The following is a 254,427-nucleotide window of genomic DNA, read 5'->3' on the forward strand; positions in this document are numbered from 1 at the left end:
ACTTTACAATTTAACGTACCATATCAAGTCACGTCAGTTTATAAATATACTTTTGTGTGATCTCTTCATGACTAAAGGACTTCTATTAAAAAAACACCACTTAGCCCATTCAACTGAGAGACTCCACTGACAACCTACTAATTGAAACTTAAGGCCCATCTATTCATATAATGTCCCATTACAACTAAAATAAAAACCCATAACATAATAGATAATATGCAAGAGACATTCTTGATCCTACTAACTTAACTAAAGGCATAGCTGAATAAAATAATGTCAATAAACACATGTAAACTACTTGAAGACTTGATAGACACAAATAAGCTCATAACACTGCCTCCTATCTCAAAAGACCTTGTTTACAAGGTTTGGAGATTTTTTCTAGAGCTCTTTATATTCCTCCCATGTCCCTTCTTCTCCCAATGCTCATTTCCATTGTACCAGCATCTCTATTGAAGCCTCATATCCTTTCATTTTGAGCCGTCTGAGCAAGACCTTCTCGGGTTAGAAGTTGGGGCATGTCCTAGTTATAGCATAGGAGGTGAGGGAAGTGGATCAATTTAGGTTCCCATTGTCTTTTTATGATAGGACACATGGGATATCGGGTAAATATGAGAATCCTTTGGTAGATTGAGCCGATTTTCCACCTGACCAACCCATTACACCACTTGGAATGGACCATAATACCTGAGAGACAACTTGAAGTTTCTACACAATTGCATCGACATCTACCTATAGGGCCTCAAACAAAGGTAAACCCAATCTCTCACTTGGAATTCTCTTTCAGTTCATTGTTTGCCAGCATAATATTTCATCCTAGCTTGTGCATCCTGAAGATTGTCTCGGATGAGTTGATAATGAAGACTCTGCTCCTCAGTTCTTCTTCAACAGCTTGCACACGAGTGGGCCCATGTTCATACAACATTAACCTACCCCATACACAACTTCAAATGGGTTGAGTTTGGTTGAGGTATGGGTAGAGGTATTGTATGCCCATTTTGCCAATGAGAGCCATTTATTCCAATCTGTTTGTCACTAGAGAAGCTTTTTTTTTAGGTATCCATATAGCACCTTGTTCATTGACTCTGTTTGGCCATCTGTTTGAGGATGATACACTGAATAGAGTAAGAGTTGTGTTCTATTGAGTCTGAATAATTCTTGCCAAAAAGCACTCGTGAAGATTGGGTCCCTATCACTGACTATTTGTAGCTTGAAGATATGATCTAGAAAGAGGTGAGCAACCATGGTAGCGGTGTAGGGATGCATGAGTGCTATGAAATAGGTATATTTGCTTAGCCTATTGACCACCATCATGATGACATTTTGTCCCATGGAGGGTGGAAGACCTTCAATAAAGTCCATACTAATGTCAGTCCGATCCTGAGATGGAATTAGAAGTGGTTGTAGTAACCCCACAGGGTGTAGCGTCTCTATCTTGTTGCGTTAGCAAGTATCACACTCCTTGATATGCCTCCTCACATCCCCTTGTAGATAAGACCAATAGAAATACTTGTTGACCTTGGAATATATTTTTTGAGTTCCTATATGTCCCACTAAGGGGCTGCTGTGGAATTGCTGGAGAATGTGTTGTGGAAATGGTTTGATGGAGCCTAGGTGAAGTCTACCCCTGTAGAAAAGTAGATCATTATGATAAAATTATTTTTGTTGGTCCATTGACCTTTTTTGGTAATGGTGAATAGGGTCCTGAATCATGGGGTACCCTAGATAATGTTTGTGCAGCTCCTGCATCCAAGTTGTTTTAATAGTGCTAATTGTTTGAATTCACATATTGTTGTCCTCGTCTTGATCTAGTAGGTAAATAGGGTCTGTGTGAATACTTAGTCTAGATAGGGCATCTGCTACCATGTTCTTCTTTCCACTCTTGTATTCCATTGAGAAATCAAACCCCAAGAGCTTAGAAAGCCACCTTTGTTGCAAGAGTTCCCACTCAATACTCTAGGAGGTATATGAAGGCCTGCTGTCACTCCGCACCTTGAATCGATGCCATAGAAGGTAATGCATCCATTTCCTAATAGCAAAAACCAATGCTAGTAGCTCTTTTTCATAGGTAGAAAACTACAAACTCTTCCCTTTTAGGGCTTGGCTTAGGTAAGCTATATGCCTTCCTTCTTGCATAAGTATAGTTCCAAATCCTTCCCCTGATGCATCACACTCAACAACAAATAATTTAGAGAAATCTGATAGACACAATACTAGAGTAGTGGTCATAGCTTCTTTGAGCGAATTAAAGGCTTGGGTTGCCTTTTCGGTCCAGCAAAATGAGTCCTTTCGCAATAGGGTAGTTAAGGGAGCTGCACCTCCATAACCCTTGAATGATTTCATGTAATAATTTGTGAGTCCCAAGAACCCCTTTAAAACTTTAGAGTTTTTGGGAATAGGCCAATTTAACATAGATGCAATCTTGGCAGGATCATCTTTCACTCCCTTCTTAGAGATTAAATGACCAACATATTCCACCTTTGTGCTCCCAACGATGTTTTTGGAGGGTTTTGCAAACAATTGGTGTGTTTGCAGGACCTCTAATGCAGTTCTTAGATGAACAACATGACCAACAAGGGACTTGCTATAGACAAGAATATCTTTAAAAAAAAAAAAAAAACTAAAATGAATTTCCTTAGGTAAGGCCTAAAAATGTTATTCATTAGACCTTGGAATGTGGAAGGTGTATTGATGAGCCCAAAAGGAATCACCAAAAATCCATAATGTCCTTCGTGGGTCCTAAATGTTGTCATCTAGGTTCATTTTAATCTAATGGTACCCAGATCATAAGTCTAGCTTAGAAAATAAAGTAGCTCCATGTAATTCATCTAAAAGTTCATCAATGATAGGAATAAGGTACTTATCTTTAATGGTGTCTTGTTTGAGAGCTCGATAATCTACACACATCTGCTAGCTATCATATGCCTTCCTCACCAATAATACAGGTGAAGAATAGGGACTTTGACAAGGCCTAATGATCCTAGCTTGCAACATCTCTTTCATCAACTTTTCTATTTCCTCCTTCTAGTAGTATGGGTATCTGTAAGGCCTGCTGCTGGGGGTGTTCGACTCCCTCCTTAAGTTGAATCTTGTGATCATGGCTCCTGAGTGGGGGTTGGCCTTTGGGCTCATCAAATACTCCTTGAAATTGTTCCAATAATTGCTGAAGTTTAAGTTGTAAATCCCTGTTACGAAGCTTCCCATTAGTCACTTCCATGAGCCCCAACCATAATCCTCTGCAATCTTCCTTAAGTGCTACCTTGTCCCCTTCCATTGTTGGTTCTGATAGTTTCAGACCTTGTAATATCACTCCCCAAGAGTGATGATTGAACTTCATAGTGAGGTCCTTAAAGTCCCAAAGAATTGGTCCTAAGAGGCGTAGCTAGTCCACACCAAGCACCAAATTACATCCTCCCAATGGTAGTACATATAGAAAGGTTTGGAATGTACGTCCTAGAAGGTGAGTTTGAACAGTTCGATAGCAACCTTGCCAAGGTAAGGTGTCTCCATTTGCTACTTGTACTATCAATAGGCTTCCCTCAACTGGCAGTTGCATATTCCTTGTGACCTTTAAAGGAATAAAACTATGTGTGCTTCCAATATATGAGAATGATGACCCTCATTGTATTAAGGGTTGGTGCTTCTGCAATGGCATGGAGAGAAATCCCCAACAACTCACTTTTGCTTGTGCTACTTCCACATTAGCTTCCATGGCAAGTCCTCCCTCTACATTTTCCCCATCTTTAGCATCTAAATTCTTTCCTTCCAAAAGGAGAATGGTTAGTCTATAGCAATAGTGGCCTGGTTGGAATTTCTCATCACAATAATAGCATAAACCCTTATCTCTTTTGTGTTTGAGATTTAGGTGTAGGTAGTCTAAGGATGAGTGTGGGAGCTGGAAGTCAAGGAACATTGGGTCTGGTGGCAGGGTAAGTTGAAGGGCTGGAAGGTAGGGTGAGTTGTAATCTACTGCTTATAGTCCTCCTTATCACTTATTCTTCTTGTAGTCAAGCCAATCCAAAGGCAATAGACGTGTAGTAAGTTTAAACATTGTAACCACAATTCGTATCTTGTCCTTTAGTCCACTTAAGAAAGTACTCACCTTGAAATCTTCACTAAGCCTAGTGATTTTATTTGATAGGATCTCAAACTGAGTCTAGTAATCTTCCACATTAGTATCTTGTTAAAGCTTGGTGAAGGCTCCTACCGAATCTTCATACGCTGAAGGACCAAACTTGATCTTGAGGGTTTGCACAAAATCCTCCAAGTGTGTGTTGGACTAGATTCCACAAGCCAATGGAACCAAGATAATGCCCTCCCTACCATGTGAAAAACAACAATTTGCACCCTTTGGTCTTCAGGAGTGAGGCAGTAGGAGAAGAATTGTTATGCCTTTAAAACTGACTCACTCAAAAATGAGCAGCACGAAGGCTGTCCCAAGTGTAGGATGATGTCGCGTAATAATTATGAATAAATTTCTAGATTGTCTCTTCAGAGAAAATTACTTAAAATCAAACTCGTTTAAAATGGTGAAAATATTCACAAATGAAAAATAAAAGTTGTGGTATGTGCAATGAATGAAAGAGTGCAATGGGAATAAAAAAGAGCACTAGACATGGACTAGATTCATACTTTTAGAAATTTTTTTTGAGTGTAGGAATTAAATGTAAAAGACTAATAAATTGAAATTAACAATCAAGGAACCAACTAAGCTAAACAATCTCAATTAATCAGAAAATTAATTAATAAAACTAAAATTAAATTAGTCTTAATTAACCTAATATGCAATGGAACTAAAAGATTAACAAAACTAAACTAAGCTAGATTAGAAAATAATTAATGCAATATGAGCTAAAAATTGAAAAGCCCCAAAATCAAAATTCTAGAGTTCATCCTTGTATTGAAATCATAAATTCTCAAAATCAATCCAAAACAATTGTAATATCTATTTAATGGAAGCTTAAAGAAGCAAGAACAATAACTTACATCAAGTAAATAAACAACAAATAAAATGTCCAAAGGTCTAAGCCAAATATATCAAAAATACATCATAAACTTAAAATTAAAATTAAATAAATAGTAGAGAGTGGAAAGAGCAAGCCAAATGGATGGAGATGGATGGCGGCAGTGGAGGAGGAAGGCTGGGCTGCGAGAGTTAGACCTCTGGAGGAGCTCTTCAAATGCGTGCGGCGCTTCCCAAAATATGTATTTTTCCCCCAGCCGAAAAGAAACCTCTTTCCTTTTTATTTGTGCTTGTTGCATCCAGCCATAAACAGAAAGCCACACCTTTTTTTGTTTTTTCCGTGTGGCGTTTCTTTCCTTTTGCGTGCGTGCATTTTTTTTTTTTTGCTTTTTTCATGTGAGTCCGTCCCAGGCCAAAAGACTCTTCTTTGGGTGTGTAAAGTCCAAACACTAAGAGAATGCCTTTTTGAATTTTCTCATACTTTTCATTTCTTTTGTTGCTTCCGTCCAAAATCCAAACACCAAGAGAACTTTGACTTTTCTCATACTTTTGCATTTCTTGGCTTGAAAAGAAAAAGAAAAATAAATAAAATAAAATAGAAATCAGAATAAAATAAAATAAAAAGAAAGAATAGAATGTAAAAAATGTGTTGTGCATGCGAAGTAATATTGCCCAATTAAATCACAAGTTATAAAATTAAGCATTAAATATGCTATAAATCAATTTAAATCACAACTCAGATTTATGCATCTTAACCATTTTTCCATCTAAAACCAATAATAATGTAATGAAATAATCAAGATATATTGATTCTAGATGTATAAAAAATGAAATAACTTAGCTCAATAAAAAACCTAAGCTGTAGGGTTTGAGCCATCAAACCGAGGAAACTCCAAGTGAAGAGTTTTTGCTTGAATACCTCCATAGTTTTAAAAAATGGGGTTTGTATTCACCTTCAAGAATGAACTACCTGATGAACCTTCACCCTAAGGGTGCTTCCCTATAGTCTGTGCTAAGTGGTCATGTCTAGCTGCTAAATTGCTGATCTGTCGTAGCATTGTTTCCATCAATCCACGTTGTCTACTTTGTTCTTTTTTCAGTTCCACAGAGTCTCCTTTTAAGGTTGCTATAGCTTCTGCTAATTGAGCAACATAGGTTCCTTCAGCCATGTAACAACCCCTCCCTAGAGATGGAATGAGCTGCTACATTTCTTCGTACTTCCTATTTTTTAAAAAACAATACAAAATCCAACATTGAATAAAAGAGACTTTTTCATTTTCTCATAACTCCAAAACTCAAAATAAGATAATTTTTCAAAATATAAAAAGCCTCTTTTCCCATTAGTTTTTTCTTTTTTTGAGTAAACAGATATCAACCTTCATTAAGAGAGGACTTACAAAGTTGATTTGAAAAACAAATCAATTACAAACGTTAATAACTCCCCAGTACACTTTCGTGACTGACATGATCTAGTCCAGACAGTAAATCTCTAAAGACCTAAATCTTTAGAGAAAATACTCTCTCTGTCCAAGACAGAGATTACAAAGCCCCATACCCCGACTAAGCAGGGTAGGGTATACCAAACCCCAACAACCCCGTCAACGCGGAGGGGGGACTAATACTCCATTCGGACCAAAGTCCGAAGGTACTAATTTTTTTTTTTGGATTTTTATTAATCTAGAAACTACATTACACAAAAAAAACTACAAAGAAAAAACACTGCAGCAAAAAAAGACATAGGGGCTGCTGTGGCACGTGCAGTACACGCGCCACTCTGGGAAGGGAACCGCCGGTCGACCTTGGAGATCCCAGACTCACTGACTCCAGAAACGCCGCACGTGGTGTTGGTAGAGGGCTCTCGGGTGGTGCGTGGAGGCCACGCGCCGAACGACGCTGAAACTTCGAGCCGCGCGTGCGGGCTACTCGCCGCTCCGTTTGGTGCCGCATTCGGTGGTCTTTAAGATCGGCAGCAGGGCATCACCATGGCGGGGCGCGTGCTGGCCTGTGGCGGCTAGAAGACCCAGATCGGCGCTTCACACTTATTTCCCCTGAAAAAACACAAAAACACAAAACGAAAACTACATAGAAGAGAAGGGAAGGAGGAGGAGGGAGGGAGGGGAAGGGAGCTGAAGCTCCCACCCCTCAAGCTGGATCTGCGAACGGGTTCTAGGTTTCGACTGTGAGAGAGTTAAACGAGGGAGGGGAATGAACCCTCTTTTCCCATTAGTTATACATTGAAAATGTAACTATTTACGTAGTATGAAGATCCATCTTGTTTACAAAAATATGTTTCCTTAAAATACATGACAAAAGTCTATAGTATACACCAAAAACTTTGACAAAACCAACACAAAATAAAAACTCCATCAACAAGATCCAACCCAACCCAACTAAACATTTGTCTCTCCTTCCTAAATATTGCCTTGCTCTGCAGTTTCATCTTCATCATTGCTTGGACATTTAAAAATTAAATACAAAAGTGAATCTAATACTCAGTAAGTAGTTACACCATACATTTAAAATATCATACAACAACTATTCAATATCTTTTGAAAAGTCATATAAGTCTAAAACATCTCAATTAAACATTCTAAATCAATTCACTTTCCATTAGCCGGTACACACTATTACGCCCCGTGTATTATGGTTAGCAGTCTTCTAGACACAATTCTGCCCATGGCTGTCGATTGGGAATGAATCCATCAACCAAGATGGCGCTACTGGGTGCACTACCAATGGAATTGATCCAACATTGCAATCTGTCCTTCTCTTTGGTACCATCATCGTTCAGTTGGTGGCCATTATGTATTTTTGTACATATAACTTTCATTTCCTTTTTCATTCCTTCTTCTTTTCATAACATTTTCATTATCTTTCTTAGTTGAATGAAATATGCATTTTATTTCATAAAATGTATGCATTTCATGTTATAACTTTACGCTAAGAAAGTTACTAATTTTTAAGAAAGCATGTACATGATAAATTGCATGATCTCAACCTTGAATGTGAATGCTTTACATCATACTTACACACACATTTTCAATTAATAGGATGCTTAATATGGGCTATCAAGAAAGGCTTATACATTATATACATTTACTATTTTACCTCAAAGAATAATCTGTAGAAAAAGAGAGAATTTTAGTAGAAAAACATTGTGTAAGAAGTATGGTCACCTCCTTCCTCAATGAGATGGAATGAACATATCACTACCAACTTCATTTTAAGTTTTCCTAACTACACTTTTATCTAGTCTTTTACTTTAGTTCCAAAAAGGAAGTAAAGCATTTCCTTAACCTCCTCTTTACTTAAGATAAAAATCAAACTACAAGGAAAAACCTCCATCCCTTCAACTTCCTTCCATATCTAACAAGCCCACCAATAATCAAGCCAATACAACTTCATTCCATACCTCTCGCCATTCATTTCTTCAAGGTATAACAATTTCATACCACTTTTCCATACTTAACACAAACTCAAGTTATTTAAACTCCATGTTTCAAGCACTATAAAGACATTCATAAACATGTTCAATAACATGCTTGCTGTCCAATAAGGGCCTATTAAGTTTTCTACATTATAGGTGGGTCATAACCATGGATTAAAAATGTATAGATGATAGGAAGTTGCTAGGAATTGAAGGAACAAAGAATTATTAAAATCTGGGAGTTTTACCAAAGTGGGTGTTTGACAGCTTTTAGTAAACTTGTTGGAACCAAGAAGTGTGAAGAACTTTGGCTCACTTGGTGGCTGGTTTTGTCATTTATTTTCAGTAGTTCGTTACAAAAATAAGTAACCTTAGTTGAGTGGAATGTTGTTGAATATGGAAATGAAAAGGGACTAATTTGAACTAAAACAAATTGTTTATCAAAAAAATTAAACTTTGGTTTGCACTAACTTGTACAACCAGCAACTTGGGCTATAATCTCGCTTCAAAATTTCCCTCCTTAATTCATAATCCCAATTACATGAATAAAGGAAACTAGTGCTGAAAAAAGTCAAAAAGAAGTTGTGGCGTTCCGTCTCTCGTGTAAAGATCTTGGTGAGGTTCTGTGGTGCAAGGGAGCCAGCCAAGTAGTCAACACCTAGTATTTGATTGGGTTAAGCATGCCTTTTTCAAATGGAAGTGTACGTGTAGGATACAAGTATAAGTCCACAACGGAAATGATAAGAGGTTTAGTCAGTAACTAGACCTTACAATACTAGAGTCTAAAACACATTGCAAAAATCATTATTGTCATTCCTTATAAACATTAACATAGAGTTACATAAAACCCAAAATGGTATGTTCATCACCTAATAGGTGGTAGAATGAATATAGTTGGTCGCTGCTTTCCAAAGGCTAAGTACAACTCAAAATAATGCATGACTCTTATGATAGAGATAGACCTCTGTTTTCAGGGTTTGGGAGGGGTTGACTTTTCCTCCTCTTGCATCACTCCTGGCTCTAACTCTGCATCAATATCTATGGTTTTAAGTGTGAAACCAAAGGTAAGTTAGGTAGCCATGACAAAAATTGAAAAAATGTTCGTGAAGATGCAATGAACAGTTCATGTAAATAGCAAAAGGACACATATATTATTTGGCAAGGAATCACCCTCAATGCAGGCTTCACCTACTGATACTACCTGGGTTCGATTAAAACAAGCTCAATTGGAACGAGATGAATTTTTGGAACAAGAAGATGTCAAATGGAAACAAATAAGCAAGGAGTTGTGGCAGCAAGAGGGTGATAGGAAGATCAGATACTATCTTGTAACATCGTGGCCCAAGCTAGGTTCTTGAGGTTAAGACTTAATTTCTATTTTGAGCTAGGTGGACCTAAGCTCAATGGATTATGAAGACTAGAACTATGTGAGTGAAGGGCATCTTATCTTTTATTAGTGGGATAGGTGCCCAAGCCCAAGAGAAGGCACAAGGTCTAGTGAATTTCGGCCATAAAGGGGTTTAGGGTCTAAGAAAAGCCTTTAGGGTTTTGTGATTAAGTGAGAGGCGCCAGTAGGAGCCTAGCAAGAAGGGGAGCTTTGAATTTGAGTTCCCAAGGTCACAAGTATAAGGCATCTAGGAAATAGGTGTTTCGGTTTTTACAAGGGATGTGCAACTTGGCAAGCATGCAACCAAGCTTCTAGAAGAAGTTATAAGAAAGAAGAAGGGCTTAGGGCTCGGTTTACTAGAGTGCACGGCAACCCCTTGGAAGCCAACTTCAACATGGCCACTTGTCACACATGCACAAGCCAATGGAATTTCTAGAAGAATCTAATGATGAAAGAAGAAGAGATGGAATTTGGCCAATGAGTTGGAGATGCCACATGTCTTCCATGTAAAGAAGTTTAAGGATTTTAGAAAGATCTTATGATGCAAGAAGATCATTAGGGTTTCAGTTTTGGAGGGCACATGCCACCCACACTACCATTTGGTAGCCATGCACTTCACCATCTCTTAGTTCATTGTATCTAGACCAGAAATAAATGAAGGGGGGGTAGCTTAGGGTTTGACCACCTCAAGGGAGGCACCATTGATCATCCATGCAGAAAAGTCCCTTAAGTTTTCAAGAAAAATAAACTATGAAAGGGAAAAGGAATAGGATTTCAACTAGGGCATTCAGAAGAGAGAATGGAAGGGCTTTGACACATGGCGCTCATGCAAGGATGTTTCTTACATTTTCAAGGAAGCAATGATAATGGAATAAGAGACAAGTTTTGGTAATGGTAGAGCATGCCACTTGGCGCCATATTCATGTGGAAATTTTAGGTTTCCGTAGAAGATAATTGTTGTGCTGAAAATATCTGCAAGTATACAGAATCATACCAAGCAGTAAAGTGTTTTAAAGAAAATGGATGTTGAACCCACAAAGATTAATTATGCTATTGAGTATTGAAATTTACTAAATTAATTACTATTTGGAAAACTAAAATTTAAAGAATAGATTTTCTAAATTAAACTGAAGAAAAGAGCATTAAAATTAAGATTTTAAAGATAATAAGAATATATCTAGAGCGTTTGATTTCACCTAGCGAATCCCACACAATTTATTATTCCTTGTTATAGAATTTCAATTATCCCGAGTTGATAATAAAAATCCCTTAACTATTCAATATTTTCTCTCGATCAATTCTAAAAATATCTCGAATTAATAACTCCATGTCTCTATGTGAATTTAATTAATTGGAGATTCATTAAGTTCTTTGAATTTTTCTTAAAAATCACACTAATCGTGGTAAAGCATCAATACTTTCGCTCAACTACTGGTGCTCAATCCTAGAGCTCTAATCACAAATCACCTCTCAATCTCATTGTGATTCAATAGATCGAACAACAATTAGTTAGAAAGTTGCAAGCATTAAGAACAAGGAATAAACACTCAATCATGAAAATATTGAAAATAAAATAAGTTAGAATATAAATTGGATGTCCAATGCTAGACTACATCAAAACTCTAGAAAATAAAATTAGCTCGTAATGAAATTGAAAAGAAAAGGAATAAAACTAGTGTTCTTCGTTGGAGTTGATTGATGAAGCATGTGGCTCTTGCCTCTACTCTCCAGATCCGCCTCCTCGAAAGAAACTTAAAAAATAATTTCTGGATCATTGGACTCTAAAAGACTCTCCTTAATTTCGTGCTAATGATATGCTTATATAGGATGGAAAAGAAATCATAACGTTTTCATGATTCCCGCCTAAAAAATGGCCTAACTTTTAGGACTTATATTGGTAGCCTCATACGCGCTTCATGAGTCAGAATTTAGAAATCCTTATTAGAGACAATGTTGTAGCCCTTTAAGATATGTGAGTAGAAAGTTATGATCGAAACACTCAAGCATGTCCAGGCTATCTTCTAGCTCATTTCGAACTTGGACTTCTTGTGGATTCCTTCTGTGATTTCTTTCTTTTTTTCTTAATCAAAATTACTTTCAAACCCTTTGCTAGTTGTTGCCCATGATGCTATTTAGGTTGGTCTTTTAAGTTGGTCGTTTAGACTAATTGCCCAATCTATCTGCCCAAAGCCTTGTTGCCAAGTCTTCTCACCCAGTAGGTAAAATATCTCACTCATTGCCTAACTCTTGTCGCCAATTCTGGTCGCCATTTTGTCTCCTCGCCTAAACCTCCTTAGCTCTCTTCAGATCTCGTCACCTCTCGTCGATCTGGATCTGTAGTCTCTTCTTTTGTAACAAAATGCTCTCATTTCGCTCTAAATCTTCTCATTCCTTCAAATCCAAGAAAATAAAGAAAAATATATAGAAATAAAATAAAATCAATAGAATTGAAGGAAAACTAACATTTTTCACAAATAAAAGAGTAATAAATATCACATAAAATCATATTTCTTAAAAATCACACTAATCACGATAAAACATCTTTACTTTCGCTCAACCAATGGTGCTTAATCCTAGAGCTATAATCACAAATCACCTCTCGTTCTTATTTTGCTTCAATGGATCGAACAATAATTAGCTAGAAAATTGCAAGCATTAAGAAGAAGGAACAAACGCTCAATCATGAGAATATTGAAAATAAAATAACTAATAATATAAATTGTGTGTTCAATGCTAGACATCAAAGCTCTAGAAAATAAAATTATCTCATAATGAAATTAAAAAGAAAAAGAATAAAAATAATATTCTTCGCTGGTGTCGAATTGATGAAGCATGATGCTCTCTAGATCCGCCTCCTCGAAAGAAACCTAAAAAATAATATGTAGACTATTGGACTCTAAAACCCAGACTCTCCCCCCTTAATTTCGTGCTAATGATATGCTTATATAGGTAGAAAAGAAACCCTAACGTTTTCATGATTTCAACCTAAAAAATTGTCTAACTTTTAGGACTTATATTGGCAGTCTTGTACGTGCTTCATGAGTCAGAATTTAGAGATCCTTATTAGAGATAAAGATGTATCCCTTTAAGATAGTTTTTCAACCCAACCATAATCATATCAATCAGATATGTGAGTAGAAAGTTATGATCAAAACACTCAAACATGTCCAAGCTGTCTCCTAGTGCATTTCGAACTTGCACTTCTTGTGAATTCCTTATGTGATTTCTTTCTCTTTTTCTTGATCAAAATTATTGTCAAACCCTTTGCTAGTTGTTGCCCATGATGTCGTTTAGGTTGGTCGTTTAGACGGGTCGCCCAATCTAACCGCCCAGAGCCTTATCGCCAAGTCTTCTAGCCTAGGAGGTAAAATATATTGCTCATCGCTTAACTCATGTCGCCAATTCTGGTTGCCAATGGGTCTCCTCGCCTAAATCTCCTAGGCTCTCTTTAGTATGGACCCATAGTCTCTTATGTTGTAACAAAATGCTCTCATTTCGCACTAAATCTTCCAATTTCTTCAAATCTAAGAAAATAAAATAAAATATATAAAAATAAAATAAAATCAATAGAATTGAAGGAAAACTGACACAATAAATAAAAGAGAAATAAAAATCACATATATTAATAATCATGAAGAAGGCATTAAGGGGTTTTGGCTAGTGCCACTTGGCACACATGCAAAGTGGACTTAGATTTCCTAGGAAAGCAATTATGAGGAAGATGAAGAGGATTTTGAATTTTCAAGGACCCACACCACTTGGCAAGTGGATTCTTTTCAAGAACACTTTTAGATTTTTGTACCCTATATCCTAGCCTAGTGTGCCGCCCACCATCACCCAATAACACTCAAGCATTGGAGGTTGGTGGAGCATTTAAAGCTTAGTGGTGATGGGATAGGGTTGTATTGAAACTTCTCTCTAAAGTCTAAACTCCATATGAAACGAAAGGGGGGTGGGAGCTTTGGCTCCTTCCCCCTTCTCCTCTGTCCATTTTATTTCCGTGTAGTGTTTTTTTGTTTTTTATTTTTTAGGCCAAATAAGGGAGGATCGTTGTTCGAGTCTTTCCAGCTATCGCACTTCTACACGTGCCCCACCTGCATGATGCCCAGTCGCCGATCTTCAAGACCACCAAATCCGGCGTCCATCGAAGTGGAGCATAGCCCGCACGCGCGGGATGAAGTTTCAGATATCAATGTGCCACTGAGGAGCCCTCGGCCGACACCACGCTTAGTTTCTGTGGAACCTTTGACTCTGGGACTTCCAAGTCTGACCGTCAGCTTTCCTCCCATAGGGAACAGTGTCTTGCACGCGCCACTGCTGACCCATTATGCACTGTTCATCCATTTTTATTTTTTCTTTTTCTTTCTTGTTTCCACTTCAGTGTTTTGCAGTTGTTTTGTTTTTCTATTTTTGTTGTTTTTTTGTTGACTCGAGTGAGGTGTTGGGCCTTTGGATCGAAATTAATCCGAGGCAAGAGTCGTTTGAGAGTGGTGGGTGATGCTACGATCGGTGGTCGTACGACCAGGCTATTGTGGTCCATGCGTGAGCTGGGTGCTCGTTCCATCAGCCGTCAGGGCTCGAGATGCCGATGCTTCTGGTGGGCGTGATGTCCGGGGTCTCACCAGTGCTTGTGGTCATGTAGTTGCTAATGTGTTTATTTGTAGTTTTTGTTAATTTAGTTTTTAATAAAATATAAATAGGCTATTGGATTTGATGTCCATAGCAGTGTCTCGTATTCATCCTTCCCGGGAGGACAGAGGGGGCCTTTAAGTTCTATTTCTCAGAGCGCTTTCTCTGTTAGGAGAGAGTTTGTTTAGAAGTTAAGACAATGTTCGGCACAAAGAAATTTGTGTGTGAGGAAACCCCACAGCTGATGTGTAGTTTGGCTTATAGTCTGGATTTTTCATGTATTTATAAGTCACAGTTGTAACTTTGGTTCATTAATGAAATGAGTTTGCTCCCATAAAAAAAAAAAGGCTTAGTGGTGATAGGTGGAGCATTTAAAACTTAGTGGTGGTTGATGGAGCATTTATGAAAAGTCATTAATGTCGCTCATGGGAAATTGCACATCATTTATGGAGAGTCATTAATGGAGCTTGTGGGACATTACATATTATTTATGGAGAGTCATTAATGAAGCTCATGAGGAATTGCACAACATTTATGAAGAGTCATTAATGGAGGCGCCACTTGCCCAGCATGCATCAGCCATGTGCCACTTGTCCCACATGAAGCAGGAAGGCGCCACTTGTCCAACTTGCATCAACTAGGCGCTACTTGTCCAAGATGCATCAGCTAGGCACGACTTGCACAACATACAGTAGCTAGGCACCACTTGTCCAACAAGCATCAGCTAAGCGCCCCTTGTCCAGCATGCATCAGCCATGCGCCACTTGTCCCACATGCAGCAGTAAGCCACCACTTGTCCAACATGCATCAACTAGGTGCCACTTGTCAAACATGCATCAATTAGGCACCACTTGTCCAACATGTAATAGTTAGGTGCCACTTGTCCAATGTGCAGCAGCTAGGTGTCACTTATCCAACAAGCATTAGCTAATCGCCACTTATCCAACATGCATCAAGCCACATGTCCAACATGCAGTAGCTAAAGACTGCCATGTGCTACTTGTCCAACATACAATAGCCAAAATCTAGGGTCATCCACTTGGCAATAAAGTTGAAGAAAGAAGAAAGAAGAAAGAGAGTTTGAACTAGTTTTAGTATAAAAATACCCCCTATCTTATGATTTGAGGGTTTATGTGAAAATCATACTTATTCCTTACTTTTCTCTTTTTCTTCTCTCCACACACTCACACACACATTAAGCTCCAGCTCCCTCTCTCCCCAATCAGAAGCAAACCACACAAAAATTTTGAGAACCAAGAACTCTGGGTTAGAACAGTGCAAACCGAGCCTCCTTTTCAAGATCTACAACTTGGTGAGTAACCTTCCCCTTCCTATTTTTCATAATAGATGTTGGGGGGTTGTGTAAGTGGCCTAATGGAAACATTTTCTGGAAGAAGGAAGTTGCTTTGTGGTGTTTATGATGCCTTTAGTTTTCGGTTGGGAGCAATATGTCTAGTGATGTTAGTTTGAGCCTAAACTTGATGAAGAAAATGGATTTTTATGACTTCAATTGTGTACTCAGATCTTTGGGTAGGCTTGGAAACGAGTTTATTGTTTGGATGAAAGGTTTGTGCATGAGATTCAAGGTATTAGGGTTTATAACGCCATCTAGTGTCAATACATGTCATGGTGTTTTATTATGATTTGAGGTTGATCTCCTAGAGATGATTTTTATGGATAATGTAATGCTCAAGGGTTCAGATTAAGCTTGAAAATGATTTTCTCAGTTCAGATCAATGAGGAAATCAAGGTGTAGAAATGTCATATGTTCAAAAGTATCATAATGCATGTTTGGCTTTTCTCTCTAAAGGTATTTCGGTTAATGTGGACTTGATAGCCTATGAAGTGATCTTGATCATGACTATGTTTAGAATAAATTAGACACTTTAATGTTTGAAGAATCAAAAGCACAAAGGAAGCGAGGTACCTTAGATCAAGTCCTGGATTTTTAGGTTTGGTGACCAAACGTCTGGTGGAAGGTGTTGTCTCTTAGATTTGGTCATAAGTTACGTGAATCGATACGATGAACATACTTTTGGAGTTCTGTTCTAGAGTTAAATCAAGTACTTCATTTCGGTTAAGATGATTTCGAGTGTGACATTAAGCCAAGTGCATGTAGTGAATGATTTAGATCAAAGGTTTCTTCTAGTGAGGTATCTTCTGTGGTACGATTTCTGAGGAAACATATTTTGAGGTTGGAAATAGGTTTAGGATAAAGACCACATGAAGTTTGTTCAACTCAAAGAAACTTAGGGTTAGATTGCAATGTTGAAGGTTTAGAACTTAATGTTCCGCCTTTTAGAGTCAAGGGTTAAAATGAAACTCTCACTAGATTTTATATGTTTAGAGTTTTATAAGTTTATGTTTTAATTGAGGATCTCTCTAATGTTAGTACACTTTTATTTCAGCCCATGAGTATTATACTCTTTGTAAGCAAGGAAAAGTTGTAAGTTAGCCTCTAACTTACTCTTGGATAATATATTTATGTCTTTGTGTAGATTTTACATTTTGGTTGCTCAAATTGGATTATGGAATTGCTACTTGTTACATATTGTGATTCGTATCATATATGTTCATGCTATGCTGAAATGTTGGTTGATAAAATTGATGGTTCAAATGACATGTTGCGAGTTTGAGAAATGGTATATGCTTTGTTGAGCTTTCATATGTTGTATGCAAGTATATGTTTTGGCATGTTCTAATTCTTTCAATCTATGCACGTGATGTATATGGTATAAGTACATGACATTGTTACATGAAAGTTACATGGTCAAGTGTCACATGTTTTCGGGTTGTGCATTAAAGGAAAAAGAATGGTTTTGTTACAAGTACATGTCACATGCGTTTCAGGTTGTGCATTAAAAGAAAAATGGTTTTCTCATGACCCCAAATGCTAGGATGGGGAATATCCTAGTGGAACTCTTCTATCCACTATAAAGTACTTAAATTAGAGTGGTAACCCTTAGGTTGATGAAATACAGTCACGAACTTCGAATGGATTCTTTTTAAAGGATTCTAGAGCGAAGTAGTATCTAATGCTAGTGGGTGCAACACATGAAAATTATGCTGAAGGCGTTACGATCTGCTGGATCATGTTGTAAATACAGTGAAGGCGAATTGTGAACTGCTGTATCATATGAATTTTGACGTACTCACACCTGATCAAGAGGGCTGGTAATGTGATGCTGTAACTAGCAGGGAGCCCACTATGTTTAAGGGAGTCGTGAGGTATCCACCCACATTGTTATTGTAACGCCCGTTCTTGTGGTGTAACTTTTTATAAAATGATTTTAGAAAAAACGACGGGAATTATCGTTCGATTTAAAACTTTTTTCTTCCATACCTAGGGTGCAAGACTCTACGTTATAAAATAAAATGTGTTTTGAGAATAAAAGAGGTTTACAATGGAAAACATTAATTTTTACAATAAAAAGGCCTCTCATACATTTAAACTCTCATGCCTAGACTTCTGTGCTCTTCCCCATATCCTGATGCGTACTTCTCATTCAGTCCCTATGGGGGGAGGGGCATGCATAAAAACTAAAATGAGTCGTTGACTCGTAAGCATTACTTCATACGGTTAAAATATAATAACATAGGTTTTCATTCATGCATTTATCATACCATACATACTATACGTACATGCATACGTGCATTCGTTTGAAAATGTCACCGAACGGGATTTTTCTTTAAAACTGGGCTTTCTTTTCGTAAAACATGTATCCCTTCAGTGCCTTCATTTCTTAAAAAGTTCGTGCATTCATGCATTCATGCATCCATACTTTCTTTCTTATCACTTTCATTGGCCGGTACATACTGTTACGCCCCGTGTGTTGGGGTTAGCGGTCTTCCTTTAGACCTGGACTCCGCCCGTGGCCACGGGTTGGGATTCCCTTTCATGGGGTAGCACTAGGTGCACTACCAGTACTACTTACCCGGCATTGCAATCTGCCCATTCATTGGTACCCATTTTATTCATTCATATGGCCATTACGTATTTTCATACATTAAACATTCAGTCCTTTCATTCATTTCAATCTTTTTCATTTAGCAGTTCATTCATGGGAAGATGTCATTTAAAAGCATAGGCTTAAACATCGTCTTTCGTCACATCTATAAAGCATCAGTTCATAAGGGCATTTTAACATTAGTTCACAGGGACCATTTTAAAACACTTTCTTCGTGTCGTTCAAAGCCTCAGTTAAAGCTCGAGGCAAATGCCTCAACATTTCTTTTCTTTTCTTAGAAAATACATACAATAGATACTGCGTATAGTCATCCAATCACATGCGTACAATTAATACTTTTGAGTGCGTAAAAAGGGGCTGCCAAGGAGAGGCTGTACATATGTACACCTTTGAACATTTATGCTTATCATGCTTTCGTAAAACATCTTTCGTGTCGTTTCGTAAAGAAAAAGCATTTCATTTTCGTGTCTTGTATTTTTCAGAAAACTCTAGAAGAGTATGAACGCAATACTTACCTGGATTTCATGCTACTTTCATATCATGCAGTCCATTCATGTGCATGTCAGATGGCAACCTACATGCATACACAAAACCTTGACGTCATTCTCTATCTAATGCACATGCAACTTAATTTATAAATAGAGCTATACTTTACCTGCAATGCTCTCCTTCTATCCCGTGCTCTTACATGCTCTTTACTATGCTAACACCTTCGAGGACCACTTACGGTCACTATCTCTTCCCAACTCAACATTCTTGCCTCGAGTGCTCATCACTAAAGTGAACCTGTTATTCACCTTAGGATTAAGACACTAAGACATTCGTCTTACTCTTCTTACTGACCACATTCCGACGCATGATTCCAACCGATGGGATCACGCATCCCAATCCTAGACAATACACCCGTCACTACCTTCATGCACCTTAGCCCACACTAAATCCTCATTCTCATCCATACAAGCCACACGGCTCTAAGCCAACTCATGATGTGATGTGGCCTGTAGTTTGAGGGGACAAGTGTCACCATGTTGGACTTATGGCTGGGAGTATGTGTGAAGTGGCAGAACAAGTGTAAGAGTGCGCAGCGGAAGCATGACTGGGGAATGTCACGAAGTGACGTGACTATTGGTAGTCGTGCTTATGATGGGTGAGGAGTTAGTATAGAAATGACGTAGTAGGAATGTGACAAGATGTCACGATGTGACAGGAGTACGTGAGGGACCGTACTCATGATGTGTTAGGAGTTGGCGTAGAAATGACTTAGCGGGATGTCAGGTGACGTGACACGGTCACGGTGTAGATTGGGAGTAGTCTCGAGCTATATGACATGATGTAAGGCGTAGCTGTGAATTGAGTCCTGTCGTGTTAAGTGTTGGGATGAACTGTCAAAAGGGACGGGTAGCATGAAGAGTCATGTTAGCCGGGTAAAGGGAAGGTTGGTATCGGAGTATGGTGCTGGTTTACACAAGCAAGTGATCAACGTGTTATATGTTGGTCTTAAGTGATAAGGGGGTAAGGTACGTGTGTAATCTGGTTAGACACGTGCCGGACGGATTCACCATATGTAATGGGTAATCTGTCCTAAACATAGTTACACGGTGCTTAAGCCTCAGAGTTGGCTTAGAGCCGTGTGGCTTGTATGGATGAGAATGAGGATTTAATATGGGCTAAGATGCATGGAGGCAGTGATGGGTGTATTGTTTAGGATTGGATGTGTGATTTCGTCTGTTGGAATCATGGGTCAGAATGTGGTCAACAGGAAGAGTAAGCCGAAGGTCTTAGTGTCTTAATCCTAAGGTGAATCATTGGTTCACTTTAGTGGATGGGCACTCGAGGTAAGACCTTGAATTTGGAAGAAGTAGTGACCGTAAGTGGACCCCGAAGGGTTTAGCATAGTAAAGGGCACGTAAGAGCACGAGGTAGAAGGAGAGTGTCCCAAGTGAAGTGTAGCTTATGTCTTCTAAGTTTAAAGTTGCTTATGCACAAGATAGAGAATGACATTAAGGTTATGTGTATGCATGTAGGTTGCCATCTGACACGCAATTGCATGATATGAAAGTAGCATGAAGTCGAGGTAAGTATTGCATTCATACTCTTCTAGAGTTTTCGAAAATACACGAAATGAAAATGAAACGCTTTTCCTTTACGATGCCTTACGAAACAACACGAAAGATGTTTTACATGCTAAGTATAAGTGTTCAAAGGTATACGTATGTACGACCGTCCTTGGCAGCTCCTTTTTATGCAACCAAAGTATTAATTGTAAGCATGTGAATGGATGACTATACGTAGTATCTATTGTATGTATTTTCTAAGAAAATAAAAGAAATATCGAGGCATGTGCCTCGAGCCTTAAATTGATGCTTTGATTGACGCAAAGAAAATGTTTTAAAATGATCCATATGAACTGATGTTAAAATGCTCATATGAACTGATATTTTATGGTTGCCATGAAAGAAGATGTTTAAGCCCATGCTTTTAAATGATGTTTTCCATGAATGAACTGTTAAATGAAAGATAGAGCTGAAATGATTTGAAAAGAAAGGACTGAACTGAAAGAATGGACTGAACGTTTAATGTATGAAAATACGTAACGACCATATGAATGAATGAAAAGGGTACCAATGAATGGGCAGATTGCAATATCGGGTAAGTAATACTGGTAGTGCACCCAGTGCTGCCCTTGACTGAAAAGGGATTCCCAACCCGTGGCCACGGGTGGAGTATGGGTCCAAAGGAAGACCGCTAACCCCAACACACAGGGCGTAATAGTGTGTACCGGCCAATGAAAGTGATAATAAAGAATGTATGGACGTATGAATGCATGAATGCACACACTATTGAAGAAATAAAGGCATTAACGGGAGACACGTTTTACGAAAAGAAAGCCCATTTTTTTAAAAAGAAAACTCCGTCCAATGATGTTTCCAAATGAACGCATGTATGCATGTACGTATAGTATGTATGAATGATGAATGCATGAATGAAAACCTATGTTGTTATATTTTAACTGTATGAAGTAATGAACTTTTTATAAAATGATTTTGGAAAAGACGAAGGGAATTACCATTCGATTTTAAACTTTTTTTACTTCCATACCTAGGGTGCAAGAGGTTTACAGTAGAAAACATTAATTTTAATAATAAAAATGCCTCTCATACATTTAAACTCTTATACCTAGACTTCCGTGCTCTTTCCCATGGGCCGTGTCCGTCCTGACGCGTACTTTTCCTTCAGTTCCTGTGGGGGGAGGGGTATGCATAAAAACTAAAATGAGTTGATGACTCGTAAACGTTACTTCATACAGTTAAAATATAATAACATAGGTTTTCATTCATGCATTCATCATTCATACATACTATATGTACATGCATACATGCATACGTGCGTTCGTTTGAAAACATCACTAGATGGGGTTCTTCGTTAAAAAAGAGTTTTCTTTTCGTTAACGTGTTCCCGTCAGTGCCTTCATTTCTTAAAGAGTTCATGCATTCATGCATTCATGCATCTATCCATTCTTTCTTATCACTTTCATTGGTCGGTACACACTGTTACGCCCCGTGTGTTGGGGTTAGCGATCTTCCTTTGGACCCGGACTCCGCCCGTGGCCACAGGTTGGAAATTCCTTTCATGGGGGGCAACACTGGGTGCACTACCAGTACTACTTACCCGGCATTGCAATATGCCCATTCATTGGTACCCTTTTCATTCATTCATATGGCCGTTACGTATTTTCATACATTAAACGTTCAATCCTTTCATTCAGTCCATTATTTCAGTTCAGTCCTTTCTTTCAGTTCATTTTAGCTCTATCTTTCATTTAACAGTTCCTTCTTGGAAAACGTCATTTAAAAGCATGGGCTTAAACATCATCTTTCATGGCATTATTTAAAGCATCATATTTCATGGCATCTATAAAACATCAGTTCATAGGAACATTTTAAATCACTTTCTTCGTACAGCGTATACTCATCTAGTCACATGCGTACAATTAATACTTTTGGGTGCGTAAAACGGGGCTGCCAAGGAGGGCCGTACATACATGTACCTTTGAACACTTATACTTAGCATGTTTTTCATAAAACATCTTTCATGTTGTTTCGTAAAGGAAAAGTGTTTCGTTTTCGTTTCTTATATTTTAGAAAACTCTAGAAGAGTATGAACGCAATACTTACCTGCACTCCATGCTACTTTCATATCATGCAGTCCATTGATTTGCGTATCAGATGGCAACTTACATGCATACACATAACCTTAACGTCATTCTTTATCTAATGCGTAAGAAACTAAACTTAGAAGACACAAACTACAATTCACTTGGAACACTCTCCTTCTATCTCATGCTCTTACGTGCCTTTTTCTATGTTAAAACCTTCGGGATCAACTTACGGTCACTACATCTTCCAACTCAAGGTCTTACCTCGAGTGCTCATCCATTAAGGTGAACCCATGATTCACTTTAGGATTAAGACACTAAGACCTTCCTCTTATTCTTCTTATTGACCACATTCCGATGCATGATTCCGACTGATGGAATCACGCATCCCAATCCTAGGCAATACACCCGTCACTACCTCCATGCACCTTAGCTCACACTAAATCCTCATTTCCATCCATACACGTCACATGGCTCTAAGCCAACTCCGAGGCTTAAGCACCGTGTAACCATGCTTAGGACAGATTACCCATTACATATGGTGAATCCGTCCGGCACATGTGTCTCACCAGATTACACATGTACCTTTCCCCTTTGTCACCTAAGATCAACATATGACACGTTGATCACCTCCTTGTGTAAACAAGCACCATACTCCGATACCAACCTTCTATTAACTCAGATAACATGACTCTTCATGCTACCCGTTCCTTTAACAGTTCATCCCAACACTTAGCACGACAAGACTCGATTCATAACTACGCCTTACGTCATGTCATATAGCTCGAGACTACTCCCAAGCTACACCGTGACCTTGTCACGTCACCTAACATCCCACTACGTCATTTCTATGCCAACTCCTAACTCTTCACAAGTACGGTCCCTCACGTACTCTTGACACATCATGACATTTCGTCACGTTCCTGCTATGCCACTTCTACACTAACTCCTCACCCATCACAAGCACGACTGCCAGTAACCATGTCACTTTGAAACATTCCTCAGTCATGCTTCCACTGCTCACTCTTACACTTGTTCTTCTACTTCACCCATACTCCCAACCATGAGTCAACTACATGGTGACACCTGTCACCTTAGACTATAGGCTACACCATAACTATTTCGGGACACTTTTTCACAATTCTCGGCACTACTCATCACGCTCTATGCCCATCAACCACACAACCATCTTTATCTCTACGACACGCCACACGGTGTATCGCTGCACCTCATGGAGTACACTCCACATGTACTCCCTTCATACACGCTACAACCCATCACCACTATGGCATACTCGCCATATGGTGCATCGCTCCATCCTCCCTTCACACACATTACACCATATAGAGTACACTCCGTGTGTACTCTTCCCATTCCACATTACACTAGGAGGGTATATTTTACATATACTCTCCTTATCCCACACTACGCCACGAGAGTACACACTCTCTTCCCAATCCACATAATGCCACGTCACCATTACAGCATAGTCCACAACACTACACAACACACTTCCCAACTACGCCCAACACTTCACTACATAGAATGCCCAACACTTCAACACATAGCACATCACATCTCCATACTACACAGTAAACTCCACAAATACCAACAGCACAGTCCACAACCTAATCAACTAATCAACATCTAACATAAATAATGAGGGATAGAGGGTTATACCATCGACGAGATAACCCGTACGTTGCCCACTGATCGTCACTGTAGATGATGTCGGAAGGGTTGTACGTGGCGGCTAACCCACGTACGGTGTCTGTTTGGGCATTTGGATAGCTAAGTGTGGTCTTGGAAGGGCTCATGGTGGCAGCGAGGGGCATAACACGACATATCTAGCCATGTATGGTGGCGGTTAGCCACACACAGTGGCTGTCCACCACATGAAGTGGTGATTCTGGGAGGGGCTTGGAAGAACCTTTGCGAGGTGATGGTGGCGTTGGGGTGGCGCGACGGTGGCTCTACGGTGGCGGATCAAACTTGGGAAGGAGGGAGAGTCCATGAGAGAGAGTGGGCATGCATGAGGGGTAGATCGGGGCCATGGGTGGTTGGGGTAGGTTGATGGTGGCCAGAGGAAGCTCAAGACTGTGGCTGGACACCGTGGGTGGCGGCGTACGGTGGTGGACGGGAAGAACCCATGCGTGAGGGAAGGAGAAAGCCTGTGCGGTGGAGAGAGGCTGTGGGCCTCTGGTCAAGTGGAGGAGGAAGGGTGAGGGAAGGGGAAGCTCATGGTGTGGCCATGGGTGGCCGCATACGGCGGCGCAAGGAGGAGAAATGGGTAAAAACCCATTTCAGTTGCTTACCGTGGAAAGGAGAGGGAGGCTGTGCATGGGGGTAGTTGGAGGTAGCTGTCTTGCTCGCCGGCGTGAGGGGACGCTGATGGTGGTGGCGGTGAGGCCAGGCGGCACCGAGCTGGGCCATGGAAGAATCAGGTGAGAGAGGGGGAAGGCGTACGTTGTACGCGTGAGGGAGAGGGAGGAGAGAGAGGGGGGAGGGAAAAGTGAGGGAAAATAGAGAGGATCTAGGTATTTAATCCAGTCCCTTCATCTTGAGATCTTCAAAACGATCTAACGATGAGAAATTAAAACACTGATTTGAAAATGCGTAAACATTAACTTAATTAAAAGCACTAAGAGGAATTAAGGTAGAATATTATTTAAACTAACTTTGGTTCATAAAATAATATTCCTTCATTATTAATAAATGATGAAATCTTATTTAATATCTTTAAAGAATAAAATCATTTAATTTATTAGAGTTTTAAACATAATTTAAATCTCATAATATTTTAAATAGCTGGAATCATTTTAATAATAATATTAAAATGACTTCTGAAAATTATAATATTTGTGGAGCTCTTCAAAAATATTATAATTGTCTTATTTAAAATCAAGCTTAGTTCAATAACACTGAAAATACCTCATATAAATATTTCCAGTGCATTTAAAACACTGACGTACTTTAGAAATCACGTAGTATCTTTGAAAACATGCCATCGGGGTTCTGCACGCCTAACGAGGCTCACAGTCGATAGAGAGAAGGGGTGGACTGTTGCATAATCCCATCCTCGGAGTTTGCTTACGTCAGAAGGAAGGAGCGTACGTAAAAAGGAACGAGCGTGGTGTTACAGTTATATTGAAAAGATTCCAAGAAATTAATAAGACAGCATTTTGTTATATGGTTATATTGTTACTTGGTTACATGGTTACAAGTTCAGTATGTTTGAAAAAGAAAGATTACATATGGGACAAAAATGTGTTTTTCTGTCAAAGTACATGTTTATGCATTCATACTCATGGTTTACCTTATACATGCTTATGTTATCTCTGTGTATGTTTTTGGTTAACTAGCTGACATTTCTTGAAATCTCACTGTAGTAGTTTCCACTACCATTCCTCCTGGAATGGTAAAACCTTTAGCAAGATTGGGAGTAGCTAGTCAGGATGATGATCAAGACCGGGGATGAGTTCAACCCAGAAAGGAGACTAGAATTAGTCATGACTTACTTGGAGATAGCAGATTAGAAAGATGCTTTAATGATTTATTTGTTAGTAAGGTCTTTGAAGACGATACTTGTTATGTTAATGTGTAACAAGGAGTTTGATACTCCATCACTATGAAGTGTGATTTAAAGCTATGAATGAAGTTGGGATATTAGTTTTTATTCTGGTACAACATTTTATGAAATTACTTATTCCCCTGCCATCATTGCATAGTGTTAGTATTATGCTAGGTGCATTACATGTTAACTAGTCATGGATGAAGAGTATGTAGCCTTGTGTTACATGTCTCGACAGAGGCGTTACAAAAGGTGGTATTAGAACAATTACGTCTTTAGGTAAACCCACATGTCACTAGGAAACTATACCAGAATATAAGTTTGAATTATTAGAATGTGTAGGCTTGAATTATTAAATGTAGGCTTGAACTTTTTGCATCAAAGCTTGATGGAATTTGATATGTTAAAGTAGGAAAGTATGACAACATCCATCATAAGATGGGGACGACGTGCTTTAGTTGGCAGAATCACATAGCAGAAGCAAACAAATTGAGTAATGACAATTCTGGATCATCCCATGAGGTCTAAGGTTTTTAGAATTGCAAACTTTAAGGTATGATTTCTATTAAGATTTGAGGTTTTAGGTTCAGCAGACCTAGTTGGGAAGTTTCACTAAATCTGAAGCTATGGAATCTACCACCATTAGGACATAAGTTTGATCGAATCTAAGTTATGAATTTTGAGACTTTAAGGGGTGAGTTATCTTATGAGATTTAAAGGTATTAACTTTGCAAACCATTGATAATGATTGCATATAAGGTTATAGCATGTGCGCAGTTTGGAGAATGATCTCTATCAGAACTTGAGGTTATAGATTGTGCGAGCTGTAAGACATTACTTAAGGATATAGGTACAACAAGTCTTTAGAGACGATATCTTTATTTGATGATGTAGGATACAATCAAGCTTAGTTAGGAGTACGATTGACTAGCCGGCCAAATTTCAAGTTGGCTTCAGCTATGGTTTTGGTTAATTTGAGTGGTCTTTGAAATTGACATGGCTACAAGCTTGTATGCTAGTTGGAATTAAGGCAATGAGCTTCTAGGCATATGTTGTTGGATGGAAGATTATAGATGCTCATTATTGGCTAGTCGAGATGGTTTTGGATCTGCTAGAGAGCATTACTTGTTTTAGATAAGATGGGTGAGCTTATGATTAGATAGGTGTATTTGACGAAACCAAGGTAACAAGTACACATATATACTTTGTGTCTACTTAATTTATTTACTTTATTTACTTATCTTTTGGAATGTCTACCTTCTAGTTCAACTCGATGAAGTCATTTTGACAATGCTGGTGGTATCTCGACAAGGTATCTTGGAACTATTTTGGTGAACTGTTAGAGTCACAACTATTTCATGACGACCTTCACTTTTTCCGTAGCATATTAGATTCTTTATTAGTCATTTGGTGGAATATGCCGATTGTGCCGGAGTGTGATTCCATTCATTAGGTCAGTTTTCTCCTATCAATAGGAAATATGCAAATAGATTCTAGTTCTTGAAGCTTTAGTTTGGCCTCACTCTTATCCACCACATGTGCTTAATTTTGTATATGGACTTTTAAGTTCTTGGACCACTCCTCTCAGCATCAAGCCTTAGCCATTGTTGTATCGATATTACTGTTTGATGTGTAGGGTTGATTGGCACTTAGTTTCAAGGCGTCATGAATTTTGACTAGGGATGCAGGAGACAATACAAGAATATGTGTGAAAGCTCATGGTTTTGGGAGACGGTCTATATACTATTGTAACACCTGGACCCAATCAAGCTCAATTCTTTTTATTTATTTATTTATTTATTTTGTTTTAGTTTTATTTTTATTTTTTTTCCACACATTAACTTCCCCGCATGTTTTGTTTTTATTTTTCTTTCCGTCTATATTTTTGTTTTCATCCCTAAGTTTTCCCTCTCGTCCATGGCATGCATGATCTTGCACGTCTCTTGCCTATTTTTCTCTAGGGTTTTGTCAATCAACTCTTTATATACTTGTACTCCTCTCTTGAAAATGAAGTAGCCACAAACCTCCCACGGCAGTCTTCGTCCCCGCAAGCTCAACGCCTCACTCACACAACCCGTAGCCCTCGACTCAGCACTGACTGCCGTCACCTTCCCCATCCCTCTCGTGTGTGGAAGCCCTCCACAACCTAAGCTCAAACCTTCGTAACACTCAGCCGTGGAGGGAGCTCTTTGCAGAAACCAATGCTCGTGTGCACTAGCCACTTCAATTTTTCCTTTTTTTTTTCACTTGGTTTACCACTGCCACCGCACCACACCTTCAAGTAACCACAACCCAGCCCCTGCCACTAGCGTCCTTCCTGTAGCAGCAACCCCACGGATCAGACTCGACACTACCGTCGCGCCCCACCCTAAGCCATCGTTCAAGCCACTGTAGGTCCCCTATTTTTGACACCCAAAACAGAGTCAATCATCCCACCTCCACTGCCAACGACTAAAGCTCCCTAGCCTTTTGCCGCTCTACACCATAGCCCAGTCGCGAGTCACTGCTAGGTCGATCTCCATTCACCGATGTAAGCTTCCGTTTCCTTCCCCTGTGTTCTCTTTTTCCTCACTCTTCGTCTCCCTCTTGATGCTATCATCTCTCTCTCTCACTTATCTCTCTCCTTCTTAGACTGCACCGTCACTTGCAAAGGAGGTTGCCGCGGAAGTTTTTCCTTCCAGCCACCAGGTCTGCCGTAGTACGGTGGTGGTGCCTCTCGATGAGTATCTCGCACTTTCCCTTCCTCACTATAACTTGTTTCTTCTTTCCGTAGCCTTTGTTAAGACCACACGTAACCCCTAAGCCAAACATTCAAGCTTTTTACTTAATTTTAAATTATATCCCTACCCTTTTATCTGAAAGTCATAACAGATTGGTTTATTTTTATTCATGTGGGCTGGATGTTTGTAAATTGGTTGAAGTATATTATTAGTAATAATGTATTTTTAATATATAAATTTTAAAAGTACATAGTAAGTGCAAAATGTTTTTTTTGAGATCTTTAAAGAGAAACTAATTAGTCTATTTTTTATTAAATGAAATTTTTACTTCCTAAATTTTAATCAGTTTTGTTATAATTATGTTAAGAGATTTTTTTTTTTTTTTTTAAACTAGAGATGTATTTTTGTGGCATAGTTGTATTTAGTATAATATTATTATGCAATTTAGAAATGACTTAAAGTATAATAATGAGATGAATTAAGTGGATATTGATGGTTTTAGAAAATGATGATATTATAGGAATTATGAGAATTTTAGGTTTTGTGGCTTTAAAAATAGGTTCTTTTAGTATTTTAGGTTTAAATATCGAAATAAGTGGTTGATTGAAAATTTACGAGAATTACTTGATTATTTTATATGTGACGATTGTTAATTATTCGACATTTTTAGGAAAATTCTGAAAGGGATGAGAAGTCTAGGTAAGCGGGGTTCATATGCTAGACTTTGCATTAAAATAAAATGAACTGAGGTCTTTTTTGGAAAATGTGCATGTTTTGCTATGGAAAGAAATCTGAAAACAACCTCTGATATTTGTTTTGCATTACTCACGAGATTCTGTTTAAATAGAAAGTATTTTCTGTCATGACCGGTGTAGACATGAACTTATTTTTAACATTCTGTTTTTGAACTTTGAAAAAGAGTGTGAATATGAAATTTTGTGCATAAATTATGTTGTATGATCTGATTTTGTTCTGTTCTGAAGATGTTATGTACTTTTTTATGATGTGGCATCTGAAAAACCTTTGGCATGACTTTCTGATTCTGTTCTGACTCTGATTCTGTTTTGCTCTGATATGTGGCCCTGTCAAAGGATACAATAGTGATCTCTGGCCCTGTCACGAGAGATAATAGTAACCTCTGGCCCTGTCACAGGATACAATAGTGACCTCTGGCCCTCCACGGGATATAATATTGGTTTTCTGTTCTGAGTGCAATCGCTTTGGTAACATGGTGATTTATGTTCTGCTTGGCTTTCCGCAGGACGCACAACCCTACCACGGGGGTTAAACATGGTCTCTGTTTTGATATGACGCTCTGATATGATATGATAAGACGAAGATGTTCAGTCATGTTGTACCAAATGAGTCTTTAAATATGAAAAGTTGGTTTCTGAATATAAAATGTTTGAAAAGTCGCTCTGATTTTCTGATAATATGTATTTTTGAGATTTGCATATTGATACTGAAAATGTTTTGTTTCTGCATTCTGAACTCTATGAAAATGCTCATGTTTACACACTAGTATATGTCCTCTGCTTACTGAGTTGTTGATAACTCACCCCTTATCTCCATATATTTTTCAGATGATTTTGAATAGTCCAGCTAAGGATCAGGATTATGGAGCATCGGTAAGATGATTATTTAAGCATAATGGATTACTCATAGAAGATTTCTGAGAAGTGGCGGATTTTATTAAGAGATTTTATACTATTATGATGACGTTATATTTTGGAGTCTTTAAATATATTGATGAATTGTGAGTTTTAAGTTATAGGGAGTAACTCTTCGATCACTGTGGGAACGGGGCGTTACAACTATCGAGGTATGGTAAGAGTTGATTTAGTGTGGAGTTGGATTAGAGAATAATGCCTATATGTAGTAGATCTTAGCTTTAGGCATGTTGATGAGGTCACTAGAATACGTAGCAGAAATGCGGCACTTAGTAACATGATGGTTTGGGAGTATGTTTTAGTGGATATGGAGGAAACCATTTGCCATTTGGTGACCCTGTAGGAATAAAATTACAACTACACATTTTTATTGGGAGATGGCTATACCGCAGGATGCATCTATGGTTATTAAGGGTTGAGGTCATAAGGAATTGCCAGGTGACCAAAAGTGATTGCAGTAAAGGTTTGGGAACCAACGATTAGGCATCGTTAGTAGACAACTTAATCTGAACTATGGGACATTAATTGCTAGGATCCTTGGGTGATGTAGATTATTTTTGTGGAACTGAAGATTTTGGTACTACCTTGGGGTCGTAGATTATATGTGCTATTGGAAGAACTAATCATGACCTTGATATGGGATTAGGGATAGAGAACAATCACATTATGGGCTTTTGGGAATAACCATAGTCAAAGAAGTAGATTTTGAGTTAGACTTAGTTCATCAAGTAAGTTAGTGCACCTCTAGTTTTAATATTGTCTTTTGTCCACTACTTGTCGATTTCGAGGAAGCAACCTTTTTTTTTTTTTAAATGGAGAGGATGTAACATCCCGGCCCAAGCTAGGTTGTCGAGGTGAAGACTTAATTTATGTTTTGAGCTAGGTGGACTTAAGCTCAATGGATTATGAAGTCTAGAACTACGTGAGTGAAAGAGCATCTTATCTTTTGTTAGTGGGATAGGTGCCTAAGCCCAAGAGAAGGCCCAAGGTATAGTGAATTTTGGCCATCAAGGGGTTTAGAGTTTGAGAAAAGCCATTAGGATTTTCTTTGTAAGTGAGAGGCGCCACTTGGAGCCAAGCAAGAAGGGGAGCTTTGAGTTCCCAAGGTCACAAGTATAAGGCATCTAGGAAATAGGTGTTTAAGGATTATAGAAAGATCTTATGATGCAAGAAGATCATTAGGGTTTTAGTTTTGGAGGGCAAATGCCACCCACATTGCCATTTGGTAGCCATGCTCTTCACCTTCTCTTGGTTCATTGTAGACCAGAAATGGATGAATGGAGGAGCTTAGGGTTCGGCCACCCCGAGGGAGGCGCCACTTGTCCTCCATGCAGAAAATTCCTTTAAGTTTCCAAGAAAAACAAATGATGAGAGGGAAGAGGAATAGGATTTCAGTTAGGGCATGGAAAAGAGAGAATGGAGGGGCTTTGACACATGACACCCACACAAAGATGATTCTTACATTTTCAAGGAAGCAATGATAGGGAATAAGAGATAAGTTTCACTAATGGCAGAGCATGCCACTTGGCGCCATATTCATGTGGAACGTTTAGGTTTCTGAGGAGGATAATCACGAAGAAGGCATTAAGAGGTTTCAACTAGTGCCACTTGGCACACATGCAAAGTGGTCTTAGGTTTCCTAGGAAAGCAATTATGAGGAAGATGAACAAGATTTTGAGTTTACAAGGACTCACGCCACTTGGCAAGGGGATTGTTTTCAAGAACACTTTTCAGATTTTTGTACCCTATATTCACGCCACTAGTGTGCCACCCACCATCACCCAAAAACACTCAAGCATTTAAAGCAGTGGAGGTTGGTGGAGCATTTAAAATTTAGTGGTGGTTGGTGGAGGAATTAAAGCTTAGTGATGGCTGGTGGAGCATTTATGAAGAGTCATTAATGGAGCTCTTGGGGAATTGAATAGCCTTTATGAAGAGTCATTAATGGAGGTGCCACTTGTCCAGCATGCATCAGCCATGCGCCCATTGTCCAACATGCATCAGCCATGCGGCACTTGTCCCACATCAAGCAGCAAGGCACCACTCATCCAACATGCATCAACTAGGCGCTACTTGTCCAATAGGCATCGGCTAGGCGCCACTTGCCCAACATGCAATAGCGAGGCACCACTTGTCCAGCAAGCATCAGCTAAGCGCCACTTGTCTAACATGCATCAACTAGGCGCCATTTGTCCAACATGCATTAGGCCACATGTCCATCATGCACCAACTAAAGACCTAGCATGCGCCACTTGTCCACCAGGCAATAGCCAAAATCCAGGGCCAGCCACTTGGCAATAAAGCTAGAGTAAGAAGAAAGAGAGTTTAGGCTAGTTTTAGTATAAAAACACCCACTTATCTTATGATTTGAGGGTTTACACGAAAATGACTTATTCCTTGATTTTCTCTTTTTCTTCCCTCTACTCACTCACACACATTAAACTCTAGCTCCGTTTCTCCCAAATCAGAAGCAAACTGCATAAAAATTTTGAGAACCAAGAACTGTGGGTTAGAAAAGTGCAAACCGAGCCTCCTCATCAAGATCTTCAACTCGGTGAGTATCCTTCCCCTCTCTCTCTTTTTTTTTTTTTTTTGTAATAGATTTTGGAGGGTTGTGTTAGTGGTCTAATGGAATAATTTTATGGAAGAAGGAAGTTGATTTGTGGTGTTTCTGATGGCTTTAGTTTTCGGTTGGGAGTAATATGTCTAGTGATGTTTGTTTGAGCCTAAGCTCGATACAAAAATGGATTTTTATGACTTCAATGGTGTACTCAGATCTTTGGGTAGGCATAGAAATGGGCTTGTTGTTTGGATGAAGGTTCTTGCATGAGATTCAAGGTATTAGGGTTTATAACACCATCTAGAGTCAATACATGTCATGGTGTTTGAATATTGTTGATTTGAGGTTGATCTCCTAGAGATTGGATTTTTATGGATAATGTAATGATTAAGGGCTCAGAATAGGCATGAAAACGATCTTTTCGGTTTAGATCTATGAGAAAATCAAGGCGTAGAAATGTCATATGTTTAAAAGTATCAAAATGCATGTCTCAGGTTTTCTCTGTAAAGGTATTTTGGTTAATTTGGACTTGATATCCTAGGAAGTGATCTTTATCATGACTATAATTTGTAACTTACCCTTGGATAATATATTTATCATGACATGTTGGGAGTTTGAGAAATAGTATATGTTTTGTTGAGCTTTCATATGTTGTACACAAGTATATGTTTCAGCATGTTCTAATTCTTTCAAGCTATGCACGTGATCTATATGGCATAAGTACATGACATTGTTGCATGGAAGTTACATGGTTATGTGTCACATATTTTTCGGGTTGTGAATTAAAAGAAAAATGGTTTTTGTCACCATCCCAAATGCTAGGATGTAGGAATATCCTAGTGGAACTTCTCTGTCCACTTTGGAGTGCTTAAATTTGAGTGGTAACCCCTGAGTTGATGAAGTACAATCAATGAACTTCGAATAGGTTCTTTTTAAAGGATTCTGGAGCGAAATAGCACTTAATGCTAGTGGGTGCAACACATAGAAATTATGGTGAAGGCACTACGATCTACCATATCATATTGTAAATACGGTAAAGGTGAATTGCGAACTATCGTATCATATGGACGAAGGGTATTAAGCCTTGTGTTGCATGTCCCAATGATTTGGTCATGGCCAAATCCCAAACGGGGTATGGGGGCATCACATATCATTTATGTGCTTCCCAAAGAAGAACTAACCATATCCACCAAGTTCTTGATGAGAGGGGATATGCTTTTTTGATAGAAGACGATTTTCAGAAATGTTTGTAGCAATACTATCAAGACATTTATTAATTTGTAGGAGTAAATAGTATTGATAAATTCCTAGAACCAATGCAAGCAAGGGTGATTGCAGAAATGAATGCACAACTATTAAAAGGAATTCTCATAAGATAAAATCAAATAAGCTTTGTTTGATAAGGGGCCACTTAAATCTCCTGGCCAAATGGTTATGGTGCTTGCTGTTATCATGAAAATTGGAACTTGGTTAGGGATGACATTTGCGAAGCTATTCTAGAGTGTGCACATACAGGTATAGGTATGCTTGTGCCAAAGACTCAAAACACAGCTAAGGCAACTAAATTTTGACCTATCAATCTTTGTAATGTTCTTTACAAGATGGTAGGGTTTTGGCTAATAGATTGAAAAACATTCTCCTTTCCATTATCTCTCAAAATCAAAATGCCTCTACTCTAGGGAGGCGAATATATGATAATATCCTTGTGCCTCATAAGACACTTTATTCCTTGAGTTCATTGATGAAGGGGAAAGATGGATGCATGGCCTTAGAACTTGATATGATTAAGGCCTATGACAGAGCTGAGTGGCAGTTCTTGGAGGTTCTAATGTAGAAGATGGGGTTTGCTGAACAATTTAGTTCATGGATTATGAAGTCTACTACCTCAGTCACATACTCCCTTATTGTTGGTGGAGAATCACATGGGCAGATTATTCCTTCTCGTGGGCTAAGATAAGGGGATTGATTATCTCCCTATATTTTTATAATTTGTACTGAAGCCCTAGATTCATGTCATGCTCTAACTGTTTTCAATAGCTGACGATGTGACCCTGTGTGGGAACCCTAGATATCAGTCTGTGTTTGTTTGTGAGAGTAGTTGGTAGCAATAGTCTCTATTCATGGTACTAGATGGAGAATTCCTTGGGATTATTCCGCAAAGTGAGGGAGTGGGGTGGAACGAAGTTGTATTTGGCCTCACCTGATAGTCAGGATGTGGGATCCATTGACGTATCTCGTGCTGGTGTCTTCGAGTTGGTTGGTAGGGTAGAGAAGCCTCCCTAGTGCAACAAGGATTTGTGCATGTGTACTTGTATGGCAAATGAATGCCTATGAGCAAATATCTATGATGAGCACTTGTGTGTTGGAAATATGTTAGTGGATTGAGATAGGTCAGATACTGGTTTTTATAGGTTTTCTACTTATATGGGGATGGGTTACTCGTTGCCATAACATTACTAATGTGTTTTTACTTATTTTGCATAAGGAGAGGGTAATGTCCTACCCAAATAAACAAATGCTGTAATATCTCGTCGAGTGATATAAATATTCTTTTAGCCATGGCTTTGCCTATAAAACAAGTCAATGGTCGAAAGCTATATGCGGTATCATGGGCTAAGCCTATGGAGGGATGGATAAAACTAATGTAGATGGAAGTTGTAGGGGAAATCCAAGAACATGTGGAGGGGGTGGCGTGATTAGAGATCATATCAGGAATGTTATGGCTGCTTTCTTAGAATATCTGGATTTTGGAACCAATAACACAGCCGAGTTTAGGGCCTTATGTCGTGGTGTTGTTGTGTGCAAAGAATTTGGGTTTTATAATGTGGAAATTGAGTGTGATTCGACATTAGTTGTTCTTGGTTATCTTTGAAGACATGCAATGTTTGGTACTTATGGGACTTCTGGGAGACATTATTAGAGAGCTTGGAAGGAATGAATTTCAAAATTACACATATTTTTCGTGAGGGAAATAGAGTAGCTTATTTATTTGCTAGAGTTGGTGAAGCTGGGGTTAATAAGATATATGGTTAGATGGATAGGCTTCCTCAGGTTGTGAGAGGGATGGTCAGGCGAGATAGAAGTGGAATTTCGTCCTTAAGATGTCATTAAGAAGTATGGTTGGGCTTGTTTTTACGCTTAGTTTTGTGATTTTTTTGTTCATGTGTTTGGTTAAAATAATTTGGTTTGGACACTTGGGTTTGAGTATTTTATTTTTTATTCTTGTATACACCAAGTGTAAAGATGTTTTCACGGTTTTCCTTCATCATAAGTTAGACTCTTTTGAATAAATTTGGGATAGGGGACACTATTGAACATGTGGCCCTGACTCTTAAAAAAGAAGAAGAAGAAGGTAACGTCCTGAAAGGGTGGTTCCTCGCCATGCCTATAAATATATATATATATATATATATGTTTTAGTTGAGAAGGTGATTTTGAGGATGCATGTAATTGTAAGAGTGAGGGTGATTCCTCTCCACGCAGTGATTCCTCTCCACGCATGTGTTCTCTCAATATTTACATGAAAAATTTTCATAGCATTTTCAGTAGCATTATCTCTCATTAGCAGTATTGTCATAACCGCCTAACCTACCTATGGCTTCGTTGTCAGGACCATAGACTTTGATGCAGGTACAGATCTTGGCATGATGCATGAGAAAGAAGAGTCATTCCTACCCGAGTCCTAATCAGTCTAGGACCCACTTTAGCACCAGTATCCGCCATAGCTATCTTGTGCCTTTTGTAGGATGTACAACACTAGGGCTAGTACTTATTTGTAATGAGTCTACCACCTTATGGCGACTAACCTTATGTATTTTAGATGGTGTAAGACTTTGAGGTTAATGAAGGGTGAGAAGCTTTTCTTGTAGAGCATAGCATTCTGGTAGTTTATTTGACAACGTTGTCACCATAACGCGATTTGTTTCAATTATGCAGCGAGTTCATAGAATAAATATCTGACACGTGCACTTCTCTTTGGATTATTACACGCCTTTTATTCCTTTGGGGTGTTGACCGATCACCTAGCATCTTTGGCAACATGGAACCTTGCCTAGTCGTTCATGAGGAATGGGGCACCATAGCTTAGTATCAGTGTGCGTGTTTATGCGTGACTTTGGGCAACTCTTAGAAGTATAGGAAAGTACTAGAAAATAGGAATTGATTTAGTATGCTAGATTGAAAATCCTAGTGTATAACTTGAATTGGGCTTAGGATGATCAGGTGGGATATCATGTAATAGACTTGGGTTATGTGGCAGGATCTAACGATGGTGCGACCGAGAGTTCTGCGAGGAGAACGAACATCGAGTGGTCACGAGGGAGAATTGTCGGTGAAAGGAAGGGACAAGGAACTAGAAAGAATGCTAAACCAAATATTGGTATGTTGGAACATCAATATGAAATGTGTTCCTGACACATGCAAGTTCAGTCAGTAGGATCCCCCAGAGAGGAAGGAATGGGATTTATGTACATGCGATTTAGGCTCATCGCAACTCGAGGTTCTTTGGAAACGAGGGACCAGTGAGGGCAAAAAGGTAGATATCCGACATAGAGAGGACATTTGAAGTGTACGGATGCACCGAGGATCAGAAGGTAATATATGCGAGCTACCTACTCTAGGGAGAAGCAACACTATGGTGAATTACCCAGAGGCAACTACTTACCATGGAACTAGGAGTGCCGAGAAGGATTTCATGGGAAATGTTCAAAAAAGAATTTGACGACCGGTATTTCTTGGAGATTATAAGGAAGTAGAGGTCAAAGAACCTCGCTAACATGGTCCAAGGAAAAATGATGCTAGAACAATATGCCACTAGATTTACGGAGTTGGGAAGGTTTGCCCCTTAGCTTATCTCTACTGAAGCCATAAGGGCAGAATGATTTCGGGACTGGTTGCAAACCCACATAAGGACGCAAATAGCATGCCTAGAGATTTTGGATTTCCAGAAATTAGTTCATAAGGCATCTATAGTTGAACGGGAACAATGAAACTCGTTGGCTGAATTCCCAACTTTGAAGAAACGTATGGTAGTAGGCGAAGGTAACAGTTCAGGAGCTCCATAGAAATTCATGTCTAGGATCGGTGGAGGACCACCAGTCACCCTAGGTACACAAGCGAGCGAAAGGATGTAGGTATGTAATGTTAGTCATAGGACTCATAAAGGGGATTGTCGTTAAGCCCAGAATGTGTGCTATAGACGTAGATAGATGGGACATCAAGCTTAGGATTGTCCCTAGGCACTCCTAGTGCAGAGAGCAATGCCAGGATGAGGACGCAGAGGTCTATGGCAACCTGTGCAAGCAAAGGTATACACGCTAACCCTAGGAGAAGTTGATGAGGATCCCATAGAAGCGTAGGAAGTTGGTGTTATCACAAGTATGAGGTTATTACTCGCCTTAGTTAACTTCTTTCGTAGGAATCCTTTGCGTAGTGAGTAATGATGATTATCACAGGGAGAATTAGAGTGTCACAAGTTTAAGCGAACGCCTTATTCATTATCCAAGTTGGTTAGGATGGCTGGCCTTCAGACACAGCCAATGAGCTTGGGACTCACGATAGCTTTACCGAATGAAGGTACAATTTTTGTGCCAAGGTAGTTAAAGGATGTCCATTAGAAATAGTGGGAGTTCCTTTGGATGCCAACCTAATCGTGTTCAATATGCTAGGATTTGACATTATTTCGGGGATGGATTGATTGTTTAGGCATTTTGCCAGTATAAATTGTTGCATGAGGACGGTAACCTTTCAGGCACCAAGAATGGAGGCTAGGATCTTTAGAGGAAGCAAACTGTACCCCCTACCCAAAGTTATCACCTCACTACAAGCTAAGAAAGAGTTGACAAAAGGGGTAGAGGTCTACCTAGTACACCTAACCTTGAGGAAAGGGATGCATAAGGAGGTGGATGACATACCAATAGTAAGAGAATTCCTGGAGGTCTTTAAGGAATTTTCAGGGATGCCCTTACCAGAAACATTGAGTTCGCAATTGATTTGGAACTAGGGATTGTTCAAGTCGATAGGGCACCCTATAGGACGGCCCCAATGGAGTTGATGGAACATAAGAATCAATACCTTGCCTTGGGGAGTGTCGATACTATTCATCAAGAAGAATGTTGGAACCCTTAGGATGTGTATTGACTATCTGGAGTTGAACAAGGTAACCATCAAGAACAGGTACCCATTACCTAAGGTAGATGATCTATTCGATCAACTACAAGGAGATGCAGTCTTTTCTGAGATCAATCTTAGATTTGGGTACTATCAGGTGAGGATTAAGGAAGGCAATGTGTCTAAGACGGCTTTACGGACTATGTATGGTCACTATGAGTTCACCATAGTGCCTTTCGGATTGGCTAACGTCCCAGCAGCCTTTATGGATCTCATAAATATGGTGTTTCGACCATTCTTGAATTTATTCGTAGTGGTGTTCATAGATAATATCTTAATATACTCTTGAAGTGCAAAGGAGCAGGGAGATCACTTGAAGATAGTGCTAGGGAACCTTTAGGATCATTAATTCTATGTCAAACTCAGCAAGTGCAAATTATGTTGGAGGAAATATGGTTTCTAGGCCATGTGGTTTCTGAGAGGGAATCATGGCGGACCCAAATAAAGTGGAGGGTGTGATGGATTGGAAACAACCCACCTCGGTATAGGAGATTAGGAGTTTCTTAGGGTTAGCCAGTTACTATCTTAGATTCGTGGTAGGATTTTCTAAACTGTCAAGCCTTCTCACAACGTTGACAAGAAAGGAAGCTAAGTTCATCTGGATTGACCGGTACGAACAAAGCTTTGAGGAGACGGTTAACCACGACTCTTGTTTTAGCGCTATCAGAACTGAATAAGCCATTCGTGGTATTCAGTGACGCATCAACATATGGCTTAGGATATGCTTTGATGCAAGAAGGCAAGGTGATAGCCTATGCATCTAGACAGTTGAAAGATCATGAGAAGAATTACCCAACCCATGATAAGGAATTAGCATCAGTGGTGTTTGCCCTAAATATATGGAGATAACACCTATCTGGGAGGAGTGCGAGGTGTACATGGACGATAAGAGCTTAAAGCACTTCTTTACTCAAAAGAACCTCAACATGAGAGAGTGGAGATGATTGGAGACCATCAACGATTACCAGTGGGAGATTAAGTACCACCCGGGTAAGGCTCAATTAGTCACCGACGCCCTAAGTCATAAGTCAAAGGCCAAGGGCAAGCGAGAGACTTCAGAAGTAGATTCCCTATTAGAAGATATGAGGCTCTTACTAGTTAAGGACAAGTGCCAGAGGAGATTCTCATTGCTTTATAATAGTTGACGAAAAATGAGTTTGAGGAATTGTGAGAGTAGTAGGAGAAGGATCGAATGTTGTTGGAAATTCGACAAAAAATTGGCAGGCGAAGGACTTGCCCATTTTAGCTTAGGCAAATATGGGATCCGACAAAAAATTGGCAGGTGACCAAATAACCTAGAGGTTGTACAACAAATTTTGGTAGAAGCTCATTCATCACCATACGCTATACATTTGGGAGGAATGAAAATGTATTGAGACCTCAAGAAGGGATATTGGTGGGAAGGAATAAAGAAGGAAATCACTCATTTCATCGAGAAATGTGATACGTGTAGAGGGCAAAGGTGGAGCATTAGCAGTCGGTGGGAAACTTGTAACTTTTACCCATTCCCGAATGGAAATGGGAAGACATTGCTATGAACTTCTTGGTGAGATTACCCCAAACTCCAACGAGTAAAGATGCAATATGGGTAGTAGTCGATTGATTGAGCAAGAGCACTCACTTCTCACAGGTCACTACAACGGATACGATGAGAAAGGAATCACTCTTTGAGCAAATCACAGGTATACATAAGCATGATGAGGAATCATTCTCTGAGCAAATCTCATATATGTATAATCATTAGTATAGCAAGGAATCACCCTTTGAGCAAACACATAAAATCACATGTTCTCATCATGATAGTACCAATGGGCAATCACTCCATCCATCTGACACAGGGAATCTTTCTACCCGGTCAACGTGTGAACTCATTCACCAAAAACTGACAGGGAATCACTCCACCTATCCAACATGAGAAATCTCTCTACTCGGCCAACACGTGGAACACTTCCACCAACATATAATAAAGGACACCATGCATGATCAACATGGGGACTCTCTCTACCCGTGATATGAAGTGAGGCCAATATGGAAATGTTCCACCCCGACCATCACAAGGAATCCATCTACCCATATGAAACTCGTAGCAAAGTGCTGATGGAATGGTATGGAGACTCCACAACTCGTTACATGGTTACCATACACTCAAGAAGACACAACACTTTGAATCACATCCATACAAAACAGAGCATTTCATGTTCTTCTGCGAGCCGCTGCACCTTCTGTGTGACGCCCCCAAATTCTGCTTGGGATCGGACGGACATTTGAAGCGTCGAGACATGCAACACAAGGTTACCTGGCCCCGTTCATGACATATAAGATGCAATATTCCTAACATGCATCTAGCATTATGCAATATTCGCAGCGGATAATTTTTTTTTTCTTTAGCAATACTATGCACCAAATTGAAATATCCCAAATACTTAAAATATACTTCATACTTAATGACGTACTAAACAACTGAGATCACAACACTAGTCCAAAATGGTTGTGATTGAAAGAGTGTTGGAGATTGAACACCACAAATACAAGTAGTAATGAGGTAATTACTGTACTACAATCTATGTCACACCATCGCTTAGTCGATCATTTCCAGTTAGTCGATTCTCGATTCTCCTTTAGATCCTGTAATAAGATCTACCATTCGGGGGGAATGGTAGTTGGGACTACCACAGTGAGATTTGATTACAAATCTCAGTAAGTTAACAAAAAACTTCCACACAAGTTAATGATGCATGTATGGCAGTAAAAATATGAATGCACAATCAAAGCCAATAGTAAGCATAACATATCCTGGCATAACATGGCATGAAATAATAAGCATAACATAACTTGACATAACATGGCATGAGCTGACATAACTTGAACTGAAACTAAAACTTAGCTTGACGTGACATGACATGTACGTGAACTTAAAACATAGCATGGACTTGAAACATAGCATGAGCGTGACCTTGAAACATAACATGGAATTGAAACATAGCATAAACGTGAACATGCATAATTTGAACATAATAAACTTGAACATAACATGAACCTGAGCATGACATAACATAGATGTAAACTTGGAACATAACGTGAACGTGAACATAACATAACATGAACTTGAAACATATTCTTGTCTTATAGGGTCACCATAATAGAGTAGTCTTATCTCATGTACCATGATTGCGTGAACGTAAACTTGAACATAACATAACGTGAAACATGACTTGAACGTGAAATACATGAACTTGAAATCTTATTCAATGAACTTAATTAATAAAGTGACCATATGGGTGCTACACGGGTCCCCTTGAGCCGTGTGTCCCTGCCGATTATGGCATCACAATACAGGTGTCTATACCAGCTATGAGAGTGTTAATACGTACTCCACAGTTGTTGTGGCCCCACGTATTCTACGTGTCACAATTACTGTGTCTCACGTAGTGTATGCTCCACAGTTGTTGTGACCCCATACTTCATGCTCTACAGTTGTTGTGGCCCCATGACTTATTTGTTTGTGCCATACTTGCTGTGGACACACGTAACATAAAGTGTGGCTCCATCGGCATTACTGCCTAGCGCGCTCCGGTGACTAGCTAATTAGACCTCATTCACAACCTGTTGACTGTACTTTGTCAACCCAGGAAATTTCACACCTATTTAGACACTCCAGCGTGAACAAAGAAGTTCCACTAGGATATTACCCAATCCTAGCGCTTAGGATCGTGATTGACATGAATAACTTAACTGGCATATATGACATTTCGTAACGTGACGTAACATGAACGTGACATAAAAGACAGAAGTCCTGACGTAGCATAACGTGTCATGAACGTAAGATGACATACATGACATACTTTGAAACATAAATGTAACAGGAAATATTCCATAACATGACATACATGTAACAGACAATATTCCGTAACATGGTATAACATGTAAAGACAATATTTCGTAACATGGCATAACATGTGATAGTGAATATTACGTAATATGAAATACATGTAACTGATGGCATACTTAACTTAACATGACATACTTGCAATGTATAGCAGTACGTGACAGAATATCTTGTGTAACAGATGAATACTTCATGACAGAATAAATTATGTGTAACAGATAAATATGTAATGACTTGACATGGCACATATGATAACATGCATACATACACTTTAGTTCCCTCACTTATCACTCATACACATTAAACTGATAGTAAGTTAAAAGCTAACTTACCTCGATCTTCGCGCTTCGAGACAAAACTCAAGTGCGATCACGAGAAACTGAAAGTAGTAATTTCTAAAAATTAGATCTTAATCACAAACAATTAGGAATATGGTAAAACAATATATCAACTTAGAGTAAAATTACCATTTTACCCTCTACATGTGGAAAAATGACCATTTTACCCATAACTTAAGGATTTTGCATCCTAACTCCAAAAATCACCAAAATTTACATATCTTATGTAAATTTTGTCCTAAGCTCAAATATCAATTCAGAAAAATTTAAAACTAAACACAACCATTAAAAATCTATAGGGCCGAAACTTACAAAGGCAATTTCCTTTGATTTTTGTTGTAATTCATTCAAATTTCAAAACTTATGATTAAACCAAAATTTTTCTTCTACTATACTCATAACATATTCCTAAGAATAATCATGCTTTGAATCATGAACAAAAGACATCAAAACCACTAAAACGATACTTAAACTTTTTGGTTTCTCTTCTAAGTTCAAAACAGATTTTTGTTTTTAACTTGTTTTGATCAACCTCTTGATCCATGACTTATATAGATGTGATCTTCAAACCAAAACATCACATGGTTTAAAAAAGTGTCCTAAAACAGATCCAAGCTTCAAACTCAAGATCAGATGGTTAAATATCAACCAAAACAAAAATTTAGCCAAGAACATCATCACTTTGGCCTAACTGAATATCTCATTGCATAAAATTTCATAACTTCGAAACTAACATCAAATATCTTCAAAATAAAATTCTAGCATGTATATAAGAGGCTTAGGATCTTCCAATAAAAATATCAAAGCCATTGGAATAATATTAAAGCATAAAAGATTTAAACTTTCTCAAAACAGAAACTGTTTTTCCTTTTCCAGTTTCTAAGTTTCAAGATCTAAGAAAAGATTTCACCAAAACTTTTAATCATGCAACAAATCCTCAATCAATAATCATATACACATGTTAACAGTAGTCCATAAAAATTTCGGACCAAGATCTATTCATTAGCTTGGTCAAAAACTCTAAAATATAACACACTCTCCAGTTTATCGCCCAGAATGATCTTTCTGGGGTATAAATGACATTTTACCAATCCAATGATATCCAAATGGAACAAATAAGGCATCCACGTAAACTAGACACCAAAAGGAACAACTTTAATGATGGAAACTTTGCGAGAAAACATGTACAAAAGCTTCAAAATTGGCGTGCAATAGAGGTAAGAAAAACTATCCGAGAGTGTCTTTTCTGCTCTATAAAGGAAAAGTGTAAAGGAGAGTTGGTTTTCATTGGAAGTGGACTGGATAGCCTCTTACACAAGTTATGGAAAGTGATAGGACTGAAAGGAAGCTTGAGTGTTGCCCTTTTCTTCTCATAAAAATCAGTCCAAGATCTTTTTTCAAGGTGGAGTGTAAGAGTGAGGTGGCCCTTTAGCTTTGTACTTCAAGAACCTTCTAGGCCCTTCTTGTAAAGATCTGGCCAGCCAAGTGGGGGTACAAAACTTAGCCATGAAGCAATCCTATGGAGACCAAATTCGTGGGCCTTAATGGGCCTAAACTGAATGGGCCTAAATTTTGGGGTTTAAAGATGGTTTGGGTTGCTATCAAGCCCAAATCCAATATCACTTGGCCCAATCAATTTTTCAAGGTTAAGAAGGTTGGATAATGATGTTCTTACAAAAAATTGGAGGACTAGTAGCATGTGGAAGTGATTTAATCAAGTGATTAAACACAATGCTAGAAATCGGATTAGAAAGGGTTTGAAGACCAACTTTAGGGTTTGGGGAAACCGTTTAGGGTTCCAATTTCAACCATGCTTTTAGGCTTTCAATTGGATTCCCACCATTTAGGGTTTCACTAGGATTGAAACCTTCTTTGGTCTGGCACAATTTGGTTGATTAGAAGAAACAAAGTTTTGCTTAAGTAGCATGATCTCACACCTTGATTTCTTCAAATCCAACAAACGTTCCTCATTGTGCCAAGTGTCTAATATTATTCACTAAGTATGGCTAAGATCTTGCTAAGTGTCCAAGTAAAACTTCACTAATCTAAATTTGGACATTCCACATTGTGATTTTGAAAACACTGCACTGGGCACGCTTATCGAGATTACTATTCACTCCAAAAAAAATAACAATCTTAGTATTGAAAAATTCTAAATATTCATATTAACCTACTGTGAAAATCGTTTACCGAAATTCAACCTCGAAGTGCTCCTAAAAATAATTTCATAGTTTTAAACAGGCATTTCGTCCGAAAATATGAAAATAAATTTTTTGCTCCATAAAATCCTAAATAATCAACTGAGTCTAATGGCGTAGACCATAATGTATTCTGGCACTTCTAACTATCTCAAATAAATAAAACTCATATTTCTAGTGCCATAGTGAGTGATAACACTGACCATGTTGACAGACTGAAACCTGTGCGATTGGTCGATTTGTAAAAACTCATGGGATTTTCACGAGAGTCCTAAAGTCAATAGAAATTCCACCAATGAATTTCAAGCGGGCTGTTACATTCTACCTCGTGATACGTCGGTGACGACATCGCTAACTCAAGAACCACCTAGTTGTCCATAAGCTCCATCGTCCGCAGCCACCAACTCCATGCAGGCAAGACATCAATACCAAGAGCCACGACTGCAACTCCACTTCCAGGAAACAACCAATGCCGTAGGAACCTCCTCCATCTCAGCCACCTCTTGGCTCGCTCTCTCTCTCACTTCCATTACATGGCCCGGCATTGGAGTGCATTTCGGTGGGTATGCATGTTACAAAAATCATGCAGGAAGCTTAACCAAGAAATGAAAAGAAAGAGACGAAAAAAATAAAGAAATTCTGCTTTTGGTGGAAAGAAACTCACGTAAGTGAAAGAGCCAATTTCGTTTGGACTGAGTACCCAGCGACAAACGAAAGAAGACGAACTAAAAAGGAAAGAAAGAAAGGAAAAGCAAAAGGATGCAGGAAAAACACGGGAAAAACACAATAAAACGCATTACTCATGCGGAAAATAATTAAAAATGCGGAGACAGACATAACCAACCAAAAGCAACGGTGATTTTTGAATCCTGTATAAAGGCATGAAATGGACGAGAAAAGCAGTTAGTTTTAGTTTTTTAGAGTTAGAGTAAGAGTCCAATTTTCATTTGATCTAATCAATTTCGGTTTCTCTGGGTTCTTAGGAATGTTTTGAGTTTATTTTATTTTATTTTATTTGAGAGATCATTTTATGTCATTTAATTTCTTTTCCTTGCACTTTTAATCCCCGCTCATTTAAATTTCTTGCACCTTTAATTCTTGCTTATTTTAATGTTATTTATTTTCTTGTTTCTTTAAATTTCAGTTAATTAATTTCAGCAATTTTAATTTACTACTTTGCATTTCATTCTTGTTATCACTACACTCAAAAATCCAGAAACATGAATCTAGTCCATGACTAGTGACATTTTCATTTCCATTGCACTCTTACATTCATTGTATATATCACCACTCTTAATTTTATTTTTATTTTCTCTTTGTAAATATTTTCACCATTTCACACGAGTTTGATTTTAAGCACTTTTCCTGAAAAGACGATCTAAGAATTTATTCTTAATTATTACGCAACACTCTCATATACTTAGAATAGTCTTTGTGCAACTCATTTTTTAGTGAGTCAAGTTTTTGGTATCATTACTTAGGAATAGTTGGTTGGAGTAAATTTAAACTCGTGATTTTTTTTTCATTTTTTTATATTTGATGTTCTACTTATTTAATAAATAAAAATAATAATTCACCTACTACTTAGTTGCTTGAAACTTCTCTTTGGTATTTGAACTAAAGTTTCATGTCTTGGGTGAGAGAGTTCAAATTGATTGCGTAGAGTTGCATCAATCACTGAAAGTAGTTTACACAACTTAGAGATAGACACTCGTTCTGTCTCTTCTACAAGCGACAACTCTGAAACCAAACAAGCCACGGCTGCACCTGCACCACGCACTCTTAGAGATTATTTGTAGCCCACTCGCACCACTACACCTTCATGCATTGTGTTACCTAATGATGCACCTAATTTTTTCATAAAGCATGGCATGATGTCAGTAATATCTCAAATCCACGGGATGGACTCTGAGATTCCTTACTAACATCTGACGGATTTTGAGTTGGCTTGCACTACTTCATCAATAGGACCAATACTGATGAATACATTAGACTTCGGTTATTTCCCTTCTCTCTAAAGGACAAAGCAAAAATTTGGTTTAATTCTTTGAGGTCTAATTCTATTTCTAGTCGGCCTGATATGCATCGTGAATTTTTACAGAAATTCTTCCCTTTTCAAAGAACTCAGCTGTTACAAGAGAAAATCAGTCAGTTCAATCAAAAGCCTAACAAAACTTTCCATATCAGCTGGGAAAGGTTTAAGGATTTGATGAACATCTGGCCACATCACGGTTTTGAATCCTGGAGATTGATGAATCATTTTTACAATGGTCTCACTCCAGAATGCAAGCAATCTGTCCAAACCATGTGCAACGGAGAAATCTGTTGCAAGGAACCTAATGAAGCACTATCATTTTTCGACTATCTTACCAAGAGTGCCCAACAATGGAATACTCGGGCTGATCGAGTTTCATTGACCGCACAACCATTGAGGGCTATTACTGGTGGAGGTAGATATGAGCTAAAGGAGGACACTAATGTTCAAGCCCGAATAGTTGCATTAACCAAAACCGTGAAAGCCGTAGAGGCGTGCTCTTTATGCACTAATTCAAACCACACGACCCAAGACTGCCCAATCATACCAGTATTTCAGGAGAACGGGTTTGAACAGATGCAATCAGCTAACTGGGTCAACAGAGCACAAAATCAAAATTTCTCAAATACATATAATCCCGGGCGGAGGAATCACCCAAATTTCTCATGGAGGAATGATCAGCTTGACCGGTCTCCACCATCTTCTCAGCAGCCATTTCATCAGGCTGTTCCTTAGCTCCAACAACAACCATATTAAACTCCTCAGAGCTATCCTTTTATAGCACCTCCAGGATTTCAACCTCATGCAGCTGCACAGAGTTCTCAGCTTCAATCATTTGTGAAGAAGTCTCTAGACGATAGTATGGCATAGATGGCCAATATGCTTCAGCAATTCATGTAGATTCAAGCCACCACAAATAATCAAAACACTCAGGCCATAAATGAATTGCGGAGCACCATAAATAAGATAAACACAACATTAAGCACTCTGGAGAAATGGAAGTTTCCGGCACAGCCTCAACCTAATCCTCAAGTGTACCGAAAACAATCACAACAAGTACATAATGTCTTAGGGAAAAGGAAGTTCCCCAACTAGAGATGACCATGGATAAATAAGAAGCTGCTCCTACACCTGAAGATGTAACGGAGCCTGATGAAGCTAAAAAAGAACCAAAGGTGGTGAGACCGGAATCGAAGAAGCTTGTTATCAAGTAGGGGGTACCAACCTGTGGTTCCCTATCCACAGAGATTTGCAGCTAGCCAAAAGAATAAATACCACACTGAGATTCATGAAATCTTCAAGCAAGTGAAGATTAATATTCCACTCTTAGAAGCCATTCAAAAAGTTCCTTCATATGCAAAATTTTGGAAGGACTTATGCACGGTGAAGAGGAAACTGAATCTAGGGATGTCCCCTCATCGATTAGTCTATGGTAAATCTTTTCATTTACCTGTTGTTATTAGAATCGAGCTCTTTCGGCCATAAAACATGTTAACATATCACTTGATGAAGCTTCATGGTGAGAAAATCGCAGATCAACGAATTGGATAAAGCTCGTCGAGATGCTTATGACAACGCCCAATTGGAAAAGGAACGAATGAAAAGTTTGCATGATAAAAAAATTCATTCCAAGCAATTCATACTCGACCAGGAAGTACTTCTTTACATACATAGTTTTCCTGACAAATTGAAATCTTTTATTCCAATGTATGATCCAGGTGAAACACTTTTTGTCTAGACACCTTGTGGTTTTTTAGTGTTGTTTCTTTGTTTATTTATTTCTTGTGTTTTTTGGTTGTTTATTTATTTATTTTTTCTTTTGCATTGTTTGCTTCTCTTTACATTGTTTTTCTTCTCCGTTAAGCATTGAGGACACTGCATTGTTCAGTTGGGGGGAGAGAATTGCATTTTGCAATCATGTATTTAAATTACTGTCATTTATTTTCCCTTGCACTTTTAATTCCACTTTATTTAAATTATGTCATTTAATTTCCTTGCATAGATCATAATAGAGAGAAGTACACTGCAGGACTACTGAGCTGTGCCAAAAAAAAAATAATGAGCCCATCATAGATCTGCCTCAGTGATAAGGGCGAACTTGGAAATGTGTGGGTTAGGCACACGGTCCTAAGTTTGATTCCCCATTGTGCAAATCCATTCAAAAAAGAATTATATATATATATATATATAAAATGCAACTCAGTGAAATTTTCTGAGTAAAGGGTTAGAAACAGTTGCCCAAACTTTGGGAGTCGGGAAGTCAATAAATAAATGAATGACCGGCTTTTAAACATAGTTGGCGTTAAAACTGCTAGCCCTTCAATTTTGAGGTAGCAGGATCAATAATGACCAATCTTCAAGTGGAAAATCTTTAAAATGCTCAGTGATGCTTTAAAAAAGAATTAAGGTGTAAGATTATGAACTTGATAGAGTTTTGCCTCAATCCAATATGGAAAAGATACATAGTAGTCCCTTAAAGTTGCTTACATTGACCTGAATTTGTGAGAAGTAACATTACTGTGATTAAGAATTCAAGTTGGCTAGCTGGTGTGCTTATGTGTAAAATATTGTTTGATTGCAATATTCTGTTCAATTCTTTTTCACTATTTTTGCTAAGAGACTAGCAAAACGCTAGTTGGGAGGTGTGATTGAGCGCTGCATTATTGCATGCTTTTGTATATCTTGAACCAATATAATTTTAATTATTTCATCATTTTATTATTGATTTTAGATGGAAAAATAGTTAAGAGGCATAAATCCAAGTTGTAATTTAAATAAATTAATAGCGTAAGTTATGCTTGATTTTAATACTTGTGATTTAATAATGTTTCTTCAAATGCACAACACACTTTTAATATTTTACTCTTCATTTTTTGTCTAGTTTTATTTATGTCTTTAATTATTTATTTATTTTCTTTGTCTAGTATTATTTTTTGTTTTTACTTATTTATTTATTTATTTATTTTTTGTTTAGTCTAGTTTTATTTTTATTTTTTTTCTAGTCTACTTATTTTTTTATTTTTGTTTTTATTTTTGTCTAGTTTCCATGCACCTCTACGTTGCTCTGATCCTCTACAACTCCTCCATCGCCATGGTCACTATTGGAATCAAGATAGAGACAAAACAATAGAAGAGGAAAGAAGCACTTTGTACGTCGATACTCTGTTTTTCTCCTTACATCAAATATTGTTTCAGTATATCAACATATAGAACCAAAAGAAAATTATGGAAATTAAATTAATGACATTTATGGCCATTCAAATTTACTAGATGGTACACACCTAGGTACAATGAAAAGAAACTTTTTCCAGTTTTCACATATCTCGTAAATGATCAACTTAATAAATTGTGGCCTCTTGCAATAAATGAAGTTTAATCTTCAACACTCCCCCTTAAACTTGACATCTTTTCAACATCGATCATCATCCTCAACTTCTGAAATGTATCATATTTGAGAGGCTTTGTGAATATATCAGCAGCTTGGTCAAGTGACTTCACATACTCTACCTCCACGTACCTGTTCTCAATGCATTGTCGAATAAAATGATACTTTGTCTCAATATGCTTGCTTCGATCATGAAACACCAGGTTCTTTGCTAGAGCAATAGCTGACTTATTGTCCATCATGATCTTGGTAGCTTCACTTTACTCAGAATGGAGTTCCTTCAGCAATATCTTTAACCAAATTCCATGACAAGCACAAGTAGTAAATGTACTCAACTTCACAGGTTGAAAGAGTGACTATGGATAGTTTCTTAGAACACCAGGAAATTGCATTATTTCCCAAGAAAAAAACAAACCCAGTCCGATTATTAATATCTCCAGCATAATCACTATCACAATAGCCCATTAACTTGAACTTATTTGAAGCAGAGTAAAAAATTCCATAATCAAGAGTACCTTTAAGATAACGAAGGATCCTCTTGGCTGCCTTCATGTCTGTTTCAGATGGATTTTCCATAAAGTGACTCACAAGTCCAACTGAAAAAACAATTTCAGGTCTAGTACAAGTCAAGTGTCTCAAGCTTCCCACAAGACTTCTGAACAATGTTGGATCAACTTTTTGTAGCCCTTTCTCCTGTTTTGAAAGTTTAACCCCACACTCCATAGGCGTATTAACAGGATTGCAATCCAACATCTTGAACTTCTTTAGCACTTCCTTTGTATAGGCTTCTTGCGAAATGAAAATCACATCCTTCATTTCCTTAACTTCAATTCCCAAATAATAAGACATGAGTCCCATATCACTCATCTCAAACTCTCGAGCCATAGCCTTCTTAAAACCTTCAAACATCATTTGATTGTATCCTGTAAATATAAGATCATCCACATAGACACAAACAAATAATAAATCTTCATGTTCCTTTTTCACATAGTGTGCATATTCATGAATGCATCTAATGAAACCATTCTCTTTAAAATACTTATCAAGACGGCTATTCCAAGCTCTCGGAGCTTGCTTTAATCCATATAAGGGCTTTTTATGCCTAAGCACTTTATCTTCATACCCTTCAATAACAAAACCGAGAGGCTGTTCAATATAAACCTCTTCCTCAAGATAAACCATCCAAAAATGTGGACTTAACATCCATTTGATGGATCTTCCATTGATTTTGGGCTACAAGTGATAGTAGTAGTTGGATTGTCTCTAAACGAGCAACGGGAGCAAAAACTTCTTCATAGTCAATGCCATGTTTTTGCTTGTAGCCCTTTATAACAAGTCTTATTTTGTATCTTTCCACTTCACCCTTGGAATTCTTCTTGACTTTATACACCCATTTGACTCCAATTACTTGATTACCACTTGGAAGGGAGGCTAGCTCCCAAGTGTCGTTATTCTTAATAGCTTGAATTTCCTCCTCCATGGCTTGTATCCATTTTTTTTTTTTATCTTTCATAGCTTCTTCAAAATTCAAAAGCTCATCACTATAGTATAAGCATAACAAATTCTCATCTTCTAACCTTTCGATACTTCATAGAGATCCTCAATGCTTCGATATTTTTGAGGACCTTCACTTGAGCTAGATGAAGATGATGATGATGCTATTGAGGATGATGTTGGCATCGTTGGAGATACAATTTCATCTTGGACTTCTTGTGTTGAAGTTTCTTCATCAAAATATGGGAGAAAATCATAAGCAGTTTCATTTTTTGTACTCCAATCCCATGTTGCATCTTCTTCAAATTCAACATGTCTACTAATAATGACTTTGTTGTTGCTTGGATTGAAGAACTTGTAGCCTTTTGAGTTCTCATCGTAGCCGATAAACACAACCTTCTTACTCCGATCATCAAGCTTTGATCTCTTTTGCTCTGGAACTTGAACATAGGCAATAGACACAAAAACTCGCAAATGTGACACATTTGGCTTCCATCCATTCCATGCTTCTTGTGGCGTCACATCCTTCAAACTTTTGGTAGGTGAGCGGTTAGAGATGTAAACTGCACATACAACCGCTTTAGCCCAAAACTCTTTTGGCATCGACTTGCTTTTCAACATGGTCCTTGCCATATTGAGAATTGTTCGGTTCTTCCTTTCAACAACTCCATTTTGTTGTGGCGATATAGGAACAGTCAAGGGACGACGAATTCCATGTGTCTCACAAAAAACCTTGAATTTGTTGGAAGTGAACTCACCACCTCTATCGGTTCTTAGAGATTTGATTTCATAGCCACTTTCTTTTTCGAGATGAGCTTTGAACCTTTTGAATGCCTCAAAAGCCTCACTTTTTTTGTTCAAAAAATAAACCCATGTTTTTTGTGAATAATCATCAATAAAGAGCAAGAAATAAGAACTTGTACCAAAAGATGGAGTCTTGATTGGACCACAAACATCTACATGTATAAGTTGAAGCGGCTCGGTGGCACTTGAATTGGATTGCTTGGGAAAGCTCTTTCTTGAATGCTTCCCTAGCAAACAAGCTTCACATAAATGATCAGGATGATCAATCAATGGAATACCTTTCACCATCCTCTTTGCTCCCAAATCTCTAAGCCCTCCAAAATTAAGATGCCCATATCTCATATGCCAAATCCATGATAGATCTTTAATACACGTCTTTAAGCACATGGCCTCGCTAGTCTTCATATTCAACAAAAACATGCGATTTCTTGTCATAGAAGACTTAGCAATAAGTTTCCCTTCTTTATCTCTAAGCCAAAGAAAATGATCTTCCATGTTTATTTTGCAACCATTCTCCATAAGTTGCCCAATACTCAAAATATTATTTTTCATCTTAGGAATGTAATAAACATTAGGAAGAATCTTATGGCTCCCATTCTTTGCCTCAAACAAAATTGTACCTTTGTCTTTAATCTCCACCTTTGATTCATCACCGAAGCACACATGGCCCGTCACTTTGGTGTTAAGTTCCACAAATTTGCTTCTATTGCCTGTCATGTGGTTGCTAGCTCCATTATCTAGATACCACATATTCTTCTCATCATTGTGCTCTTCATTAAGCGCAAGGAATAATACAGGCTCTTCAACATCTTCCTTGTGCAAAATGAGCATTGTCTCCTCTTCTACTTTCTTGGTTTGATACGCCCAAGAATAATGCCCATATTTTCCACAAGAATAACATTCTTTTTTTTTCTTTTTAACTAAGAGCCGATAGCCACACACATAGCGGCCTCATCCCAATTTTATTAATAAGTCCTCACTTATGGCGGAAGAATACCGTGGCAACAACAAAACACTTGGGGGTATCAAGATAAACACTAAGAACTAACCCAAAACCAAGTGTCAAAACCAACCAAAAACCATAAAAACAACTTCTAACAAGCCTAAGACAAGACAAAAGAAAAACCAGGACCAAAACCAAGGAAACAAATCACCTGCAAAAATAATCACGCAAGCATAATAAGCTCAACGTCAGATAAATCAAGAAAACGTACCAGGGACTACGAGATGCGCAAATAGGGAGACCAATTATGTCCATACGAAGAAGACCAAGGAGCTATCTGGGAAGAGTATCATTAGAAGATCAATCCATATTTAAACCCTCAACTCCCTGTTTAGCTAAATAATCAGCCACCACATTACTTTCACGAAAGACATGGGTTAAATGATACTCCAGACAACCCAAGATAACCTGCAATTCCTCCCAGAAATCCTCTAAGTACCAAATATTACACTCCCCCTTAGTAATCTAGCTGACAATCAGTTGCGAATCAATCTCAATCTCCACCCGACGAAAACCTAACTGGTGGCCCCTCCTGACTCCTTCCAACAAACTTCTTAACTCAGCAAAATTATTAGATCCCGGATCCAAGAACACCGAACAAGCAGAGTGCATCCTACCAAAATTATCATGAATTACCCCCCCCCCAACACCAGCTGGCCCAGGGTTCCCTAAGCTACTACCATCAGAGTTAAGCTTCATCCAATCCTGAGGAGGCCGATTCCACCTCACCACACGAACTTGCCTAGACTTCTGAGGTAAGACCAGAATATCCAACCTCTTTAGAATAGCAACATCATGGGTAGAGATCCTAGAAACTTTCATAAATGAGGAAATAATCTGACAAATCCACAACTTGATAACATGCCAAACTGCTTGGGCTAAATCCACCCTATCCTCAACCCAAACTTTACAATGTCTATCCTAAAGCTTACAAGAGACAATAGAAGGAAGCATACCAAAGATAATCCTTAATTGAGAAGACTTACCAGCACAGTGGAACCAGAAATTAATTTGCTCCTTCCACGTATGGAAAACACCCATATGAACACCTAAGTGATTTGTAGCCAAACGCCAGATTTGTCTAGCAAATTCTCCATTACAAAGCACATGATTTAAATCTTCCATATGTCCCCTGGCACAACAATTACATTTAGAAACAATGGGAATGCCAATTTTCTTGATCTTATCATCAACACTCAAACAATTATGAAGAGCCTTCCATATCATAACAGAAATTTTCTTGTGTAGATTAGTATGCCAAATCCAATGGGCCCAAGGCAATGAAGGAGCTCTAACACGAATACAATCCCAAGCACTCTTAGTAGTAAAATTCCCATTATTTTCTTTCACCCATATAAGAACATCCTGCCCATCCTTCCTTGTGGCTAAAAATAATTCTAGAGCTTTTTGTTGACCCACTAATCTTTCCAAGAGAGGGATATCCCACCCATTTTCAATCCGACATTCTTTGATTTTAAGCGAAGATCTCTCCAAAACGGGGTAATGAGCACTAATAGGACCCCCATCCACTCAATTATCATGCCAGAAAGATACATTTCCCTCTTTCACCACCCATTTAGAATGATTCAGAATCTCCGAAATACAAAGCACAATCGCTTTCCAAAACCAAGTTCTCTTGTTAGGGTTCACGAGGGATAAATGACTATCTTGGACATACTTACCTCTAAAAAATTCTGCCCACAAGGACTGACCCTTCAGAAGATTCCAAGCAAATTTCATATGTAAAGCCCTCTGAACATCCCCAAAATCCTGAATACCCAAACCGCCTTCCTCAGTAGGTAACAAATATGATTCCAGGCCACCCACTTCTGCTTTCCTTTCCCCTCAGAATCACCCAAAAAAAAAGAGCTCATAATCCTATTCAAAGCCTTAGACACCCCATTAGGAACAGGTAAACCGCAAAAAGATGAGTGGCCATGTTCGATAACACATGGGATAAAAGAATCACATGACCACCAGCTGAGAGCATTTTCATTTTCCACCCTGCAGTCTTCTTAATAACTTTCCCAATCAATTCACCAGAATCACAGACCTTAAGACGACCCACCACTATAGGGACACCTAGATATTTAAAAGGAAAAGATCATTTTGAAAGCCAGTCATATGAAGAAGAGAGGACTTTCTGGGAGCAGAGATCTTATTAGAAAAGAAGATAGCACTTTTATTTTTGTTAAGAATCTGACCCGTCCAAAGCTCGTACCGATGTAAAACCTCCATCAAACCTCTCATGGACTTCTTCCCACCATTAGCAAAAATAATAATATTGTCTGCATACATGAGGTGGGAGATAAGTGGTGTACCTCTAGATTGAGTAAACCGGCCAATTTTTCCATTCTCAAAAGTGTTCTTAATCATTCGAGATAATACCTCTTGCATAATGACAAATAAATAGGGCGAGAGCGGATCACCTTGCCTCAGACCACGCTCACCTTTAAAGAAACCCAAAGATGTACCATTTATCATAATAGAATACCAAGGTGAGGAGATGCATAACTTGATCAGGGCGCAAAACTGAGGAGAAAAACCAAAATGAACCAAAACATGAATAAGAAAACTCCAATTCACTCTATCATAAGCCTTAGACATATCAAGCTTAACCAAGACATTTCCCCCCATTAGAATTTTTATTAATAGAATGGACCATCTCCTAGGTAATACTGATATTTTCAAAAATGCTACAACCAGGAATAAAGGCCCCTTGTTCATGGGAAATCATCTTAGATAGCAGGTTCGTTAGACGACCCACAATAATCTTCGCACAAATCTTATAAACCACCGAGCACAGACTAATAGGTCTAAACTTATCAAAACTAGTTGGCGAATCAACCTTGGAGATTTACACAATAAAAGACGCAGTATAATATCTGGGAAGAAGTTGATGTTGAAAAAACTGAACCTGAAAAAATTAGAACCAAAATCATCTGGACCAGGACTACTATCAATAGGAATACTGAACAAAGCATCCTTTATATCATCAATAGAAGGGGTACGACAAAGCATCAAATTTTCCTCCTCAGTAATCACCAGGGTAATCAGATCCCCTAAATTGGGAAACTCACAAGTACTACTCTCACAAGAATAACATTCAATTTGACTTTTGTCATTCTTTACCTCATGATTGCCTCTTCGTCTTCCTCTTCCACTACCTCTTGAAGAATTTTGATTTCTTCCCTCTTGAGAAAAACTTTGCTCTGTTTTTCCTCTCACATCATCGTCCACAGCCTCGACCTCTTCCACGTCATTGGTCTCTTCTACCATTTTCACAAGCTTCTCCTTTATCTTTCCAGGAAAGCTTTGCTGGCAAGGCTTGCTCCACTTGCTCTTATTTGCCTCAATTCATCATTTCTTCTTGAGTCCGTAAGGATCCATTTAATTCTTCAATGGAAATGATCCATTTAAAACATTTTCTTGAACCTTAGCTCTGATGCCACTCTTTGGAATCCAGATGGAGACAAAACAATAGAAGAGGAAAGAAGCACTCTGTACACATTGATACTCTGTTTTTCTCCTTACATCAAATATTGTTTCAGTACATCAACATATAGAACCAAAATAAAATTCTGGAAATTAAATTAATGACATTTATGGCGATTTAGATTTACTAACGGTACACACCTAAGTACAATGAAAAGTAATTTTTTCCAGTTTTCACATATCTAGTAAATGATGAACTTAATAAATTATGGCCTCTTGCAATAAATCAAGTTTAATCTTCAACAGTCACGTCAGTCAGTAAGCCATCAGCAGCGCCACCCACCCATGCACGCTGCCTCCACATCCACAACAACCACCTCCACCCGTTGCCCAGCCAAGCAGCACCTTCACGTGAAGACTCCACTGCACCCCTGCCTAGTTGCATCTCCTCCGCAGCAACCTCCTCCTGCGCAACTGCACTGCTCCTCTTCCGCACGCCAACTCCTCCACCTGCTGCAACTCAGCCACCCTCCACTACCGCAACACGTTCAACAGCCCACTGCCTCTGCACAACCCACACGCACGGCCAAGAACCACAGTGCAGCTCCTGAAGCTCCATTCACAGCGTAGCCGCACCTCTCCACCAGCCGTGAACCACCTTGCCTGCAGTGAACTCCTCCTCCAAGTGAAAACATCCTTTGCACTGCACCGCAAACATGGCAGCACAACCGGAAGCTCCTCCTTTGTTTTTCTACCCTAAAACAGAGCATTTCATGTTCTTCCGTCAGCCGCTGCACCTTCTGCCCCGTGATACGTCGGTGATGATGTCGCTAACTCAAGAACCACCTAGTTGTCCATAAGCTCCACCGTCCGCAGCCACCAACTCCATGCTGGCAAGACAGCAATACCAAGAGCCACGACTGCAACTCCACGTCCAGGAAACAACCGACGCCGTAGGAACCTCCTCCATCTCAGCCACCTCTTGGCTCACTCTCTCTCTCACTTCCATTACATGACCCGGCATTGGTGTAACATCCCGTATTTTAGTGTATTTTAATGAAGGAATTATTTTTATTGATTCAGAATTTATTCTCTTGTTTTAAATTATTGGATTTTTAATTAGGCTATTTTTATGATTTTTAGTTTACGAAAATTATTTTTTTGAAGTGCTTTCTTTAAATTAATTATTGTTATGTGTTTAAATTTCTTCTCGAATTAAATTAACTTGTTGTTGGGTTTAATTATTTATTTTCATTTTAATCACTGGGTTTGAATTATTTTATTTCACTTGCTGTTTTAAAATCGTTTCCGTTGGATCATTTTTGTGACCCAAGTTATGAGGATTGGACCTCATTTCTTTCCCTATATCTTCTCTTTCCTCTTTTCTTTTTCCTTCCTTTTTCTTTTCTTCATTTCTTTTCTTTCTTCTTCTTCTTTCCCCTCCCGCGTGACCCAGCCCCTTCCTTTCCCCTGTGCATTTTTTTTCGTCCGCCTAGCCCACCGCCACCGTTCCGCCGTGACTTGCACCGCCCAGCCCAGCAGCTCCCCCACCCACCGGCGACCTTCCCCCTCCGATCTCAGCCTCCCCGGCGCCGCCTTTAGCCTCCACGCACCACACGAAGCCGCGACCTTCTCTTCACTCCAGCGCCGCCGTCGCACCACCATTGGCCACCATTTCTTCACCACTTCATCATCGACCTCCAAGCAACCCATTGGACTCAACCCCACCTCCGATCCGTCACCGGTGAAGCACATCCAACTTCATTTCCGTTTTGGGTATTTTTGGCCTTAAACAACCCTTTGCGCCGCCACCCACGGCCAACCATCACCACTACTAGCTTCACCGACATCCCTAGGCCCTACCCTATCAATTTCGGATCTTCGTTTGCACCCGTTGAAAAGTGGGTAGCTGTGACCCACGGCCACAGTGTATTTTGCACTGTTCCGCAGCTGTTTTTCCACTTCTTGCACCTCCGTGATCCTCCAGAAATTATTATATAGCATTGTAAGTATTTTTCAAAGAATTCTTGTGAATTTAATGTATTTTTGCACTAGCACATTACACTGTATTTAATTGCTGATTGGTTTTGCCGGACTGAGTCCGAGGAGTAACGGGGTTGATTGGATTGGGTGATGGAGTTGTTAGTATGATTGGTTTAGACTATGAGATTTGCTGGCAGTTCGGGTTTAAATATTGGTGTTTTGTGTATGACGTGGGTTGTGGCGGATATTGGTGATTTTAGAAAGTGATGATATATTTTGGGATTATGAAGGTTTTAAGTTTTGAGAAATTTAAAATAGGTTATTTAAGCTTAGGTTTAAATATCGAAATATATGATTGATTGGAAACTTACGAAAATTATGTGATTATCTTTATAGGTGACGATTTATAGTCGACTTGACATATTTGAGGAAAATTCTGGAAAAGTTAAGTCGTCCAGGTAAGCGGGGTTCCTATGCTAGATTTGCATAAAAAGAAATGAACTGAGGTTGGTTTGTAAAAACGTGCATGTTGTTTTAAAAAGAAAAAGTGAAAAACAACCTCAGTATATGTTTTGCATTTCCTTATGAGATACGTATGAAAGAGAAAAGAAATGTTTTTGACATGAAATGTGTAAACATGAGCAATATTTGACATGTTTCTGAAATATGCAAAAGAGCGAATATGATATCATTGAAATTTTTATGCATGTGATTTGAAATGATTTGGATCTATTTTTGATCAAATAGAAATGATATGAATATATTTCGCACGTGTTTTGATATGATATGGATATGATAAAACTTTGGCATACTTATCTGTTCTGAATATGGTTCTGATATGATGATACTGTTCACGTGATATGGTTGGTACCACCATGATATGATATGAGTGCACCCACTTTGGAAACAAAGTGGTCTTTTTACGTGTTCTTTCCTGTGTGCACACTCGGGGCTCCGAGATTGAAAAAGGGGAAGTTCACCACATGATACTGCCTGGTTTGGCCACCGGGGATAGCACAACCCTACCACGGGGGTTAAACATGGTATATGATATGATATGATAAGATGAAGATGTTCAGTTATGTTATGCCAAAGCGTTTTTGAATATGAAATGGATTCTTAAATATGAATTGTTGATTTTGAGTATGAAAAGATTGAAAAGTCGTTCTGATTTTCTGATAACATGTTTTTATGAGATCTGCATATAAAAATAAAATGTTTTTGTTTCTGCATACTGAACTTTCTGAAAATGGCTCATGTTTACATACTAGTATATGTTCTCTGCTTACTGAGTTGTTGATAACTCACCCCTTATCTCCACCATCTTTTTCAGATGATTTGAATGTTTCAGTTGAGGATCAAGGATATGGAGCATGGGTGAGAAGAGTTAAGAATGATGGTTTAAGCATAGAATGTTTATATGGGTATTGAAAATTTTTATTCAGTAAGCTTGTTGTGTTCTGATGATGTGTTTGTTTGGGAGATTGATGTTTATATTAAGACTTTGTATTGTCTTAGAATGGTTATTCGGGAGTAAGTGATGTAAATATATGGGTATTTTGTGTAATTAGAGAAAAATTAGAGTATGTACTACGTGGAAGAAAAATGATTTTTAAGTGACATGAGTTAACTCTCCGGACCCCCGGGGTCGGGGCATTACAATTGGAGTGCATTTCGGTGAGTATGCATGTTACGGAAATCACGCAGGAAGCTGAACCAAGAAATGAAAAGAAAGAGATGAAAAAAACAAAGAATCTCTGCTTTTGGTGGAAAGAAACTCACGTAAGTGAAAGAGCCAATTTCGTTTGGACTGAGTACCCAGCGACAAACAAAAGAAGACGAACTAAAAAGAGAAGAAAGAAAGAACAAGCAAAAGGATGCGGGAAAAACACAATAAAACGCATCACTCATACGGAAAAGAATTAAAAATGCGGAAACAGACATAACCAATCGAAAGCAACAGTGATTTTTGAATCCTACTTAAAGGCATGAAATGGACGAGAGTAGCAGTTAGTTTTAGTTTTTTAGAGTTAGAGTGAGTCCAAATTTCATTTGATCTGATCAATTTCCGTTTCTCTGGATTCTAAGGAATGTTTTGAGTTTATTTTATTTCATAATTTATTTTATTTTATTTGAGAGATCATTTTAATTGGAAGTTCAGATTTTTAGGTTGGAGAACTCAAGTCTCCATTTCCAAACATCAAGTTTATTCCTTACAATTCAATTTTTATTTAATTTTAATTTAATGTCATTTATTTTCTTTGCACCTTTAATTTTTGTTTATTTAAATTACTGTCATTTATTTTCCCTTGCACTTTTAATTCCAGTTTATTTAAATTATGTCATTTAATTTTCTTGCACTTTTAATTCCCGCTCATTTAAATTCCTTGCACCTTTAATTCTTGCTTATTTTAATGTCATTTATTTTCTTGTTTCTTTAAATTTCAGTTAATTAATTTCAACAATTTTAATTTACTACTTTACATTTCAGTCTTGTTATCACTATATTCAAAAATCCAGAAACATGAATCTAGTCCATGACTAGTGCCCTTTTCATTTCCATTGCACTCTTCCATTCATTGTACATATCACCACTCTTAATTTTATTTTTATTTTCTCTTTGTAAATATTTTCACCATTTCACATGAGTTTGATTTTAAGCATTTTCCCTAAGGATCGAAAATCTAGGAATTTATTCCTAATTATTACACGACACTCTCCCGCACTTGGGATAGCCTTTGTGTTGCTCATTTTTGAGTGAGTCACCAATCTCACACTATGGTTTTAGGCACACCACAGAACCTAACTATCTCCTTAACGTACAGTCAAGTTAACTTCCCTAAAGTGTCTATGGTAGTGACCAGAAGAAAATGGGCATTTTTTGTCAGTCTATTTGTGATCACTCAAATCACATTATCATCGCTAGGGATTCGGGGTAACCCGACTCCAAAGTCTATAGCTATATCATCTAATTTCCATTATGGGATGGGTAGGGGCTATAGACCCCTGACAGGCCTTTGATGCTTAGCTTTCACCTGTCTACATGTGTTGCACTTCCCAATGAAGTGGGCGATGTTTTGTTTCATTCCTTCCCACCAAAAATTCTTCTTCAAATCTTGGTATATTTTCGTGCTCCCCAGGTGTATCTAATATGGTGATGAATGGGCTTCTGCTAGTATCATTTCCTTAATTTTTGAATTCATTGGAACCACTATTTGTCCTTAGTAAAAATAAGGTTCTGCACTCGCCCAAACTAAAGTGCAAGGTTCCCTTTGCTTTTTTGACCCTATGCTGGATTTCCAACAACCTTGGGTCCTTCCTCTGTTGACCCTTTAGTTCATCATAGCCTATCACCCTTAACTTCTGCATTGAGGCGAGGACTTCTTGTTGTTGTGAGCTTTCAGCCAATAGTTTCCTCATTTCTTTGAGGAGTGAGTCCACACCTGTAGGTCCTCCTATATCCTCCGCTTGAAACTTCCAACATAAAACATCAACAACCATATTGGGATTCCCTAGATGATACTTGATTTCTCACCGATAGTTGCTTTTAGTCTCTAACCATCTCCTCTGTCTCATGTTAAGGTTCTTATGGGTGAAGAGATGTTATAAACTCTTGTGGTCTGTGTACACCTCACAAGTGTCCCCACAAAGATAATTTTCATATATTTACAGCGAATACCACGATTGCCAATTCCAAATCGTGGGTAGGGTAGTTCTTTTCATGATCATTTAGTTGCCTAGATGCGTAAGTATACCATTCCTTCATGCGTTCGAACACATCCTAACCGATAATTTGATGCATCACTAAACACCACCAACAAATTATGAGGCCCTGGTGATGCCAATGCATGGGTCGTGGTCAATCCTATCTTTATCTCCTTAAAACTTAGTTCATATGAACTTGGCTTTTTCCTTGTCAACACCGTGAGTGGACTTGATATCTTAGATAATCCTGTCACGAATCTCTTATAATAACAAGTAAGTTGATGATGTCAATCTACGACTGCCTTAATCTTACTTGGATCCACCATGACTCCTTCCTTGACCAAGCAACTTAACTTCTTCTAACCAGAACTCACACTTACTAAGTTTGACAAACAATTAATGTCCCTTTCAATTTTCCTAGTACTAATCTCAGCTGACTCTTATGCTCTTCCATATCCTTGAAATATACTAAGATATTATCTATGAACACCACCACCAAGGTATCACTATTGGCTTTTAAATTTTCTTCATTAGTCATCGTAAAATGGGCCTTGCATTTATGGGGTTTCGTTTGTCATCATAAAATAGGCCTTGAATCTTTTGAGAAGAGGGGTGAATTTTGTGCGTAAGCATAGCATTTATGAGGGAATAACAATTTATAAGGCCAGCACTATGAACTAATGACTATAAGTTGTTGATTCTATTTCTGGGCGAACCATGAACTAATGACTATAAGTTGTTGATTCCATTTTTGGTCCAATAACAATTTTTTGCAACAACACAGCAACAATATCATTTCCAAAGAATGATAAAGGTTTCAATTAGATTAAAAGCATATCAATGTCAAGAATTTGGTTGTTAGAGATATAATTAAAGAAGAGAATACACAAATGGCATGTGTAAATATAAAGTCAATGCTTGCATGCTTATAAACCAAAGGACTTATGACGTTGGACTAGAATAGGAGATTATTTTGATGGCTAGCTAAACAATGGAAGCTAGAGATTGATTGAGAAAAATCACAAACAAAGAGAAACTCTAAGATTAGGATTTTACTATAAAAATCAAATAAATCCCTTCTGAGACCCACAAGCCGGGCTTAAATAGCTAACGAAAAAATGGTAAAATTGTAATTAAAGTCAAATAATAGAATACGAAATAAGATAACTATGACTAAATTGTTGCCTAAGAATCCAGAATAAAATCATTACTAAAGATAAACATTACCATAAAAGAAAATTAACCAAGAAGTAAAGAGTTAACTAAAAATGAAGTTTCAAAAGGAAAAACGGCTGATTTTAGGGTCAACAAGGGGCCCGCCAGGAAAATCATGGTGACCACAACATGCACGCTGAAGAGAGCTTTTCAAATTGGGGTCATATGCATGATTTTGACACATGTAACCAAGGTTATAGTTAAAATACTTATGTCGCCACTTCTCCTTGCCCAACCAAGGGATATATCTCCTCGCCCAACTGAGGATAACGACTCGTTTGGTTCCTTGACTGCACTCAACTCAGCTGAGTTTAGTTTAGATTTAGACCTCTTCTAATATCCAAATACCAACCTCTCAAATCATTAAACTCATCTCAGCTCAAAATCTCTTTACACGTGGGACCCACAATCTTTTTGAACTCAACATCTCTTTACACATGGGACCCACAACCTTTTTCAACTTTTTATAAATACATCTAAACTCATCTTAGGTGGATCTCATAGAACTCACTCTACCATCTCAACTCACTATTATTCATGGAGAACTCAATTCAGCTCAAATGAGCTCAACATCCAAATGTAGTCAAGTCTTCATGCCCAACTCTAGGAATACTTATCTCTTCCCACCGGTTTTGCACTGGTCTACCTTCTTGAAGTTGCCTAGTGTTTTTCACGTTGTATCTGTCAGCTGAGTCTCATCGACCTCGTATTCAGACTCAAATCCCCCTGCATCAACTTATGTCTAAATTAGTTTTTAATGCACATGTTATCAAATAAAATTATTAATCACTCTTAAAACATGGATGATGTGGTACTCTCAATATATTAAAACATATGATGTAATTAAAATTGTTTACATGAGTACTAATTTAATTTTAATGAAACGACATTCTATGATAGGATGCAAGTGCCATGTGTTTATGTTCCAGAACTACTTAATAACTACTCGTTATCAATATTGGTATTGCATAAACATTTGGTCATTTTGGTTAGAAGGAGTCTTACTTGTATAAGAACTGCGTTTTGGCTTGATCTTTCCAAGTATGTAGGCAACCCATAGAAACGAAATCAAGTGAGGCTGCTTTAAATAACAACTTATACATAGTTTGTCTTCATAACTCTATCTATGTATATGTTAATTGTTGACATGAACTACGAGTGAGGTATTTTCAACAAATTTAAGTATGCATATATATAGCTTACATGTTTATATTATGAAGGTGTTATCAGTTGGGCTATATGTATATGTGTTGTCACTTAAATAGCTAAACATGATGTTCATTCTTTAGACAAATTATTTCTTAAAGTGATTGTAGAAATTAATCAATGTTGCCCAAGGGGGAATGTTAGGATATTTCAAAAACATGTGGGGTTCATTGATTTTAGATTTTGTTTGCAACGAAAATATCTTCATAGAACAAATATGCAAAAGATAAAAACAATTATAAAGGGGCTATATATAAGCTTCTAAGTTCAAATCCCAATTTGGCATACACTTCTTATTTGTAGCACTAACTAGATGGCTTTTCGAATTAATAGAGTAATACTAACACCAAATGCTCAAAGGAAAGACATATAGAACATACATCAACAAATATGACTGGAGATATTTTTCGTAAATATTTTGTCACTCCTTCCCATACCTAATTAAAGATTGCTCCATTGAAGACTAACTTCTGAGAGAACAAGGAGAGGAGGCCTAATCACTAAAATTCTCTGGTAGCTTGGGTGATTTAATTGCATAGCAAGTGTCGAATTTGTAAAATTTTTAATTAAATTCAAGATCATAACATAGTTTTTCTTTCTTCTAATGATTAGTGCAGAGAACATGTGCAAGGCATCCAATTGACTCCCCTCGTCTAATAATAAAAAATAGTTAATTACTTTAAACACATGATACAATTATAATAACATGATTAATTCAAAATATATTTCATTGTAGTATAATTAAATGTAATACCAAAAAAGAAAAAAAAAAGAAAAAAGAAAAAAAGGCAACTCTTGCTTGAGAAAGAATGTGCCAAAACTTTTAATTAGTGAAGACCCATAACTTGTAGTGCAGTTTATAATTAACCAAAGGCTCATCCGGCGTCCGGTTTTTGGGAAAACTTAAGCGATCTATGGAGAAAAAAGCTCGTCTAGAAGGTTCGATTGTAGAGTCATACATTGATAATGAATGACATACATTTTGTTCTATGTATTTCCGTGGGATTGAAGCTAGATTCTTGCCACCGGACCGAAATTATGAAGGTGGACATTTGGGAGTTACATCATCATTCTCCGTGTTTTCTCAAAGCGTGCATCCCATAGGTGCACAAGGGGGCTATGACTTATGTGGACAAGAGTTTGATAGAGCCCGATCATATGTATTGAATAACTACGCAGAGAATGATAAGTACTTGAGGTAAGTGATATGTGTGTATAAAAATAACTTAAATTTTTGAAAGATAATATAACTGATATGGATTAATTGTTAATTTTAAAATGTGCAACGAACATATTCAATTACTTCAAAGGGATGGTGTAACGGACGTAGAAAAGAAGCACGAAGAAGAGTTTGCCACTTAGTTTGAAAAGACGGTATTACTAAACAATGTCTTACTCAATACGAATTTCAATTCATAATATAGATTTTTTCCTATTTAATGTTAGTATAATTTTTTATAAAATTTATTAATGTAGGTTGTATTGAGATATGGTGATAACTTAGAAGACATTTCAAGGAAACTATATGCTTTGGCACGTGGTCCATCCAGGCGGGCCATTCAATACTCAGCATGTTTGGTGCGTGGATATAGATTCCACGCGGTTGACAAAAAATGATATAAAAAAACTCAAACTTGCAGATCATTGTCGAAGGAAGCCGTGTGGATGAGAATATTAACTTTTACGAAGTCATCCAAGATATCATTGGGTTAAAGTACTTAGAGAAATATATGGTCTTATTGTTAAGTGTAGTTGGTGGGATGTCTCAAATGCTAGGTTGGGAGTGCGAAATGATGAATATTTTGTAGGTGTCAATACATCTTGCACATGGTATGAGGAGGATCCTTTCGTTTTCACTTGCCAAGAAATCAAGTTTTTTACTTAGATGATCCGGAGTACGGAAACCCATGGCGAGTAGTATAGAAGTTTGCACTAACAAATATATATGATTACATTTTAGAGGCGGATGGACAAGAGGAAGAATTTGATGGTCCAACAAATGAAGAAACATATCAAGAAAATGAATCAGACATCAATTTATTTATTGATCTCAACTAATATGACATGGTTCCATTGCATAGAGAAGATATTGAACCAGAAGTAATTGAGGGTGGCTTGTCAGAAGAAAATGAGTCAACTGAAGTCTCTAGTAAGGATGAAGGCGACTGGTCGAGCAAAACTGATAGTGAATGATAGCTATTTATGTATAAGTATAGTTGTTGTAAAAATAACAATATTTTTGTGAATAATATTTTATTACAATTTTAAACAACTATGCCTCCCAAACGAAAATTAACTCATTTACCATCTCCATCCATTACGAACTCTCCAATTTGTTCGCCTACCATTAATGGTGGTCAACATCACCTGACCTAGAACAAGGTATGTTACATAAAAACTTGAGTTTATGTGATGATTTAAATAATAGCGTTTTAAAAATTAAATAATTTATTGATATTATATGCCTTAATTATTGGATAACTGTTGTAAGCCATCGTCGAGGTCGAGGTGTTACTAGAGGTGTCTGCATAGACAAAGTGCAGAAAGCGGGAAAAATTAAAATTGATATTCCAATTGATCACATTGGTGGCTTTGGAGATCTGGTAGTTTGGCTTGCTTCCTATGTTGCTACCCTTACCCACACATATACACCCAAGGCTACATCATCTTGGGTTAAGGTTACCCAAGATGTGAAAGATCACATCAAAAATTGTTGCCTGGTAATAAGTTACTTAGAAAACAATTTGATTAAATCGTTAATTAATTTATAATTATTTTGTATTTGGACTAATCGTTCATAATTATTTCAAGGATGAATTTGAACTTAATTTTGGCGACGAGAGGATCGAGTAAAGGTTGATGAGCTGATAAACAATGCATTCTAGAAGTACAAAGGTATATGACATGCATACTATCAAAAGTCCAATAGGCGCATCAAAACCCATTCCACAACATGCCACCAAATAAATGAGAGAATGTTTGTGATATGTTTGAAGATCCTGCATATCAAGTAATTTCGCTGCTATCTTTCTTTATGTTATATGCTAGATGTATTAAACAAATATAGTAATAATGTTGTTTTTTTTTCTTGTAGCAACATAGTACTGTCAACAAAACAAATAAAGCAAATTTAACAATACATCATCATGCTAGTTCTAGATCTTTTCATTGACTATCAAAAACATTAGTAACGTTATACTAGTCACCATTAAATATTAGCATATCAACCTTTGTGATTGAAGTTATAATATAGATTTTCCTTTTGCATGAACAAGATAGTCCTGACTATAATCTGACCCAATTGTATGCTAAATCGCATACAAATCGCAATGGTTTTTGGGTCAATCTCGAAGCAGAAGGAAATTATGTACGTTTAATTTTTTATTTGTATTGCATAATAATATTTTTGTTATTTATACTGCTCTGATGATTTCTCTTTTCTTTTTTGTAGGAGAAGATGGTTTTACTTCTAGAAATTGCTGCTACTGCATCTGATGAATCCTCTATGAACAATGTTCAAATCTTTTCTCAGGTTCTTGGACTCTGTTCTGGATATTTGAGGGGTTTAGAACATTGCGTGAAGCCTTCTTCAACATTATCATCTTCTCAAGTCAAATGGAATAACAATTCTCGAGACTTAGAGGAAGCAAAGCTCAAGATCGAACAATTGAGGTCCAAGCAACGAGAGTTAGAGGCTCAATTACATTAGGCCACAGATATTGAGGTGCGATTAGAACAAAACATACAGAAGAAGCTGAAAATTTAATCCCAAAAAATGTTTGAATATATGTAGTTAATGATATCATAGAACTCTATGCCACCACCATCTTAGAACTTATTTTCTTAAGTTATGTCTTTTGACTCATTCTGACTTGATGCAACATTTGAACAATTGTGATGTTTTAATTATAATATTTAAAAGTAATTTTCTTATTTTAAATTTATAGTTTACTGTATCATGATTACCGTTTGAACATAACATGTTTAGTTCGAATGGTAAATTACGAATCATTATCCTTCGAGCACACTTTCACTGCCATTTGAACGATCAATAAAAATCCAGTCATATGAAACTGATAGTTGTCACTCCGGTTCGAATAGATTAATAATCGGTTCGAACACTTTGCATGTTTGATCATTCGAACACATAATATCATGTTCAAACCAATTTGTCATCATTCGAATGAACAATAAACCGTTCAAACAAAGATTATTAGACTAAACGTTCGAACATATTTTTTTAGTTCGAACATTTTTCAAGGATGTTCGATCAGATTCTTTTTGTTCAATCACAAATAAAGAGTTCGAACACTGGCTTCATTTGAACAGGATCAAATAAATTCACATCATTCTAATAAAATCTCCACAACATCCAAACAGCTACCCAACCGTTCCATTAGTATTTGTTCGGTTCAAACAGTATGATGGGAACCAAAGTGGATCTAGTCGATCATTTGCAAGTTCCAGATGGGCCAATTATAAGATTAAGAGCCAAGAAGATCAATAATGCAATGCAAGGATTGGTGCAATCCACTTGGGATGAAACTTGTAAGAGCCCAACACTCAAGATGAGCTTGAAAGAAGAAAAAGCAGCTTCGATCCACTTGATACAAGCTATGGAAGACATGATTTACAGTTATTGTTTGGGCCTATTGTTATGGAAGGCTTTCAATTTGTTAAAGGATTTATTTTATTAGTTTAGAATAAGTGGGCTTGAGGATGCTTGGCCTACATATGTCTTATTTCTTATGAACTAGTGTTTTTGGGGAAAACCTTGTATTTTGGCCAGGTGCTTATTTAGAAAGTTACTTTTTAGGAACTAGGATTTCATGAATTTACTATAGTGTTACGGTAGCCACGACTACTGTAGCCGGGCACTGTTCATCTAGGGTCATTTTGGGTAAAATGAGCTTTATTTTTGTTAGGGTTTTGATTAGGTTTGGGTCTAAATACTGTTTGTAGCCTCATTTGAAGGGTTAGACAATATTAAATTTTATTTGTGAGTTGAGTTTACTCCTCTTGTTCTTGATTGAACTCTTAAGCTTATCAAAGGTAAATCACAACCTTTGTCGCGTTCCTCCTTGTAATCTGGGTTCTTGAGAAGGGTTCTTCAACGGGTCTAGATTTTAATATAATCTAGGTTTTTGAAATGAGTTCTCATCGGGTCTAGATTCTCTATTGACTTGATTTTGGCTTTCTTGGGGAGTTTTTAAATTAATTGTGAGTTCAAGGGATTTCATTCTCACAGGTTCATATCATTTGGTATTTAGAGCAAGATTTCCAATCAGGTCTAATTCTATGTTTTAATTTCTTGGATCCTTAAAATTAATTCTAGGGTTTCATTGGTCTAGGGTTGCAAAAAAAAAGAGGTGGCGGCCGAATTTCTTCACTATTCTTAGGACTGCCAAATTTCATTGTTCTAGGGTTTGTGTTGGCTGAAATCTCTTGTTCTTAGGGCTGCTGTATATTACACTTATCCTAGGGTTTTTGAGTTATTGTTAGGGTTTTTTCAATTGATTATTCTTGATTGTGATCAAATCAGTTGATGAAAAGACAATAAAAGAAAAAAATCGTCTAGAAAATAAAAAAATCGTCTAAAAAAAATCTGAAATTTTTTCTTGAGCCTTATCATCAAGGGGGATGCATACATTATTCTAGTTGGTATCTTGTCTTATAGTTATTGTTTCATCCATATAATTTCCTTGATTCACGTGTCTTTTTCTTATTCCTTCCGTGTTTCTCTTGTTCTTGTTTCTTGGACCTAATTACTAGTTGGGATAAAACAAGGTTGCATTGTCTTGATTGAGTTCAATTAGTTCTTAAAGAACTTGAGTGGGAAAACTCTTGAGATAAAAGACAAGAGAGTGTGAGACTATTATCGGATAAAAAGCCAATTAAGAGTGAAACATGAGTGGAGTGCCATTATTTGAGTGTAAACACGTAAGGGAGTGTGTGAGGTTTTCTTTTTTACCACTAACATTCTTTTGTGCAGCACCTTACAATGTCTCACCGGAGTAACTCATCACCAAGGGGGAGAGCAGATAACTCATCCTTTGTGTTGCAAGCCATGCAACAACAGCTTGAGCAGTTGAACTTTGTGTTGGGTGAAGTGAGGGATAAGATGGATCATCAAGAAGTAGCGATTAGAAATCTGCAAGGTGGGAGGGATAGGAGGCGACGTGAGCATAGGATTGAAAATGAGTATGAGAATGAAGGAGATGGTGAGAATGAGTAAGACTTAGCATCTGAAGTTGGGTCGGATAGACATAGAAGAGTTAGGCTTGAAAGAGGACTTGAAGGGAACCTAAAGGGTCGAGATGGTGTAGATAGAGACCTTGGGAGCATCAAAATGAAAATACCATCTTTCCAATGTAGAACTGACCCTGAGGTTTATCTAGAGTGGGAGAAAAAAATAGAGTTGGTGTTTGATTGTCATAATTACTCTGAGGAGAAGTAAGTGAAGTTGGTAGTAATTGAGTTCACTGATTATGCTATTATTTGGTGGGATCAATTAGTGACCAATAGGAGGAGAAATTATGAGAGGCCTATAGAGACATGGGGAGAGTTGAAAACTCTTATGAGGTGGAGGTTTGTACCTAGCCATTACTATAGAGACCTTTACTAGAATTACAAAATCTTATACAGGGGTCTAGGAGTGTGGAGGATTACCATAAGGAGATGGAGTTGGCGATGATTCGGGCTAATACAGAGGAGGATCGGGAGGCCACCATGGTTATTAATTTGAGTGGTTTGAATAGGGACATATCCAATGTAATTGAATTGCAACATTATGTGGAGATAGAAGACATGGTGCACATGGCTATGAAGGTAGAGAGGCAGTTAAAGAGAAAATAGACAGCAAGGTACACTTCGGTTTCTAGCACTACTTGAAATCAAAGTGGGATAGGAATGACCCAGTTGAAGCAAAGAGAAAGACTGAACCACCTAAGGGAAAAGATGAGGGAACTAGCAACAAACCCAAGGTAGAATCCCAATCTTCACAGAACAGAGATATTAAATGTTAAGTGTTTGGGTTCAGGGCACATCGCTTCTCAATGTCCAAATAGGAGGGTGATGATTATGCATGATAATGGAGAGGTGATGACTAAGAGTGAGGATGATAGTGATGAGGTGCCTGAGTTGGTTGATGTTAGTGATGGTGATGGTGTGGTATACCCCGTGATAGGTGAGTTCGTTGCCAGGCGTGCTCTCAATGCACACATTAAGGTGGATGATCCAGAGCAATAGAGAGGGAACATTTCCCATACTAGATGCCATGTCAACAATAAGGTATGTAGTATGATTATTAATGTGGCTAGCACTACTTTGGTTGAGAAATTGAATTTACCAACCTTAAAGCACTCTAGACCATACAAATTGCAATGGTTGAATGATTGTGGGGAGGTTAGGGTGGACAGACAAGTGTTAATTACTTTTTCTATTGGAAAGTATCGGGATGAGGTGCTTTGTGATGTTTTGCCTATGCATTCTGACCATATTTTGTTGGGGAGGCCGTGGCAGTATGATAGGAGGGTGACACATGATGGGTTCAAGAACATGTACAGCTTTGAAAAGGAGGGCAAAACAATCAAGCTTGATCCTTTAACTCCAAGCTAGGTCTATGAGGACCAACTGAAACTGAAAAGTGAGGTTGCTAAAAAAAAAAGAGTGAAAATGAGAGTGATCAAAAAATAAAGAGTGAAAAAGTGATTGAGCAAAAAAGAAAGAGTGAGAGTGAAAATGAGGATAAAAGAAAGAGTGAAAAAGAAAGTAGAGAGGTGGCTGAGTGGAGCCACGAGAGAAAAAAGAAAGAGAGTCTGCAGAGAGAAAAGCAAAAGCAAAAGTGAGTTTCTATGCAAGAGAGAGTGAGGTTAAGAGGGCTTTCTTCGTAGATCTCCCTATAATTTTTCTTGTCTATAAAGAGTCTTATCTTACTTTTGATGAAACTAACTAGTCTCTTCCTAGTTTGGCTGTTTCTTTGTTACAAGAGTTTGATGATGTATTTCTGGAGGAGATGTCAAATGAGTTGCCACCCATTAGAAGCATTGAACACCAGATTGATTTTGTGCCCAGAGCTGTTATTCCAAACCGACCAGCCTATAGGAGTAATCCAGAGGAGACAAAGAAGCTTCAGAGGCAAGTTGAGGATTTGATGAGCAAGGAGTACGTGAGAGAGAGTATGAGCCCTTGTGCAGTACCAGTGAAACTAGTGCCAAAGAAGGATGGGACGTGGAGGATGTGCATTGATTGCAGGGCGGTCAACAATATCACGGTAAAGTATCGTCATCCCATCACTAGATTGGATGATATGCTTGATGAATTGCATGACTCATATATTTTTAGTAAGATTGATCTTAAAAGTGGGTACCATCAAATTAAAATGAAAGAGGGTGATAAATGGAAAACTACTTTTAAGACTAAGTATGGGCTTTATGAATGGTTGGTTATGCCATTTGGACTTACAAATGCGCCCAGTACTTTCATGAGATTAATGAACCATGTTCTACGTGCATTCATAGGCAAGTTTGTGGTTGTGTACTTTGATGATATCCTAGTGTACAACAACTTAAATGAACATATTGAGCATTTGAGATATGTGTTTAATGTGTTGAGATGTGAAAAGTTGTATGCTAATTTCAAGAAATGTATCTTTTGTATGGAAAATGTTGTTTTTCTTGGTTATGTTGTTAGTACAAAAGGTATTAAGGTGGATGAAAATAAAGTCAAGGCCATCAGGGAGTGGTGAATGCCAAAAAGCATCACTGAGGTAAGAAACTTTCATGGCTTAGCTAGCTTTTATCGACATTTTGTTAAAGAATTTAGCACCACTGCTGCACCACTCACTGAGGTAATTAAAAAGAATGTTGGGTTTCATTGGGGGCTAATCAAGAGAATGCTTTTGCCACTATTAAAGAAAATTTGTGCTCTGCACTTGTGTTAGCATTACCTGATTTTAACAAAACTTTTAAGATTGAATGTGATGCCTCAGAAATAGAGATTGGAGCCATTTTTATGCAAGATAGGCGGCCCATAGCATGCTTTAGTGAAAAGCTAAGTGGGGCATCCCTGAAGTACCCTACTTATAACAAAGAGCTTTATGCTCTTGTTCGTGCATTAGAGACTTGGCAACACTACCTGTAGCCAAGGGAATTTGTGATCCACACCAATCATGAATCATTGAAGCATCTCAAGGGTCAAGGTCAGTTGAATAAAACGCATGCTAGATGGATGGAATACATTGAGACATTTCCCTATGTCATCCGTTACAAGTAAGGTAAGGAGAACATTGTTGCTGATACTCTATCTGGGAGGTATGTACTTCTTACTTCTATGAGTGCTAAAATGTTTGGATTTGAATATGTTAAAGACATGTATGCCGATGACGCTGATTTTTCTGATGTTTATATAGCATGTGATAAGGCAACAATTGGTAAGTTTTCCAAGCATGATGGTTATTTGTTTAAAGAAGGCAAACTTTGTGTGCCAAGTTGTTCTATGCGTGAGTTATTCGTACGTGAGGCACATGGTGGGGGACTAATGGGACACTTTGGTGTCAAGAAAACTTTACACATTTTGCATGAACATTTCTTTTGGCCTAAGATGAAAAGAGATGTGAATCACATTTGTGGAAGGTGCATTATATGTAGAAATGCCAAATCTAAGGTTTTGCCACATGGGTTGTATACACCCTTACCCGTTCCAAGTGAGCCATGGGTAGACATATTTATGGATTTTGTTTTGGGAATGCCTAGGACAAAATGGGGTAGAGATTCTATTTTTGTGGTTGTGGATAGATTTAGTAAGATGGCACATTTCATTCCATGCCATAAAACAGATGATGCCACAAACATAGCTAATTTGTTTTTCAGGGAGATAGTGCGACTCCATGGTGTACCTAGGAGTATTGTTTCTGATAGGGATGTTAAATTCCTTAGCTACTTTTGGAAAGTGTTATGGGAAAAATTGGGTACTAAGCTCTTATTTTCCACTACTTGTCATCCGCAGACTGATGGTCAAACTGAAGTAGTTAATAGGGCTTTAACTCAGCTTTTACGCATTGTTGTTCATAAGAATTTAAAAACTTGGGATGATTGTTTGCCATTTATAGAGTTTGCATATAATATGACAATGCATACTACTACTTCATATTCTCCTTTTGAAATTGTTTATGGTTTTAATCCACTTACTCCTTTAGATTTGATGCCTTTACCTATTGATGGCAGAAGTAACTTGGATGGACAAAAGAAGGCGGAGTTGGTGAAGTCACTTCATGAGAGGGTACGACTTCAAATTACCCAAAAGAATAAAAGGGTTGCTTCCCAAGCCAATAAAGGGCGAAGGCGTGTCATCTTTGAATCAGGAGATTGAGTTTGGATTCACATGTGCAAAGAAAGATTCACAGCCCATAGAAGGACTAAGTTGCATCCTTGAGGAGATAAACCTTTCCAAATTCTTAAGAAAATTAATGACAATGCATATAAAGTAGACCTTCCAGGTGAGTATAATGTTTATGCTACTTTCAATATTTCTAATCTTTCTCCTTTTGATGTAGGTGAAGATTCGAGGTCGAATCCTTTTGAGGAGAGGGGGAATGATGTGAACCAAAGTGGGCCTAGTCTTAAAGATCTTTTGCAAGTTCCAGATGGGTCAATCACAAGATCAAGAGCCAAGAAGATTAAGGATGCAATGCAAGGATTGGTGCAATCCACTTGGGATGAAGCTTGCAAGAGCCCAACACTCAATATGGGCTTGAAAGACGGAGAACCAGTTTTGATCCACTTGATACAAGCTGTGGAAGACATGACTTAGAGTTATTGTTTGGGCCTATTGTTATGGAAGTCTTTCAATTTGTTAAAGGATTTATTTTATTAGTTTAGAATAAGTGGGCTTGAGGATGCTTGGTCCACATATGTCTTATTTTTTATGAACTAGGATTTTTGGGAAGGCCTTATATTTTGGCCAAGGGCTTATTTGGAAAGTTACTTTTTAGAAACTAGGGTTTCATGAATTTACTGTAGCGTTACTATAGCCACGACTACTGTAGCCGGGCACTGTTCATCCAGGGTCATTTTGGGTAAAATGGGCTTTATTTTTGCTAGGGCTTTAATTAGGTTTGGGTTTAAATACTCTTTGTAGCCTCATTTGAAGGGTTAGATAATATTGAATTTTATTTGTGAGTTGAGTTTACTCCTCTTGTTCTTGATTAAACTCTTGAACTTATCAAAAGTAAATCATTTGTGGCGTTCCTCCTTGTAATCTGGGTTCTTGAGACAGGTTATTCAACAGGTCTAGATTTTAATATAATTTAGATTCTTGAAACGAGTTCTCATCGGGTCTAGATTCTCCATCCATTGACTTGATTTTATCTTTCTTGGAGAGTTTTGAAATTGATTGTGGATTTAAAGGATTTCATTCCCGCGAGTTCATATCACAGTATTTTGAGACGAAAACATTTCATCCTCAAAAGCAATTTTCGTTTGAAAGGTGCTTTTCGTTTGAAAGGGTTCGAACAAGTTGACCATATCATGTCCCTAAAAGTATTTTTTTTTTAGGATGAACAAAGTATTTTATCTACAAAAAATTTATGAGACGAGTTAGAGACGAATACATTTAATCTCTAAAACTCTTTTGGGACGAGAATGGCATTTTTTGGGGAAATGGCTTAAGAATCGTTTGACTAAGATTTGACCAAAGAAACAAAGATATAAAAAAGTAAAAAAGATCAAGATAAGAAACTTAATTGCAAAGCAAGATTGTCCTGAGATACCCTTGAAAACTAGACCGGTTCTATATAATATATGTTTTGTGGAACTTAATTCAAATGAAAAAGGATTAATGAGAGATTCTTTTTATGCTGTTGCAAGTGGTTGTTATCCAATGAAAGGCATAAAATTCAAGTACTTGGGAAGAATAAAAGCGACAAAATTGCCTTCACAATGACTTTAATTTACTACTAATATATGTATATATATTCATGGCGGCCATGGGTCAATTCTCTGATCTTTTTACATAGATCAGTATTATATATAGATACTAATTATAAACTTATATATGTACGTTGAATTAGCCATGCAGTACAAGCTGACTAGTAAAAAACAGGTCCCAAAATGTGGATTGATCATTACAGGTAGGAAGATAATTTAAGTCTTTTTAACCTCATCACCTCTAGAAAATGTACTTTCATTTTCCAAGAATCCCAGGTCTAGGAATATCTATCTAGCTAAGTCAACAAAAATAATGTGTAGCAGTCTGATCATGATTGCCATGGCATCAATTCTAAGCCTGGCTCCACTACTAGTAATCTTTGGGTGTATAGGGTTTTCCTCAACCACGGGTGATCAGTATTCATGAAGTAAATAATATATACTTTTAAAAAGAAGAAAAAAAAACTATCCAGCTGATCCACCAAAACAAATCAAAGTCGAAGTTTTATAATTTTTAAATTAAATATGTTATATTTTATCGTATTATTAACGCTCCTAGCTAGCTAGCTAGCCATCCCTTATTCACATAATAATAATAATAATAATAATAATAATCATGATATTGATGGGTGTTGAATTCCACATTGGTTACTTTACTTCTTGGAGTTAATTATTACAAGTTGAAGCTTCAACTTGACTGACTAGCTATTAATTTCTTTAATTTGGAGGTATATATATTGATATCGATCTGACTAGATTTTGTAAGTGATGTTAAAGAAGTTTTAAATTGGATAATCATACGCTTATTACTTTCTATCACCCCTTCTATTTTATATGGTGTATTTGAAATTTTTTATTTTTTTTATTATTATTTTTTAAATAATATATATTTAATCTTATACATAATACTATTTAATTTATTTATGAGATTATTATTATATATATATAATGGTTGAGAGTACTATTGCGACTTGTTATGAGATCCATTTAATATTTTCTAAGATTGCTGGTTAATTTGAAACATTTCTATATCAACAGTGTGTTGGATGCGTAAAAAAAATGAAGCTTGCAAATATATATATATATATATATATATATATATATATTTATATCGATCTGGCAAGCTACACGGTACATTTATATATATATATATATATATAAAAGAGTGGTTCTTCCGATCCATATTTAAGTTGGAAGATCGACGAAGACCCTTTTAATTTAGCTTGCCAAAGCTTGTTGTTCCCAATAGTACTTGGCTGGAATACGACAAGCATGGCCCATGCATGTTTTTAACAAGATGAGTACTTGAGGTTTGGGAGGCATGCATGCGTGCAAGTGGGTTTTAATGTCAGGCTGGCTGCCGGCCTATAGCTATCTATATGCATATATATGTATGGTTAGGTTATTTGATGGGATGGAAAGCCTAAACCAGAAGGACCTGATACTATTCACTGTCTGCAAGACAAAAGAAATCTTCAATTCTCTCGCTCCATGATCTTTTATTTTGCTTTTTGTGGCAAATAGCCAGATCGGAATGTTTTAAATTTGCTCCAGAAGCATCCCGGCCATGCATATCAAAATTGCTTTGAGAAATGCTTTATTCCTCTCAAATTTTATCCTTTTTAGTCACATTAGCTTATGTACGATGCTATATATTATATATATATATATATTAAATTATTTTTTATTTAAGTGGATCGATGACCTAATGAAAATTAATTAAAATATGATAATTAAATCACTCATGACGAAGGATAACTTTTAACTGCGAGCAATATTGCCAAGTTGGGAATTAGTACTGATCTAAATATTTTGTGATTAGAAATCCGTAGATGAAAAGATATAAAAGTTAAAAATTTAATAAAATATTATTAGAATATAATTTTTATTTTGACATTTGAAAAAATTGAATTTTTTATTTTATTTTATGTGAGAATTTAAAAAAATTAGAATGATTAAATGAAATCAAATCAATTAAAAAGTTTTGGAAAAACAAACCACGCTATCATGTATTTGGTGAGACCATGCAGAAACCTAGGAATCTTTCGTGATAAGAAAAGATAGTACCAAATATGTTAATATCTTCGCCTTTTTCCCTGAGGTACCAGATACCCATTGATCAGATCATGATCTGAAGAAAGCTTAGAGCTAGCTAGCTTCGATAAAGATAAAAACATTAATGCTAGCTACGTACTGAACCTATTAGAATCTGCTTCCTGATCATCATAAAATCTCATACATATTGACCAGCTTTATTCCGGAATCACAGCCACACACACGTGCTAGCTCGCGGACCAAAAATTAACCTAGTAATACTGCATGTTTAATTAGCTGATCATGTTCATCATGTTTAATTAGCTGGGAAGAGGAATGAATAACAGATCATCATGCAGTACGCGTTCCATTTTCACGAGAGCACTTTGTTGGAGGGTACAAATGTCAATATATATTGGTCGTGTGTGTATATATATATATATATATATTAATTAGGAGGTGGCATATATATATATATATATATACATATATATGAGTAATGTTATACACCCCACCACTATCTTACTTTCATTCAACTACTATGTAAGATGTGTCATATATATCATCATTAGATGATAAAGAATTATCTAATAAATAATCATTCGATAGTGATAAATGTGTTACGTCATATATTAATGTGGGATAAAAGTGAGATAGTGGTATGGTGTATAGAATTTTTCTATATATATATATATTATATATATATCACAGTGGGATTGGTATGAGAAATGTGAAAGGAATAGAAATTTCTGCGGGATATATAAATATATATATATATATATATATATACACTGCATGTTGCATGTAGTAGTAGTAGTAGTACTTGATGATTTTGTGGATGAATAAATCTTAAAAACAAGCTCATGCATGCATGTGTTAGATTCTTGGTCTATAAGTAGGTCAGATCTTTGCAAACTAGTACTTATATATGGGTCAATTTACAGCTTTGAAAAGTAAAAGAGAATAATATTCACATGATCAGGCGCCCCGGCCGGCCCTCATGTATATTTTCCCTTTATCTTCAGCTTTTCCTTGTGAGTTTAGACACTGCCTTAGCTAGCTACTAATTCTTCAGTACTATTACATGACCAGTAGTACCAGACCAGCTAGATGTGCAGCATCATCTCCGAAACATTTGCTTTTTACAGCACAACATTCCACGTTGGTTAATTTATCTATATTTCTATCTAAAATAGCTAATTAATTAATTAGGTAAAATTATTTTTTTAAAAATGTTACCATCCATGCAAAAACTTATCTCAATCTTCTTTCTATTTGGTTATTGAAATAGAGAAATGAAAAGATCATATAGAAAGACAAATGATAGATCGGAATAATAAGAAAGAGAAATTATAATAAGATTAATTAATTCCTATATATTATATATTAATGCTGTAACGCAAATAATGCTCCTTCATGGATATTGTGTTAGCTTTTTTCATGTCCATTAATTACACATTTTTAATCTTTCCAGTCATTTACTATATATCTAGCTAGTAGATGTAATATTTGTATGCATGTTTACATGCATGCATGTACGTGCATGTCCGAATTTCTTAGCTATCTAGCTAGTCTCATTTAATTTGGGTGTCAATAATATATAACTCTTAGGAGAGGTTTGAATAGTGAGATGAGGGTTTTCATCCTCATTCGGTATCATTTTCAGTGGCCAAGGGTTTGGCCAAGAGTTTACATGACACGTGTTAAGCACTAGCTTTCAAGTCATTTGGGTCACTAGAAATCATGCTAGGTCTACGTGCATAGAGATTTTATAAAAATAAATTTATAAACTGACGAGACTTGATGATATGATCAGATGTTATATCTATTTTGCAATAAAATACTAAATTTCTTTATAGAGAGAGACTACTTAGCATTTCTCTTGAGTCGACACTTGTACAATAACATTTATTTTCCTTAATTATCTCAGTTGAGGAAAGTAATTAATATTTTGTTATAAAAACAAAAAATAATTAATTTTAGAGAGAGGGCCAGGGTTGAAAGATCATATTCACAAATTAAGCAAAGAATCTGCCTCAAGTTGAGCCTCGATCTGGCCTTTAGATTCTTATAAAAAAAATGTTAATATGACTTCTAAATGTGCCGGCCACTTATATATTTTTATTTTTAATGTAGTTAATTAGAAAATGACTATTAGTGAATTTATATTTTTTCTTAATTGTTAAGGATGTGCATATTGGCACTAGTGTACGTGCATATTTGATCTGCAACCTAACATTGTCCTTCTTGTAAATGCCTATAAATTTATATATATATATATATATATATATATATATCGTCCTTCAAAAGATTGCGAACTGATCGCGTTAGAACAATAGGGAAGATGATCATCATGTACGTATATATATGTAGATCATAAAAATCGAAACAAGTCTATCTCTTCAGATTACTGGTAAAAGCAAAAAGGAGGCTCAGCGTACTACATATATAAGAATAAGAATAATTCCATCTTATATGGCAAATGATGGCGTAAATGAGGAAAAGCTCCAAGCTCGCCTAGATTCACTCTAGCCAACATGCAGGACTCTTGCACCTGCAACGTGACCTTGTTGGAGCATGGATATGTATAATGTGGGCCATACCATACATACATGAAAGATAATAATTATAAAGGGAAATATTGGAATTATATCAAAAAAATCTGACCGTAGATCATCGATCGAGTTCTTCTAAGAATAGTAATATACACACAACACATTAAATACAATAATGTTACAAAATGTGAGTACTTTTATAAAATGATGTTATTTGTATAAGATATTTTATAAAAATATCTCTCATTTAAAATATAATTATGTAAAATATTATAAAAAATATTGTGTAAATCATTTTCCTTCTTATAATTATATACGAGTCGCTACTATAAGAAAATTATTTATTTGCAGCTAGTTAATTTCAGCGATACGATTATTTATTAGTTAAAATGAGTCTATTTTAATTATAAATAATTTTTTATCATAAATAAATAATCATAAATATCTATTTTTTTTATAATGCGTGGACGGTACGTGGAACAGGACCGCATAGATTATATAAAAAAGGGCCGGGTTTACATGCCTGCCGGGAAAACGCAACAAATTATCTCTAACTACGTCTTCAAATCAAATCAATCAGATCAACAATAGAGCACTATCATAGCACTATCATGGCATCTTATGGATCCCGATCATCTGAAATCATTCAGTACTGATGAAAAAGAATAATATTGCAAAAGATCGAATAATATTGCTATTACTTGAATATAGGGCTCAATATTTGTCCAATAAAGTACAATCTTTATCACATGCAATTAGTTCTACACACACAAATTAAACCTATATATATATATATATATATAAAGACAATTAATTTGCTAAAAAATCTATTTTCTTGATCATTTTGATTTTGAAAAGGGTAGATCACAAAATTCAATAGAAATTTGGAAAATAATTACCATGAGTATTTACGCTACAAGAAAATTATTTATTATTTGTGGTCAGTTATTTCTTGTTAAAATGACTATTTTCTATTAAAATGAATATATTTTCGTCGTAAATAATCATTCTCATCGCAAATATTCCGTCACAGTTAATTGAAAGCTGGGGTGATAAAAACTAATTAACTAGGAAAAAAGCAAAAAAAGTTATAACCATGATATCATGATAGGAATGAATCATAGTCTCATTAACAAAACAAAGAGTACTTTAGTAATATTATTAATGTACCTTTTTAATTTCCGGCTGATCTTCAACATGCAAGTGGATTAATGATCTAGACTGGCATAGATTCAAAACCTCAAAGTATTGGTGCATGGTTTGTTGACCTTACAAAGAATGTATGATAAGCTGCAGACCAACTTGCATGCCCAAACCTAGTGCGCGCACTACCACAACATTAATGCTATATATTTAAGGCTTATAAGTGAAAAGGTTGAATGTCACAATTAATACAGGCGGAAACATCTACGTACCCCATATCCGTCATCACCACCAAGCTCCATTCTACCTCTGCAATGGCGTCCATTCCTCAATTCTACTCCGACTGTACATTTCCTTCTGACCTTTCTGACTTCAGTACCACCGCCCCATTCCTGGCTGGTGTAAGTGGTACTACTACTGATACAATTTATTGTGGTCCAATGTGGAGTAGTCAAGAAAGCATTATTAATCCAGTATTTGATCAGAAAGGTTTTCCTGATGATGTCTTGTCACAATCTAACATCTCATCATCGGATGTCATGTCATCTTTCCCCGGACAGCTAGATCAGACGTCGGAATTAGCCATTCCAACATTGTTCGACTCTAAAATGGATTTGTGTGGCCACCTGGTTGGGATTGATCAGAATTTTGGTGTCGGGTACCAGCTGCCGGATGTCATGTGCTCTTTTGGGGATGAATGTTGTGGATTTTCGGATGATTATGGATTATCTGTTTATCCAGCCGCTAGAGAAAATCGGGTATGCTTCTGTAAAATTAACACATTGTGTTTTTATTTAGAGAAAATCGGGTCTGTTCTCCCCGACATTATCATGCATACGTATATGTACTGTGAATAATCCGAACAACATATATTTATGGAAAAAATAAGCTAAAATGCTGAACAAGTTTAAGAAAGATCTGATTTCTGTCATCAGCTAGTACTTGATTAGAAAAATGATCAGATGGTAACCAGCAGCAAGAGAATTATATTAGAACTTGAAACTTAATTAATTCTGAGAACATTATTTTGATTTATTAAGGTTAAATGTTGCCGGGAAATGATTTAGATAGTTACTGTCTCATGAAATATTCTAATTGATCTCAATTCATTGTTGTTGAACTTTTCATCATATAGGGATCATTAATCCAAGGTAATCAACATGCAATTGATCAAGAATCCAATATCAAGGTTGGCCGGTACTCCAAGGAAGAAAAGAAGGAAAGGATTCTAAGATATTTGCATAAGAGAAACCAAAGGAACTTCAACAAAACCATCAAGGTCTCTCTCTCTCTCTCTCTCTCTCTCTCTCTAGACCTGTGCATGTGTGACAAGATAAATGTAAATTTATCAATTCATGTTCCTTGAGAGACCCTCTGGATTTTTTTTGGCACATTTTAATATATTGTAATCATTTATTGCAGTACGCATGTCGGAAGACCCTAGCTGACAGGAGAGTTAGAGTACGGGGGAGATTTGCAAGGAACAGGAAACTAGGTGAAGAAGAAAGGGCAATGAAAAATACCAATAATTCTTACATAGACGATCAGGAGTTGTGTTATAGTGATGCTATCCAGGTATTTGTACTATATATATATATATATATATATATATATATATATATATAATCTCTCGAATAGTACTGAGTTTTATGCTTGCTACTATAATCTGGAGAAATTAAATGCTGTTGACCATTTCATGATACTATATTTTTTTTAATCTATTTTTGGACGTATTATTTTGCAGATAAAAGCTGATCATGAGGACGACTGGCTTCAAGAGGCTTTGTCGAGTTTAATTTACCTACCATATGTTACTGGCTCTCAATTCGACAGTTGATTTAAGGATGTTTTGATACTATTTGTGCATGACTTATTAATTGTATCTCGTTTAATCAATATTATTGAGTACTCTCTTAATATTGAAATATTTGGATTTATATATGCAGATCGAGATCATACTTTTCAGATTCGAATTAGTTTGATTTTCACTTAGATCATAAGCTACCATGCACATGCAAACTTGGCGGATCGAAACTCTGCAGATTACATGCATATATGGCTGGTCTTAGTACGTACTGCATGCAATATATATATATATATCATGCGTTATTTAATTCTTCAAATTAAGGCATCAACAGTTCGGGTTTCTAATTATATATATATATATATATACGTGCCTATGAATATTTTGATTGAATCTAAAAGTCCCATAATTTAGATGAATTATTTATGTAGATCGACATGATAATTATGGTTGATTATTATTTGGGACGACATGAGTTTGTCGCAAATACTAATTATTGTTTGAATAATGATCAGTGGTGTTTTGCAATGAAAACTAGTTGCAAATAGAATATGATCATCAATGAATTGTTGGGTATAATATAAGAAGAATAATATTTGACAAAAAGTGGTAATTGGGGGCCGGCCGGGCGCATTAATATATATGATCTTAACGTAGGTACGTGCGTATATAGTTTGAGTATCAGTACAATGCAAATTGAATATCAGTGTCAGGCCGCTGGTGCAAGGTATTTTTTTTTTTCTACTCTATTTTTTCCCATTTTTGGTAATGTTTCTTAAGCACCACTATTGTAGGCAAGGACATGACTACTTCCTTGAACCGAGCATGCATGCATTCTCCATCTGGATGAAGAAATTAAAGATCATTTTATACCCCATCCAGATGACACTTCTTTTCTTTTTATAAAGACCACATGAGACAAACATTTTTGTAAGGAAGGAGTGAAGATGGGGCATCAAGCACAAGTAACAAACTGTAGAGTCTGCCCTCGACCTCTAGCAAGTGAAGCATTTCTTCAAATATCATTTCGCATCCTTAGTCAGCTTGATCAGCTCTTACAGATAAGCAAACCACTTGGCATGTCTCCAAATGAGTGTTTGGTGACTGTTGATGTATTTAGTGCCTCATGATCAGTGAATATATAAGATAAACTATTTTTGTACTACATAATGTCAGCCAATGTTTTAGTGGCTATAGGCAGAGAAGAAATAGAGTTATTTTGGTGGCAAGTTAATAATAGAAAACATATGATTGAAACAATAAAGGTCGAACTTTGTCAAGGATAAAGAATTCTCATGGAATCAGTCTATTATACAAGGGGAGAATAGCAGCAGCAAGGCAAGGACCACAACAGTGCTAGAAGACTCTAGAAATACGCAGCAGAGCACTAGAGAATATTTGAGTAACAAGAAATGGAATCTAGACGGACAGATGGCAAGCAATCTGAAATTCATGGGATAAGTTGTTGTAATTTCTTCTATATAAACAAATTGTAAAGTCATGGTAGTGTAGTGCAAAGAAATATGTTTTGAAGGTTTTATTTTCAGACTTGTTTCAATTAGTTTGTGTGCACGATCTTCCATAAACTCAATTTGGATTATATATCCTATCAAGGCTCCGATCAAGTAAGCATTGGAGATGGCTCCACCATGCCGATTCAACAGATGGGTTCTACTCATCTTCATACTTCCTCTGGAAACTTCTTATTCTCTCAACTTTTACATGTTCCTTCTTTTACTAGAAATTTACTCTCAGTTCGTCAGTTTTGTGAAGATAATCATATATTCTTTGAATTTCATTCCATTTCTTTTTTCTTTTTTTTCCTAAAGGATTCTTACACTTGGGTTTTTCTTCTTTAGGGCATCGTTAGAGACGTATTGTATGTTTTGGCTGCTGATTCAACAAGCCCCACCTCTCACTCAATTCCTCTTCAAGCATATATTGGTGAGCGCATCTCCACTGATCACTGGCACCACCGTCTAGGCCACCCCTCACCTCTCATCACCAACCTCATCCTTAGGCGTTTCCAGCTTCTAGTAAATTCCAATAACTCTGTCTAGCCATGCTATGCATGTTTTCAATCCTAGTTACATGCTCTTCTGCACCCCTCTTCACCCTCTAAGTCTAAGCAAGCATTTGAGTTAATGTTTCTAGATGTATGGGGTCCGACCCCAATGTTATCTTCCAATGATTGTAAATTTTACTTTTCTATTATAGATTATCATACAAAATATATTTGGTTGTTTCCAATTCAGTCTAAATCTGATGTGTCCTCCATTTTTCTTGCATTCATTCAGTTTATTCACAATTGATTTTTCAACTAAAATTAAAGCTGTCCAATCCCACTTTGGGGGTGAATTTAGACCACTTCAAAAACTTCTTCATGCTCATAGAATTATTCACTGCATTACTTGTCCCTATTCACATGCTCAAAATGGAATAGTTGAGCGACGTCATAGGCACATGGTTGAAACAGGTCTTTCCCTGCTTGCTCACTCTTTCATGTATTTTAAATATTGGTCTGAGGCTTTTCAAACCTCGATTTTTTTTTTATCAATAGAATGCTTACACCAATTTTACAAAACATCTACCCCTTTCAAGCTTTATTTCAAAAAGTTCTATATTACAAATTTCTTCATGTTTTTGGATCCTCATGTTGACCCAACTTACGTCCATTTAATAGACATAAAATGGATCTTAGATCCAAACTTTGTGTCTTCATGGGCTATAGCCCAGATCATAAGGGATATATTTGTCTTCATCCATCCTCGAGCCGAACCTATATTTCTAGAGATGTTTAATTCAAAGAAATACATTTTCCATTTGCCACTCAGCCCATTAAAGATTCTATGTCACCTATTTAGGCCCTCAACTCCTCTAGCCTACACCTCTCCAATTCCCTTTCTAAGATTCCCTCCATTCACTCATCTCTGCCCAATACATTCAGTCCATCTCACTCTTTGCGCACAACGTACACGGTCCCAACACAATCAATTTCTAACGATTCTAGCTCAGGCTTGCTTCTCTCCAGCCCAACCATTAACTCTACACATTCTCAGCCTCACGTCGAACCCAACTCATCCCACATTCACTCCTCTTCTTCCTCTAAGGCTCCAGATGTCTCTACACAGCTTCTTGATTCATCCTTTGTTGAACCCATGTCTTCCTTAGCACAGCTAGAGCTGTCTCCACCAGTTGCTCCCTCCTCGTGCTCTATCCATCCCATGATCACTCGGAGCAAGGTAAATACTCACTAACCTCTCATTTGTATGGATGGCATAGTACCCCGGCTTGCTGCTAAAAATCCCTCACTTTCACTTACCACTTTAGCACCCATATTGGTTCTTGAGGAACCCACCTCGTACACAGAAGCCATGAAATTTCCTAAGTGGCGTGAGGCTATGCAAACCGAGTTCCAAGCCTTATTACATAATCACACGTGGGACCTTGTACCTCTATCTGACTCCTTCAATGTTTTGGGTCCCAAATGGATACTCAAAACTAAGAGGAAGGCTGATGGAATCCTAGAAAGGCGCAAGGCTCGCCTTGTAGCCAAAGGATTTCACCAATAACCTGGGGTTGACTACACTAAGACTTTCTCTCCAGTGGTCAAACCCACCACGATCCGAATCCTCATCTCTCTAGCAGTTTCATCTAACTGGTCTTTGCAGCTATTGGACATACAAAATGTTCATCTAACTGGTCTTTGCAGCTATTGGACATACAAAATGCCTTCCTGCATAGTGATCTTGAAGAAGCCGTTTATATGCAACAACCCACTGGGTTTGTGCATCTTGAGTATCCTTCATATGTGTGTCAACTAAAAAATACTATTTATGACCTGAAACAAGTCTCACGAGCCTGGTTTTTAAAATTCAGCAACAAGCTTTTTTCTTTACGTTTTCAAGAGTCTAAATCTGATACATCATTGTTCATTTATAGAAATGCTTCCCATGTGATTTTTGTACTCATTTATATAGATAACATTATAGTTACTGGTTCCAATTCAAGTTTAATTTCATAATTTATTTCTGCACTCGGCACATACTTTCCTGTTAAGCACCTAGGCCAGTCACATTATTTCCTAGGTATTGAAATTTGTCAAAGTAATGAGGATCTGTTTATTTGTCAATCCAAATACATTTCGAATCTGCTTCACAGAACAAATATGCATCATGCGAAATCTGTGTCTACTCCAATGTTTGTCTCCACTAAACTTTCTGTCTTAGATAGTTCTTCATTTGAGGATCCTCTTACATATAGAAGTGTAGTTGGCATCTTACAGTATTTATCCTTTACTCATTGTGACATATCCTTTGCTATTAGCAAAATGTGTCAATATATGCACAATCCCAAAATTTCACACTCGTAAGCAATCAAAAGAATCCTTAGGTATCTTAGACTCACTTCCAACTTTGGTCTATTTTTCTCTAAGTCATCTTCGCACACTCTCTCTCTGATGCTGATTGGGCTAGTTGTTCTAATGATAAAAAAATTCACTGGAGGTTTTTGTGCATTTTTTGGTTCTCATTTGGTCTCTTAAGGCTCCAAAAAGCAGCCCGCCATTGCAAAATCTTCAACTAAGGCTGAATATAAAGCCATTGCTAACACTACTCATGGGGTGTTGTGGATTCAATCCCTTTTGAGTGAATTGAGAATTTTTTTAAAAGATCCACCAAAATTGTGGTGTGACAACTTGGGGGCGACATATTTGACTGTAAATCCAATTATACATGCTCGTACAAAGCATGTAGAATTAGATTATCATTTTGTAAGGGATCGAGTTGCAGCCAAAACACTTAATGTTTCATTTTTGTCTAGCAAAGATCAGTTAGCATACATTTTAACAAAACCACTATCCAATGCACACTTCACTTTTCTTCGTTCAAGCCTCACCATTAATCAGGTGCCGCTTGAATCGCGGGGGAGGTTGTTAAGGATAAAGAATCCTCATGGAATTAGTCTATTATACAAGGGGAGAGTAGCAACAACAAGGCAAAGACCACAAGAGTGTCAGAAGACTCTAGAAATACACAGCAGAGCACTAGCGAATATTTGAGTAACAATAAATGGAATCTAGAAGGACAGATGGCAAGAGATCTAAAACTCATGGAATAAGTTGTTGTAATTTCTTCTATATAAATAGATTGTAACGTCACGATAGTGCAGTGCAGAGAAATATGTTTTAAAGGTTTTCTTTTCAAACCATTGCCAAACAGTTTATGTGCATGATCTTCCATAACTCAATAAACTTCAAGCAAAAAAATTATGGATAGAACTGAGAATGATCTAGACAACCCAAAGAACATAGAAATAACTCTAAAATATTGTTTAATTCTCTTAATCGAAGTTATGAAATTAAGCCCACAAGCAAAACTTAAATAGCCTAGGGAAATTCAAAATTATGAAAATTGTAAGGACCCCGCCCAACATTGTAATCTCATGAAAGTCGTATTGGGTAGATAAGGTGAGCAAAGATAGGTAGACAAAGCATTGGGCAAGAGGAGTCAGCAATATTGCATTTGGGCAAGCAACCAACAAGGGCGAGCAAAGAATGGAAGAACATATTGTGGTACGAATGAAGAATGGGGGGACAGGACATTGGGCAAGCAATGCATGGTAAGATGGGCAGGCAAAGGATTTAGTTAAGTTGGGTGATATCAATTGTGCAAAGTAGAACGAATCCGATCAGTGCTTAGAAATGGTTTCCCCACCTGATTGCAAGTTCGGGCTAGTATTCAGACATCTTCCCCATGCTTAGATAAGAGTCGAGTGAAGTGTCCCAAAATTAATGGAGTGTTCGAGAACCATATGAGTGCTCAAAAGTGACCTCCCAATCAAATGCTTTCACGCACTCTTTAATTCTGCAAATACGACACCATTGCAAGCAAGATCTTAGACTCACATTATGTCCGACCATATGCAGAGACTTTTTTGCCACGTGTGCTACATTCACAAGCGGCAGACTGAAGAACCAACCCCACTTGAGGTGCCCATCTCTCCTTGGTTGAGCTTTTGGAACACAGCAGGATGCATCATTACAGTAAAGAGTTCTTTTGAGTTCATATGAGTTCAATTCTTTATAAACAGTAGTGAATTAAGATGGTTGAGTGATTTTTATGGGGCCCACCTAAGATGAGTTTAGATGTATTTATGGGAAGTTGAAAAAGATTGTGGATCCTGCGTGTAAATTGTTGAGTTGAAAAAGGTTGTGGATCTCACGTGTAAAGAGGTTTTGAGTTGAGATAAATTTAGTAATTTGAGAGATGTGCGTTTGGATGTTAGACTCAGCTTAAAATTAGACTGATCTCAGTTTAGTCCAAGTTCCAAATGGGGCCTAAATGTCACTTCCCTCAATCTAGTGTACACCTGGACAACTTGGAACTCGTCGAGCAATTCTAACACCCCGCTCCCCATAGTTAAGAAAGACGTCATTTTTTAGAAAACCACGGAAGTCAGAGGGTTACTACTGAACTAGACTTAAAATTATTTTCTTTTATTTTAAAGGAAGTGTCAAGTACAAAGATTTCTTATAATAAATAGAGTTGTTTTGTATTAAAATACTGAAAGCATAAATGAGAGTGCATTGAAGTATTTATTAAAAGTTTCTCAAAGTCTGTGCCATAAAAATCATAACTTAAAATCTCTGCACATTATCTAGGCCTCTGTCACGCCTCCCTCGACCAAATCCCGTCCTTCAACTCTACCTTCATAATATTCTGATCCGAGGTGGTTTAAAAATATAAAAACAACTATAATGTATCGAAAACTCAGTAAGAAACCCATTATAACGTAAACATACTTAACATAAGGTTTTTCATAAAATATTTCATCCTCAGAATTGGAATCATGATCATTCATACATATGTTTATAACATGCATAACTTATCTTGGCTTATCTAACTTATCTTACTTATCATACTAGCCCACACATTTAACCATGTGTGCAAGATTGTACATCGGCCCCACATCCTGGGGCCACAAGGGGAACCACTAATAATATTTTAGCATATTATGGTAGACCACGCTTAGATCTGAGGCTTGCACATCCACCCATAATTTGCATTGGTACTATACATCTAAATGATCATCTTATTAATTGCTCTGAACTTATCTTACATTTGATCTTATGAAAGCTTATGTGTCTTATGCAACCTAAGCTGTATGAGATACATAATACATATATAACTATAATATACGGAATAAAACATGATGAATGATGTGTTTGGAAATATCATGACATGCTTGGTATATAAACATTGGCTTCCAAATAACTGGCTTTAATAATAATATATATAATTAGCTAACATATATCAATCCTAATTTATGATTAAGTTATTTATCTTGTAGTGTTGTTTCCTAAAATTTTTGACACAAAATCGCTCACGGTGCGATAGAGGGACGACGATGGTTGTGAGTAGAAGGGATGAAGAGATGATGGTGGCCTTGCCATGTTTCATGATGGGGGAGATGAGGTTGCGGCATGCTGAAGGTAAAAAGAGAGCTAAAAACAAAAAAGCCTAAGCTTGAAGTGGTAGGTGCACATATAGTGCATGAGACTCTATTTATAGGATTTTATACTATGTAAGTGATGGTATGGGTTGAGTTTAGGAGTTTTAAGGTGAAGAGGATTCTAGAATTGTAATCTAGTGTGTTTGAAATTAAAAACATACTCTAATTCATCTAATGTAAGATTGGGAGTGACTGACACTGTGTATGGAACTTCAAACAGTGATATTTTAAATTGAAATAAATTTCTAATTGCCTGTCTTTAAATTCTAAAAGAAGCCTAACTCATTTAATAAATAATAAATGGAATTTAACCTAGTTTTTCAACTTAATTAAAAACTCCTAATCAATCTTAAAAATTTATAGCTTGTAAGCCTATTCAATATAGCCCATTAAATCAAATTTACACTCAATCACTATTCTGACCTTAGCATTATTGGGCTAGGTTGTTACAAACTCCCATCCTTATAAAATTTCCGTCCTCAAAATTTGCTAGATCTCAAATAACTTACATACCTATTCACCACATATTTTTCATGTCTCTCTTTTAAATACTCGATCCTTTAATTGAACCTAATATTCAAAAATTGCGATCATCCCATATTTTGGGTCGATGATTTATTAATCCTTTAGCCGTACATGTTAGCACGCTACATGTCAACCATCATAAACTCCAAATTCAATTCAAGCCTAAACAAGTATTATCCTTAACAATGGGATCGATTTAAAAGCCTCTTAATAATTTCACCCAACCATTATCTTAACTCCACAAAATGGTACTTAAAAATCTCCATATAAAATAATTCATAAAACTCTCCACATAAAATAATAACCTTATTTAAACAATAACACAACTCTCCGAAGTTCAGATCATAAATCTTACAAGTCGTATTGGGCAATAAAATCGTGTTACTATAAGATATTTACGACCAATCATCATCAAATACTATATACCATACATAAATCTAATTCCTTCAAATGTCTTTTTCAAAATATTACTTTTTTAATATCCAAAACTTAACTTTAGAACCAAATTGGCTTATTATACGAATTACATTATTTTTATGTTTTAAAAGGTAATCAACTGCAAGCTACCATATTTGACAAGGATATTGATTTCATGATCACACTTTACACATTTTTCAATCATATTACATCAGCAATGCATATGTAAGGTTATTGGATCCTAAGCATAGAATCAAAACACATCAATACCAATGGATCTTAAATTCAAGGACAATCGTTGAGAAAATTTCAGATGATGAAGAACCATTGCAACCACCAGACTATAACATTATCCCCTTTAGCGAACTCAATGTCTACAAAGACACAATTGCATAGATATGTAATTATTCTTCAACATTTTGAAATTTTTTTATAACTTTAATTATTAACAAATTAAAAACTTAAATCTAATTTATTTTATCTCTTGGCAGTTGTAATATATGTCAAGCCACCTAAAAAGATAAACTCTATGCATGGACCTACAATCCTCCAAGAAATATATATATATATATATATATATATATGTCATCAACCAAAGGTAAAAATATGTTTTAAATTATTTATTTATTATAATTAACGTTCAATCTTAACTTTTTACTCATTTTATATATCAACATTAAATCATTGGCTGCTCTTACTTAAATTTTGTAGCCTGAACCCTACAGGTTTAACTATGTGAGGTCGATTTGTGCATGTCGAATGTGAAAAAATTTTAAAAATTATTGGAGCTAAACCAGTCATTCTTGGGGTCGATTTGTGCATGTCGAATGTTGAATGTCAAACTTTTCAAAATTTTCAAAAGTTGGTTCTTATAATGATATTTTTAAGAAATAACAATGTTTTATTTTGTTTTATATTATATGTTTGTATTGTTCATAATACATCTTTCCAACATAGAACTTTCTCTTTCATCTCGACCAACAAGTGTATTGACGATCAATCTTCTCATTGCTGGCACAATATCATTCCAAAAGTGATAATCCATATTTACATGATTGCTTTTCAATTCATCCATATTATATAGCCAATTTATAAATTATATGCTTATTGATATATCTCAAGATCTAGAACCTGTGTTAATCTTCATTGATCCTAATTTTCGAAACAAACTTTAGCATTTACATCTCCATAATTTTTCTCCTTCCTTTGCATTTTTGTTTTTATAAATTTTAAGGGCAATACTTAATGATGCACTACTTGAAGATATAATTGCAAAAAACTAAAATCACACATCCACATCATACTCAATTGTTGGTCTCCATCCGATAACCAAGATTTGTGATGTTGTAGAATTGCTCAAGATTTTACAACCTATGACGGTAAAATTATATTCTTGGCAATAAATTGCCACTTCTAGCATGTAACCATAAAAACATACTAAATCCACTTTGTTATAACAAAATCACAATACTTTACAGTACTATGAAATATTTACAACCACTTTGTTTAAATATATGTCACCAAATGATGTAGAAACTAAAATTCTGGATAAAAGTAAAAATACACTGGTTGACTTGCACCAAATATTTTTTTTTACATGTCATGCATCTGGTGTAATAAGGGAACGAGCTATGAGCACAACAAAACATTTCTCTATTTTCATTGCAAACATACAAGCATTTCACAACCACAGTATGTATGTTTTGTTTAAATTTTCAATTTTGATCACCCACATAAAAAATTTAACATATGGTTTCTATCCATTCTAACACAACTATATTTTCATCACTAATAGTTGTCGAGCCTATATTGAAGTCGATGATGGTACAGGACGATTAGCTGCAGTTTTGTTTGGGCTAATTGCATGGGAGGCATTAGGCTGCACAACAACCGAGTTCATGAATCATACTGGCAATGTAATCAACATGTACACATCTAAAAGATATTAGGTTGATAGGTGCCCCAACATGTACACATTAATCTGTTATAATTTGCCAATACTCACTAAAGAAATATCTCAAAACGTTCATCAAACAATGATATATCTCTTTTAAAATCATTTTTTTTTATTTAGTCCAATACTTCACAGAACTAATGAGTACACAACACAAATAGAGTACAAAATCAATTTTATTTGGCGTTTGTGTCTATGTGTAAATTAAGTTTTAGATTTTGTACTGTTTTTCGCCATTCTTATGAGCCTCCTTGTTTTTATATTTTGTTTTATCTTTCTTCTTGAGTAATCAAAGTATATATAGGGGTGATTTTGTGGTTAGTATTTTTGAAATCTTTGAAATTGAATTAAGAAAATCTAATACCATGCTATATATCATCAACTAGCAAGTCATATACCATGTATGTACATGCCAAATTTTGTTCCCCATGTAGCATAATATTAGTTTTTTTTTTTTAATTCATTGAATTCCATCCATAAGTAATTTCTAGGAGCTCATTATGGAAAACTAACTTACAATCATTTTCTTTAATGCAACTGCATATCACTATCTAGAATTTCGTTTCAATGTTCAGGTAAATTCTTTCTAAAAAAAAAAGAGATTCTACAATTTGAAATACTTGCTACATTATCCACAAAAATGTGAGGTATATTGTGATGATAAAAAAAAAAAAAAAAAATCCTGAATATATTTCCCTTGTCCCCAAAAAAGAGAAGTTTGATCGATTATAGAGATTTTGATAAAATAATAGAACAATATTACAAAAATGGTTCTAATTTATTTAAATTCCTTGGGGTTAATTATAGGAACAAAAAATCTATTTAAAAATTTTCTCATATCTTCAACTAAGAATCCAACAATGTAAGAAATTAAATGCTCTAACGAGACACTTGCAATCTCTTTTTATTTTTATTTTTTAAAAAAAAATTACTAGGCGCTTTCATTCCGTTTAGAGCATTTAACTTTTTATTGTAATTTTATTAGTAGATACTACGAAGAAAATTCCTTTAAATGATTTTTTGATCATAATCATCCCCATGGAATTTAAATAAAACAAAACTATCATTATAACACTCCTCTATTATTTTATCAAAATTTTCCTCATTCATCTTCTTCTCTTTAGAAACAAGAGTTATCTTCTACGTTGTCCATATTTTACTCCTAGAATATATCCTCATATTTTGGTGGAATATACAATAACTATTACAAATCATTGAATCTTTTCTTTTTACAAGAAATAAATTACCAAAAAATTAGAATAAAAATACTAGAGATTTACAAGCTCTTCTCTTCTTGAATTATAACAATTTCTCTTCTTGATCAATCACTCATTTTCTACATTTCAATCACTCTAATTTCCAAACCAAGCGTAAATATTATTTTCATCTTCAAGATCCAGAACAATCTAACTACAAACATTCCATTATAGCATTTGTATTGATTTACCATGCTTTGAATTTTCTTTATATACAATCTTTTTTTCTTTATTGATCATACATAAACATCAAATTAATGTCATCTAGGAGCATTTGTTGTATTTGGAGAACATTGCAACACAGACTTCACAAAAAGAATGGGTGATTCAACTTGGTGCAGACATAGATCAAATCAAACAACGGCGCCACAAAAGATTCAATGCGCTGGCAATTAATCCCATAGAAGAAGACACAACATGTTCAATTATCCCCCAAACCAGCCAAGTAGAATTTTCTTTTCCTAAAAAATCATTTGCATCATCTATTCTACTCTTAGAGAAAAACTAAGATTTTAATTAGTGTATATTACTTTATTTTGGAAACTTGTATCAAACTATGGTCTATTTTGAATAAATCTTTTTCTTTTGTATACTATCCAAACAACATGTAATTATTATATTTCCCTGACCTATCATTATACATAGATGCTTGCTAAAATTAGTTTTCTACTTCTATGCATTAAACTATTGATTAATCAATTTTATGTAAAAACCCATATTATTTTTGCCTTTGTGCACAGTAGTAATCTCCAAAAAAACTTTTCTCCCAACTAGGCAAATGTGCTTCGCACGTTACTCTACGGCTAGTGTGTGTGTTTATATATATATATATATATATATATATATATATATAAAATAAGGCTCGCCCAAGCTAATCATTTAAATCCATATTTAGTAATATTAGCCAAACTTTCATCTAAAACATTCCAAGCCTAAGATAATAGAGTATTTTGTCTCCGTACCATAAATATGCTTCAAGATGTTGATCTTCATTAGCCTGCATGTAGCTTCTCCCTTCACTGCTCAATCTTACAATGTAGCCATTTTTTTTTGCCTTAGTGAGAACCTTTAATTTCGATTTATGGAACGAATAGCAGATTTGGAATATATTTTTTTTTCAATTTTTAGCAAACTTAAGCTTTATTGCCAAAACAATTTACAAATGATTATCAGTTCAAATGACTTGTGCAATAACATCAGGGAAAGTTCCCACCAAATATTAATGTCAGTTACAGTCCAAGAAAATTTTGCAAGCCTATGAGCAGTTTCATTTCCCATCTTACAAATATTAAATCTCTGCATCAACTCTCGAGCATCTTTGATGATGCTTCCTAATATGGGACATAGAGTCTGCTGTGAGTTGAAGCTCCTATACTAATACAGAGAATCACTCTCTAACTCTTTCTCTTTTTTTTTTTTGGTTTGGATTGTCGAAAGAGAGATTTGTGAGCATAAATACATTATTCACATCTATGTGTCCTTATAATCTACATGAAATTTCTATTTATAATAGGGCCTATGACATATAAGGAAATACAATCAGAATATAAATACATATGCTCCCTCACCTATCCAAAAAAGCTAGGGAAGAGTGGGGACCAATCTTTTGGTCCAATATCCCTTTTTTACTTTTATTTTTTATGGGTGTTGTACTAATTGCAATAGGGTGTTAGTTGGGGTATCCCACCCACTACTCATGTATCTAAAAAACTGGAGAAATGCATGATGGAGTCTAGATGTAGTGGTTGATCAAAACTGGCTAACATGCTCAATAGAATCACAAAGAGATATGTAATATGCCACAAAAGAAATGCGAGCAGTTAAGGATCATTTCCTTGGCTTTCAGAGGGCACTCTAAATATACAATATGCATAATATGTAAGGGTAAACCAATTGGTAGAAAAGCAGATTGCAACCATAAAGAGTTTGACGACAATATCATGTAATGTAGAGCCAAAATGTCAGTTCTTTTTATATGCAACTTATGTGAGTTAGTAAGCATGCATATAAGTAAGAACAAAGAGCATGTAGCTAGAAACAAAAGGGAAAAATTATTGAAAGCACAATTTAGTTTTTATTTTTTATTTTTTTTTATTTTATAGAAATAATAATTTCATTAATCCACAAAAAACGATTACAGACAATTATCAAACCATAAGGCTTGAGAAATACAATCTGGAATACAATCCCACCATAAACTAATACTATCAAACATAAAAGTATTCCTAGCCAACTTATGAGCAACCATATTATCCTCTCTGTATACATGTAAAAAGCTACAAGTACCAAAACAAGATGATAAGGTATGAATTTCATGATACAGCATGCCAAGCATAGAATTACTCATACTGTCATCCTGTAAGGCTTCAACAATAAGCAAACTATCGCTTTCCGCCACAAGCTTTGAAATTCTCATTGTAGCACATAATTGCATACCTCGAAAAATGACTAACAGTTTAATAGCTTTTGTATCATCAACTTCACATTCAGATTTACTTGCAGCCATAATAATAGTACCTGATGTATCCCTTAATACAGCACCAATACTGGTTGTCCCTAGCTCAACAAATACTGCACCATCTACATTTAATTTCAACCAATCTACAGGAGGATGTTGCCATCTGTAATGATTCTTAAGTTGTATCCGAGTTTTCTATTTCACCTTGTCAAACATGTGCAGCGTAGTTAGTGCATTATTGGCCACCAGCTTTGGAGAGAGCATTACTTTCTCATGCACATACTTGTTTCTTCAAAACCAGAAGCTCCACATTAGCATAAAGAAAGTAGCCAACTGATCATATAGTTTCCTATCACAAAACTACAAGGCTACATCCATAACTGACATGTTATTGCAATAGAGACAACAGGTAAATACAATTCCCACATTTTATGAATAGCATTTCAACTCATCACAGCATATGCAAGAGTTTCAAGTTCACTAAGACATAAACTACAAGTGCCATCAGATAAAACATGGTTCTTGACTAGCTACTGACCAGTGGGTAAGCCATCTTTACAGGCACGCTAAGCAAAAATTTTGACCTTATTGGGAACTTTCATCTTCCACAAGTGTTTCCAAAGGATGTGTTGGGTCTGTACATTTGATGCCTCTACAAACTGAGTACCAATCTGAGCAAGAATGTACCTATAACAACTTCAAACACTAAATTGGTCATTCATCTTAAAACCATTCTATCTTCCATTTCAGTTGGGCACAAAACACATTAAGAATGTTAGCCACTATATTTGGATTGAAGAGAGATCTAAGCTTGTTAATATCCCACACCTTCTCGTGAGCCACAAAGAGGGAATCTACTGTATCAAATCTTGAATCTGCCATTATCACAGCCCCTTCTGCCAATAGAGAAATGTGGCCTGGTATTTATTGGTCTTGCCAAATATTGACTGACTTACCATCTCCAATACGCCACTTACACCCAACCACTAACCATTTACGAGCCTCCCAAATACCCCTCTAAGTATAGGAAGGGTTTCTACCCAGACCAGCTTGCATAAAACTAATATTGGAAAAATATTTTGCCTTGAAAAGTTTATGCATTAAGGAATTTTCATCTTGAGACAACCTCCATCCTTGTTTTGCTAGTAAGGCTATATTAAAACTTTTAAGGTCCTTAAAATCCATCCCCCCAAGAGAATTTCTTTGGCACTTCTTCTCCCAACTTATCCAATGTATCTTCCTTTCATCACCTTTTTGAACCCATCAAAATCTTGACATCATACTTTCCAACTCCTTACACAAACTAGAAGGAAGTAGGAAATAACTCATGGTATAAGTTGAGATCAAAAGAGCTACAGCTTTTAACAAGACCTCTTACCCCCTTGTGACAATAATTTTTCTTTCCAAGATTGGAGTTTGTGCCACACCCTTTGTTTTATAGACTGAAAAGCCCTAGTCTTAGATCTCCCAATGACAGGTGAGAGCCCCAGATATTTCTCATATTGCTGGATCTCACCATTATGCCACAAATTTTTTATCTCAGCCTTTGTTTCAACACTCACATTACCACTAAACACCATCATAGTCTTTTCCTTGTTAATTTTCTGACCAGAAACAGTTTCATACTTAGCCAAAAAATCTTGTACTCTCTTATTCTCCTCCACTTCAGCTCTACAGAAGATAATACTATCATCCGCAAAAAGCAAATGATTTATGTTGGGAGCCCCTTTGTAAATTTTTAAGCCTGAAATATCCTTTCTCAAACCAGTAGCTCTAAAAAGAGAGAACAACCCTTCAGTATAAAGAAGAAACAGGTAAGGAGACAGTGGGCCCCTTGTTTTAGACCCCTAGATGGTACTATTGGACCCTTAGCCTCTCCATTTATCAAAACAGAAAAATACACAGACCTAACACAACACATAATCAAGGCAATAAGATTCTGATGAAAAGCCATCACCTCTATAACAGATTTTATGAACCCCCACTCAACTTTATCGTAAGCCTTATTCATATCTAACTTTAAAGACACGAAACCCTTTTTCCCTTTCCTTTTTTGTTTGAGATAATGCACCAATTCATACACAATTAGTACATTATCTGAAATAAGGCGCCCCGAAACGAAAGCACTTTGACTCTCACTAATAACATTGGATAAAACTATTTTCAACCTCTTAGAGAGAACCTTAGCAATAAGTTTGTAAACCACATTACACAAACTTATCGGCTTATAATCACTCACTTTAATGGGATACTTCTTTTTGAGAATGAGTGTAATATGTGTATGGTTTAGAAAGTTAGGGAAAACACTTGAATTTGAAGCTTGAAGAACTGCTGCTGTAATGGAGTCGCCAACCACGTGCCAATATTTCTGAAAAAAGGCCGGTGACATCCCATCAGGGCCCGGTGCCTTCGTTGGGTTCATCTGATATAGTGCTACCTTCACCTCTTCAGCATGAAATTCTTGAATTAACTCCATATTCATCTAAGTAGAAGCTTTGCCAGTTAAAGGTTCCAAAAATTCCAAGGAACCGTTTGGATTAGAACTTGTGAACAGGGTCTGAAAATAATTCAGAATGACCATATCCCTCTCAGCCCCCTTCCTGCCATTAACCACAGTCATCCTGAATCTTCGCAATCTTTTTTTTCTTCCATCTTTGAAAAGCTTTCATGTGAAAATACCTAGTATTATTGTCCCCTCTTTAAGCCACATCGCCTTAGATCGTTGACCCACATAACTTCATTTCTTTCCAACCAAACCTGAACCTCCTCTCTTGCTAGATTCATAGCATCTCTACTAACCCCTGCAAGATCTTACTCATGCAAATTCATCAATCTGGTCTGAGCTTCATTAAGCCTTCTTTGAACATGTCCAAAGCCATGCCTATTCCAAGTCCCCAGTTGTTTACCACAATCCTGAATTAATGCCTCAACTTTTGCCATAGTAGAATGGCTAGAACATCCATCCCAAACTCCCTTGATAATATTATCTTCATAGGCTTGTTCACCCACCCACATAGCCTTAAAAAGAAAAGTTTTTCTAAGTCTAGGAGGCACATCTACCCCTTCCAAATTTACCCAAATTGGTGAGTGATTAGAGTAAGAGACAGCCCCATGATGAACTTTGAAATTAGGAAAATAGGTCCAACAGCCAGAGTTTGCTAAAAATCGATCCAGTCTTTCACTAATGCACTGGCTACCCTCTCTCCTATTACACCAAGTATACTTATTACCCGAGAACCCCAAATCTCTCACATCACATTCGTAACTCTCAAAAATTAGACAATTGCCTCTCAGGCCTAGGTTTGCCTCCTTGCTTCTCATGATGAAAAGGTAACTCATTAAAATCTCCAATAACCAGCCATGCCTCTCCATGCACATGGCTAAGTGATCTAAGTAAACTCCATTTACGATGTCTCAAGTGTGTTTCAGGAAACCCATACACAGTAGTTAAAAACCATTGCCCCACATACAGATTAACATCTTTAATAACAACATCAATATGATTAAAGGAGTAATTGATTATAGACAAATCAACATCACAGTGCCATAAAAGAGCAATTCTACCTTTCCTACCAATCGAACTAACAATTAAACAATTTGTAAAACCTATCTTATACTTACAGGAATCAAATTCTCGAGTAGATAAGCGAGTCTCCTGCAAGAACAAGACATCGGGCCCTTCCCTCTTGACTAGATCACAGAGGGTCCGAATGCCCCGTGGGTTCCCAAGTCCACGGGCATTACAGCTTAATAACTTCATGGCTGTCGGCAGTGCTGGACCCCAGCCACTGCCAATACCTCTGAATCATCCTTTAAAGTCGCATCCCTCTGGCCATGCGAAATCTGAACATGTTTTGCAGTTATTCCATACAAAAACCTTTCAGGACTCACCCCCTTTCTCTTCTTAGAAGCCCCCTTTAACTAAAGCGAAGGACTTTGCTCAAGTAAAGAAAGAGATGTCTTCGTTTTATTAAAAACCAACATACACTTTCATTTTCTACTTGTGAGCCCATCAGGCTTTGTTTTTGCTGGCCCATTATGAACTCCCTCCTTTGTTTTCACATCTAGTTCTAGGAGCCCATCAGGCCCATCAACTGTCAAGTCGTGGCCCTGAAGATTGGCACTAATAGGCATCGTTTGAAAATCTTGACCGTTGTCAATGGTCCCTAAACTTTTACCCTCACTGAATTCCCATTCCCCATACCCTGAAATTCAGCAACCGTAGTCTCCTTACTTTCCTTGAAACTGCCTTCTTGCAAATCAGGCGTATCATCCTCATCCGTTACAATTCGAATAGTTGGTCGACCAGCCTCAGCACTTACCGCCGCTTGCACTTCTCCTTCAGGCGGCTGTCCTCCTTGCAACTCAAATAACTGCAACCCACCTGAAGCAACCAAAACATGTGTGTCGGGAACTTTGCCTCTCTGTTTGTCTGCTGAACCCCGATCATCATACCCACCAGCACGAAGCCACATACCATATGGGAAAACTGCCTTGCTTGTAGAATCAACAAAGTGCTGAAAACTGGACCACTCCTTATGACTATGCCCCAACCGACCACACCAGTAGCAAAAATTAGGAGTCTCTCGTAGGAGAAACGGACCCAAACTGACTCACCATTCCCAATAGAGAACTTCGAGCCCCTAAGCAACGAATTGGCAACCAACAACTTAACCTGAACCCTAAAAAACTCTCCCTATGCAATTTCATCGTCATCTACATCAACTGCTTCAACAGTCCCAACCTTCTCCCCCAGTAACCGACCCACATAAGCATTCCTAGCCATCAAAGGTAAATCATGAAGCCAAATCTAGAAGCTAGTCGACGATAACTGGATCTGCTGGACCTGCTTACTACCATCAACCTCCTCCATATGGACCAGATGCTTATCGAAGGACCAAGGATCCTCTCGAAGGACTTTCTCCTTATCCCTACTATCTTCAAATTCAACAAGAAGAAGGGAAGAATTAAGATCACGAAATTGGACCCCTCTCACCTGGAGCCATGCTTTCCTCATAGTACTCTTAAAAACATCCCTGTTGAAATGCCGATCAATAAACAGCTTCAGAATCAAACATTTGCCCTTACACATAAAAGTTTCTGCCAACTTCTCAGGCTCCGCAACCACCTCCTCATTTTCTTGTTCAGTCAATGAGAGGCGTTGGTAGAGATCATTGAGGGAGTCCTCCATGATCACAAGAGGAAGGAACAGACAGCTGCACTAAGGCAGTAAGATCGCCTCTACGTAGGAAACCCTAGAGAGGATAATTGGAAAGTAAGAAAATTACGTAGAGTTAAACGTAATACGATGCTATGCCAAAAAAGAAGGAAAATAGGGAATAAAGCACAATTTAGTTTGATTGCATAGAAATGTCTATAATCCGCAATGCCCATGAAACTTCAATATAACTTCATCTGTAAATGATACATCAATATGCAAGAACAAATCAACAAACAGAATGATAGAAATTAACCTTAAACTTCAAGTTACCCCATGATCAGCCCTAGAGAAGATCTTACAAATGTTTGAAGGCAAAGTCCTTCACAGTTTCCATATTCGCCCAACTTATATAAAAAATCATGTAAACCATCAACTTGCAGTCACATATATAGAAAACAAAAATAGTTCTCTTGAAAGAATAAGAAACTATTAACACCTTTTTAAGTTGTTGAACTTATTTCTTTATACTTTGTTTTCTGACAAAGTTCAGACAATCAAAATTTACAAAGTCTATGAAAGAGTTACCATAGGCACAATTTGTTGAACTGTTGTGAACTTGAATACAAGTTGGAGGGTGTTAATGCTTGCATCAATCCAGAATTTTACTACCATCGCATTTCTCTTAAAGGAGGGTGTTAATGTAAAATGAGTGTGTTGGCATATTCATGTGACAATCTAAGTTAAATTGTGTTATAACATTTTTGAGTAATGATTGGCTTAAGAAAACTGACAAAAAGACGGTCCTGAGCTACATGCCTGCAGAGATCGAGTAGATTGCTCACGGTGTTGCAAGCCAGATTTAGATACTACAAAGGTTTTGTGAGTGTTTCTAAATTGGTTGTAACAAACTAAATTTCTATAATGGATTTTAGGTGGCAACTTACACACGAAGTGGTTTTAGATTTTAAATATGTTCTTCAAATAAGTTTTCACTTCATTACCAAATCATTCTGTTGATTATTTTTCTATGATTTGTTATATTGATTAACTGATTGATTGACAACCTTTTTAAATAGTCCAGTAAAATTGAAAAACACCTATTCAAAACCCCCCTCCCCCTTCTTCTAGGTGTTGTGTTAAATTAGAACCACTGATTTTTTAGAGGAAATATGGATCTACACTTTCGATCTCTTTCTCTTGCAAAGCCAATTTTCTTAAGCCATAAAGGCTTCCATTTAGGAACATGCCATTATTTTGTCTCTTTTAGGATTGTTCACCCTGATTCCGAACCGAGTACCTGGATATATCTAGCTTGGAACTTGGGGTGTAAAACAAAAAATCGAAAAATCAATTGAATTGGACCGGACCAAACTGGTGGGTTCAGTTCTGTTTGTAAACAGTTCAGTGCAGTACTAGTTCTTAAAAATAGAAACTAGTCCTAAACCAGTGCGGTACCTGTTTCATATTTTGAAAACCAGTTTAAACCAAACAGGACCAATATATATTTATAATTTTTTATATTATATTATATATATTATATGCTAAATTTCTAATTAATACAAGATGAAATTTTAATCTTATTATTCAAGTATATTAATTTTATAATATAAAATTAATCTTATAATTTTTAATATAACATTTGATATAACATATAAATTTTTAATCTTAAATATAAACATTAATATTAAGTTGTTAATATAAACTTACTTTATATATATATATCAATGATAAATACATTTTTGACATGATAAATTATAATATTATATATATATTCTTTTTTTAAATACATTTTTACCCATTTAATCATATATACTCGTAAAAAGTCTAGAACTTATATAGACTATAGTTAAATTCAATAATACACTAGTATGTGTTAATTATTATAAACTAATGTACTTATATTATAATATAAATAGACTAATAGTTTAATATATATATATATATAAATATTATATTATTACTAACATAGATAATTAGTAAAACCGAACCGAACCAAAACTAGGAGTCCTGATTTTGGTAGTAAATCGGTACGGTATTAATTCTTAAATTTTTAAAACCAGTATATACCGGCTTGATTCTAAAAGATATATAAAACCAAACCAAAATGGATCCATTACCCCTACTCGAAACTGGGTTTAAAATTCGGTTTGAGTACCAAACTGGGTTTATCCGGATTTTCACCTGGGCTAGTACCTGGATGAACTCAGATTCTTTAAACCAGAAAATCCAAATACCGGATTGTACAAGGATTTTTTATAATTACTTTATAAATAAAAAGCTTATTTTCAATATTTTGAATTTCATACCGTACCGACCGGTATTTAGCGTACCAGAGTAGTGACTGATACAAGAAATGTATGTGTCTCGTATCGGATCAAATACCGGCCATACCAATACCAACCAGTTTTTGGTGTACCGGACAAATTTTTTTTTTTTGTAATTAATGTAAAAATTCTATCTTTTTCATAATTTTTACTCGAATTCTCACATCTAAAAACTATTTTCTTAAATTTTTTTAATCTTTTTTTCTCGGGGACTTAAAATCAAATTCCTACTTTCATTTACGTGATGAAGACGAGTGATTATTTTTTTAAATAGTTAGATTGAGAACTTAGAAATATTATTGAATTTTGTCAATATGTGTTTTAACTTTTTAAGGGTTGCATTGATGTTATTTTGAAATATAACTTATACATATATAATTAATTTATTATATATAGATTATCCCGAAATGGTACCGATGCTAAATATTTCATTTCAGTGCCTTAACCGAAACGGCCACCAAACAATATTCAAAACATTGCTATTTTTTCATTATTTACAAGAAAAAAAAACATATTGAAAAAAACATAATACTAACTCATTGAAGATTTGAGTATTTTCCAGAATAATAAAAATACATCAAAATAGAAAACTACATTTTATTTTATTTTATTTTTTATAAAAATCCTATATTTTATTAATTTTTTTTAAGAGTCTTGTTGAAAAGCATATTACTAATGCATTGAACATTTTTTATAATAATAAAAATATCAAAATGAAAAACTAAATTTTGTCAAAAATAACTAAAGCTAGAAGCATCTAATTACCTTTTTAACTAAATGAATGTAAAAAAAAAATCCAATATTCATCACATAACATGCATGCAACACACAATGCAATCCACTAAATATTACATTATTTGGTATTTATAAATTACATTACAAAATACAAAATTACAATAAATGAGTTATAAAATCAGTAGCACAGTCTTCCATTAGTGATTTTATCTCACACCAAATAGCAACTTTAAGTGAGAGAAGAGAGACGCAGCCAAATAGTCCATTGTCAATTCCTGCAGCCAAGAAGTCAAAATACTCATTAACTAGTTTTACATATTATATTCAAATAGAATATTAAAAGAGATTATAGAAAATGAGTATAAAAATTAATGGTTTTATGTAAGAAGATTGCAGCACCTCAAAATGGATTTGAAATTAATGACGATACATCAAGATAATGTCGAGAAATGCACCCAAACAATCCTATAGCTAAAGGGAAGTCATAGAAAATATGCATATCAGAAGATTCAGTATCCCCCAAAATAGTCCATTGTCTGCTTGCAAATGCATGTGCTAGTGTAAAGTCAGCTTGTAACTTGGAAGATCGACAAAAATATTGCTTTACATCACATGTGAAAAAATTCAATATTGATTTAGTTTTGTTTGTTTTCAGAGATGAGATGAATTGAAATTAAAGTTAAAAAGTTGAATAAAATATTATTAGAATATATTTTTTAATATTATTTTTATTTTAGAATTTGAAAAAGTTAAATTGTTTATTTTATTTTATGTGGAAATTTAAAAAAATTGTAATGATGAGATGAAAGATCTTTAAAATTTTCAGAGTTTTGAGTTTTAGACTTGAAAGCAAAGTTTTGGGTTTTAGGTTTTAGGTTGTGATTTTGCTACTGGCACTTTGAATACGGACAAAAAAGACGTCTATATATACAATCTTCTTCATTCTTTTATTTAAATCACAACCTAGAGTCCTTTAAGAGCCTGTCAACACAGTTTGCATCAAGTGCAGGAGGCTTACTTTTCCAACGATTTTTTAAGAGCCAGCTCTCCATCGAATAAAGCAATATTGCTGTCAATCTTCTTGTAGAATGACTGCAAATCTCAGCCCCTCCGGGGGCAATAACAAAATCGATCATCCATGAATTATAAGAGTGATATGATGCTATTTTATAGCCTTTTAACATAACCCTCAACCTCTAAAATGGAGATCTGGAGTTCGAAACCCCCCTCTCTCAAATAAAATAATAAATAAATAAATAAATAAAAAGAGAACCTAATGACCACAAACAGGGCAGATCTGTGGAATGAATCACACCAAAGGAAAATTAATTCATGATCAATTAAATGCCTAGAGTATGTTGTCATAATTGATTGCTGTAAACTGTGAACTTCGTCAAAACAAACAACTATGCAACAAAACAATTGAAAAAGGCAATGATCAGCTATTAAACAGAACCTCTGCGCATTGGAGATCGGTTACTGCATGAGCTTCAATGACATCCTTTGTTGGTGAAATTTCCCTTTCCAATCGCCAAATACTCAAGCTTCAATCACGATGCATATTTTCCGCCTGAATCAGTGAGCAAGGTGATGTAGTTAATTAAAAATGTAATGATCTGGAAACTATTCCTGCTTCCATTAATCACAAAATACACAATTCATATTTTATCTGTGTAAAGAAAATCAAGTCCTTTCTGCTTGAGCTTTCTCCTTTTACAGTCCATGGAGATGTGCTCCAATGTTATTGGATTACATTTTTCTTTAAAACCCATGATTACCAATAAAAAGAAAAAAGCAAAGCAAAGCTATACCTTGCAAGAATGGAGGAACGTGAGAGAGAGACCACAACACCAGCCATTTGAGGGTAAAATACAAGGCCCAAATTAAGGAGTGAAACAGCAGCAGTAGAATATAAATCGTAGAGACTCCATTTTTACTTCTCAAACAACAAAACCCGACACATTCCTACCAAAACTCTGCTACAAAATGAAAGTTTTCAAATCCGAGTCATTTTTTATTATTATTATAAACAAAGTCTAACCAATCACATAATATAAGTCCAAGAGATTCTATTACCTCCAAAAAAAATCTGTTTTCACAAAGAACAAAAAATAAAATTTATATAGCAATCCACCAATCCGACACTCTTGAAATCTGAAAGACATAGAATAAGTGCAGTGAGAGATGCATTTGAAAATTGAAGACAAAATAAACGGTTACTACGATTATGCTGGATATCAAAACATGAAATGCAGGAAGCAAGGACCCAGAATTTCATAGCCTTATAATACTTGCAATTTTTTTTTTTATCTTTTATTTAAAAAAAAAAAACAGAACAAAAATATTTATTCATTAAAATTAGAGAGCACCGAGTCATTAACAAAGCAGATCTAGAAGTAAAAGTAAAAATAAAATAAAATATGAAATAATATAAGAAAAAGAACCAAACCTTGTTTCCAGTGTAGCCCATGACACCAACACCAACGGTAGACACCTTCAAGTTCTGAATGTGTCTATGCAAGCTCCTACGGGCCCAAGTTCTGAACCAAACCTTTTATCATATTTTTAACTAGCTACATTCTTGATATATACCAAGCCAAGCAGCAGAACACTTATCGTGGGAGACTGTATGATAGATCTACTACATCATCATAAGGTATTCCTTGTTGAAGTTAATAAGGTAAATTTTCTGAATTTTGGCTGACAATTTTAAATGGAAGCTTGCTTTCCATCAATATCACCCTGACCTCATGATGACTATATTATGAGTTCTGCTCCAAAATAACCACAGATAGAACAAAAGAAAGCACAATCGAATAGATAAAACTGGAGAAAGACAACTTTTTAATATCAAGTATTACTTATATTTATTGACCAAGAGTGCCTACCAATACGATGCCATAAGAGCTGTTGTTTCATCAGACTTGACAAGGATTAAAGATATGTATCCAACCATCTCCTTTGAGGTTCCTAACCTGCCAGACTGTGTATCCAGAAACATAAGATAGAATACGGAAAGGGCGAGAAAGAATCAGAGAGGCAAATTTGGTTTAGAATATTGCATCTCAAAGGCTGCACAGACCAAATAATCAATCTATTTTTTTTTAAATTATGATATAGACTTGGAAAGAAACAGATAAAAGAAAAGTCATCGCACATCCCCTAGAATTTATTGTTCAAGGATGCAAGTTCAACACTATCCTTGCGTAAGTCATTTCAAAGGGAAGTAGAAGATAGTTTGATAGGAGCTTCCTGGAAAAATAGGACTCACCAGGCCATGAGACCACTAGAAAATAATAACTGAATGGGATAACAAGATGTGCACGGTAAGAGAGAACAAGTCCCCAAAGCTTGGCCATGGTGTGTAGATCAGGCATTATTATCGTACTAACCATCACTTATCAAGATTTCACATCCAAATGAAGTAGTTAATTCCTCTCAACAATCTTATGATCTGTATAAAGTGGTCCAGCGTATGAGAATGTCGTCCCAATGAATGTCCAGAACTGTGACCAGATGGTTACCACCTGATATTGCTCACTGTAAAACAAATTGGGATGTGGCTTTCAGTCAGTTTCAAATAGAATTGGTGCGAGAGTTATAATCAGAGAATTTGAAGGTAAGGTTATGCCTACTTTAGAAAAACCTCTGGCAATCCAATTGGAACCAGTTGCTGCAGAAACTTTTGGTGTGTTGGAAGCTATGAAGTTTTGCCAAGAAATAGGACTGGGTAAGGTGATATTTGGAGTTGACTGTTGACAGGTGGTTAATGGTTTGAATGATCCTAATCAGAATTTATGCTCACATGGACAATTAATTGACAATGCTAAGAGTACTCTGAAACAATTTCGTTCAGCTCATGTTATTCATGCCAAAAGGGATGCTAATGTTGCAGCTCATTCTCTAGCCAACTCAGCATTGTCTTTATCTTATTTTCCTGTACACATGGAGGATGCTCCATTATATGTTCAATCCATTGTACCTAACGAATTGTATATTTCCTAATGCATGAAATTATTAGTTTTACTCAAAGAAAAAAAAAAATCAATAGAAATAAGTAAACTGCTTTCAACTTAAGATGACTTGATCGTTGTCTTCAAACAGGAAGATTCATAGCGGTTAATTACCTGCTTCCCAGCTTGTATGAAATATACGACAAGCATTTGCTTAAATCGATTACGACCGTCCAAAACTGTAAATAATATCAACTATAAAAACTAAAATCAACTTCCAGTGCATTCTTATAAAAAAATGGTAATTATATTGGACCAATTGGGTCAAGTTCTGCATGTTCAAACAGAGTTCTGCAAAGAGACCGGCCCTAAAGAATACCTTAACTGCAATAATCAAAGTCTGCACATCAGGTGCAATCACAGAGAGAGAGACAGAGACAGAGAGAGAGCTGCTGTGTGTCAAAAGCTCTCGTATTATAAAATACAAATGAGACAGGAAAGTATACTAACATGGATTCCAGTGGCTAAAAACAGTGCAGCCGGTGAACAAAACTTCAAAATGGGAATCCCAAGCGAATGTCTTTCTTTGAGGCTTCTGCCAATCGCTTGATCCCTTTGGCGCATTTGTAGAACTCTAACAATTCATCAGCAACATCTTTCGGGTGACACTTGACAAACACCTTTAGAAACCTCATCTCCGTCATCCTCAGTGCCCTAAGCATTGTGGGTCCCTTAATCTGCGAATCAAGACCCATGTCATCTATCTTCCCTGCAAGAAGGACTCGTGGCTTTAACACAGTATCCAAGCTAGAGTACAATAGAAATGGATACTGAAGGACCACACTGGCAGGAAGCTTCATCGTGCCCAAAACGAAAGTCATGTTCCTCTGTACCTTATCAACTGATAGTGTCAACATAAGGGGGGATCTCCCAAAGAGATTGAAGATTTCATCATCTGAAAACCCGAACTTTTCAAAATTTCCCACCTTTTGACGGATTGTTTCGTGGCGTGAGATGCCGATGATTGTAACAACATATTTATACATCTTGGAATCCTTGGAAATCCCAGTTTTGCGAATATATTCCATTTTCTCTTCATCAAATGAAGTTCGAGGTATCATGGTGGGCCGGGAAAGGAGCATAGGAATCAAGTCCTTTCTACTAACACCCACCTCTTGATACAGTGCAATAGCAGGCTTGATCATGTTATTGAAGTCATACGTTAAGAGTGAAGGGTCCCTAACAATAGCTTTAGCAAGCACTTCCCTTGACTCAAACAATGTCATAAAAAATTCAAGCCGCTCATCAAAGCAATGATTTATTCGACAACTTAGAAACCTGGAGCGACAATTGATCATCTTCAAAAGATCATGAGCTCCAATACCCAAGCCACTGAGCATGTTAAGTTTGGATTGAAGGTCGGCAATGTCGGCCTGGCGTAAATAAGGGTGGCGGACAATTATCTTCGATATATTATCATCACTACAACCCCATTTCCTTAGAACATCAATGGAGTTTTTTGGGTGGTCTACAACTTCTACCCTTTCAACCTGGGTTGGACTTTTTGTCGAATATGTGGCAGTCGTGAAGACCAGCAGAGGTTTTGAAACTGATTCCCTGGGAAATGAGAGCAAATGGTGCGATGAAAATAATAATTTAACCAAAGCGAAGGCTTTCGGTAACATATCAATCTTGCAATTGAAGAATCAGTGATAAGGGCTTTATGGCTAGGGCCACACTCAAGAATCAAGATGAAATGCTCAAAATGGGAAACGTGTGGGCATTAATTGATTCAGACAACTATTTGAATACAATACAACATCAGCATATATCGACATTGATTGAAATCCTCACAAGCCCAAACTTCTCGGTGAGTTTCACCAAATGGATTTTCTGCAAAATAAATACACCGAAATAAATAAATTAACGTGCTTAGAAAACAATAAAGACAACAAATATCTATACATGTGATAAAGAAGGAATTGCCTCCAAATTTACGAAATTAATATAATTATGATGACCAAAATCTATTTAAGATAAGATAAAACAGCAAGTGTAGACCCTACTCAGTAGAAATTTATGTGATGATTTGAATTAAAGTAACCCTCTATAGATCTCATATTAGATAGAAATATCTCTGTTACAGATACTGATTTGACCAGAATATCGCTACTACCGTTATTGGGTTACATTAAAATGCCTTTGCTACATATCTGAATGGAGTAAAATAGCCCTACAACAAATCGAATTAGACAGAAACACCCTTTATTCAAATCAAACCAACCAATAACAACCAGAAATCTCCAGAACTATTAACAACCAGAAATCTCTAGCACTATCGACAACCATAAGGCTTTGTTTGTTTTCACAACTCCTCAACTCATCTCATCTCATTACAACTTTTCCAAATTCTTATATAAAATAAAATAAACAATTAAACTTTTTCAAATCTCTAAACAAATAATATTAAAAAAATATATTCTAACAATATTTTATTCAACTTTTAACTTTAATCTCAACTTATCTCATCTCATTTGCAAAAACAAACGAGGCCTAAATCTCCACAACCAGCTTCATCTTCATTTTCTCTTTCACTCCCCACTCTCCATCTACCCCCATTCTTCTTTGAGTGCAAACGATTGATGGTAAGAAAATATTGGGCATGAGTTTGATCACTGTCACAGCGAAAGAATACCAAGATCAAGATCATGCAATAGAGGAACTGTATATGAAGATAGAGGGATAGAAAAAAACCTATTAACAAGGAGTACTTGAAGGTGGTAGGAAAAGCAAAAACAAAATATAAAAGTGCATGAAGCAATTTGTAACGCCCGCCCTTGTAGTGGGTCTTTCAAAAATAATTTTAGAAAACGAGACAGGAATTAGTGAACTTTTTAAAACTTTTTCCTTCCCTTTCTAGGATATAAAAGATTCTAGAATTAAAATTTAAGACTTGCATTTATAAATCTAAGAGAGAGTTTTGCAGCAGAATTCATTAAATTAAAATACAAGTCTTTTTACAAAATATGATTTCATATATTACATAAAATGCCTAGGCTTCTCTCACTTTTTCCTTGGGCCGTGTCCGTCCTAATGCTTCATCCTGATTTTATTCCTGGGTGGGGCACACATAAAAACAAAATGAGACAAATACTCAATGAGCATTACTTCATACTGTAAAAATATATTAACATAAGTTTCATTCATGCATTTCTCATTTATATACATACTTTACATAAAACATTTTCTTTTCTTTGAAAACATTACAATGTAAGATTTTTTTTCTTTTAAAAAGATTTTCATTCCTCAAAACATTTCCCACTGTAGCAAAGAAGACAAACAATTTCCAGATATCCTCAACAATTCACTCTATGTCGTTGAAGCACCGCTTGTTCCTTTCATCCATAGACACCACATAATATACAAAGGAATCATCCTCCACGCCGCTGCCAACTGAGAGCTTTTGTGCCGCCTATTCTAGCATGCTAGTAAATCCACCACTCTCATTGGCATAACCCAACTCAACCCAACTCTACTAAGAACCCCAACCCATAACTCCCTAGCCACCTCACAATGTAAGAGTAAATGATCAATCGATTCACCATTTTTCTTACACATGAAACACCACTCCACAACAACCATGCCACGTTTCCTCAAATTGACAGTCGTCAAAATCTTCCCAAGTGTAGCTGTCCAAGTGAAAAAAGCAATTTTAGACGGCACAAAAGCCCTCCAAATACTCTTCCACGGAAAAGGGAATTGTTGTTGGCCATGCAACACCTTATAATAAGATTTAACAAAAACTTTTTACTCCCCGTGTGTTTCCACAACATTCGATCCCTCTCATTTCCTCCTAATTTCAAAGAATACAAGAAACTGAAAAAATCTGCAATCTCATTAAGTTCCCAATCCTGTACATTTCTGATGAAAGTAACATTCCACTGCACAGACCCATTAGCACGGCTCAACATCTTTGAAACAGCGGCTTGCTAATTTCCAGCCAAGCTGAAAACAGCCGGGAAGATAGAATGAAGGGCACTCTCGCCACACCATTCATCAAACCAAAAACAAATTCATGCACCCTCTCCAACCTCAAAATTATTATGTTTTACAAAACTGTCCCACCCCTTTCTAATATATTTCCATAAACACACACCATAGATCCCCTACCCTCCTTAGAGCACCATCCCCAATCACCTTCTTACTTTCGATCAATAACCTCTCTCCACAATGAGTCCCCTTCCATTTGATACCTCCATAGCCACTTCCCTAACAATGCCATATTAAAATTACTCAAATTTCGCACTCCCAGGCTTCCATTCGCAATTGAGCAGCACACCCTATGCTAACTCACGAGGTGGAATTTATTCTCCTCTCCGATGCCACCCCATAAGAATGCTCTAAACAATTTCTCAATCCGGTTTGCCACTAAAATTGGTAAAGGGAATAAGGAAAGATAATAAGTGGGAAGGTTGGAAATTGTGCTTTTAATGAGGGTTAGTTTTCCCCCTTTTGATAAATATAGACGCTTCCAACCGGACAGTCTTTTCTCAATCTTTTCTACAACACCATCCCATATGTTCTTTACTTTAAACGACACCCCCAATGGAAGCCCAAGATATTTCATTGGAAGAGAAGCAACTTTGCCGCCCAACAAATCCGCTAAAAGGTTAATATTCCTCACATCTCCCACCGATACCAATTCTGACTTGCCCAAATTCACCTTGAGGCTCGAGACAAATTTAAAACACAATAAGATAGCCCTTAAAACTTGAATCTGTCCACTGTCAGCATCACAAAACATAAGAGTATCATCCGCAAATAATAAATGGGAGTTTGAAGTAGTACCATTGTTATATTACCCACCGAAAAACCAGAAAGAAACCCCCTACAACAGCCTCCACCATACAACTCAATGCTGCCATCACTAAAACAAAAAGGAAAGGGGACAACGGATCCCCTTGTCTCAGACCCCTTGAACTCTGAAAAAAACCACAAGAGTTGCCATTAACTAAAACAGAGAACCGAGCACTCGAAACACAATGTCTAACCCATCCACACCATCTATTCTTAAAACCACATCTTCTTCGCATATAAAAGAGAAAATCCCAGCACACGTGGTCGTATGCCTTTTCGATATCAAGCTTGCAAAGAACCCCCGGAATACCAATCCTCATATGGCTGTCCAAACACTCATTAGCAATTAGAACCGAGTCCAAAATTTGTCGTCCCTTAACTAAAGCGTTTTGAGGTTTAGAAATAATTTTATCCATCACCATGCTCATAGGATTAGCTAACACTTTCGATATAATTTTATAGATCTCACCTATCAAACTAATAGGATGGAAATCCTTCGACTCACGAGCACCGGCTATCTTAAGGATGAAAACAATGGATGTAGCATTTATGGACTTCTCAAACTTCTGACAAGAATGGAAATCTTGAAATACCTGCATAACTTCTACTTTTACTATATCCCAACATTCTTGAAAAAAGCCATGGAGAAGCCATCCGGGCCCGGAGTTTTATCTTCACACATTCCATTCACCACCTGATGCACCTCGTTTTCTTCAAAGGACTCTCTAACCAGCTGACTGCACAAAAATCCAGCTGGTCAAAATTCAGACCATCCAACTTAGGATGCCACTCCTCTATCTCGGTTAGAAGATCTTCATAATACTGCACTGTGATCTTGAATCTCATCAGGGGTGTGAAGCACATTGGTATCGGAATGAAGTACCTCAATAGGATTATTGTGCCTATGTGGAGGGTGGAGGGTGGAGGGTGGAGGTACCAACTCGAAAGGGAGGCCCTATGGAAGTCGGTTATAGACTCCAAATGAGATACGAGGCACATATGGAGTGGGGTTATGGAAATATATAAGAGGACATTGAGAGACCTTTCGAGGACATGAACATATTGTGGTGGGTGATGATTCTCGCTTCAAATTTTGGTATGATAAATGGTGTGGTGACCATAGCCTTCAAGACACCTTTCTTGCTATTTTCGAGCTCGCAAGAGAAAAGGATGCAGTGATCGCCGATCTTTTGGTCCTTTCAAATGGCCCCCCTCAATGAAATATTGACTTCATTAGGACAGCCCAAGATTGGGAGGTGGAGATTATTTTAGAGTTCTTTGCGACATTGTATTCAGTAAGTATGCTATGCCAGGGGACATCGAGGATAAGATGCACTGGAGTCATTCTAAGAAAGGCAACTTCACTGTTAGATAATTTTACCAAGCTCTAACGAGTCCTAGATTGACCATGTTCCCGTGGAAGAGTATATGGCAGACGAAAGCTCCTCCAAAAGCGGCTGTTTTTGTTTGGACAAGATCCTGACTACAAATGATCTGAGGAAGCGCCGGGTAATTGTGTTGGATTGGTGTTGTATGTGTAAGAAGCATAGGGAATTAGTAGATCATTTGCTTCTACATTGTGAGGTGGCCAGGGTCATGTGGGATGATTTTTTCACAAGTCGATTTGTCATGGGTCATGCCTCTTAGATTGGTGGACTTCCTTGCAAGTTGCGAGGCATTCAGCGTAACTCACAGGTGGCGGCCATTTGGCGTATGGTTACTATTTGTATGTGTTGGTATATCTGGAGGAAAAGAAATGCAAGAAACTTTGAAGATTGTGAGAGAACAATGGAGGAACTAAAACTTTTCTTCTTTAAGTCGTTGCTTTTATGGGCGGGAACCATTGTTTGTAACGGTCTAAATGATCATGACCTTATTCTTTTGATCATTAATCCCCCTTACATTCCAAGAAAGGATTTTAGGCTTCATTTGATGACCAAGATCCCCTCCCTTTTAACCTGTCCGTCCCCACACTTCCCTCCTTATTATCATAATTAATGGAGCATTTTAAATGTCTCAACTCCCTATCCTTTTTGGCTACCGACTTCAAAGCCGTAGGTCTTCCTGCTTCAATGGCAACAAGAAGAGCCTTAAACTGCTTCTCAAACCCTTCACAAGATATCCCCATACATGCCTGTAAATCTTCAACCTTTTTTAAAACCCAATCTGAGGCACTTTTGGTTGAAGCAAGAGACGGGAGAGTGCATATAGGGATCGGGCTACATGCATCCTCATCAAAGGTTTCCCCCTCATATAATTCCAACTATAAAGTGGCCTCAACCACATCCCGTTCAGAAGAAGCCTCCTGTTGTAAATCTCCAGAAAATGTCGAAACAGAGCAAATGTTCATCTCGGGGTGCAGAAGATCAACTGGATGAAGGGGTTTGAGTAACAAAGAAACTGGGTCCATCAAGAATGCACTTCATTAGCCAAAGGAGCCACAGACACAAACGGATTACAAACCACTTCACTCACCTTCCCCTTATCGACTTCACGATCAACGATTTCTCCCTCTTCCACCTCCAGCGACAACGACGTCTCCGACACACCACTAGATGAGTCACCGATGACCAGTGAGATTTTATGTGCAACCTCTGAGACCATCGGGTCAAGTGGTGGTGCCGTCGTGCCAGACTCACCCAAGCCTCCCAATATGCCAAAACTCCCGAAATCTACAGCTCAGGCCTTAGCCTTCCATACCCGTTTCAGGCTTTAAACCAAGCCCAGCCCACCCACTAGATCAGACATACAACCCTTTAGAAAGTTTCTGGCCCAACTTTCCCCTATGAATCCCTCTGTTGAGCCCATCCCCCTGACCCAAGCCCATCCCCACCCCCTTGACTTCCTCAACGCACCGTATCATCCCTTGAATATTACTCTGCAACTCATATATTTGAGATTGCATCTCTAACAGAGCCTGAAGCAAACTTTCCTTATTAAGACCAACAACTCCCTTGCCAACATCCCCTGCCAACATCCCCACTACGCTGAGCCCCTACAAAGACGGCGACACCACCTCGCAAGCCAAAGCTAGCACCCAGCCTAACAGGTCCTCGAGCACAGTCTAACCTTGGTTTCTACAGAGCCTCCATGTACGATAGGGCAGAAGGTTGATACGGGGCTGCCATCGTCGCTGGTGGTGCTGACCCAACAAAATGGCCTTCTCTACCAACCTCCCTCAAAACCTCCACCAGTTTTCTCCATCCCCCTACCATATCTATCTTCAAGAATGAGAATACAATTTCGGCGACCCCCTATTTGTATTCCACCAAAAGCCATGAATGCCCCTTGGGAGTTGGAATACCTTCGGGCTATGAAGCCCATGTCTCCTTTCCAATGTGTTGTATAAAACTCCCTTCTCCCCACCTTCAGGCAAGCCTCCAACGCTTTGGTGAACCAACGTGCCGGGACTAACTCCAAGTGAAGTTTTTCACAAACTTCCACCCTCTTTCAGTAATGTGCACCCATCGTATATCGCTTACTACCTCAAATACCTTAAGTTTGAAATAATAGCATTCAACATACCCATTTCCCTTCCCATACGTGCAAGAAACACTCAATCAAATGCCCATGAACAACATCGCAAGCCAACTTACGAGAAAAAAAATGAAAGAGTGTACAGAGAGAGAATAGAGAGAAGTTCTTAACTGTGTTATATATGAACATAATACTTACCTAGACTCTATGCCATTTTCATTTCATGCAGTCCATTCATGAGCGTGTCAGATGGCAACCTACATTCATACATAACCTTACGTCATTCCCTTTTTCATTTACATATGAAACTTAAACTTAGAACTTGTATAATAAAACTGCTCCTAACTCTTAGTGCATTCTCTTCCACATGGCCTTAACCTCCAATTTGTTCCTTGCTTAAACTTCCTCCATTTAGACTAGTCATCCTCCAAAAATCTCCTTCAACTATTTACTTGCATACTTCTTCATAATATTCCTAATTGTGCAAACTTACACTTCTTGGTGTTCATAACTTCCCTTTCATTACACTTGTACAAGTCACCATTCAATCCTAGTATAATCATTTTCCATAAATCCTAAGCCTAAATCATGAACCTCAAAGTCTAACTTCATTTTCTAACTAATAAAGTGAGCTCATATGCTTCACTTTAACCTCCAAAACATCACTCGACAAGCTTTACAAATTAGTCCCACTTCACCATTAGATCCAAACTATAAATACAATACCCATCCTCCATACGCATACAATCCAATTTAACATCAACTTAAGTTCCCATTCACTTCCTCACCTACAAACCTATTACACAATCCAAACCAAACATACATATACAATCCACCAAACATACACATGTGTCATACCCCTTTAAATATACAATCCATTTAAGAATCCACTTGTTTTTACAAACGCCATCCATACATAATACACTCAAGTACACAAATTTGTCTAATATATGCAATCAATCAATTTTCTACTATTTTTATCACCTAAGATCAACATATAATCCATTTAAACCAATAATTTGTTTTAACAAGGTCCATCCATACTCAATACATATAATATGTACAAATCTGTCCATTTAGAAACCAACATCATCATCATGCTTTTCAAACCCTACAACTCCATCATTTAATCCCAACACTTCAAGATACGCCATCTCAATCCAAACTCCATACATTCATAGCCAACATCTCAATACAGTTCAATCATGTAGCATAGTCCAAACTAAGCTAAATCATGTAATTACAAACCACTTCTATACTCGATCATCAAATACAATTGAATTTAAAGAATAACCGTTAAATCTGTCCAATGAATACTACAAACACCAAGATGCACACTCTATTCATTTATCACTTGAGTCCAACCTAAATCCATCACACGATCCATTGTTCATGCATAGCACACCCAACATAATCAAATATGTCCAACCAACATTTACAAACACTTTACTCAATTTATAAGCCTCTTGACAATACATACATGTTTCCAAATTACCATCCAACAAAAACACATACTCCATAACAAGCTCCTAATCAATATATCACTTCCTCATAATTAATCATAACCAACATATTCAATACAACAAATCTGTCCAATTCTTCCAAGAGTATCCTTATACAATTTTTATGCTACTTAATAGCATTCATACAACTCCAAAATTTTACCATCTTACAACTGTACATCATATATATCTCATACAACATAAAACGCAAGAAAACCAGTTTGACACAATCTGTCCATATCATAAATTCTTGCATACTTAACTCAACATACACCAACACAATTAAAATCCTATAGCTTAATAAGCTTCATACACACCCAAAACTAGTTATACAACCCAAAGCAAAATATCACTTCAATATTTAGTACCAAATTCATATCATTTTATTCCATCCTTCCATCCTTCCATACACCCAACTCAAATTATAACACATACTAACATATTTGCTGCCCATGTACATCAATCCAACACAATTACAATATACAAAGATTAATAATTTCATTCACGGCTCCACACAAACCCAACCTTCACAATTACTATATTCAACCAATCAACTTCTTGACAATACATACAACACATATAAATATGTTTATTTCATTCGTATCAATAAAATTTACCTCATACATATAAAAAAAAACAATACATACAGCACATATATTCAATCCAAAGTCCAATTAACTCCACATAGAACAACCAACACAACCCCATAATTCACAATCTCCATGCTTCACTTACAAATCCATTTCAATCCTAACCACACCTCACTTCTTCTCATTCTATCACAACCAATATAGTCAATATATATAAATATAAATCTGCCTATACTCAAACACAACACCAGCAACATCCATATACACTACATAACATAATACTCCTTGAGACAGAGTAGAATTTATACCACAACTTAAGGGACTGAGCAGCGAGGGAAGCGTGCGGCTGAAGTGGGTTGGCTTATGGCTTCAGTGGTCTGAGGTGGGCTGAGCAGTGTTGGGCAGTGGGCCTTGCGTGGAGGAACCTGTGGTGGTGCTGCGCTCGATAATGGGATTTTGGTGGCTGAGACGTGGCTGCGCTGCTGGACTTCAGCTGGGTGGTGCTCGGCTTGCGCTTACGGAGGAACAGTGGTGGTACTGGAGAGGGGGACAACAGCGGGTTAGCGAGAGAAAAGGCGAACAAAGACAGAGAGGGAAAAGGAACGGACGGAGAGAAGCACTTACCGACGGCAAAGGAGCTCGACGACGGCCTGGTAGAGCACGGTGGCACGGGGCCAGAGGCAGTGCAGAGTAGAGGCAGAGAAAAACGATGTGGGGCTTGCTTTTTTCTGGACGGCGAGGGGTCTTATGATCCCAATTAAACAACCCGCACCGTTTTGAAAGCCAATAAAGGAAGCTGAACTGCGAGTCATCTACAGCTTGCCGTTCAGATCAATAGTTGGTCGTATGTTGCAATTTGTTATTTTCCATTCTATTTTTCCTGTCCACTTGTTGCATTTTCATGAGTTCTGTTAGTCATGGGCTACCTCCATATGTAAGCCAGAAATGGCACAATGAGGGCATCTTGAAGATTATTGCAGAAAACGTTTGTATTTTCTTTTAGAGGAATTGGGGATCTTGAATACCTCAAGGCGTAGCTATTTTTATCATTCTTCCTTATCGTGATTCTCTTTCTCATTTTGTCAAACATCTTGTGTGCAACTCAGTTTATTCATCACAACAACTATCTTTCATTTCCTTATTACAACATTATTTACAAGAGGGGTCTTAACAATTGGTATCCAGAGCCACTGATTCTTCATGGGTGTGGTACGACTAAATGAACAATAATTGTTGTTGTTGGAAAAGATTTTGGAAAAATTAGAGCATATGACTAAAATACTAGACAAGATACAACAAAATCCCAAGAGGGTGTAGGAATCTCTCGTACAGTGGCACGACCAGAAGGATGAAGAAGAGGCAATAGAGTCTATAGAGGAAAGCACAAAAGATACAGCAAAACAGGAAAATATTCTTGTGGAAGCAATCGTCCACACCACCATTCCAGGGAAGGAGGAAGAAAAAGATTCCTTAGAAAGGGAGGAGGACTTAGAAAATCCAGTGGCAATGGAGGAATTTGTGGCATTGTCCACAGACATTTATCCCAAAGAAATTTCTCTTCCTTCAGTTCTTAGAAATCCAACGCCGCAATTAAATTCTCAATTTTTAGAGGATCGAAACTCGCGACCGCTTCTTGATATTATTAAGTGTGAAATCAGGGGTGATGTTCATCAAGATGGAGATTATCATCGAGCTCTTCCTGTAAGGATTTTCCCCCAAAGAACTCAGGCTTTTCGTGCTAGACTGTGGATTTTTGACCTTGGCATTCACACACTCTCTCAAAACTGCAGAGGATGGGACGACAGAGGGATGATGAGAGCCAACGAAACTCAACAATGGGTGCTCCATCCTCCACGATAGGTGGAGGTCCAGATCGAGAGTGGGAAGCTCGAGCACCGCACGGTGATGGGGTCAGATCTATACTCTAGCGGCAAAACGAAGGGGATAGCTACTAAGGGTTCTGGTCTCGGGTTCATTCCACAACTCTCGCCATGAGAGCCACTTATAGTCTTACCGGTTTGCTATAAGTGCTCACAACACGCACTTGCTTTTTGGAGAAAGAAGAAAATTTTGCATGCATCTACTGATGGTTTGAATACAGTTGATTCAACCTCATTGAAGTTTGATCGTGAGACCGATTATGTCCCTGTGTTAATAGTTCTGATAGATCAAGAGTTAGATTCTGATGCAACAATTGTACAACTTAGCCTAAGAGATTGCTGGGGAGCTTTCATTGACACGATGAAAGCATTGAAGGATTTGGGACTGGATGTGTCAAAGGGAGCTGTGGCTTCTGGCCTATCAGTGATTCGGGATGTTGATATCCACTCTGTATACGCTGCCTCGTTACCTACATCACATCAAAGTTTTTCTCCACAAGCCGTGAGAGGATTGTATAAAAGAGTTGATGTTGTCTGGGTGCTTTGTGTGAAAGAGGCAGTGATCACGACTCCGTTGCTTGATAAAATGTCACGAAGAGTTGGGTGTGATTCGGCCAGAGCCTTGCTTTTGTTTCGGGGGATCTCGTGGATGAACTTTGGAACCACTTCTGGAGTTGTGCTTGCTAGAACCAATAGACCTAATATTTTAGACAAAGCTCTTTTGAGGCCTAGCCGATTTGATCGCCAAATTACCATTGATAAACCTGATATTAAAGGCAATGACCAAATATTTCAGATTGACTTGAAAAGAATTAAACATGAACACGGGCCATCATATTACTCTCAGAGGATAGCAGCCCTCACACCAGGAATTGCCGGTGCAGACATTGCAAATGTGTGTAATGAAGCTGCTCTAGTTACTGCAAGGAATGAGGGAACACAGGTCACAATGGGAGATTTTGACGCAGCTATAGATAGGATCATTGGTGGTCAGGAGAAAAAGAATAAGGTGATAAGCAAGCTGGAACGCTGCACTGTTGCCTACCATGAATCGGGTCATGCTGTTGCAGGCTGGTTTTTAGAATATGCAAAACTATTGTTGAAAGTGAAAATTGTGCCTCGTGGTACAACAGCTCTTGGATTTGCCCAATACGTTCCTAATGAAAACCTTCTCATGACTAAGGAGCATTTTTTTGATATGACATGCACGACTCTTGGTGGTCAGGTGGCTACAACTGATGTTGTTGAGACATGCACTGGGTCTGAAATTTATGAAGTCAAGGGACCTTTGAGTGAAGTTGGGATTCGTGGTGTTATCCTTTTGAGAACCTGGATTCAAAATCGCTTGACAAATGGAATTCAAGAAACTTCTCAAGAGCAGGAACTGACACTCCCCATATTGCAGGTTATTTGCTTTGATTCTTTGAAAAGTTAATTTAAATTGGAACCCAATGCCAATCATGGGTTCAACCCTGCCCTAGTACTCATATTTGAACCTTATGGACTCAACCTTATTGTCTACAAGCTCAATTGTGCCGTTTCATCGGCTGATTTTGAAAGTGTGTGTTTGTTGGTTTTTTGTTGGCTAGTTGTCGAGCGGCAATAGTATCTTTCAAAGAGTATAGTTAAATTGGATGAAGGGGAAAATATTGCACCTCAAATGTTTCAAATATGGACACTTAGGGATGTTCTGAGGTGGGAAGGAATAAATCTGCTAAAAGTCTGGAAGTACCATTGGATAAAGAAACAAATCTTGTGGCCATTTGATAGAGGAAAGGGAAATGATGTGGTAGAAATGTTGAGTGTTGGGTTCATTTTTGCTTTCTCGACACTTGAGGCCAAGTATTTGCAGAAGGGCGGATTGATGAAGGCGGCTACTTGCAGTGTCATACCATGGTTGGCCATTTAATGGCTGGGATCTAGTGTTGCAAAGATGGTTGCTGCCAAGGGATCGAAAAGGGTGGTTCAACAATTATCTTCAAGTCTCAAGTTGCTATGTGTTGTTTTTGGATAGCAAGAACAGGAAGCTTCCAGTCACTATTTGGGTTATCTTCAGGCAATGCAAGGAGATTTAATAGTTGGGTTGTGCGCTTGGGTTTGTGATAAGAAGATCATCACTACAATCTGCACTTGCTAGCCAATACTATAGAGTTACATCAATATCACAACCTTGAGGACAAGGTTCTTTAAAGGGAGGGAATTTGTTATGATCCCAATTAAACAACCCGCACCATTTTGAAAGCCAATAAAGGAAGCTGAACTGCGAGTCGTCTATAGCTTGCCGTTTAGATCAATAGTTGCTCGTATGTTGCAATTTGTTATTTTCCATTCTATTTTTCCTGTCCACATGTTGCATTTTCATGAGTTTTGTTAGTCATAGGCTACCTCCATATGTAAGCCAGAAATGGCACGATGAGGGCATCTTGAAGATTATTGCAGAAAACGTTTGTATTTTCTTTGGGAGGAATTGGGGACCTTGAATACCTCAAGGCGTAGCTATTTTTATCATTCTTCCTTATTGTGATTCTCTTTCTCATTTTATCAAACATCTTGTGTGCAACTCAGTTTATTCATCACAACAACTGTCTTCCATTTCCTTATTACAACATTATTTACAAGAGGAGTCTTAACAAGGGGTGGTGCTCGACGGAAAGGGGCTTGGTTGTGGCGTCGTGTGATGGTGGTTTTCTGTGGCGGCTGAGAGATGGGAGAAACGGAGGGAGAAATCGAGAGAGAGAGTCTACTACCATGAGTGTGGTGGTCGACGTGGTGGAATCGGTGGCGTGCTCGTGGTGCAGATTTGTTATTGCCCTTCACGGTGGCCGGTGGCCGGTGGCTTGGCACAGAGGCGAGAGAGAAATCGGGAGAAGGACAGAGGGAGACGGCACCAGGGGGGAGATAGGGGAAAAGAAAAGAGGAAGGAGGGGAAGCCCGAAGGGAAGTTCTGGGCAACAAATTCGGACTTCAATTGAAAATAGATGTCATTCCAAAATTTTGATATTATTTCATCTCATTTTATTTTATTTTTTTAAAATATAATTTAAATACAAAATTTTTAAACTAATTATTACAATTTTTTTAAATTAATTATTATAATTTTTTCAAACTAATCATTACATATGAAGACCATTATATGTCCTTACTGTAATTCTTAATAGAATGTATAATGGAAGAGGTGGGAATGGAGTTTTGCTGCAATACACTAGCAACAAGGTGCACTACAGATATTCGATGAATTGAAACAATGGAAATGAGTATGAAGAACTGCAGTGATATTCGAAATTGCTACGTTAGAACTCATTCGAGGTATTCCCTTCCTCTTGCAACAAACGATAGCTATGAATTCACTCAACATCGGAATCCCCTCCACTCAGGTCTCGTCCTTACCCAAATACAGAAAACTCTAACTAACTTGCAAGCTAGACTAATATTACCTGCTAGTCACTGTGAATGACAGGACGCACCGTTTTGGTTATAACCAAAATGCTGTGTCTTACAACTGAAATAAAAGGTAAAATGTTTACTAAAAGGAATGTCCTATTTTGGCCTTTAAGAGTCCAAAAACGCTGCGTATAACAACTGAAATAAGACTAACAGCTTCTTTAAAAAAGACCGCACCGTTTTGGCTTATAAATGCCAAAACGTTGCGTCTTACAATGGCAACCCAATCCAACTCTATTGCAAACGACGCCATCCCCACTTCTTCTTACTTCAGATCAGTTCCAGTTCTTCACTTCGATGCTTATTGTCTTCGTTCTAGCATAGGGTTTCTTCTTCATTTCTGCGTCATAACAAATCCCCCATTCTTCACAGCACCTTGCCCACAAGGTGTGGGTAAAGCTATTTTAGTTTCCACAGTCTCTCCCATGAGTTCTCTTCATCTCCCAATTCCCTCCATTTAACCAAGATTTCAGTTACCCCATTGTTTCCCTCCTTTCTCAGACGACGATCTACCACCTTTTCAGGCTTGGGAAGAACTTCATCCTGCGAATCGATGGGAGGGAGGGTGGCTAACGGCTGAATTGAGTTTCCCACCTTCCTTTTGAGGCATGATACGTGGAAGGTAGGGTGTATTTGAGACAATAGGGGAAGCTTAAGCCGATAAGCAACTTGCCCGATCTTCTTCTCTACTTGGAATGGCCCGAAATACCGGGGAGACAACTTCATATTTCGGCAATGTGCTACGGATTTCTGTCGGAAAGGTTGTAACCTCAGGTATACCCATTCCCCTTCTTCAAATGTTATCTCGGTTCTATGCTTGTCAGCTTGTATTTTCATTAGGTTTTTTGCTCCTTCCAAGTTCTCCTTAAGGATTTTGATAACTTTGTCTCTGTCTCATAATGTTCGGTCCACCGATTGGTTGTTTGAAGTCCCTGGTACGTATGACAGAAGTAGCGGTGGGGGAACCATAGAGGGCTTGGAAAGGTGTCATCTTAATAGCTATGTGATAAGATGTATTGTACCACCATTCCACGAATGGTAGCCACTGTGACCACTTTTGAGGTGTAGTTCCGGCATAGTATCGTAGGTAACCTTCTAAGCATTTATTTAGGGCCTCTGTCTGTCCATCGGAGTGGGGATGGTAGGCAGAGCTTAGATTAAGAGCTAACCCCTGTAAGGAAAAGAAAGATCGCAAAAAAGAACTCACAAATATTGGGTCTCTATCCGTCACCATAGTTCGGGGTAGGCCGTGTAACTTGAACACATGATTCACAAACAAACTAGCCACCCCAATCGCTGTGTAAGGGTGGGACAAGGGTATGAAGTGCCCGAATTTTGTGAATCTATCCACAACTACTAAGATCACATTAAAACCACTGGACTTAGGGCAACCCTTCAATGAAGTCTATGGAAATGTTTGTCCAAGCTTGTTGGGGCACGGGTAAGGGTTGCAACAACCCTGCTGGTGGTGTTGTCTCATATTTCACTGCTTGACAGATCACACACTCCCTCACCACCTTTTTTATGTCTTTTTTCATGCCCTTCTAATAAAAATCATGTTTAGCCCTTTGATAGGTTCTTAAATAGCCTGAGTGACCACCCATAGGATTATCATGTATATATTGCAAAACTTTGCCCTTAAAAGAGGAATCCGTTGCAATGACTATTATGCCCTTCTTCAGTAATAAACCTTGATGCATGATTCTTACATTCTTGGGTGTCTGAATGTTACTCCTATTCCTATTCAACAACATCCCATTCATCTCATTACTTGGCTAAACCTTTACATGGTAGAGTCAAGTTAAAGACGGACGGGAGTTGCCTGGGTAATCCAGGTATCTCGGGAGCTGGAGGGGTTATTCGGGATATGCAGGGGTCTGTTTTGTTGGCATTTTCTATGAACTTAGGCTATGGAGATAGTACTCAAGCAGAACTATGGGCGTTATTGGAGGGAATTAAACGTTGTAAAGAATTAAACTTGTCTGCTATTGATATTGAATTGGATTCAAAGGTTGTACTGTCGTGGCTGCAGAACAATCGGTGTGGCATCTGGTATTTGGAGGACTATTGGGAGGAGATGATAAAAAACATGGATTACAAATTCTCCCATATCTTTAGGGAAGGGAATGCTGTCGCGGATTGGCTTGCTCAGTGGGGGGCAAGAGTGGGAGATGCGGAATGGAGAAATGCTTTGGACTCACCTGCTATGCTGTGAGGTTTGATAAGGATTGATAAATGGGGTCTTGCATCCATTCGGTGTAAATCACATGAGGCAAGGTTTTAATGCACAAGGGGTTGCTGAGGGATAGTGCAGATCTCTTGTTACGTAGTGTCAAGATTGGGACGGGGGTTAGTGCAGAACCTTTCCAACCCGTATCCCAAGCGTAGTGCCGAGCTATGCTGTTGGTTTCTTTTTTATTCTTATGTTGCTCGTTAGGCTTGTTTAGAAGGTTTTTTTATGTTAGTTCTTTTATATTTTGGGTTGGTTTGGTTAGTTGTTTGTGTTTCGTTGGTAGGTCTTGAGAGATATTTTGGTGATTGTAACCACGGTTTTCCTCTGCCACAAGTGAGGGTTCATTAATAAATTCGGGCAGGGGTCACTATTGGACATGTGACTTCCTTCTCTTTAAAAAAAAAAAAAAACCTTGATGCATCTGGTAATTTCTTGGTAACACAGTAGCCTCCCTTACTTGTTTAAGGATCTCCTTAAGCTCAACTGACTCTTCATACCTGGCTGTTCCTTTACTCATTTGGGTGTTGGAAATGTTATCATGGCTAAGACTCCACCTTCTAACTCACTTTCTTCCTCTTTTCTCGACAATGCATCCATTACCACATTTTTCTTTCATTTCTTGTAAGTAATAACAAAGTTGTATCCCATTAACTTGCTCACCCGCTTTTGTTGAGTTGCAGTTCCCACACGCTACTCCAACAAAAATTTTAGGGCCTACTAGGCCATTTTAATCACAAAGGATTGCCCATGAAGATAGGGTCTCCACTTCCTCACCGCCATCACTAGCAGGAGGAGCTCCTTCTCATATGTGGAGAGAAGGAGTTCTTTTCCCTTTAAGGCCTTGCTCATATAAGCCAGTAGCTGCCCCCCCTGCATCAAAACTGCTCCATTCCTCTTCCACTCGCGTCACACTCAATCGTGAATGGTTGGGTGAAATCCAGCAACCTAAGTACTGGGGGCTATGTTACAGCCAATTTCCACTCCTTAAAAGCTTTGGAAGCAGCCCCATTCCATAAGAAAGCATGTTTCTTAATAAATCCGTTAAGGGTGCGAGAAAAGTCCCATGCCCCTTTATAAACCTACAGTAATAACTCGTCAACCCCAAGAATCCTCGTAAGGATTTGACATTGGCTGGTACAGGCTTGTCCAGCATCGCAAACACCTTCCGTGGGTCAGCCATCACTCCCCTTTCACTAATTATATGCCCCAAATAATCTACTTCATTGATCCCAAGTTGACACTTTGTCAATTTAGCGTACATCTGATTCTTTTGTAGTACTTCCAGCACCACCCGCAAGTGCTCCAAATGTTCTGTCCAACAGTTGTTGTACACTAAGATATCGTTAAAAAAAAACTAACACAAACTTCCGCAAATAAGGCTGAAACACCTCATTCATCAACTCTTGAAAAGTTGAGAGGACATTCGTCAAACCAAAAGGCATCACGAGGAACTCATAGTGTCCCTCATGAGTTCCAAAGGCTGTCTTCACTACATCCTCGAGTACCACCATGATTTGCTGGTATCTGGACCTTAAATCTAGTTTTGAAAAAACCACCAACCCGTGTAACTTATCCAAGAGTTCATCAATAACGGGGATAGGAAACTTATCCTTTATGGTTTCTTGGTTAAGTGCTTGATAATCGATGCATATACGCCAACTCCCATCCGCCTTGCGGACCAAAAGCACGGGAGACAAGAAGGGACTTGTACTAGGCCTTATTACATCTGAGTCAAGTAATTTAGCCACAATCTTTTCAATTTCATATTTTTGGTAGTGTGGGTAACGGTAAGGTCTAACTGTGATGGGTTGGGTACCTTCCTTTAGGGGTATTCTATGGTCTTGGGGCCTTGAGTGTGGTAGTCCTTCGGGAATTTCAAACACCTGTGCAAAATTTTTAATCAGTTTCTATACTTTCTCACCCCCACCTAAGGACTGCACTGGATTTGTCTCATAAATCAGCTGCAAAAACAACCCTCTCCCCCTTTGCATGGATGCAAGCATTGCCTTTTCCCCTTTTGCTAGTGTTAGACCCTCCAACCTCAGTCCCAACAACTTCACATTTTTTCCAAGATACACAAACTTCATGGACAACTCATGAAAATCCCAAACAATGGGCCCGAGGGTCTCCAACAAATTTACTCCAAGAACTACATCACAACCACCAAGTGGTAAAACATAAAAGGAGGGATGAAATGATATACCTTGCATCTTGATTCTGGCTTTACTGTGGTAGCCTAATCCTCGTACCACTTGCCCATTAGCAACTTTGACAGTAATTGTTTTAGCCTCATCAATCACCAACTTGGCTATCCGAGCAATAGACGGGTCCACAAAACTGTGTGTTGACCTAGAGTCTACCAAAAGAACCACTTGTGTACTCCCCATCCATCCCACTAAGTGCATAGTCTTAGAACTAGGGGTTCCCATGATTGCATTCAAGGAAAGCTCAGGTTCCACCACCATCCCTTTCTGTTTTAAGTCCACTTCATTAAACAGTTCAGCCGCCATAGTAGCCTCCTCTTCACCTTCCTTCGTCACCTCTAACTCTTCAACTCCTTATAGAAGGTATACCTTAAGTTTTTTGCAATTGTGGTTGGAGTTCTATTTCTCATCGCAATGATAGCAAAGTCCCTTTTTACGCTTTTCATCCCACGCTGTAGAGAACACTTTTTTTTTATAGGAGGGCTGAATTTTTGGTTATGAGTACCACTAGCACCACTATTACCATAGGGGGTATAATTGTTACCCGAACTAAAGGAGCCCTTCTCACCCGAGAACTTCATCGACTTCTTAGTGCAAGCAAAGTGTTCTTCTTGAATTCGGGCCAACCCAAACGCTGTAGTTAAATTGTGTCGGTTAAACATGCAAAGAGGCAACCTTATTTTGTCCTTCGGGCCACTGAGAAAGCAACTTAGCTTATGGTGGTCGGGTAAGCCCCTCACTCTATTCGAAAGTGCCTCGAAACTAGCCTTATAGGCTGCTACTATGGTGACTCGCTTCAACCTTGTCAAGGTTTCTATAGGGTCATCATATGCAGTTGGTCCAAAGCGAACCAACATAGCCCTCACCAAAGTTTCCCAACTCACAAACTGGGGTATATCTAAGTCCTTTTGGTACCACACTAATGCTTCTCCCTCCATGTGGTATGAGGCCAACAATAACTTTTGGAGAAGGGTGGTTTGGTGGTATTCAAAGTATTGTGATGCCTTAAAAATCTAAGTGGATGGGTTTTCTCCAGTAAAGTGAGGAAACTCCAAATGAATACCTCTTAAAGTTGGTCCCCTTTGCTGCACTTGTTCATTACCTTGATAGTTTTGCAGGTCCCGTGCCATGTTCCCCTGGTAAGCAACCAAGGTTCGAACCATTTCAGTGAGTTGGTCCAGCCTCTCATCAATGGTGTTGAAGCGAGTTTGGGTGGCTAGATGGCTCTCCTCCAAGGCATCAATCTGTTGTTACATTTGTTTGGATCTAGTTGCGTTAGCCATGGTTGAAGGATTCTGGGTTCTTGTTTGTAAATCTGTCTGGTTGTTTATGACTTTTCTGGGTTGTATTTTCTAGTTGTCTGGGCTAGTTGAAGGAATATGGTTTCTGTGTTGTAAATCTGTTTGGCTATCTATGGTTATGGGTGAGGGTGCAGAAGGTGACTTTGGCAGGATCGGTGCTCAAGTGTTACCACTTGTTAATACCCTTGTATGTCCTTATTGTAATTCTTAATGGAATGTATGATGGAAGAGGTGGGAATGGAGTGTTGCTGCAATACACTAGCAACAGGGTGCACTACAGATATTCGATGAATTGAAACAATGGAAATGAGTATGAAGAATTGCAGTGATATTTGAAATTGCTACGTTATTTTTAATGAACTAGGATTTTCGGGAAGGTCTTGTATTTTGGTCAAGGGCTTATTTGGAAAGTTACTTTTTAAGAACTAGGGTTTCAAGAGGTTACTGTAGCGTTACTGTAGCCACGTGTACTATAGCCGCGACACTGTTCATCCAGGGGCATTTTGGGTAAAATGGGCTTTATTTTGGCTAGGGTTTTAATTAGGTTTGTTTAATTAGTCTTTGTAGTCTCATTTGAAGCCTTAGAAAATATTAAATTTTATTTGTGAGTTGAGTTTACTCATCTTGTTCTTGATTGAACTCTTGAACTTATCAAAGGTAAATTACAACCTTTGTGGCGTTCCTCCTTGTAATCTAGGTTCTTGAAATGGGTTCTTCAACGAGTTTAGAATTTAATATAATCTAGATTCTTGAAACTAGTTCTCATCGGGTCTAGATTCTCCATCATTTGACTTGATTTTGGCTTTCTTGGGGAGCTTTCAAATTGATTGTGAGTTCAAGGGATTCCATTCCCGCGGGTTCATATCATTTGATATTCAGAGCAAGGTTTCTAATTAGGTCTGATTCTATCTTTTAATTTCTTGCATCCTTAAATTTAATTATAGGGCTACATTGTTCTAGGGTTGCAAAAAAAAAAAATGCAGAAACAAAAGGTAGGCTGCCAAAATTCTAAGGGTTTTGGGTTTGGCTGAAAGTTGCATCACCTAGGGTTTCAAAATTCTAGGGTTTAATGCATCTCTAAGTTTGTTAATTGCTTGGAGTGTCGTTCCATTGATTCTCTTCTATTTCATTGTCAATTCTTGTGTGCTTGAATTCAATTGCTTGATTTTCACAATTGATATTGCTGTTTGTGATTGAATTAGAGAAAAGAAGAGAAATAAAAGAAAGGAAAGGAAAAGAAAAGAAAATTCATATAAAAAATAAAAAATAAAGAAAAGAAAAGGTAGCAGATTCAAAGGTAACTACATAATTACAACAAAGTGAAAGAATTACATTTATTGATTGAGCTTTATTATCAAAGTGGTTGAATACATATTTCTAATACAAGGTTGTATTGTCTTGATTTTAGTTCAACATGTTCTTAAAGAACTTGAGCGGTAAACTCTTGAGGTAAAAGGCAAGAGAGTGAGACTATTATCGAGAAAAAGCCAATTATGAGTGAGACACGAGTGAAGTGCCATTATTTGAGTGTAAACACGTAAGGGAGTGTGTGAGGTTTTCCACTAACATTCTTTTTGTGCAGCACATTTCAATGTTTCATAGGAGTGACTCATCACCAAAGGGGATGACAGATAACTCATTATTTGTGTTGCAAGCCATGCAACAACAATTTGAGCGTTTGAACTTGGTGTTGGGTGAAGTGAGGGATAGGATGGATCATCAAGATGCAAAAATTAGAAATCTACAGGGCAGTAGAGATAGGAGGTGATGTGAGTCTAGTGTTGAAAATGGGTATGAGAAAGAAGAGTATGGTGATTTCCATGTTACTAGGCGTGCACTCAATACACAAATTAAGATGGATGATACAGAGCAGCAGAGCGAGAACATTTTTCATACTAGATGCCACATCAACAACAAGGTATGTAGTATGATCATTGATTTGAAGAGTTGTATTAATTTGGCTAGCACTACTTTAGTTGAGAAATTGAATTTATGTACCTTGAAACACCCTAGACCATACACGTTGCAGTGGTTGAGTGATTGTGGAGAGGTTAGGGCAAATAAGCAAATGCTAGTTTCTTTTTCAAATTGGAAATACCAGGATATAGTCCTTTGTGATGTAGTGCCAATGCATGCTGGTCATATTTTGTTGGAGAAGCCATGGCAGTATGATAGGAAGGTGGACCATGATGGGTTAAGGAACATGTACAATTTTGAAAATGATGGAAAAATAATCAAACGTGCTCCTTTAACTCCTACACAGGTCCATGGGGACCAATTGAAACTAAAAAGTTAGAATGATCAAAAAAGAAAAAGTGAAAAAAAAATTGAGCAAAAAAGAAAGAGTGGGAGTGAAAATGAGCATAAAAAAAAGAGTGAAAAAGAAAGTAGGTGGCTGAAAGTAAAGAAAAAAGAGTGGAGCCACGAGAGAAAAAAAGAAAGAGAGTCTGCAGAGAGAAAATGAAAGACAAAAGTGAGTTTCTATGCAAGAGATAGTGAGGTTAAAAGGGCTTTCTTCGCAGATCGCCCTATGATTTTTCTTGTCTATAAAGAGTCTTATCTTACTCTTGATAAAACTAACTAGTCTCTTCCTAGTTTGATTGTTTCTTTGTTGCAGGAGTTTGACGATGTATTCCCGGAGGAGATGCCAAATGAGTTACCACCCATTAGAGGCATTGAGCACCATATTGATTTTGTGCCTGGGGCTACTATTCCAAACCAACCAGCCTGTAGGAGTAATCTAGAAGAGACAAAGGAGTTTCAGAGGCAAGTTGAGGATTTGATGAGCAAGGAGTACGTGAGGGAGAGCATGAGCCCTTGTCCAGTACCAGTGCTACTAGTGCTAAAGAAGGATGAGACGTGGAGGATGTACGTTGATTGCAGGGCGGTCAACAATATCACGGTAAAGTATCATCATCCCATTCCTAGATTGGATGATATGCTTGATGAATTGCATGGCTCATGTATTTTCAGTAAAATTGATCTTAAAAGTGGGTACCATCAAATTAGAATGAAAGAGGGTGATGAATGGAAAACTGCTTTTAAGACTAAGTATGGGTTTTATGAATGGTTGGTTATGCCATTTGGACTTACAAATGCGCCCAATACTTTCATGAGATTAATGAACCATGTCCTACGTGCATTCATAGGCAAGTTTGTAGTTGTGTACTTTGATGATATCTTAGTGTATAACAAGGACTTAAATGAACATATTGAGCACTTGAGATATGTTTTTGATGTGTTGAGATGTGAAAAGTTGTATGCTAATTTCAAGAAATGTGTCTTTTGCATGGAAAAAGTTGTTTTTCTTGGTTATGTTGTTAGTACAAAAGGTATTGAGGTGGATGAAGAGAAAGTCAAGGCCATCAAGGAGTGGCCAACGCCAAAAAACATCACTGAGGTAAGAAGCTTCATGGCTTAGCTAGCTTTTATCGGCGTTTTGTTAAAGACTTTAGCACTATTGCAGCACCACTCATTGAGGTAATTAAAAAGAATGTTGGGTTTCATTGGGGGCTAATCAAGAGAATGCTTTTGCCACTATTAAAGAAATGTTGTACTCTGCACTTGTGTTAGCATTACCTAATTTTAACAAAACTTTTGAGATTGAATGTGATGCCTCAGTAATAAGGATTGGAGCCGTTTTTATGCAGGATAAACGGCCCATAGCCTTCTTCAGTGAAAAGCTAAGTGGTGCATCCCTAAAGTACCTTACTTATGACAAAGAGTTTTATGCTCTTGTTCGTGCATTAGAGACTTGGCAGCACTACCTATGGCCAAGGGAATTTGTGATCCACACCGATCATGAATCATTGAAGCATCTCAAGAGTCAAGGTAAGTTGAATAAAAGGCATGCTAGATGGATGGAATACATTGAGACATTTCCTTATGTCATCCATTACAAGCAAGGTAAGGAGAATATTGTTGTTGATGCTCTATCTCGGAGGTATGTACTTCTTACTTCTATAAGTGCTAAAATGCCTGGGTTTGAATATGTGAAAGACATGTATGCCGATGACGCTGATTTTTCTAATGTGCATGTGGCATGTGATAAGGCGGCATTTGGTAAGTTTTACAAGCATGATGGTTATTTGTTTAAACAAAGCAAACTTTGTGTGCCAAGTTGTTCTATGCGTGAGTTATTGATGCGTGGGGCACATGGTGGGGGATTAATGGGATACTTTGGTGTCAAGAAAACTTTAGACATTTTGCATGAACATTTCTTTTAGCCTAAGATTAAGAGAGATGTTAATCGTATTTGTAGAAGGTGCATTACATGTAGAAAGACCAAATCTAAGGTTTTGCCACATGAGTTGTATATACCCTTACCCGTTCGTAGTGAGCCATGGGTAGACATATCTGTGGACTTTGTTTTGGGGCTGCCTATGACAAAAATGGGTAGAGATTCTATTTTTGTGGTTGTGGATATATTCAGTAAGATGAAACATTTCATTCCATGCCATAAAATAGATGATGCCACAAACATAGCTGACTTATTTTTTCAGGAGATAGTGCGACTCCATGGTGTACCTAGGAGTATTGTTTCTGATAGGGATGTTAAATTCCTTAGCTACTTTTGAAAGGTGTTGTGGGGGAAATTGGGTACTAAGCTCTTATTTTCCACTACTTGTCATCCATAGACTGATGGTTAGGCTGAAGTAGTTAATAGGACTTTAACTCAACTTTTATGCACTGTTGTTCATAAGAATTTAAAAACTTGGGAGGATTGTCTGCCATTTATAGAGTTTGCATATAATAGGACCATGCATACTGCTACTTCATATTCTCCTTTCGAAATTGTTTATGGATTTAATCCACTTACACTTTTGGATTTGATGTTTTTACCTGTTGATAACAGGAGTAGCTTGGATGGACAAAAGAAGGAGGAGTTGGTAAAGTCACTTCATGAGAGGGTACGGCTTCAAATTGCCCAAAAGAATGAAAAGGTTGCTTCCCAAGCCAATAAAGGGCGAAGGCGTGTCATCTTTGAACCAGGAGATTGGGTTTGGGTTCACATGCGTAGAGGAAGATTCCCAGCCCAAAGAATGATTAAATTGTATCCTTGAGGAGATGGACCTTTCCAAATTCTTGAGAAAATTAATGACAATGCATATAAAGTGGATCTTCCAAGTAAGTATAATGTTTCTGCTACTTTCAATATTTCTGATCTTTCTCCTTTTGATGTAGGTGAAGATTCAAGGTCGAATCCTTTTGAGGAGAGGGGGAAAAATGATATGAACCCGTGGGAATGGAATCCCTTAAACCCACAATCAATTTGAAAACTCTCCAAGAAAGCCAAAATCAAGCCAAAGGATTGAGAATCTAGACCCGATGAGAACTAGTTTCAAGAACCTAGATTATATTAAAATCTAGACCCGTTGAAGAACCCTTATCAAGAACCCAGAATACAAGGAGGAACGCCACAAATGTTGTGATTTATATTTGATAAGTTCAAGAGTTCAATCAAGAACAAGAGGAATAAACTCAACTCACAAATAAAATTTAATATTGTCTAAGGCTTCAAATGAGGCTACAAATAGTATTTAAACCAAACCTAATTAAAACCCTAGTCAAAATAAAGCCCATTTTACCCAAAATGCCCCTGGATGAACAATGTCGCGACTACAGTATGCGCGACTACAATAACGCTATAGTAACCTCTTGAAACCCTAGTTCCTAAAAAGTAACTTTCTAAATAAGCCATTGACCAAAATACAAGGCCTTCTCGAAAACTCCAGTTCATTAAAAATAAGACATGTGGGCCAAGTATCTTCAAGCCCACTTATTCTAAACTAATAAAATAAATCATTTAACCAAATTGGAAGCCTCTAATAACAATAGGCCCTATCTCTAAGTCATGTCTTCTACAACTTGAATCAAGTGGATCAAAATTGGTTCTCCTTCTTTCAAGCCCATCTATAGTGTTGGACTCTTGCTAGTTTCATCCCAAGTGGATTGCACCAATTCGTGCATTGCTTCCTTGATCTTCTTGGCCCTTGATCTTGTAATTGGTCCATCTGGAACTTGCAAAGGATCTTTAAGAGTAGGCTCACCTTAGTTCCCATCAACTCAGGTCCCGTTGTAACGCCCGTCCTTGTGGTGAGACTTGTTATAAAATGATTTTAGACAAGAAGACGGGAATTACCGTTCGATTTAAAATTTTTTACCTCCATACCTAGGGTGAAAGACTCTACATTATAAAATAAAATGTGCTTTGAGAATAAAAGAGGTTTATAGCGGAAAACATTAATCTTAAGATAAAAAGGCCTCTCATATAATTAAAACTCTTATGCCTAGACTTCTGTACTCTTTCCCTTTGACTGTGTCCGTCCTGATGTGCACTACTCATTTAGTTCCTGTGGGGAGAGGGGCACACATAAAAACTAAAATGAGTCTAGGTTTTCAGTAAGTATCACTTCATACAGTTAAAATATTATACGTACATGAGGCATGCATTAACAATATAATAACATAGGTTTTCAGTCATGCATTCATCATTCCATATATACTATACGTACATGAGGCATGCATTCTTTTGAAAACATCACTAGGCGGGATTTTTCTTTAATAATGGTTTTCTATCAGTGCCTTCATTTCTTAAAGAACTCAGTGCATTCATACATTCTTTCTTATTACTTTCTTTGGCCGGTACACACTGTTATGTCCCGTGTGTTGGGGTTAGCGGTCTTCCTTTAGACCCGGACTCTGCCCGTGACCACGGGTTGGGAATCCCTTTCAGTCCGGGGCAACACTTGGTACACTACCAGTTCTACTTACCCGACATTGTAATCTGCCTAGTCCTTTGGTACCCTTTTCATTCATTTATATGGCCGTGTATTTTTATACATTAAACGTTCAATCATTTCTTTCAGTTTAGTCCTTCCCTTTTCAATCCTTTTCATTTATCAGTTCATTCATAGAAAAACATCATTTAAAAGCATGAGCTTAAACATCATCTTTCATAGCATCATTTAAAACATCAGTTTATGGCATCCTTAAAACATCAGTTCATAGGGACGTTTAAAACACTTTCTTTGCGTCATTTAAAGCATCGCTTAAAGTACAAGGCATAAGCCTCAACATTTATTTTTGTAGAAAATACATACAATAGATACTGCTTATAGTCATCCATTCACATGCATACAATTACTACTTTGGTTGCATAAAAAAGGGCTACCAAGAAGGGCCATTATATGCATATACCTTTAAACGTTATACTTAGCATGTTTTCGTAAAACATCTTTCGTGTCATTTCGTGAAGCATCATAAAGGGAAAGCATTTCATTTTCATTTTCATATCCTTTAGAAAACTCTAGGAGAGTATGAACGTAATACTTGGACTCCATGCCATACTCATCTCATGTAGTCCATTCATGTGCGTGTCAGATAGCAACCTACATGCATACACATAACCTTAGCGTCATTCTCTATCTAGAGCATAAGCAACTAAACTTAGAATAGAACTACACTTCACTTGAAATACTCTCATTCTATCATGTGCTCTTACGTTTCCTTTACTATGCTAAAACCTCAGGGATCTACTTACGGTCACTATCTTTTCCAAACTCAAGGTCTTACCTCTAGTGCTCATCCACTAAAGTGAACCCATGATTCACCTTAGGGTTAAGACACTAACCTTTGTCTTACTCTTCTTACTGACCTCATCCCAATGCATGACTCAGACCGACTAAGTCACGCATCCCAATCCTAGACAATATACCCATCACTACCTTCATGTATCTTAGCTCACTCTAAATCCTCATACTCATCCATACACGCCACACGGCTTTAAGCCAGCTCTGAGGCTTAAGCACCGTGCAACTATGCTTAGGACAAATTATCCATTACATATGGCGAATCCGTCTGGCACATGTGTCTAACCTGATTACACACGTACCTTACCCCTTTATCACTTAAGACCAACATATAACTCATTAATCACTGGCTCGTATGGACAATCGCCATACTCCGATACCAACTTTTTCTTAAATCAGCTAGCATAACTCTTCATGCTACTCGTCCCTCTTAATAGTTCATCCCAACACTTAACACGACAAGACTCCATTCATAACTACACTTTACATCATGTCATATAGCTCGAGACTACTCCCAAGCTACACTGTGACCTTGTCACGTCACCTGACATTCCGCTACATCACTCTTAAGCTAACTCCTCACCCATCACAAGCACAACTTCTTGCTTAACCATGTCACTCCTTGACATTCCCCTGTCCTGCTTCCACTGTGCACTCTTATACTTGTTCTGTCACTTCGCACATACTCCCAGCCATAAATAAACTACACGGTGACACATGTCACCTCATACTACAGGCCACATCGCAACTACTTTAGTGTCCCACAGTTTCCGACACTACTCATCATGCTCTACGCTCATCAACTACGAAACCATCCTTATCTTCGCGACACGCCACATGGTGTATCGCTTCACCTCATGGAGTACACTCCACATGTACTCCCTTCACACACACTATGCCAGATCACTGCTACAGCACGCGCTTCACACCCACACTTCACAACATAGTCCACAACACTTCATAGCACACTATATAGATACGCCCAACATTTCACTACACAGCGAACTCCACAATTACTAACAATACAGTCCACAACCTAACCAACCAGCTAACATAATAACAAAGGTAAGGGAAAGAGAGTATACTATCGATGGGATAACTCGTGCATTGCTTGCTGTCCGGCATGGCTAGTGGCGTCGAAAGGCACTAGCTTGGGCGGTAGCGGTCACTACTGTGACCTTACAACGAGACTATTTCAGGGACCGGATCTAGGATTTTAGTGGGTAGATCTGGGATATACGAGAGTGGCCGACATGGTGGGAGTTCATGGGTAGTGGGTAACACCGCATACGGTGGCTGTCAGCCATGTGCAGTGGCAATTTTGGCCACTGGAGGTGGCTAAGGTGAGTTTGGAAAGGGCTGAGCATGGAGGGGCTTGGGAGGACCTTGGCAAGGTGGTGGTGGCATCGGTAAGGTGGTGTGACGGCTCTACGACGACAGATCTAAGTCGTGCGTGAGGGCAAGTCCGAGAGAGAGGGCGTGCACGTGGGTGGCGACGTACGGGGGAGCCCAAGGGGTGCTAGTGGGGGTGCTCGGTGGTCTGGGTGGCCGCGTATGGTGGCGCTAGGAGCTACGCATAGTGAACCCGTGCGTGAGGAAATGTGGGCGTGCGTGGGAGAGGGTGGCTGCGAGATGGAGGTTGGGTTTGATGGTGGGAGCTCGCCAGCGTGAGAGGAGTCACCGGTGGTGGTAGTGAGCCTGGGCGGCGCACGGCAGCGTCGGGCTGGGCTGAAGGAGATTCGGCTAAGGGAGAGGGGGCGTACGCGTGAGCTGAGGGAGAGGGAGGAGAGAGAGGGAAAGGGGAAAGTGAGGGAGAAAGAGAGAGGAATTGGGTATTTAATCCAAACCCTTCATCTTGGGATCTTCAAAACGATCTAATGATAATAGACTAAACACCGATTTAACTTAAAAACACTGAGAGGAATTAAGATAGAATATTATTTGAACTAAACTTTAGTTTATAAAACAATATTCCTTCATTATTAATAAAATGATGAAGTCTTATTTAATATCTTTAAGAGAATAAAATCATTTAAGTAATTAGAGTTTTCAACATAATTTAAATCACATAACATTCTAAATAACTAAAATCATTTTAATAAAATGATATTAAAATAATTTCCTACAATTATAATATTTTTGGAACTCTTCAAAAATATTATAATTGTTTTATTTAAAATCAAGCTTGGTTCAATAACACTAGAAATACCCCATATAAATATTTCTATGACATTTAAAATATCTTTAAAAATACGCCATCGAGATTCGACACGCATTACGAGAGTCGCAATCGAATTTGCTTACTTTAGTAAGAAGGAGCGGAGTGTTGCACCCGTCCTTACCCAAATACTGAAAACTCTAACTAACTTGCAGCTAGACTAACATTACCTGTTACTCACTGTGAATGACAGGACGCACCATTTTGGTTATAACCAAAATGTTGCATTTTACAACTGAAATAAAAGGTAAAATGCTTACTACCTCTGTTTTGGCCCTTAAGAGTCCAAAAACACTGTGTATAACAACTGAAATAAGACTAACAGCTTCTTTGAAATGGAACACACCGTTTTGGCTTATAAATGCCAAAAGGTTGCGTCTTACAATGGCAACCCAATCCAACTCTACTGCAAACGACGCCGTCCCCACTTCTTCTTACCTTAGATCAGTTCCAGTTCACTTCACTTCGATGCTTTGTGTCTTTGTCCCAGCTTAGGGTTTCTTCTTCATTTCGGCATCATAACATACAATTTTCTCAAACTTTCAAACAAAAAATAAAAAGAAATTTAGCTTTTTCAAATTCTCAAAGAAAATAAAATATTATAAAATTATATTATAACAATATTTTACTTTTATAAAAAATTTTATTTAATTTTTTTTCTATTCTTTCCCAAAACCCAAAGAATACTCAACTCAAATTATCTCACTATTATTTACAAACTATCTTACTACTATTCACAAAATTCTCATCTCATCTTACTCTCCAAACGAGCCCTAATATCCAATTGTAGAGATTAAACATAAAAGAAATGAAAATAAATTAAACAAAGGAAATATAGAAGTGAAAATAAAATAGAATGAGACTATTAAAAATTTAATATTGTTTTATTGATCTAAAAATAGCATTTTTCACCATCAAATAAAATGATGAGTTTTAATAAATGTTTCTTAGAGAAATAAATCCATCCAAATAAATAGAGATTTTAACGTAAAATAAAATGATGAATATTAAATAATATTTTTAAAGAAATGAAATTACTTAAATAAAATAATTTTTTAAAACTATATTATTTTGGGGCTCCAAAATTTAAAGATAATTACTTGAAAATTAGGCTTGGCTCAATGACACTAAAATACTCACATTTAATATAATTTTGAACTTTTAAAATATTTAGAGAATTTTAAAATATTCGATTCGATTTAAAAATATCTGTTAGATTTAAATAAAAATTTGTGATTTAAAATGACTGGGCGGGACTCCAACCTGAGAAAAAAAAGAAGAGCGGTCTAATTATAAGAATAATTCTTATATGGCCAATGATGGAATACAAACGAAAAGTGCTGTAGTCATTAATTCTCTGTCGTCTCTAGGCAACATGCAGTATCATTGCAAGGTGGATTTAATATTTGCCAGTTTTGATATATAGATGAAAGGTCGTGTAATGTATCAGTATTGGTAGTTTTGAGTAAAAATGAAGTATAAAATTAACGACTATTAGTTAGATGGTGGAAAATGTATTTTCCTCTGAGTTTCAGATGAAACTACATCACTTTTTGTATTTAGGTAGGCTTCCGCCTAGCTAAATTAACGACCTAAATAAGAATCTGTATTTAGGTACAGATTCTTATACGGCTAGGCTTCCGCTTAGCTAGCTTTGATGAATTTAGTCATCATGTATGTATCTTTGCAAAACAATTGCTACTTTGAGGATGTGTTAATATAAAAAATTACACAACAGGCCGAAAGGGAGGAACGAATTATCCCCAGCCTACAATGGTGATTTGGGCTTTCACGTGGTGCTCTTTACATTCATCCATAAGATAATAATAAATAATCAAATAAAAATAAATAAAAAGAGATACAGAGATTTACGTGATTCGGCATAAAAGCTTACATTTGAGGGTAAAATTCACTATAATAAATGATTTTACAATCTCTCATGGTCTCACACGTCTCACAATACAATAGAAAAAGTTTGGATTTCGAGAGATTGAAAATGATAACTCTCTTGAGAGAAGATCCAGTGGAGTGACTGTGCGTGGAGTATATGCATAAACAAGTTGTGGAGAGTCCCCTTCATTTGTAGAGATCTATTTTCTTCCTTAGAATGATCGAGTACAACTTGCCTTAAGAAGCATTTTCCTTTTAGGAGTTTGGGTCAACTTCTTTTAGTTTATTCCTTCCTTGCCTTATCTCTACCCTGCCTTATCTTTTGGCCTTATCTATTTTCTTATTATTAGTGATAAGTTTTCAATAGGCTGGATCCAGTCAATTTTATTCCTAATAGATGTCCGTGATTCTTAAGGTCGACTTGCTCAACAAGAAGGCCTTGAGAATCTTCACGTCAACAGTGATAGAGGTTAACCTGTAGAAAACTGCAGAGAAACCAATTCTAGGGACTGGTCCATAGTTTGTCACTGTTATGCAATGTAATGGAGATCTCCATGAGCGTTGCTTAAGAAGAATCCTTGAAATTCATATTAAGGGCCTTCGAGGATGGGCCTATGAGAAATTTGTTTGTAAGAACGTTTACGTAATAATTGAGTGTATTGATGATTGCATGTGACTGTTTATCGTTAATAAAGTGCACATATTTCCGTACTTGGTGATCGGTTATGGTTTTGGTGGCATCATTGGACTTTGTCCCATGCTGCGATTTTTTGTTGGTGCTTAATGTTTCCATTTTAATGTACATGTAAGAGTTTGTTTGTAATAACCCGTGCTTAAGTGATCAGGGAGCTTGTCGACCCCTGGATCCACATTCAATCAGGGTGTGGAGTCAAAATGAATCTCAATTTTTGTTGTTGTATTCTTTAAACCCTTTCGTTTGGACTCTTTATGTATTATCTTGGATTCTCTCTTGCGCAATAGAGATGAAGAGAGAGGGAAATAAAATTTTAGGCCGAGTTTGGTTACGCAGTTCAGATCAGATGAGATGTGATGAGATATTTTGTTGAAAATTGAATAAAATATTGTTATAATATAATTTTTAATATTATTATTGTCTTGAAATTTGAAAAAGTTGAATTGTTTATTATATTTTGTGTGAGAGTTTGAAAAAATTATAATGATGAGATGAGATAAGATAGGATAGGTTTGTGTATCCAAACCGAATAGTTGGAGGACTAGATAACTAGAAGCAATATGAAACCAGAGTAAGGACTAGATAACTGGAAGCAATAGAGTATACACAATTAAGAACAGGCGGTAGAACCTGCCATATGCATGAATGCGAAATACTGAAAATAAATAGATGCAAAAATAACAATTTGCTTTGAAATATAAGCTTACTAAAATTACAAGCTTGAAATTACAAGTTTTAAACTTACAGAAGAATAGGTGGAGAAAGGTATGCGGAAAGAGAAGGAAGGTGAATTCTGAAAGAAAGAGGAGAATTTTGCCTGCCTTCCTTGAACCAGAGGTGCCCCTTTTATAGATGAAGGGGTCGCCTTTTACAATAATTGAAATAGTAGAATAAGGTTTGTGAGTGAATAGTAATTGAGACTGTTCATTCACATGAAAGTAAAATCATGATGTTTTCAGATTGCTTTCTTAGCGTGTCTTGCGGGAGCATCTGTTTTGACATAAAATAATGGGTATCTTTGACAGAAGGTACTCTTCAGTCTGAGAGACGGCAGTCTTCCTTCGTCTGGTAGTGTCGGTAATGGAGCAATGGATCATTCATCGTCAGATAACCTTGGGGTTCCTTCGGAATCATGTCCAAAAATATTTGAGTAGGGATCAACCACGAAGGCTTCTGATGATGCCTCTAATTTTTTATCTTCATCAGAACTGTCATTTTCTAAGGATTTTTTAAAGAGTTGAATTAAATCCTTTTTGCTTAATCCTTCAAGAACATTGGTCTTCTTTTTGGATTTTGGGGATTTCTTAATGGAGGAAGCGATGGTTGCTTTCCCTCGTTGTGAAGTAGTTGGTAAAGCAGGTGCCTGGATTTAAGGATATTCAGTTAAAACAAGAGAACCATGTGTGATAGCAGGAAATTCTTTTTTATTCTACAGATCTGGCGCAGTTTGTGGGAAGTCTCTGATCATATAATCAATAATATTTTGGGTATAGTGAAACCTATCTCACCATTTTGTGAAAGCATAACGGACTAAGATATCACCATGTCTCTCATAGTTCCATTTCATGATCCAAGGAATCTTGTACCATTTGCAGAAATGGAGACAGTAAGGAAACATAGCCATATTTCTATCCAATTTAGAATAAACAGCATTGGAAAAACATTTGAATGCTTTGAGTAGTGGATCAGGAAAGTTTTCAAAAAGGACCAAACTGGCTCCACCATGTGAGAAACCAAAAGGATAGTTTTCCTTTAAACTTTTTATCAAAATTGAGAAACCAATAATGACTCATATCAGGAACTTGGAAAAACATGAATCTGTTCCAAGCATTGATGTAGTCATAATAGTTATAGGAAATATCTGTATTGGAAAGTCTTTTAGAAGTAAAGGGGTTGGTTCCCCAATCTTCTTCTGTTATGACACGAAGAATATAAGTACTGTGGTAGATCAATTTTGTTTTATCAGTTTTTTCATAAATGAGTTTTATGACAATTGAATCAGTTTGGACTAAGAGGCTGGAATAAAATTGAAGATTTTTTGTGGAATCTTCAGGAATCCAGTGAAAACCAGGGGAAAAGTAAGATGAAGCAATTTTTAAAGGGTCTATATATACAAACCAATTTGGTTCAATGTAAAATAGGTTGGTAGAATTCATCTTCCGTATATACTCAGTTTTAGACTTGGGAAGTAAATACTGAGTAACAGGTGCTGAAGCAATGGCTTTGGTGTATGGATCATATGGGGTAGAAACAGTTGAAGCAAAAGAAGCAGGTTGAATTACTTTGCCAAGGGTAGTGAACCTATTGGCAATTTCAACAGGTGAAGCAGACTCATTCTTGATGAGTTTTCTGTCAGGGATGGGGGTGGAGCAGTTGTTTGTTTTTCTTTTCCATTTTTCTTGCTCATGGTTTGGTGTCTGCAAGAATTCATGGGTAAGAAAATCAGAGATATAATTATTAGATCCTTTGATATATTCAATATCAAAATAAAAAATATTTAAAATAGCTTGCCATCGTGAACAAATATGTATTGATGCAATGTTTTCAACATTTTTTTCTAATACATACTTGGCACTTTTGCAATCAATCCTTAGTAATAACTTCTTATTAAGTAAATCACTTTGAAATTTAGAGATACATAGTACTTATATAAAATTTCTTTTTTAATAGTACTATAATTACTCTGTGTAGGGTTCTAGACTCCAGAATGAAAGCGAACTATTTGTTCAGAAGAGTCTGGCGAAACAATTTTTTTCAAAATGCCACCATAACCAATGTTAAAGGCGTCTGTTTCAACAATTTTAAAAGAATCAGTAGTAGGAATGCCAAGACACAGAGTTTTGACATATGCCTTAATTTGTTTAACAATATTAGTATGAACTTCTGACCAAGGAGGAGGATTTTTCTATAGTTGTTGAAACAAAGGACGGCATTGTTTCCTCATATCTTGGTAGAATTCAACAACATAATTAAGAGAACCAAGAAACCTTTGTAACTGGTTTTTGTTTAGAATGATATCTGGAAATTTGTCAGCAAATTCAATGGCCCAATTAATGGGTCTGATTTTGCTTTCGGAGATGTCATAACCAAGGAATCAAATTTTGGTCTGAAACAATTTGATTTTCTTGGCTGAAAAAAAAAGACCATTTAGTTTAATGATATCTAGAAACGAATTCAAATGTTTCCAATATTCATCAATAGACTTGGAGAATATGAGTACATCATCAATATAGACAATGATGAAAGGGGTAAATGAGTTAAAAATGGCATTCATGATGTTTTGAAATTCACTAGGGGCATTTTTTTAGGCTAAAAGGCATCACATTCCACTTGTAATGTCCAAAAGGAGTATTGAAAGCAGTCTTATACCGGTCTGACTCTTCTATCTGGATTTTCCAAAATCCTTATTTTAGGTCAAATTTAGAAAAGACAACAGCATCACTTAACCGATGAATCAAGTCATTTTTGTTGGGGATATATATATATATGTCCCATCCCTTGCTTGAAATTGGACAGTAATTGAAGCGTCGGGGCATGTAACTCAAGGCTACATACCCATTGTACATGACAGTTAAGATGCAATGCACCTATAATCTTACAGTATGCAGTAATTCACAGCCGATAATTCTTTTAACTACTTAAGGATGGTGGCAATAAATAAACATGGTACCGAGTATAAAATCCCAGAAGTTTGAAACTTCCATAATTGTACTTTTCCAAAATAGATAATTGTTTTAAAACCATTTCCCCAAAACAAAAGGACCATCAAAAATATTGTTTCACAAAAACTGTAATTCATTATCTTTTTATTTCTACTACTACTACTCCCTCGATCCCCTTCCATTTCTTTTCTTTTTCTTGTCCGGCTTCTTCCTCTTTTCCAAAAAGCGGTCCTTATCCCTAGTCTTCAGTCTCTTCACCTCCTCTATACATTGTAAGGCTTTGGAGATGAGTCAATCAACATTCTCTATCTTATCCAAAAGAGAAGGCTCTAAAGAGATCTTGGTAGTCTTGGGCATCTCCTTAATGGTCAGGAGTACTTTGGTCCACTTGCGTTTTGTCATCTAAACCTTTTACAACTTCTACCATTTCGGGTGGAGAATGATAGTGGAAACTATCACAGTGAGATTTCAAGAAATTTCAGCAAGTAAACAGTCAACATATAGCATATATCACATGCATATACAAGTAAACCACAATTAACTGCAATTCATGAATAAATGCATGGACATGAACTTTGACATAAAAACCTTGACATATGCAACATAGACTTTTCATAAAACATCATTTCATCTTTAAACTTCTTAACACACGTTCATATAATTTGAGCTCAAGTTCTTGTTCTTGTCATATCATGCCATACTTTTCATATCATAACATATTATGTCATTCTTATCATTTCGTATATTATGTCATTCTTATCATTTCGTAACATTTTCATATTGTGGTCAAATCACATCATAACATATCATGGCATATCATTACATATCTTGGCATGTCTTATCGTATCATAACATAGAGCTCAAATGCCTTCTTCATTTCATGATTCATATTAATGGATACCTCCTGGTTCCCCTATGCACCATGTGTTCCCCGCTAGTTACCGCATCAACTAACGACCCACTTGATCGAGGTGACTACGTCATGACATAAACATAGTCTTTTTACGACAATTGGCTCATTTTACCTTCATCGTATGACACCCACTAGCTTTAGGTGTAACCTCGCTCCGGTATCATTTCCTTAAGGAACCATTCGAGACCCGTCGATTATACTTCATTGACCCAGGGGTCTCCACTCGACTTTAAACACTCCAGAGTGGACAGAGAGTTCAACTAGGGCATTTTCTCGTCCTAGCACTTGGAGTCATGATAAAACATGCTTTTGACTCTTTGTTTTCAAAACATGGACTTACATGCATGTGACATGAACACATGACGTTACACTTTACCATACTCATGCAGACACGTACAACCCGAAACATGTATGATCCAATTCACTATGTACATCTCACAATATGGCTTGAAAATATTAGAACATGCAATCATATGATGAATACATGTAAACATACTTGAATCACACTCATCCAAACCCAAAACAGATTCAGATTCCCTTAATATGACCTTGGCCAAAACATAGAAGTCCTCCAATCATGAATTTACATCATCACGACACATAGTCTCATGCTTTTACACGTTCATACATCAAAACAAACATGTATGACATATTTACATGTCAAAACCGAAACCCTAATCGTGGCATATTTGAAATGCACTTCATCAAACCATCATAAAAACATGGCATCTCATATTCATATCAAAACCGAACATACATACCACAATATAACAATATTCAATCATTGAAAAACACAAAGTTCACAAAATATATACAAGTGCCATCCAAAGTAAGTTGGAAGTTTACTTACAAAAATCTGAACTACAAACTTAGCAAAATCTGAAAAATACATGCAAGACATATTAGAAAACAACTGGAGAAACCCTAATCTCGAAATAAGAGTGGTCGTGTATGTGCATCTAGGGTTTTCGAAAAAATACTTTTTCATGAGAAACCTTAAAGTCCGAAACTCTTGGGGTGAAGAAACCCTATCCTTCTTCCAAGTGGCAGACGTGGCCTTCAATCCCTCTACACTTTGTGTTCAAGAGCTTGAAACAAAAGATATTTTTGGGTTCTTCCTCTTCTTGAAGAAGAAAACCCTAGTTTCTAAAGTGAGAGTGTGCACACATGTGAGCAAAACCCTAATACGAAACTTAGTGTTGTTTTTCCCTCTTGGCCGTGTGTGTGTGTATGAAATGCTGAAATGGTTCTTACCTCCTCGTGTGTTCCTCCCTCTCGAACGATGTAGGAGAAATACTTGTGATTCTCGAAATAGTGGAGAGAAAGGTGGTGTTTGGTTGGTGAGAAAGTGTAAAAACTTGGAGAGAAATGGTGAGTGTCGAAAATCCCTTAGAAGGAAAGTTGAAAACTTGAGCAAAAAGGCCTCCATGACTTTCGACCATGCCCTTTTAAAGAGAGCTTTCCTTTCTTCTATAAATCCAAGAGCCTTTGTATGGATGCCACTTGGCTAAAAGACTCTTCCCTTTCCCCCTTGATAGGATTGCATGGGAAATCCAAAAGTTGCCTTGTGCGTGGGTGGCGTGTAGCCCTCAAAATCTGAAACCCTCTCTTACCTCACCTACAATTTTGCCCTTCTCCACTTGTCTAGATACAATGCACTTGGTGGCTCAAAGGTAAAAATGCAAAAACCCTAATCTTTCTTGAAATCCTACTAGTGTGCATGGTTGCCATTTGGCATAAAGGGTGTGTTTGTCTTGCCCTTGCCGAAACCCTAGGTCACTTCTAGTGACTCTTTGTCTTCCCAAGGTGACTTTGAGTCTCCCCCATGTGCTTGCCTTCACCCCTCTCTCTCTCTCTTGCTCCTCCAAAATGTTTTTTCTAGAACATGCATTTCTCTCTTCCCAAGTAAGATCCTCTTGGAACTCCACAAATCCTTTGCATGCTTGCCAAGTGTCACTCATCGAAATGGGCCCTGTATGTGGGCATGTAAGCCCTAATTTGGTGACATCGTCCTCCACTCACATTTTCGAGAACATCCTGCATGTCGGATAAGTGTCACTCCTTGCCTCTTCCGTAGGTTTCTCTCTAGAATAGACTAAATGGCCCTTCTTGTGCCATGTGGCGCCTACATCTCCCTTTAGAAATCACTTTGGGCTTCTAAGCCCTAAAGCTACCTTTGTTGGCCGAAATCTACATGGGCCTTGTTGGGCTCTTTCCTTCACCATCTCTTATGGACTCCCTATTGTTAGAACTCTTAGGATCCAAAAATACAATATACTCTAAGGCTTTTCCTCCAACACTTGTGCGACTTTACGTGATGTATCAAAATATAATGATATACGTCATATGGCCAGCAAGGTTAATTATATGGTAGAAAGTAGTATTCAGTTTATATATATATATATTTTAAATTTTATTTTATCTGTTGTTATTTGGCCTTTTCAATAAGCATTATTATTGTGAGTCACAAGGCGAGCAGCTGGGAGTCAGATCCCATGATTTTTTTTTAACACGAGTTTGTGGATTAAAGCTTAATTCCATAATTAATTTTCACAATCTGTCTCATTTATGTAGTTGTACTTAATTCTATGATGGGTACAACTTTGAATACAGTTCATTTGTACTATTATATATATATATATATATATATGTTTGTAGATTTAATATTGACCGACTCTTAAGACAATTACTCAAAAAACCAAGAAAATTTGAGAAAAAGAAGAAATTAAGTGATGAAATCATTTAATAAAAGCATATCAATAAGGTTAATTATATGGCAGAAAGTAGTATCTAGTCTTTTTATGTTTTTATTTTTATTTTTATTTTATCTGGTGTTATTTGTCCTTTTCAATAAGCATTATTATTGTCAGCTACAAAGCAACCAGCTGGGACCTAGATTCCAAGATTTTTATTTAACTCAAGTTTGTGGATCTAAGCTTATATGTTTTATTTGAAAGGTTCAATCAAATCCAAACTGCCCATTTCAATTGGAAGTCAGGGTGGGCAGCGGGGCCCCGCACCCCACTGACCCGCCCCGTTCCCCCTGCCCCCGCCCATGCTGGGCGGGGGTTTCGGCCCGCTCAAACGGGGTGCGGGGGCCCCCGCCCACACCCTAGGGAAGCTGCGGAGGCGAGGGACAGAGGGGGCGAAGCCCCGCTCCACTTTTCCCCCTTCCCCACTTAATATATATATAAATTTAAAATTATATATATATATAAAAAAACAAATAAGTAAAGTGAAACGGCGCCTTTTCACTTTTAGTTAAGGTTCCCCCCCTTCCCGCGTCTGTTTCCCTTCCCATTTCTTGAACTCTCCTCTCTCACTCTCTATGAGTCTCTCGCGTGCGCTCTCTCATAGTCTCACTTCTCAGTCTCGCAGTGCCAGTCTCTCTCTCTCATTCGAATCTTCATCTCGCACAAGTCCACGACTGCACGAGCAGCACCACCGCCACCACTTCTCCGTCTCTGTCTCTCACTGGGATTTAGCCGCCACTCAAAGGTAAGAAATCCGAAGCCCATTCCTTTTTTTTTTTAGTTTTGGATTGGAGATTGGAGGAAGGTTGGGTTGAATCGGAAATGGAGGATGGGAAAATTGTGAATTTGTGTGCTATGGAGAAATTTGTGCATGTGTTTGATTCGTGTGTTTGTTTGTACTTTGTGTGTTTGTTTCTTTTTCTTTGTAGATTGGAACCCTAAATCAATTTAGGGATCCAATCCGAAACCCATTCTTGAAATTTAGGGGTTTCAATTGAAACCCCTATGTTTTTTTTTTTTTTAAAATAGATAAATTTGAAATTCACATTACACCTACAGCTTTTTTATAATTATTTTACTATTTAAAGGTCCATAAACTAATATGATTGATTACTTATAAAAAAAAACTAATATTAATTGTACCACATCATTAAAAAGTATTTTCAATCTTACATAATTACTCTTTATTTTAAATAGAATTACAAAATAGTTGTAAACTATTTGTAGGTTTATCTTTAATGGCCCAAAAAATGCATATTATAAAACAGTTATAACTTATATATGATAATGGTTTGTTTATGTGAAGAAAGATAAGTCTATTAACTATTAAGTTTATTTAGAAACGAATGTTAATGAAAATAATAATGTGATTGATAAGTGCATGTTTGGAATTATGTCGTGTGTTGATTGATTTTATTATTTTTTATTGTGTGTGGAATCAGGAATGTCTTCTCAAAGGGATTTCACTGATAGCTCTCCTACCCCTACCAGTACCCCTGCCCCAGAACCTAACCCTACTCCAACCCCTGGGAGTGGGAATACACCTTGCCCCGCCCCTAAACCCATACAAAGCAAGAAAGCTGTTTCCATAGTTTGGTCTCATTTTACCAAACTAGAGGGTGGTGACCCCAATAACCCCAAAGCTAAATGTAATTATTGTGGAAAAATATATAGATGTCACTATAGGAAACATGGTACATCCCAGTTAAAGGTCTATTTAGAGGAACAATGCAAGAAGAGTCCAATATTAAGATCCTTATTGGAGAAGAGTCAATCAAGACTAGAAATTGGACTGAAAAAAATGGCGGATGGGAGTAGAAGGGGTTTACAAAGTATAATACTGATGAGTGTAGAAGGAAGTTAGCTCGTATGGTTATTATAGACGAGCTACCTTTTCAGTTTGTGGATGGGAGAGGGTTCCAAGAATTTGTCCAAGAATTGGAACCTAGATTTACGCTTCCTTCTCGCCACACTGTGGCAAATGATATTAAAAAGATGTACTGGAAATATAAAGATGTTTTGAGGGGCTAATTGGCGGGTTTGGTAGTTTGCCTCACTACCGATACTTGGACTTCTATCCAAAATTTTAATTATATGTCTTTGACTGTCCATTTTATTGATTCTGACTGGATTCTTCATAAAAAGATTATTAAATTTTGTCAAATAACTGATCAAAAGGGTGAGATAATTGGGAAGGCCTTAGAGGCCTCAATAAAGGAGTGGAGGTTGACACGGGTTTTGACAGTTTTGGTTGACAATGCCTCGTCTAATGATGTTGCCTTAGGATATCTGAAAACTTATCTTAAAGAGGCAAATAAGACATTCTTGGGTGGTGTATATTTGCATGTTAGATGTTTTGCACATATCTTGAATCTAATTGTGACTGAGGGGTTAAAAGATGTTGATAATTCAGTTGCACGAGTTAGACTGGCTGTGAAATTTGTGAGATCTTCTCCTTCTAGATTGGAGAAATTCAAGATTGCTTCGAAGACTATGGGCATAATATCAAAGAATGGTCTTTGTACTGATGTTCCTACCAGATGGAACTCTACCTTCTTGATGTTGGAGGGGGCCCAAGAATATAAAAAAACATTTCAATTATTGGGTGATGAAGACATTCAATATGTCAAATACTTTGATGAGCATGGGGTTTTAGGATTGCCTAATGATGATGATTGGGAGGTAGTTGCTACATTTGTTGATTTTCTCGGGCTTTTTTACGATGTCACGTTGAAGTTATATGCTTCTTTGCACCTACATCCTATGAATTTTGTCAACAAATATGTAGGGTGAAAGAAGAATTAGACGACATGTGTAGGGGTTCCAATCTAAGGATGAGGGGGATGGCATTGACCATGAGGGTCAAATTTGACAAGTATTGAGGAGATTTGACTAGACTAAATATTTTGTTATATGTGGCTACTATTCTTGATCTCCGTCTAAAAATTTCAGGCATGTTATATGGTTTGGGACTTGCATATGATTAGGCATTGACTGATCTTATTGGTGAGATGGCCCGAGATACCCTTTATAGATTTTATGATGAGTTTAATACAATTAAGGGTGGTACTGCATCTACTACACCTACACCTATCCCAACACCTCCTCCAAACACCGGGTCAACAAAGAAGCATAGATTGGCATGGACTAAGACCCTCGCACATAATCCCACACTAGTCCATCAATCTACGGAGGTGGTTTCAGAGTTAGAAAATTATTTGTCAACGGATCTTATTCAAGATAATGATGATTTTGACATATTAGGATGGTGGATGGCAGCATCAAGGAAATATCTCATCCTTTCTGAGATTGCCCGTTGTATATTGGTCATCCCTATTAGCACCGTTGCCTCAGAGTCTGCTTTAGTACCGGAGGGCGCATATTAGATCATTTCCGTAGTTCATTGTCTCCTACAACTGTGGAGGCATTGATATGCACACAGAGTTGGACGATGGAGTTGGACGATGGGAAATGATATTTATGTTCTGGATGTTTTAGATTTTAAAGAGACCGACGAAGAGGGTGGTGATCAGTCTGGATCTAGACCATCTGGTAATTATTGTTTTTATTTTATTATTTTGATTTATTTATATTCATTTCAATTTCAACAGTATTAATTTTAGTATTGATTGTTGTAGCAACACATGAGACGACTCAGACGATGTCTACTTTCACTGCAATATGAATATGTGCTCAAGCCTCAAAAGAGTCAAAAACTACCCATCCGGCCGCCCCAAATGTCACAGTCAAAGAACCAAACAGCTCGCCTCTTTTTTTAGATTATTAATTTCATAGAATTTTGAATTTTGAATAAGATGTATATATTATGTATTTGATTTGTAATTTTCTAATGTTGATACAATGTCCCTTGAACACTTTTTTCTTTGTAATTTTGTAATTGTTTAGATTTTCCATTTTATTTTTGTAATAGCTTAGTTATTATTATTATTTATTAGTTTATTAGGTAGTAGACTTGTAGTCTATAGTAGTATTTCATTAGTCTTAATTATATAAAATTGTGTATGTATATATTATTTTCATTCATGATTCATGAAACTTTTTTTTTTAAACTCTTTTTTTTTTTTTTTTTAAATTTCTATTTTTATGGGCCCAAATGGTCAGCGGTTTCTGGGCAATTTTTGGCCTAGAAACTGCTTCTAGGCCTTTCGCCCAGTAGGGGTGCGGGGGGGGGGCGGACGGAGGATCCCCTCCACCTGCACCTCGTCAGCCGGGACGGGGTCCCGAGCCCCCACACTCTGGGGGCGGGGGGCGGATTACCAAATTGACTCCCCGCCCATGCAGGGGCGGGGTGTGGGCTACCTGACCCCGTAGGGGGCGGGTAGCACCCCTAATTGTACGGGGTCAGGTAGCACCCCTAATTGGAAGTATCCTCCTACATCTGAAAGATTCTAGGTTATGTTTGGTTGTTGGACTCATCTCAATCCAATCTTTAATGGGACCCACTACTTTCTCAACTTTCCATAAAAAATTCAAACTCATCTCAATCTATCTCATACATTTAAACACATATCTCAACTTATTTATATTCAAACACCTTTCATTGGGACCCACAAAACATTACTATTCATAGATCAACTCAGATTATCTGAAATCATCTTAACATCCAAATACACATTTACTTCAAAATATATATATATATTTTGAGTAAATAGGTGTCAACCTTCATTAAGAGAGGACTTACAAAGTTGATTTGAAAAACAAATCAATTACAATCGTTAATAACTCCCCAGTACACTTTCATGACTGACATGGTCTAGTCCAGATAGTAAATCTCTAAAGACCTAAATCTTTAGAGAAAATACCCCCTCTGTCCACGACAGAGATTACAAAACCCCATATCCCGACTAAGCAGGATAGGGTGTACCAAACCCCAACAACCCCGTCAATGAGGAGGGGGGACTAATACTCCATTTGGACCAAAGTCCGAATGTACTAATTTTTTTGGATTTTTATTAACCTAGAAACTACATTACACAAAGAAAACTACAAAGAAAAAACACTGCAACAAAAGAAAAACGGAACACAGGGGCTATTGTGGCGTGTGCAGTACACGCACCACTCTGGAAACACCGCATGTGGTGTTGGCAGAGGGCTCCCGGCTGGTGCGTGGAGGCCACGCGCCGAACGATGCCGAGACTTCGAGCCACGCGTGCGGGCTACTCGCCGCTCCGTTTGGTGCCGCATTCGGTGGTCTTTAAGATCGGCGGCAGGGCATCACCATGGTGGGGCGCGTGCTGGCCTGTGGCGGTGAGAAGACCGAGATCGGCGATTCGCACTTATTTCCCCTGAAAAAACACAAAAACACAAAACAAAAACTACCTAGAAGAGAAGGGAAGGAGGAGGAGGAGGAGGGAGGGAGGGGAAGGGAGCCGAAGCTCCCACCCCTCAAGCCGGATCTGCGAACGAGTTCTAGGTTTCAACTACGAGAGAGAGTTAAACGAGAGAGGGATAGTTTGACCTCACCTCTTGACTTTACTTCAAAATATATTGAATGTTCAGCTTGTTGTTGGTGTTGTTATTATATAGATATTGTCTATTCCATTTTCAATAATATTGATTCTATAATAAATTCTCACTATCTGTGTCATTTATGTAGTAGTAGTTAATTCCATGATAGGTACAACTCTAAAAACAATTCATTCATGCAATTATATATATATATATATATATATATATATTTATATGACTGTAGATTTAATATTGACTGACTCTTAAACAATTATGCAAAAAACCAAGAAAATTTGAGAAGAAGAACAAATCATGTCATGAAAAGTCATGGTCATGAGCTATTTTATGTTTCTTTTAAGGTTCAATTTTGCGGTTAAAGTAACATATTTAATAACTATGTTCTTAGTTTTGAAATTATGATCATATCTAGAAATTTAAATTTATAATTTGGGTTAAAAAAATGTGTTTTTGATCACTTTTGGGCGTAGAAATAGTTCCTAGCCTCAGTGGGATCCAAAATACCTATATGAACTCAATTAATTATTTCAAGATAAGAATGTAGATTTAGGATAGGAATGTAGAACCAAAGGAAAGATGTGTTCAGAATGAAAATAAAAACAACTGTAGGAAAACCAAACTGCTCTTTGTTTCATTTAATTAGAATTTTGTGGCTAACCAATTTTGTGGTTGACTTTAATTACTTCATGTAGGTAGATTTGATGGTGTTATGACGTATACTTGTCTTGTTTTCAAATTTCTGTTTGTAGCTAGAAAAACAATTCAAATATAGAGGTTGACTGATCATTGACCCAAAGTTTTTTTTATTGATTTCTCAAATAAAATCAATAAACTAATTACATATAATGAACTCAGTGATTTTACCTTACACACATTAAATTCCATTTTAGATTCTAACAATGTAAAATGTGAATAAATTCAAATAAAAGTTAGAAATGAAAAACAAAGTTCATTACTACTTTTCTTCTTTTAGATTTCGGTAGTATTTATTAACATATGTTGTATGTTTAGTCTTTTGAAATAAAATCAATCAACTAATCACATCTAAGAATTGACTAAATTTATCTAACACACTAAATTCCATTTTAGATAGGCATAGAATTTTTAATCCTTCTTTTGGGAATGCTATGTTATGTATATTAGAAACAAGAAAATGCCAAAAATTATATTTCTTGAAAAATAAAATTAGAAAGCTTATTCATGTGCGAGCCATGTGTGCTTTTAGTCTGGTTTGTGATAAAATCTACTTGGAGTGGATACCTCTAAATTATTATATGTAATGACAGAATGTATTCTCTCGAAAGAATCTACAAATGATTGAACATTTATATATAAAATGTAGAAAACATCTTGTCACATGTATACTTAAAATGTATAAATCTATAAATTTCCAAATTCAGCCACACTAATTGATTTTAAATCAGCTACATGTAATGGACAATAATTCAAATGTATAACACATTTTGTTGCAAAGAATATAGAATTTAGAAGCATAGAATTCAAACAATTCATTGATAGAAATGTATAAATCATTAAATACTTCCAGGTGTTGCACTTAACAATTAAGACATATGGTTATTGTGTTGTTTTGAAGTAATTATATGGACAAGGTCAAATTTAAACATTCTCTAGAATGTTTGTATAATGAATTACACATACATACTTTTTATATATGTATGTTGGTAAGTTTTATATTCACTGGGTCTATGTGTCCTTGCTTTGTTTTCTGGGTTATATGTTATGATGCAGATCTTCGATAGATTTAGATCTATAACTTTCTTATTGTATTATGCTCACGTATTTGTTTCTATTATTTCGCTTCAAAATTCATTTTCCTTATATAATATGAATACATAATGTTTTTGTATTCAAATTCTTTCTTTCATATGTATTTCTTATGCTATTATGCTGTGTAGTTTACCTATGTCTACACATGTAATTATAAATTTACTTTTACATCCTTCGAAGTTAAGTTTGATAGAGATTTGTACAGAAGAAATTAAGGAATTTATACATTTCGAGCTCAAAGACAAATCTATCATTCCATTAACAATTTATTTCTTTTGTATGGAAGTCCTTATTTAAAACTGTATTTTTATGATACTGAACACAAATTAGAGAATCATATTTCTGACTCAAGAAGATTGGATTCATCAATTGCTGCTCAACTCATGGTTATCCTTCATGTTAATCCATATTCTATTTTCTTTCATACCCTTGGTGATCTACCCAAGTGAAATGGCGTCATTTTACACATACTGTTTAGAAAAAAAAAATCTAAAATGAAATGACGCCGTTTAAACCAAACCGCATCGTTTGGAATTAGGGTTTGAATAAAACCCTCCCCTCCCTCTTCTTCTCCCAATCTCATTTTTCTTTATCACTTTCTCACTCCTCACCTTCTGTGTTTCTCATTCGTCTCTCTCTCTCTCTCTCTCAAGTAGCATGGCTGCGACATCTATTTCCTCCGTAAGTTCCTCTTTGTACACTCTAGAGAAAGATTTCATGTGGATAGTAGGTGTTTGTGAATCTTGGCAGACAGAAAGATTTCCTCTGTAAGTTCCTCTATTTCCTCTTCATATTCCTCTTCGTAAGTTCCTCTTCGATTTATGTTAATCAATGGTGTTTGTGAATATGTGATGATTGCGTTGGAGTGCTGAGTTGGAGTAGGTAACCCAGAACAATTTCATGGTGGACAACAGGCATAGTCATTGACATTCTCTCCATTCCCTCTCGCATCGCACCACCGATGACACTAGCAAACTGACCAGATTTATGTTGAGACCAATGTTGACAGTTTTTTCCCCCTTCATCGGTAAGTTTTGGTCAAATGCCATACAATTTGAGGCGACTATTTGCAATGATCTTGGTTTATTGTAGTCCTACAAATCCAAGAGAGTTGTGAGAATGTTTTGAACAAGATATGTCAGCTAATTTTAATACAGTCGAAAATGCTTCAACGAATATTAGAAAACAGGTTTTGCGAAGTATTTCTTTTACACTTGAATCGATGGGAAAATACATCAATTTAATCTTCTAGATGGTGATATTTGGTTTAATGAGGACCAATTTGAATTGAGAGAAATTAATAATGAGTTGGCTATCATAATTCCAGAAGAAGATGTTCTAGCATCAATGACTCATAATGATAAACAACAACATACTTATAATTCAGTCTTACAAAATGTTCACTCAAATGAAGCAGCTGCATTTTTTATTGATGGTCCTGACAAAACAGGAAAGACATTTCTATATGAAGTACTTCATGCTACAGTGAGATCAAAACAATTAATAGCACTTGCAACTGCATCATTTGGTGTTATTGCATATATTTTTCCTGGAAGTCGGATAGCACATTCACGATTTAAAATTTTGCTGGGTTTTGATAAAAACAACACATGCAATGTCCACAAACAAAGCGCACTTGCAAAATTATTACGTGTTGCAAGGTTAATCATATAGGACGAAACTCCTATGTCAAGAAAATAATCTATAGAAGCATTGGACAAAATGCTTCTGGATATCAATAATTCAGAATTATCATTTGGTGACAAAGTTGTTATGTTTTGTGAGGATTTTCATCAAATTTCTCATGTGGTTCATAAAAGTACATGACAAGAATATATTGATGCCAATTTAGTTTCCTCTTACTTATGGTCTACACTGACTAAGATTGGCTTCACTAAAAATAGGCGAGCAAAATTAAATCCAAATATCTGAAATATCTACTTCAATTAGGCAATGAAGTAGCACCAATCACAATTGAAGAAATGATAAGAATTTCTGATGACATACTTATTTCTTATGAAAACGATACTGTCTCTTTGGACAGTTTGATATTTGTTGTTTTCCAAGATATTTATTATTATTCAGAAAATTTATCAGAAATGAAGAATCGAGCTATATTAACACGTAAGAACAATATTGATAAAATAAATGCCATACTCATTCAACTATTTCCTGGTGAACTTAGAGAGTAATATAGATTTGATGAAATAATGATACATCTGAATAAAGTATTATGGAGGATTTTTTAAATACTTTAACACTAAATGGGCTTTTGCCCCATGAATTATTACTTAAGAAAAACTGTCTCATTGTGTTGTTTAGAAACATTGATCTTTGAAAAGGAATATGCAATGTAACACGTCTAATTTGTCGCAACTTTGATCGTAACATCATTGATGCAGAATTTGCAGTTGGTTGCCCTAGTGGGGAAAAAGTTCTTATACCAAGAATTCCATTCTCTCCAAATGCTGATGAAAACAGTGGATTCTCATTCAAATGAACTCAATTATTTATTAGACTAAGCTTCACAATGACAATAAATAAGTCACAATGACAAACATTAGATTTTGTTGGCATATATCTGCATCAACCTGTATTTTGTCATGGGCAATTATATGTGGCATTATTAAGAGCCAAGACTGCTGCTTTGATAAATATTCTAATAAGGCCAATATCAAGTGATGGATTTGAAGATAATTACACAAAAAATATAGAGAATTATTAAGATTGACATCTTCATGATAATATTATACATATAACTTGAATCAATTGTGTGAATTCTTTTTCCAAACAATTTCTTTACCTATAAAAAGAATTGGATGCATAACTTCTTCTTTTTTCTGTATGTTTATTATTCTATTCATTGATTTATTGCACTTATTCCATAAAATTAAACTTATATACTAATACATTTCTTATCCTTCTACATGACTAGCCCTAAGATACGGACCGTTTATACATTAATAAAAAATATCACTCCAAATACAAGGAATTGGAAAATGAAGAAGATTGTAGTGGACAAATCACCTATGTAAACAGCATGATACTCGCCAGTAAAATACCAAAGTCTGACATGATCGATCCCGATGTATAACACTTGTTATCTTTCATATTTGGGAAAACAAACTTCGACTCTATGTTCCATACTATAAAACAGTATCTTAAGAATAATGATATATTAGTCTTTAAAAACACATTTTAATTCTACCAACATTTTTTTTTCAAAATATTACTTTTTTAATAACCAAAACTTAACTTTTGAACCAAATTAGCTTATTATACTGATTACATTATTTTTATGTTCTATAGGGTTATGGATTGCAAGCTACCATATTTGACAAGGATATTGATTTATGTGATAACACTTTACAATTTTTCAATCATATTACATCAGAAATGCATATGTGAGGCTATTGGATCTCAAGCTTAAAATCGAAACACGTCAATACCAATGGATCTTAAATTCATGAACAATCAATGAGAAAATTTCAGATGATGAAGAACAATTGCAGCTACTAGAGTACAACATTATCCCCTTTAGCGAACTCAATGTCTACAAAGACACAATCAAAGAGTTAGGTAATTCTCTCTTCAATATTTTGAAATCTTTTCACAACTTCAACTATTAACAAATTAAAAAACTTAAATCTAATTTATTAGATCTCTTGGCGGTTGCAATACATGTCAAGCCATCTAAAGAGATAACCTCAATGCATGGACCAACAATCCTCCAAGAAATATGTCATTGACCAAAGGTAAAAATATGTTCTAAATTATTTATTTATTATAATTAACTTTCAATCTTAGCTTATTACACATTCTATTTATCAACATTAAACCATTGGTGCTCTTACTTGAATTTTGTAGCCTGACATGGCATAACATGAAACATACAAACGTTTCATGACATGGCATAAAGTGAAATAGACAAAGCTTTTGTGACATGGCATAACTGTAACAGATAAGCATTATATAACATGACATAATGTGTAACATATAAGCATTATGTGACATGACATAATGTATAACAGATAAACATTACATGACAGAATATAATGTGTAACAGATACACATTGAGTGACAAATTTTAATGTATAACATATAAACATTACATGATAGAATATAATGTGTAACAGATATGCATTGAGTGATAGATTTCAAGGTATAACAGATAAACATTGCATGACAAAATATTGTGTAACAGATAAACAAATAGTAACATGGCATAGCACGGCATATATGCTAACATAAGTACATAAACAAGAGTTCCCTTACCAACATACATACACAGTATTATGATAGTAAAATAGAAGCTAACTTACAGTGATTGCCTCATTACGGAGAAAGTACGAAACATGAGAAACTGTAAGTAATGATTTCTAAATGTTAGAGCTTCATCACCAATAACTTAGAAACATGAAAAATATTATCTTAGAGTAAAATGGTAATTTTACTCTCTATATGTGGAAAAATGATTATTTTACCCCTAACTTAAGGATTTTGCATCCTAACTCTAAAACTCACCAGAATTTACATTCCATATTTAAACTTTGTCCTAAATCCAAATATCTAATTATAAAAATTTAAAACATATCACAATTATCATAAACATATTACAACTTCTGCTGGATGCACTGCAATTATTCTAATCTCTTTTACGAAAAAAAAAAAGAATCAATAGAAATAAGTAAACTGCTTTCAATTACAGTGACTTGACCGTTGTCTTCAAACAGGAAGATGCATAGCGGTTAATTACCTACTTCCCAGCTTGTATGAAATATACGACAAGCATTTGTTTTTTTTTTTTTTTTTGAATAACTCATTTCCATTCAATCAAACCAAAGGGATACAAGGAGGGAGGTCCTCCAACGTTACGATATGATCATAATTGGAAAGATCATCTTTTGCTAACAAGTGAGCTATAGAGTTGCCATTTCTCCTTACATGAGAAACCTCCCACTTAGCAAAGTTTTCTAAGAGCTGTTTTGCTTCGCATACAAACATACTTGCACTGTTACAGCCTTCTTTGTCCCTTCTCGGTGTGTTGATGACTTGTAGGGAATCCCCTTCAATAATTACCTGTGTTAGACCAAGCTCCAGTCCAAACTATACTGTTTTAAGAGCTCCAAAAGCCTCAGCTAGCAATGGATCAGGGAATAGATGTTTCTTAGTCCTCAGTTGCAATGATTTTGCATGTGCTGTCCTTCACTGCCACTCGCACTCCGATGATACCTCTAGCCTTATCAACTGCACTGTCCCAGTTCATCTTGATCTAGTTGATGGTGGAGCCTGCCAAACATCAGTTGAAGTACAAACCTTGCTGGGGCTACAGCCCTGATTGGATGTCTCCTTGTTCAGCACCTCCAAGATGCTTCTTGCCTCTTGCAAAATTACCTTCGGGTGAGCAAAAACACCTTTAAAAACTAAGTTGTTCCTTTTCCACCAAATCTTATTGGCCACCACAGCAAACTCTTGAATAATCTTGCTTTCCATGGTCTGAAATAATGCTTCCATAAGATGTAGCATAGACATGTATGGTAGATGACATTTTTGTAACCTTTTAGAACATTGACTCCACACATCCTTGGCTGACTCACACCCCCATATAGCATGAATTGAGTCTTCTTCCTCCATATTACATATAGGGCAAAGGGGGTGTTCTACTATTTTCTTCTTGAAGAGATTAGATTGGGTTGGAAGTGCCTCTTGACAGGATCTCTAGAGGAAAACTTTAACTCTAGGCTGAACCTTTAACTTCCATAGCTGCTGCCAAAAATATTTGAGGGAAGAGCTACTTGATGCTTGACTAGATACAGGAAGACTTCTTTCAATTTCCTTATGGTAGGCACTTCTAACTGAAAACTCACCTTTTTTTGTACCTTGCCACACAAGTCTATCTCTGCTATTGAGGTAGCTTATGGGGGTTTTGATTATGGACTCAGCTTCTCTGTGATTGAAGATCTGTTGCACTAGTGCATATTTCCTCTACTTAGTGATAGGATCAATTAGAGATGAGACTGTTGCATTATTCTCCAGCATACTAACAATGCTCTAGGCCTTGAAAGGGTTAGGAGAGGATATCCATTTATCCTTCCAGACCTGAACATTATGACCATTCCCTATCCTCCAGTAGGAACCTGCCTCTACTAATGGCCTAGCTGCTAAGAAGCTTCTACATATATAAGAGGGTTTCGAGCCTAATTTTGCCTCTTGAAAGGTGGAGCTTGGATAATACTTGGCCTTAATCACCTGAGTAGCAAGGGAATCAGGGAGTTGGATCAGTCTCCAACATTTTTTGGCCAACATTGCTTTATTGAAAGCTTCAAAGTCCCTCAGGCCCATACCCCCTAATAGTCCCATATTTTTCCATGAAATCCAGTGGATCTTGTGTTCACTGCCTTGCTGCCCCCACTAGAAGCACCAGTGCATATTTTTCCCATATTTAGCATTTGTTTAAATCGATTACGACTGTCCAAAACTGTAAATAATATCAACTATAAAAACTAAAATCCACTTCTAGTGCATTCTTTTAAAAAAATGGTAATTATATTGGTCCAATAGGGTCAAGTTTTGTATGTTCAAATAGAGTTCTGCAAAGAGACCGGCCCTAAAGAATACCTTAACTGAAATAATCAAAGTCTGCACATTAGGTGCAATCACAGAGAGAGAGACAGAGAGACAGAGAGAAAGAGCTGATGTGTGTCAAAAGCTCTCGCCTTATAAAAAACAAATGAGACAGGAAAGTATACTAACATGGATTCCAGGGGCTAGAAACTGTGCAGCCGGTGAGCAAAACTTCAAAATGGGGATCCCAAGCGAATGTTGTTCTTTGACGCTTCTGCCAATCGCTTGATCCCTTTGGCGCATTTGTAGAACTGTAACAATTCATCAGTAACATCTTTCGGGTGACACTTGACAAACGCCTTTTAAAAACTTCTTCTCTGTCATCCTCAATGCCCTAAGCATTGTGGGTCCCTTAATCTGCGAATCAAGACCCATCTCATCTATCTTCCCTGCAAGAAGGACTTGTGGCTTTAACTGTTATGAACCTAAGGTCAAACGTTGCCAGCTGAAGTTGCGGCTTGAAGAAACGACATCGTAGAGCTTGACGAGAAACGTTGTCGTTGAGGCTTGGGAAGAATAAAATAGTTACGTGGGTTTCTTTAAGTCTAAATTGTGCGTTTAGTTGAAGTATGTGTTTTGAGTCCTTTAATCTGTCATTTAGTACTATTATTTTTATTGGTCATTTTACTATTATTTCCTTTTCTGTTATGGCACATGATGTCCCTATTGTATGGGTATAAGGGAGAGCCGAGAGAATGGAAGGGGGATTTGGAAATTGTCAAGGTTTTTGAAGTCCGTAAGGAGGTTGGGAATCCCTCGAAACATTCCTTTTTATCAATAGAATTTGTGTGTCTCTTTAGCATTTTTACAAACACTCATAGCCATCTCTAATTTCCATTACAACATCCATCGTTACATTCCCCTTCCTTTTCCTAATAACATCACAACAATTTACAACAGGGTTCATAACAAGTGGTATCTAGAGCCATCGATTCTCATGGCTGAGTTTAGTAATACAGAACTACAAATTTATTTTCAAAATTATCATTGTGCACTCTATGATGAAGCATTTAGAGAGCCTAGAGAAAGGGTTCTCACAGTGAAATATGTGGATGGTAAAAATTTAAAGATCTTGGTGGAACCATCTTACCATTTACTATGTGAAGCTCAACATTGAATACATGTATGGAAGAAATATCTATCCATTGGAGCAACAAAGATTGAGGGAGGCAGATGTTCTTTTGGAAGATGATGTTACGTTGATAGAGATGAAGATACTTGAAAATGGGTGTCTCTTTCTGGATATGAGAAGTGAAGAATTCGGCTCAAAAGAATTAAAAGAAGAGAAGGAAGTAACGGAAGAATCACAAGTCCAAGTTGCCAAAGCAGGGGTGGAAGCGTTTGTGGCAGTGCCCACAGAAGTTATCTTCAAAGAAATGTCTCTTCCCTCTATTCTTTGGAAATCGAAATTATTTTCTCCACTTTTAAATCTCACTTTGCATTTAATGGCTGCGCTAAATAAAGATCATACCATGGCCGACGAAGGTGGAGAATCAGTGTTCGGAAGGGATCTCGGCACCAGATGGGAGTTTGACCCAAGTGGTGTTTATTGCCATTGTCTTTTCCCTTCTTCTCCTCAACCAATCTTTGGGACTATTAGAAACACTCATATTCACATTTTTCCCTACACTTTCTCAAGAAACAAACACATATTCTCCATTCTCTTCATTTATTTCCCCATGGCACGTACCTTCGTCTCCTTGCTATCTTCGCTAGACTTTTTCTTTCCCACATACAACAAACTAGTGAACATCTTAGCACAGCAAGAGCTCCATTGTAACACCCCAATCTCAGAGGATCGGAGAGTTAGCTCTTTATTACTTAATATCAACTCCAATATTACAACTATAACATCCATAAAACTCCATAAAGTATTAATTCATTTGCTCAATCCAAATATTCATGTTCCTTCATAGGGACCAAAGAAATTCTAAATAAAATAAATTAAAAACTCCCCAAACACTCAAAAATATCCTTAACTCATCATATCAAAATAACAAAAAATAATCAATTTACCAACAATGACTCTCAAATAAGTACTTGTACCCTCGGTCACTTATTCCTCTACGAACATCAAACCTCTCTAACACTGCCTACTCTTGCTCTCTAGCAAAACCATCAAGATTATCTGAAAAATGTTTGGAGGTAAGGGCTGAGTTATCAACAATTTAGTAAGCAAATAACATATACTAGTATGCAAATATGAGCATTTACAAAATCCAGAATGCAAAACAAAACACTTTTTATTTTCAGAATGCAAAGTCAGAACATGTTATCAAAAATATCAGAACAAAAGTTCAAAAATATTCTTATTCAATATTCCTTTGGCACAACATAACTGAAATATCAAATCAGAACAGAAATTCCATGTTTAACCCCCGTGGTAGGGCTGTGCAAACCCCGATGATCAACCGAGCAGAAATAGAATGTGAATCTTTCCCTTATTATTCTCGGAGACCCGAGTGTGCACACAAGAAAGACTACGCAGAAAACCACTTTGCTTCCAAAGTGGGTGCACCAAAAACAGAAAAGTTGGTACCAACCCGAATAGAGGCCACAGTTTTACACCCATGGTAAGGTCAGAATGGAACAGAAATGGAAATAAAATGTCATGCCAGAGGTTTTCAGAAATCACATCATATCATATCAGAGTATGGAACATCTTCAGAATAGAATGGAATCAGATCACAAAAATATAATTTTATGCACAAAATTTCATATTTGCTTTCTTTTGTACATATTAGAAACAAAATGCAAAAATAGCTCACGTCTACACCAGTCATACCAGAAAATACTTTATTTTTATACTGAATTTCATGAGTAATGCAGAACAAATAACTGAGATCATTTCAAATTTATTTTCATAACAAAACATGCATATTTTTCAAAAACCAACCTCAGCCAATTTTATTTTTATGCAAGATCTAACATAGGAATCCCGCTTACCTGGACTTCTTAGTTTTTCATAAATTTTCCTCAACAATGTCGAACGAATATAAGTCGTCACCTAAAATTAATCACATAATTTTAATAAATTTTCAATCGAACACATATCTCGATATTTAAACCTAAAATTCTAAAAAAATTATCATATTTTTAATTACTCAAAGCCTAAAACTCTCATAATCATAAAATGCCATCCTTTTCCAAATCCATCAGCATCCACTTAATATACTTGTCTAATTTCAACAAAAACCCCAGTCTGTTTAAGAAAATGAACCTAACCTAATTAAAATAATGAAAACTCGTTGTAATAAAAAATTACTTGGCCAAAAATAATTTAGAATTCGAGCCCAACCCAAAAACATTTAATTTCAAAATAACTTAACCTAACACACTTAAAAATTAAAAGGCCTGGTAGAAAACAAGTCCATGTGGCCCAAAATAAAACAACCCATTTTTAAAATCTTGTTTTTAAAACTAAGATGGCAAAATCGTAATTTCCAGGAAACCTCCTATAAACCTTACAGAAAGGCAACAAGAATGTATCTGTTTGAAAAACTATAAAAAAACATGTAAGGGTGATGCGACTGAGACATACCGAAAGGGAAGGAGGCATGCGGCGGAGCAAGGGGCTAGGCAGATGGTTGTGATCACAGCAGAGCACTGAGAGAGAGAGAGAGAGAGAGTGAGAGAGAGAGAGTGAGTGAGTGAGTGATGAACGAGAGAGAGAGAGACGGAGAGGGAGTTTTACGCACCATGCGGCGTGCATGGAGGTTTCGGAAAGTGGTGCTGGACGTCATTGGGCAGTGGAGGCTTGATCTTCGGCGTCATCTGTTATTGTTGACAGTGGTGTTGCTACCCAACTGTGGCAAGGCATGGCTCTCGGTTTGGGTGACGATGCTCTGTCTCCATGGCTTCAAAATAGAGCAGCTCCAGTTCCCAATTTTGGTAGAAGTTGGTGATGGTGGCTATTGTTTGGGCTGTTTCTGAGGGTGGAGTGGAAGGCTACGACTAATTATTGGACATGGACTCATCAAGTGTTGTGGCGTGGGTCTTTGTGGGGCTGGGTTACGTTGGTAGTTTGGGGTGGCTGAGATTCTATACGATGAAGGATGAGGGAAGGAGACGGCAACCCTATTCTTGGGTTTTCTTCATTCACGAAGGGTTAGGTATGTATATATAGTCAAAGAAAAACCAAAACAAACCCTAGAGGGATGAGGGAGATATGCATGTGCAAGGGAGTGGATAAATACATTAGAGACGTGCATGCTTATGACTAATGGAAAAAGGCATGTAAAGGTGGGGAGTTTTTTAAAAACAAACTGTCGTTGGGTCTCCCAGTTTAATAAAAATGGGCGTGAACCCTTGTAACCCCCGTCCTTATGGTGGGATTTTTTATAAAATTATTTTATAAGGGGCAATGGGAATTATCGTTCGATTTAAAACTTTTTATTTCCATACTCAGGGTACAAGACTCTATGTTATAAAATAAAATGTGCTTTGAGAATAAAAGAGGTTTATAGCAAAAAACATTAATCTTAAGATAAAAAGGCCTCTCATACAATTAAAACTCTCATGCCTAGACTTCCGTGCTCTTGCCCTTAGGCCGTGTCGTCCTGACGCGTACTACTCATTTAGTGGGGCTAGGGGCACACATAAAAACTAAAATGAGTCGAATACTCAGTAAGCATTACTTCATTTTGTTAAAATATAATAACATAGGTTTTCAGTCATGCATTCATCGTTCCATACATACTATACGTACATGAGGCATGCATTCTTTTGAAAACATCACTAGACTAGATTTTTCTTTAAAAAAGAGTTTTCTTTTCATAAAACGTATCTCCTGTCAGTGCTTTCATTCTTAAAGAGTTCATGCATTCATACATTCTTTCTTATCACTTTCTTTGCATGGTACACATTGTTACGCCCTGTGTGTTGTCATTAGCGGTCTTCTTTTGGACCCGGACTCCGCCCGTGGCCACGGGATGGGAATCCCTTTCAGTCAGGGGCAGCATTGGGTCCACTACAAGTACCACTTACCCGGCATTACAATCTGCTTAGTCCTTGGGTACCCTTTTCATTCATTCATATGGCCGTTATGTATTTTCATATATTAAGCATTCAGTCCTTTCTTTCAGTTCAGTCATTTCCTTTTCAGTCCTTTTCATTTATCAGTTCATTCATGGAAAAACATCATTTAAAAACATGAGTTTAAACATCATCTTTTATGACATCATTTAAAGTATCGCTCAAAGCACGAGGAATAAGCTTCAACATTTCTTTTTGTAGAAAATACATACAATAGAAATTGTTTATAGTCATCCATTCACATGCATACAATTAATATTTTGGTTGCGTAAAAAGGGGCTGCCAAGAAGGGTCATACATACGTATATCCTTGAACACTTAGCATGCTTTTCGTAAAACATCTTTCGTGTCATTTCGTAAAGCATCGTAAAGGAAAAACATTTCATTTCCATTTCATATCGTTTTAGAAAACTCTAGAAGAGTATGAACTTAATACTTACCTAGACTCCATGCTACTTTCATATCATGCAGTCCATTCATGTGCATGTCAGATGGTAACCTACATGCATACACATAACCTTGATGTCATTTTCTATCTAGTGCATAAGCAACTAAACTTAGAATAGAACTACACTTCACTTGAAACACTCTCCTTCTATCCCGTACTCTTACATGCTCTTTACTATGCTAAAACCTTTGGGATCCACTTACGGTCACTATCTCTTTCAAACTTAAGGTCTTACATCGAGTGTGAATCCACTAAAGTAAACCCATGATTCACCTTAGGATTAAGACACCAAGACCTTCGTCTTATTCTTCTTACTAACCTCATCCCGATGCATGACTCAGACCGACTAAGTCACACATCCCAATCCTAGACAATACATCCGTCACTACCTTCATGCATTTTAGCTCACACTAAATCCTCATTCCCATCCATACACACCACACGACTTTAAGCCAACTCTGAGGCTTAAGCACCGTGTAACCATGCTCAGGAAAAATTACCCATTACATATGGTGAATTCATCCTGCACATGTGTCTAACTAGATTACACACGTACCTTACCCCTTTATCACCTAAGACCAACATATAACATGTTGATCACCTGCTTGTGTAAACAAGCCCCATACTTCGATACCAAATTCTCTTAACTCGGCTAGCATGATTGTCATGCTACCCGTCCCTCTTGACAGTTCATCCCAACACTTAACATGACAAGACTCTATTCATAACTATACTTTATGTCATGTTGTATAGTTCGAGACTACTCCCAAGCTACACCGTAATCTTGTCACGTCACCTGACATCCCGCTACGTCACTCTTGCGCTAACTTCTCACTCATCACAAGCACGACTTCTTGCTTAACCATGTCACTTCGTGACATGGCCCCGACATGCTTCCGTTGCGCTACCTTTACACTTATTCTATGACTTCACACATACTCCCAGCCATAAGTCAACAACACGGTGACACCTGTTACCTCAGACTACAGGCCACATCATAACTACTTTGGGACACTATTCCACAATTCCCGACACTACTCATCACGCTCTATGCCCATCAACTACGCAATCATCCTTATCTTCATGACATGCCACATGGTGTATCGCTTCACCTCATGGAGTACACTCCACGTGTACTCCCTTCACACACACTATGCCACATCACCACTACGACATACACGCCATATGGTGCATTACTCCACCATATGGAGTACACTCCAAGTGTACTCCCTTCACATTACGTTACGCCACACACAGAGTACACTCAACGTGTACTCTTCCCATTCTAAGCTACGTCACGAGAGTACACTCCATGTGTACTCTTTCTAATCCACACAACGTCACGTCACCCATACATCATAGTCCACAACACTACACAACACAATTTCCAACTACGCCCAACATTTCACATACACAGCATATCACATCACCACACTACACAGCGAACTCCACAATACTAACAAAACAGTCCACAACTTAACCAACCAACTTACATTTAACATAAATAACGTGGGATAGAGGGTTATACCATCGTCGGGGTTGACCCGTGCGTTGTTCGCTGACCATCACGGTCGATGACGTCGGAAGGGTTGTACATGGCGACTAACCCACGTACAGTGGCTATTCACCTTACATGGTGACTATTGGGGCATTTGGATAGCTAGGAGTGGTCTTGGAAGGGCTCATGGTGGCCTCAGGATGGTGGCGAGGGGCGAAACACGGTGGATCTAGCCGTGTACAGTGGCGATTAGCCACGAACAGTAGCTATTTTGGCCACTGGAGGTGACTAGAGGTGTGGGTCTAAGCGTAGGAGGGTTGGGTCGTGGTCTTGTGGTTGGGTCGTGGTCTTGTGGTGGTGTCGAGGTGGCACATGTCGCACGGCAGCTCGTGAAGGAGCTTAGGCCCTGGGTTTCAACATGGGAAATCAGAGGGAGAGCTTGGCTGGTCGTTGGCTGGCCATGGAGGAGCTTAGGGAGTTGCGGTGGAGCTTATGGTGGCATTGGGGTGGCGCCACAGTGGCTGGAGGCGGCAGATCTGGGCCATGTGTGAGAGAGAGTGAGAGCTCGAGAGAGGTGGAGGGCTTGGCTGGCACGGAGGAGCTCGGAGAGGAGTCATGGTGGTCAGGGGAGGTGCTTGGTGGGGCTAGAACTGACGCAAGACAGTGCTAGGGCCGTTAGTGACGGTAAAACCTTGTGAAACCCATTTATGGGTAGTGTGCGTGTGAGTGACAGAGAGGGAGAGGGAAAGGGAGGTTCGTGGTGGCTGGGTTTGTGAACGGTGGTCACCGGTGTGAGGTGGTGGAGGTGCAGTGGCCTGGGTAGTCGCGTATGATGGCTAACGAGGGAAGAAATGGGTTTCACCCATTTCGGTTGGGTTACCGCAAGAGGAGAGAGGGAGCTGCATGTGGGGGAGGTGGGTGGTGGCTGGCTTAGTCGCTGATGTAAGGGGAAGTTGCCAGTGGTGGCGGTGAGACTGGGCGGCCCACATCGGCATCGAGCTAAGAGAGAGAGAATCGAGTGAAAGGGAGGAGAGCTTGTAGCGTAAGCTAAGGGGAAAGGAGAGAGAGAGGGAAAGGGAAAGTGAGGGAGAAAGAGAGAGGGGCCTGGGTTTTAATCCTAACCCTTTACCTTGGGAACTTCAAATCGATCTAGCGGTGGGGAATTAAAACACTGATTTAAAATGCGTAAACATTAAATTAACTAAAAGCACTGAGAGGAAATAAGATAGAATATTATTTAAACTAAACTTTAGTTTATAAAATAATATTCATTCATCATTAATAAAATGATGAAGTCTTATTTAATATCTTTAAGAGAATAAAATCATTTAATTAATTATAGTTTTCAACATAATTTAAATCACATAACATTTTGAATAACTAAAATCATTTTAATAAAATGATATTAAAATTATTTCCTACAATTATAATATTTTTGGAGCTCTTAAAAAATATTATAATATTTTTGGAGCTCTTAAAAAATATTATAATTGTCTTATTTAAAATCAGGTTTGGTTCAATAACACTGGAAATACCCCATATAAATATTTTCAGGGCATTTAAAATAGAAAAATGCTTAGTACAAGCGCCTCATGTAAGCGGTGCGTAAACGCTAGCTGATGTGGAAAAATGTAAACGCACCGTTTCAAAAAACTTGAGCGCACCATATCAAGGCTTTCCTCAATTTCCCTCTCTCTGCGTTTCCGTTTACAGACCTTCCACGCACGAAGCACATGTTTTGCTCTGCTCAGCCTCTGCTTCATTTGTTTTTCACTTCTTTAGATCTATAGTTCTTCATGCTTAATTGGCAGTCACAAAGATCAGTCATAAAGGTGTATTTATTTGTCACTCATAAGATGGAACTGATGAATCAAATGACTGGGGGACTTCATACTATTTTAGAAGAAGAAGAGTCAAAGTCTGCAACCAAGGTTGAAGGTCTAAAGCCTCTGAAGATTGACGAAAAATTTGAGTTCAAAGATCGAATGGAAGAGATCCAAAAGGTTTACAAGAGCTACTCGGACAAAATCTGAAAACTGGGTTTGGGAGAAATAACTAAAATGGGTTTGGGAGAAATCTGTTAATCATGAAATCTAGTGTTTTTCTTCATGAAATCTAATAATGGGTTTGTTTTTCTTGGGGAAGAAATGTTTTTCAGAGGAAGGCCGATTTGTGGTTTCTGTAAGAAAGCGTTTTTCTTCATTGCCAGATGAAATCTAATAAATGGGTTTTTTTTTCTTAGGGAAGAAATGCTTTTCAGAGGAAGGCCGATTTGTGGTTTCTGTAAGAAATAGGTTTGGGTTTTCTTCTAATAAATGATTCTATTTATGGATTGGGAGGAGAAGTTAAAGGAGGTGGAAAAGTGCTTAGATCCTCAACTATGGCATGCGTGCTCCGGTGGAATGGTGCAAATGAGACTGGTTCTAGTGAATGCCAATGAGCCGGACTTTGAAGATGATGGGATTAGAGAGATTAATGGGTCTGAAACGCAAGAAAAACCGACCTTCTTTGCAAAGACGTTGACTCAATCGGATGCGAACAATGGCGGGGGTTTCTCTGTTCACGGTACTACGCAAAGACGATCTTTCCAAGGCTGGATTACTCGGTGGATCCCCCTTCATATGATCTTTCCGTGGCTAGAACTCCCTGGCTGAAGATGTGAAGCACAAATCGCCGAACAAAATCAGAGGAAGAAGATGAGAAGTGGAGAAGTGAAATGGGAATGGAATCCAAAATGCACTGCACTTTTTTTTTTTTTAAATTAACAGTAGTTGCTACGTCATCAGCCGACTACATGACGACTGTAGCCGACGACTGTATATAGCAGAATTGTTTAAAATATTCAAGGACTTAAAAACACTAGGCTTAGTTTAGAAATCACTTAATATCTTTAAAAACATGCCATTGAGGTTCGACACGCATAACGAGACTCGCAGTCGAATTTGCTTACGTCAGAAAGAAAGAGTGGGGTGTTACAGCCCTGGGGTGATCAGGCAAAGCCCATTTCAAAAATTTGGATCCAAGAATGGTAGTGAGTAAAAAATAAATAAATAAACTTTTCCCTAAGTTTTAGGTCGCCTCAAACCAAACTTTGCAATATTCCAACTTGCCTCTTGAAAAAAAATTATCGGCCCATATAAACATTCGACAAATCAATTGGCTTTCCACATGTATAAATCCAAGATTTTTAGAAAGTGGTTTGGTGCTGATCTCGGGTGTTACATCCATAATAGGGGAGCACGCTCAGGCCATTGTCACCGACACCTGGGTTTTCACGATAGCAAATCCGCATGTAACGACCTGGTCTAATAATTCTAAGGTCAGAATATTGATAAATATTGGATTAGTATTACGAGATAAGTAGCATGACCATATTCTCATACATATATTCAGTAAACGACATGACTTTTATAAAAATATTATGCATGTACACATTTTTACCTACCCAAATCATGATAAAATTATGAAAATCTATGATTTTATGTGAAGATTTATACATTAAATTATTTATGAAAATTCATGATGTTATGAAAAGAGTTATGCATCAAAATATTTATGAGAAGCCATGCATAATTTTATGTGAATATTTATACATCAAAACATTTATGAAAAATCATGATTTTATGTGAGGAAACGTTGTATCATGACATTTATGAAAGAATGTGATTTCATTTGAAATCTATGATATGATATGACAAGTATGCATGTGATTTCTTTTGAAATCTTTGATATGACAAGTATGCAAATATGATTATGATGAAGTATGAATGATAAGATATGTAACGACCTATGTTATGATATGAAGATGACATCTATGTTATGGGCATATTGCATTGTCAGGTCGTACATTCTGGTAGTGCACTCAATATGTCTTTCTTATGTATGGATTCCACAACTCGCAGCCACGGGCGGAATTAGAATCTACTTAGATTTGCTAACCCTAACTCATGGGGCCAACAGTGGGTATCGACCTATGATAAATGAAAGGTAAGTTCATATTCATATTATTTACGTATATATTTATGAGTATGCACATTTTTCAAGAAACTTTATGTTTATTATGTTTACTGTATGATGTATTGTTTATTGAGTATTCGACTCATTTTTGTATATTTTTAGTTTTAAACCACCACAGGTGATGACATTTATGAGGATGAGACTGCAAGACAAGATTTAACCCAGAGAAGCGAGGCAGAGGCCTAGACAAATTATGCTATGATTAGTTTTATGATTTAAGTTTTAAATAAATTATTTTAATAATCACATGAGACTTTAATATTTTTTTAAATAATTATTTCCGTAGACTCTATTTTGAATTTTAAATATTTAATAAGATTTGTTTTATTTATGGAATCTTTCGCATCTGGTGCGTCATTGAAAAAAAAGTTTTTTTGTCAAATTTAATAGCACACTGACTTTCCAATAATTATAAAAAATGTCTTTATTGAAAAGCGGAGTGTTACACTGGAGGTGCTTGTCGAGGCTCCCAATATCTATACTCAGCCTCAAGTGACAGAACAGAAGTTGTGGCACAAAGATGTTTGGTGAAGAAGATGATGGGAACATGGATTCAAGCGACTCTCTAGTACGAAGATAAACACAACAACCAGCACGGCCTCATCGTTGGCCTTGGCATCCAGCAACCACTATACCTCAACTCTATCGCAACTCTCCAGCTCTACGTTGGCCATCACAAAAACACCTCCATTGGCGTCTTTGACAACAAAGAGCCATGCAAACTCCACAATAAATTTCATTCTCAAATCTCGTTGATGTCCGCGGTGAGGTGAAGCTACTGGGTTGGAGTGGGGATCTCTGGGTGGAGCAGTTAGTAGATCGTCTTTTGGGTTTCAAGGATGTGAACAGGCCATAGGGGATTATCAACACTACTACCCACCTCCTTACCTAGAAATTTATGGGAGGCTCAATTTCTGTTATGAACTTGATGGAAGTTGTCTTAGGATACATTGATGCTTCAAGCCTTGGATTGGGTGCCTCTTGTTATTTTCATGCTATGTGCCAACAATCCTTTCCAGGTCCATTGGTTGGTGGGAGTGTTGGAAGTAAAGAGTTGAACAAAGGGATTGACGAGAAGATAATAGGTTGTGAATCATCTGACATGGATTATATATAAAAAAAAAAAAAAAAAGAGTAGAGTATTGAGATTGCTTTTCTCTTTACTTAAGATAGATGGCCAGCATTATGGAAAACTTCGATCTTCTTTTGGTGTTGATGTTGTTTTGAAGGAAAATGATTCTCCTAAATTAGCAGTTGCTGAACTTTTTGCATCTGCCAAAAGGAATGGTGCACATTTCAAGGAGTACGGAGCTCTTAGCCACTTTCTGCAGAAATTGCCTCCTGAAGGACAACTAATGGCAACTCCTTCTGAGGTACAAAATTTTCTTGTTTCTGGTAGAAAAAGAGAAGCTGTTCAATGTGCACTGGAAGGTCAACTGTGGGGACTTGCACTTGTGCTTGCTTCACAGCTTGGTGATCAGTTCTACGTTGATGCTGTGAAGAAAATGGCAGTTTGCTAGCTGGTTATAGGATCACCTCTTCGTACTTTATGCTTGCTAATTGCAAGGCATCCAACATAAGTTTTTTCTTCAGACACGACTAATTCTGGTCTTTTCGGTGCTTTTAGTATGCATCAATAGGCAGGAAAGATTGGAGACAATTTTATGCTTGATGATTGGGAGGAAAATTTGGCAGTAATAACTGTAAATAGAACGAAAGATGATGAACTAGTACTTATTCATCTTGGAGATTTTCTAGTGAAGGAAATAAGTGAGATTACTACTGCACACATCAGCTACTTAGTTGCGGAAGCAAACTTTGAGTTGTATTAAAAAAGTGCCAGACTTTTTCTAATTGGAGCAGATCATTGGAAATTTGCTCGAACGTATGCTAGTCCAATCGCTATTCAGAGGACCGAGTTATATGAATATTTCAAGGTGCTGAGAGTGGGGTTGCACAAACCTGGCAATCTGATACCTGATACATATCGAGAAATTCTACTGGAAGCAAGTGATGTAGATAAGGATGGATATCTTGACTATGGGGAAATTTTAGTTATCTTTGTTCACTTAAGAAAATGGGCAATGATGATGGGTACCTTTGCAAAGCCTTTGAATTCTTTGATCAAAACGGAAGTGGATATATAGAAATTGAGGAGCTACAAGATACCTTAGCTAATGAAATTGAGACAAGCAGTGAAGAAATCATTTATGCCATTATGAGTGATGTGGACAAACAAAGACTTGTAATTGTTTTCAGATATGAAAAGTTGTGAACCAGTTATACGAGAGTGGGAGGCCCAATCTAAAGATGGGAAACTTGCAACGTTGGAACTCGCGCCTCTTCATATGGGTGCTTCTTCTTTCAAGGAGGCTATAAAGAAGAATGTGGAAATCTATTAGAATCTAAAGATTATCTTTGTTTTTTACCCTAGTGGATGGGCATTTGATAGCATTTGGCTCGTAGAAGTATGGACTACATCAAATGGAGTAAGAAAAGGCAAGGCAAGTTTCTTGAGTTTGCTACTGGAGTGGAAAATTTCAGTAGAACTAGTTTGGAAGCTATTCAACAATTGCACTCTTACGGTAAACCCTGAGAACAAGATTCTTTAAGGGGAGGGGATTATTATGAACCTAAGGTGAAACGTTTCCGTTTGAAGTTGTAGCTTGAAGAAATGGCGTTTTGCAATTTGAAGAGAAGTGTTGTCGTTGAGGCTTGGGGAGTATAAAACAGTTACATGGGTTTCTTAAGTTTAAGCTGTGCGTTTTGTTGAAGTGTACGTTTTGGGTCCTTTAGTCTGACATTTAGTACTATTATTTTTATTGGTCATTTTATAGTTATTTCCTTTTCTGTTAAGGCTATTGTATGGGTATAAGGGAGAGTCGAGAGAATGAAAGGGGGATTTGGAAATTGTCAAGGCTTTTGAAGTTTGTAAGGAGGTTGGAATCCCTCGAAGCAATCCTTTTTATCAATAGAATTTGTAACTCTCTTTAGCATTTTCACAAACATTTCATAGCCATCTCTGATTTTCATTACAACATCCATCGTTACATTTCCGTTCCCTTTCCTAGTTACATCACAACAATTTACAACAGGGTTCATAACATTAACATAGTGTCCAAGATAGAGTACAATAGAAATGGATACTAAAGGACAACAATGGCAGGAAGCTTCATCTAGCTCAAAACAAAAGTCATGTTCCTCTGTACCTTATTAGCACTCTTGTCAACATAAGGGGGGATCTCCCAAAAAGATTGAAGATTTCATCATCTTAAAACCCGAACTTTTAAAAATTTCCCACATTTTGACGAATTGTTTCATGGCGTGAGATGCCGATTATCGTAACAACATATTTATACATCTTGGAATCCTTGGAATCCCAGTTTTGGGAATCTATTCCATTTTCTCATCAAATGAAGTTCAAGGTATCATGGTGGGTTGAAAAGGAGCATAGGAATAAAGTCATTTCTACTAACACCCACCTCTTGATACAGCGCAATAGCAGGCTTGATCTTGTTATTATAGTCATATGTTAAGAGTAAAGGGTTCCTAACAATAGCTTTAGCATGCACTTCCCTCGACTCAACCAATGTCATAACAGATTCTAGCCACTCAAAAAAGTAATGATTTATTCGACAACTTAGAAACCTGGGGCCACAATTGATCATCTTCACAAGATCATGAGCTCCAATACCCAAGCCACTAAGCATGTTAAGTTTGGATTGAAGGTCGGCAATGTTGGCCTGGCCTAAATAAGGGCGGCGAACAATTATCTTCGATATATCATCATCACCACAACCCCATTTCCTTAGAACATCAATGGAGTTTTTTGGGTGGTTTACAACTTCTACCCTTTCAACTTGGGTTGGACTTTTTGTCGAATATGTGGCAGTTGTGAAGACTAGAAAAAGTTTTGAAACTGATTCCCTAGGAAATGAGAGCAAATAGTGCGATGAAAATAATAATTTAACCAAAGCGAAGGCATACTGTAACATATCAATCTTGCAATTGAAGAATCAGTGATAAGGGCTTTATGGCTAAGGCTACAAGATTCAATATGAAATGCTCAAAATGGGAATTATGTGGGCATTAATTGATTTAGACGACTATTTAAATACAATACGTCATCAGCATATATCGACATTTATTGAAAACCTCACAAGCCCAAACTTCTCAGTGAGTTGTACCAAATGGATTTTCTGCATATTGAATATACCGAAATAAATAAATAAATTAACATGCTTAGAAAAAAATAAAGACAACAAATATCTACACATGTAATAAAGAAGGAACTGAAAAAGTTGAAGGATATGTTTTGGTCAAGTTACCAAAACAAAGTGTATTAACTGTAATTTGTAGATAATTACAAGAGACAACCAACACATAAGGTTGCTACTGATAAGTATAAAGAATTCAAATGATAAGGATAAAATACAAGTGATAACTCATCCGGTAGGATAAGTGGTGGTTGTTACATATCAGATACCATAGTGTTTATCTATGGTCAAGTAGTTGCTTATCTTTAGGAACAATATGTTGCAGATGATGATTGTCGATTTCATATTTATCCAGTTGGTTATCTTCAATGTTATCTCTAACAGAAATTATCTCCAAATTTACGAAATTAATCTAATTATGATGACCAAAATCTATTTAAGGTAAGATAAAACAGCAAGTGCAGACCAAAATCTATTTCCTTATATAATATGAATACATAATGTTCTTGTATTCAAATTCTTTCTTTCATATGTATTTCTTATGTTGTTATGCTGTGTAATTGTATTTTGCATCTTTTTTCTCATTGATCGTGTATACACGTGTTTTTTTTTTCTTATGTAGACTTTGTCTCTTTTAATCAATGTTGATTCTGACTATAAACAATTAGACATTATGCCTTTCCTAAACATAGAAATCGTATCTACTCTTAGATATTAATTTCATATTGATCGTGCTACTCATTAGTTCCTTTCGATATGGTTTTCTACCATTCTATGCAATTGTTGGAAGAATTATTTTCTTCACTAATATAATGAAAAATGGTAAGGTTATATTAAGAAATCAACAAAATTTCCTTGGGGATCCAATCAATTAACATTTTTATATACTAAGTTCTTCTTTTAAAACTTCACAAGGTCGTGGAGAAAAACCCACAAAAACAAATTGTGTATAGTGCCTTGCTAGATGAAAAAAAAAAAGATCTACGTTGAAAAAGAAGAGAAATATATGTTTAATAGAAAGTATCTAAAAGTGATGTTGTTCAATTGGGATAATCTTCTCTATTTCATGTTGATCAACCAAATGTCTCAGACAATGATGTAAATTTTTTTATGAACGACATTGAGAACTCGTTAAATAATAATAATAATAATAATAATGTATCTTTCATGGTAATATTGACACCAATGAGATGTCCTCCCCAAAAGAGGTTGAATGTTCTCAAAACATCAATGTTCCTGCAATAGATTAGCAAATGGATGCATCTAAAGTCAATGTAACAAATTCTCATAATTTGAACGGTTCTGTAGATTCTTTGGCACCTAGATCAACAAAGACATGTATAGAAAGTACAGACAGATTTAATCAACTTGTAATTCAACAGGTTTATTATTTATACTTTTTTTTGTGATACTTTTTCTTGAACCCTTATATTATTTTCATTCAAAATAATGAACATTTTGTTCAATACGCTACTTGTCTTGTTCGATGCCAACCTAGTTTTGAAACAATTACATCAGTAGCTTGTTGGGATAAGGAACAAATATAGAATTGAATCATGCTTCTTCTCATATTATTTTTGCCCTTTATTACTCATTTTTCAATGATATGCTTAATCAAAGTATTCATACGCTTTTAAGAGATTTCCACTATTGTTTGGTGTATGTTTGTTTAGTGTTGTAGGTAAGCGGTATCAACAATCCACTGGCCTTAGGCAAATATTACAAACTGTACCACTTTAAGTTGATTCCTTGTTATTCGTGTCATGCTATAGATATTATGGAGTAAAAATATTTTATCATAAAACAAATGGACAAATGATTTTTGCTATGTTGATGGAACAATTGTTTTAGTTACGAATGATGTTCCCAATCAACTTTAACATCTGTTTACTTCCAACACAGCTGAAACTACCAAATTGTTTACCTATGTTTGCACATATAATGACAAATTCTCTTTTATATCCTGGAGTTAAATTTGATAGAGATTTGTACAGAAAAATGAATTTACACATTTCGAGTACAATGATAAATTTAGTTATTTTGGATGGACGTCATTCTTATTTAAAACTGTATTTTATGATACTGAACACAAATTAGAGAACTGCATTTCTGACTCAGGAAGATTGGATTCATCGATTACTACTCAACTCATGGTTATCTTTTCGTTAATCCATATTCTATTTTCTTTTAAACCCTTAGTGATCTACCCAAATTACAAAATCATGATATCTATATTAGATCAGATCCTGATTTAGATCAACATATTTTTAATACTCCTACAGCATCACAAGTGGTATTAATTTGGATTGAAAATGATGATTCAAAGTAGTGAACAAGGTGAGACATTGTGGTGTCCAATCATGTAGACAGAAGTCATATAGTTTAGTATTATTTTGATTGTTATGATACAATTCAATATCCATTGTTATTTTTGTTCGGTGTCGCTGGTTGACACCAGGGCATACAAAGAGTAAAGAAATGAACCACATTATTACATACTTAAACAACAACATCAATTGATCTCCAACAATCAATCTCGGCAAATGACTTACTTAGAAGAGAACAATAAGATTAGAATAATTTCTCTATTCTAACATTTTGATGTTTAGGCCTTACATTTGAACTACCTAATCTTTCACATTCATTTTGTGTAGTGCTAAACAAAAAAGGAAAGAATCAATTGTTTCATGCTCTGATCTGAATACTACCATTACAAGTTACAAATCAAAGAAAATATCAAGTCTATTTTCCTATTCTTTGATCGTTTGTTGCAGCAATTCGTGGTTGTATGTATATTAAGATTGAAACATCACGGTTGGATTACTTCCATAATAAACAACAACAGATTTGATTTGAGGTGTACCGAGGTATTCTTGATAGTATTTCACTTGAGGAAACTAGCGGTTCCAAAATTGGGAAGGGCATTATTTTGCCTTCATATTTTATTGGGAGTTCAAGAGATATGCAAAAAAGATATATAGAAGCAATAACTTTAGTCCAACATTATGGAAAACTTAATATTTGCATAACAATGGCATGTAATCCAAGTTGTGAAAAAATCTTGAATGGATTGGGGCACAACAAAAGACACAAAACTGCCCTAGTCCTAACTTTTAGAGCACATTTAGAAGAACAAAATGATCAGTTATTCAAGTGGTAAATTTCTTATTTGGAACCAACAATATAAAATGTGAACTCCTTGAACAAAAAGTGTTATAGACCGAATCGTTACAGCAAGTCCATTTGAAGGTGAAAGCTATTATCTACGGATATTATTACATCATATAAGAGGTCATTTATTATTTAATCACTTCAAAATAGTTGGTGGTGTCATAGCTCCAACATTTCGTAAGGTAGGTACCATGCATGGTTTGTTGGAGAAAGATAGTAGCTTAGAAGATTTGTTTATATGAGGCATTTTTGTATCAAATGTCATACAACTTGAGTCAACAATTACAAGGATCTTGGTTTATTGTAGTCCTACAAATCCAAGAGAACTGTAAGAACGTTTTGAACAAGATATGTCAGCTAATTTTAATATAGTCAAAAATGCTTCAACAAATATTAGAAGATAGGTTTTGCGAAGTATTTCTTCTACACTTGAATTTATGGAAAAAGACATCAAAATGTTTCATCTTCTAGATGGTGATATTTTTTTTAATGAGGACCAATTTGAATCTAAGGAGATTAATGATGAATTGACTTTCATAATTTCATAAGAAGACGTTCTAGCATCAATGACTCTTAATGATAAACAAAAACATGTTTATGATTCAGTCTTACATAAGGTTTGCTCAAATGAAGCAGCTGCATTCTTTATTGATGATCTTGACAAAACAGGGAAGACATTTCTATATAACTTACTTCTTGCTACAACGAGATCAAAACAATTAATAGCACTTGCAACTGCATCATTTGGTTTTGCTCCATCTATTTTTCATGGAGGTTGGATTACACATTCACGATTTAAAATTTCATTGGATTTTGATAAAAACAGCACATGCAGTGTTAGCAAACAAAGTGCACTTGCAAAATTACTACATATTGCAAGGTTAATCATATAGGATGAAGCTACTATGTCAAGAAAAGAATCTATAGAAGCATTGAACAAAATTCTTTGTGATATCAATGGTTCGGAAGAATTATCATTCGGTAGCAAAGTTGTTATGTTTGGTAAAGCTTTTTATCAAATTTTGTCTATGGTTTGTAAGACAAGAATATATTGATGTCAATTTAGTTTCTTTTTACTTATGGTCTACACTGACTAAGATTGGCTTCATCGAAAATAGGCAAGCAAAATCATATCCAAATTTATCAAATATCTACTTCAATTAGGCAATGGAGTAGCACCAATCACAATTGAAGAAATGATAAGAATTCCTGATGACATGCTTATTTTTTATGAAAATGATGTTGTCTCTTTGGATAGTTTGGTATATGTTGTTTTCCAAGATATTTATGATTATTTAGAAAATTTATCAGAATTGATGAATCGAGCTATATTAACACTTAAGAAAAATTCAGGTTATAAAATAAATATCATACTCATTCAAAGATTTCCTGGTGAACTTAGAAAGTAATATAACTTTGATGAAATAATAGATACATCTAAACAAGGTATTATGGAGCATTTTTTAAATATTTTAACACCAAATGGACTTCCACCCCATGAATTACTACTTAAGAAAAACTACCTCATCATGTTGTTTAGAAACATTGATCCTTTAGAAGGAATATGCAGCAAAACACGGCTGATTTGTCGCAACTTTGATTGTAATGTCATTGATGCAGAAATTGCAATTGGTCACCATATTGGAAAAAAAAGTTCTTATACCAAGGATTTCATTCATACCAAATGCTGATAAAAACAATGGCTTCTCATTCAAACGAACTCAATTATCTATCAAACTAAGTTTCACAATGACAATTAATAAGTCACAAGCACAAATATAAGATTTTGTTGGCATATATCTACCTCAACCAATATTTTGTCAAGGGCAATTATATGTGGCATAGCCAAGACTACTACTTTGATAAAGATTCTAATAAGACTAATACTAAGTGATGGATCTGAAGAAAAATACACAAAAAATATTGTTTATAGAGAATTATTAAGATTGGGGTCTTCATGATAATATTATACATGTAATTGCAATCAATTGTGTGAATTCTTGTTCCAAACAATTTCTTTACCTATAAAAAAATTGGATGTATAACTTTTTTTTTTTTTATGTTTATTATTCTATTCATTGATTTATTGCACTTATTCCATTAAAATTAAACTTATATACTAATACATTTATTATCTTTCTACATGACTAACTCTAAAATGTGGACCATTTGTATGTTAATAAAAAAATATCACTCCAAATATAAAGAATTGGAAAATGAAGAAGATTGTAACAGACAAATCACCTATGCTAACAACATAACACTCACCAGTAAAATACAAAAGTCTGACATGATCAATCCTGATGTACAACACTTGTTACCTTTCATATTTGGGAAAACAAACTAAACCTCTATGTTCCATACTATAAAACAGTATTTTAAAAATAATCATATATTAGTTTATAAGTGTTATTTTTATGTAATTTTTATTACTCTTTTATTTATGAAAAATGTCATTTTTCCTTCAATACTATTGATTTTATTTTATTTCTACATATTTTTATTTATTTTTTTGGATTTGAAGGAATGAGAAGATTTAGTGCAAAAATATATCATTTTGATACAAAAGAAGAGACTACGGATCCAGACCAATGAAAGCCAGCAAGATCTGAATAGAGTCGATGAGATTTGGGCGAGGAGCCTTGTCCCGTGGGCAGCAAAGAGATTTCTCTCCCTCAAAGGGGAGAAGACTTACATCTCGGTAGGTGAGGAAACTCGTGACCAAAAGGCGCGACCAAAAGACGAGAAGATTTGGCGACAAGGCTCTAGGTGGTTAGATTGGGCAACTAGTCTAAACGACTAACTTAAAAGATCAACCTAAACGACATCGTGGATAACAACTAGAAAAGGCGAGATGAGTCTTTCGTCCCGGTCTTTGTGACCTTCACGTCCGTTCATTTGTGACCTCCTTGCCAGTTATATTCAGTGTACACGACATCTATTCGGTGGGATAATTCATCCCGACTGGGATCAATCTGCTGCTGACCACCAAATCTAAGTTCCACAATCAATTTGTTGGCGACCAAATCCTTTCGAGTTCCACAATTTAAGCCATATATCACTGAATCTTCCATTTTAGATAATCTCGTTATTCTTGGGATAATTTCTTTTATGTTAATATTTATCTTTAGAAATTATTTTATAGATCTTTAGGCTAGATTGTAGCCGCAGTTATCTTGTTTCCATATTTGAATTTTGACATCTATTTAATCTCGACTTGTGGGATGAATAGAGCGGAGTTCTAAATCGGAGTCAAGAGTTTTTATATTTTAGACTCTGAATCTGAGTTTAGAGTTTTAGAATTTATTCTTCAAGTGTTTTTTTGAGAAAACGGAACTGGAAGGCAGAGACGAGAATTGCATGCTTCATCAACTGACTTCATTGAAGAACACAAGTTTTATTCTTTTTCTTTTCAATTCCATTATGAACTAATTCTATTTTCTAGAGTTTTGATGTAGCCTAACATTGAACACACAGTTTATATTCCAAGTTATTTTATTTTCAATATTTTCATGATTGAGTGTTTATTCCTTATTCTTAATACTTACAATTTTCTAACTAACTATTGTTCGATCTTTTGGATTGCAATGAGACCGAGAGGTGATTTGTAATTAAAACTCCAGGATTAAACATCATTAGTTGAGCGAAAGCATAGATGTTTTACTGCGATTAATGTGATTTTCAAGAAAAATTCAAAGAACTTAATGAGTCTCCAATTAGTTAAATTCACATAGAGATATGAAGTTATTAGTTGGAGATATTTTTGGTATTTTTCAAGAGAAAATATTGAATAATTAAGGGATTTTTATCATCAACTTGGGATAATTGGGATTTTATAACAAGGAAGAATAAATTGTATGGGATTTGCTAGGTGAAGTCAAATGTTCTAGATCTATTCTTATTATTTTTAAAATCTTAATTTTAATGTTCTTATCTTTAATTTAATTTAGATAAACTATTCTTCAAATTTTGGTTTTCCAAATAGCATAATTAATTTTGTCAATATCATAATTATTCTCTGTGGGTTCAATAATTAATTTCTTTAAAACAATTTACAACTTGTTACGATTCTGTGCACTTGCAGATATATTTTTATGCGAACATTAGTCTTTAAAACCACATTTTAATTCCTTCCAACATATTTTTCAAAATATTAATTTTTTAATAATCAAAACTTAACTTTAGAACCAAATTAGCTTATTAAACTAATTACATTATTTTTATGTTCTACAAGGTAATCAACTGTAAGCTACCATATTTGGCAAATATATTGATTTACGTGATAACACTTTACATATTTTTCAATCATATTACATCAACAATGCATATGTGAGGCCATTGGATCCTAACATATAATCGAAACACATGAATACCAATGGATCTTAAATTTGTAAACAAACATTGACAAAATTTTAAATGATGAAGAACCATTGCAGCCACCAAAGTACAACATTATCCCCTTTAGCGAACTTAATGTCTACAAAGACACAATCGCAAAGTTAGGTAATTCTCTAGTTAGGTAATTCTCTCTTTAACATTTTGAAATTCTTTCATAACTTCAATTATTACAAATTACAAAACTTAAATCTAATTTATTAGATCTCTTAGCAGTTACAATATACGTCAAGCCACCTAAATAGATAAACTCAATGCATGGACCAACAATCCTGATATGAACCAAAGTGGGCCTACTCTTAAAGATCATTTGCAAGTTCCAGATGGGCCAATTACAAGATCAAGGGCCAAGAAGATCAAGGAAGCAATGCACGGATTGGTGCAATCCATTTGGGATGAAACTAGCAAGAGCCCAATACTCAAGATGTGCTTGAAAGAAGGAGAATCAGTTTTGATCCACCTAATTCAAGCTGTAAAAGACATGACTTAGAGATAGGGCCTAATTGTTATTGGAGGCTTTCAATTTGGTTAAATGATTTATTTTATTAGTTTAGAATAAGTGGACTTGAAAAAGTTTGGCCTACACATCTTATTTTTAATGAACTAGAGTTTTTCGGGAAGACCTTGTATTTTGGTCAATGGCTTATTTAGAAAGTTACTTTTTAGGAATTAGGGTTTCAAGATGTTACTGTAGCGGTACTGTAGCTACACATACTGTAGCGCAATACTATTCATCCAGGGGCATTTTGGGTAAAAGGGGCTTTCTTTTACCTAGGGTTTTAATTATGTTTGGTTTAAATACTCTTTGTAGCCTCATTTGAAGTTTAGACAATATTAAATTTATTTGTGAGTTGAGTTTTCTCCTCTTGTTCTTGGTTGAACTCTTAAACTTATCAAAGGTAAATCACAACCTTTGTGGCGTTCCTCCTTTGTAATCTGGGTTCTTGAGACGGGTTCTTCAATGGGTCTAGATTTTAATATAATCTAGGTTCTTGAAACAAATTCTCATCGGATCTAGTTTCTCCATCTGTTGACTTGATTTTGGCTTTCTTTGAGAGTTTTCAAATTGATTGTGGGTTCAAGGGATTTCATTCCCACGGGTTCATATCAAATCCTCTAAGAAATATATATTATTGACCAAAGGTAAAAATATATTCTAAATTATTTATTTATTATAATTAACTTTCAATTTTAGCTTATTACCCATTTTATTTATCAACATTAAACTATTGGGTACTCTTACTTGAGTTTTGTAAGATGAATGTTATATGTTTAACTATGTGGAGTTGAATTATGCATGCCAAATATGAAAAAAAATTCAAAAATTAGTGTTGCTAAACTAGTCATCCTTGGAACATGCCTAAAAGTTGGTTCTTACAATGGTTCTTTTAAGAAATAACAATGTTATATTTTTTAAACAGACTTTAGCATTTACACCTACATAATTTGTCTCCTTGCTTTGCATTTTTTTTATAAGTTTTAAAGGTAACACTTAATGATGCACTACTTGAATATATAATTACAAAATAATTGAATCACACATCTGCATCAGTTGTGACGTCCCCAAATTCTGTTTGGAATTTGTGCAACACAAGGTTACCTGTCCCTGTTCATGAAAGATAAAATATGCAATATACCTCGCATGCAACTAACAATATGCAATATTAGAAACGGATAATAATTTTTTTTTTAACAATATTATGTACCAGATAAGATATATCCCAAATTAACATAAGGATACTTCATAAAAGTCACATGATAACTGATATCCAAAGGTTACAGTGCTTTATCCATAATATCTACAACATTACTTGTGTTGGAAATAGAGCTCCTCAAGTACATAATCAAACGAACATCATAACTACTAGACTAGCCTAAGGAGTAGCTTCGTGCAACTCGGTCAGGATTGCCATAATCCTATCTACTAATTGGAGCATTGTAGCGTTGAGCTCCTCATCGTCGCATCATGGCCTAATTGACCTCGTCCAGGTGATCCTCTGCCTATTTTCCAGGTCCTGATACACGATCTACCATTTTGGAGAGAATTATAATTGGGACTACCATGATAAGATTTTATTACAAATCTCAGCAAGTTAGCAAAGAACTTAATTAACACTTTAAATATGCATGCATGACAATAAAAGCATGAATGCATAATATCATCATAAATAAGCTTGACATGACTTGACAAATACATGACATGTGCTAACATGACTTAAACTTAAATGAAAGGAACTTGAACATGGACTGAACTTGACATGACATGAACTTGAACGTGAAATAACATGAACGTGAACTTGAAATAAACATGACGTAAAACTGAACATGAAACTTGACATGAACTGAACAAGAACTTAATGTGAAATCGAACATGAACTTGAACATGAAATAATCATGAACTTGAATGGTATTCTTGTCTCATGGGATTATCACGATGTCCTTGTCTCATAGAGTTGCCACAATGTTCTTGTCTTATGGGGTTACTAAAATGATGTCTTTGTCTCATAGGATTACCACGATAGAGTTGTCTTGTCTCATGGGATTACCATAATTTAATAATAATGACATGAACAATAACTTGACTGTGCGTGGACGTAACATGATTAGATTTGAAAAATAATGTTTTCGAGATACACAAACTGTACTTGAGACATAACGTGACATGAAATGAAAGGACAGATGACCTAACGCAACATAAATGTGAAATGTATGCAAGACAAATGACATGACGTAACACGAAACAGACCAACATTTTGTGACATGACATAACATATAACAAACAAACATTTCATGACATAGTTGACCATTACAAATGAAAAGCACCATAACATGAAACTTAAAGCACTTCCATACTCATCTAAACAACTCTAATAATATAGATTGTCTTTTTCTCGATCAGTAACTACTACAAATAACGAAAAAATGTGTCTCTCAACTGGAGTCACGCCCAGTATATTTGTGCATTGCATAAATATTCTAAAAAAAAAATGAGATGAGTTAGATTCACATACTTTGAAGGACCATGTTCTTAAAGTCGTGGTGGTGATAGAAAGAGCCCATGGGTGTTTATGGTAGGATTGATTTCTTGAGGTGCAGTGTTTGCAGATTTTTAGAATGGTGGGTTTCATTTGTGTCGACATTTGTGAATTTGTAATGTAAGGGGCTATAGAAATGACCAATTTCTACACTATTAAAATGATGCCCGATGGTCAAAACCCTAATGGGTAGTTCGCAGTCTTTGGGTCAGGGGCAGGGAATCTTTGTAAAAGGAAAAGGGTCGATGTCGTACAGTTACCAGACAGTCTTGAAACCCTGCTGGATTGGAAGAGACTTATCTCTCATGCGATCAACGGACCTGGGTTGCCTCACCGTGGGTCTTGAGATGATTGCAATAGCTCGAGTTGCCTTCCAATTCCTACGTATGAAGATTGTTTCTCAATTGCAGATGAGATGGCCCCTCGCCCATTCCGTGAAGTGGGCTGAACTGGTGAGGTCCGACGTCGATGAGGGCAGGAGGTGGGTCTGCCCATAGTGATGAGCCTTGCGTTGAGATGAGGGGTGGGTGAAGGGGGTGGGTGAGGGGCATTCATTGTTTTCATTACACCCATGTATGTAAACAGTCCCTTTTGAGGAAAGTAAAAAGTAAAGGTCAGGAGGTGTGTTTGTCAAATTTGAAAACACATCAATGCACTTCATACACCGTTTGAATTGGAGATAACTTTACCGTAAGGGATGAGTTAAGATGAGCTCAACTCATATTCGAATCCAAACCGGGGCTAAAAGTTCAAAAATACACTTCCAATATATTTCTAACATACTCCTAAGAAATATCATGCTTTCAATCATCAAGCAAAAATCACAAATCCATCACCAAACTTTCGGCTTCATCACTTAAACTCAAAACCGATTGCCTTAAGGTTTGGTTTTTGATCAAATCCTTTGATCCAAAACATACCATGACAAAAATCACAAACCAAAAACATCACATTGTTTAAAACCAAGTCTTAGAGTATATCCAAGCATTAAACTCAATATCACATGACCATATGTGCATCAAAACAACCACATACCCGAAAACCTCAAAATTGTGACCTAACCGAGTCTCTTTATGCATAAAAAAATCATATCTTTAAAACCAACACAAAAAATCTCCAAAATAACATGTAGATCAAAGACTTAGCATAATCATATAAAAATATCAAAGCCATTGGAGCATGATTTTACCACAAAAGATCTGCTTTCACAAAACATAAACTGTTTTACTCCTTCAAGTTTCCAAGTTTTTAGATCTAAGAAAGACTTTCATCAAAAGCTTATAACTTGCAACAACTCCTCATCAAACCTTCATATACACATGTTAACTACACTCCATAAATAAATCAGACCTAGATCTTTCTAGCAGATTGGTAAAAAATACCAAAATATCAAGCATTGTCCAATTTATCGCTCAGAATGACCTTTCTGAGTTTAAAACAACTTTTGACCGATCAAATACCATAAAAATCAACATAAAATATATCCACAAAAATTAGACTCAAAGACGAACAACTATTGTGAAGGAACTTCGTGAGAAAATATTTACAAAAGCTTCAAAAAGACGAGCAAAGTGACTCAGGAAAACAGTCCAAGAGAACCTTTAGGTTTCTCTCCAAGAAGTGTTGGAAATGAATGAAAGGAAAGGGAATGGACTTGGACTCTTTCTTACACAACTGAGGGGTGATGAGAGGGCTGTAAATGACACTTGAGTAATGGTTGTGTCAGACAAAAAAGGAGCAAACTATGGGTAATGAGTGATTTTCAGCCAATGAAGCTTCTTTGTGATGGGTGGTCATGAGGTGGCCTTGGCCTTCATATCAAGTACAACTTGGGACTACTTTGGGAAATGTTTGGTCAGCCATGGCAGGTGAAACTTTCTCCACAAGCCTTGCAAAGGTGGCTCAATTTTGTGGGCCTTAACCAAATTGGCTTCAATTTGAGGTTTAAAGAAGGTTTGTCTAGGGGTTGTTATTAAGCCCTAATCTAATTTTTCTTGGTGCAATAAAATTTTTAAGGTTTAGATGTTTGAATAATGATGTCATAACATGAATTTGAGTGGTTAATAGTATGTGAAAATGATTTAATCAAGTGATTAAACACTAAGCTAGAAACCGAATCCTTTTAGGGTTTGGGGAAACTGTTTAGGGTTTTGGTTTCAACCAAGCTTTTGGAGTTTTCAATAAATTCAGTTTTTGGGATTTCATTAGGGTTGAAACTCTCTTTGGTTTGGCACAAAATGGATGGTTGGATGGAATAATATTTTGCTTAGGTGACATGATCTCAATGCTTGATTTCTTTCACATTTTCATCTCTAGGTTCTTCTTGGTGCCAAGTGTCCAAATACTTTTTATTTTTTTTATTATTTGTGGACGAAGATTGGAGGACGGGATTAAAGGAGAATGAGATTGTGAATTGTAGAGGATTTGATTGTGTATGTGGTTTTGGGAATTGCTTGATTGTGCTGTTAAATTGTGAATCACTTAATTGAATTTGTTGTGGAGATTGGAGGGGCGGGGGGCGGACGGTTAGAGGTCCACCCTCGCACCCCCATCAACAGACTGAGTACCCCACCCGCATGGACGAGGGCGGAGCCCGGGGAAAAAATCCCGAACCCCACCCATGCGGGGGCGGGGGGCGGGATAGGGGTGGCCCCGCCCCGTAAGGGGCGGGTAGCACCCTAACAAATAGAACATAAGAAAGCACAATTGAATAGATAAAACAGGAGAAAGACAACTTTTTAATATCAAGTATTACTTATATTTATTGACCAAGAGTACCTACCAATATGATGCCATAAGATCTGTTGTTTCATCAGATTTGACAAGGATTAAAAATATGATATTTAACAATCTCCTTTGAGGTTACTAACCTGCCAGACTATGTATCAAAAATCATAAGATAGACTGAACACGGAAAGGGCGAGAAAGAGTCAGAGAGGCAAATTTGCTTTAGAATATTGCATCTCAATGGCTGCACAGACTACAATAATCAATCTCATTTTTTTTTTATTATGATATAAACTTTGTAAGAAACAGATAAAATAAACTTAGAAAAGTCATCGCTCATCCCCTAGAATTTATTGTTCAAGGATGCAAGTTCAACACTATCCTTATTTCAAAGGGAAGTAGAAGATAGTTTGATAGGAGCTTCCTGGAAAAATAGGACTCACCAGCCCATGAGACCACTAGAAAATAATAACTGAATGGAATAACAAGATGTACACAGTAAGAGAGAACAAGTCCCCAAAGCTGGGCCATGGTGTGTAGATCAGGCATTATTATCGTACCACCATCACTTATCAAGATTTCACATCCAAATGAAGTAGTTAATTCCTCTCAACAATCTTATGATCTGTACAAAGCGGTCCAGCATATGAGAATGTCGTCCCGATCAATGTCCAGAACTGTGACCAGATGGGTTACCACCTGATATTGCTCACTGTAAATCAAATTGGGATGTGGCTTTCAGTCGGTTTCAAATAGAATTGGTGCGAGAGTTATAATCAGAGATTCTGAAGGTAAGGTTGTGCCTACTTGAGAAAAACCTCTGGATATCCAATTGGAACCAGTTGCTGCAGAAACTTTTGGTGTTGGAAGCTATGAAGTTCTGCCAAGAAATAGGACTGGGTAAGGAGATATTTGAAGTTGACTGTGGACAAGTGATTAATGGTTTGAATGATCGTAATCTGAATTTATGCTCACATGGACAATTAATTGACGATGCTAAAGAGTACTCTGAAACAATTTCGTTCAGCTCATGTTATTCATGCCAAAAGGGATCATGCTAATCGTGCAGCTCGGTCTAGCCAACTCAGCATTGTCTTTATCTTCTTTTCGTGTACACATGGAGGATGCTCCATTATGTGTTCAATCCATTGTACTTGACCAATTGTATATTTCCTAATGCATGAGATTATTAGTTTTTCTCAAACAAAAAAAAGAAGATTTTATTCTCATCTCTTTTACTAAAAAAAAAAACAAACAATAGAAATAAGTAAACTGCTTTCAATTTAAGATGACTCAACCATTGTCTTCAAGCAGAAAGATTCATAGCGGTTAATTACCTGCTTCCCAGCTTGTATGAAATGTACGACAAGCATTTGTTTAAATTGTCCAAAACTGTAAATAATATCAACCATAAGAACTAAAATCAACTTCCAGTGCATTCTTATAAAAAAATGGCCAATTGGGTCAAGTTCTGTATGTTCAAACAGAGTTCTACAAAGAGACCGGCCCTAAAGAATACCTTAACTGGGATAATCAAAGTCTGCACATCAGGTGCAATCACAGAGAGAGAGAGAGAGAGAGAGAGAGAGAGCTGCTGTGCATCAAAAGCTCTCGTATTATAAAAAACAAATGAGACAGGAAAGTATACTAACATGGATTCCAGCGGCTAAAAACAGTGCATCCGGTGAACAAAACATCAAAAAGGGAATCCCACGCAAATGTTTTTCTTTGACGCTTCTGCCAATCGCTTGATCCCTTTGGCGCATTTGTAGAACTCTAACAACTCATCAGCAACATCTTTTGGGTGACACTTGACAAACGCCTTTAAAAACCTCTTCTCTGTCATCTTCAGTGCCCTAAGCATTGTGGGTCCCTTAATCTGCGAATCAAGACCCATGTCATCTATCTTCCCTGCAAGAAGGACTCGCGGCTTTAACACAGTCTCCAAGCTACAGTACAATAGAAATGGACACCTGAGGACCACACTAGCAGGAAGCTTCATCATGCCCAAAACGAAAGTCATGTTCCTCTGTACCTTATCAACTGATAGTGTCAACACAAGGGGAGATCTCCCAAAAAGATTGAAGATTTCATCATCTGAAAAACCGAACTTTTCAAAATTTCCCACCTTTTGAAGGATTGTTTCATGGCGAGACACCAATGATCGTAACAACATATTTATACATCTTGGAATCCTTGGAAATCCCAGTTTTGCGAATATATTCCATTTTCTCTTCATCAAATGAAGTTCGAGGTATCATGGTGGGCCGAGAAAGGAGCATAGGAATCAAGTCCTTTCTACTAACACCCACCTCTTCATACAGCGCAATAGCAGGCATGATGCTGTTATGGAAGTCATACGTTAAGAATGAAGGGTTCCTAACAATAGCTTTAGCAAGCACTTCCCTTGACTCAAACAATGTCATAAAAAATTCAAGCCGTTCATGAAAGCAATGATTTATTTGACTACTTAGAAACCTAGGTCGACAATTGATAATCTTCACAAGATCATGAGCTCCAATACCCAAGCTACTGAGCATGTTAAGTTTGGATTGAAGGTGGGCAATGTCGGCCCGGCGTAAAGAAGGGAGGCGGACAATTATCTTCGATATATCATTATCACTACAACCCCATTTCCTCATAACATCAATGGAGTTTTTTGGGTAGTCTACAACTTCTACCCTTTCAAATTGGGTTGGACTTTTCGTTGAATACGTGCCAGTTGTGAAGACCAGCAAAGGTTTTGAAAGTGATTCCCTGGGAAATGTGAGCAAATGGTGCGATGAAAATAATAATTTAACCAAAGCGAAGGCTTTTGGTAACATATTAATCCTGCAATTGAAGAATCAGTGATAAGGGCTTTATGGATAGGGCTACACTCAAGAATCAGTATGGAATGCTCAAAATGGGAAACGTGTGGGCATTAATTGATTCAGACGGCTATTAGTATACAATATAACATCAGCATATAATCGACATTCACTGAAAACCTCACAAGCCCAAACTTCTCGATGAGTTTCACCAAATGGATTTTCTGCAAATTAAATACACCGAAATAAATAAATAAAGGTGCTTAGAAAACAATAACGACGACAAATATCTATATATGTAATAAAGAAGGAATTGCCTCCAAATTTACGAAATTAATATAATTATGATGACCAAAATCTATTTAAGATAAGATAAAAAAGCAAGTGTAGACCCTACTCAGTAGAAATTTATGTGGTGAGTTGAATTAAAGTATCCCTCTATAGATCTCATATTAGATACAAATATCTCTGTTAGGATACTGATTCGGCCAGAATATCGCTACTACCATTATTGGGTTACACTAAAATGCCTTTGCTACATATCTAAATGGACTAAAATAGCCCTACAACAAATCGAATTAGACAGAAACACCATTTATTCAAATCAAACCAACCAATAACAACCATAAATCTCTAGAACTACTAACAACCAGAAATCTCTGGAACTATCTTTTTTTTATAATTAATAAGAATTTTATTATCACGAATAGGCATAGCCCAAGTACACAGGAAGTATACAAAGGAAATACCTACTACACTCTAGAAAACAGGAAAACTAAAATAGAAACAGATTCAGTACATTCTCATCATTCCTTTCAAAGATCTTAGCCCACAAACTCAAAGTAGAAAAGAAAAAGTTTCAAAGATCTTCAAAAGAGCGCTCTTTGTCTTCAGAACATCGCCCATTTCTTTCTAGCCAAAGACACCACATTAAACACAAAGCAATCATTCTCCATCTGGCAACAACATCTTTCCTCACCTCAAACCCCACCAACATGCAAGAAGCTCGACAACTTCCTTAGGCATCACCCAAAATAAACTTTTCCGCCCAATAACCTCATACCACAAAGAGTTTGCCACCTCACAATGTAAAAACAGATGATTTACAGATTCTCCATCCTTCTTGCACAAGACACACCAATTAGAGCAACCACCCAACTGAAGTACATAATACACTCAAGTACACAAATCTCTCTACTATATGCAACCAATCAATTTCCTACCTTTTTTATCACCTAAGATCAACATACAATCCATTTAAAGCACTAATTTGTTTTAACAAGGTCCATCCATACTCAATACATTTAATATGTACAAATCCGTCCATTTAGAAACCAACATCATCATCATGCTTTTCAAACTCACTACATCTCCATCATTTAATCCCAACACTTCAAGATATGCCATCTCAATCCAAACTCCATGCATTTATATCCAACATCTCAATACAGTTCAATCATGTAGCATGGTCCAAACTCAAGCTAAATCATGTAATTACAAACCACTTCTATACTCGATCATTAGATACAATTGAATTTAAAGATTTAACCATTAAATATGTCCAATGAATACCACAAACACCAAGATGCACACTCTATTCATTTATCACTTGAGTCCAACCTAAATCCATCACACTATCCATTGTTCATGCATAGCACACCCAACATAATCAAATATGTCCAACCAACATTTACAAACATTTTACTCAATTTATAAGCCTCTTGACAATACATACATGTTTCCAAATTACCATCCAACAAAAACACACATACTCCATAACAAGCTCCTAATCAATATATCACTTCCTCATAATTAATCATAACCAACATATTCAATACAACAAATCTGTCCAATTCATCCAAGAGTATCCTTATACAATTTTTATGCTACTTAATAGTATTCATACATCTCCAAAATTTTACCATCTTACAACTATACATCATATATATCTAACACAACATAAAATGCAAGAAAACCAGTTCGAACACAATCCATCCATATCATAAATTCTTGCATACTTAACTCAACATATACCAACACAATTAAAATCATAGAGCTTAATAAGATTCATACACTAACTGATAAGTAAGAAAAAAAAAAAAAAAACTAGTTATACAACCCAAAGCAAAATATCACTTCAATATTTAGTACCAAATTCATATGATTCTATTCCATCCTTCCATACACCCCAACTCAAATTCTAGCACATACTAACATACTTGCTGCCCATGTACATCAATCAAACACAATTACAATATACAAAGATTAATAAGTTTCATTCATGGCTCCACACAAACCCAACCTTCACAATTACCATATACAACCAATAAGCTTCTTAACAATCAACCAACACAACCCCAAAATTCACAATCTCCAACAACTCCATTTCAATCCTAACCACACCTCACTTCTTCTCATTCTATCACAACCAATATATTCAATATATATAAATATAAATCTGCCTATATTCAAACACAACACCAGCAACATCCATATAAACTACGTAACATAATACTCCTTGAGGCATAGAAATAGAATTTATACCACAACTTAAGGGGCTGAGCAGCGAGGGAAGCGTGCGGCTGAAGTGGGTTGGTTTACGACTTCAGTGGTCTGAGGTGGGCAGTGGGCCTTGCATGGATGAACCTGTGGTGGTACTGGAGAGGGGCACAACAGCGAGTTAGCGAGAGAGACAAGGCGTACAAAGACAGAGAGGGAAAAGGAACGGACGGAGAGAAGCACTTACCGACGGCAAAGGAGCTCGACGACAGCCTGGTAGCGCACGGTGCACGGGGCCAGAGACAGTGCAGAGTAGAGGCCGAGAAAAACAGTGTGGGGCTTGTTTTTCCTGGACGACGAGGGTTGGTGCTCGACGGAAAGGGGCTTGGTTGCGGCGTCGTGTGATGGTGGTTGGCCGTGGCTGGCGTGCTCGTGGAGGCTGATGGCGTGGGTGGCGGCTGAGAGATGGGAGAAACGGAGGCAGAAATCGAGAGAGAGAGAGAGAGAGAGAGTCTGCTACTGTGCGTGGGGTGGTCTTCGTGGTGGAACCGGTGGCGTGCTCGTGGTGCAGCTTTGTTGCTGCCCTTCACAGTGGCCGGCGGCTTGGCAAAGAGGCGAGAGAGAAATCGGGAGATGGCGCCACGGGGGAGATGGGGGAAAAGAAGAGGGGAACGAGAGAGGGGAGGGAAGTTTGGGCAGCAGATCCTAGCCAACGTCTTCAGGTTTTTCGAAGAGATTTTCCGTTTCTTTTTCGAAAATATCTGTCTAATGTCATGTGTCATCTCATTTTATTTAATTATCATAATTTTTTTAATTCTTAATAAAAAATAAAATAAATAATTTTATTTTTTTAAATTTTAAAATAAAAATAATATTAAAATATATATTTTAATAATATTTTATTTAACTTTTTAATTTTAATCTCATCTATAAAAACAAATGAATAAACATAAATGAAATAAAAATAGAGATTAAAAATAGAAATTAAATGAAAATAAACTAAATAAAAGAAGGAGAAAAATAAAAATAAAATAGAAGGAGTTTTAACAAATATTTTTTAAAGAAATAAATCCATCTAAATAAATAGAATTTTTCATATAAAATAAAATGATAAACATTAAATAATATATCTAAATAAATAAAATCATTTAAATAAAATAATTTTCTAAAACTATATTATTTTTGAGATTCCAAAATTTAAAGAGGCTTACTTAAAAATTAAGGTTGGTTCAATAACATAATAATACCCCAATTTAAAATAATTTTGAGCTTTTAAAATATTTGGAGGACTTTAAAATACTTGATTCAATTTAAAAATTATATGCAAGATTTATATAAAGATTTGAGATTTAAAACAACTAAATAGGGCTCATGGCCAACTCGAAGACCACCCAAAAGAAAAATAAGTAGTTGGTCACTGAATTATAAGAATAATTCTTATTCAATTTAAAAATAATATCTTATTTGTTTTCACAACTCTTTACAACTCATCTTATCTAATTATTACAATTTTCTCAAATTTTCATACAAAATGAAATGCTTTTTTTAAATATCAAAATAATAATAATATTAAAAAATATTCTAATAATATTTTATTCAACTTTTAAATTTAATCTCAACTCATCTCATCTGCGAAAATAAACGAGGCCTAATTCTCTGTCGTCTCTAGGCAACATACAATACCATTGCAAGATGGATTTAATATTTGCAAGTATTGATTTATAGATGAAAGGTCATGTAATGTATCAATATTGGTAGTTAGAGCATTCACATCGGATTGATCATTCAAATATTCAAAATTTGAAGAATATGTAATTTTTTAGCTTTTAGTTAATCACTTAACACTTAAAATCTATATTGGATTAGCCATCACATTCTCTATAATAATAAAATTTTATTATTTTTTATTATTTATATTTCTTTAATTAATTTATATTTTTTAATTGCTTTTTTATTTTATTTTCATAATCTTCAATAATCTCCAACAATCATATTTATTTTCATTTTCGCAATCCAACAATCTATAATATAATAATCTCATATATACATATTTGTGCATTATCTCATATGTAAATAAAAATCTCATCTATAAAATCCATAAAAATATCATATCTATAATATATAATTATCTCAAATATTCATTTTAGACTTGTTACAGTACTTTTCAAATATGAAAAAAATAATAGAATTATTGTAACTCATATTTTAGATGAAATTAATTTGATTAATTCAATGTGGGTCAAATGTGGATGATATTAATTAAATTTAAAGGTTAAAAGATATTTGAGTAATCCAATGTCAATGCTTAGTTGGATGGTGGAAAATGTATTTTCCTTTGAGTTTCAGAGAAAACAGTAGGGATTTAGGTAGAGATTCTTACACAGCTAGGCTTAGCTGCTTTGATGAATTTAGTCATTATGTATGTGTCTTTGCAAAGCAATTGCTATTTTGAGGATGCATGTGTTTGTGGCTGTGCTACTCAATAGAGGGTCATAGACATTTTTTTTTTAATTTTATAATCAAATATTTCATTGAATCAAACAAAATAATTGTCCTTGCACAATATTGCTTCTATCAAGCCAAATAATTTGTGATACAAAAGAAGGACACCCCTCCCACCATATTTTAATATCATCTATCCCAGGCATGTCTTGCTAAGAGATGCATAGCTAAGTTTTCCAATCTATTGACATAAGAAATCTGAATATATCTGAATCCACACATTAACCTTCTTATATATTTGAGTAAATAATCAAAATGTGTTAAAAAAAGTAGAGTCATCCTGTAATGCATTGACTAGAACCAAACAATCAGTTTCAAGTATCAAATTCGGCACCCCCCATTGAGTACACAACTGTAAACCTCTTAACATAGTTGTTGCTTCAACCATAGGCATTTATTACTTTCTAATTACTTAAATATGTTTCAATTCTACTACACCTGGCTAGTCAAATGCATAGGTATTCAGGGCGTAATAGGTCTGATTTAGTCTAATTTTATAAATTTTTTTTATAACCGAATCGGTATATATCAATTTTAAAAATTTAAGAACAGATATTGGACCGATTCACTACCAAAATTAGAACTTTTGATTTTTCTGATTTCGGTTCGACCCGATTTTTTTGATTTTACTGATTATTTATGTTAGTAATAATATAATGTTTATATATACTAAATTATTAGTTTATTTATATTATAGTATAAGTACATTATTTTATAATAATTAATATATACTATTATAATATTAAATTCAACTATAGTCTTTATAAGTTCTAGACTTTTATATGGGTATATATGATGTAAAAATGTATTTACAAAACGAATATATATTATAATTTATTATGCCAAAAATGTATTTATCCTTAATATATATATATTAAAAGTAAGTTTATATTAATACTTAATGTTAATGTTTATGTTTAAGATTAAACTTTTATGTTATATCACATGTTAAATTAATTTTATGTTATAAGATTAATAGTTTTGAATAATAAGATTCGAATTTCATATTATATTAATTAACAATTTAGTATATAATATATAATATAATATTAAAAAATTATATGTAATATAAAAAATTATAAATATATATACACTTGTCCAATTCGCTTTAAACCGATTTTCAAAATATGAAAATCAGTACCACAACGGTTTAGGACTGGTTTTAGTTCTTAACAACCGGTACCGCACTGGACCGCTTTATGTCTTCCTCGTGTTCCCAAGTGGCTTCTCTCTCACTTTGGTGATTCCAAAGTACTTTGACTATTTGAATAGTTATGTGATGTAGCACTTGGGCCTTCTGTGCTAATATTCTCACTGGAATTTCTTCATAGCTGAGATCATCTCAAATCTGAAGAGGCTCATACTCCAAAACATGTGTGGGATCCGGGGCATAATTTCGCAACATAGAGACATGAAACACGTTGTGCACTGCCGACAAGTGAGGTGGAAGTGCTAGTCTATAGGTTGCAGCACCTATTCTTTCTAAGATCTCAAAAGGGCCTATGTACCTCGGGCTTAGCTTTCCCTTTTTACCAAAACGCATTATCCCTTTCATCAGTGCAACCTTCAAGAGTAATTTTATTTATTTGGCTATCTTTTAGAATGTGAATTTAATTTAGTAGGATATTAGTAAATATTGTTTCCAAACAAATTTAGTGATAGTTATTATTGCATATAGGTGTCGAGTTACGAAGTGTTATTCAAGAAAAAAGGCAACGAGGTAAGTAATTTGATCATAAATTAGGATCATCACAGTTCAGTTTATATATAAGTATTATTCAAGTCAGTTCATTGACATCCATTATTTATGCACCACTCATGTCATATGCAAACATGTCATCTTGCATAGCATACGATCATGTCATTTCACATCATGTTCAAATTCAGAAATTATAATTATGTATGTATTATGTAATGCATCTCATGTGTATAAGACACGTAATCTATCTTAAATTCAAGTGTAAGATAAGATAAGATCAGTTAATCAGATGGTCATTCGGATGCATGGTACCAATGCAGTTCAGTTTCAGGGTGGATGTGAAAGCCACGGGCTCAAGCGTGGTCCACTATAGTATGCCAGAATACCATCAGTGGCTCCCCTTCGGCCGCGGGACGTGGGGTCGGTGCACAACCTCACACACAGGATTAAGTGTGTTGGCCAGTCAGATAAATTAGTTAAATAAGATAAATCAGTCAGATTAGTCAGTTAATTCAGTTAAATCAGTCATACATAGCATAAGCATCAGTATGAACAATTATGAATTTTAAACTCTCAGCATGAAAATTTTTATAAAAACCTTATATTTATTATGTCTACGTTGTGATAAATTTCTTGCTGAGTTTTCGACTCATTTTAGTTTGTTTTCATGTTTTTAATCACCCATGTGAGAATGATGAATACGAGCAGACAGGCCAGGAATAGAAGGATCAGTTAATTTTAGTTTCAGACTTTCTAAAATAAAACTTGCTTTTATGACATGAATTTATTCAGTTTATTCATTTAATATTTTTGGAAGACATTTTATTAGACATTTTTCTACAAAATAAATTTCTAATTTCATTTATGAAATATGAGATCTCTTGCCGGGTTTATTTTTATGAAAAATACGTGACACTCCTAACTTACGGAAATGGAGTGTTACACTAAACCGGTTCAACTGGTTTTTTGGTTTTTGTTTTACACCCCTAATGGCTTTACACATACACATGATAATCATCAAACCACAAGTGATGCATAAATGATCTAGAGTTAGACCTAAACCAGTCTTCACAATATAAATTATATCTATTCTATTATAAAAACACCTATCAATCTGTGAACAATAGATTTATTCATCTATTTTTTCCTTTATCATGTTTACGTCCATGTGTCAAATGCTTGTTCTTCCAATTTTTTGTTTTATTACATTGGCGTTCTTTGTAGTCAGAGTTTTCTATTCTTTGTTTAGTCCATACAATGTCATCTTGTCGCTGTGTGAGTGTGTATTTTGTTCCTTTCTAGTTCTTTCAGAGTGAGTTCGTGGCTGAGTTTTGTTGCTCGTCAAGATGTGGGGATGTTTTGGGCGACTGATGGGAGGGGTACTGTTTCTGTCAATCAGTCTGATGGAGTCTTTTAATGTTTTCTTTTTGTGTTTAATTACGGTTGTGACATGTACTTTATCTCTTTTGTTTTTTTTCCTTTCTGTTTCTTTCAGTTTGTCTAACCAAGTCTTTTAATGTTCCATATTTTCTTCTTTTTTTCTCTTCTATTTTTGTCAGTCTATCTAGCTGACTCTTTTAAAGTTTTGTTTTTGTGTGTAATTACAGTTATGACCCTCTATTATTAATTGGTTGGTGCACACAGTGTGATACAATTCGTGGGTGACTGAGTATGGGCTTTGTTGTTTGCGTTTCCCGTTTGTCTGATTTGTATAATTGGTTTTTGGAGAATTGGATTTGGTTCTTCATTTTTGTTGGTTGGTTCTACAGCCTCGTGATGGGAAGTTGTCAGGGTGGGGGGATTTTTTTCCTGGTTGATGTGAGGGTGGAGGCAGAGTGTTGGGTTGTGGTATTTTTTATTCTCTCACCAAATCTCTCTCTCTCAAATCAAGCTTTTTCTCTCTCCTTCTAAAACCCTTTTTTCGTGTTTGTTTTTATCTGGAGATTGTTTCTTTTCTCTAGTCAAGACTGTAAATCTTCTTCTTTACTGTCATAGGTAAGTGCCTGTGTGTCTCTCTTCGATTTCCTCAGCGAGTTTCTATGGTTTGGTTTCTAAATCTCTGGTCCTCTGATGTTTGTATTTATCTGATCTTCTTCCTTTTTCCATTAATTGATCTGATTTGTTGGTTTACTTTGTGCATCTGATTTGTTGGTTTGTTTTGTGCAATGAATTTCTAGGGTTTGGTTTGAAATTTATGCTGCTTTGAGGTTTGTATTTATCTAATTTTTTCATTTTGTTGCTTTAATCGATCTGATTTCTTAGTATGGTTTGTGTTCACTACCGTTGTGGTGTTGGATGTGTTTTGATTTACTGGGTCCTACTCTTTTTTTTTTTTTTTGTGATATCAATGTATTGGCCTCTAGCCTTATAAAAATATAGATGGCTTCTACTTTATTTTGTTTATATTTCGTGATAGATATCCTTTTGGGTATAAAAAAAACAACAAATATCTACTTGTGATTAAAAATCAGGGTTTTTATTAAATATATGCTTGTGATTAACCAAGAACCGGTTCTAATTCTTCTTCTGAAAACTAGGATTCATAAATACTTTTGATGAAGAAACAAACGAAGTCCTCTGAATCAAAGAACACCCATGACTTCTTGAGCCATTGGCATATCGTTCTCCCTCTAGACACAACCTTTCTGTCTCTCAGAACACTTTTTGTTTCTAGAGGTTGGCTTTTTGGCTCTTAAGTTAGAGATGTACCTAACAGAATTTGGTGTGTTTTTTTATTTTAAGAACAGTGGGTATCTTTCTTTTACGAGTAATGCTACATATAGTCGTGGAGTGCTCAAATGTCTTGCAGTCTCTTTGAAAAAGAGTGAGGTCTACTATTAAAAAATTAATTTTCTTTTCATGTGGGTCTCGTATTTATTCACTTTTTTCAAAATAATTGCGTGGTGCTTACACACTCATGACTGTAACTATCATTTCTTTTCTTTCATATATTTTGTTCGGAATGAAAAACATAAAAGGGTGGGGTATAATTTGATCTCAGCCTCCTTACGTTTTTCAAATTTTTTTGCTTGTGAAAAGTTAAGATCATTCAATTAGGGTGTGGAGTTAAAACGAATTTTGATTTTTTTTTTTTAATATTCTTTAAACCCTTTCGTTTGGACTTTATGTATTATCTTGGATTCTCTCTCAGTGGAGAGAGAGAGAGATGGGGGAAAAAATTTTTAGTCAGAAAGAGAGAGTGCAAGCACATATGGAGTGAGAATATTAAATTGATAAAAACTATCACATCTAGCATTTTGATCTTTGCCAAAATTGACACCTCAAGCATTTCCCTTCGAAAAACAGTCAACAATGAGCTGCATCCACTACTATTTTTCTTTTCTATTTTTTAACTATTGAATTTATTATTTCAAAAATAAAAAATATTCTACTAATTGATGAGTAATATTACATTATAACATGTGTCATTGAAAATCACAGCCATTTTAATTAGTGAAGATCTAAGAATTTCTGGAAAAATTCTGAAAAATCTCTATATAATGTGTTTTATTGGATTTTGTAAGATAGTTAAGAAAATTTAAATAAAATTCTTCTAAGATATATTTTATTAGGATTTGTTAAAGTTGATAAGAACAATTGAAAATTTGTTTAAATATATATGTTTTGTAATACTTTTGTTTTGGTTTTGTAGAAATTACTTTATTATTATATGTTTGATTACACGATTGCTCATCAGTTTAGGAAAAAGAATAAAGTGACGGATTTTCTGGCAAGACTGGGGGAAGGAGGAAGAAATTTTACATACTTGGGTACCGATGATTTACCCTACTAGGTGAGAGGTTTGCTGAGATTGGATTATCTTGATTTGCCTAGTTTTAGGGAATAATGTTTGACTTTGGGTTTTGTTGGGTTTGTCTAGTTTCATTGTAAGTTTTTAGTTTGTGGTTGTATGGTTGGTGTTTTGGTTTTCCTTCGTTGTAAGTCGAGGTTCATTTCAATAAAGTAGGGAGGTTCCGTTAAAATAAAAAATAAAAAAAACAGTAAATTTTTTTAAGAAAAAAATTATGTTTGGTTTGAAGGTGAAAATCATTTAAAAAAATCTTAAAAATTGGACTTAACCAAATATGACTAAATCGATTTATGCTATTTTGACTCAGTAGTAAGCATTATATTGGAACAACAAAGGGTAAATGTAAATAGTACAAGCCGAAAATAAAAGTTTTTTCATAAAATTGTGCGACTTTACGTGATGAATCAAAATATAATGATATAGGGTGCGATCATACCAGCACTAATGCACTGGATCCCATCAGAACTCCGCAGTTAAGGCGTGCTTGGGCGAGAGTAGTACTAGGATGGGTGACCTCCTGGAAAGTCCTCGTGTTGCACCCCTTGTTTTGATGATTCAAAAAAAAAAAATATAATGATATACATCATATGACCAGTAAGGTTAATTATTATATGGCATAAAGTAGTATTCAGTTTATATATATATTTTAAAAAATTTATTTTATCTGGTGTTATTCACTTATTTGGCCTTTTCAATAAACATTATTATTGTGAGCCACAAGGCGAGCAGCCGGGAGTCAGATCCCATGATTTTTGTTTAACACGAGTTTGTGAATTAGAGCTTAATTCCATAATTAGCTTTCACAATCTATCTCATTTATGTAGTAGTACTTATTTCTATGATGGGTACAACTCTGAATACAACTCATTTGTACTATTATATATATATATGGCTGTAGATTTAATATGGACCGACTCTTATGACATTATTCAAAAAAGCCAAGAAAAACTGAGAAAAAGAACAAATTAAGTGATGAAATCATTTAATAAAAGCAGATCAATAAGGTTAATTATATGGCAGAAAGTAGTATTCAATCTTTTTATGTTTTTTTTTTAATTTTTATTTTATCTGGTGTTATTTTTCCTTTTCAATAAGCATTATTATTGTCAGCCACAAGGCAACCAGCTAGGACCTAGATCCCAAGATTTTTCTTTAACACAAGTTTGTGGATCTAAGCTTATATGTTTTATTTGAAAGGTTCAATCAAATCCAAGTTGCCCATTTCAATTGGAAGTATCCTCCTACATCTGAAAGTTTTTAGGCTGTGTTTAATTGGTTGTTGGACTCATCTCAATCCAATATTTAATGGGATCCACTACTTTTTCAACTTTCCAAAAAAAAATTTAAACTCATCTTAACTTATTTCATACATTTAAACATATATTTTAACTTATTTACATTCAACCAGCTGAGTTTTGTTGCTTAAGGGATGTTTTGGGAGTTGATGGGAGGGGTATTGTTTCTGTCAGTCTGTCTGACCGAGTCTTTTAATGTTTTCTTTTTTGTGTTTAATTATGGTTGTGACCCTGAATTTTATCTCTTCTGCTTTTTCTTCTAGTTCTATCAGTATGTTTGGCTGAGTCTTTTAATGTTTTGTTTTTTGTGTGTAATTACAGTTATGATCATCTATTTTATTAATTGGTTGGTGCATATAGTGTGATATAATTCATGGGTGACCGAGTATGGGCTTTGTTTTTTGCGTTTCTTGTTCGTCTAGGTTGTATAATTGGTTCTTGGAGAACTGGATTTGGTTCTTCTTTTTGTTAGTTCGTTCTACAGTCTCGTGATGGGATGTTGTTAGGGTGAGGGGATTTTTTTCTTGGTTGATGTGAGGGTGGATGATAAAGTGTTGGGTTGTGGTATTTTTCATTCTCTCACCGAAGCTTCTCTCTCTCTCTCTCTCTCTTCGAGATCAAGCTTTTTCTCTCCTTTTGAAACTCTTTGTTCGTGTTTGCGTTTATCTGGAGATTGTTTCTTTTCTGTCATCGAGATTGTAAATCGTCTTCTTTACAGTCACAGGTAAGTGTCTCTATTTGATTTCCTCAACGAGTTTCTACGATTTGGTTTCTAACTTTCTAGCCCTCTGATATTTGTAATTATCTTATCTTCTTACTTTTTTGCCATTAATTGGTCCAATTTGTATTTTGTGCATCTGATTTGTTAGTTTGTTTTATGCAGCGAATTTCTAGGGTTTGGTTTGAAATTTATGTTGCTTTTAGGTTTGTATTTATCTAATTTTTCTCATTTTGTTGCATTAATCGATCTGATTTCTTGGTTTGGTTTGTGTTGTCTGTCATTGTGGTGTTGGATGTGTTTTGATTTACTGGGTCCTACTTTTTTCTTTGGTTGTGGATATTAATGTTTTGCCTTCCATCCTTCTAAAAAAAACAGATGGCTTATACTTTATTTTGTTTGCATTTCATGATAGATATCCTTTTGGGTATAAAAAAATCCGACAAATATCTACTTGTGATTAAAAGTCAAGATTTTTATTAAATATATGCTTGTGATTAACCAAGAACTGGTTCTGCTTCTTCTGAAAACTATGATTCATAAATACTTTTGATGAAGAAACAAACCTGAATCAAAGAAGCACCCATGACTTCTTTAGCCATTGGCATATCGTTCTCCCTCTAGACACGACCTTTTTGTCTCCTATAACACCTTATTTCTAGAGGTTGGCTTTTTGGCTCTTAATTTGGAGACGTACAAACTAACAAAAGTTGGTGTGCTTTTGATTTTAAGAATAGTGGGCATCTTTCTTTTAGATATTTTGTTGGGAAAGAAAAACAAAAAAAGGTGGGGTATAATTTGATCTTAGCCTCCATACATTTTTCAAAATTTTCTGCTTTTTAAAAGTTAAGATTGTTCAATTAGGGTGTGGAGTCAAACTGAATTTCAATTTTTTTTTTTTTTTGTATTCTTTAAACCCTTTCGTTTGGACTCTCTATGTATTATCTTGGATTCTGTAACAGTACACAAGAAAACCAACACAGAATATTGTAAATAAACTCTTTGATCTTCGAGGGATTAGGAACCTCCAAGAATTTCTTATTAAGCTTTTTCAATGAATTGATACAAAGGAAAGACTTCAGTATTTATAGAGAATTACGACTGTTAATGATCGTTGCATGTAAGGTCATTATAGTAATCCTCAATAAGTAAATGAGGAAAGAAAAGTACATTGAACCCTTAAACGGAGATGTGACTAACACATGACCAACAATTAACTAACAACCTTGATCATCATCCTTCCATCCTCCATAGACAACATCCCTATTCAGCCTCTAAACTGAGCATAATAACTGCCCCCTCTTCAAAAGACCTTACCCACAAGGTTAGGATAATGAGCCATCAACTGTTCTACAGGTTCCCAAGTTGAGTTTTCCTCAGCTACCCCATGCCATTTCACCAACAACTCGATAAAAGGCCTGTTATCCACAATAGTCATTCTTCTGTCAAGTTTAATTTCTGGTTCCACCTTGAAATTTCCATGAGAATGAACCAATGACAACACAGGAGAGATCTGAGAATTAGGGCCAATATATTTCTTCAACCTCGAGACATGAAATACCGGATGAACTAATGAACTTAGTGGCAACTCAAGTCTGTAAGCTACCTCCCCAATGCATTCCAAAACCTTGAATGGACCACAGTAACTGGTAGCTAGCTTGGATCTACTGGCTTAGCTAACGGTCTGTTACTCATACATATGCATCTTCAAATAAACTAAATCTCCCATCTAAAACTTCATTTGAGTGTGATGCTTATCATATTGTTGTTTCATAGTGATTGAACTGAATTATTGCATATTTTATACATTTAGAACCAATATATTTTATTTATTTCATTACATTATTATTGGTTTTAGATGAAAAAAATAATTAAGATTAATAAATCTGAGTTGTGATTTAAATTGGCTAATAGCATTATTTATGCTTAATTTTATAACTTGTGATTTAATTGGACAATGTTCATTTACATGCACAACATATTTTTGATATTCTATTATTTTTATTTTATTTTATTTCTAATTTTTACTATTTTATTTCTAATTTCAAATTCATAGGACTTTCAAGTGGGCAAGACGTTGGAACAATCTAAGAATTTTCAACGAGTGTAGGACTCTTCAAATAAGGATAATGAAGAACTCTTACAGGGTCCAATTGCCACTCCAGGCGCTGCCTTCATTGCCTACCACCTCCATCTCCGTTTATTTGGCTTGCTCTTTTCATTCCTTACTTTTTATTTAATTTCAGTTTAAAGTTTATGGAATATTTTTGAGATATTTGACTTAGACTTTTGAGCACTTTATTTGCTGTTTATTTACTTCATGTTATTTATTTTTCTCGCTTCTTTAAGCTTTCATTGAATAGTGATTACAATTGCTATGGATTAATTTTGAGAATTTGTGATTTGAATACAAGGATGAACCCTAGAATCTTGATTTTGGAGTTTTTCAATTTTCAGTTCGTATTTTGTCAATTAGTTTCTAATCTAGTTTAATTCTTAGCTTAGTTTTATTATCTCTTAGTTCCATTGCATATTAGATTGATTAAAGTTTAATTAGGACTTAAATAATTTCAGTTTTATTGTTTAATTTTCATATTAATTAAGATTGTTCAGTTTAGTTGATACTTTGATTGTTAATTTCAATTTGTTAGTCTTTTACATTTCATTTCGACACTCAAAAATCCAAAAATATGAATCTAGTCCTTGACTAGTGCCCTTTTCATTATTGTTGCACTCTTCCATCCATTGCACATACCATCATTTTTATTTTCTCTTTGTGAATATTTTCACCATTTTAAACAAGTTTGATTTTAAGTAACTTTCCATGAGGAGATGATCTAGGAATTTATTCCTAATTATTACTCGACATCCTCCTACACTTGGGATAGCCTTTGTGCTACTCATTTTTGAATGAGTCAAGTTTTTGGCGCCGTTGCCGGGGAATAGTTGCTTGATGCAAATTTAGACTCGTTATTTTTTATTTATTTATCTCAATTGTTTTTGTCACTATCTTATCTCTGATTACACGTTTCACTTGTCACCTACTACTCAGTCACTTGAATTTTACTTATGCTATTTTGACTGATGTTTCATGTTATGGATGATGGACAATTCAAATAGGTTGGTTAGAGTTACATCAAGCACTGAGAGTAATATACACAGTCCAGAGATAGATAGTTCTTCTATTTTTTCTACAGACGAGAACATTGAAATTGAACAAACCATGACGACTACACCTGCACCACGCACTCTTAGGGATTATTTGCAGCCCACTTGTACCACTACACTATCATGCATTATTTTACCTGATGATGCACCTAATTTTTCTATTAAGCATGACATGATGTCAGTGATACCTCAGTTCCACGGGATGGATTCTGAGAGTCCTTATCAGCACTTGACAGATTTTGAGTTGGCCTGTACTACTTTTATCAATAGAGCCACTACTGATGAATTTATTAGATTTCGTTTATTTCCTTTCTCTTTAAAGGATAAAGCAAATATTTGGTTTAATTCTTTGAGGCCTAATTCTATCTCTAGTTGGTCTGATATGCAGCGTGAGTTCTTACAAAAAAAATTTCCTTTTCAGAGAATTCAGTATTTATAAGAGCAGATCGGTCAGTTCAATCAGAAATCTGACCAGCTGGGAAAGGTTTAAGGATTTGGTGAACATCTGTCCATATCACGGTTTTGAATCCTGAAGGTTGGTGAATTATTTTTACATTGGTCTCACTCCACAATACAAGCAGTTTGTTTAGACTATGTGCAATGGAGAATTCTTTAGCAAGGAACCTGATTAAGCATTGCCATTTTTTGACTATCTTGCTGAGAGTGCACAACAATGGAACACTCGCACTGATCGAGTTTCATTGACAGCACAGCCACTGAGGGCTATTGCTAGTGGGGGCAGATATGAGCTTAAGGAGGACATTGATATTCAAGCCCAAATAGCTGCATTGACTAGAAGATTAGAGGTCATGGAGATGGAAAAAGTGAAGGCTGTGAAAACAATAGAGGTATGTTTTTTATGTGCTGATTCAAACCACAAGACCCAAGATTGCCCAATCATGCCAGTATTTCAAGAGAGTGGCTTTGAACAGATACAATCAGCAAACTGGGTTAATAGAGCACAAAATTAACCTTTCTCCAATACATATAATCCAGGGTGGAGAAATCACCCAAATTTCTCTTGGAAGAATGATCAGCCTGGCTGGTCTCCGCCACCTCCTCAGCTGCCATTTCATCAGGCTACTCCTTAGCACCAGTATCAGCCATATCAGAGTTCTCAGAGCTATCATTTTGTAGCACCTCCAGGATTTCAGCTTCATGTAGCTGCACAGAATTTTTAGCCTCAATCATTTGCGAAGAAGTCTCTAGATGACAGTGTGACACAGATGGCCAATACACTTCAGCAATTCATGCAGATTCAGGCTACTACAAATAATCAGAACACTCAGGCCATAAATGACTTGCGGGGCACCATCAATAAGATGAGCACAACATTGAACACTCTAGAGAAAGAGAAATTGCTAGCACAATCTCAGCCTAATCCTCAAGTATATCGGCAACAATAACAGCAAGTGCATAATGTCTCAAGGGAGGTTTTTGAGACAGCGAAGGCCGTTCTTACTTTGAGAAGTGGAAAAGAAGTTCCCCAACCAAAGATAACTATGGACACACAGGTAGTTGCTCCTAGAAAAGCTCCAAGAATAACTTTTGACTCCAAGAATGGCTCCAAGAACGCTCCAAGAATGGCTTTCTCCTTGAAAGTTTTTTCTTGCTTCGTTTGACGCACGTAATGGCTGCTGCTGCTATCAACGGAGGTCGGCATCCCTTCGTGGATCTAGTATCAGTGGTTCCTCAACCTCTTCCAGATATGTCTGTGGCTTTTCGTCTGCCGAAGTCTAAGGATGGAGAAATTTTTTTCCAGTTCTCTAAGGAAGAAGTCCAACGTTCTGCCGAACCTTTTCGGTATTCCATCGTATTGAAGTTTCTGAGAAACAGACCATCATTGGATGCCATTCGGGCCTTCATTCATAAGCGATGGAATCTTGATGGAGTTCCAGTCGTTTTCAACATGCGGCATCCTCAGAATGTTTTTATTCGAATGATTTCAGAAGAGGATTGCAATAAGGCTCTGTCTCGTGAAGTCAATGATATCGATGGAATTCCTTACCGTCCATTCCACTGGACTCCAGAATTTAAAGAAGAAGAAGAACCTTCGCTTGTTCCGGTGTGGATTGTACTTCCAGGTTTGCCTCCAAATTACTATCATGAATCTTTCCTTAAAATTCTTACTACACCTATTGGTAGATTTATTAGAAGTGATAACTCTACTCGTTGTGTTACTCGGACTGATGGTGCTCGCATCTGTGTTGAAATGGATGTTGCTAAGACACCGTTACTTTCTTTTTGGATTGGAATGCCTGGTTTGGGAACTAGCAGAAAGCAAGAAATTGTTTATGAAACGTTGCCAGCGTTCTGTTCTAAATGCCATATACAGGGACATAATTTAAAGACTTGCCGTGCTGGGAAAAAAAATGTAGGAAGTAATGTGTGGGTTCGGCAAAAAGATCCGATCGTGGAGGAGCCGACGGATAAGAATAATATTCCAGTTCTTGAAACTACTAATATTCCAGTTCTTGAACATACAGAGGTTGAGTCAAAAGAACCAGCTGAGGAGGATCGGGTGTTAGTTGTTCAAACGGATAATCTTGATCATTTGGAGTTGGAACCGGAAAAGGATCAAGAGGATAATCTTGAGATTCCGGAAATTGCGGAAGAGATGATTCCAAGAATTATGAACGGACATTTGGCTTGTGCAAACCGTTTGACGGAAACAGAATTAGAAACAGATATGAGGGAGGGAGAAGTTATTCCTAGTTCTGCAGAAAAAGAAGTATATGATGGACCTGCGGAAGAGGTATGTCTGGAAGATGGCTCGATGTCTGATCCGGAGCCTGAGAAATGTGCGGAAGTTTTTTTGCAGGAGAAGGAATATCACTCGGCTGCTGAAGATGAAGTTGTTAAGCGTAAATATCAAAAGAGGCAGTTTGAGAAGATCCGTAGTTCTAGGCGGGTGATCACTAGAACACAAAAGTTTTCTCAATGATTGGATCAATTTTAGTTTGGAATGTAAGAGGTTTAGGTACCTCTAAGAGACGATTACAAAAAATGCTGTCTAAATATAAGCCAAAATTGATAGTGTTGCTGGAACCTTTTCAGAGTGTGGTTAAAATCCATAGTTTCATGCGGTTATTGAAATTTGATGAGGCGATATCAAATGAGACTGATGGTGGTAAAATCTGGGTGTTTTGGAAAAATGAATTGGATGTGCAGGTGGTTCGCATGAGTTCGCAGTTTGTGTCATTATGCATTACCGAAGGAAGTAATCATTTCTTGGGTAATTTTATTTATGCAAAGTGTAATAGGCTTGAACGACAGCTGCTTTGGGAGGAGTTGAATTCGGATAGAATGGGTGGGGAGCCGTGTTTCTTTGCTGGGGATTTCAATGTAATTCGGTCGGATATTGAGAGGTGTGGTGGGCGTCCGAGGAATAGAGTTGCAATTGATGAGTTTAATAAATGGATTCATCAGGGTGGGTTGTTGGAAATGAATTCACAAGGTGGTAAGTTTACATGGTGTAATGGTCAGCAAGGTTTATCTAGAGCTTGGGCAAAGCTGGATAGAGTTTTACTTGATGCAAATTTTCTTTCTCTTTTTCCGACTGCTCATTGTTTGTATCTTCCTAGGACTACATCGGACCATTGTCCTATGGTTATAGAATTTTTAAGTGATCCTTTCTCTTATGGTCCACCTCCATTTCGTTTTCAGCAAATGTGGGTTGAGCATCCGGATTTTATGACTCTTGTTCAAAAGGTTTGGTATGAATCGGTTATTGGTTCGGGGCTGTTTAAATTTGCCACTAAACTTAAAAAACTTAAGGTGGCGTTGCGTGTATGGAACAAGAGTGTATTTGGGAGAACTAATACTCAGATTGCTATTCTTGAAGATAAGATTGAGAATCTGGAAAATTTGTTGCAGAGAGGTTGGGATGATGATATTGAAAGGGAATTAGTAAGGACTTCTAATGAGTTGTCTTCTTGGAGGATTAGGGAGGATATTAGATTGGCACAAATGGCTAAAATTAAGTAGAGAATGGGTGGTGATAGGAATACAAATTTTTTTCATGTGTGGTTATCTAATAAAAAGCATAGGAAAATTCATCAGTTAAGAACCTCGAATGGGTTGGAGTTTAATTCTCCGGAAGCAATTCATCTTGGAGCTGTTGATTATTTTTCTGATTTTCTTCAAAGATCTAATTCGGTTAGGGAGGTGCCTGATTTATCTAGTTTAATTTCATCGGTTATTAATGATGAGGATTGTGTCCGGCTTTGTGGGATCCCTTCGTTGGTTGAAGTGAAAGAGGCTCTATCAACTATTCCTATTAATAGTTCTCCGGGTCCAGATGGTTTTGGCGCGGGTTTTTTTATGAGTTGCTGGGAGGTGGTTAAAGTGGATGTTTTAGAAGCCATTTCAGAATTTTTTCTATCAAAACGCCTTCCGAGATTTTATTCGGCTTCTTATATTGTGCTTATCCCGAAGGTAGATGTGCCGTCGGGGTTTGATAAATTTAGGCCAATTAGCCTTTGTTCAGTTTTCTATAAAATTTGTTCAAAAATTATTGTGAATCGCATGACAGGTTTCCTTCCCAAAATGATTTCTCTTGAACAAGGTGCGTTTATACCTGGGCGAAGTATTTTTGAGAATATCAGTCTTACCCAGGAAATGGTTCACTCTCTGAAGAGGACGTCACATGGTGGTAATATTATGATTAAAGTTGATATGGCTAAAGCATATGATCGGGTGGAGTGGCAATTTTTGCTTGAGGTTTTGAGGTGTTTTGGCTTTCCTTCTTCCTTTTGTGCTCTGATTAGTGCTTGTATTTCGAATGTGTGGTATTCTGTGATGCTTAATGGTACGACGAAAGGTTTCTTTCAAGGGAGGCGGGGTTTGCGCCAAGGGGATCCTCTCTCGCCTTACCTTTTTATTATTCTTCAAGAAGTACTTTCTAGACTTTTGAAACAAAGCTTTGATGGGAACAAGATTGAAAAATTTTCCCAAGCTAGAGGTACTCCTCATATTTCTCATCTTATGTATGCTGATGATATTGTTATTTTTCTGAATGGGGGTAAGAAATCGGTTAAGGAACTTTTGGTGGTTTTTGAAAAATATGAAAAATGGACAGGTCAGCAAATTAGTAAAGAAAAGACAGCTATATTTTATTCTCCTAAAATTTCGTTAGCAAGAAAGAGAGATCTTAAAAGGCTGACAGGGTTCTCTGAAGGTTTGTTTCCTTTTAAATACCTTGGGGTTTCGATTGTTTTAGGGCGTCTTAAGCATGAGCATCTAGAGGAGATGATTAACAAAGTCTGGAATAAAATCAGTGGTTGGAAAATGAAATTATTATCTGCGGGTGGGCGCTTAATTTTACTTCGTCATGTGCTGTCTAGTATGGCTTTACATATTTTTGCAGTTTTACAGGTTCCTCATTCTATTATTAAAATTTTAAATCGACTGTTGAGCACATTTTTTTGGGGTGAGATTAATGGTAAAGGAAAAAAAAAGTGGGTGGCTTGGGAGAATATTTGTAAGCCAATAGAGGAGGGTGGTCTTGGTTTGCAGAATTTGGGAGATATTCAAAGAGCGTTGCATATGAGGTTTGCTTGGAATCTTTTGAAAGGAGAATCTTTGTGGGCTAGTTTCTTTAAAGGAAAATATGTGGGAAATTCGAGTTGGTGTCTTATTGATATGAGAAAAGGTACGAGGTTTTGGAAAATGATTGTCAAAAGTATTCCGAGTGTTTTTAATAATTCTAAATGGAGAGTTCGAGATGATAATATTTTATTTTGGTATGATAAATGGAGAGATGAGGGTCCTCTAATTGATGAGTTACAGATAGTGGGTAATCCGATGTTGCAAGTTAAAGAGTGTAAGTTGTCCAATAGTTGGGATGTGGAGTTTTTGAGTACGTTAGTTGGTCAGGATAAGGTGGAGAGTATTATTGAGGCTTTGGCTGGGTGTAAGGGAGGATCTGATGTATTGATCTGGATGAAGAATGACAATGAGAATTTTTCGACTAAATCCGCTTGGGATTATATTCGGGTTCAAGGTTCTAGTATGGAGTGGCATCCTTGGGTATGGCATAAATTACTTCCACTTAAAGTTTCGGTTTTAATGTGGAAGGTGTGGTTCATGGCATTAAGTGTTGATGATTGTCTTCGGCGCATTGGGATCCAGATTGTTTCTCGTTGTGATTGTTGTGATGAAGGTAATTATGAAGATCAAGATCATGTGTTACTTACAGGGGAATTTGCATCAGCTATATGGCACTTCTATGGATCTATTTTTGGTATTCCTATTGGTCGTACTTGGAGGGAGACGGTTCAAATTTGGTTTCGAAGGGCATCTTTTAATTCTCAACTGGGATTAATAGTGGGGATTTTACCGTCTATTATTACTTGGCACCTTTGGACTAGACGTTGTGCTGCACGTATGGAGGGAAGGTTCCAGTCTATTTTTTCGGTTCGGCTTTCTATTAGTAGATGGATGGGAGTTGTAGTTCGAGATATAAAAAAGGTTAGTAATTGTTCCAGACATGATTTACAGGTTTTACAGTCATTGAATATTCTTGTTTTGGTTCCTATTAGAAAGCATGTACAACCAGTGGCTTGGCAAAAGCCAGCTCATGGGTGGTTTAAATTGAATACAGATGGGAGTAGTATGGGTAATCCTGGTTGTTCAGGGGTGGGCGGTATCATTAGGAATGATCGTGGTCTTATGGTTTATGCTTTTAATTCTTCTATTGGGATCGGTACAAGTAATAGAGCGGAGTTGTTAGCTGTTCTTCAGGGGCTCAAAGCATGTAAGGAGTTGGGGATTAATTTTGTGGAAATTGAATTAGATTCGCAAGTGGTGATTTCGTGGTGGCATAGGAGAAGGTGTGGTGTGTGGTATTTAGAAAATTTTTGGGAAGATACGTTGTCCCTCATGGATTCTATGGTGTGCGTTGTTCGTCATGTTTATAGAGAGGGAAATAAAGTTGCGGATTGGTTGGCTCGGAGTAGTGCATTGGGTCTTAATTCAGAGTGGAGATTTGTTAGGGAGGTGCCTAGGGTGCTTCGTGGTTTAATCCGTTTGGATAATTTGGGTTTGCCTTCTTTACGTTATCGTTAGTGTCTTGTTCTTGTGTAATGTTTGTCCGTTTTTAGTAGGTTTGTAATTTTGTTTTGTAATTTTGACATCTGGTAATATTGTTTGTAATACTAGGTGTCGGTCTGTAACCACGGTATTCCTCCGCCACAAGTGAGGGTTATTAATAAAATTTGGGACGGGGTCACTCATGGACAGGTGGCTTCGGCTCTTCTATAAAAAAAAAAAAGGTAGTTGCTCCTACACCTGAAGATGCCACAGAGACTAGTGAAGCTGAAAAAGAACCAGAGGTAGTGAGACCAAAGCTGAAGAAGCCTGCGAGTGCAGATGTTGAAACTAGTAGGGTGTACTAACATGTGGTTCCCTATCCTCAAAGATTGGCAGCTAGCCAAAAAAACAAATACCACACTGAGATTCAGGAGATTTTCAAACAAGTAAAGATTAATATTCGACTCTTGGATGCCATACAATAAGTGCCTTCATATGCAAAATTTTTGAAGGACTTGTGCATAGTGAAGAGGAAGTTGAATGTAAGAAGAAAGCTTTCCTAATGGAGCAAGTCATTGCATTGATATTGAGCGAGACTCCTCAAAAGTTCGGAGATCCCGGCTCTCCCAACATTTCCCTTATGATCGGTGAGTCACGCATTGAGAGAGCTTTACTTGATTTGGAGAGTAGTATAAACTTGCTACCATTCTCAGTGTATGAGCAATTGGGATTGGGTGAGCTGAGAAAGACCTCCATCATGCTACAGTTGGCTGACAGATCAGTGAAGGAGCCGAGGGGTATTGTTGAGAATGTGCTGGTTCAGGTGGACAAATTTTACTATCCAGTGGATTTTGTAGTTCTTGATATGCAGCAGCCACCCACTACTATTTACCAGGCCCCTATCATCCTTGGGCCCCCATTCCTTGCTACCTCCAATGCACTGATAAATTGTTGAAGCGGAATGCTGAAACTCACATTCAGGAATATGACATTGGAAATGAATGTGTTCAATACTTGCAAGATGTCTGGTGATTGCGATGAGTCAGAGGTGCATACTGTTGAAGTGATTTCAGAGCTTAAAGAAATAAAGAGAGAGGCCTACGATAATTCCCGCTTGGCAAAGGAGCGAATGAAGGTCTTGCATGACAAGAAGATCCATGACAAACATCTTGTCCCTGATCAGAAAGTGCTCCTCTACAATTCAAGACTGCATTTTTTTTCCCAGGAAGCCGAAATCTCGATAGAAGGGCCATACATTGTAAAGAAGGTTCATCCTCACGGGACAATAGACATTGTCAATCCGAAGAATGAAAATAGCTTCACTATCAATGGACAATGTCTAAAACCGTTTCTGAAGGTCTTTGATCCACACGAAGAGATCTTGCTTGTGCAAGATTTCAGGAAAGTGTTTTGATCTTTTCACCCTTTACAACTTTCTTTACTTGCATTTTATTTTATTTTATTTGTTGTTTTGCTTTGATTTTATATTTCATGTTGATTTGTTTTTTGTTTTGCTTGCTTATTTCTGTGCACTTTGTTTCTTTCGTTCGATTCATTAAGGATCATGTCTCTTACTAGTTGGAGGGTAGCGTGTGTGCATATATATTTAAAAAAATATATATACGATGTGCATTGATACATATATGATTGACACACACTCCATTTATGATATTTTGTGAAATTTGAGCATTTTGGTGGAGTAGTTAAACATAATCATTTTGTGAATATTTATTTTCAAGCTTAAGCATAGAGCATGATTTTTTATGCTTCATATTTTGTTGATGTGTAGCTGGAAACACCGGGATGCTATACTTAATGAGATGAGACCTGATAAGATTTTTGTAGAATGAAGGGCAAATTTTGAATGATATTTTGCACATGCTTATGCTTGTAGTGTTTCTTATTTACTATTTATTGATTTAACATAGGAGAAGTAAACTGCAGGACTACCGAGCCATGCTTCAAAAAGAAAAAAAAAAAAGGAAAAGGAAAGGAAAGAAAAAAAGAAAGAAAGAGATTTGAAAAGATTAGAAAAAAAAAAGGATAAAGGCGACTTAGGGAGATTTCCTAAGTAAATGGCTAGAAACAGTTACCCAAGACTTTGGGGGTTAAGTGTTCAACCTTTAAAAACAGAGATTGTATGAAAACTGCTAGTCCCTTGGGCTTTGAGGTAGTTAGAATCAGCAATGATTAATCTTAAGATTGAAAAATCCTATGACAAATCATGGCTAGTAATGAGGAACAAACAGCCAGTTTAGCTCCACACACACATTTAAATTGTAAGACATTTGCCTCAATTCAATGTGAAAGATTGTTGAGATAATCTTGGTGGGTATAGCCCTTGGGGTTGAGTAGTAATGTGTCACTTTTGTGAGAATTCAAAATTATATTTGATTGTTTCTGTTTGGATTTCGATCTTTATGAAATATTCATCTCAATTAATTTTTACTATTTTGCTCAAGAATTAGCAAAAAGCTAGTTGGGGAGTGTGATTGAGCTGAATTATTGCATATTTTATATATTTAGAATCAATATATTTTATTTATTTCATTACATTATTATTGGTTTTAGATGAAAAAAATGGTTAAGATTAATAAATCTGAGTTGTGATTTAAATTGGTTAATAGCATGATTTATGCTTAATTTAATAACTTGTGATTTAATTGGACAATGTTCATTCACATACATAACATATTTTTGATATTCTATTATTCTTATTTTATTTTATTTCTAATTTCAAATTCAAAGGACTTTCAAGTGGGCAAGACGTTGGAACAACTTAAGAACTTTCAACGAGTGTAGGACTCTTCAAATAAGGATAATGATGGGGTTTGAGAGTAATTCGGATCAAAGTCCAAAATGCGTTAGGAGACAGAATGGACATACTTTAGTATTTTAATCATAAGTTTCAGCTTAAATATCGGATTGATACGATTCTTGATGCGTTGAAAAACTATCTTAAAGGGCTACAAAGTTATCTAAATAAGGATTTCCAAATTCAAACTCCTGAAATGCGTACATGGCTGCCAAGTTGAGTCCTAAAATTTAATCGATTTTGTGTGCGGGAATATGAAAACATTAGGGTTTGTTTCCTACCCTATTTAAGCATATCATTAGCACGAAATTGGAGACTTTTTACAGAGCATGGCTGCACATTTGAAGAACTCTTACAGGGTCCAATTGCCACTCCAGCCGCTGCCTTCATTGCCTACCACCTCCATCTCCATTTATTTGGCTTGCTCTTTTCCTTTCCTACTTTTTATTTAATTTCAGTTTAAAGTTTATAGAATATTTTTGAGATATTTGGCTTAGACTTTTGGGCACTTTATTTGCTGTTTATTTACTTCGTGTTATTTATTTTTCTCGCTTCTTTAAGCTTTCATTGAACAGTGATTACAATTGCTATGGATTAATTTTGAGAATTTGTGACTTGAATACAAGGATGAACCCTAGAATCTTGATTTTGGGACTTTTCAATTTTCAGTTCTTAGTTTGTCAATTCTTTCTAATCTAGTTTAATTCTTAGCTTAGTTTTATTAATCTCTTAGATCCATTGCATATTAGATTGATTAAAGTTTAATTAGGACTTAAATAATTTTAGTTTTATTATTTAATTTTCAGATTAATTAAGATTGTTCAGTTTAGTTGATACTTTGATTGTTAATTTCAATTTGTTAGTCTTTTACATTTCATTTCGACACTCAAAAATTCAAAAATATAAATCTAGTCCATGACTAGTGCCCTTTTCATTCTTGTTTCACTCTTCCATCCATTGCACATACCATCATTTTTATTTTCTCTTTGTGAATATTTTCACCATTTTAAATGAGTTTGATTTTAAGTAACTTTCCCTAAGAAGATGATCTATGAATTTATTCCTAATTATTACACGACATCCTTCTGCACTTGGGATAGCCTTTGTACTACTCATTTTTGAGTGAGTCACATAACAACATGTGTAGCCATCAAATTCCTTTTCAACAAACTTAGTATCTCATCTCTTGACTTTAATTCTCTTCCCACAACTTTATTCTGAGTAGTACCATCAACATACTGAATTAAGGTTGGAGGAGGGACACCATATAATGCCTCAAATGGAGTCATTTTAGTCGATTAGTGAACTGATGTACTGTACCACCATTCAGCCCAAAGAAGCCAATGCACCCACTGTTTTGGTCTCTCACTGACAAAATATCTTAGGCATTGTTGCACACATTTATTAACCACCTCAGCCTGCCCATTTGATTGTGGATGATAGGTAGAGGTAAAATGTAATCTAGTTCCCTGCAATTTAAACATCTCTTTCCAGAAATTACTTGTAAAAATTACATCTCTATAAGTTACAATGGTAGATGGCATACCATATAACTTGAATATCTGAGATATGAATACAACAGCTATGAATTCAGTTGTATAAGGATGAGATAAATGTAAGAAATGTGCATATTTGGTAAGTCTATGTACCACCACCATAATAATAGAAGCCCTTTTAGGGTTTAGGGTAACAGAGAACCCTTTTGAACATGGTAATGAATCAATAAAGTCCATGGAGATATCACTCCAGGATCTGCTAGGAATAAGCAAAGGCTGTAATAACCCAACAGGTTGTAAGTTTTCCGTCTTGCATCTTTGACAAACCTGACATTCCCTTATAAACTTCTTAATGTCTCTCCTAATGCCACTCCATACAAAATCTGCCCTTGCTCGATGCAATGATTTCTGATAACCAGAATGTCCTCTAAAGGCATTGTTGTGTATAAACTATAGCACTTGCTCCTTCATAGGTGATTAAGATGTAAAAAAAAGCCTCCGTTTTTTGAATAACAACACATTTCTCACCTCAAACTTCTTATCAGAAAGCTTGCCCTCTTGTAGACTCTTACAAATTCCTGAAATTTCTTCATGATTTAAATAAGACTGTCACAGCTGCTCTAACCATAGTGGATCAAGAACTGTGATAGCCAACAGCTCAACAGTTTCTTCCTCCACTTCTTCTCTTCTAGAAAGGCTATCTACTGCCACATTGTCTTTCCCATGCTTGTATTCAATCATAAATCATAACCAAGCAACTTGGTAATCCATTTATGTTGAGATGGGGCTCTTATCTTCTGTTCTAATAGAAACTTCAAGCTTTGTTGATCAATTTTTATTACAAACACAACCCCCAACAGGTAAGGCCTCCATTTCTTCATAGCCAACACAATTTCAAGTAACTCTTTTTTATATGTAGAGAGGTTCAATGCTTTTCCCTTCAAAGCTTGACTCAAGAATGCCAAGGGCCTCCCTTCCTGACTTAAGACAGCACAAATCCCTCTACTAGAAGCATCACATTACAACAAGAATGGCTTTGAAAAATTTGGCAAAGCCAGGATAGGTGGGTTTGTCACTGCCTTCTTCAGTTCTTCAAAGGCTTTAGTAGCTTCATCCCTCCACACAAATGCATCTTTCTTCAGCAGATTAGTCAATGATGCAACAATTAAGCCATACCCTTTAACAAACTTTCTATAGTAACACGTTAAATCAAGGAATCCCCTTAGTGACTTAAGAGATTTTGGTAAGGGCCAATCTATCATTGCCTTGATTTTTGATAAATCTGCTTTTACACCATTTGCAGAGATCAAATGTCTCAAATATTTAATCTCCCCACAAGCAAATCTACACTTAATCTTTTTGGCAAAAAAAAGTATTCTTTGCTAAAGTGTCCAACACCACAGAAAGATGCTCAACCCTCATTCATCAAGGACTGAAAAGTGGCTGAGGCATTAGTTAAGCCAAAAGGCATAATCAGAAATTCATAATGCCCTTGGTGAGTTCTGAATGCAATTTTTTCAATATCCCCCTCCCTCACAAGGATCTGGTGGTACCCAGATCTAAGGTCTAACATGGAAAAAATTGAGGCTCCTTGTAATTCATCCAAGAGTTCATCAATTACAGGGATAGGGAATTTATGTTTAACTGTTTCCCTATTTAAGTCCCTATAATCTATACACATACGCTATGAACCATCAACTTTTCTCACCAAAAGAACAGGTGAAGAAAATGGGGATTGACTACTTCTTATCACTTTTGCATTCAGTAATTCCTTAACTATTTTTTCTATTTCAGATTCTGGAAGAAAGGATACCTATAAGGTCTAACAGATATTGGCATGGTCCCTTCTTTAAGAGTAATATGATGATCTTTAGCTCTTCTTGGAGGCAAGCCCTTTGGCTCAGCAAAGACACTGTCAAATCTTGTCAGCACTGCCTCAACATCAGCAGCATGTTTGCCAACCTCTTGGTTTGTCTCCTTTGCAACAATCTGAAGTAGCATTCGTTTCCTCTCCACAATAGTCAATTGGCAAATCTGAACATCTTCAACAATTTCAAGCTTGCTAGAACTCAAACCTCTAAGGGTCACATAACTCTTGGCATGTTCAAAAGTCATTGTAAGATTAGTAAAATCCCACAAAATAGGACCTAAAGTTCTCAACCATTGCATACCAACTACCACGTCACATCCTCCCAAAGGTAGCAAGAAAACATTAGTGCCAAAATGGTGGCCTTTCATTTGAAACTATATATTCTGAACCAGTCCTTCACCAGCAATCCTTTCACCATTGGAAACCCTATCTTCGATCTTTCCACCTTTCTTGACATCTACTCCCACTTCCCTTGCTATCATGCGGTCAAGAAAGTTATTTGTACTGCCAGTGTCAACAAGAACTACCACTGAACAATCATTAACCTTGCATGCATGCAGTGAAATCTTAGGCATCTCACTTTCTGCCACTACAGTTTCATCATTTCCATGAGAATCTTCCTGATCACCCCCTTCCTTCTCAACTTCTTGCAACCATTCCAAACAGCTTGGCCTTATTGCACTTATGACCAAGATTCCATTTATCCTCACAGAAATAACACAACCCTCTGTCTCTTATTGCTTTCATCTCTGTTGGTGTCAATTTCTGAAATGGAAGTGAGGGTTTGAAGCCATTATTGCTTGGTCCAGAGAAGCCCTATTTTCTGATAGAATTACCAAGAACTGTATTGTTGCCTTCCCCTGGAACAAAAACAAAAGAAGACTGGAATCTGTTGTTTCCTCGAGTACTAGTAATATACACCTCTTGGATCTTGGCTAATCCAAAGGCAGTATTCAAATTTAGAGGGTGCAGCATTCTCACAAGCAATCTTATCTTGTCTCTAAGGCCACTCAAGAAACAAGAAAGCTTATAATTTTCAGACAAACCTTTCAATCTATTTGAAAGGATTTCAAATTGAGTCTTGTATGCTCCAACTGTAGAAGTCTGCCTCAACCTTGTAAGTGCCTCCATAGGATCATCGTAAGAAGAGCTCCCAAATCTTAATTGCACAACTTCAACAAAAGAGTTCCAAGTAGTGAAAGAACTCGTTTCCATACCATAAACCATACTAATGCATTCACATCCATATAGAATGAGCCCATCAATATTTTTGTCCATCCGACATAGGATGTAAGGCAAAATAACGATTTGCCTTATAGAGCCATCCAGTTGGTTTTCACCATCAAATCTTAGAAAATCTAGCTTAATACTTCGAAATTGCATTCCAAGAGTCACATTCGAGTTCTCAAACTGAGCCCCATCACCATTCTTGTCACTCCCATTGCGAACATTCGTTCCCCCATTCACAGCTTCCAACAAAAGATCCATCTTTGAATTTAGACCATCCAAGGCACTTTGATGATCTGCAACTCTCTTCTTTTGGAGTTCTTGATGTTGCTTCAACCCAAGAACCATCTTCTCCAACTCTTTAAACCGTGTGCCTTCTGCCATCTCCGAAAAGGAAAAACTTTGCCCAGAACTACGAATTGCTCTAATGCCAATTGTAACAGTACACAAGAGAACCAACACAAAATATTCTCTGATCTTCGAGGGATCAGGAACCTCCAAGAATTTCTTAGTAAGCTTTTTCAATGAATTGATACAAAGGAAAGACTTCAGTATTTATAGAGAATTACAATTGTTAATGACCGTTGCATCTAAGGGCATTATAGTAATCCTCAATAAGTAAATTAGGACAGAAAAGTACATTGAACCCTTAAACAGAAACGTGACTAACACATGACCAACTAACAATTAACTAGCAGCCTTGATCATCTTCCTTCCTTCCTCCACAGACGACATCCCTCTTCAACCTCTGAATTGAGCATAACAGATTCTCGTTCAGAGCACCAGTTATGGGCTTAACAAAGTTAAATTATAGCTAAAGAATAGCTAAAGTGTAAGATAATGTTCTACAATTGGCTCAACAAATCAACAGTGATTTTAACTTCAAGTTAAATCACTAGCCAAATTTGTTGAGCCAAAGGAGCTAGCCAAATAATTTTTTTAGACTAAAATATTCACTTGAGTTGAAGTGAATAATATTATTGAGGAAATGTTATGTTTTATAGTGAAATTATATAACTTTTGAAGAAATATAACCGTTGGAGAAATATATCCGTTGGAGAAATATAAGTTAAAAAAATATATCCGTTGAAGAAATATAACCATTGGAATAATATGAACGTTAGAAAATTAATTAGTAGTTTTTTAACAACGAATAAATATTTAACTTACAATTATAACTAAAATAAATGAAAAGTTCAAAATCAATATTTTATTATAACAGTGAAAGATTTGTTGAGCCTGTTATTTGATGATGATGAAAAATGACTAGCTAAATTTGTAAAAGTGAATTTTTTAGTCAAATTCTGACTAAAGTTTATTGAGGCTATGACTAATGCTCTCGGTAGAGAGAAAGAGAGAGGAAGAAAACTTTTAGTCAAAGAGAGAGTACAAGCACATATAGAGATAGAGAGAGAGAATATTCAATTGAGAAAAACTTTGTCACATCCAGCATGCTGATCTTTCCCAAAATTGACCCCTCAAGCATTTCCCTTCGAAAAACAGTCCACAATGAGCTGCGTCCACTATACTATTTTTCTTTTCTCTTTTTTTAACCATTTAATTTATTATTTCAAAAATAAAAAATATTCTACTAATTGCTGAGTAATATTACATTATCACACGACTCATTGAAAATCTCAGCCATTTTAATTAGTGAAGATATGAGAATTTCTGGAAAAGTTATGAAAAATCTCTATATAATGTGTTTCTATTGGATTTTGTAAAGATAGTAATGAAAATTCGAATAAAATTCTTCTAAAATATATTTTATTAGGATTTGTGAAAGTTGATAAAAAGAATTGAAAAATTGTTTAAATATATTTTTTTGTAATATTTTTGTTTTGGTTTTTGTGGAAATTACTTGATTATTATATGTTTGGTTTAGGTAAATAGTGGGATGAAAAGCTAAAATAGTAATTTTTTTTTAATAAAAAATATGTTTGGTTTGAAGGTGAAAATCGTTTAAAAAATTCTTAAAAATTGGACTTAATCAAATATGACTAAATCATTTATGCTATTTTGACCCAGTAGTAAGCATTATATTGGAACAACAAAGGGTAAATGTAATTAGTACAAGCCGAAAATAAAGTTTTTTCATAAAATTGTGCGACTTTATGTGATGAATCAGAATATAATGATATACATCATATGACCAGTAAGGTTAATTATACGGTAGAAAGTAGTATTCAGTCTTTTTATGTTTTTTTTTTTTAATTTTTGTTTTATCTGGTGTTATTTTTCCTTTTCAATAAGCATTATTATTGTCAGCCACAAAGCAACCAGCTAGAACCTAGATCCCAAGATTTTTCTTTAACACATGTTTGTGGATCTAAGCTTATATGTTTTATTTGAAAGGTTCAATCAAATCCAAGCTGCCCATTTCAATTGGAAGTATCCTCCTGCATCTGAAAGTTTTTAGGCTGTGTTCGGTTGTTGGACTCATCTCAATCGAATCTTTAATAGAACCCACTACTTTTTCAACTTCTCATAAAAAATTCAAACTCATCTCAACTTATTTCATATATTTAAACATATATATCTATTTATTTACATTCAAACACGTCTCAGTGGGATCCACGAAACATTACTATTTATAGATCAACTCAGATCATCTGAAATCATTTTAACATCCAAACACATATTTACTTCAAAATATATTGAATGTTCAGCTTGTTGTTGTCGTCGTCTTTATTATATAGATATTGTCTATTCCATTTTCTATAATATTGATTCTATAATAAATTCTCACTATGTCATTTCTGTAGTTGTAGTTAATTTCATGATAGGTACAACTCTAAATACAATTCATTCGTGCTGTATGTTTAGTCTTTTGAAATAAAATCAATCAATTAATCACATCTAAGAATTGACTAAATTTATCCAACACACTAAAATCAATCAACTAATGACAGAATGTATTCTCTCGAAAGAATCTACAAATGATTGAACATTTATATATAAAATGTAGAAAACATCTTGTCGCATGTATACTTGAAATGTATAAATCTATAAAAATTTCCAAATTCAGCCACACTAATTGATTTTAAATCAGCTACATGTAATGGACAAGAATTCAAACGTATAAAACATTAAGTTGCAAAGAATATAGAATTTAGAAGCATAGAATTTAAACAATTCATTGATAGAAATGTATAAATCATTCAATACTTCCAGGTGTTGCACTTAACAAGTAAGAGTACGTATGGTTATTGTGTTGTTTTGAAGTAATTGTATGGACAAGGTCAAATTCAAACATTCTCTAGAATGTTTGTATAATGAATTACACTGGATCTATCTCTGTCCTTGCTTTGTTTTCTGGGTTATATGTTATGATGCATATCTTCGATAGATTTAGATCTATAACTTTCTTATTGTATTATGCTCACGTATTTGTTTCTATTATTTCTCTTCAAAATTCATTTTCCTTATATAATATGAATACATAATGTTTTAGTATTCAGATTCTTTCTTTCATATGTATTTCTTATGCTGTGTAGTTGTATTTTGCATCTTTGTTCTCATTTGTTTGTTCTTCTTATGTAGACTTTGTCTTTTTAATCAATGTTGATTCTGACTATAAACAATTAGACATTATGTCTTGCAAAACATATGAATCTATGAATCTGCTCTTAGATACGAATATCACATTGATCGTGCTACTCATTAGTTCATTTGGATACGGTTTTCTTCCATTCTATGCAATTATTTAAAGAATTATTTTTTTCACTAATATAATGAAAAATGGTAAGGTTATATTAAGAAATCAACAATATTTTCTTGGGGATACAATCAATTAACATTCTTATATATCAAGTTCTTGTTTTAAAAAATTCACAAGGTCGTGGAAAACAACTTGAAAAAGAAATTTTGTATAGTGCCTTGTTAGATGAAAAAAAAAGATCTACTCTGAAAAAGAAGAGAAATATATACTTAACAAAAAGTATCTAAAAGTGATGCTGTTCAAAAGGATAATCTTCTCTATTTTGCGTTGATCAAGCAAATGTCTCGGACAATGATGTAGAATTTATGAACAATGAGAACTCTAATCTATTACTGTCTTTTGGTACCATTATTCATTCATTCAGTCATGGCCGTTACGTATTTTCATACATTAAGACATTCATTCATTTCCTTTCATTTCAATCATTTCTTTTTCATTCCTTTTCATTCATTAGTCCATTTCATTTCATAAATATCATTTAAAAGTATAAGGTTAAACATCATCGGTAAACATCATTTCATGGCAATCTTTAAACATCCTTTCATAACATCATTTAAAACTCATTTCGTAGTCTCGTTTAAATATCAGTTCATAGCGTCATTTAAAAACACTTTTATCGCATCATTTAAACATCATTTAAAAGCATCAAGCATAAACCTCAACATTTCCTTTCATGAAAATAAAGACTAACTACTACATATAGCATCTATTAACATGCATACAACTATTACTTGGGGTGCATAAATAGGGGCTGCCAAAGAAAGCCTTTACATACATATACCTTTTAAACCTTAATACTTAGCATACTTTCATAAAACATAATTTCATTTCATTTCATAAAATATCATAAAGAGAAATATTTCCTTTTCATTTCATGAATTTAGGAAACGTAATAAAGGAAAGCACAGATGATGAACTTGGATGATAGAGTGTGTCTAAGTGAAAGAAGTCCTAGTGAAGAGAAGTTTATGTATTTTCTAAGTTTAGTTACTTATGCACTTGAAAGAGAAATAACGTTAAGGTTATGTATGCATGTAGGTTGTCATTTGACATGAGGACTGCATGAAATGTAAATAGCATGGAGTCCAAGTAAGTATTATGTTCATACTCTTATATAATTTTCTAATATATCTTGGGACCCACTTGAGGTCACTTTTCCAACACATAGCATTCTACTTCAAGTTCTTATCCCTTAAAGTGAACCTCCTTGATTCGTTTTAAAGGTTAAGATACACAATCACCTTCATCATACTCTTTCTACCAAACCATATATCTCGATGCATAACTTGAACTAACTAAGTTATACATCTCAATCCTAGTCAATACATATATCTCTTCCTTCATTCATGTATAACCTAACCAACACTTCACCATAATCTTAACCATGCATAATACACAACTTTAAGCCAACCTTGAGGCTTAAATATCGTGCACTCATGCTTAAGACAGATTATCCATTACATATGACAAATCTATCCGGCACATGTGTCCAACCAAATTACACATGTATCTTACCCCTTTTATCACTTAAGATTAATATATAATTCATTGGACGTCGGCTTGTGTAAACAAGCTTCATACACCACAGACTAACGTCCCACTCAAACACATACCATCATCTTGTTTTACAGTCTTCCCCAACCTTCACAATCCCAACACATCACAGGACATCATGCCTCTTCATAGACTACACAACTATCCCAACCAACATGACACTTCATACAATCTGTCCAACTACATAGCTTATCCCGACACTTCACTTGATCTATATGACATACAACCACATCATGGTTACGCCACATCCAATCACTTCACACAACACTTCAAACTACACGGTTCATCCCAACACTTCCAGTGGCATCCTGCCATTCCACAACTACACAACCCCATCACTTCACAACACACTGCCACATCACCAACTACATCACACATCAAAATTCTACATTTAATCCTCGTCACTTCACACTACTTACAGCCACAACACTACACAATATTGGCCAACACTTCAACCACACAGCCACATCACAACCTCACATCACAAACAACTCCGTTCACAGATTACAACACAGCACATTCACAACACCATTCCAGTATCAACTTCACAACAGTATAATTCTTAATGAAAAGGGATAGGAATTATACCATAGTGAGAGGCTGAAAGCTCGCGTTGCTTGCTACCTGGCATGGTCCGGCAGTGGCGGCTACGCATGTGCAAGGAGGGGCCGGTTAAGGCACAGTGGTACCTTTCGTGACCTAAAACAGGGGCTATTTTGGGTGGCTTGCAATAAGGGTTTCCTGTACAGGGATAGTGGGGCACGGTGGTGGAGCTCGGGGCAGTATGAGGTAGCTGAGGCAGTAGTGGTCATGGGTGGTGGCTAGGCTGCCATGTATGGTGGTGGAAGGGGCTGAGGGAGGCATTGGCTCACCGCTGAAGGGGAAGGGAGATCTGGAGAGGGAGAAGCCAATAGATGGTCATGGGTGACTGAGGCTGTGGTTGGAGGCGGCTAGTGGAGGCTCACGGCGGCAGGGAGGCCACAGTAGTAAGAAAGCAAAGGAGAGAGTGAGAGGGGCATGGATTTGAGAGGACCGGGGTTGGGTTGCGGTGGTGGGTGTGGGTGTGGGGTGGTCGAGGTGAACTCGTTGGTGAGAAAAGTTAGGGATTTTGGGATTTAATCTCAACCCTTCATCTAGGGGTCCCCAGATTGATCTAACGGTGGAAATAAAACATTGAGATAAACTAACTACAATAAGAGGAATTAAAATAGAAATACAATGGGACTAATTTAAAACCCAACTTAAATTCTAAAATATAATCTTTCATCATAAAATAAAATGATGAAGTTTACTAAATATTTTTAAGAGAAATAACATCATCTAAATAAGTAGAGTTTTTATATCTTGTAATATTACATAATATTACATAACATAAAATGATTTTATAAAACTACATCATTTTCAGGGCTTCACAATATAAAAAGACTCACTTGAAAATATGGGCTTGGTTCAATAAGGCTGCATTTAGTTCCTAAACTCAGCTGAACTCAACTGAGTTCAGTCTAACTTTAAGCTGAATCTAACATCTAAACACTCAACTCTCAAATTACTAAACTCATTCCAACTTAAAACCTTCTTAGAGCATTCGCATTGGTCTATGCATATGCATATGCAAAATCACCTCTTTTGCATAACCACTTTGTCATTTAAGCAAAATTTGCACATTAGTTTATGCATATTTGAGACAAAATAATAATAAAATATTATTATTTTATTATTATTAATTTTTTATTATTATTAATTTTTTGCTAAAATCAATTTTTTATATATATATTTTGTAATTAGCATCCACTACATACATTTGACATTAATAATACAAATGCAATAATAAAAAATATAATTTTTTTATATATTAAATTAAAAATATAATAAAATGAAAAAAAATATAAATATATTATAATAATAAAATGAAAGTGCATGTGAATGTTTGTTGTGTTGTTGAAGGAGGGAGAAAAAAAAGGATTGTGAGAGAGTGGGAGGAGAGAGAAATAATGATTAAAATATATTTTGTAGAATGAATAGTGGTTATCCAAATTTAGATAAGCATTGTTCATAACTAGCTAAATATTTGGATATACATAAGCCAATGTAGAGAATTTTAGGGTCATATTATGCAAATGACTTTGCATATACATATGCATAGATCAATGTGAATGCTTTTACACGTGAGACCCACAACCTTTTTCAACTTAAAACATCTTTATATGTGAGACCCATAACTTTTTTCAATTTCTCATAAAAAGTACTAAATTCATCTTAACATCCAAACACATTTTAAACTCAATTTAGATGGACTCCACGTAACTCTTTTTACTACTCAATTCACTATTATTCATAAAGAACTCAACTCAGCTCAGCTTAACTCAACATCCAAACGCAGCCTATTACTAAAAATAACACATTTAAAATAAATTTGGACATTTAAATATTTCAAAAACTTTAAAACATTGGGCTCCATTTAAAAATTATCTGCAATATTTAAAACACAACTTTGGGATTTAAAACGCAAAGGCGAGACTTGTGACCAATCGAGAGAATTAGATCCCCATCCTAGTGTGCTTGAGGTCACTTGAGGTCAAGTACTGTTGAATCCATTGGTGTGAATTTTCCTTGGCTAGAAGGTATTCCGTAGTTGCCTTTGATGCAGAGATAAAGATAGTAATCATGGTAAAACTATAGAAAGGCCGAAGGTCCAGAATTGCATGCGTGCAGAGATCGAGTGGATCGTTCGCAGTGTTGCAAGCTAGATTTAGCTAATACAAGGGGCTTATGAGTGTGTCTAAATTGGTTGTAACAAATCAAATTTTTATAATGAATTTTAGGCAGCAACTTACACAAAGAGTGGTTTTAGAATTTGAAGATGTTCTTCAAATGAGTTTCGACTTTGTTACCAAATTGTTGTGTTAATTATTTTTTTGTGATTTTTTTCATTGACTCAACCATTTTAGATAGTCCAGTAAAATTGAAAAGCACCTATTCACCTCCCCTCTAGGTGTTGTGTTAGATTAGAACCACTGATTTCTTAGAGGAGACAGAGATCTACAGCTTCGTTCCCTCTCTCTTGCAAAGCCAAGTTTCTTAAGCTATAAAGGCGTACCCATATAGGAACATGCCATTATTTCGTCTCTTTCCCAGAAATATCACAAAAAGACCACCAAAACTAAAGACACTCCCGGTCTAAAGAAGTCATGAGTAGCTGTATTTTTTTCTCATATTTTTATCTAGCTACATTCATGATATAAACCAAGCCAAGCAGCAGAACACTTATCATGGGAGACTGTAAGATAGATCTACTACATCATCATAAGGTATTCCTTGTTGAAGTTAATAAGGTAAATTTTCTGAATTTTGGCTGACAATTTTAAATGGAAGCTTGCTTTCCATCAATATCACCTCACGATGACTATATTATGAGGTCTGCTCCAAAATAACCACAGATAGAACATAAGAAAGCACAATCGAATAGATAAAACTGGAGAAAGACAACTTTTTAATATCAAGTATTACTTATATTTATTGACCAAGAATGCCTACCAATATGATGCCATAAGAGCTGTTGTTTCATCAGATTTGACAAGGATTAAAAATATGATATTCAACAATCTCCTCTGAGGTTACTAACGATTATCTATCATAAGATAGACAGAACACGGAAAGGGTGAGAAAGAGTCAGAGAGGCGAATTTGCTTTAGATTATTGCATCTCAATGGCTGCACAGACTACAATAATCAATCTCATTTTATTTTTATTTTTTATTATGATATAAACTTAGAAAGAAACAGATAAAAAGAAACTTTGAAAAGTCATCGCTCATCCCCTATAATTATTGTTCAAGGATGCAAGTTCAACACTATCCTTATTTCAAAGGGAAGTAGAAGATAGTTTGATAGGAGCTTCCTGGAAAAATAGGATTCACCAGGCCATGAGACCACTAGAAAATAATAACTGAATGGGATAACAAGATGTGCACAGTAAGAGAGAACAAGTCCCCAAAGCTGGGCCATGTGTAGATCAGGCATTATTATCGTACTAACCATCACATATCAAGATTTCACATCCAAATGAAGTAGTTAATTCCTCTCAACAATCTTATGATCTGTATAAAGCGGTCCAGCATATTAGAATGTCGTCCCAATCAATGTCCAGAACCGTGACCAGATGGTTAGCACCTGATATTGCTAACTGTAAATCAAATTAGGATGTGGCTTTCAGTCGGTTTCATATAGAATTGGTGCAAGAGTTATAATGCCTCGACCATTGTCTTCAAACAGAAAGATTCATAGCGGTTAATTACCTGCTTCCCAGCTTGTATGAAATGTACGACAATCATTTGTTTAAATCGATTACGACTGTCCAAAACTGTAAATAATATCAACTATAAGAACTAAAATCAACTTCCAGTGCATTCTTATAAAAAAATGGTAATTATTTTGGGCCAATTGGGTCAAGTTCCGACTGTTCTGTATGTTCAAACAGGGTTCTACAAAGAGACCAGCCCTAAAGAATACCTTAACTGGGATAATCAAGTATGCACATCAGGTGCAATCACAGAGAGAGAGAGAGCTGCTGTGTATCAAAAGCTCTCGTATTATAAAAAACAAATGAGACAGGAAAGTATACTAACATGGATTCCAGCGGCTAAAAACAGTGCAGCCAGTGAACAAAACTTCAAAAAGGGAATCCCACGCGAATGTTTTTCTTTGAGGCTTCTGCCAATCGCTTGATCCCTTTGGCGCATTTGTAGAACTCTAACAATTCATCAGCAACATCTTCCGGGTGACACTTGACAAACGCCTTTAAAAACCTCTTCTCTGTCATCCTCAGTGCCCTAAGCATTGTGGGTCCCTTAATCTGGGAATCAAGACCCATGTCATCTATCTTCCCTGCAAGAAGGACTCGCGGCTTTAACACAGTCTCCAAGCTAGAGTACAATAGAAATGGATACTTAAGGACCACACTAGCTGGAAGCTTCATCATGCCCAAAATGAAAGTCATGTTCCTCTGTACCTTATCAACTGATAGTGTCAACATAAGGGGGGATCTCCCAAAAAGATTGAAGATTTCATCATTTGAAAACCCGAACTTTTCAAAATTTCCCACCTTTTGACTGATTGTTTCATGGCGTGAGATGCCAATGATTGTAACAACATATTTATACATCTTGGAATCCTTGGAAATCCCAGTTTTGCGAATATATTCCATTTTCTCTTCATCAAATGAAGTTCGAGGTATCATGGTGGGCCGAGAAAGGAGCATAGGAATCAAGTCCTTTCTACTAACACCCATCTCTTGATACAGCGCAATAGCAGGCTTGATCCTGTTATTGAAATCATACGTTAAGAGTGAAGGGTTCCTAACAATAGCTTTAGCAAGCACTTCCCTTGACTCAAACAATGTCATAAAAAATTCAAGCCGCTCATCAAAGCAATGATTTATTCGACAACTTAGAAGCCTGGGGCGACAATTGATCATCTTCACAAGATCATGAGCTCCAATGCCTAAGCTACTGAGCATGTTAAGTTTGGATTGAAGGTGGGCAATGTTGGCCCGGCGTAAAGAAGGGCGGCGGACAATTATCTTCGATATATCATCATCGGTACAACCCCATTTCCTCAGAACATCAATGGAGTTTTTTGGGTGGTCTACAACTTCTACTCTTTCAACTTGGGTTGGACTTTTCGTTGAATACGTGGCAGTCGTGAAGACCAGCAAAGGTTTTGAAACTGATTCCCTGGGAAATGTGAGCAAATGGTGTGATGAAAATAATAATTTAACCAAAGCGAAGGCTTTCGGTAACATATCAATCTTGCAATTGAAGAATCAGTGATAAGGGCTTTATGGCTAGGGCTACACTCAAGAATCAGTATGGAATGCTCAAAATGGGAAACATGTGGGCATTAATTGATTCAGACGGCTGTTAGTATACAATACGACATCAGCATATAATCAACATTCATTGAAAACCTCACAAGCCCAAACTTCTCGGTGAGTTTCACCAAATGGATTTTCTGCAAAATAAATACACCGAAATAAATAAATAAATAAAGGTGCTCAGAAAACAATAACAACGACAAATATCTATACATGTAATAAAAAAGGAATTGCCTCCAAATTTATGAAATTAATATAATTATGATAAGCGTAGACCCTACTCAGTAGAAATTTATGTGATGATTTGAATTAAAGTATCCCTCTATAGATCTCATATTAGATAGAAATATCTCTGTTACAGATACTGATTCGGCCAGAATATCGCTTCTACAGTTTTTGGGTTACACTAACGCCCTGTTTGGTTCATTGACTGCACTAAGTGCAGTAGACTTTTAAACTCCTTCAAACATCCAAATATCCAAACATCACGTTATGTATATGGGCGTGACTAGGTTGGCTGACAAAAGCTAATCTCCTCTGCAGCTTTTTTTTTTTTTTTTTGCCTCTCTCTCTCTCTGTGTTGACAAATCGATTTGTGCCCAGTAGTGGGGGGGGGACAAAACTTTTTTTTTCAAAAGTCTCCTCTGCAGGTTTTTCGCATGGGGGACAAAAAATGTGATGTGAACAGTAGTGGGTCCCAATAATTTTACAACTTTCCATAAATATATCTAAACTCATCTTAACATCCAAACACACTTTAAATTCATCTCAAGTGGGTCCCACAAAACTCACTCAACCATCTCAACTCACTATTATTCATAAAGAACTCAAATCAACTCACAGCTTAGCTCTACATCCAAACGCAACCTAAAATGCCTTTGCTACATATCTGAATAGACTAAAATAGACGAACAACAAATCGAATTAGACAAAAACACCCTTTATTCAAATCAAACCAACCAATAACAACCATAACTCTCTACAACTACTAACAACCAGAAATCTCTAGAACTATTTTTTTTTTTTAATAATTAATAAGAATTTTGTTATCACAAATAGGCATAGCCCAAGTACACACGAAGTATACAAAGGAAATACCTACTACACTCTAGAAAATAGGAAAACTAAAACAGAAACAGATTCAGTACATTCTCATCATTCCTTTCAAATATCTTAGCTCACAAACTCAAAGTAGAAAAGAAAAAGTTTCGAAGATCTTCAAAAGAGCGCTCCTTGTCTTCAGAACATTTCCCATTTCTTTCCAGCCAAAGACATCATATTAAACACAAAGCAATCATTCTCCATCTTGTAGCAACATCTTTCCTCACCTCACAACCCCACCAACATGCAAGAAGCTCCACAACTTCCTTAGGCATCACCCAAAATAAACCTGTCCGACCAATAACCTCATACCACAAAGAGTTTGCCACCTCACAATGTAAAAATAGATGATTTACAAATTCTCCATCCTTCTTGCACATGACACACCAATCGGCTATACACAAACCACATTTTCTAAGATTATCCATAGTCAATACTTTCCCTAGAGCAACCACCCAACTGCATAATACACTCAAGTACACAAATCTGTCTACTATATGCAACCAATCAATTTTCTACCATTTTTATCACCTAAGATCAACATACAATCTATTTAAAGCAATAATTTCTTTTAACAAGGTCCATCCATACTCGATACATTTAATATGTACAAATCTGTCCGTTTAGAAACCAACATCATCATCATGCTTTTCAAACTCACTACATCTCCATCATTTCATCCCAACACTTCAAGATACGCCATCTCAATCCAAACTCCATGCATTCATATCCAACATCTCAATAGAGTTCAATCATATAGCATAGTCCAAACTCAAGCTAAATCATGTAATTACAAACCACTTCTATACTCGATCATCAAATACAATTGAATTTAAAGATTAACCATTAAATCTGTCCAATGAATACCACAAACACCAAGATGCGCACTCTATTCATTTGTCACTTGAGCCCAACTTAAATCCATCACACGATCCATTGTTCATGCATAGCACACCCAACATAATCAAATCTGTCCAACCAACATTTACAAACACTTTACTCAATTTATAAGCCTCTTGACAATACATACATGTTTCCAAATTACCATCCATCACAAACATACATACTCCATAACAAGCTTCTAATCAATATATCACTTCCTCATAATTAATCATAACCAACATATTCAATACAACAAATTTGTCTAATTCTTCCAAGAGTATCCTTATACAATTTTTATGCTACTTAATAGCATTCACACATCTCCAAAATTTTACCATCTTACAACTATACATCATATATATCTCACACAACATAAAACGCAAGAAAACCAGTTCGAACACAATCCATCCATATCATAAATTCTTGCATACTTAACTCAACATACACCAACACAATTAAAATCATAGAGCTTAATAAGCTTCATACAAACCCATAACTAGTTATACAACCCAAAGCAAAATATCACTTCAATATTTAGTACCAAATTCATATCATTCTATTCCATCCTTCCATACACCCAACTCAAATTATAACACATACTAACATATTTTCTGCCCATGTACATCAATCCAACACAATTACAATATACAAAGATTAATAAGCTTCATTAATGGCTCCACACAAACCCAAACTTCACAATTACTATATTCAACCAATAAGCTTCTTAACAATACATACAACACATATGCTCAATCCAAAGTCCAATTAACTCAACATAAAACAACCAACACAACCCCATAATTCACAATCTCCAACAACTCCATTTCAATCCTAACCACACCTCACTTCTTCTCATTCTATCAAAACCAATATATTCAATATATATAAATATAAATCTGCCTATATTCAAACATAACACCAGCAACATCCATATAAACTACATAACATAATACTCCTTGAGACATAGAGAGAGAATTTATACCACAGTGGTGGCGTAGGCAACGGATGTACACGGCTGGACAGGGTGTGGCGGCCTCCCTTGGCCACGGTGGTGGTACTGGAGAGGGGGACAACAGCGGGTTAGCGAGAGAGACAAGGCGAACAAAGACAGAGAGGGAAAAGGAACGGACGGAGAGAAGCACTTACCGACGGCAAAGGAACTCGACGACGGCCTGGTAGCGCACGGTGGCACGGGGCCAGAGACAGTGCAGAGTAGAGGCCAAGAAAAACGGTGTGGGGCTTGCTTTTTCTTGACGGCGAGGGGTGGTGCTCGACGGAAAGGGGCTTGGTTGCGGCGTCGTGCGATGGTGGTTGGCCGTGGCGGGCGTGCCAGTGGTGGCTGATGGCGTGGATGGTGGCTGAGAGATGGGAGAAATCGAGAGAGAGAGAAGAGAGAGAGAGAGAGAGAGAGAGTCTGCTACCGTGCGTGGGGTGGTCTTCGTGGTGGAGCCGGTGGCGTGCTCGTGGTGCAGCTTTGTTGCTGCCCTTCACGGTGGCCGGCGGCTTGGCAAAGAGGCGAGAGAGAAATCGAGAGATGGCGCCGGGGGACGATGGGTGAAAAGAAAAGGGGAAGGAGAGGAGGGAAGTTTGGGCAACAGATCCTAGCCAACGTCTTCAGGTTTCTAACTTGGATCCAAGGGTAGAGATTAAACATAAATGAGATCCAAAGGTAGAGATTATACATAAATGAGATAAAAGAAATAGAGATTAAACATAAATGAAATAAAAATGAAATAAATAATAAACATAAATGAAATAAAAATAAACTAAATAAAGAAGTACAGAAATAAAAATAAAATGGAATGGTGAGGTGCAGGAAATAAACATCCACCAATAAAAGTTAGCCACTTAGGAGGCTGTTATTTTTGCACCCATCAATAAAAGTTTGCCACGTAGGAGGTGTAGGAACTAAACATCTACACTGGCACGCAAAGTTCCTCTTCCCTCTCCTTAAGACTGTTCATCCGGGCTAAGTTTTTCCAAGCCCAGTCCCAAGCCCGGATACCTGCTTTCTGGTTTTGGGTTCCAGCCTGTATTTAAAATTCGGATTATAAAACCCGGACCTATATGGTCTGGATGCAGGTGACTTAAAGCGGGTTCCAGATTTCCAATCCGATACTCACATTTATACCTAAAAATAGAAGGCCCCTTTGTCGAGTACCAGTTCATCTCTTTCTTAGGTTTAGCTTTCATCCGTCCCTCCTCTCTCTCTCATCTCTTCGCAGTTCATCTTCTTTCTTAGGTTCAGCTTTCATCAATCCCCTCTCTCTCTCTCTCTCTCTTTTCTTCGAGTTTCTCACTTGTGGCTCAGTCGTATTCTTCTGTCTTTCTCTCTCATGCTGAAACCCTAGCTCCTGTCACTCTTCTTCTGCCGATCGAAGATCTGTTCCTCATGGCCGTCGTCTTCTACTTTTTCGCTTCATCGTCGACTTCTACAACCAAGGTTAGTTTTTTTTCCATTTCACATACTCTCTCTCTCTATTGGTGCTATTATTTCAATTTGGGTTGTGAAATATTATCTCTGTGTTAGTTTTTCTTGACAAACCGAAGGTTCTTATTTCCTTCTTTGGGAAATATTACGAAAACCCATGCTTTACACTTCCAAATCTGTGTTTTTTTTTACAGTGTTTTAAATTTGTAAGCATGCGGGAAATGATTAGAATCTGTTTTGGGTTTGTTTTTAAACATGAAGTTTTATTTATTTATTTGGGTCTGTTATATGTTGTTATTTTGCTAGATTTGCTATTTTTCCTTGTCTTAGCTTGCTTTCTGCAATTGGATTTTTGTTCTCTCCGTTGATTTTGGATTTATTTTGATGTGAATGTTTGAATGGTGGAAGAAAACAGAGCCAAACTCTGTTCCTGATGGTGATTGTTGATAATTTTTCTGATCTCATTGATCTTTTTGTTTGATTCCATAGAAGGGGAAGTACACTACTATCAACGTCACCTTAAAGATTTTATAGAAGAAAATTGAAGAAAAAAGAAGAGAAGCAAATGGGCCCAGATATTCTAAGAAACCATCATAATCTTCATGATCATCAACACCAACATCACCATAACCAGATGAACAAATAATGCAGTGGAATCATTTCAACGTGAATTTAAGTTGCATTTAGTTCAACATGAGTTATACTAGTTTATGGCTTACTGCTTGAATTCAATTAATACTATTTGTTGAAATAATATTCTGTTTTTCTTTTTTTTTTTCTTTTTATTATTTGGCAGGATATAATATTTGAGGAGTATTTTTATAGCTCGGATTGTTGGGTGGGAAGGATGTGGTCTGTATCCCACAAGTCTTGTAAAAACAATTGGGTGGGGTTGTCAATGTCATGGGTCTGAATTGTGACATTTTCCCTTCCGTGAATTGTCACTATTTTTCAGCTAATATTAGCTTCTTCTTGTTCCAGTTAGTGGTAAACCTAATTCAGTTTTCAGTCAGATCACTTGAAGTTGCTACTCAGTGTGAGATTAAATCATTGATAAAGACTATGCTAATGATTTTGTAATTCATATCTTGTACTTTTGTATGTTGTGATGTAATGTATAAATAACAATAATATAATATGTAGTGGATTGCATGTATTTTAGTTTTTCATTTTTATATATTTTTATTATTCTGGACAATTTTATTATTATGCTGTTTAACTTGACTTAGAAATTTCTTTCATAAAATATAGGCTTTTATAAAAAATTATGATTTTCAACATTTTTTTTAATAAATATAGGCTTTTACATAAAGGGAATTATGCTCTTCAACATGGATTTTTCTTGGAAAGTCTTTAATATAATATAGGCTTTTAAATTGAAATATTGACCTTTTAAAAAAAAACGGGTATAGTCCGGAACTCCGCTTTTCGGGTTGTAAAAACCAGAATTAATCCGGGTTCCAACCCGAGTATATCCGGGCTAGAACCCGGTCCGGATTTGAAAGTCGGGTTTCGAGTCGGATATACCCGGGTACCTAGTTCACCCTTACCCCTCCCTCTCTCCCACGCATTCCTTTACCCCCCCCAAACAAGAGAAAAACAACGAAAGCAGTTCCCTTCCCTGTCTGTGAGGGAGGGGCCCCCAGGCCCAAGGAGGTCAGGCTACAAAACCCCTGGCCCAAAGACGAAGCCCAGCCGTGGGTTGCGAGCCCGGGCTAGAGGACCCCTTACTGAGCCATGGGTTGTGAGCCCGGGCCAGAGAACTCCGTGCCAAGCCCATAACCACAAACCAACCTAGGAAGACCTTCCGACACCGAGCTTGGACACGCCAAGGAAAGCATCTCGGGACACCGAAACCTACTGAGTCCTACCGTATGGCACCAAGAAGAACGCCCTACTGTATGCGGACGACTAGAAGTGCCCAATCGTGGTCTCGTTAGACCCTAGGCACGCTGTATTCAATGTATGTGTCAAAAGGCCCGGCAAGCAATGGCGTGCCCCCAGAGCGAATAGGACAGCTCGGCCATGACCTAACACCCAGTCCTGGCAAGAAGGTGGCGGCAGATCTAACCTAACACTGACACGCCACGATCTCCCTCAACCGCCTAAGCCGCAAACTAACACGCTGTTGCAACAGAGAATGAGTGGTGGTAGGTCTGACTCAGGTATGACCTAACACGCCACGATCTCCCTCGATAGTGGAGCCCGAATTAGATATAAAAAGCAGACATCCCTTCTATGGGAGGCTATCTGGAAACCCTTTACTATTCTCTCTTATCTCTTGAGCTTTACTCGTTCCTAGAGGATTATTCACTAACTTTGGCATCAGAGTGACCCCAGAATCCCCGGACCCTCTTCTCCCTCTTAGTTGCAAGTGGTATGGAGCTTGGTTATTGTGGTACTGATCGGGTTGCAAAACACGACATCAACAGTAGCCCCATTTGTGAGATTTACTTTTCTATAAAAGCGTGTACTTCGGAGGCCGGTAGCAATGCGATCTCAAACTACACGAAGGGGGGATTATGAGGAGGGAACAATGAAAGCAAGACTTGCGAGCATGAAGGAGACAATAAGAAAGCTAATAGAGGAAACTGGGACGCTCCGCCAGGAGAACGTGGCCCTCAGGCTTGCTAACGAGGAATTGGCGGTTGACGAAGAACCTAGTAGCAACGAGCAGTGGATTTGTGGCGGGCCCCTACGGACACTGCTACAGAAGAAGAGAGATGGAAGATGCACCTCAAAATCCAAGAGCTTGGGGACAAATGTGCATAAATGGGGAAGAAAATAGATACCCCATCCATCGTAGACTAGCTACTCGTTAGTACCAACCTCACATACAACGTGGGAGTCATGGCAGTACTGCTTTCCCCAAGTTCAAAGTCCCCCAAATGGAAGCGTACAACAGGTCCAAAGACTCGCTGGAGCACCAGGAGATGTTCAAGGCCCACATGACCTTGCATGGTTTCCTAGGAGAAGTCGACTGCCGAGTTTTCCCGCTAACATTGAAAGGGGCCACCCGGACCTGGTTTGGGTCGCTATTGTCAAAGACAATAGATAGCTTCGAGGAGCTTGCCCACCTCTTCATGACACAGTTCCTGGCAAGTCGTAAGAGGAGGCACCCGGTAGCTTACCTCCTTACTGTCAAACAGCGAGACAATAAAAATCTGAAGTCATATCTCTAGCGATTCAATCGGGAGCATATGGCCACAGACGGCCAAGAAAAGAAGATCACGTTGGTGGCCCTCCTGGGAAGAATCTGGCCTCGAAATCTGTTTATGGTTGAGATAGCATGAAAGACTCCTACCACACTAAGGGAGTTCATGGACCGAGCAAATGGGTTCATCAACGCTGAAGACACCCTCGAGGCCCTAACTGGCCCACATCAGTCCGAGTTAGAGCAAGTGGATCTGAAGGCGTTAGGGCAATGAGGAGGTTGCGAAAATGGAGGGAAAGAGAGGAGCACTAGATGTGAAGAAAAGGGGAGAAGAGCCGGCTCGACCCCAAGGAGAGCCACACTCACACAAATATAGCTGTGGAAGGGAACCAACGCTCGAGCCCCAAAAGAGAACAACCTCGAGATGTGGAGAACCGCCCTTATTGTGAGTATCACATGAACAACCGACATAGCACCTGAGACTGCTATACCCTGAAGAGAATAACGAAGGATGAGCAGCGGAACCGGATGCGCTGGTCAGAGGACTAGATGGACCGACGCGGAGGTAAGCGCCAGGGTTTCCAGCGGGGTGCGAGCCCAAGAAGGCAGGTAGCAAGGGATTAGAAGCAGATGAGCCCCCCAGAGGAGGACAGACCACTCGGGGAGATTAGCACAATCATTGGAGGATATGCTAGAGGCGGAGCCATTTCATCGGCTTGAAAGGCACACGCTTGAAGGGCATGCTACAAGGAAGTGTTCACTGCCGAAAGGTATGCAAGTAGGCCCCTGATAACCTTCGACGAGAGGGATGAAGAAGGCATCCTCCACCCACATGACGATGCATTGGTGGTAACGATGAAAGTGGCAAACTTTAAAACCTGGAGGATCTTGGTCGACAATGGCAGTTCGACTGACATTCTGTTCTGGGATGCCTTTGTCAGATTGGTCATCAGTCCGGATTGACTACGGCCGGCTCCAATGCTGCTCAAGGGCTTCACGGGAGACGTCGTTCAACCAATGGGAGTCATCACTCTTTTAATTGTGGCAGGGAAGGGGCCCAGGATCGCGGCCACCGTGACCGAATTCTTAATCGTCAAAGCCCCATCCTCATACAACGCCATACTGGGGCTCCCCACCCTGAATAGCTTGAGGGCAGTGACATCCACTTACCACCTTAAAATGAAGTTCCCCACCGACTCGGGGGTGGGCGATGCCCGCAGCGAGTAGGTCCTAGCCCTGGAATGCTACGACTGAGAGTTGAGACATGAAGTCAAGGCAGTCGTGATCATCGAAAGGACAAAAGAAGCGCCTAAGCTGGGCTCACCTTCGTCCCTGACCAAATGGGATGAAGAAATCCATGATGAACAGGCCCTTCAGCAAGTAGAACCCAATGAGCCCTTGGAGCTGGTTACAATTGATTAGCAGAGATCAGAATGAATGGTCCAAGTCGAGACTAAGCTAAACCCAGGGATGAGAATGGCGCTGATATCTCTCCTTATCGAACACCGAGACGTGTTCACTTGGAGCCATGAGGATATGCTTGATATCGACAACTCCATCATGGAGCACCGACTTTGCATCGATCCAGCAGCTCGGAAAGTCAAATAGAAATGGCGGAGCTTCAGCATCGAGAAGTATGGGGCGACAGCTAAGGGGGTAGACCGTCTCCTAGCGGCAGGGTTCATCCGGGAGGTCCATTACCCGAAATGGCTATCTAATGTCGTTTTGGTGAAAAAGGTTAGCGAAAAGTGGCAGATGTGTGTCGACTTCACTGACTTGAATAAAACTTGCTCGAAAGGCAGCTTCCCCTTACCCCGCATCGACCTGATCATGGATTCGATGGCGGGGCATCCTTTCCTTAGTTTTATGGACGCCTATTCTGGGTATAACCAGATCAGAATGAACCCAGATGACGAAGAGAAGACAACATTCATAATGGATTGAGGCCTCTAGTGCTACAAAGCAATGCCGTTCGGTCTCAAGAATGTGAGGGCTACCTACCAACGGCTAGTCAACCGAATGTTCAAACAACAGATCGACCGAAATATGGAAGTGTACGTAGATGATCTGTTGGTGAAGAGCAAAGAACCCAGACAACATTTGGCAGATCTACTAGAAGCATTTTCAGTCCTCCAGCAGTATCGGATGAAGCTGAACCTGTTGAAGTGCGTGTTCGGAGTGGAGACAGGTAAGTTTCTTGGGTTCATGGTCTCTGAGAGAAGGATTGAGGTGAACCCCGAAAAGGTGGAAGCAATGATAGGAATGCCTTCCCCTCGCAACCTTCATGAAGTACAGAGGCTGGCCAGATGGGTAGCAGCCCTTAACTTCTTCAACGCTCGATCAACCGACCGATGCCAACCCTTCTTCAAAGTCCTAAGGAAGGCCAAGAGTGGGATGAGACCTACGAAAGAGTCTTCCCCGATTTGAAGTTGTACCTGAGTTGCCCCTTATTGCTAAGCAAGACAAGGCCCGAGGAGACCCTAATGGTGTACCTAGCGGTGTCACTGCATGCCGTATCAGCTGTACTTGTCCAGGAAATGGAAGAAAGGCAGTAGCTTGTCTACTACATGAGTCAGGCCTTCCATGGACTAGAGTCAAGGTACCCACGGACGAAAATGTTGGAATTCGCCCTAGTCATCCTGGCCAAGAGATTAAGGTCGTATTTCCAGACCCACCCGATGAAGGTGCTTACCGATCTCTCCCTCAAGAAAGTGTTGCAGGAGCCAAACACCTCGGGACGGCTCACAAAATGGGCAATCGAACTCAGCAAATTTGATATGGAGTACCAGCCCCGAACTGCAATAAAAGGACAAATGTTGGCAGATTTTATTGTCGAGTTCACCAACTTCCTGGAAGAAGTTTCGAGCGCACCCCAAGGAAAGCCCTGACAGGTCTACATGGATGGCTCGTCTTGCTAGGCTGGTGGGGGAGTGCACATTATCACCAAACAGGGAGAGGAGAACAACTATGCAGTCAAGCTGACCTTCAAAACGACCAACAACGAAGTCGAGTATGATGTGCTCTTAAGCCGAATGACAATCGCCCAGTTACTAGAAGCTGAAGAAATAGAAGTGAGGGTTGATTCCCAAGTGGTAGTTAGCCAGGTATTGGGGCAGTTCGCCACGAAAGGGGAAAGGTTGAAGAAGTATCTCCAGCTGGTCTGCAATAAGCGCGACCACTTCCGCTACTTCAGCCTCCAACAAGTGCCGAGATAAGAAAACCAGAAGGCAGATCGTCTGACAAGGGGCTGTGTCAGGGCAGGAAGAACTCCTCCTTCCAAAACACACCGTAATCAGAACAGTTGATGCCCCATCCATCGGGGAGGAAGTGTTTGTCACAACCCCCACACCTCCCAAGTGGGCAACAGACATCCAAAAGTTCCTGCAGAAGGGGCAACTGCCCAGTGACCTAGAAGAAGCACGGAAAGTCAGGAACAGGGTGGCCCGGTTCACCATGTTGGAAGGAATTTTGTACAAAAGAGGTTTCTCCAAGCCATTCCTCAGATGCCTCTCACTGAACGAATTCCAGGACGTGCTAGCCGAGATTCATGAAGGAATTTATGGAAGCCACTTGGGAGGAAGGGCTTTGGCCGTGGGAGTAACTTGGGCCGGATACTATTGGCCCTGTTCCCTCAAGTATGCGGAAGACTTTGCCAAGAAATGCTCGAAGTGTCAGGAGCACGAGTCGATTCCGCACTGCCTGGCGGAGGAGCTAACATCAATCACGACACCGTGGCCTTTCGCCCAATGGGGTATGGATCTCATTGGCCCTTTCCCAACAGTAAGGGGGCCAAGTTCCTCATTGTTGCAGTCGACTACTTCACGAAATGGGTCGAAGCGGAGTCTCTCGCGAGCATCACCTCCAGAACCATCATGAAATTCCTGCCAATTTGGCATACCTCAGAGCTTCATATCTGACAACAGAAGATAGTTTGACTGCACACATTATCGGGAATGGTGCATGAAGCTCAGAATTAAGGTGAAGTACTCCTCGCCAAGACACCAACAAGCCAACGGATAGGACGAAGCAACCAATAAGACCCTGCTCTCCACCTTCAAGAAAAAGATTAGGGTGACAAAGGGGCATTGGCTGAAGAGCTCCCAAGCTTGTTATGGGCATACCGGACCACTATCCAAACCCCCACCGAGGAGACCCCCTTCGCCCCTGCGAAGCAATAATTCCTGTAGAAGTTGGGATGCCCACATTCCGTGTCCAACACTTCAACCTAGACGCCAACAATGAAAGGCTAGCCGAGAGCTTGGATGTCCTGGAGGAGAGAAGGGAAGAAGCAATAGTGCGAACGACAAATAACAAGCAAAAGGCAGAACAATACTTCAACAAACGAGTCAGGCCGCGCTCCTTCAAGGTAGGCGACTTAGTGCTGCGATAGACTGGGATAACTACCCCTGAAAAAGGGAAGCTCGGACCACGATGGGAGGGCTCGTACGTAGTAATTGCGAGCAATCAACCTAGTTCCTATTGCCTCAAAAATAGCCAGGGACACAATCTACCACACCCCCGGAATGCTAAATACTTAAAGAAGTACTATGTGTAGAAATGTAAGGCAGCACTTTGTACGAACAACTATGAATTAATGAGAATGCCTGGATGTTCAACTCAAATCTATTGTCATCTAAAAAAAAATAAGCTGAGTCTTTACACTCGCAAGAAGACAGGTCCCTTGACTCACTAAGCCGAGTCTTTATACTCGCAAGAAGGCGGGTCCCTTGACTCGCAAGTCTCAGGACTGGGTCCCGACCCCTTGTCCAACAAAGCCAAGTCCTTACACTCACAAGAAGACAGGTCCCTTGACTAGCTACGGGGTAAGGTCCCAAGTCTCCGGACTGGGTATCGACCCCTCGTCCAACAAACCTGAGTCCTTACACTTGCAAGAAGATGGGTCCCTTAACTTGCTGTGGGGGTAAGGTCCCAAGTCTCCGAACTGGGTACTGATCCATTGTCCAACAAAGCCAAATCCTTACACTCGCAAGAAGACGAGTCCATTGACTCGTTGCGAGGTAAGGTCCCAAGTCTTCGGACTGGGTACCGACCCCTCGTCCAACAAAGTCGAGTTCTTACACTCTCAAGAAGATGAGTCCCTTGGCTTGCTAAGCCGAGTCTTTACACTCATAAGAAGAGGGGTCCCTTGACTCGCAGCGGGGTAAAGGCAAGTCTCAGGACTTAGTCCCGACCTCCATCCAACAAAGCCGAGTCCTTACACTTGCAAGAAGACGAGTCTCTTGACTCGTTGTGGGATAAGGTCCCTAGTCTCCGGACTGGGTATCGACCCCTCGTCCAACAAAGCCGAAGGGTGAGGTTGAGTTTCTCTTTCCACTTTGCAGTTACATATTAATTACAACATGTACTGGTATGATATGTATTAGATAGCTTATGATAATTTAACAAATAGTGTTCCAGCTATTATGTAACTGCCTCTTTTTTTATTTGGCCACTACATTCCATAGTCCAACATGTTTTCTCCTTTTTTATTATTATTATTATTTTGAAAATAAAAAGGGTAGGAGAGGGCAACCATATGTGGTTTTCCTACCTGGGTGACCATAGTAGCATCCTACCCATTGAGAACCAGACAGGAGAGGCCTAGTCCCATTAGGGCATTCAATGGATCCTTAGGCAATGAATTAGGTGAATCTATATTCGGATTTGAACCTAGGACCCTAGTACATGCCAAACCACTTGGGAGTAACCTAAGAACCACTGATTGATCACCACCCTTGGTGCATGGTACATGTTTCCTCTTTTCAAGTGTTTGAAACAAAATGATCTTTGTAAGTATTGTTATATGTATACCCCGTCCTTTTTCTTCTTGTTTGCATTTGTAAAACACTCATAACCATCTTACTATGATCGTCTGACTAAAATTGTCTTTTTTCCTCCCTGTTATGCCAGCTTGATAAGAAGTCTTAATTACATATGCTCCTTGATATGAAATAATTGTGTTGTATACAGGTTGAACCTAGACACACAATCCTTGTTCATGCAGCAGCTGGCGGAGTTGGATCTATTTTAAGCCAGTGGGCTAATGCCCTAGGTGCCACTGTCATTGGAACTGTCTCAACCAAAGAGAAGGCATCTCAATCCCAAGAGGATGGATGCCACCATGTTATAATCTACAAGGAAGAGGATTTTGTTTCTCGTGTCAACGTACGAGATAACGTGTGGCAATGGGGTTGATGTTGTCTATGATTCCGTAGGAAAAGATACCTTTCAGGTACTGGCTGCTCTCTTCCTGATTTCCCCCGCCCTCCAAATTTCTGTACTAATTCTGTTTAACGGTTATAGCTTCATCTTCTGCGTAGGTGGCATCAAATGATGTGTTTGAGATATATCTATATGTGATTCTCGTAGCTCCTCGTGTGATATCATTTTAGTAGCCTAGGATGCAAAGTTGTTTTATTGATCAACTCACTTTAACTTCAATCTTTACTCCGAGCCTTTAAAGATTTTATTAACTAATAAAAATATATATTTAGGGTTTGGAGTATAAATTCGAGGATCACCTCAACACATCAAACCGTTTGCAATCAGCTCTCTTCTATATAGCCCTTACATTTCTCAATTCTAGGCCAGACCTGCCATACATATTTGTTACTGGAAGTTAACATATCCAGGGATCATTGGCATGCTTAAAGACTCGTGGGTACATGGTTAATTTTGGGCAGTCATCGGGTACACCAGATCCAGTTCCATTGTCAGCTCTTGCTGTAAAATCCCTCTCCTTGACAAGGCCTTCCCTCATGCAATACACTACTACTAGGGATGAGTTAGTGGAAGCTGCTGGGGAGGTATTTGCTAATGTTGCATCAGAAGTCTTGCGGGTTCGAGTAAATCATACTTACCCTTTATCTCAGGCAGTACAGGCACATGTAGACCTTGAAATTAAGCAGGAAGACATCTGGATCTGTTGTGCTTATCCCATAAGGCATCCTGCAGTAAGTCCTTGCTTCTAAATTTCTTATTGGTATATCATTTTGAAATGCCTTGTAGTCTGTGTGGTGTGTGGAAATAATGTAAATGTCCTCCGATATCGCTCCAAATGCAAATTTCTTGAAACTAGTAGTCAAGAGAGCTGTTCTGAACAATAAAGGGATACAGTTCAAATATACAACCATTTTGGATGAATTTGTAATTTGAATAAACACCCCCCCACCAAAACAAAATCTAGGGGGGGAAAGAGTAATTTGGAGAAGTGCTGATTTTATTTTGCACGTGAAAGCATTAGATTTGTCGTCTCTTAAAAAGTTGGACATAGAAAGACCAGTAGAATGGAACATATGGATCGAGGATGATAATGGTGTGAACCGCAACAAATGTAGTACTTGGTTATCTCTCTCGCTATTATATAGGGATTGGTTTTTACGATGGAGGATACTACTGTGAGTTACCCGACTGCGTAACTGAGTCAGCTGTCCATGTTACGACCTTCATGTATCGAGGGTGT

At 37.0% G+C, this 254,427-nt stretch overlaps 3 protein-coding genes, 1 non-coding gene and 1 pseudogene across 24 annotated transcripts; 3 read left to right on the forward strand and 2 right to left on the reverse strand.

Moving 5' to 3' along the window:
• Positions 1 to 83,825: 83,825 nt before the first annotated feature.
• Positions 83,826 to 85,494, forward strand: LOC108984132 (putative zinc finger protein CONSTANS-LIKE 11). The gene is made up of 4 exons (XM_018955967.2): positions 83,826 to 84,320; positions 84,698 to 84,841; positions 84,985 to 85,137; positions 85,307 to 85,494. Exons 1-4 carry the CDS (start codon positions 83,877 to 83,879, stop codon positions 85,397 to 85,399), a joined length of 834 nt encoding a protein of 277 aa, XP_018811512.1. The 5' UTR covers positions 83,826 to 83,876; the 3' UTR covers positions 85,400 to 85,494.
• Positions 85,495 to 107,788: 22,294 nt separating this feature from the next.
• On the reverse strand, positions 107,789 to 242,432 carry LOC108984133. 17 transcript variants are annotated; one of them, XR_001994978.2, is made up of 10 exons: positions 122,712 to 122,952; positions 122,396 to 122,624; positions 112,172 to 113,554; positions 111,344 to 111,645; positions 110,980 to 111,248; positions 110,158 to 110,691; positions 109,785 to 109,862; positions 109,520 to 109,684; positions 109,165 to 109,278; positions 107,789 to 107,983 (listed from the first exon to the last, which is right to left on the reverse strand). XR_001994978.2 is itself a non-coding variant. In XM_035687269.1 (4 exons), the coding sequence occupies exon 3, from the start codon at positions 113,344 to 113,346 to the stop codon at positions 112,216 to 112,218; it is 1,131 nt and encodes a 376-aa protein (XP_035543162.1). In that variant the 5' UTR covers positions 113,347 to 113,554; positions 122,396 to 122,624; positions 122,712 to 122,951; the 3' UTR covers positions 110,698 to 111,248; positions 112,172 to 112,215. The 17 variants fall into 17 exon arrangements, 2 of the variants coding, with proteins under 2 accessions (XP_035543162.1, XP_018811513.1); XR_004800824.1 differs by lacking the exon at positions 111,344 to 111,645 and having other exon boundaries at positions 107,790 to 107,983; positions 112,172 to 112,430; positions 112,555 to 113,554; positions 122,712 to 122,957; XR_004800818.1 differs by lacking the exon at positions 111,344 to 111,645 and having other exon boundaries at positions 107,790 to 107,983; positions 110,158 to 110,479; positions 110,597 to 110,691; positions 122,712 to 122,951.
• On the forward strand, positions 209,053 to 209,172 carry LOC118347860. The gene has a single exon (XR_004801004.1). It is a non-coding gene; the product is annotated as a 5S ribosomal RNA (ribosomal RNA).
• LOC118347623 (transcription termination factor MTEF1, chloroplastic-like) lies at positions 237,321 to 243,034 on the reverse strand. 5 transcript variants are annotated; one of them, XM_035687273.1, is made up of 4 exons: positions 242,527 to 242,966; positions 242,363 to 242,437; positions 238,151 to 239,257; positions 237,321 to 237,885 (listed from the first exon to the last, which is right to left on the reverse strand). In XM_035687273.1, the coding sequence occupies exon 3, from the start codon at positions 239,038 to 239,040 to the stop codon at positions 238,195 to 238,197; it is 846 nt and encodes a 281-aa protein (XP_035543166.1). In that variant the 5' UTR covers positions 239,041 to 239,257; positions 242,363 to 242,437; positions 242,527 to 242,966; the 3' UTR covers positions 237,321 to 237,885; positions 238,151 to 238,194. The 5 variants fall into 5 exon arrangements, 4 of the variants coding, with proteins under 4 accessions (XP_035543166.1, XP_035543164.1, XP_035543165.1 ...); XR_004800827.1 differs by lacking the exon at positions 242,527 to 242,966 and having other exon boundaries at positions 237,340 to 237,708; positions 237,821 to 237,885; positions 238,151 to 239,534; XM_035687271.1 differs by lacking the exon at positions 242,527 to 242,966 and having other exon boundaries at positions 238,151 to 239,534.
• An 8,042-nt stretch (positions 243,035 to 251,076) lies between these two features.
• Positions 251,077 to 254,003, forward strand: LOC109017401 (annotated as a pseudogene).
• The last annotated feature ends 424 nt before the right edge of the window (positions 254,004 to 254,427 follow it).

Source organism: Juglans regia, chromosome 2 (genome assembly GCF_001411555.2).
Source record: "Juglans regia cultivar Chandler chromosome 2, Walnut 2.0, whole genome shotgun sequence".
Lineage (NCBI taxonomy): Eukaryota > Viridiplantae > Streptophyta > Magnoliopsida > Fagales > Juglandaceae > Juglans > Juglans regia.

Bases quoted from the DNA above. Each gene is read 5' to 3' on its own strand.
- LOC108984132 (XM_018955967.2), top strand. From the start codon at position 83,877: ATGGCGTCCATTCCTCAATTCTACTCCGACTGTACATTTCCTTCTGAC. The intron at 84,321-84,697 runs GTATGCTTCTGT...TTCATCATATAG, and splicing joins CAGCCGCTAGAGAAAATCGG to GGATCATTAATCCAAGGTAA. The intron at 85,138-85,306 runs GTATTTGTACTA...ATTATTTTGCAG, and splicing joins GTTATAGTGATGCTATCCAG to ATAAAAGCTGATCATGAGGA.
- LOC108984133 (XM_035687269.1), bottom strand. From the start codon at position 113,346: ATGTTACCGAAAGCCTTCGCTTTGGTTAAATTATTATTTTCATCGCAC.
- LOC118347623 (XM_035687271.1), bottom strand. From the start codon at position 239,325: ATGTTACCGAAAGCCTTCGCTTTGGTTAAATTATTATTTTCATCACAC.